Consider the following 214,962-nt stretch of genomic DNA (forward strand, 5'->3'; position numbering starts at 1 on the left):
CCATTATATATTTGAAAAATATTTCCTCTAGAATGTGTTCTATGTGCTTTATGCATTTAGTTATTTAATAAAATGAGAAGAAAAAAATCAAGTGTACATATACAGTGGTTTTGCTTTCATTCCTTCCAAATTTTTACCTCCACCATTAACTCTAATATCACAGAGTCTGCTGGGTTAGATAACCCAAGTGGCAGGCCTGCTTCTACCACAACAAATACCTGAACACACTATATACTTCAATCCCCTGTTCCCAGAGAACTGTTCTTAGCCTGGGGAAGAACTGTACTGTGCAGAGTAAAACCAGCCCTAGACCCTTTTCCTGCTCTGGGCCTCCCTCAAAACTGGCAGTCTTTCATGTCACCCAGTACAGAGCAGAGAGCAGTATTTTCAGGTGTGAAACATGTTCCCTTCAGAACCCAAAGAGGGCTGTTAGGCATTGTGCTTCCATCTTCATAGTAAGACATGCAAATGGTACTAATTTGTCTTCTACTAGAGGGGACGCCCTAGCATGTCCCTGATCACTGACCACTCTTCCCTGAAAATTTTACTGATGCAGGGCCCTGTTGCCTTTCTCTTTACTGTGTACTGCTTTATTGAATGACACACATGCTCAATAGGTGTCATACCACAGCATCTTAAAATTTAAGTGAGTCTCATTTAGTCTCATTTATTTACTATTTATCTTAGGCACATAAAGAAGTTTATAGACTAACGTTTCATATACTAACCTATCATATTTAATGCTTTCAAAGCCTCATACACGATTGTGAGAGAGACAAAGATGATAAGATGAGGGCATTGATAACCTACAGGGACATACAAGTACATAAGACAACTACAGTGAAGTGGGCAATGGGGCAGGACTGTGGCAAGGAAAGAAGGCGCCAAGGCTGAAATTACTGAGACGCAAAATTCCAAAATGGAACATTAATGTGTCAATGTAAGCATTCTGTCCTAGCACCTAGATTCTGTTAGCACTCTCCTTGGATGTGAGAACAGGAGACCAAACCACCCAGGAGAGAACCACACAGACTTAGGTTCCAACCCATATCTGCCACTTTATTACGTATCGGATCTGGGCCAAGTTACTGAACCTCTCTGAGCATTTACAAAATGAACAATAATACTTTCCTCACCCAGTTGTGAGAATTGTATTTAATTGTGTATAAAACAGACTACAGTGAGCCGTCCATATATTATTTTTGTTTCTTTAAATCCCATGCCAGAGATAAAAAGAAAAGTAAAAAGTAAGAAGGAGAAATGGTGTTTGTTAGGGAATGACACTGGTACAGACAACAGTACCCAGGTAGGTTATTTGTGCCTTAAATAACCATCTCCTCCTGTGGCAGCTCAAAAACAGGAAAGGAACATTGTCCCACTGAAAGAGAAATTTTTATTTAATCACCATCCACCTTTCCCTCCTCCGACCTCAACCCTGAAGAGTCATTTAATCCATCTTAGATATGTCTCATTCATTCATTCATTCATTTACTCATTCAACTTCATAAAGCACCTTAGATACCACTATTCAAAATGTGATTCACAGACCAGTGTACAAGTTAAGGAGCATGCACCAGAATGTAAATAAACTACATCTCAAAGCACACTGGTTAGTTCAGGGAACATTTTTTTCATAACAAGACTTTCTTAGTGAATGAAATATTTACATTCTGGAACAAGCACATTGTCTCATTCTGGACCAGGAAAACAGAGTTCATAGGCTAGCTATTTTGAATAGCACTGTCTCAGAGTATCCAGTCACTTACTAAATAGATCATCTTTGAAGTAGCCTTAGCTCATTGGTTTGTGGTCAGTTGACAGCAGAGGCATCCCTGGCAGGTTTGTGTCAGATAATAAACTTCCCAAATGCTTGTGGTAGAGCTTGTGCAGCTGAAAGATAACATCACATCTGACTCAGCAGATCTGAGCCTAATCCTTTTTAAAATACAGGGGGTTTGATTTCCAGTCAAGATGGCAAACTATGTTAATGCTGTCCTTGCCTCCTTTTATGGCCACATCAAAATGACAACTAAACTTCAACAATTGTCATTGAGAATGGCCTGAAGTCTAGCTGAACCAAAGCGCTACAACTAAGGCCATGCAGAAAAAGTCACCTTGAGACTGGTAGGATGGGCAGAGCTGTGAAAAGGGGTTGTCCCACACCCACATGTAACCATCAAAAATAGAGAGGGAGCAGGTGGCCAGTTAGCTCAGTTGGTTAGAGCATGGTGCTAATAATACCAAGGTTGCCGGTTCGATCCCCAGATAGGCCACTGTGACCTGCACCCTCCTTAAAAAAAAAAATCGAGAGGGCTATCTCAGCCGTGGAGGTCCCCTCTGGAGGAGTGAGGGGTCCCAGCCCACACCACGCTCCCTAGCAAGGGTTTCAGTGATGGGGAGAGAAGTCTCCATAACTTTTGGCTATGAAATCCAGCGGAGATTTGTGGCTTGGTGAGACAGAGGGCAGCTGGAGTCGCAGGCACTCTTCTTAAAGGGACAATGCATGACTTACTTTCTGACAGACTTACTCACTCTGACATCCAGCGCTGGGGCAACAGCTCAAAAGGTGCCAGGGACATACGAGGAGGAACTGAGCTGTCTAGCTGCAGGGCAAGGGCTTGAGGGTCACCTTACTCCAAGACAAAAGAGCTGGCAGAAGTCATTATTTCTTTGTTGAGTCTCCCCACTCCTGGCATGCAGAGAGACAGCTGCCATATCTGAGTCTCCATCAACCTGACTAACAGCATTCATTTGCCCCACCCTGGTGATTCTGAGACCCTGCTCCACCCAACTTTCAGGCTCACCTAAGCCACTTCCAGTGGCTTTTCCGGGAAAGGACCTGCCTTGGCTCATGCTGCAGACTTTCCTAAAATCTCTCAAAGGTCCACAAAACTCAAACAAGCAGCATCTGGCTTTGGTGTGTCCCATACCTCTGGCTGAGCAGCCCTATGCCTGGCACTAGTGACAGCAGGCCTAGGTTCACAGCTTGGCCTCTCGAGGCACCTCCAAGCATAGTGTGGGCAATGGCCATCTGCAGATTGCTTTGTGGCTTATGCCAGGTGGCCCCGGGCAGGGCACAGGCTTTGGCTAAACTTGGCCTGCAGTAGTTCCCCTCCCAGGAAACACCAGAGCTGGCACATGCAGTGGTAAGCTTCTGACAGAGCCAGAAATCACCTAACCACCTCCAAGGTCAACACACCCAAAGGGCAGACTGGGCAGGCATCAGAACCCTGCTAAAGCAAATCCTGCTCTGTAGAGTCAGCCCCGCACCACAATTCATTCACTGTAGTCACAGCCAGTCCTCACAACTGATGAGCCTGAGGCTTAATACCTCCCATTAACATGTAAACAGCAACCAAGGCTCAACTACAATAGGAGGGGTCACACAACCCACACAAGGGACACACCTGGAGCACCTGGTTCAGGTGACCAGGGAGACTGTGCCACTGGGCCCCACAGGACTTCTGCTACATAAGGCCACTCTTCTAACACCAGGACACATAGAAGCCCTACCTAACACATAGAAACAAACACAGGGAGGCAGCCAAAATGGGGAGACAAAGAAACATGTACCAAATGAAAGAATAGAACAAAGCTCCAGAAAAAGGACTAAACCAAATGGAGGCAAGCAGTCTACCAGAAGCAGAGTTCAAAACACTGGTTATAAGGATGCTCAGTGATCTCAGGGAGACCTCAACAAAAAGATAGGGAACATAAAAATGGAGATCGAAAACATAAAAACCAACCAGTCAAATAAAGAATACAATAACTGAAATGAAGAATACATTAGAGGGAATCCACAGTAATTCAATGAAGCAGAGGATCAATTTAGAAGATAAGGTAGCAGAAAACACCCAATCAGAACAGCAAAAAGAAAAAAAAATCCACAAAAATGAGGACAGTTTAAGGGGCCTCTGAGAGAACATCAAACATACCAACATTCGCAACATAGGGGTAGCAGAAGGAGAAGAGAGAGAGCAAGGAATTGAAAACCTATTTGAAGAAATAATGACTGAAAACTTCCCTAACCTGGAAAAGGAAATGAATATTCAAGCTCAGGAAGTGCAGAGAGTCCCAAAAAAGATGAACCCAAATAGGCCGACACCAAGACACATCATAATTAAAATGCCAAAAGTTAAAGACTAAGAGGAATCTTAAAAGCAGCAAGAGAAAAGCAACTAGTTACCTACAAGGGAGCCCCCATAAGACTGTCAGCTGATTTCTCAACACAAACTTGGCAGGCCAGAGGGGATTGGCACAAAATAGTCAAAGTGATGAAAAGCAAGGATCTATATCCAAAACTACTCTACACAGCAAAGCTATCATTTACAATTGAAGAACAGATAAAGAGCTTCCCAGACAAGAAAAAGCTAAAGGAGTTCATCACCACCAAACTAGTATTACAAAGAATCTTAGAGGGACTTCAAAACAAAAAGAAAAAAAATTAAAAATATGAATAATAAGATGGCAATAACTACAAATCTATCAACAATTACTTTAAATGTAAATGGATTAAATGCTCCAATCAAAAGATAGGGTGGTTGAATGGATAAATAAACAAGATCCTTACATATGCTGCCTACAAAAGTGAAAGACACACCTAGACTGAAAGTAAAGAGATGGAACAAGATATTCCATGAAAATGGAAACAAACAAACACAAAAATTTGGGTAGCAATATTTATACCAGACAAAATAGATTTTAAAACAAAGGCTGTAACAAGAGAAAAAGAAGGACCTAGTAACCCCTTTACTGGGTTTTTATCCAAAGAACCCCAAAACTTCAAGGGGATGTGCACATCCACATATTTACTGCAGCATTATTTATAATAGCCAAGATGTGAAGGCAACCTTGGTGCCCCTGACTGGATAAATAAGAGGTGGTACATATATATAATGGATACTAGTCAGCCATAAAAAAAGAATGAAATCTTGCCATCTACAACAACATGGGTGGACCTAGAGGGAATGACGGTAAGTGAAATAAGTCAGACAGAGAAAGACAAATGTCACATGATTTCACTTATAAGTGGAATCTAAAGAGCAAAATAAACAAAGAAATGAAACAAACAAACTCATCGTACAGAGAACATTTTGATAGTTGCCAGATGGAAGGAGATGTTGGGGGTGAGTGAAAAAGTGGAAGGGATTAAGAAGTACAAACTGGTTGTCACACAGTAGTCATGGGGATGTAGGGTACAGCATAAGGAATATAGTCAATGATATGGTAATAACTATGTATGGTGCCAGATGGGTACTACACTAGGCGGGGGATCACTTCTTAAATTATATAAATGTGCAACCACTATGTTGTACACCTGAAATTAATATAAAATAATACTGAATGTCAACTGTAATTGAAAAATTAAAAACAGGGGAAAGGTAAACGGGTATAAAAAATAAATTAAACTTGTAATTTAAAAAAAGGGAGAGAAAGTAAGTCTTAAAAGTTCTTTTCACAGGAAAAATATTTGTTTTCCTTTCTCTTCTCGTGGTCTCTATATGAGATGTTCGATGCGCACTAAACTTATTGTAATCATTTCACAATATATGCAGGTAAAACCATCATGCTGTATGCCCTAAACGTATACAGTGATCTATATCAATTGTATCTCAATAAAACTGGGTGGGGGGAGAAAAAATAAATAAAACACAGGTGTTTTATTAAACAGAGATAGTGAAGTGTAGGCTGTGCAGGATGCTGGCCACAAGTATGGTGATGAGCACCCCGTGGAGATGGGCATTCTGCTGCAGCCTCTCCCACAATATACAGTTTAACTGAAAATGAAGGGTACTGGTGCTTATAAAAGAGTAGATTTTATAATGGTACAAAATGTTGCCAGGCTACACAGCCTAAGGAAATTACCTCTGAAATCCTGAGGATTTTAAAAAATGTTTTGGTTGCCACTCTCATTATGACACGTGTAGATGCGTCTTAAGAGCAGGGGGGTTTCTTATGGAGATATACCTTTCATCTCTTTGTGGCCATCGACATTATCTGGCCACATTTTGTTGAAAAAAAAAAAATGGTTTGAATCAGCAATAAAATGTGGGTACCTGAAAAATCAAACAAGGCCCCATAAGGGACTGGAAAATTTTAGAGTGAAATGAAAATGTATTCCATAAATCTAAAAACAGTTTCAGCAAGTTTTTTTTAAATGAACCTTATGGCAAAGGGACTCTGCATGTCCCCAAGGAGGGCTATTGGAAAATTGTTTGTAAGAGCAGAAAATGCAAAGCAACCCAAATTCCATCAAGTGATGAATGGATAAAGCTATGCTGCACCCATATAATACTATAATAAGCAACAATTCAAAAGAAAGAGATATGTATTGGCATGCAGAGTAGAGACATATTTCAAGTGAAAGGAAATCATATGTATTGGCATGCAGAGTATAGACATATTTCAAGTGAAAGGAAATCATTTAGAAGGCAACTGAAAATATGTCATTTATATAAAAAAAATTTTTAATCTACCTAGAAATCAATTTGTGTGTGTGAGAGAGAGAGGGAGAGAAGGTGGGGGGCGGAGAGAGAGAGAGAGGAAAGAGAAAGGGAGGAAGGAAAAAAAGGCAGGCAGGGAGTGATGGAAGAAAATAAAGAAAATTATAACAGAATTCCATGAATTTAAATCAAAACTATTTCATCTCTGAAAAACTATGGGTTGTTATCATTACTCTCAGCATCTCCTTGGGACATTGGCTAAAGTTGGGTCCAAGTCTTAAACTGAGAGATCCTGTGACACCTGGATATTTCAAAGAATTCTCTTAAACTCTGCCTGTTTCACTACTCAGATTTACAGAAACCACTGTCTGGGTTGGTGTGGTTACAGATTATAGTTAGCTTGCCTGCGACTGGTCACCTAGCAGAACCCTTGGAAAAAAAAGGAAAACAAACAAAAAAATGCCTTCATCTCCTGGTGAGAACCTTCCAATGCAGTTTTCCAACTGACTCAATACCTCAGAATACTAAAAAACATGACCTCAAAGTACCGATATCTGAGAAGTGTTGCCTACTCTCACAGAACTTTTCACAATTACATAAATCCTACTTCTGCCTTTTCTTTGTTTAATGTCAGATATCCAGGTTCTAGAGGAAATGTTTTCCAAGGCAGAAAATTATTAATTTTCAGTAATAATGATAGTTAACATTTACAAGTTGCCAGTCTCTATTCAAAGTGCTTAAATGTTACTAACTCGTTTCACCTCACAACAACCCTATGAGGTAGGTACTATTACTACGCTCATTTTACGGATGAGGAAATTAAACAGAAAAGTTAGGTAACTTGCCCAAGGTCTCACAGCTGGTATAATGGTAAATATTCTCATCCTTATCCAAGGGGACACATCGTCAACCTTATCTACATGCCAGACCCAGAGATTCTGTTTCATCAAATGTCGAATTGCTCTTGAACATTCACAATATCTGAAGGCTAGACCTCACTCACTCCATTCAGAAGCTCCAGTTGGGGTAGTTACAGGCTGAAGGATAAAAGATGAACTCATCCTGTGTCTAAAGCTGGGGAAAGCCCACACTTGCTCATTACCACAATCTGCATCTGTCTGATGCTACCGCCAGCCATAAACAGGGCAGCTGGGCACTCAGGTTGACATCACTTTACCACCAGGATCCATGGGTTTCACCTGCTCAGGAGTCTGTCTAGTCACCTGGTTTCTCTCAGCTCTCAGGAAGAATGCATGGAATGATTTAAAAAAAAAAAAAAAAAAGATTGGTCCTAACCTCTGTTAATGCTTTACCCAACCACTGGAACTGACATAATTTTCTACTCTGTGTCTACATCTGTAGTAGTTTATAATCAAATACAAGAGTGTAAAAGTTAATAGCTCTTCTTTCCACTTAGCAAGCAACATTTGGCTTAAAATAGAATCTTCATTCCCTACGTGCTTTGCTACCATAAGACTGTGTTGGTAATACTTCAGAATCAGGTTTAGCAAAGCACAGGTAGCACATACAATGTGAATAGCTTCAGGTGCAGCTGGATCCAGGGGTTCAAATAACGTTGTCAGAATCTGATATCTCTCCATTCTGCTTTATCAGGCAGGTTCTCCCTTCATGTAGGTATGTCCCTTCACAACTTCAAGTCCAAAGGCAAAAATGGGTGCCTCTTTTTCAGTCACTCATACAAAAGTCCTAGGACTAGTTTTGACTGCGCCTGGTTGACTTGGCTTGAGTCAAATGTCCAATGCTAAACATATCACTGTGTCCACAGGAATGCTATGCTATGATTGGCATGTAGATGTTACAGATAATCCTGGAGACAGGAGAGTAGAGAAATGTTGGCTCCTCAGAAGAAACTCAGGGGTTTGGTAATCCGAAGAATTGGTATGGATGCTGGGCTTGGCAAGCAAAAACAGTGGCAATGGAGCTTCATGGATGGTGTAGATTCCTGACCACTGCACTGCACACCTGAAGCTAAAGCTGAATAATATGGAATGCCAATTATAATTTAATATATAGTCACAGGATATGGAGTACAGCATAGGGAATAGAGTCAATGGAATTGGAATAGCTATATACAATGTCAATGTCAGAGAGGTAGTAGATTGGGGGAGGGGGTTATCACTTTGTGAGGGGTGTAAATGTCTAACTAGTACATTGTTTTATACACCTGAAACTAATAAAAAATAAATTAGATTAAATTTAAAAAAAAGAAGAGCTCTGAGAGGTGTAGTGGTGGGGGGACATAGCTCCAGAGTGAAGATACTTGTGTGAGTAAATCTCTTCATGTGCATTTGTCCGCCAGGATAAAGGGGGACAATGTAAGAGCATTTTGGTCCTTGTTATGATTGTGGTAGATAAAACTGCCTTTAAATGCACAATTTGGTTAAATGGAAAACATTCAGAATCATCTCATCATTTTATTTGGCCCAGACACTAGATTTTATCTCTTATTTTGTGATAGAATGGTTCTCCATTCACATTTGTTCAAATTCATTCATATGCTCACGCATTCACGCAGTCAAAAAGAATCTACTAAGTATCTCTCATGGGGAAAGCACCGAGGGCCATCCTTAAATAAGTGGCACCCTTTGAAGGTGAGACTTCTGAGCACTGTCCCACCCATTCTCTCCCTATGGATTGCTGTTTTTCCCACTCACTCTGTGAAGTAGGTCCATTGTGCTTTTGACATGTCTGAGAAAATAAAACAAAAATTTATAGAGCGTGATTTTTTGGAACTTTTCAGAATGCAAAGTTCCAAACAAAAGTGAGAGTATAACAAACTGGAATGCGCCCATCACCTGCTTCAGCAATTATTAAACATGGACAAACTTGTTCCCGCTATACCCCTATCCTCTGATTATTTTGAAGCAAATCCCAAACAGCATATAATCTGTAACTATTTCAGCATGTATTTCTAAAAAGTAAGGACTCTAATTTTTTTTGGACAAACGATTTATCAATATCACACCTACAATAATCCCTTAATACCATAAATATCCAATTTGTGTTCACATTTTCCCAATTGTCTTTTTTCTGTCCTTTTTTTTTTTTTTTTACAATTTGTTTATTTAAAACAGAATCCAAATAAAGTTGAACATTGTAATTGGTTGATATATTTCTTAAATCTCTGTTAATCGGTGGCTTCCCCTTCTACCTCTTTTTGTGTATTTTGCCTTAAAAAACAATTGTTTTAACAAACCAAGTCCTTTGTCCTACACCACATGGGTGAATTTTAAGGATACTTTTACAGAGTTTTTACAGCAGTAAGGTGACTGCCAGCGCATCAGAATACACGTAGCACAGTGATTAAGAGCAAGAATTGTACAGCCAAACTGCCTGGGTTCATGCACGGCTCTGGCACTTATTAGCCACATGACTTAACCTCTCTGTGCCTCAGTTTTCACATTTTCAAAAGGGGGGTGACAATAGTGCCTATCTCATTGGATTACACGAGGATTAAATGGCCTAATGGATATACAATAATTAGAACAGTCATGCTTTGAAGACAGTAAATGATATGTTATACAGCTGAGGAAATTTGAGAGCAGTGAGGCTCACCAAGGTCTCAACGCTAATTGGTAGCAGGACAAGGACTAGAATCCTGTTTTGTCCCACTGGTTAATACTGTTTCAAACCGCTGATAAATGAAGGCGCTCGTGTAGGGGGCATCACTCTCACCTGGACCAGAATGTTATTGCCATTTTGTTGTTAAATTACTGGGATGACTTTAGAAACCTTCTCAGGCCTCAATGTCCTGCGGTGCAAAATGAGGGAGTCAGAGCTGTGTCTAAGATGCCTGAATTCCCTCTTAAGAGAAATCCCAGCAGAAGATGCCCTAGCAAGCCTTGCAGGAGAGTCATCCAGACCATTACAGAGCGGCACCTCCAAATCTGCACCAACCACAGAAACTTCAGTTTCCCCAAAGGAGCATTCTGGCCCGTCCTTCCGGCAGAGAACCCCGAGATAAGCCTCACAGCGCCAGCCGCTACTTCCTCAGACTGACTCAGGTGCCAGGCCTGGTCCTCACCACTCCCCATGCTTCCTGACACACGTAATCCTGACTCACCGAGGCCCTAATGGCAGCTTCCCATATTACTCACCGTGGTCAGCCTTGTGAGGGGAATGCCTCTCCCAGCCAGGCGGTTCCTGCAGCAGGAGACTGGCCCCACTGGACATAACTGTTACTTGCCTTTGCTTCTCCAAGATCTGGCAGCCAAATGGGGCCTTCATTCCACAGAGAGAGGTGAGGTGCAGCCGATCCACTCCTCAGTCAGACATCCCGGTGGGGCCTTGAGGATGTGAAAGGAGGTTCTGCAGACTGGCCTCAAAGCTGCAGGTGGACAGCTAGAACAGTCCAGCCTTTCTGACCACTGCTGGTCATGGCTTTGGTTTTTGTTTGTTTGTTTTTTCCTTCTCAGGCTGCTTGCTTCCATTTCAAGTAATACAGAAAGATGATTTATATTATTTCAATTTGAGCATCTAAAACAAATTACTTACCAAAAACCATTTTCATTGTATCCAAACCCAGTATCTTCAGAGTTTGAGCTCCCTGAAATTCAAACACATTTTTAAACCACTAGGAAGGAGAGTAAGGGAGACTGAGGCGGGGAGCAAAGCAGAGAGGTCACCACTAGATTCTCCCCAAAATACAGGTGGTCAGGCTCCAGTTTAAAAAGGCTGTCCTGAGACAGGGATGGGCTGCTCTCCTCACGGGCGTCTTTCTGAAGTGTATGCGTTAGAAGCAGGTCAGTGCTCACAAACCAGCCAGAAATTCCTAAAGTCATCCCACACATCTCTGGTCAAGGAGCACTGGGCTATGCCTGCATTATCCACAAATACCCAGGTTCTTATTCAAAAGCTTTTGATTTATTAAGTCTCTTCAGACATGCTTGTCTCCCAAAACCCAAGAGCATCATGTATATACATGAAAATGAGAGAGAGAGAACAGGGGTATGTGTTTACCAGGGTTCTCCAGAGAAACAGAATCAATAGGATGTGTATATATAAAGAGGGAGATTTATTTTAAGGAATTTGCTCACGTGATTATGGGGGCTGGCAAATCCAAAATCTCCAGGGTCCAAGAAGCCTGCCAATCTGGACACCAAGGGAAGAGCCAGTGTTGCAGTTCCAGTCTGAAGGCCATCGGCTGCAGCATTCTTTCTTTCTTGCTCTTGCTCAGACGGGACCAATTTTTTGTTCTAGGCATGCCTTCAACTGATTAGATGAGGCCCATCCACATTATGAAGAGCAATCTGCTTTACTCAAAATGCACCATTTTAAAGGTTAATCTCAGCCAAAAAACATCCTCACAGAAACATCCAGAATAACATCTGACCCAATATCTGGGCACCATGTCCCAGTCAAGTTGACACATAAAATTAACCATCACAGAGTACAGAAGAGAGGAGGAGGAGAAAGAAAAGAGATGAAATTACCCTGAGCTCAGATCCAAAAAGCAGGGTGTGGCAGAGAGCTAGCAACCCTGGGTAGGAGTGCCTTCCTGCCCTCATGTCCTCTCCTCACAGGGACTGACCAGATAATGAGGCACCTGAACTCCCATGCACAGGCAGAGACCCTCTCTTCCCCCCTCCACAGACATTCCTCTACCACGATGTATTCCAGACTATGTACTGACTGCCCTATGTGCCGAGCACTGAGGCCACAGCTGTAATTAAGACTCAGTTCTTCTGTACATTCAAAAACAGTTAAAATGGTAATTTTTATGTTGTCTATTTTATCACAATTAAAACTTTCAAAAGTTTTTTTTTTAACTTTTTTTTTTTTTTAAACCATCAAGGGCCTCAAAGTCCAGAGAGAAAGGACAGATATGAAACATAATTTCAATGTAGGGGCTCACCCACATTGACAGGGTGAGCCAGAGAACCCAGAGCCCATGTGGGTCAAGAGAAGCTGCGCCTCACTCACTGGCTCAGCTCGTCCTCTGTCTCCCCTCTGAGCAAAGCTGCTGGGGACACAGAAATCTCCTGGCACACCGCCAATCAGGTTGCAAGCCAGATCCTTCTGATTGCCCACATATGACAATCTCACTTCTCTAGTCCCACAACTTCATGGAACCGATCCTCAGACAAATAACTTGTCTTAAGCTGCAAAGTTTGTTACTATTTATTCACTAAAATGCAAATGGATTTCTACTCTTCCAATTTTTATTGATGGAAAAAGCCATATTACGTTATTTTTAAATTCAACCATAATCTCACCACCTGATCATGTCCAACCTCAGCAGTCATATCCTCAGACCAAAAACTTTGGCATCATCCATGACTCCCCTATGCCTCTCAAATCCTACTTCCAATTAACCAGGAAAGCCTGTCAATTCTACCTTCAGGGTATGTCCCGAATCTCCCCATTTCCCACACCTCCACTGCTACCACCCCAATCTGTGCCACCATCATTTCCCCCTATACTACTGCTATAGTCTATTTTCACTGGACTGCCTGCTTCTACTCTTACCCCACCCCACGCCCAACAATCCATTCTTCACACAGTGGCCAGAGTAGCCTTTTCAAAATGTAAGTAAGGTCATGCCATGCCTCTGCAAAATCTTCCAATGGCTTCCCATTTCACTTACAGTTATGACCCATTACTCCTTGACCATATGCTGCTACTGTCCCCTCTGACTCACTCTGCCCAGTTACTACCACCTGTTTGCTGTTACATGCCAAGCCTACTCCTGTCTCAGGACATTTGCACTGGCTGTACCTTCTGCTTAAAACACCCTTCCCCCATGTATCCACACAGATAATTTATCCACACCTCCCTCAAACCTTTGTTGAAATATCATCTTCTTCTTAAAACTTCAACACCCCCCAACACTTCTTACCCTGATTATCTTTAATTTTTCTGTAGCACATATTATAGGATATTCTAACATATTACATAATATACTCCTTTGTTATATTTATTATTTACCCTCTGTCTCCATCCCACTAGAACGGTAACCCCACTAGAACAGATATTTTTGTCTGTTTCACTCATGGAAGTGCCCCAAGCCCCCTGGAATAGTGTTTGGCACACAGTTAAATGAACAGTTGTGAATGAATGATGGGAACAATGTACACACTCACAAAGCAATACGCCTCAGTCCCAAATTCCCTGCTCCTCTGGGCTCCAAGCCTGGGAGAAGGAAAGCCTTCTTAGACTAGTGTTCCTTCTGTGATGACGCATGTCACAACAGTATATTGCAAACTTTTTATCAGGGCAACCTAGACACAGACGCTGGACCAAAGAAAACCAATGAATAATTCATGGTGGACATTGGTTGGAACAAGTTCATATACCAAGAGATGGCTGAACCCCGTGACCCTTCAGTCAGCAATAACTACTTCTTGACACCCTCAGCACAAAAAGTATTATAAATATTGCTATTTTTGTGTGATCCCTGCTTCCTTTCCAAACGGCTGACAAATCATCTGTTTAAGCATCTTTTCTAGAATTTTGCTTAGGATTACCATCAAGCCTGGGGAATTTACCATTTTCTAGTTTACAGTGTTTGCATTCTTCCTCATTTTGCTTCTCAGTTTGCATAGTCTCCCTCATTGGATTGTTAACTGTTTCAAGCTAGGGACTGTGTTCTGTCTTGTTCATTCTGTAATGCCCAGGAAAACGTTCTGCTCAAAGTGACTGAATGATTTGGCAAGTATCACCTCCTAAGGGAATAAAAAATTGGAATCACTATAATTTAAAAACAACCACAACCACTCCTTTTTATGGGCCAGGCACTATGGTTGGAGCTTTATGGCAATTACCTCTTTTATTCATCAGAACAACCTTCTGAGGGAAATACTACAGGCCCCATTTTACAGATGAAGTACCTGAGGCTTCAGCAATCTCAGGGGCTCAGACCCAATCACCCAGGTGATAAGAAAAGAGCCAGGATGGGAGCCAGTGGTTTGTAGCAGCAAGGCCCATGCTCTTAATCACTTGTGACCATCCTCTCCCATTCCTCCAGCAGCAGACAGAGCTCTTCGCTCAGGAAAAAACTGGGCACAGATGTATTATGTCCATCTTATTGGCAATTTGGTGCATAAGAAGGAGCCCTGGAAAGAAACTCCCTAAGTGAATCTCCCAAACTTTTCATGTTTGGACAGTGACCATGACGGCTCTGAGAGAAGGTAATTTCCTGACACTGCTGACCTTGGCACTGGACAAAAACAGAGAAGAAACCATAAACCCTCATCCGTGGCCCAGGAACAGCCTCTTCAAACCGCCTGGGTCAGGATAATGCCCTCCTCTTCCAGTTGGGCTTTAAGTAAGTAAGCTGCACAGAGGGAAGCAGTGTTGAGTATTTCCTGGAAAGATTCCTTCCCATACACACAAGTAAAGACGACGCACTAACAGGGGAGAAGATTTGAGGGAATTAAAAGGATAGGGAGGGCGTGGTTGTCCACAGTCTGACTCCAAGGACAAATGAATGATGTTTGGCTGTCATTACAAGAGGCTTCTGGTTGATAAATACTGTCTGGTATTTCCTTGCTGATTTTTTTACCCTCACACCGCAGGCGCTGACCACTGTGGTCCACTATGCAAATACCTGAATCAGGCTGCTGGTGACTCACCAGCTCCCTTTTAAAGCAAGGCTGCGCTCAACGCAGTTACTACCGGGGCAGAAGCCATGGCTCACGGACTCTGTTTCTCCTATTGGCTATTGGTCTGCTGGTTGGTGATAACGGTGGCAGAAGGTAAGGCTTTTGTTTTTATTCTACCGTGGGCCCACTAATTAATAAGTTATGTGAAAAGATAAAATTTGGCTCAATGATTATACATATCCATAAACTGGAAATATTTATGTCAGATTCCATCAGCCTGTGTGGCTAAAGAGAAAGAAGCTGAATTTTATCATCTGAAAACCTTGGTCTTAGTCTCAAGACCAGCTCTGTGACTTGAGACACACTTAACCTCTCTGGTATCAGTCTCCTCATATGTGACGTGACCATATTCATAATATTCATTATTATGAGGGTTGTGAGTACCAAATGAGCTGTCATACAAGAAAACTCTTCAAGCTTAAAACACTATACTATACGAATACTAGTTATTACTGTTCTAAAGCTAACAATTTTCACCCTGAATTACATCAATGTCCACCTCTTTATATCCCCAGCAGCACAGTAATTTGCACATGGTGGGTGTTTACCCTCTGTTTAATTACTTTAATTAGTTACATCTATTCAGCTGTGTCTTGGTGCTGCTAGAGTGAGCATAGATTTCTTTCTTTAGTATTATGTTAGATTCCATTCCTCTACTATTCCTATTCTTTTTCCTCTCCCCCACTACAAAATTTCCAGGTAGCCTGAGCCTTAGAATTGGTTTACAAACCCCTGGGTAAATGAAAGGAAAGTATAGGGAAAGGAGGAGAAAAGGAAAAGAGAGAGGCTGGCAATCCTGGGGGACCTGTTTGTGAGTTTTTTTCACAGTTCTCCTTAGCTCTAGAACTAGATACGGTTCAGGGAGTATAGACCCAGAAGGCAGACTGAGTCCTTTGCCCCTTTCACATGCCCCTGGGGGCTTTGCAAGAGCTCAGCCAGACACAAGTCAGCCCCCAACAAGTTCCCTGCTCCTATCCCCCAAAGCTCACAACAAAGCAGGGGCAGATACTTCAGAGCTGGTGGAGAGACCACCAGAGCTCCTGTCCAATCTCTGCATGATCTCTGGTGATCAGATGGCAAGGAGATAGAGAGTACAAATAACCCCTGCCCTAATTCCCAAGACAGAGGCCCAAGCATCACCTGCTGAAAGCGACATCGAAAAGAGGCATCATAAAACAGAACTAGCCACCTGGCATCTTCTTTCCAGAAAGCAAACCATTCTTCAGGAAACTTTGTAAATGTGCAGCTAAACAAGGTATAATGACATTAGAGGTTTAGTCACACCTAAAAGAACACCAATTAAAATGTGATATTTGATTTGTGAACTTGGCTCACTCTTGTCCACTGTGCCTCAGACTGGCATTGAAGTCCTTCAGATGTAGCTTCTCTCTGCCCAAGCAGCCCTGTTTCCAGCTCATCGCTCATTTACTCATACCCTGGCTCTGCCAGACAGGGTCATGTGTGGGTGGGTGTCCAAATGCACCCCATTCTCTCTCCTCTTCCAGGAAGAATGTGGCTGCTCTCCTCCTGTTTTCACCTCTGTTTATTGCAATTCTGCTTCACATAACGATGTTTAAATGTCACAAAGACCTTCTTAAGTCACATAACTTTAAAATTGCAATCTCTCTCTCTCTCTCTCTCTCTCTGACATCTTAGAATATGCAGAACAATGGGTATATCACCCACGGCATTTACTACATCCTGCTGTGGATGGCATCCATGTGTTTGCAGTGCGTCCATCTTCTCGAGCTCAGGCCATACCTTCACCGTCTCTGCATTTGCCACAGCACCTAACACAGTGACCTGCACACTGTCAAAAATGACTAGACTTATAGCCTAGAACTGAAAGAGGCCAATGGGACACTTTTGGCACTCCAAATTCTTCACCTGCTAAATTAGGGATTTGACCAAGATAGCTAATCGTTCTGTGAGTCTGCAAAATGAACTGAGTTACAGTTAATTGAGTAAATAAAATCAAATTGAGTTATGAGTAAATTAATCACAGAACTTGTATTTCTTTCTGGTTCAACTCTGAAAGCATACAAGAATTTTTCTAATACTCCATGCACCACGTAAAGGAAGAACTGCATACTTAGACATCAAGTATGAAACTTCTCTTAAAATCAGTATGCCTCACTACAAACCAGCTACTGTCTGCCCAAATAACCACAGACTACAGGTAATTAAAAAAAAAGTCTTCTCATCCTTACTCTTTTTTTAAAGTACTAGTTGTTGGTATGCCATGAGTTTTATGTCTAGACTATAATAAACCCATTTAAAATTGACATCCAACTCTAAGCAATATTTTGGCCTAATTTTTTATTGTACTCTAATTTTAAATGTAAATTATTATTGTGAATTTTCTAGGACTGGAATTAAATACTCACTGAGCTTCACAAAAATCTACAGAGAGGTGGGGTGGACGGTTAACTCAGTTGGTTAGAGCATGGTGCTCATAATACCAAGGTTGCTGGTTCGATCCCCACATGGGCTACTGTGAGCTGAGCCCTCCTTAAAATGAATAAATAAATAAATAAATAAAAATGTAATGGTTATAATTATTTTTAAAAAAGAAATGTAATGGTTATAATTATTTTTTAAAAAATATACAGAGAGGAAAACTCAACATCGGCCTGGTCATTCAATTCAATTTATCAACTAGATACTGGGCACGACTCTAAACCAAGAACTAGGTGCTCTAAACCATATTCTAGGTGCTACAGACATAGCAGTGACCAACAGAGCCAATGGTCCCTGTCTTCATGGAGGTCCTGTGCTAGTAACATCCATACCCTTTAGTCCTATCAAAAGCGCACAGATTTTATGTATAAAATGTAACCAGATGGGCTCAAGAAAATGGAGATCATGCAAACCGAAACTCCCCATAACATTCAAGATTAATAATAACAGTAGCTAACGCCTACTAAATGCATACTGTGTGTCAGGAATGTTCTGAGTACTTTACGAAAGTTATTTTAGCTCATAGAACAAGCCAATGAGATAAGTAGTATTATTTTCTCCATTTTACTAATAAGGAAAAGGAGACTCCAGGAAGTTAAGGAACCTGTCGATGATCACACAATTATTAAAAGGCAGAGCTCAGGGATCCTGGCTCTAGAGCCTATATTATTAAACACAGTGCTATTCTGCCTCTCAAAATGTTTCGATCTGCATTTAAATATTTGACCTACTTTGGTCTGATTAAGGCTGCAGAAGAGCTCTCATCTTCAACATTCAGTGGCACGTTACTAGGTTACATAATGAGAAACATTTGCTTCTTAACAATCACAATATCCCCGAGAGGTAACTTTTGCAATTATAGAAACTGAGATTTCTCCCAATCAATTCAATTTTACTGTAGGCACTGTACTGGAGATAAGGGAATCGTGGTCTATAGGATGGTCAGATGGATATTTCAGTGGAGGAGGAATATAACCCCTGAATAGTAATCACATGACTGATGAGTATTATGAAACTGGACTCAGACAGTGCAATGGAAGCCTCCTGCATAGTGCCTTAACACAGCCTCAGGGTTAAGGCCACCCTGAGGAAACGAGACATGAAATCTGCACAGAAGTAAGCCAGGCAAAGACGGCAGGAAATGGTGGTCTAGGCACCTGGAACCAACTTTCTAAAAGCCCGTGACTATTGATGACTTTTGCCAAAGTAGCTTTCGTGGAGTGAAGGAGGCAGAGTCGATTCCAATGGCTTAACTAGATGGGGCAAAACTAGGGTCAGTAGTGTGCAGATTTTTCTTTGCAGTGAGAGAAGAAGGAACTAAAGAAGTTCACAGCAGATCACTGAAGTTTTCTCTCTGAAATATGAAGCTAAGGAATCTACTTAGAAAAGTAGAGAGAATTTGGAAGAGAATTCTTCATATGAATGAAGAAGAATGAGAATTTTGAAGGGGCTTTCAGGAGAGTATGAAAGGTTAAGAAGACAGTAGGAATCGAGCAGAGCAAACATAAACAAAAGAACTGCTGAGCAGTGCTGACTCAGCCAAAGTTGGAAGCCATGAATGGTACCAAGCCACTTATTCAGATGAGCTGCCTTAACTTTCTAAGGTACCTGTGACAATTTCCCAGATCAATCCCTATGACTTCCACATTTTAAAACACTGTGTTAGCCAACCAGTGACCTGAAATAGTCACCATGCGTCTAGTCTGCTGGAAGAATGTGGTCCTGCCCACCTTCTTAGATTGGTCACTGGAACAAGCTTGTATCTTGATCTTAAGCCCTTAGAAATTCCCAGAAGAAGAGAATACTGACTACTACTGGACATCCCAGAGTCCGAGAAAAGCTGCCTAGCAGGCTCTGACACCCCACCATCAGCTGGAGGATTTGAAGAGTAGCATCAGGTTTTAAGAAATGAGACAAGCACAAGCGTCGGTTTGTTTGTAACAGCTGGAGTGCAGCTTATGGAGTACCAGAGTTCAAGGCCTAGCTAAGTCTGCTCTGACAGCAAAATGTCAAATGGGTATTAAGGGTAAGTCTAGCTTCTTCCCTTGCAACTGGATCCTCTGCAGAAAGTTTTCACGTTACAAATGTTCAGAACTGAATCTAATTGTGTAGGAGGAAAGAATGAGTAATGTGGGATTTAATCAGCTCTGTAGTTGGAAATGTCTTTAGTTTCAATCATAGAATTTCAACACTCAGGAGTCTGGGTGGGGATGAGAGAAAGGGTCAGTATTTCATTCAAGGAACAGACACCCATTCAAGCTGGTTTTAAAAAAGAGTAGAGTTGGAGGTGGAGTGATTACTGTAAGGGTATATCCAAGAACCTTACGTACAGCCAGCCCTCAGAAGAACCAGCCCTGGAAAATCAAGAACTAAGGGTATGCTCATCATCACTGTTACCAAGTGGTCTCTTGTGTTTTTCTCTTTAAGAAGGCTTCCTCATTTTATAGTTTCTATGGAAAGACTGACTTCACTGCTTACCCAACATTCAACTGGCCAAAATCTAACACTCCAGTCCCTGCCCTACACCTTCCATTAACACCTTCCACTACCTGCGTCTCTCTGTTGAAACTCTCAAGTGAGAATCTGATTGATCACTGGCCAGCCAATGAATGAGTTGAGTGTCTAACAGCAGTCCAATCAACCACAGCTAAAGGTGTGTAGGACTGACTTTACCAGGCGTTGTAGGTGAAACAGAATCTCTTTAAGGGGCTATGAATACAGGCAGGCAATACATATATCCAATACAACCAAGAAACCTGAAGTCAGTTATTCTAAAGATGAGGGGAATCTAGCTCTTTTTAGGTGCCTCAGTACTCTCAACTTCCTGTGGGGAGGTCATTTTCCCATCATTCACGTTCAGAGCCCTTACCAGGTAAGGTCTCTAAGGGAATGAAGGAATAATATTCTACAGGACAGCTTACATTTTCATAGCCAATTAGATTAGATGATGCAGCTAGAAGGAAGACCTTGACACTTAAGCTTGGTCCAAATTTCTTCTCAGAAACTAATTTCATCCTGGTCCTCAGTGCTCGCTCCATGCTGCATGTAGAGGACCCCTCCCTTCCTCTTTAGGGAATGATTTCACCACTGGGGCAAGTGAGGCAGACTTTTTGGATTAATGGCCTTTGGGGGGAGCAGTTATTTTTATTTTCTTAAGATTAAGTTCTTTTTTTCCCACTAATTTTCTTTATTTATAATTTATATACAATAAAATGCACAAAACTTAAAAGTACAAATTGATCACATTTTACACATACATATATATGTGTGTGTGTACAAACATGTGTACACATATAAATATAAATGTGTATGTGTATGTCTTGTGTGTGTATATATCTATATACATATCTATATCTCCATATCTGTGTAACAACCATCCAGATCAAAATCTAGACTCCTCTGGTTAATTTTTCTACTAAATGACACCTACCCTAACCCTAAGTTAACTATTTTTTTAACTTTTTTTAAACCACAGATTAAAAAAATATTTAATAAAAATGAAATCTTTTGTTCAACGCAACATTGTGGGATGTATCCATGTTGTTGTATTAGTAATTCTTCCTTTTCATTGCTGAGTAGTATTCCATCATATGAATACATATGCACAGTTTATCCATTCTCCTATTCATGGACATTTGCATTGTTTCCAAGTTTAGGCTAAAATAAATAAGGCTGCTATGAACATTCTTGAACTAGTCTTTTGTGGATATTTGCACTCATTTCTCTTGCATAAATTCCCTAGAGTGTTTTGCGGGATCATAAGGTATGTTCATGTTTCATTCCACTGACCTCAGCAGTTCTTCCACACATGTATTTCTCTCTTCTAATCTTTCTCCCCTGCTATCACCTAAAGCATCTCCCTTCTGCTTTTATTAAGCCTGCTTCCTGACTGGTATTTTTCTCCCCAAACACAGGACAAGAAGAGGTAGTCACCCCTACTGAAGGCTCACAAAATAATGTAGACCCTACAGACTGCCAGATCTTTACTCTTACTCCTCCACCCACCACAAGGAAGCCAGTGACAAGGATCAAGCCCATCACAAGGACCCCCAAGAGACCTTTCCATTTTTTTCCACCGCGACGGCCCAGAGTCCACATTGGATTTCCAAACAGACCTTTCCTCCCTCCAAAGTGCAACCACCGTTTTCAGTTCCGTCCATTTTTTTGGCCACCCGGTCACTTTACTCATCATTATTTCCCCAGAAGAAGACTCCGGAGAGGAAGCTCATCTGAGGAAAGCAGAAGGAAGAGAGAAGCCCCAAACATGCTGAAGGAAAAGAAGCCAATGCCTCAGAAAAGACTATGAGATTTTTGTTTTCTTTTTTTCCAAATTAAAACTATTGGATTTGAAGATTGAATACCATAAACACCACTGACTATAAATCGTTCTCCTTGTCAGCAGTGGAGATACTGGTTTATAGTTTATTCATGTTTGCACAATAGGAGCAGTACTACATAATTCTTATCCCCAACTTTTTATGATCACAGGATATTTGTGCAAATAAAATCCAAAGGTGGGTGATTCCAATCATTCTTATCCATACTGAGATGCCAGAAGGATCAGCTCTCTCTTCTAAATGAGGGTGAAAACACTGAAATAAACTGAGATTGTTATAAACCAAATGAAGACATAAATGACACCATTTTATATTCACTGGAAAACTTACAGAGCAAGGTGCATTCACAAAGTGAACTTTAAAAGAAACTATAGAAAACTGAAAGCTTTATAGAAAACTGAAAGTTTTATTTTAATCTCTGTTTGGCAGTGGTGTGGTGTTGATAGTGGTTATTCATTTACTATTATTTATTAATTGAGGTATAATTCACATAACATGTTGCAAAATGACCACCACAATAAGTCCAGTTAACCCCTCACCATACATAGTTGCAAAATTTTTTTCTTATGATGACAATTTTCAAGATCTACTCAGTTTTCTAACAACAAAAAGAAATTATAAAGATTAAAACAAAACAAAGTTATGGGGAGTCTAACTATAGATAATTCTTTAAAGCTATCATAAACTGAATTACCTAACCCAAAAAACTTTTTAACTGTAATAAATAAATGTACTTTAAGGTTCACTTTTTAAGCAACCAGTGCGAATTAGCTTGCTAAGTACCTCGCTGTTTCTCCCATTATCAGCATATAGATACTAGCTTAAATTATATACTTCCCCTAAAACTTTCATCATGGGTCCAGGCTCAAAAGTCTGATTAAGTTTACATGGATGTTCTCGTAACTCTAGAACTCCACAGACATAAATTCACTCAGCTATAGGAACCTTGTATTCCGAGGGTGCGACCTAAGTAACACATCCCACGGATTGCATCCCTTGGTTATTTCTTTAGTCATTCTGCAAAAGGCTGCTTCCTGTTTGTGCCGCTCATCTTGCCTGTAACACACCTAGGAACTTTGGTTTTGTATCATGTGGTCAGTGTCTTACACCTGTTCCTCCCAAGAATTATGTGCAAAAGTTCCTGCTGCTGGGGCTGCTGCTTCTACAAAGAAAAAAAAGGAGATAAAGACATGACGATGCTGGGAATGTTGCCTGGGAAATGAAGAGAGATTGCTAGAATCCTTACTCTATTAGAAGATTCAAAAGAAAAAGAAAAAAACTATCTCCTTTACTCACTTTATAGCAAATTTTCATTATAAGAATAGATACTTGCTTCAAAATGGCAGGTGTAAATAAAACCTGTATTTGAAATCCTCATGAAGAGACTCCATATTTTGTAAGAAACTTTCTCTTTTTTGCTTTCTTTTTGGTTAGTAGGGCATAAGCAGAAAAGGGCCAACCTTGGGCTAACTTGGAAGACAGCGAAAGGTTTGCATGTGACTCTCCCCTGCCTTTCAGGATTCCCTCCTTTATTATGGTACACTCACCGCTCACGCTCACGCTCATGCTCACCTGGGTACTCGGTGTGCTCACAGGGCCTCCGTGTGCCCCAAACCAACCTAGCTTTGACTGGGCTTTCTCTTCCCAAACATTAGATCTTTTCCAATCCCAAAATTAACTGCTCTGAATCTAGTCCCTCAAGACCTTGCTACATGATACCAAACCTCAGAAAAACTAAGACAAACTAAAGATGGATTAACAGCTTCAGTGAGTTAGTCATTGCATCTACCATGGAAAGCCAGCTACTCCGTAGTGTTTCATAGTGAGGATCTCTTTCAAAGTAACTCCAGGTAAAACTGCATCATTACTCACCCTTGAACATGCATAGAGTTAGTTGCCTGTGTGAAAAGCAGCCCACACAAGTAAAAGCATATGCCTCTGTGACTTTTTAAAACAATTGCATCCTGTGCGTTACTAAAATTTTCTTTTAAAATACAGTCACGTCTAGTAGGTTTATTGACTCAGGGATAGTCTTCAGTCACTAAGACTTCAAAGTGAGTTCATTTATCAAATGTGTTCCTCTTAGCACAGAGGTGGGAAGAGCTGCTTTTGAAGCAATGGGAGTCCATCAGGAAGGGTGTGATAACTCTTACATTCATCTTTTGCTTTGTGGCATAAATAGCCTATGCAAGTCTAAAGTTGTGATTATGCTAAAAAGGCATAACCTGAATCTAATCATCAGACAAACCCAAATTGAAGGACATTTACAAAACAACTGCCCTGTAACCTTCAAAAATGTAGATGTCATGGTAGACGAAGTTTAAAGAAGATTAAAAAAATATGACAACTAATTGTAACATGCGATCCCGGAGCTGGGAAGGAAAGGGAGTGATTGCCATGAAGAATAGTATTGGGACAACTGATGAATTTTTAATGTGGGCCCAGGTATTAGGTAATAGTATTATGTCAGTGTTGAATTTTCTCAATTTAATAATTAGGTAAGAGAACATCCTTATATAAAAATCTGAAGTATTTGAGGATAAATGTGTATAATTTCTACAACTAAATCTCAAATTATTTGTGAGAGAAAGAGGGAGAATGTTATGGACTGAATGTGTCCCCCCCAAAAGTCAGGTATTGAAGCCCTTCTCCCCAATGTGATAGTGTTTGGATGTGGGGGTCTTTGGGAGGTGATCAGGTTGAGATGAGGACATAATGATGGGATGCTCGTTATAGGATTTGTGCCCTTATAAGAAGAAGGCGGGGGTGGGGGGGCAGATTTCTCTTTCTCTCCCTCTCCATACACACACTGAGCAAAGACCAGGTGAGCTCACAGTGAGAATATGTCTGTGGCAGCCTGCAAGCCAGGAAAGCTCTCATCAGGACTCATTCATGCTGGCTCCCTGATCTGGGACTTTTGGCCTCTAGAACGGTGAGAAAACAAAAGTCTATTGTGTAAGCCACCACTCTGTGGTATTTTGTTATGGCAGCCTGAGCTGACTGAGAGAGAGAGAGAGAGAGAGAGAGAGAGAGAGAGAGAGAGAACGGGTAGGAGGGAGAGTAATAAAATGTTTTCACAATTGATGAATTTGGATGAAGAGTATATGGGAGTTCTCTGCACAATTCTTGCAACTCTTCTGTAGTTTGAAATTATTTCAAAATGAAAGTAAAAAGACATTATTGAAAATAACACAGAGGAGATACTGACAGGAAGGGCTACCCAGGGTTTAGTTGTGGGGGAGGAAGTGGCCAGTTTAGGTCCTCGGGAGAGATGGAAGAGATGACAGAGTAAGATTAGCCTGGGTGAAGGTACAGAGAAGAAAGGCTGAAAAGGAGACTAGATCTTGGGAAAACTATACGGGGGAAAGCTGTCTTGAAAGTGCCTGCAGTAACTCAGGGCGCGGACAGTAACACCCCAGGCCAGGCTGTGCTGCTACCTGCTGGAGAAGGAGACCTTGACCTCTGAGAGGGCACTGCTCCCATGTGTGGGCTTTGAAAGTATTTCAGTTTGAGATTTTGGTATGCATGTAAGATGAGATTAGATGTACTCTTCTGGACTTGTAACATATTTTTGTTATCTGAGATATTTTGTGATTGAAAATTCAGAGCAAAGTGCAAATGCAATGATTTCAAAAGGAATTTTGTATGTTCAATCATGCCTTATAAACACAGCTTTTGTCTTTCCGTGTTTGTAGTCATTATTAATAACAGCAAAAGTTTCTGCTTACTATTATGTTTTCATAGTCATTGTAACAAGGAGACCCAAACAATCTCTTGTAGTCACTGTAAACTTACTGTAATGTTTGGTAGCAAACAGAACCCAGGTATTCTGGCTAAGGTTAGAGTTAATAACCCACCGTAGCTTTAGTTTGAATCTTCTTTGTGCTTTTTAAATGACCGAGTACTAGAGAAGAAACTATCAGCCAAAATCAGTTTGGGGAGTGAGAGCAAAGCCCAGGGCAGGGGGTGGTGGGAGGGTGGAGCTTTACAAGATACGTCTGTTTGTAAAGATTCAGAGAAAGATCTGAAAACCTTTATGCTGATACTTGTTTCTGAGTTGCATCTATTGAATTGGTAAAATATTACCATGGCGTTTTATCATGTCCCCCTTCCCCTTAAATTTTACTTTAAAAAATTGTAATCCTCAATATTTTTGCTCTTGGGACTTTTCTGTCTTTGGGCTCTTCTTTTTTTAATGTTTAAAAACAAGTTGGCATGATAATTCAATTCTTAACTAGTGACGTGGGCAAGATACATATACTATCATTCGAATTTACAGGGTATGAGACATGCATATGTGGGGAATTATGCTGGAGAAAGCTGTTGTGAAATTAAAACGGTAAGGGTAGGTGATTAAAAGTACTTGCATATTGCTCTGTATAGAAAGAACTAGTCCCGTTGTGTTACGTACATAATTACAAAGCATTTTTCTTCTCCTTTACAGCACAAATAAAGGTTTGAGTTCTAAACTGAAAAGAAAAAGCAACCCCTACAAAAAAATTAACCTTAAATTTGTCCACGCCTTAAAGATAAGTTAAAAATGAAATCCGATTTCTACTTCCCATACTACCAACAACTTTATAATTATTCACACACTGGTTATGAGAGTTACAGGGCATCTCGACTGGTTAACCCAGGATTCACACATTCACTGATATTTGGGGAAAGGTAGTTTTCAGTTGGGGGGAGGAGGGAAAGTTATGTTGGAGTTTGGGTCTCGAAGGGAGAAAGAGAAGGTATGAGACAGCATGGACTCTCACCGCGACCACTTGGATTGGATTTGCGTCCAGGCAGTCAGTAGTGAGCACCAAAAGGTGGTAAAAACATCTTTAAAAGAAACGAGGAGGGGTGGCCGGTTAGGTCAGTTGGTTAGAGCATGGTGTGTATAACACCAGGGTTGCCGGTTCAATCCCCGCATGGGCCACTGTGAGCTGTTCCCTCCTTAAAAGGAAAGAAAGAAACAAGGAGACGCTGAACATGGCGGAGATGCTTTGATGCCAACACAACAAAGGGTGACATATATCTGAGAAGGGGCCATTCTCCCCACCTCTGCACAGAACTCACTCCTCTGTCACCATGAAAAACAGCAGCAGCTTTTGGAAAATTGGGAAACAGCGGCATCCTTGCACTCAGTGCTGGATTCATCATGAGGGTTCTGTCCACCTCAGCTGTGATGGAGAGGCTTCCAGAGCTTTGCTGGCAGCTGTGTCCACAGGGGCAGCCACGCCAAGAGAGACAGGGTACACAGGCTCCATGAGGCCTGCTACTGAATGAATGGTTTGTGGCACATTTAAACACTGGGTAAACTCTAGGGTTTGCTAAGTTTCTGATTCAAATGGAAAAATTAAGAAAGAGCAGACTTATTTTATAAATGTTACCTTATGGCATTTGAAAAATTATTTGAGGAGGTATGCTAGTTTGCTAGTTAGTTAGGACTGCTATAACAAAATAGCACAGACTGGGGGTGGGGGGATTATACAATAGAAATTTATTTTCTCACAATTCTGAAGGCTGAAAGTCCAAGATCAAGGTGTCAGCATATGAATTCTAAGGGGATAAATTTATCCCATAACAACAAATATCCCATTTTGATAGCAGGAACTACATACTCCCAGAAGAGCTGCATAATCTAGAGAAAGCTGGCTCTAATTCTAAAGAACACAGGGGTTACAATTTTCAGGTATTTTTAGACCTCAGAAAAATAAAGAGACCACTACTTTCCTTTTACAAGCACAGAGCACATCTGACTTGTTTTTATAATAAACTGTAAATAGATAACACGTTCCTATAAGAATCTCCAGGCTTGTTCTAAACAGCAGAGAGACAAACAAACCAAGGATGGGATGTACGAAAGAGTAGACACAACTGAAATAATTTGGGATAATCTGTTCTATATACCTCGGCAACTTCTATGGTCATCACCAAGTAAAACCACCGAATCTTTCTTTTCCTCAAATCAACATGTTAAAGAGTTACATTAATGCTTAAATTTCAGACACAAAACAGATCACTTATTTCCCCTAACCAACAGGAACAATGTGCCCCGAATTTTCTAATTCAGAATCCCAGTGGACTGACTTTTTGACTAAACACATGTATGAGCGGCCTGATCCGAAGGTTGGAAACGTGTCTGGGGCTGCACTATGGAAACTCCCTATGCTGCATTCCACTACAATCAAGACGGATCGCCAGTGCCGTGTGGACTAATTTTCAAATTTCCATTCATCATCAGCATCATCTTACATTCTTCTGCTTATATAGAAATCACACTTGAAAATCGTATTTCCGGTTAATTCCAAAGATGTCCGGAGCGCTTTTGGATTGGCACTCTTGGAAGGGGCCTGATCGGCTTTCCTGCGGCCCTGCTTTTGCCCTTCAGCCTACATTTCATCGTTGTGATGCAAATTTATTTCATAATTCTTCAACTTCTCTTTTGTTCAGAATCCTCAGCAAAGTGCGCAGCTGTCCCCACGCTCCCAGCAGCCTAGCCGTCCTCCAGCCACTTGTTTGCCTTGCTGACCTGAGTCACCAGCCACCTGCTGACATAGGGGGGTTCTGACACAATCAGAGATGGAGGCCATATGAATTTAGTCTCTGCTGTTCCCACTATGCTTCATAAACCCCTACGAGACCAGACTAATCAATGTTCACTAGGGTGCCCCACTCCACTGGTGGTACCAGCCGACCCACCATCTATAGTATTACAGGTCTCCCTTGCCACCTCTGCGATTCAAATAGACTAAGCACTCGTTAACATTGGGTCCTTAAAAAAGGAAAAAGAAGGCCATTTATTGCAAAAACAAAAAGAACAGATAATACCCCTCAGGCAAAATTCATCACAGGTTTTTTTGTTTTGTTTTGTTTTTTAGCATGTTTCCCCTTGGGAAGGATATGGGTTACAGTGAGTGGGGCTTTACCGCCACCTGCTGGATCATGGCTTGGTAGCACCGGGCTGTCCTGGGCAGAGCCAAAGGCGTAGGGTGTCACCCTAGTGAAATCGATATTAGGCCAACTGCATCCATCCCAAAGTTCAGATGCTTCATTAACTCTCCTTAAATAATTCCTGTCCATCCAAGCAGAACTGACTTACATCCTTCTTTTCAAGGAAGGACAAGTGCTTATCTCGCATTAAATTATTTCCTTCCAAGACCCAACAGGAGAAAGGGGACCAGACCACTTTACTTAAGAAGAAAAGCGTAATTAAAGCCATGTTCTTCTGGCTAGGTCACATTTCCCAGTAAAAAATAATTTATCTATAATATAGTTGAGCCAAGCTATGTTATCAGAATTTTTTATTTGTCTTTGTTTTCAGGAGGGAGGAAACACATCTACAGAGGAAAATCTCTCTAATAAATAGTCAAACTAAAATCTGCTGTTTAAAAGACCTTTAATATCTTTAGCCACAGAAGAACTCAAATGACCAATAAGTATGTAAAAAGAAAAAAGGTATGAAAATGTGTAACCTCAGTAGTAATCAAAATGTAAAGCAGGATAATTTTCACCCATCAAATTGGTGAAAATGGAAATTATTAATATCTAACAGGGAACTGGTATGGGAAAATAGACTTTCTCATTCACTGTTGGTGGGAATGTAAATTGGTACAGCGTTTTTGGAGGACAACTTGGCAGAACCAGTGAAAATCTAAAATGAAGCATCTTTTGCAGCTTCAAACTGTCCGTCTCTGGTGAGCAGTGTGATGGCTTCTCCAGCATCCATTCTATTTACCTCCCTGATTTTGCAGGGGCCAGGTGGTTCAGGACAACCTACCCTAATCTAGGGACAGGAAAACATGCTGAATTGAGATATTTTGGTTTCATTTCCCTGATTCTTATTTTAATTCATGTTAACCAATAATACGTTTTCCAAAATTTTGTTAGAACCTTCCTCACTTCTACAGGAGATAACCTTGCTTGACAAAGTAGAACAATAAGCCTGTTTAATGGAAGGAAATAAAATTTCACTGAAAGCAAAGGAAAAAGGCAATTTATGGATTTTTTTCCCCCTTCTTCGGCCTCCTGGTAGCCCGTGGCTGCACTCAGCAGCCTGCGGCACCGTATGCCAACCTCCAGCTTCTCACCTCAGCATAGCTCCAGGGAGAGCTATTGTTCACAATCTTAGCTGTAGAGGGCACAGCTCACTGGCCCATGTGGGAATCAAACTGGCAACCTCGCTGTTAGGAGCACGGTGCTCCAACCACCTGAGCCACTGGGCCAGCCCAGATATTTTTGTCGTTGTTTTTTTAAGAAAATTTCTCAGTGTATAGTACCTTCAATGTCAGACATCCGCAAACATCTATAAACATAAAGCTCTAAACCAAAAGTTACATACAAGTGATGACAAGTGATATCACGATTTGTGGTAAGGTACTTCTCAGAAGGGCATGTTAAGAAACAGATAAACTGTATGTTCATTACATTTTCAAGTTATTTCATGTCTGAAGCTATCAAGAAAAAAAATAAGATCCTTTAAAAAGCAATGTGACAACATAACTTTTCATTTACATAGAGGAGTGTTAAGGGCCCATTTCTAACGTAAAGACACTTAACACAAAACAATAGAGAAAAATCCATTTAGTCCAATTCACTAGGACTAGCCTTAAAGCTTTAGGAGCAGTGACTCTGGTGTTTCTAATTCCCTGCCAGAGGTTTAGTCATATGGAGGAGGGCTCAGAAAATAAGTCAATCACATGTTCAATCTAGTCTGAGTCATAGTTTAGTACAGATCCAGCCTTATATTGTAGCACAACTAAGATAAAGAAGGCAATAATGAGAGGCACACAAGAAAACACATCTTCTATGTTTCCATTACAACAGGAAGTCAGCTATTCTAACCAGGCAAGGGATTCTCAGTCAGGAGTACTAGGTTTTAAGCCTAAGTCTGTCACAACTTTTACCAGGTAGTCTTTATAAGATATGTTACTTTATGACCAGGCTGCTTGTATCACTGTCTGCACAGTAAAATTAACTTGCCATCCCTATATCCAGTTTCCAAAAAAGAATTAACAGATTATTTCATATATATTTCTTAAATACCATACAGTGTTGTATACATTGTTTATAGTCTGTTAAATAAATGCAAATAAAAACCATCTGTGGAGCTCAATAACATAATATTTATTGATTTTGAAACATACATACACACAGTAAGCCCATTTCCCCCCACCAGTACATACACATATTTCCTATTAGTATGTGACTTAATCATATCTTTGTAAGGAGAGAAAAAGTAACTTTACACGGGGGAAGAAAAGATTATTTTGGTTCAGTATGTATAGCCTCAATTAGTAAAACCTTCTTTTTTTCGTAGCTCTGCCAAGGTTCTAACCAGGTATGATCCTCAAGTCTCAACTGGGACTTATAGCAAATAGTTTTTAGTTCCTTAAGTCTAAAGTTCACAAAAATGTTTTAATAGATAAACGATACCAAAAGCAAATATAGAAATGAAAAGGTAACTGATTCTAGACCCTCAGACATTGAGGTGATATTTTCATACTGATCTTTAAATAAAAGTAACATTGAAATAAGTTGGAGAGTCACCTGGCTTTTAAGTATTGTCTGTTTTCTGTGATGTAGTCTCTGTTAGCAACATTTTTCAAAGTGAAAATAAAATAATAACATTTTAATGTGAGGCCTATTAACGCCTATACACTAATTTTGTTCAACGTGTTAGCCATACCAATAGAGTCAAACATCTGGTCAGAGGTTAGAGCTTCAAAATCAAGATCAAATATTAATTGAACCATCTATATACTTCTACATTGCAGCCCCTTATTTTACCTCGTCCTGAATGTCCTACTCTTTTGAGGCCCAAGTGTTTATGGTCAGAATTTTAATAGTAAGGTCCACAGAGTAAGTAATAGAGAAGAGTGCTAGTTAAATTCTTGGGCTAAGTTCTAGTCGATGCCTTTTAGGAAAAAACAACACGCTGTTAATTGGTTAAGGCAGAAAAATAACCCATACAAATTTGGGTCCCCTTAACAACCACCCTCTAAAATGATAAATGCAGAGCATGACTGGAAACCCTGAAATCACAAAAAAAAAATGGAGCCAAATTGGTTTAACTCTCCCACCTAAAAGTTGTGGACAGTGCATTAGAAAAGATGTGTGCACTGTAGGTAAATAGTTTTTCACTTTGGTTAAAAGCTTTTGGGTTAAAAGGCCTAAGTGTTTGAGAAAACAAGGAGACAGAAACATCTCTAGGTTCTGTCTGATATCTCTGGGATATTAGATAGATATTCTGTCTAATAACACCTTCAAATTATCAGTGGCTAGAAGTCCTACCCAAAGCCTCCTCAGCTTGTGGAATTCAATAGCAACTGGCCCAGAGAAGAGTAACCAATCCTAGTCAGTCGGTAAGCCTGCTTCCCATCTCTTAACTTTGTATGTATGTCTCTTTCATCAATAGGAAGCGCAGTATTCAACTCTAAGGTATACCTACAAAATCCTCCTTTACCACTCTTGTTCCCGTCACGTTCCTGCACAGGAACTGAGCACCAGGATCTGAAAATGCAGAAGGTTGACCATCCAGTGCCAGCCATACTAAGTCATTAGAAATAAACGTTTCTTTATGAAATTTGCATTAGTATGGTTCTTAGAAGATCAGCAGAGAGGCAGATTCCCGTGGTACACTGATCAAACATCAACAATAATCACAAAAACTAAAGAAATACATCTATCCGTACAGAGCAGTCACATATCTCCTTAAAGCCTAGAAACAAGCAAGATTTTTAAATGTGTATTTATAGTTCGGTTAGGGAAAAGGAAACATTTACAGATCCTAGTTTTTTCATATTCTTCAACTGATCCTAGTTTTTAGCACCCACATCCACCAAACCCAATCCTAAATAAATGTACACATTTATACAGATAACACAGCAAAGTTCAATGTATTAGTAATATGACCGTTTATAATGTTTTTCTTTCTCGCTTTTTTTTTCACCCACTTTTAATCTTGGGTGACTTTAAATACACAATCTACTAATAGTAAATATACACTCATGGAACAAGAACCATATCACTATTCTTTCACTGGATATATCTTGAAATAGTATCAATGGACTTGAAAGGTGATAGGATAACAGTTGGGAGGGGCGTTTGTTCAATCTTCCTTTGAAACACTTGGAAGTCTTTGTCTTTCCTTCTGCAAGATGTTTCTTAGAAAATGCAAGCAGTTCAGAAGTAAATGATCAAAACCACAAATATGTCCTCCTAGAATATCAGCACTTTCGTTGCAGGAGGATGCCATCACAAGTGTTGGAGCAGCATCTAAAAGCACAGGGGGACATATACCACCAAACCTTTTACATAAAATCTTCCTAGAGCTTGATTTCTATCTCACTGGCTTTCTCACAGTGTATATACAAAATATACAAAATATTTCCCAGGAGAGGTCAGACAGCTTTAAGTATGAGAAATCAGACCTACCCAATTCAGAACCAAAATGACACTCAGTGCTGGTGTTCCATTCGAGGTAAATTAGCCTCCAAGTCACCTGACAAGGGAGATCCAGGTACCTGTAAGTTAATAATCAAGGCTTATAAGTTCTCAGTAATTGTAAAAGCCCCACTCTCCCAAACCCCTACTTCTGTTGTTTAAATGTCAAAGTTTAAAATTAATTATTCATAGCTCAAGTTGCTGGCACAGAAGATGATGAAGTAAGGGGATGTTATTCTTTGACCACTTTGTTGGTTCATATGTTAAAAGATACTTCTGATGTTCCAGTGCAGTCTAAAACCAGTACAATCCCTCTCTCCTACTTATTACCAAACAAACAAACAAACAAAACAAAAAATCCCTTTTGGAAAAATGCAAAGAAAGAACTGAGGAGTAAGGAGAGGAGTCAAAACTTGGAGATGTTATACTTCACATGGAGGAAGTTTTCCAGTTAGTTTGTTTTTCTCACTCCTGTGGCTTTGCCCAAAGGGCCATCCTAGTCTCAGAGTAGTGAGGAAGTGTAAGAGGCTAAAAGTCTGAAAGAAACTAAAAGTCTGAAAGAAACCCCATCCTTACACCCAGAGAAACCAGGAAAAGGGGTCTCTCCAGTCCAAAAAGTATGGGGGGAATTCTGGAGGGAAGACAACCAGAGAAGGGGATCCGCCAATTCTGTGTATAAACCCGCAGAAGTCTCAGTCCAACCCCTGAGGGATGCATGCTCCAAACCAGCACAGCAAAGGCTTACACAACTGAGCTGAGATTTGAATCACCTGCACACGTCTCCAAGTAACTCCTGAACTACACAAGTGCAGAACAGATGCAAACTAGGATAGCAAGGACTTAGAGAACTGAGATTTGTACCACCTCTCACAGAAGCTAAGGCAGAATTTACAGTGTGAACCGAACTTGGGTGATTTCCTGCTGAAACAAAAATTTCAACATTCTCCAGAGTATGATAACAGGACCCAGAGGCTACACAATATAACATCCAAAATTACTGGACATAAAAATATCCAGAAAGGTGTGATTAATTCTCAAGGGAAAAGGTAATCAACAGATATAAATCCTGAGATGGCCCAGATGGTGGAACTTTACATACATAGTTATTTATGTGTATATGTTTGTGTATATGCACACACACACACACACACACACACACACACACACTTTAAATCAGTCATTATAACTATTTTACATGAGGTAAAAAAAAAACATACTTGAAATGAAGGGACAGGTATTCTTAGTAGAGAACTAGAAGCTCTAAAAAAGAACCAAGTGTATATTTTAAAAAATACAGTATCTGCAACTTAGAAACCTCACTAGATGGGCTTAATAGCAAAATGAAAATGGCAGAGTCAAAAAAACTCGAAGATAGATCACTAGAAATTACCCCATCTTAAGAATAGAGAGAAAAAAGATTGAAGAGTATGAACAGAGTTTCAAGAACCTTTGAGATAATGCCAAAAGGTCTAACATACATGTCATTGGAATCTCAGAAGGAAAAAAGAAAGAGATTGTGGCAGAAAAAAATTTTTTGAAGAAATAATGACCAAAAACTTCCCCAATTTGGTAAAAGAGTTCAGTTTACAGATTCAAGAAGCTCAGGAAACCCCAGACAGGATACAATTAAACAAAACTATGCCTATACATGTCATATTCAAACTAATAAACACAAAAGATAAAGATTAAATCTTGAAAACAGCTAGACAAAAATGAAACATTATATACAGGGGAATAAATATTCAAATGCCTGAGAATTTCCCCCAGAAATCATAGACACAGGACAGAGGAATAAAATCTTTATAGTCCTGGAAAAAATACTTTTAAATAACTACCTACCAACTCAAATTTTATATCTAGTGAAAATTCTCATATATTTCAGGAATGAAGGCAAAATCAAGTCATTCTCAAATGAAGGAAAACTAAGAGTTTGTCACCATCGGACCTGCTCTACAAGAAATGCTAAAGGAAGTTTTTCAGGCTGAAGAAAAATAATACCAGAAAATAAAACTGTAATCTTTAAGAAAGAAGGAAGAACAGAAACAGTAAGTAACTAGACAAATATAGACGACTAACTTTTTTCATAAATTCTTTATAATATTTATGACTGTTTAAGGCAAAAAATATGACATAGTGTAGTGGAGTTTTCAATGTATGTAAATAAAATACATATGATAACTTTAATATAAATTCAGGTTGGGGGGAAGGGAAATATGTTTGTAAGGTTTATAAATGACATAACATTTTATAAGTGGCATAACATTTATATTAAGTAGACTTTGAAAGATTAGTTATATATATTATAACCCCTAGAACACTCACTAAAGAAAATAATACAGATATCCCCCAAAGCCAACACTAATAATATTCAAGTACAAAATAAGACTGGAAATGGAAAACTAAGGAACAAACAAGAAACAAATAATAAAAGACAGAGCTAGATCCAAACATATCAATAATTACATTAAATGTTAATGGCCTAAATATTCAGTGGTAATCAGAATTCTAAAGATATCCCCCTCACCCCCTAAGATTTCTACTCCTCGTTAGTCAGTCAAACTAATTTAGCAACTGCTGTGAAGGGACTTTGCACATGGAATTAATGTTAATAATTAGCTGACCCTAACATTGAGAGATTATTCTGGTAGACCCAATGTAACCACATGCACCATGAAAAGCAGAAGAATGAGTCAGAGAGATGAGGCAGAAGGGGAGGTAAAAGAAAGTCAAAGAGTAAAAAGGATTCAGCCATTGTTGCTGGCTTTGAAGTTGGTGGAACTAAGCCATGAGCCAAGGAACATGCGTGGCCTTCAGAAGCTAAAACAATTCCCCCGTGTCAGGAAACAGGGATCTCAGTCCCAAAACCACATGAAACGAAATTCTACCAGCAACCTGAATAAGCCTAGGGGTTCTCTCCTAGAGCCTCCAGAAAGAAATGCAGCCCTGATGACATTTTTTTTTAATTAAGTTTATTGGGGTGACAATTTTTAGTAAAGTTACATAGATTTCAGGTGTACAATTCTGTAATACATCATCTATAAATGACATCTTGATTTCAGCCTGTGAGACTCTTAAGGAGAGAAGCAGCTGTGCCTGGGTTTCTGACCCATGAAACTGTGAAATAATAAATGGATATTGTTTTAAGCTGGTAGTAATTTGCTAGCGACAACAGAAAACTAACACACATTCCAATTCCAAGAATTGGAATTGACAGAATGAAGACAAAGGAAAGATTCTATTCAAATACTGTTGGCAAAAGGAACACTTTTGTAAAAAACAGATAGGTGGAAAGTAAATGAAAAGTAAAAGGATATACCATGAAAGCAAACAAGTATAAGTAGGCTGGAGTGGCTATTTTAATCTCAGATAAAACAGACTTCAAGGCACGGAGCACTATGAAAGAGATTTCATAATGATAAAAGGGACATAAAGTCAGGAAGACAAAACAATTATGTAGGTACCTAATGATAGAGATTTAAAATACAAGAAGCAAAAATAAACAGAAGAGAAAAATAGACAATTCCATAATCACAGTAAAAGATTTTGAGGGCATTCTTTCAGTAATTGATGGAACTAAACCACAAAAATATTAAGGACTTAGAAGATATGAACAACACTGTCAACCACCTTAATCTAATTTCACATATATAAAACACTACATCCAACAACTAAAGAATATACATTATTTTCAAGGGAACAAGTTTTATTTGCCAATATACACCATTGGCTGGGCCGTAAAACATATCTCAGCAATCTAAAGGAATCAAAATCATACATGGTATATTCTTTGCCCCTGTGGAATGAAATTAGAAATCAATAATAAGAAAATACCTAGGGAAACCCCAGATAAGCTAATTATTAAACAACTCGCTTCTAAATAATTATGGGTTAAAGGAGAAATTATGAGGGAAATGAAAAAAATGTTTGGACTGAATGATAGTGAAACTACAACATATCAAAATTTGTGATAGTTTGCTAAAACAGTGTTTACAGGAAAAAACATGTAACTATGAGTATAAGTATATTACATGTGTAAATGTGTAAGGGGTGAAGGAGTAGAGACAGAGTTCATGGATTATGCAACACTTTATTTACAAAAACCTATCTTACAGATTGTTCCAGAAGGTACGTAATAGACTTTTATAAATGTGAAATTTTTTGTGTTATGTACAGAAATGAAATGTAGTTCAACGTAATGATGAATACCATAAAGTAAGAGTGTGAGGCAAGTCACAGCTCCTGTCAGAGACCTTTAGCTTTCAGTCTCCTGTTGTTTCTCTTTCCATTCAGATTTGCCACACGTAAGCTCATGTTATTTTGGTGTTAATTTGTGTTTTTCACTACATCTACTTTCTCCTTTTATTGTGTTTTAAATACAACTGGAAATTGAACAAGTAAATTGAGAGTAAAGATGCAGGAGCAGTTTATATGTATAAAAAGATTCAGAACAACATATAAAATTATTGAAGAAGTGTGAAGGCAGCCAGAGACTTTCTTCCATTGCATGAAACTAGATTTGGTTATATCAACCCCGAAAAGTGTTTTTGAACAAGTATACTCTCAAAGAGCAAGTGAAAAATTCTGCACCTTTAAAATCCACATTAAATTTAAGTTTAGAAGTATGCAAATAGTTTATTGAGACTCTGTAGTTCCTAAGTATAAAATTTGTGACAGTGATTAATTTTCATACAACAGGAATTTGTTTAGTTTTGATACAGAAATTGTTGGCAAGAGATAAAGCAAAGCAACAGCAGTCAATACACCTTTTTCTCAGTATCACTGGGTAACTGTCTTTGTAATCTGTTATCCTCAACAATGTTATTCCCCTTGTTTGTAGAGCTCTACAAAATTAAGTAACAGTAGAGGGAAAAAGCATCCGCACCGATAAAGAGGCATGCATACAGTTGAAATGCTTCGATAATGAGGATGGAAAACTAAATTGCAAAACAAAAATTTCCAAGCATCAAACAAAGGTGAGAAATCGGTTTGAAGAAGTAAAGGGAAAGAACAATGATAACATACCCAAAGTTTGTAACAAGTGGTTCAGGAGATTAAAAGTTTGCCAGTTTTCTTGATGTGAAAATGAGTAATTTGACTGTTGTTGATATAAAAGTAGCAGAAACATAAGTATTCTTAACAGTTAAGAGAAATTATAGAAAGGTGACTAGGAAATAGAAAATCTTTTAACATGGGTGGAGTGGATTGTCTTGGGGAAAAGTGTCAAACAGACATTTTAGAAAAACAAAAACAATTTTAGATTTCACTGTTTGAAAGATAGGTTATGACTTAGAGGGTAATGTAATGAAATATTATAAGCTACCATAAAACCTCTAGTTGTCTAAAAGCCATAGCTTGGCTATGCACACACACACACACATACACACACACACACTTTTAATCATAAAAAATTGATTACTATAAGCTGAGAAATGTTTATATAAACATATATGTAATAAAAGTCCCAAGTGTAACAAACCATAAAACAAAATGTAACAAACAAAATTTTATACATCCCACCAATAAACCTGCCAATCCTTAAGAGCTAATCCCTAAGATACTTTAATAGGAAGTATGAGAGAGACCTGAGTTCCACCCAACCCCACATAGTATTTCTGTACCTGACGTAATGCAGCACCAGAGGCATGCAAGTCAATAGCGGCCAGAGAAGGAATTCGAGATTCTGAAAGATTATTGTTCTCTTTCCTTATTATCCTGGAATTTCGAGCTGCATAAAAATAACCATAAACACATTGAAAAAATTAGACATTTCTGTTAGTTTTTCACATTCTATATATGTCCCTCTGTATATACTTATTGTACACAAGTTTGTATATACTTGCATACTTAAGTATGTAAAGTTACTATGAAGTTTTAATATTGTGTTCATTTAACATACATTTTAAATAATGTAAACAAAACAGCTGAAAAAGTAAAAGCATTATAAACATACCTATGCCTTCCAAAGCTCTTAGTTCAGAGAGATGATTATAGCTTAGTTCGGGTAAATGGACATCTGTCTTTGAGTATTCTCTTCTTTTCTTATTTGCCTGAAGTAGGCTCTTTTCACTAGTGACCTAATATCATCAGAATGGGTAACATAAATGAATTAGCTTCCAGGTAAGCTGGGCTTGTCCCTTTTGTAACTATTATGTTCATATCCTAAAATTTATAAAATTGAAGGGCTAGAATACTCCAAAATTTGAAGAACATCAATAACACACAAAACAATTACATCTAATTATTTCAAACATCTTCCTCAAATTGATCTTCCACCTAAAAGTTGAAGACAGTTTAGGCTTAGCTCCGCTTCTGCCAATTTTCATTAAGACTCCAGTAATCTTTATCTCCTTTCTTGATTGCCTCTTCCAAAGAAGGATAAACAGAAACAAGATCTAAAATTACCAGCCCCTGTTGGTTATGCAATGCCTGGAAGAAAGCTGATATCAAGTTCAGCAGAATGGTATCGAGTCAGCTACTTTTAAAAGCTTTGTTGAGCAAAACAATCTCTCAAAGCAGACCAGGAGTGTAAAACACAAAATGTCCACAAAGAAATTACAAGAGAGAGTATATCAAAAAAGGAAAGCACTATGGGTACATAAATTGTAGGCTAAGAAAAATTAAAAGAAAAACAAATACAATGTCCAAATCTTGACAGACATGAAAAGAAGACTACTGTTTTCAGCTTTGAGGATAATGGAAGAGGTAGAGCAGGAAAATCTGTGAGAAAAATACTCTTTTTGGGAATACATCCATACCTCCTTTTCCCTGGAATTCATTCACCACGTTTGTTAAGCAGCTAGAAAGTGTTCTAAGTGTGAGGTAGAGCAGTGAGGAAAACAAAGCATAAATCCCTGTCTTGGAAGCTTACATTTTAGTGGGAAATAGACAATATATAAATAAGAGAATATAGAGGGTGTCAGGGATATGTAATAGAAAAAAAATTAAGCAAGGAAAGGGGATAGAGAGCAATGGGAGACAAAATAAGTTATAACACTACGGAAGACCTGATAATAAGGTTTCATAATAAGGAGGAGAAAAAGCAAATTTGGGGGATTATCTGGGGAAAGAATGTTCTAAAGCAGAGGAAATAGCAAGTGCAAAAGTCCATATATGGGAGCATGTCTGGCCATGTTCCAGGAATAACAAGGAAATCAGTGTGGCTGGAATAGATTGATCAAGAATGAGAGTGGCTGGGGACGGGCTAGGAGGATGGGGGAGGGTCATTCAGGGACTTAAAGACCCTGTAAGTACTTCAAGTCTTTACTAAGCGATGAGAAGCCAATGGAGGGTTTGGAGGGGAAGAGTGACGATGATTTAACTTTAAGAAGAAGCATTTCGGTAGCGATGTTGAGCATAGTTATGCTCCTCTGAACCTTCAGAAGACATAAGAACCTTCTACATGTTTCTACTATCACAATCTGACACTATGTTTTAACTTACTGATCCTCTACTCAGCCATGAGCTCCTTCAAATCAAAGATTGATTCATTCATCTCCAGTGTCTTACACGTAATAAATAATCAATAAATATTTGTTAAATGAAAAACAGAGTACTTCCACCAAAACTCTGGTATGGGTGAGATAAGACAATTCAGCTACTCTTAAAACAACTGATCACCAAGCACTAGGTTAAGAAAATTTACTGTTACCCAAAGAATTAAAACAAATGTCATTTTAATAACATCTTATATTTAAACTTCCAGACATCTAGTACTTTATAAAATTTATTTAAAATTCAAGACTTTCACATTTATGATTATGACAGGCTGGGATATGTGCATAATTAAGTTTCCCTTTTATGATATGTTTTCAAATAAAATTCTCAGTTCTTCACTATCATATTTAATATTACTAAAAGTCTAGGAAGGACTAATGCTTGCTTTTCTACCACTGAGAATAGTTCACTTACTGATGTGGTCAGATTAATATTACAAATGCCTGATGGAGAATGTTTATTTGGTTTAACAAACGGAATACAATACTTCTTGGTTTTCTCATCCATTCTGTAACAACAACAAAAATTTAAGTTATTCAGCAGTAAATATTTCTCAAGCACAAATTCAAATGATACAGCAACAAGTGACATATAGTTTAATTAGAATTTAATGCCTATTCCTAAATATACCATGCACATAGACCTGGTAAAACATTCAGACCTTTACCACTATACTCATGATTCCCCGCCAGTACCCAACTCTAACCAAATAAATTCCCTTCCTTTCAGCAAAACTCCCCAAAGGAGCTTCTTTGTACCACTAAATGCCCACAGCCATAGCATACAACAACAGACCTTCAAAAGTAATAATCTGCTTTATTATGACAATCTCCTTTCATGTTATTAGACTAAATAGCTGTTGACTCTCTTCACCTTAAACAACACAACCTTATTTTCTTAGGATTCGGGTTAATTTTTTGAACAAATGCTAATTATTTTCATCACATAGGCCAAAAAGCCTTATGAAACAGCAACTGGACAAGAATGAATAGCATCCAGAATCCTGAGAGTAACACAATGGGGCTGACTTGACAATCACTTATAATTTCAAATATATCCTTAAACAACCTTTTGTTCTTATTTTTCTAATTCGTACCTGTAACTCTGAACACCTGGGATAGTTCCCATTCCAGAATTAATACTGGGAGCTGCTGCAGAAAGATTGTGTGTAAGTGGGGGAATTGCCATGCCTGGATTCCTTGCGTGCTCCATGCTGCCATTGCTGCAATCTCTGAAGCTTGTTGAAGGCACTGCTTTGATATGGCTTGTCCCGTTGTCACGGAGACAGCTGGCATTTGAAGCTCGACTGATTTTTTCAACTTTTTCTCCATCAATTTTTGACCCTTTTATTTTAAATACTTTAGAATCCTTAATTTTTGGATCAGCACTGGTATCCTGACCATTAATAAAAATTTTAATAACATTAATGATCTAAGGAGAATGAATTAACTTTTCCTATAAAGTACTTGTCAACTAAAGCAGAATTCCATAGATATCACCATTCTGTGCCCCTGTTTTCTTTATTCTACCTATGGAATTAAAATTAAACCCGAGATTCCTCATCAGATATTTATTTTAAAAGGAAATGCAATTCACACTAGCTCTGATAGATAGATATAGATAGATAGACATATATAGATGATATAGATATATAAATGTATATACATTTTAAGAAAGGAAAAAAACTGTATTAAAATTGTAATACAATGAATGATGGCTAGCATTCACTTGATTAACACCATCTTTTTGTTTGTTTGTTTTTTTGAATTTTTATAAGTTTATTTGATCCAAACTGACAACATATGCCGGGGAGCAAGACTTCAAATGCTCCCTAATGCCATCCTTTGAGTGAACATAATATCATACTTTGCTACCGTAATTCAATTCAACTTTGAAAGTAATACACAGATAACATCTCTTAAAATGTGTACATTTGTTCGGCATCCCTGGTGTGTGTGTGTCTGTGTGCGTGTGTGTGTACATCAGATTCATATGATATATACACATATCAAATTTATATATATCTCAGTGAGAAAAACATGGAAAAGGAATCAAGCATGTGCACTATTGTTCTTTTACATTGAGAGTCAGGGAACACAAAATTAAGAAGTCTCTTCTTTTGGTTCACTTGAGAAAATGGGAGTGGATTGGTGGTGGATTTGAATTACCTTACCAAGAACAGATTCTGGATAACTTACCAAGAAAAGTAAAACTTCAAATAAATTAAATACTCAAATCTCAATTTTAAAATGTCCTACTAATATAAAATTCCAGAAATGGTATTTTTCTCTCCTATCATTTAAGGGGTAAAAATGGTGTGCATGTGTGTTTGTGTCCACGTAGTCATACGTAGGTATGCACAGATGTATCTAAATGTTCTTGGATGAGTGATTTCCTGACAAGCCCTATTGCACAGTCTGGTGCACAGTCTGGTACACAGTAGGCACTCAATACATGATATGTTAAGATTTTTTTAAACAGGTAATATCTATAGAGAAGACACATTTTTACAACCAACCTAAAAGTTGACTCATTCAATACTCAAACAAATTTTTTTAACCTTCACTTTTTCTCCAAAAACTTATGGGTATGTTAAATTTAAATTTTAATACATTTATTAAAATATGGACATTTACCTGTACCACCGGTGTTTTTCTCTCCTCACCTAAGGAGTCATCTTTTTCCTTTTCTTTCTTTCTGTTTCGGGATTTTTTAGATAAAGAAATATTTCTGGCATCTTTCTGTACTTTTAACTGTAGTTCCTGCGAAAACCTACATAAAAATACATTTGTCAATAAAACAAAATTGTATAGACATACAAATCTAGAAAAAAATTGGTTTTCATGACACTTATTTTTTTTAATTAGCATTAAATTAGACTGTGTTATTTAAAATGAGAAAAAGTATGGCCTACATTAGCAGTTCTCAAAAGGTAGTTTTAGACTCCTGGGAATCACTGACACTCCTAGGAATCACAGGAGGTTCACAAGATCAAAGGTGTTCTTAATAAGATGACTTTCTAATATTTGCACTGATGGTCTAAAAGCAACGGTGGGTAAAACTGCTGGTACCTTACCAAGAATTGGAACAGTGGCACCAAACTGTACTAGCAGTTATTGTATTCTTCATAGCCACACATTATTAGTTTAAAAAAAAAGGCAGTTTTATTTAAGGATGTCCTTGATAGAGCAGTAAAAAGTATTAATTTTATTAAATCAAAACCCTTGAACACATGTCATTTTTCATATTCTGTATGACAAGATGGGGATATGCAAAAAGCACCTCTGTTGCAAAGAGAAGGGCAATGATTGTCATGAGAAAAGCACTGTGAAATTGTTTGAGGTATAAACTAAACTAGCCACTTTTTTCATGGAACAACATTTTTTACTTGAAAGAAAGACTTACAGAAAAACTACGGTTATTCAGACTAGGGGTATTTGGCAGATATTTTCTTTTTAAAAAAATGAACCAAGGAGCTTGTCACTTCAAGGAAAAGAACTGATAATATTTGTGTCAATAATAAAATTCAAATTTTTATGCAAAATTAAAATTCTGTTAAACTTGTATCCATTACTGTGAGCTTAGCAGATTCCCAATATTTAAAGACTTTTCTGATGAGAGAGATTGTGACTTTTTGATATTATATAATGAAAAGTGTCAACATTTTAAAGATTTGCATAATTTAGCAAAACAATATTTTCTAAATGATTAATGTATGATGTTACAAAAGTATACATGGGTAAAAGATCTATTCAAAGTGCAAGATAGACAAATGGATTTTAATGTAACGGTAAAAAAAATTCATTGATATGGTTTCAGATTCCACAATGCAAACAACCTTTAAGAAATCACCACTGCCAAGTTTCAGTATTGCATCAAAGTTTTTGGTATAGAATCAAAGAAGAATATCCAGATTTATCTAAAAGGGCTGTTAAAATACTCTTCCATTTTCCAAAAATATATTTGTGTGAAGCCAGAGTTTCTTCATATATGTCAACCAAAACAACACACCACAACTAACTGAATGCAGAAGCAAATATGAGAACCCAGGTATCTTTTACTAGATATTAAGCTAGATATTAAATAGATTTGCAAAAATATAAAGCAATGTCATTGCCACTCATCTCATTATTTTTTTGTTTTGTCAGCTGCACTGATGCCAGCAGCTCAAACAACAACAAGAACATGCCAGCAGCTCTGGTACCCACTGGTTTGGCACATCCAGGTTTCCTGCACATCAGCAGTATTACATTGGGTGTAATACTATTACAGGACTATTACAGCTGTGAGTTTGGCAATAACAGGAGATAGCACCTTTGCAAATGCATCAGCATCCAAGAAGATGTCATCACACAACTGGTAGAAACATAGAACTCGGTGACCTGAGTGGCTGTCACCACAGGAAGACAGAAGGAAAAACATGAAGTGACTGGTTCATGAAAACCAAGAGCCCTAATTTAATGAATGTAGGGGACCACTCCTATGAATTCCATATTGCTAAGGGTAAATGGAGGTAGGGTGGTAAATATCTGAGATCTTATCAAAGTAGCTGGGTAGAGGAATAAGAGAAATATTGTTTGCTACTGTTATGGAGGCCTTATTTTGACTCCAGGTTGATGTGACTTGGAAAACGTCAGTCAGTACTATACCTCTCAGCAAATCCATCCATCTGAAAGAAATCATGGTGCAGGAGCTCAGCACAGAAGGGCCTTTTGTCTGGATCGATATGTAAGCATTTCTGAAAAACCAAAGAAATACATCCAGCTCATATCAAAAAAGAAGCTGCCTACATTTAAATTTCTAAATATAAAAAGTACCTCTTTATAGGCTATGAATTTAAAACATCTATAATAAATGATAAAGAATAAGGCACAAATCTAGACAATGGCCACCAATGGTTGCTAAATATCACAAAAAGAAAGACGACCAGACAGTCAGTGTCTCTAGACAGAAATATACAAACGCTTATGAAGTAGTATTTCCAAAAAATCACCCTGATTCTGATCAAGCTCTAGCTCTACTATGAATTTGTAAGAAATACAGGACACAGAGGAATATATTAAACTAAACTATGTGGTAAATTTTAAGGGACAAAAAACCTAGTTTCTTCAGCAAATAAATGGCAAGGTCTAAACAAAAAAGAAAGAGATGAAGAAGAGCTTGTAAATTAAGAATCTTAAAAAACAGGGCAGCCGGTTAGCTCAGTTGGTTAGAGCGCACACTCTTAACAAAAGGTTACCAGTTCAATTCCCACATGGACCAGTGAGCTGCGCCCTCCACAACTAGATTGAAGACAACGACTTGACTTGGAGCTGATGGGTCCTGGAAAAAACACTCTGTTACCCAATAAAATTAAAACAAAAAAATAGAAAAATGGTGGAATTTAAAATTTAAAAAAAGAATCTTAAAAAACATATCAACCAATTGCTTGATATGTAGACTTCATGTGAATCCTAATTCAAACTATAAAAAGAAATTATGAGAAAAATCAATGAAATTTTGAGCTTTGGTTAGATGTTTTATGATATTAAGGAATTATTGTGAATTTTTTGAAATTTGAAGCCCAAGCAGAATGGAAGGGAAAGGCCCTACTCTGTGCTTATTATTGTGCTAGATATTTTACGTAGGTGATTTCATTGTAATGCAAGTCTTCTTCTGATTAATTGGAACCACTCAATGCCAATAAGAATAAAAGGGACTCAATAAGTAGTTTTAAATGAACAAGAAAAGTTCTACAAATCATTAAGGTATTTATAAGTAAAAAAATAGAATATCTGTGATTTGCTTCAAAATACTCAAAAAAAAAAGTTGAGGAGGGTGTAGATAAGGTTAAAGAAAATTGTCAAAAGGTTGTTAACTTGTTGAAGCTAGATGACAAGTTTGAAACGGTTCATTATACTGCTATTCTTCCTACTTTCTTTTCTATATTTAAAAATTTTTATAAGAAAATATTTTAGAAGTTATATGATTCTACTATAAGGGACACAAGTTGGACAACAGTTTTATTTTTATTCCCTTTAAATCTCTTTACAGACAGATCATAAGGCTGGTCTCAATGAAAACTGTATGTATCTGTTAGATTACGTAGAAAAGTAGAAATATTATTCTAAGAACTTATTATAATTAGTTTTAAGCTTATTAAACTTTTTTATTGAGTTATTTAAAGAACTAAAAAAGCAAAAATATATTTGGTAAAGGTTATATGATCCTGGTGTCTTAGAGGAACATATTTTATCAGTACCTTTGGACAATTCTGTCTAATAAGAAATTTTTGAGCTAATAATTCCAAAATGTCCATTTTTAGAGACAATTTGATCCATTGAGAATCTCCCTAATATCTTCTTTAAACAAATACAAGGCAAAGCGATCATCATTTGTAAACAAAAGTCCTTTTAACAGTACACCACACGTCATGATCCTATGCCCTATATTTCATTTTTCTACTTCTCTGTCCTTCTTTTTATTTTCTTAACCTACTTTTCTTCTCTTTTCCACTTATACAAGGCTTGTATTTTAAATGTTAAACATCAAAAAACATGTTATTATGAGGATGTTTTCACACTTAAAACATGTTAGATGACACAAAATGGTCTCTTAAGTGAAATGTTCAGATCTTTATCTCTACAGTCACTCCCCCACACCACACACAAAATCATTTAAACTCTTTGTTAACGTAGAAAAATTAAACCCATCAGAGGAAATTGTTGACCTAAAAGATCAACTAGACAAGAAAAAAAAAAGAAAAATCCAAGTCTCTGTAATACAAATTCCCTGTCAGAAAGTGAAAGAAAATGTATAATTACTTTTGCTAAATCGATCACAACTTCAGAGAGCTTGGGATAGCGTCTTTCAAGAGGTTCTGTTTCCTTGATTTCAGGCAACCTTACTCCAGCAAATGCAGGATTTTTATAAAACAGCTCCTGATGTCTTGGAATTAGATTACCTGGAAGTGAGAACAGCACACATCTCTGTCATTATACATCACACTAGAAATGGCAAAGAGACAGGTGATGTGGGGTACAGAGTGGAACACAGTTTACGGAACTGGGGCTCTCTCAGCATGCAAAATCAACCAAAGACGGTGCTCTTAATGCGGTAGCACCTGGCAGTCTTTAGAGTGGTTTTGACGTAAGTCTACTCAAGGAAATTAACATTCTTATCTGAACATACTCATTTAGAAAAGTTCACAGGCCAATATACATTGAACTGAAGACAGGAGGAAGCACAGAAAAAGGAGAAATAAAGACATTTTATAACTTTTTAAATAGAAGCACCAGCACTTCCTTTCTAACAACAAAGGATAAAAGTGCTGGACCAAAACAACGAAAATATTAATAGTCATATGGTCAGAATCTAATGTACATAAATCGGTTCCACCGTTTGAGAATTTAATTTTTGGTCAACTGATTTTGTGCCCATGTCTAAGGGCTGATTTGAGCACTTTTACCTTTTTGCTCAACTTTAACACCTAATCAAGTATAAAATATATATGAAACTGCTGTAAGAAACCGTTATATATTGTTTATTGAATTTCAAATCTGGAAACTTAAAATCCAATAGTTAAATAGCTCCCAAGTATTTTACCATTATTTCCATTTTCCAAGCTCCATCTCCCAACACGCAGGTGATGTTTCAAAGAATACTTTGATAGTCCAGCTTTGAAATTCTTCCATCCAAAGCACTAACAAGTTATATCTGCAGCAAGGTTAAACTATTTTGGAAGTCTTTGTGTCTCTCAATTTGAAGGTGAAGATGAAGTTATAGTTGTATTATACTAAATGCTTATTGACCCAAAGGTAGTAAGTGATCATTTGCATCCTCTCTACATGTGATTTACTAAATGCCAAAGTGTAGAGAAAAATGTATAACCTTTGCTCTTTTCTTTAGGGGGAAGTGGGGAGATAGGTTGGATGAGACCATATGTTACACAGAACAAAGCCAGACTAAGAATAAATATCTGAAGTTTTCCTATTTGCTCCCTATCTTCTAAAATCAATACCAAAAAAAAAAAAAAATCAGGAAAAAAACCCCTTGAAAAAGCATTGGAGTCATCCTTGACTCCTCTAGTCTTCACCCCACCTCTATTCCTTCAGGAGATTCTGTTGGCTCTAACTTTAAAATATATTTTAAAGTCTAACCACTTCCCACGACCTCTACTGCTGCTACTCTTGTCCAAGCCAACATCCCCTCTCACCCAGAGACTAATGCCACAGCTTCCTCACAGGCCTCCTTGCTTCTCCTCTTGCCCCCTGGCATCTGTTCTCTCTCTGTAGAATTGTCCTTCTAAAATACGCCACATCATGTCATTCCTCTCCTTCAAACCTTGCGATGCTTCCCATTTCTCTCAAAGTTAAAACCAAATGATCTCAAGAACTTACATGATCCGAAGTCCCCTTACTTCTGGGACCTCAACTCCCACCCCTCTCGCCCCCCCTCCCCCGCTTCCCCGTACACTCACACTGTTCTAGTTACGTCGGCCTCCTTGTGGTCCCTTCAACATGCCAGGCATGCTCCCACCTTAGGACTTGCGCACTGGCTGTTTCCACTGCCTTAGAATGCTTTCCCCCCAGATATTCATGTGGCTAATACCATCACCTCATGTCTCCGCGCAAGTCACCTCCTTAGTAAAGCCTAGTCTGACAATCTTCTTTAAAAAAAAAAAGAAAAAGAAAAAAAATCCTCTAAAATTTAAAATGCAGGTGTATAATCTTACCTAAACACATCATAATATGATATAGCTGATCAATGTCAGAATCTCCAGGAAATAGAGGTTCCCCCATGAGCATTTCAGTTACCAGACAGCCAATGGCCCACACATCAACCGCCCTGAAAGAAAAGCAATGTGGTGTAAAATATGGCATCCTAATATGTTCACCATCACTGAATCTGTTCTGCATATTACTATTTAGTATTCTAGGTATTGTGAATAGTAGTACCATGCCTTAAATTATCCACAGAAATACATTTCCCTATAAATTTAAAGTACTAACTCTCAATTTTACGTAAGTCAGATTTCTAGAAACTTCAATCATGTGACATAAGAGGGAAAAGGCTTCTATAAAGTCAAAACAGTTATTATGTTACTCTGAAAATATAAACCTCTTGGGTTTCTATTCAGAGCCTATTCATTCTTTGTTTATACATAATTCTAATAAGGTTGATTTCTATCCCACCATACACTGAAAACTACCAGAAGGAGGTGGTCATTGAGGACACATACAGTCACAAAAGGAGAACTGAAAGCTAACAGGGGAAAATATGGAAAACCTGTCTGAAAAATCAGTCACAAGAAGTTAAAGAATATGCTGGCATGATCAGCATAGGAACACCAACCTTGAAATTGCTTAAGGTCACAGCTGAATTATAAAATGGTACAAAAGTTACAGTATGGGAGTAAAATGAGAACTCAGAGTAATCAAGAAAATACTAAAGGATGTGGACTCTGAAAACAGAGAAATTGTAGAAAATATTTTAGAAAGATTTCTATAAAAGCAGTACAAGTTACAGTTCTTTCTTTGAAGTATTCATTTAGGAAGACAATTTATGTTTTAGAAAGATTTCACTCACTTATTTCCACCCCCCACCCTTGCCCACTCCACCTCGCCTTTTTCCAACAGTGTCAGACTCATCCAATCAATGTTATCTCTCTTAACAAATAAAAAATAGCATATCTATTTCCAACCCACTCTATAAAAACAGACCACTTGCTCACCTTTATTTCCCTACTTTTAAAATAAGTATGCTCACCCCAACTCGTTTCACGAGAATGTTTAATGGGGAAGCACCAAAAATTACAAATCACTTTATTAAGTTCCTTAAACTCACAACTTCCCTTCACTATCAAAGTGATCTTTTATTAAATTAGAAACATATTAAATCCACTCCCTCCCCCTTGTGATGTCTTACTTGCCATACTTGACATCACCAACCAATAGTTCTGGAGCTCTATACCATCGGGTTGCCACATAATCAGTATAAACCTCCCCAGGAGCTGCCAATGTCCGTGCAAATCCAAAATCACATAACTTCACAACGCCAGACTGGGAGACTAATATATTCTCCGGCTTGATATCTCTGTGTATGATCTAAGACAAAAGCAAACAAACAAACAAACAAAAACAACTAGAGTATGACATACATGAAGTTAAGCAAATTAATAATTTTTTGAGCAACTGTCACATACAGGACACTGTTTTTGTCCCTATAATGGATACAAATAAAAGCATATAAAACTGTTCATAGCTTTAAAGAAAGTGAAACCTAGTTGGGCAAGAAATAACACTTATGCTTAAAATTTTACTTAAACAACCAAAGATACTTGATGAAATATATATCATTAATTACCAAATCAATTGTTCTTTTAAAGACTGCTCTCAAGACTAAGAGAGTAAAGCTATCATTGAAGATTGGGAAAAATTTTATGAAAGGGGTGGGCTTTAAGATGGTCTTTAATACTAAGTATGACGTGGATAAATACAGAAATGAAAGGGCAATACAAGTGAAAGTAACAAGGGAAGCAAAAGGGTGAAGATGGGAATAGATCAGGAGACTCTGGGGAAATGTCAATTCTAGAATAGAGGTTATGTGCTAGAGAGGAAGGATGCCTCAGTTACCAGCCTGATAAGTCTGAGCTTGTGTCAAGGCCATGGGAACCCATGGAAGTGGCATGACCAATACAGTGTTTAAAGAAGATGTTGGCCATAAAAAAGCTAAATCAGAGAGGGGGACTATGGGCAGGAAGATGAGCTGTGGGACAACTATGAGGTAATAATGGCCTACACCAGGCTGGGTGCTCAGAGGAATGGAAAGGAAGAGACATAGTTTACAAATATTTTAAATAAGAATCAACAGAACTTAGGAAGTAATCTCAGATATTTTATTTAAAGCCGGGAATCTGAAAGAATGTTGGTTGCATTAGCAAAAATTGAAAACTCTAGAAAAACTTAGTTTTGATGGAATAATTAGTAGTTTAGTTTTTGCCATAGGGGCTTTTAGGTAGAATGGGGACCACCCAAATGGAAGCGTTATTTGGACAATTAGAAATATAAAGAGGGTAAATGAGGTCAGTGGTTAAGATTTCTAAAGGAGAAACTATGGAAGCTGGAAGATAATACTAAAGATTCTACAGCTAGGCAAAACAAATTATTAGACCTAACTCTCTAATACAAGTAAATGGCATTTTGAAAATAAAATTTAAACGTATATATTTTAAACTCTTTCAGAGGACCAGCATCCCAAGCAGAAATCTGCCATTGCTGAACATTTTGCAAAGGCTACCAACTTCTATTATGTCTTAGACATCCCTGGCAAGGTGACAGGGCCAGCCCCACACCTATCATTAGCATCTACTACTTTTATAATCACACAAATCATGTCATTTAAAATATTTTGTAAAACTGGCAGAATCAATGTGTTCAGTTATTTATTTTATACTTTGTGTCATTTTTTTAAATTAAAGTTTATTGGGGTGACAATTGTTAGTAAAGTTACATAGATTTCAGGAATACAATTCTGTAATACATGATCTATATATCACATTGTGTGTTCACCACCCAGAGTCAGTTCTCCTTCCATCACCATATATTTGATCCCTTTTACCCTCCTCTACCACCCCCTTTCCCCCCAACTTTGTGTCATTTAACCTAGAGGTGCTTATATGATACTACAAGGATATAAAATTATTGTAATAGACAATAGGGTGAAAGCAGGGATTTTCATACTTCACAACAGGTAAGAAAATCTGAACTAACATATATACATAGATCCCTGGATGTATGCATTTGTCATGACTGATCACTTAACATTTGTGCATTTCACTGAGTAAACGTTACCTCCAAAAAAAGCAAACACATATTAAACTCTGCTTGATATGCATAGCTGAAGTATTTAGAGTTGGAGTGTACTGATGTCTTCAATTTATTTCACATGCATAAATAAGACATTAATAGATAACTAGATGAATAGATATGTCATAAAGCAAATAGAGCAAAATGTTAACAAGTATAGAATCTAGGTGGTAGGTATATGTGTGTTCACTGTACACTCTTTCAACTTTTCAGTATGGTCTAAGCTTTTCATAATAAAATGTTGGGAGACAGAAAATGTGCATCATGACACACGAAAATTGGTACTATCCAAGTAGCATAGTTCACTTCTTATGACTTTACTGGTCCAAACTTTAAATAAATATCTCATTAAATTAAATGATTGGTATCTGGAGAGTCAATCATTGGTAAAATAATTATTTAAACTACTTACATTGTGACTGTGACAAAATCCAATTCCATTAATAATCTGAAACAAATACTTTTGAACTAGTTGGTAGTCTAGTCCATTTGGAAAAAGTTCCAAGTCATCAAGAATTGTATGGTCAACAAACTCAAAGACGAGGTACCATCGTTTTTTTTTCTTACACACTTCCAACAGATTCACCAGATTTTCATGCCTTAATTGCTGTTATAAAAAAATGCAAAATAGTTTTTATAAGATCAAATGATTAACAATTAGTCACAATCAAAAATAGATTTTAGCATAAGAAAAACAAATAAAATGCATAAACAGTATAAATTGTAAAAGTATATTCTAGTTTTTAAATTATACTTAAAAGACCACACTGCTCTCTTCTCCTCTCAGAGAACACAATGGTTTTATTGTGTTAAACCTATGAGAAAAAGAAATGTAGTTCCATCTTCGATGAAACTAAGTAGAATCTATGACCCCCTACCCACAACAAATGAGGTGAAACTGCCAATTGTAGTCAAGGTCAAACAGGAGTGTAGATACGAAAAGATCAGCTGTGGCCACAAAGTTGGCAGAGCAAAGTTTTCCAAAGTTGGTGACAAACCCTGCAAAGGAAAAACAAAAACAAAAACAAACAACACAAACCTTCTTTGGTACAATGGGAACAAGATTCCACAAAGCAAAACTAATTTATGTTTATTGCAATCAGGATAGTTGTGACCTGGGTGGAGGAGGAAGGCAGCAGTAACAGGAAAAGGCAGGAGGGTAGACTTCTGGGGTTCTTTGTGTTGTGTTCTATTTCTTGACTTAGATGGTGGTTACATGGAGTTATTCAGTTTTTAAAACTCTATAGAGATGTATTCTTATGATATGTACACTTTTCTATATGTATATTATATGTCAGTAAAAAATTGAAAGAAAAAGAACATTCAGACATAAAAGAACAAACTTACAAAACAGCAGCAATTGTACTGACATCTGACTTCTTAAGAGCCATAATGGCAGCCAGAGGATGAAACAATGTTACTTTCATTTTGTTGAAAAAAAGTAATTGCCAAACCTAAAATTACATACACAGCAAAAATATCTTTAAGGAATATAAGCAAAATAAAAACATTTTCATGCAAACTAAAGTTGAAATGTTTTATCTACAGTAGATACTCACAAAAGGAAATCCTAAACAATGTACTTTGAGAAGGGAAGAGATCACAGGTAAGTAATCTGAGGTACAGAAAAGAAGGAAGAACAAAGAAAGGTAAATACAAACCTAACTGAACACTGATCAATAATTATGTCTTGTGGTGTTTAAAAATGTGGTGCCAAAAAAATGTATACACATTTTAAGAAAGGAAAACTGTATTAAAATTGTAATACTCAATATATACCGATAACAAAAGATGAATACAAGTCATGTTTGACTTCTGCAATTACAAGAGGTGCTCAAAGTGGTTATCAACAGTGTCAGGACACTTCTGATTATGGCGAACTACTGCTTGAACAATGTTGACCAAAGTGTCCACTTGTACACATTTTTTTGGCACCCCCGGTATAAAGGCTAATATATGATAATGTTAGTGAATAAGACAAAAGGGAATAATCAGAGATAAATATTGTAAGGTTTGTGTTGTCTGGAAGAATGATAAAATGTTGAATACTCTTAGACTTTAACAAATGTCCAGGGTAACCACAAAAATATAGAAACACAGTGCATAATTTTCAAATTATTAGAGGAAAATAAAGGAATGATAAGTGTAATTAATCCAAAGAAAGAAAGAAAGAAAGAGGAATACAGAACCAGTAAGACATGTAAACATATTGAGATGAAAGATTTGTACCCAAATATATTAGAAACTATATTACATGTAAATGGACTAAATGTTCCAATTAAAAGAAAGATTTTCAAACAGGATAAAAAACAAAATGTAACTAACTGTATGTTCACAAGAGACACATATAAACAAGGATTGAGGAAAAACTGAAAGTAAAAAGATGGAAAAAGATAAAGTATGCAAACACTAACCAAAATTAAACTAGTCTAATTAGTTTCAGACAAAACAGATTTTAAGACAACACATTACTATAATAAAGTTTTTTCATGATGATAAAAGATTTAACATGAACATACAATTCTAAATAAAATATACTAATATTTTCTTTCTGTTTATAAAGTTAAACCTTAACTGAATTACAGTGAAAACAGACAAATCAATAGTCACAGAGGAAGATTTTAACATATTTCTTCTCAGTGCTGGATAGACCAAGCATACCAAAAAAAAAAAAAAAAAAAAAAAAAAAAAAAAAAAAAAAATCAGTGAGAATTGAGAAGATTTAATCACTACAATTAACAAAGCTGATTTAATGGAACACTTTTCAAGTACATCAGGAATTTTTGTTTGTTTGTTTAACATATTCTGAGCCAAAAAGTATCAAGAAATTTTAAAGGAATAAAATCTTACATATCATATACTCAGATCACAGGGCAATTGTGTCAAAAGTAAATAACCAGGGAAGGAAAACCTAGAAAATTTCCACATGTTTGGAAATTTAAGGGAAATTATAAAATATTTTGAATTGCTAATCAAAATTTCTGAGACACATACATACCAAACTATTGTTAGAAGGAAACATATAGCCTTAAATGCATAGGTGAAGAGGAAAGGGCTGGAAATTAGAGGAATATGCATCTATTCTCAACAGTTGAAAAAAGAACTGCAAAATAATCCCACCCGAAATAAGTAGAAGGAATGAAATACTAAAGAACAAAAAAGCCAGATCAACAAAGACAAATGTTGGGTTTTTTTCTAAAGATAAATAAAATTGATAAACTTGTGGTGAGACAGATGAGAGAAAGAGAGCAGAGAGAGAGAGAGAGAGAGAGAGAGAACATAGCAGACTTGATATTGCTATCCTTAGATAGGTATGCTTACAAAGTGAGCCCTTGGCTAATACCTGGAAACTTGGATTTCAGAAGGGTTCCCTTCATTTCCAGAATTGAAAAAATGGCTCACTGTGTAAGCAATATGGTTTATGCTGAATACCTGCATTCCTTCTGGGGGTCTGGGATTTTGGCATGAGCCAGGCAGAGGCTGCCTATGTATCCAGCCCCCAATAAAAACAGAGGCACTGAGTCTCTAATGAATTTCCTTGGTAGACAATATTTCCATGTGTTGTCACAACTCATTGCTGGAGGAAATAAGTATATCCTGTGTGATTCTTGGAAACTTGTGACAGGTTTCTTTTAAAATTCACCCCTTAGCTGATTTTGCTTTATATCCTTTCACTGTAATAAATCATAGCCAAGAGTACAACTATCGCTGGGTGCTGTGAGTCCTCCTAGTGAATCACTGAACGTGGGGGTGATCTTTGGGACCCTCAATACAGATGATAGCTAGCTAGCTCTAGCTAGGTAGGTAGGTAGGCAGATATATATAGAGAGAAGCAATAAACACTTAAAATCATGTTTATATTCATGAGATAAATGAATATGCATATGTAGTTATTTGTTTATTGTCAAAAAAGAAGAAATTTATACTTTAAACCTTGTTATGGAAATAAAACAAATATATAAACATTATTTTTTCCCCAAAAATGTAATCTTGATTGAGAAACAACTGATTTTTTAAGCAAAATATACATATTTACTCACCTTTAGTAACTTGATTTCTCGCATAGCAATTTTTTTAACCATTTTATCATCATCACTTTCTAAGAACTTCTTGATAGCTACAATTCTTCCACTATCTTTATTCCTACATTTCATCACCATTCCATAGCTCCCTTCTCCAACCAATCCCAGGTTCTCATATTTTTCCATTTTAATTCAAAACCAATAAGAATTTTTCTTGCTGTAGAAACCAAAACAGAGTTAATAATGTTGAGTATATTAATTTCCTCCACCCTCCCAGCAAATTAATTCTTCGCCACTTGTTTTCCATACTACAGCAGTCACTGCATCAATGGCTGTCCTATGCTGATTCACAATTTCTTTTTGTTTCCAATTCTAAGCTGTGTTTACAGAATAATTATATACATTTCATAATAGACAACACAAATGTAATTGAAGCTATTAACTTTAAATTATTAAATGCCATGTTAATGATATTCAATATATTTTTAATAGGAATAAAGCAATACTTGAACTATCATACAAAATAATTGCAGCTCACTTTAGAAAAAAGGTGAAAAAAGCAAGTGAATTTGGTTTTAGTGAAGATCAAATTTTTTTTTCCAATCAGGTTTAAAAGATCAAAGTTGAAAATCTTTGTGTACTTTCTACTCAATTGGGAAAAATATTTGTTCACAAAATGATCACTTACCAAGTTAACACTAAAAACCTCTGATAAACAATTTTTCTTTACTTTTTTGACTATAGTAATTAAATTCCTATATTGAACTTACATAATAACAGCAATGACATCATAGTATAAGTGCAGATTTTTAAAAATTAACCATTAGTAGTACCAAATACGTATATCAAAAATCCTTTTAATGATTACTCACTATAAGAATGATTATTTGAATTTTGTGTTTAGAATACTTTTACATCCCATTTTCTGGATAAACGCAATCTTAATAAAATCTTTCTCACTTTACTAATGGTTGACGAAGGTCCAGCAATCATTCCAATACATATTTTGGAACAGAAAAATACTTTTCAGTCCAGGTAGATTTTAATTCATAAGTTTTGATTGCCATGAAATATAAAAGCTAATAAACTACAGTTTCAAAATTAAATATATTTTTAAAATCTGACTTGGAAGTTAAATTCTAGAAGTGAAAAATAAAACATATTGCTCTTAATTCCAAAACGGTTCTAAAAGTTTTAGAAGAAAATATCTTTAGGTAACTATATGAATATAAATGATGATTCATACTTAAATTTTTTTAACTTGACAATATAAGAACACTCGTTGATAAAACTTGGAAAGAAAATAGTATTCTCATCTGTTACATTGTGTACTTATGGCAATATAAAACTACTTTACCCAGATTGTGAATTGTGATGTTTTACTTGCTTCCCTATTAGTACTCTGATGACAAAGACAAAACAACTATCCTCTTTGGTCTAGCAAACTATGGTAATCCAATGTATAAATTTTCAGCAGTTTACGTACAATAATAATTTAGGGTTTTATTATAGATATACATGGAAAAGCAGAAGATTGGTCTGATATAGGGATGGGAGGGTGTGAATTTTATATATCCAGCTCCAATTATTTCATTATTTTACTACCAGCTTTGATAGTAGGTTCTACTATGTTTATACAGCAGTGTACCCAAAACTAATTTTCCATACATTTGACATTTTAACTTCAACTTAATGTCTTTTAACTATTTTTAAATAAAATGTCTGTGCTTGGAAAAAGTTCTCAGTGTAATTCTATGAGATGTGATCAAAAGATACGGTGAATGTTTAAATAAAAAAAAATTATTACAGTAAAAGACACATTGCTATTAATCCCCCTTAAAATATACTCCCCCTCACTTTGAACACACTTACCCCATCGCTCTTGCCACTTTCTCAAGCAGTTCTGGAAGTCCTCTTTCATGTCTTTTCTTCATCCTCCATCATGACAATGCTCTGTGTCACCCATCACTTCTGGTACAGCAATTTCTGTCAAATAAAACATTACGGTGTGTCCTCACCCACCTTATTAACCAGATCTGGCTCCGTGCAACTTCTGGCTTTTCCCAAGTCAAAATGATCATGAAAGGAAAACATTTTGAATCAATTCAGGACATAAAGGTAGCCATGACAGCACAGCTAAAGACACTCATGAAAGAGGACTTCCAGAACTGCTTCATAAAGTGGCAAGAACGATGGGATAAGTGTGTTCAAAGTGAGGGGGAGTATTTTGAGGGGGATTAATGGCAATGTCTTTTACTGTAATAATTTTTTTTAATGTAAACATTCACCGTATTTTCTTTTAAATCACACCTCGTATCTCTCCTTTCCTTAATTATTTTTCCTTCCACTAACACAGCATATTTTATCAAAGACTAGACTTTAGGTTTATCATGTCAAAGACAAAAATAGCTGAACTCTATAATAACCTGAATCATTTAAAAATATTTTACGGTTGGTATCCTCAATATTTGAAAATGCAAAATGAACAAAACTAATATTACCTTAAGCACGTCTAAGATGTTCTGAAGCGTATCACAAGCTTACATTATACAAGTTGACTACTCGCAATTTATTCTTTCAACCAGCTGCACATTCGGTCACAGCACATTAAACACACCTGTTTTTTCAAGTGGCCCTGCCTACAGATACCTTAAAAGTATCACGTCTTCAAATGCCTCGTTTCCTGAAACAGTTACTCATAAACTGTAACTTTTCATGCTTTCTACCCTTGAAAGTAAGGGTAATACAAACAAAACCTGGACATTTGGCAATGTAGTATTTCTGGACATGTACCATGTAAGCATATGTTTCTAACAGCAACAATTTAGATAATATAAATGCTAATTTTTTTCTGTTAAAGACATTGAAATCTAGTATAGACAAAAGAGCAAAATAATAGAAGCATTTAAAAGTATTATACTTACTATTTATTTAAAATCTTTTCACGTAGAAAGACCCAAAGGTTTTTAACTTGGAAACAAATTTAAGGTGAAATTCATCTCGCTCGGAGATCTAAAAGATGCTGACTAGCAAACTAGCAATTTCAGTGTTGTTTGTTGTTACGATTCCTTCTGCGGACACAGTCACGGGTCCCAGGTGAAGCAGGCTGGGAGGCAGATTGGCCATGGCCCGCCGAAAGCTCGTTCAGGAGAACCGCGGGCCTCATGCTGTCGTTGTCAAGGCAACGACCTCACTCGGTCCCCAACCATAGGCACAAAATCTCCAGTGATACGGCCCAGGTCAGAATGCGTCCACGGCAGGCACCAATACCTATTAGGCCAAGGCCTGTAGAGAAATTGGCTGGGGTGGGAGGTCACCGTCTCCCAGATCTTTTGGTTGCCCAGTGCCTGGACTCTGTGAACCTGCTGCGCTCCAGCTAGCTCTGGGCGAAGGCGTTGGCCGCCGAGCTGCAAGGGGGCGGGCCCTCACCCTGCGCCAAGCATCCAGTATTCTGATTGGCTGAGCCCTGTCGTCAGGAGCTGTGATTGGCTTAGCGCCAGCCACCCTTCCCCTTCACCTGGGACCCGGCCCAGGTTCTGTTCACTGACGCCAGCATCGGGACACACCTACATTCTCAAGTAAGGAGACACCTTTCAGTCTTAGCCAGAGACCTCTCTTCGCAATTGAGGGCAAGAGGCGATTCTAGTGCTCACAGAGAGGATAAAAGTGTTGGTGGTTTGGTAGGATTGGGAGAAAATGGAAGAAGGGACCGTGCAAAAAGCACGATGAAACGTTCCTCACAGCTTCCCCGCTGGACCCGGGTGCGAGCCTCGGGCGCCCTCACCCTGGAAGGTTCGATCTGGGCAGTGGGACCATTTTGGGCCAGGTAGGGGATGAGGGTCAGTCTAGGAGGTGACAATCAATAGGTGAAGCAAGGTGGAAGTAGGTGACGACAGAACTAACTTTAGGAGGAACAGTGAGGACAGCCTGGGCACTGAAAGTGAGGGAAACACTTTGAATGGAGGTAACTGAGCGGGAACAGAGAACATGAATGAAGTAAAGGGAATGGGGGGCTACGACAGTAGGGGAACTAGAAGAGACCTGCAATACTGGAGTATGGCAGCCAAATAGGATGCAGTGGGGGGTGCGATCTTTAAGGCACAGACCAACTTGATCCAGGACCAGGCAAGACTGGTAGGTCAGAATAATGCACATGCAAAAATCACACAAGAAACGGGTTTTCTTAATTTTCAAGGAATTTGGAGTTTAAGCCATAACCCTACAGTGAAGAGGCCTTCAGCACTCAGTTATTTTCCCATTAAATCATGAAAACAACTTTTTATAATCATATTTGGTCTTTATATTTACCTCAATCCAGTTAAAATCCTGGTAAGCATTTATTCCCATAGTCAATATTAAGGTATTAATTCCTTTCTTGTATACTAAGATATAAACAGTCTGTTTTATAAATAATCTTTTGTGAGTTTGGTTAACATGAATTAAGCTTCCTTGCTTGATCACCTTGGTCAAACTGCTTAAAATCTAGTTCCTAAACGTGTAATAATGAGGACCAGACCTGGAACTTGGGTATGGAAAGAATATAATTCTTTAGTCAATCCAAGATGTTTTATTGTAGCAATTAACTCTATCCATACCGTGTATTCCCGAAAATAAGACCTAGCCAGCCAATCAGCTGTAATGCATCTTTGGAACAAAAATTAATATAAGACCCATTATTATATTATATTATATTATTATAGAGACCCAGTCTTATAGTAAAATAAGACCAGGTCTTATATTAATTTTTGCTCCAAAAGACGCATTAGAGCTAATTGTCTGGCTAGGTCTTATTTTTGGGGAAATACGGTAGCTGTGACCAAGTTGGAGGGAGCCATGCCCAATTTTGTTACCTCTATAGGCTATAACAGAATTTGATGAACTGTTATATGAGGGACAGATCCCCGCTTATAAAGTGGCAAAGCCAGCTTTGTTGGGCCTGAAGCTTGACAAGAATGCAAAAATATTTTGCTTTTGTAAATTTACAAACATATTCAACAACAAAAACTTTTTAAAGGCCCCTCTAAGCAAGAGGTCCTGAAGCTTAAATAACCTGTTTATATCCCATAGGGAACCAAAAGGACAAAGACTAAAAATACTGGATTTAGTCAATTAAGTAACACTTGAGAAAACAATTTCAAAAATAATTGAGTTTGAAAGTCAACTGTAAAGGAGACAAACTATTCAAGAATTACACGTCTTGGGTAAAGCCATCTACATGTTTGCTGAAGAGGAGGTAGCATTATGTAGGCACAGCATTGGGTTGTTTTTCTTTTTAAACTAGGAAATCTTTGTAGGGAAAAAGAGACTTTAAAGAGGTAAGAAAAGGAATAATACAAAAAAAACAAGGACAGGTAGTGAAAAGAAGGTAATAAAGTATAGAAAGGGCTTTGCCTTCAGGCTTGGAAAAGAGGGAAAAACTGAGAAAACTGTTGGACAGACACATTAGCTGACCTAGAATCTTCTCAGTAAAATAACTTCATTTTAGGGGAAGAGAGAAATTAATTCCTAAGGATTTGACAGCAGAAATTCCTCAAAATAGGTAGCTATGAAAGAAGTCATTTTGATTTTAAGAAATTCAGAATAGTAAAATGTGCCCACTTGACCCTGGACACCATGAATTTACAGTGAAACCAACGGCCTCTTTGATAGGACTTGGCATCCCCAGGGACAATAGAGAAAATGGATGGTTACCTCTTAGAGAACTGGTAGTGCAAGGAGATTACACAAAGGAGTTAAGAAATAAGGATGATGAAGAAAACACCATTGAAATGGCTTGCCATGAGATCCAGCTAAATAGGAAGACAAATTATGACAGAAGTTAGCTAATAAACTGAAAATACAGAGGCACCGAGGGAGTGGAGGTCATATAGGCATGAAGAATACATTTAATGGAAGTGAAATAGGAGGAAAAGTTACTGTCAAAGAAATCAATTTGTGAATTTAAGATCTTGGAAATGGCACAAGATGAACAGTTCTAAAGGGTGGAATGTTTGGCTGCTCCTTTGGGTAGCTGAGGTTTAGTGAAAAATGTCATTGTAATTGAGACCAAAGAAACTTGAGGTCACAGCATGAAGTTCTGAGCTTTTCATGAAAAATCGTAACATGAACTACCCAAGTGGGATAATTGGGGAAAAGATTGAGAGGGACATTTTAATCACTAGAGAGAGTGAACATATTCTAAAAATCTAAAGAAAACAGTATGGGGATACATGAGATAGGCAATGAGAGAGGAGAGCTTGAGAGAGATGAAAGTTAAGAGAGACTAGGGATCACATAAGCCAGCGATTCCACTCCTAAGTATATACGCCCCCCAAAAAAGGCAAACAAAACAAAAAAGAAACTTATGTTCACACAAAAACTTGTACATGAATGTTCAGAGCAGCATTGATATTCGTAATAGCCAAAAAGTGAAACTCAAATGTCCATCAACTGATGCATGGATAAACTGGTATATCCATACAATGGATTATTTAGCCACAAAAGGAATGAAGTACTGATCTATTTTACAACATGGAAGAATCTTGAAAACATGCTAAGTGAAAGAAGCCAGACATAAAAAGGCACATATTATGATTCCATTTACATAGTTTAGTGTCCAGCACAGGCAAGTCCATAGAAACAGAAAGATTAGTGGTTACCAGGGACTTAAAGGGGAGATGGGAATGAATGACTACTACTGAGTATGCGGTTTCTTTTTAGGGTGATGACAATGTCCTGGAATTAGATACTGGTGATGATCACACAACCTTGTAAATATTCTAAAAACCACTGAATAGTACACTTTAAATGGGTGAATTTTATGTGGACTGTATCTCAAAAATATAAGCTACAGGATAAGAAATATATAGCCCCCTCCCAGAAATCTGTCTTTTTCAATACATTTATGTATCTTAGCTCAGAGTAGCCCAATTCTTCCTCACATTAGCAATCATCTGTTAAGACTCTTGGCAACAATCATTCTCTACATATCTCGACAGCCCCAAACGTGCCTGAGTCAGTTTTATGCCAAAAACAACAACAAAAATACACCTCTCACTTAGGTCCCATGAGATACTGATTGGTCATGGATTTTCGCATCACTACAATTGAGTCACCAAGTGAATGGAAAGGGTGTAAAATTTTTAGACTACGAAAATATTGTTTTCAGTATGTTATATAGAGCATACAGCTATGAATACATCCCACCATTTTATTAAGAAAATGGACTGATTCATTTTGAAGTTCTGATTCTTGTATGAAAGGACACTTCTGTTCTCAACCTAGTAGTTGATTCAATGACATCATTACTACATGTTAAAGTGATTACAACAATTGGTATTTGGATGCCTGAAGTACAATATACCACTTATTTTTCTAAGTTCAACATGCACTGTATTTTGATCTGTTAATCACCAAATACACCTATATCAGTGTGAACCTGGGAATCCATTCCTCAAATGTTAAAAATCGTATACAGTTTACACTGGTAATGTGCCTTATAAAAGCTCTTAATGTTCCATATCTCCCTCTAGCCTCTAACAGACTCGTGTTCACCTTCATAGCAAAACTACAGAAAAAAAGTGTGTTCATTTCTAACCTCCAGATCTCTCTTGGGTTTCATCCTTACCACTTCACAGAAATAGTTCTTCCCAAAAGTCACTATGACCTACATCCTGCCAAAGCTTCTGTGGCAGATTACCAGTTACTCACAGTAAGCCGGTTCCTTTTTTCTTGTATGTATGGCTTGTTTATTCTGTGTGATCTCCACTGTAGTTAGGGGTGGTCATGTGACTGAACCCAAGCCAATGGAATATGAGATGTGCAGCATTCCCAGTCCTAGCTAATAAAAACCTCTATTCAAGATCCTCCATGTTCCCTTTCCCTTCAGCAACCTATCGATGATGACGGCGTGATCTTGGACTGAACTTGGTAGTACCTTCATTCACCTGTGTCCCTAAATAAGTGGGGGAGGGCCAGCCCACTAGCTTCTTCATTACCATTCTTATACGAAGCTGGGGGAAAGTATTGTGTTTGAGCCATTAGACATGTGGGGTCTATTTATTACAGTAGTGAGACCACCCTAATTCACTACAGTATTTGACCTCTTTTGACACAACTGTTTCCTTCTAAGATAAAGACTTGAAACTTAAGCTTTCTATGACGCCGATTTTGCCGTTTTGTCTCCCGTCTTCTTTGCATGCTTCTCCTGTACCAGAACCCTAAATTTTGAGAGTATCTGAGGGGTCAGTCCTCAGCCTCTTCTCTTCTGGACACACTCTTCCTAGATCTCATCCAATCCAATAGCTACAAAGACCTATACTGACTACTCATAGCACTGAGCTTTCAAAATTCCAAAATCATACCACCTGACATTATTTTCGGATACCCAATTGGTATATGAAACTTAATTAAAAGAGAGCTGTTTTTTCCTGCTACAATCCACTCCTGTTCTCTCAACAGAGTACTGCCTTCCACCCATCTCCAGTCACTGTTACTTCTCCACCTTAACTAGTTCTATCCCCCTATTAGCTATGTGATCTAGGAAAAGTAGCTAATCCCACTGTAAAATACAGTTAAGAAGTACTCCTCCTCAAAAGATGAGTGTTAGGATTAAATGAATTGTGTTGTGCCCAGAACTATCAGGACCGAAATCACCTATTTACATGTTTGTGGCCTCCCTCCTTCAAAAAACAGCAGTTTCCTGAGAGCAAGCTGTACCTGCCATACTGCCAGCCATCCTAGGAAGGTTTCTGGCTCATATTAGTTGCTAATAAATATTCACTGGCACCTATACAAGTCTTTGTCACTTCACACGTATTAATTACTTAAGCACCTGCTTTAAAACATCACTCTAAGTCATTTCCGGTAAGTCACCATCCATGGAAATGTCTCTCACATCTGTTTTCTATTGCAAAAGTCATTATTCTCATCACCAAATGCCAGGCAGAGTTAGTTTTACCTCTCCAAGTTTTAGTTCACCTCTAAAAGGAAACAAATTTAAAAATTTAATAGGATTATCAGATTGAAAGATGTATGTAAAATCGACAGGCCCTCAAAAATTACTATTTTCTCCACTCAGACTCACAGTATTTGACAGCTACTTGATTTGTTTCAAATCTCTGCCTTCTTACTTACTGCTGTGCTTCCTGAATGTAGTTCCTGACTAAGGAATCCTTAATTTTAGGCCCCTAATGCTGGTAGCTGTGATTTTGTAATTTTCTAAAATAAAGCCAGGATAAAAAAGCATTGCATTCAAAGTTTAATTTTCTGGTATTTAAAACCCCTTTTCTGAAATTAAATAACTCATCCTTCAAAGCAGATTGACACTTTTGGCTAATCCAGTATTTCAAATCATTTCATACTAGTGTGACTATAATATCCTTTCTGAGCCTCAGTCTCCTTGGTTGTAAAACAGGTTAACTACACTTAGCTTGCCTAATTAAATCAAATGTAAAGCTACCAGCAGTGATTCATAGTATATCCTCAATTATAGAAAACTCATTTTAGAGAGAAAAACAAGTGTAAAGATAACTTTTTTATTGGTTACACTATTTTAAAGTGTCTGCTTTTCATTGATTTGTATCTTTATGCTAACTACCTTTTCAAGACACCTCCTAAATTCAGCTGCCAAAAAATAAGCTAAATCTATTTCCTTTCTTCAGATGTAATAGTCTTGAACTATTACTACAGCCTCCTACGATTTTCCTCTTTCCATTCTTATCCTACCATCTACTGTGTTTCCCCGAAAATAAGACCTAGCCAGACCATCAGCTCTAATGTGTCTTTTGGGGTAAAAATTAATATAAGACCTGGTATTATGTATTATATTATTATAAGACCACACCTTAATTTTTGCTCCAAAAGACGCATTAGAGCTGATGGTCCAGCTATTTTGGGGAAACACGGTATCATCTACACAGCATTACTATGTCACTCCCACGCTTAATTCTTTTAATGGCTTCCTATTGCAATTGGAAAAAAAAATCGTATTAACTCTTTACCTTGGCAGATTACATGATCTAGTCCCTGTATCTCTCCTACCCCACCTCTTACCATTCTGCCACCCCTTGACCTAACTGCACCTATCCCACCCTCTTCTCATTGCCCTCCAAGCTTTTCTCATTACATGCTTTATGTTCGCTGGTCCCTGACTGGAGTGCAATGTTCCATGTCAACTCTAAAGATAATTGTATGTTATAATCTAAAGTTGCCACCCAGTTGCTTTGTATTAATATTCTGCATAGCATTTACAATTCTTTCCATTATGAAGTTAAGTTCAGGGAGACCAATGGACTTGTCTTATTCATACATATATCCTCAGCATCAAGAATGATGCCTGGCACTCAGAGGAGCTCAATAAACAGTTAAATGGTCTTATTAAAACAATGTTTAATAGTATAATGGAAAGACACACACACACATACACACACACACACGTTATTTATAGGGACCATTTGATGGGTTGGATTGTGGGAGTTCAGTCTTTTGAATTGTTTTCTATAATGTGCACAGCATGGATTTTTGTGGTAAAATATACTTTTTACCATTTACAATTTACCATTTCATATACTGTCACAGGCCAAAACTGCACACTCTCCTATAGAGCTTGATCTTTTCAGACACGGTTCACATCAAAAGCCAAGAGGGTTTTCCTACCATTCCTGCCTCCCCACCATGAAAGCCGGTTTTTCTCGTGTGCCAATACCATTTTACTTCTCCAATTATGCTAGTGAGAAAGCTCGAACTCTTCTTTGATACCACCTTTTCCCTCAACAAGACCTGGCCATTTTACCCAAGTCTCCCAAATTCTTTCGATTTTCACCACCACTTTAGTATCAAAGCTCCTGACAGAAATACGGCATCTTTTTACCTAATTTCTGAACCTAATTTCAACTCATTGCTAAACTTTAATCTTACTCAGTAGACAGCCATTTCAAAATATAATTACCACGCTGCCTTGCCTAAACTTTCAAATTCCCATTGCTCTGGGAATAAAGACCAACCTGCTTGCGGACGACAAGGCCCCTTGCTACCTTCTTAAATATGCACCCACCACTCTTTCCAGTTTGTCCTTTTAGATCTGAAAGCAGGGAACCTTGTTTATCATTTACCAACAGTACCTAGAACAGTGCATGGCACTTAGCTCAACAGTTAATGAACTGAACAAACCAATGGAAGTCAATCACAGCAGCATGAACAAGTCTTCTTGCAGCCTGAAAAATGGATAGGAGGGAGACAAAAAGAAAAACACTGAGCGGAACAGATGAGACTTCCAACATTTCTAAGTTAAACAGTTCCGAAAAACACAAATGTTCATGAGAGAGCCACGTATGTAAAAGTCACTTAGAGAAAACACGGTTTTGGACTTCTAAATTTTTAATTATCTAAGACTTCAAAACAGGGTGTGGCAAAAGGGATTTTTATAAAAACGTGTTTTGAACACAGGACAGGTAGACAGCAGAAATGCAACTGAATCAAAAAAACAGTAACAGCTGACACTTGCTGAAGGCCTACGACATTGTTTTAGGTGCCTTATACATTAACTCACTGACTCCTCTCACCTGCATTTTTACAAATGAGGAAACAGAGGAATGTAAATTGGGTTGCCATTCAAGCCCTCCTCTTAACCACTGTAGGTACTATATGGAATCTACTAAATGGACAGTGTATTGAAACTAGGTAATGCCTAGCCTAAATGAAACTACCCCGAGAAAGTTTGTGGGGAAAGAAGAGATTGCGCACAGAAGTGATGGGGGTGAGGCGGGGGCAGGAAGGGGACGCTGTTATGGAATGACAAAACAGGAACAGTTACAGGAGTATTATTGTCACAAAACTGAAAGCATTCCAAGTAGGCCGCCGGCTTTGCCAAAACTACTGAGATCAAAGACAAAGAGATCAGTTAATTTGGCAGTTAGTAGAAGGGTAGTGATTGTTTTATGAATGTTTAATTGTAAACCTGTATTTATATTTTGCCCAGTATTTGGTAATACCTAACATAGATTTCCTATTAATTCTGAAACATGTTTAACATAAGGTGTATATATACTACATAAGTAGATTTAAGTCTGTCAAAAATACCAAGAAACTTCATTACTTAGGAATTGACTTAATGATGCAAATGATCTTAATTACTCTCTGTATGAGCTACTGAAATCATTCACAAAAGGAAATTTCTTTCATGATGTAATAAATTGTTCACTTACCCAGTAATTTTAAATAATTTAGAACTCTGCCGTCAAATTGATCAAAACAGTCTACTACTAAATTAGAGAAAGTCTTACGAACACAGAATGAAAATAAAAGAAAAATCAAGGGTCTTTATTCATCTGCAGTTAAAATATAAATTACGATGAGCAAGATGTCCTAATTTAAAGGAAAAACATGATCTATCCACTAAATTTTCATTCACTTTCTGCAAAGTCTGTATTATATAGCACAATTGAAATGAAGCATCTTATGTGGCTAAAATAGTCAAATTATTTTGTTTCATATAAATTTCCCGGATGAAACGATCATTTGATCCTTCGAATTTGGTTGTTTTCAATATAGCATGGCATATACATTTTATCCCTTCCAAAAAAGTTTTTCACAGCACCCAAGTTAGAGAAGTCATATCATTATAATGAAAACTAAGTTTAATATACATTTATAAAAATCTTAAGTCTTTCTTCCTTAAGAATATTTTAAATAATGGTGATTCTAGGTTCTCTCTAGTATCAATTTGTGAAGTCTGATTTAAGGAATCTTCATAAACACTGTTATGAACGTATCAAGAAAAATTCAATTATACCATCCCTTTTAACGAAGAAAAAGTCCCTAGTTCTGAAATTACATATGCTTTAGGACCTCATTTTTTCTTTGAAGTATATATTCATAAATATGATTAAACAATTATTTCTCCTTTAATATTCTTTTAGAGCCTGTCAAAAATTTGTTTCACTTTCTGAATTGGGTCATGTCCGTAACTTCAGATAACCTCAAACTTCCCATCCCTTTTCTTCTAAGATGTGAGGTAGCAATCCTTTGGAAAACCCAAGATTTTATTTTTAATAAATGTTGAGTAGTCTGCTTTAGATCATTCTCACCTTCCTTACTACTTATTATTTTGTTCTAACATTCTTTTAACTTGCAGACAGCTATCCAACTGAACTGGGATAGATCTCTTAATAATGTTCCAAGAATACTTAAATGTTTTACTTTTTTATACATCAAATTTCACAAATAATAAACAGTTGGCTTTAGAACAATTCCTTATTTTTACTTAGGTTGTGTGAAATGTATTGGGAGAAAATATTTTGGAACACAAACCTACAGATTAAATTAGGGACAGGTAAATGCTGCAGACATCAGTAGTTTATTGTTTGTTTAGTCCAAACACATTCAAAATGGAAACTGAAAGAATCCTTTCCACCTGAAACAATTAAACTAGATTCTACTAGCATATAATGCTTAACACATTACAGCAATAAAGATGGTAATCCATTTTCTTCTATACCTACTAAAGCCAAGATGGTAAAGCCAATTTGGTTGCAATAGTGTCATAAGGATAGAATATTACCATCAAAACAGAAAAACAAACAAACAAAAAAAAACCCAGCAAATAACGGTAATGGTAGATGAGTATTTTTACTCTGGTTCACTGAAAAGGGGACAAAATGTTAAAAGTCCACAGTACTGCAGGTGAACAATCACCATGTAAACTTCTCCATGTGATGTTTTAATGTTTTATTCATGGTACGTAAAGACTGAAGCTGAATGGCTCTTTCTTCTAATTGTCTATTACACTTAACATTTGCCATTACTTTTGGTGCCAGAACACTTTTCATGAATGGCAGGGCAATATCCTGGATTGCAAATTTTATATACGTAAAATGAGAAGGAGAAAAAAAATAAAAGAGTAAAGGAAAAATACATTTTAAAAAACGACAAACCACTTATTTAAAAGTAGTTTGAATAAAGGCTTCAAAACTCAATTTTCTGGTAAGAACTTCAAGTACTATACATTAGAAAGTATAAAGTGTTTTAAACAGGAAAAAGAAAAATCCTTATGCCCCCCAAAATGGAAACTGAGATATCTGTGTCCCCAAAATATATGCAATAGTGCAAGACTTTTTCCTCAAACATGGAAGACCCCATTCAAGGGAAAACAGGAGACATTTAATTTTACTTATATTGCCCAGTACATGAAAAACAAAATATGTGCATCATTTGCTAATTTACTAAATAGCAAGAAGTTTCGTAATTCAAAACTAGTTTGCTATTATGTCAAGTGCATTTTTTGTTTGTTTTTTACCAAGATAGAATGGAGAAGTCTTCCACGCTAACAAGCAGCTTTAAGTGGTCACACTTATTTTCCCCACTCCTAGCCTGAAACATCAGAAACTGGTATCAGGTATTTACCAAATGCTTCAAGCATAAAATTGAAAATCCTTTGCCATACTTGTGGTTTACTGGAACTTGCTATAAAGACAGACAATAATCCAGCAGCTATAAACTTTGCTCACAGAATTGTTTAGAGATTCATGTAAAAATAAAAGATGTCATCCCAGACTTAAATTCAGAGCCACTTGGGTGCTGACATCAGTTCAAGAATTGTGCAAAATGAATGACAGTTCCCTGCCCCCCAAATAGAAAATGCAAACACTTAAGAGCTGCTGTTCTTTTCTCTGAAAATTGCAGTATCCTCACTTCAGGTTTACTTGCCATTTATGGAATCTGACTGCTTTTAAAATGTCACTAAAAATGTACATCAAGTTGACAGACTTTTCCAAGCACCTCAAGTGATACGTGTCACCGTTCACATTTATGCTAAAAGTCAAGAGACTTACTCAAATAACCGACTTCCTCCTTCCCTTTCCCTCCTCCACACAGAGAACACATCGTTGTTAACTGAAGAACAAGGTAAATAATATGCTAGTCAATTTTACTGATTTTAAAGATACTGCAATTTTTATACACTTCAATGATTTTTCAACATTTTGCAGCTGTTTGGCTTTGCAGCACAGCAATTCATACACTATACTGTACAAAATTACCAGCAAGACTGGAATGATGTATTAATAGAAGGCACCATCATGCTTATTACATTACCAGAGAACAAACATACAGTAAAGACAATTTTCACTGTACACAGCTTAAAGAAAGGAAAATTGGGAGGAGGAGTGTGTTGAGCAGCCAGCCATCCCTGTACTCAAGAGGGGCAGGGAGAAAAACCTTAGATATGGAGCTACTAAATCTGGTCTAATATTCAAGACCATGACATTTGAAGTTCTGATTTGTGTTATTTAGTTCATAACTAAATGATCTCCTTCTGGAATATACTTGTAGTCTTGTTAAGGTTTATGTGTACACACGCTGGTCACAGCAAGCAGATAAAATGCCCTCATCATTTCACAAACTATTCTCTACTGGAAAAAAGATGAAATACTTTCCCCCCGTCGCCTCCTGTTGCAGATGTCAACGTTAATGAGTTCAGAGTACCCATTAGTGCATTGTGATGAGCGCGTAACAAGTTTCTGTTGGTTTGCATTTTTAGGGGGAGCCACGAAAAAAGGCAAGATTCTCCAATTGCACAAATTGCACTATTTGTGTTTCCAAGATTAACAGGCAAAAACAGTAACACAAACAAAATGTGCAGCAGAGGATTTTTTTTGACTCAAAGGACCTGAATTCATTTGGGCATGTCCTTTTAAAAAGTTCATTTTGTTGTAGATAGTTTAAGATATGGTCATTCCTCAGTCCTTAATTCTCCAAGTCTAGATTTATAAATTAATAATGTGAATCTTGTTGTGAAATTGGGGAAATAATGTCCACCTCAATTTAACTCATAACCAAAAGATGCTTTTCACATCAAAGAAATGATCAAAAAGGCTGTGTCACATTCCAAAGCCAAAAAAAATTAACAAGAATGCAAACACGATGAATAATGTACCACTGCCAAGACTTTGCCAACAAGGGGGCTTCAGCGACGCTGTCCTGTGAAGCGGCCTTCCATCTGCCCGGTTCCTCTTCCAGAGCCGAGTTTCTGTGCCATGCCACCTCGTGGAGGAGGTCCTCTTCCATCCCGGTCACGCATCATTCCACCACCCACGATACCACGTGGACCACCAGGACCTCTATCATTGCGCCTAATATCCCTGCGATCATCACCTCCGCCTCTGGTTTCTCGCTCTCTTGCAGCTCTTGTTTTTTTCTCTTCCACATTTAAACGTACTTCCCCTCGAAACATAATTGGCTTTAAAGGGGGAGAAAAAGATTTACATGGGCAGGTTAGACAGCAATAGCAAAGTATTACCTTGCATATGTAAGTAAGAAAATTCTAAGGAACAAATTTAAAATGACCTACATCTCAGACTTTAAAACTACTAACAAATCTTTATTCTTTGCATTAATACCATTTCATAGTGAACTATTTTTAGCTTTACCATTAAAAAGGATTCTATATGCTTTTAAAATATACCAAATTAATATTATATACAACAGGAATAATAAAGGCTTGAATTATCTTGAATTATGCCCTGTAGGTCACTTACTTTTGCAATTAAGATTCTCTGAACTGGTTCAGAGTCATCAAAAACCACAAAACCAAAATTTGGAAGCTTTCCCCCAACACCCTTGGTATTGATGCGAAGTTCCACAACGTTTCCAAAACCTGTGAAAATATACATTATACCAGAGGTTAAATATTTTAACAGAATCCTTTGTGGCCTTAATTGTTCAGGATGAATAACCTTAATCTTCTCGATCCATTTCAAAAGTTGCAAACGGCTACATCCAATGACAATTAAGGTACATTCACTCAATATAGGTCTTTTACCTAAGATACCAACAACTAGTTGGACTGCTTGTTTTGTTTGACTTCAGCATCTTTATTAGACTTTTCAAAAGGAAAGTTACCTGTACAGTTTTAGAAAGACAATGACATTTCTATGTCTGACTTGTATTTGCCAAATGAATCCCCTTTTCAAATTTAAGTCTGATTTATCCAGCTCTTTCTTCTAACCTCTATAGAATCAGGACAGCCAACACTAAGTACAGTCACTGGGAAACATGTGATCTAGCCTTCTACTCCCTTCTGATAACTGATTAGTACCTGGAAATATACAAAGTATATACAGATGAATGGTTTAAGAAAATTCTAATTACATTACAAAAAAGGTCTATTATCCTCCTGCTAATTTTACAACAAAGCAAACTAAGCTACTTACTCATGAAGAACTCTTTCAGTTCATTTTCATCAATATCATGAGGCAAGTTACCAACAAAAAGTTGATGACTGTCTGGATAACGAATTATTCTACGGTTGTCAGATTCATTCTGTTCGACATCTCCTCTACCTAAGAAACGGAAAAGTACAGATATTGAAGTTTACAATGTCATATAAAAACTAGTTCAAAGCAATGAATGAAAAAAAAATCACTTACTATTAATATTCCTGTTTCAGTTTAACAAGATAGTGAGCTCCGTGAACAGAGGTGGAAGTGCCTATCATTAGTAGGTTAGTTAGAAAACACGACACTAAAGTGTAAAGTGAGGGTATAGACTCGATTGCTCAAGTCCCTTCTTCTAGATCTATGTATCCGATTATGTGAAAGTCAAATGTTAGTAGTATAAGTATTCCTCCTTAACCAAACTCTTGCCATCACCCAGGAGCCAAATAAATTTCAAATAGTGAGATATATTTGTTTAGTATTTTGAAATTCACAAATTTCTTAATCTTTGATTGTATGAAATTACGGTCAAATTAGTAAATTTAACAGTAATAATACCTCATGTACACGGCCTTTTATGTTGTGTTCATACACACACACATACAAATCTTATTTGATCCTCCCACTAACACAAGGAACACAGTCAGTCATATAAGAAAGGCACTGCACAAGAAAAATTTGTGTAATAACTGAATGGCATAAGAGAAGCTCATAATTTAAGGGTCTCACATAAGATCATAAACTCACTCAGTGGCAAAACTAGGAGAAACCTAGCTCCCATGACTTCTGGTTTAGAAACATACCATTTATTTCACTTTTGTGGGAAAAATGACATATTCTAAATTTGACGTATACTATCTCCCACCTCCTCCCAAAATCAATCTAAACATACTTATAGAATTCAAACAGAGGTGCTACATAGGTTAGCTAACAATGGAAACAAGTCAAAAATCATGGCAACTTACTTAAAACCTAAGACAATCAAAATAAGAAGAATCAGGGTGTGCTTATTTTTTATCTGTGAAGAGATAAGAGTGCTAAGTAAGAGAGTAGGTTATTGGCAGCTCGGTTCTGAATTCTTAGAACCAGTGACAATAACCAAACAATATTTGTCTCAAAATTATTTTACACCTTCCAAATTCATGTCTCTCTGGCATCTCAACTAATCCTCCCCTAAAAGTTAGTTGTTTTGTCCCACACTGTCTTTTTAGCAGGTTACTTAAACCTTTAAGCATGTTGAAAATAAAAGAATTTGCGTATGAAACACATTATAGATTTTTTTAGGTTCAGTCTTTTGTAACTTTTCAGGTACTAAATGCTAAATTCTAAAGGCTACAAAAAGGGGGACTGACTTACCTGGTCTTGGTCCTCTAGGAGGGAAACCAGGTCGTTCTCTAGGTCGTTGTTCACGAACTCGAGGTGGCTGAGACTGAACTTCAGGTTTAGCTTCAACTCTCGGCTACAATACAAGGGGGAAAAAACACATTATAAAATACAAGGGAAAAAAACAAATTATAAAGAAACACATTCTAGGAGAAAAACCAACTAAAGAAACTATCAACAAGTCACTAACAGGCATAATGGTAATTTTAAGTTTAGAATATTTTTAACATAGTGTCCTACGTACATGAAAAATAATTTTTTATAGATATTCTGTACCAATCTAGGACTGTAGGGTAGGTATTGATTTCCCACTAAAGGCCATATATATATATATATATAACTCACAATAAGCTGTTTTTTACAACCACATCTAAAAAATAAAGTTACACCCACATTGAGACAGCATAAAACGTATTGCTACAAAAATTACAAAAATGCAAGATGAGCCACTCCATGTAAACACACATACAAAAGAAAAAGCCATCTTTATCTTAGGAAGACAAGAATATAAGACACATACTTTCTAATTTTCTTGTTTGCTGCCCTTCAAATTTAAGTGCTCAGCAATACCCTCTAAGCCCTGCCCCATAAATAAATATTGAAAAACAGTATTTTGATAGTTTAAAATAATACAAGCTTACTCTAGCACCTAAAAATACTACTTTCAAGTCAAGATAGGAATGTGTATATAGCATCTCAAATAGTCAAAGAAGTCCTTTAACTTTCTATTGTTTGTATACATTTATTTAAGGACTGACCCCAACAATTTTCCTTAACTGCTTCTTCGGGGTGACGGGGAGTAATAGGACATTTAAGATGTCTTCCAAAAGTTTCTGCTAACTATGAATTAAACACGTATAATTAAAGTAATTATTTTTAAAACAATAACATCCACATCTATTACCTTTTTCATATTTTTGTATATTTAGCTATTTAAAAATTTTAATGCATTTTTTGCTAATTACTCGTTTGAAAAATAAATACCTTTTCCTTAATACAATGGTAATTTCAGCATTCCCAACATCTTCAGGCTGTCTACGCCCACACATTTATGGTCCAAGGAAGAGATAAAAATATATGCACCTTCAAAGGATGCTGAAAACCTCAGCAGGATATGAAGAACATCTCCTCAAGCCTGAAAGCTAGTAATTTTAGTGTTGTCTTATGGCTGATCATCTCTGAGGACTTCAGTCCAGACAGTGACTCAAACTTTCATCATTTATATAACTGAGATATTATAATTGGCAAGGACAAATTTTGATACAGTTATGCTTCCTTCAAAAATGGTAATTATAAAAGATATTCCCCCCTGTAACCACTATAATTCCTATCCTACCAGTTTTTAACAGATTTGCCTGCCTTTTCCCAAATTCTATTTTCTTCCATGTAGATTTCCCATTTCTTTCAACATGATGAAGTTGCTTCCCATGTTCTAGAATTTTGCTAGTTAAAATTTTTTTTTTTTAATTTTAACTTTCTCCAGTTTTTTCAGTTATTTATATGTATTTATTTCTATCGAGACCATATCTTAATTTATTTCTACACCATCCAAAGAACCAAAACAGTGCTGTTAGATATAGATGTTTAGTAACTACTGATTCATTTAAAATTAAGTTACATTTATAGTTCTCGAACTCAGAACAGGTAGAAGAATGTTCTACGCCTGACAAGGAACCTAAGTTACAGACCTGAGACAGTTCCTGTAAGATATTTTGACCCCTAATGTGATGCCTAGAAAAGGCATCAACTTAGAAACTTCAACTAAGGGAGCCTAAAAATGCAACATGAGCATGAATGTGATACACAATTAAAGAACAGAGGTACTCTAACAAGGTTTTGATGCAGCTAGCATGTTTAGGAAATTTAAAAAATAGCAAATGTACCTTTTAATGTAAAAGTCTCAGAAAAACCTCACTCATTCAATCCAAATGTTATCAAAGAACTTGAGGTACCCTGACTGATTCAAATTCTTTTCAAAACAGATTACCCAAATAAAAATAACTACAAGTAGCAAAACAGAAAAGTTCTTCATTATCCTTTAAGGATTTCAAAGTGAAAACATAAATTTAAATATTTTCAACAATCTTATAAATAATTCATACACTGACTTAGCAACCTTTTAGTATGTATCTGATGATGCCAATGCAAGAAAAATATGAAACCAAAAACCTAACAAAATCCTTTCAATGGCTGATTAATATATGTCAATTAAGCCAGCTATGTACTTTTAAATTCTTCAGGTTCAATTTCATGATTAAAACAATTTACTCCAATGACATAAACGGGTAATATACCACATACTATTTTAGGGCCTTAAAATTACTTCCAGGTAACCAGAAAGTGCACTCACATTACAAATCCCACGAATGAAAATCAAACAGAATATGAAATAAAAATGGAACCATCAAATCACGTCAATAACAGATAAAGGCACAACTAATAAAAAAGTCCTTAAATTTAACATAAGCTATTTAGATGAACTAATCAATTTCCAGACAAAATCTTTCTTACCAAGCTATTAACTTACCTACTTCTAAATTAATGCCTACCAATACCTTAGAATTAAATTCTTTTATTAATAATCTATGCTAAAAATGTTAAAGGAAATGAATATTATACCAAAGTAAAATAAAATTGAAGGGTGTATTATTAAGTCAAGTGAAAAACTCATGAATCCATTCTAAATACAGCTTACAGAGATCAGAAATTTCAAGTTTAAATTATAAACATTTAAATTTTTTGTTTTAAGAGGAGTGTGGGTTGGGAAATGCAAACTAGTCTCCTACAATTCAAAAACTTCAACAATTAAAAGAAAAAAAATTTTCCCTCTGGGCAAGAGGCTAAGATCTAATGTAGTATGTAATTTTGACATGCCTTAAAATACAGTACTCTTCTGCTCTGATGTCAATAGAGATACTTTCCATACATTCCCTTCTAAAGGTACAAAGAAACCTATAGGTTTGCATGAGTCTGGTGTGCATGGTGTCCAACTGCATGAATTCAAAGCCTAGCCCTAATACTTATACACCTGTCTGAACTTAGGGGAGGTACTCTAGGTCTCAATTTACTTAACTGTGAAAAAGGAATAATAATAACCACCCTCACAGAGTGGTTATGAGGATTAGACGAGAATGAACATAAAGTGCTTTGACAATGCCTAGTATATAAGAAGCATAAGCTAGTTTAACTTTTAAATAGCAGTTAAGTTTAAATGTAGAAAATTCTCTGAAATGAAGTAACAATCCAAAAGACTCCAAATGAAAATCTGAAAATCAAGCATTTCAAAGCAAATCCAGAAGTCACCTATCAGATGGGTTGAAAAGCACAATCAATACTTGGCAAATTAATTTTCTTTATTAAGATAGGATAGAATCCTGGTTTGTGATGAGGTAATTACTCAACATTTCCTGAATAACTAACTAAAAAAAAACCAAAAAACCAACAGGTATCACGAGGCCACGTATACCTATTATGTACCTGATTATGTGTACCGACACCAGAAAGACTGTCTTATAATTACTAGCCACTTTTGAAACCTCAAAGTTTCACTGTTTACAGCAGTCAGGTATGTAACAAACAACTGTATGTGCACTAACCTTTTTAAATGTAAATTTTCCAGTAGAATGAAGTTTACCTCAAAAGGTAGGGAAAAGAACTGCACACCCTTTATAAACTTTATTTAAACTTAGTTAATTCAGAACTTTACCTAATATAGTAGCCAGTGTCTTATGTTCAATGTTTTGAAAGCTCTGAAATGGGTAAGATGACAAACAGACAAAAAGCAGAATACTGGAATGATCAGTTAAGGTGAACACTACAGTCGTAAGTTGGTACAGGCTTCAATTAAACGGTGTGAACCACTTATAGTCAGAGAGCTTAGGCAGTGTATTTTGAAAAGTATTCTATTTTTTAAATACAGTGACTCTTTATAAGGCCACACTACTTGGTGCCTTTCCAAATTTCTTCCTTAATATTTTTGCTAAATAAAATTTAAAACTTAAAAAGGAACTTTTTTTGGTTATTGAAGAAGCCTTTACAAACATATATGTATATATTTGTTGGTAAAACCAACTTAATCTGTATTTCACACACCCAAGCCCCAAATACCACCCATGTAGATGATGAATGGAGATTTGGCATTTAAAGTGGGTGCACTGACATTTAATACAATGTTTTGTATATTTAATCCACAATTTGTGATTGACTCATTTAAAAAAGTATAAAAAAGATAAGCAATTGGCAATGTAACAAGGATACAATCCAATGTGTTCACAGATTGGTTACCTGTGAGACTGGTGCTTTAACATGGGGTGGAATTCCAGAGGAAGAAACAGTACCACTAGGAGGCAGGTTTTTACTGGTCACTGAAGCCCAGGAGAAAGCCTGCAGGAAATGCAACAAACCTAGACTACTAATCATGGAAAACCACCAACATTCCTATAGGGAAACTTCCAAATATATATTTTCTTTTCATTTCTAATCTATTTGCTCTATATTGGAGGACTCCTAAAAGAGAGGCACACACACACATGCCAGTCTATGTGCCAGTTTTCAAAATCTCATTATGCAAGATTATTTGACGGTTTTGTCTGAAATACTAAACAAATCCACAATCAAGTTCCTATATGCTCTCAGTAGATGAGCAAGTGGCAAACAAAACCACTAACAACTACACATGCTAGAAAAATAAGAGCCTATTAGAACCAATTTCTTTCCCCTTTTAGAGAAAAATAGGGTGTGTGATGGTGTTGAGGGGAAGGGGAAGAATAGGAAAGAAGAAAGGACTAGCTGGAAACTTTAACAAACATTCACAAATTAAACAAGGAATCTCTTCCTCTCACTACCCAAATACACTTGAACCTGTTGCCTTTATAGAAAGATAAAAGAAGTTTTAGATAGGCTTAAATGATACACTATGGGTGTCACTCATATTTCCAAGATAGTTTAATTGGTCTAGTAAGGAAAGTGTTCCCATTTAAACCAGAAATAACAGGTACCTCTTCTTTTAATAATAGGCCAACTTGTTTGTTGGGAAATCGCATGACTCCTTGCATCCATGCGTAGAGGACTTAATACAGAATGGAACAGTAACTCTCAGCTTTATACGTGGACCTGAATAATTTCATGTAAGGTACTAAACACTGCATACAAAGAGTCTTAAATTTCACTCTGAAGGGTATTTCGGGGGGTGGGGAGGTGGGATTTCCTTGGGATTACAAAAAACCCACAGCTTCTTTTATATACATAAAAAAAAGCAGTTCAACTGTATTAAACAATTTAACATAACAGAACAAAGGTCATGCTTCATTAATGGCATCAAATACGAAAGTGTGCTGTTATAGATTAAAGTGTTCATCTGATCTAACCTTTGGTGGTTCTTGTGGCAGAGAAACAGGTTCGGCAGGAGGAGGAGAAGTAGATTTCTCCTCTAATTCTTCTAAGTTCTTCTCCTCCACTGACAGTTTCAGCTCTTCAGTCTTTGTTTCAGATTCTGGTTCAGGTTCAGGTTCATGAGAGGATTCTTCCAAAGGCTCCTCTATGCCATTACTACAATAAAATATTTCATTCACTTTTCAGTGTGAGTGAAATGATCAATTCAAACAAGATAAAATTCAGTTATTTCTCCAATCTAATGGACATAACTAGTAATAAGCTGTTTTGAAGCAAAAGTCCAACAAGAACTAGAAGGCAGAAGGGAATAACACTCAAGCACAGGCTTTTCTCTGTTTTAAAACTGGATTATTAAAAATGTTTGCTTTAGTACTAACTATAAATAAATCCCATGTTTATAAAAATAAAATAAAATGCTCCCTCTTTGTGTTGTCCCAAATGCTCTGCATTATCAGTAAGTGATCAGTTTTGGGCCAAAACTGTGTTCGATTTTTTAATTAAATAAAACAATTATTTCCAAACTTCTTGCATAGTAAGTACTGAAACACTGGCCTGATAGATCACTTTATCAAAAATTTACTTCCAACAATAATTCTAGGAATAAAAACCACTTTACAACTACCTGCGTTACAGTTTAGACCAAATTTAGCCTTGCAAACACTATTCTTACGTCACAGGGTGAGCTTCATAATAACCACTGTTAGCATTTTCTTGTACAGGTTCTGGAGATGGTTGCCTTTCTTCTTGTTCCTCTTCTACTTCATCCTCTGATTCTGACAATACATAATACACCACATCGTTTTTGAGAGGCTTTACACACAATTTGATATACATATTTTTAATGTCTATGGTAGTGATATGATAGTATAAAAATGGCATATTCTTACAAAGGCAATTCATTTGCAATACTCCCATTTCTCTTAAAAAAACAGAAGAATAAGCAAGATGAAGTTTGGTATTTACCCTATTAAAAAAAAAAACTATTAGTAAGAAAAGGGTAGGAAATAAATTATATTAAAGCCATAACTCTGTTTCCTTTGTCACATCTATTCGATAGAGCAATAATGATAAAATTATACAGTGTAAAAACCAAAACAAACTTTGAGCCAGCATAATTTCACTTTTATAAAAGTAAATATTGGTAAGTATAGTATCCAACAAAATTCCGTAATAGGCACGCCAAACTCTTGGTTATCCACAGAGAATGAGATTGAGGGGAATTTTGTCACTTTCTATGTCTGATTTTTATATAAGGTCATATAATGAACACCCATATCATTTATAATGAAAATTTAAAAAAAAAGAAAAGAGGGATTTTGACTCATTACCATATAGGGACATTTCTGTTAAGTTTCATGTCCGTAAGGAGTACTGACAGAACCCTTCCATCTGAAAGTAACCTCACCTTCATCAAGTTCTGGTTCAGAATCACCAAATACTTCATCTTCGTAACGAAACATATCATTGTGAACATAAAATTTATTTGGAACAGACCCCTATAGAAAAAACAACATCCAAATATGCCATAAATACCCATAAATGTGGCATAACATAAAAAAACAAATTACATGGCATATGCAATTTCTATTTTAATACTATAGAAATAACGTGGACTCAATATAATTTTCCAAAGTTGAACAGGCTATGATGTTAATATACTATAGAAGATCATTCAAATATTGGAACTCAAAAATGGTTACTCAATGTAGGAGAACCAGAACCAATTAACAAATGGAACTTTTCCATTTTGTTTCATACGTACCCTACTAAACATGACATATTTTTTGTATTATTACTGTAATCTTCATCATCCATTTACACATTTGTATCAGTATCTGACTTTACCTTCCAAATAATCAAAGCATGCATACACACACACACACACACACACACACACACACACACACCCTCAAATTATATCAATAGGTCCAGTACAAATTTCTCAAAAAAGCTACATGTATATCTAAACTGGTCAGAAGAAACTTGTTAGACACATGAAGCAACTAAAAACAGCCAAATAAAATCACATAAAGTAAATTAAGTGAAATGAACACTCACTTCAGGAGCCAGAACAAAGGTCTGCATGAACTTCCGCTCTGGCTGCCCGCTGTTAGACAGCAAACCCATGACCTGGACAACGACCCCATCACTAAGGGTGGCGTGAGCATCCACATGACGAATTTTTGTATGACATTCACTGAAGTTCAGAGATAATACTTTGTGGTGTATATCCTTTATTAAGAGAAGGAGGGGAGGAAATACAAACTCTTGTGATACTGCATTACCCATACAATACTACAACAGAATTTCACTGACTTCCTCACAACATGTCGAATATTTACTTAATTTTTCTGCCTCATTCAAATCCATTCCACAATGGTACGTGTTACTGCCTGAATGATGTTCCTAAACCACCACATTCACCATGTCACCTCTCTATACAAGAAATCACAATGGCTGTCTCATATTATTGCAGTAATATGGGCTTTATACTGCTTTCTCCCACTATTCTGTATTAAGTATTTAGTCATTCAAAATGTACTAACTACTCCTTGACCTCACACCTAATTTTACTTTACTGTTTGTGTGTTTGCTGATGCCATTTCTTCTACTTTCAATTTTCTCGTGTGGTAAGGTCAAATGCAGTAATTCAGAATCTAGCTGAAGTCCCACATCCTCTACAAAGTCTCTATAAAGAGCACATACTTCTATGTATTCCTGTAACATAAGGTTTAGTCCACATTTTGTATAAACTTAATACACTGTCTCAACTGTTTCATGTATAAACTACATCAAGGATATAAAACATCCCACCTTCTCCTTTGTATCCACCCCAATATAATACCGTGTTTTAACACAAAATGTTTGTAAGAACTCAAAGCATAATCGACAATTATTGTCAACATAAATTCTAGTTACAACTAATAATCACATTCAAAAAGAAATTAATGGGCACAAGAAAGCTATTTTTGAAATCTCTACCTTAACACACACACAAAAATCTAAAATGTATATGAAACTGAGACTTACATTTTGGCCATAAACAGCCTCCTGGGGCTTCCCACTAGCATCTACCCCACCATGTACATAGGAAGAATTCCTGCCATAAAACCTGTAAAACCATTGATAATGATTAACATTTACTTGTTAAGAGAAGTCTAAGAGGCAGTATAGTTCTGCTGTCAAACAGACTTAATTTCTAGGTCCGGCTCCTTCACTCATAAGTTGTGTAATCTTGAGCATACTTATGGTCTTTAAGTTCACTTTCCTGGGTTATAAAATGGAACAGTAACTACTATCTCACAGGGTTTTCGTAAAGATTAAATGAGTAATGACACATAAAATTCTTAGTATGCCTGGCACAATGATATAGTCAATTAGCTATGTTCATCTAATTCTCATCACATCTGTTTTTGGTAAGTGGAAGAATGAGATATTCAAAATACATTCTAAATACTGATGGTATGGTAATTGACCCATTTTCCCCCCATTAGACACAAAAACTCAATTATCTAGATTTGTTTGGGAATTAGATGCTGCTTAACATTCTACTCAGTTTCAAACAATTACTAACTCTTGCAAAGGCTTAGATTAAAAGTTTAGTTTGATTTAAAATTGAAATAATTCAGAGACTACTAAAAAAATCTACATTATTTCAACATCCAATTTCTTGTTAATATTTTTATACCACTCGTACATACATAATGTTTCTATGGCATTACCGAAAGCAATTAGAATTAGTATCTAGTATCTTTCTAAACTAAGGTTATCAAACATGCGAAGTTAACTTTTTAATAGAGAATTCAACTCCTATTGTAATCAAACATGTTAAGATTTCCACGTCAAGTAATCTCCTCAACGTATTAATTCATATATTGATTCATTTAACCCTAAGAACCTCATGAAATAAGCACAATTTAAATGAGCAAACTAGAGGCTCATGAGAGGTTAAATTAACTCCCCTAAGATCACACAACCTATCAAATGGGGCAGCAAAGACATAAACCTGGACAGTCTGATTCCGGAGTCCATGCTTTTAACTGCTACTCATATTTTCAAGTTTAAACGATTTCCTCTCCCATACTACTGGCAAGTATGCAAACTGCTATTATTTTTCTGGAGAATAGTTTGCCTTACATAAGCATGCATAAGAAAAGCCTTTGATTTAACAATTCTATTTTTAGGAACTTTTTCTAAGAAAATAACTAGAAAGGTGCATATAATAAATGCACGTGTAAGAATATTTATTAGTGTTAACAACTGAAAAATTACAAACTAAATTTTCATTAACAGAGAAATTGGTTCATAAGTTAAATAAATGTAAAACAAGTTTACGCTGCTGTTTGAAGGTGGAGAGTCTAATTGTTTTAAATTTTACTTTTTTGTGACTACAAAAGGTTGTTAAAAATGCTAACACTTACATTGTAAAGACTAAATTTCAAATAATGAAAGGCCCTATTAATTCCACACACACACACCCCCACCATACGCACTGTCAACAAGAATGTCTTCATTTTTATATTTAGAGAAATGTACAGGTATTCATTTTGGGGTATGGAGGAGGTAGTTATATGAAAATATCTCCTGGAATAAACATGGAATATTACACACTTAATAATGTAAGGCATATTGCAAAATCTAACTCTAGAAAACCCAGGATCCTCATAGAGGACCTATAGCTACTATATATGATAGTTATATTTAACTCACTTGGCTAGTGTCTTCTACAACAAACACTTGCAAAGTTTAATACCTACAAAAGTCTCACTTATCTTCCACTTGCTAAAATATATCAGAAGAACAAAAACTATAAATATATTCAAAATATAAATTAATTTCATTTTAATCTCTGGAAAAAATAAGCTTACAAATCCAACTTTCACCAAAATAATAAACAAGGCTACTGTTGCTATTTTACCAAGCAATACTGTTTTGCAGATCAAGCAGAAGAAATTTTCACAAGTATAATCACTTAATGGATTCATTTCCTAACTTTGCTATAGAGAACTTTTAAAAGATGATGTCAAGCCTAAGGTTTTTAAAAAACGAAATACAAAGTACCAGAGTATATAATTTTGTGCACATGCATGCACACGTGTAAATGTGAAATAAGTTGTGAAGCGTTTTTCTTACTGTGGATTTTATCAAAAAACTTAAAAAATACTGATTTGAGCCATCAGATGGTTAAAATATTGGATATGGTTTGCAAGATACTGTCGGTTCATGAGACAGGAAAGACAAGATGTAAAGTGATATTCAAGAAAATAAATCTAAATAAAAATACTAAAATAATCCATTTACAATTTACCTGTGTAAATATTCCGGAGCTTTATTCAGCAAAGTATAATATTGCCTCACAAACTCCCGCCCTACAAGCAGCGGACTGGGCTTCTCCATAACCATTTCTTTGCTGCACAATGTCAAATGCTAAGGAAGCAAACACAAGAACAGTAATTATTAAAAAGTCATCTTTGTAAATTTTCTGAGCCATACATATGGGAATAAAGAAAATTAACAACATGTATTAAAAAGTAGTTAACAACAGCAAAAAAATAAATTCCCAACAACTATTGGTAATGTCCAACATTTGCATCTCCTGTCTCTATTTCTTGATCTCCCTTATCCCTCAAAAGGGGGAAGCAGCACAGTTCTTATTCCCAAGAGCGTCTAGTGCCGCCTCAGACTGGATGAACACCATAACCAAGTCTTTCCATTCAGAGTACCTCTTTCTTTGGGGACCATTATCTCGTACGCTTTTGAATTCCAGTGGTTTATTTTTGAAAACTAGGCAGAGGGCACAAGGCACGGCTGGGAGATTACACTTATGGGAAAGTACTGACTTGTGTCTTCTTTATATTCTACTTCTAGGAATTTATTTCAGTTTTCAAAATGATAATGATTACCACTAAAAATCAGCAATAAATCTCACTACTCAAAGATAACAGTTTTTTACATTTGGTGTTAAGTCCAATCTTTCTACTGATTAAACATCTAATGACAAGCCATGCACTGCTTACAGTAAATGAAATACACTGGGGAACAAACCGGACTCTAGCCCTCAAAGAGTTTATAACCTGTCATGGAATACAAACAAGCAAACAGGAACAGAATGGATTATGTGCTATGTTAAAGTACCTTTAAGCTGAAATCTCAAAGTTAAAAGTCAAGAAACACAAATACAAAATAAAACTGGAAACACAACCTCGCATCATTTAAAGTAAATGATTTATATGCTTACAGCCACCAGAACAAATTATAGACACCAAAATTAAAACATTAGGAATTAGAGAAGGGAAAGGAAAAAAAGAAATTTTGAATATTACTTGTATATATACAAAATATACAAAAGCATCCTTTCTTATTGTGCTTAAAGTACAAAAAAAATCATATCTAAGTGTATATCAATTGGACAAATCAGGATGGGGTTTAAATTCCTGTTTAACAAATTTCAATACTGGTTTCTTTAAACAAAAAATTATACAGCCTAAGATAGCTCACTGTAATCATTATATTTGTGACGGGTGTTTTTTAACAAACATCAGATACCAACCATAATAGAACCTACAGATAAGATTAGCTCTATACAATTCTAGTGACTCCCAATTTAACTTTTACATAAGGCTCTCTTAGCTTCCCTGGTTTTCCTTTTATAATTGTCCCAAAACTCTCAGTCTACAAAACCCCCTCAAATCTGAATTTTTACATGTCTCACTTGCTTTCAAAAACAGTTAATTCATTGCTTCCAATGGCATGGTATGGGGAAGGGGTAGTAGCAAGAAGCTCCCTAAACAGCCCAAGAAGCAGGCCAAGGAGGTAAGAGGAAAATAAGCTGGAGAAACTAAAAGTGAAGGCCGTGGGGAAGGATGCCCTGACCACCGGTATAATTAAGAAATCTGGCAAAAAGTAAGCTGTTCCTTTGTGCCTCAGGTGATGGTGACCCTTATTTTCATTCCTGTTTAAACATCTGGATTCTCTGCCATAGCATCTGTTGTCACCTATAGCTAGAATAGTGTTGTCTTGAAGCTTTTGGTACATTTCAGAATAAACTTTGTTTAAAAAAAAATTCATTCAGTGGTTTCTCACTCAGTCATTTGTACTTTAACCATGAGATCAGAGTAAACTCAGGCCACAATCCTGCCAATCTGCTCTTCACAGTCTTTGTTCAGCCTTGAATTCAGTACCACATACAATTAAAGGAACTCATTTTTTTTTTAAAGTTAATTCACAAAACAGAATCAGATACTGTCATTTCAGGTGCCATTAGCTTTCCCCAAACCTAGAAACTTCCAATACGGACTAATTTAACACCCTAATACATAAAAGGACTCTCATTTGCTGCATTTAAAGTAACAAAACTAAGCAACATACTAGTATTTTTTATTTGGAATGATAATGGTGAAAAAACAGACGACTTATCTAGTAAACTTTTATAAAATAAAATGTGGAAACTACACACACTTTAATACTGTTAACAACCGATGTTAAAAAAAATACTGAGATATAGATACTAATTTACCCTCTGAATAAAAAAATTATGTACAAAAATCAAAACAGTTTTGTTCAAATGGTTAAAGGCAGGAATACTATTAGGGATTGTTTCTGGGTTTGGGGATTCTCATTTATTCCTCTTTCTCCTCTGTCATTTCCAGATTTTTTTTACAGTAACATTGTCATTTACCCCAAATCTCCCATCACATTTATAAAGTACATATTCACCTACCATTTTTGTCACTTCCATATAATCAAATTTAAAAAAGGTACCAAATACACCTATCAATATCAAAGAAAGGGTCAAAAATAAACTAAAAAGTTACTGTAACAAACTTCAAGAGGGGCTTCAAATTACCCACCACCTGGACAGCCACTAAAGCATCATGATCATATCATCCATTTAGATCAGAGCTAGGCAAGGGGATAGGCAGTTGAGGTAGCTTTTACTTGACTATTATTCAATACATTATTTATTCAAAGGAGGTAAGTTGAAAAGTGAACTTAAAATGGTGAAGGAGAAAAGCAATGCTCACCTGGTAAAAGTCTAACCAACTACCTATGCAGAGTCCACTTTTTAAAGATGGAGGAAGCTCCCACAGGGATGATAAAATGAAAATGTTACTCAGAGAATGGTGTTTAAAATAATTATATTGATTTAAATATAACTTACAGATCAGTTACTTTACTGTAACTCTGATTTAAAGGGAATCAAAATTTAGAGGGCTAAAATATAATTAGTTGGTGGAAATCAACTACATCAAGCAGAAAGTAAAGGTATTTGGAGGGGGAGCGCAACCTCACTGACTAATCTGTTTTTTAATGACAGACTATCTTACGTGTTCTATACAAATGAGTGCCATCTTTCTCCTTCCCCCCCCCCCAGAGTAGGGAAATTAACAGTTCAATTAATGAGGAATGTATCAAAGAAGCATTAAGGATAAATTACAGATGAACTAAGAAACTAGGTAGGTTAGCACTTGGAAAATGGAGTAATATAAGTTTGCGTTTATCATTCATGCACTGCCAGTGTATGTAAGAAGGTCAAGAGGAAGGACAAAAGGGCCAAATTACACATTCAGAATGTGATTACAAGAAGAAATGTGCCATTTTTATTATTCACAGCAAAGCAACCAACTCAGAGGTAAGCAATTTCTGGGATTTGGGTCCTTCCATTTCTTCTTTAAAAATTTATCAGACCAAAGCAAACCTCTAAACATGGGATTAAGAAAAAGGTTTTATCTAAGGCTATGAAAAAATGTCATGACCTTTTAGATCTCAATTTCCTAATTCACAAATTGAAAAGTAATCTCTAGTCAAGCCTACAAGACAATGAAGTTCAATAAAGATAGCCAAGATAGTCCAAAAACAATCTTCGGAAAGTTGTTAGCTTTTAGAACCTCCAAAGAGCAATTATCCTCAATACGTTTTTAGAGAAAGTGAAATTTCATGTATTAACTCCATTTGAAAATGTGGAGATTGCTGTCATACTGGGATGCATAATGTAAAATTTACTCGTCATCAATCAAAAACTATCAATCCTATTTATTCATCCAGATACCAACATGATTATATCCAGCTTCCCTATTTACAAAGCTTCAGCTACTTCAGATCATTCTACTCTCCAACTCTCTCCATCCCACTTAAAATCCTTGTGTATTTTCATCAATATCCTTTCATTCATTCATTCCTGTTTCTTAAAAATGTTTCCTCTCCATTTGCCTAGACTAACTCTTGAAACACATCTACCCCCGCTCTCCATGGAAACTGCTCTGTCAATTGTCACCATCTTTTCTGAATCTCTTAGTATCCACTGAGAAGTGGAGAAGTGGTGCACATATAAACAAATAAAATAGAAAAGAAAGTCACATTGGGCTTCATATCCAACCATATACTCAGTGTTCTTCAGTTACAAAATAATTATTTTTTTAAAACAACTGTTTCAACCAAAGTTATCACCCTCTATTCCTTCCATGACTAAAACTTCAGCTTTTAGTTAAATATTTAGGTTTTTTTTTTTATTTCAGATGAAAGTTCAGTGAATCACTAGTATAATGGGGCTGCCCCCAAAGCAAAAATCCCCAGGCTACATTAGTACAAATGTCGAAAACGAGCTGACAGTTCTGTTCTACCCTGCACAAGTTAAATACTAGTTAAACAGTGAACAGGTATTATAGGAAGGTAGATTTAGGCTCAAATAAATATAGTGCAATAACCTGAATAGAGCTATGTCATGAATACCCAATCACTACAGGCATTTATTCCAGAGACTAACTGAACAATTTAACAGAAATATCGTAAAATAATCAAATATCCATCAAAATTAGATTAAGTTGCTCCAATGCTATGATTCCAAAAACCTATTAAACAAGAACTAAGACCTTTGACTCCTACTCGAATACTCATTCCTTACCTTCTTATCTAATGATTGAAACGCTATGCATTCATTTCGGTCCAGCTAAAATAATGTCCCCTGAAAATCTGTCCTGTTTTGCTCAACAGAATATAACTGTCTTTCATTTGAATTCTCAAAGTACTCTGGGTCTTTATCATGGCACTTTATTAATCATGTTTTGCCCTAAATTACTGCGAATCTGGTCTAAGTCTTCTTCCTCTTCTGTACTCCCCTCTCAAATATTATAATCTGACCGTACCCTTGAATGTATAATAATTTTCTGGAAAGTCACAATTCTTCTCAAAAATCCAACAAGCTCTCCTCAGTCCTCTGGTTCTGCATTACCACTGTTGACCAGCTCCTCCTAACGCTTCTAGATTTTGATGATGAGGAAATGACATACCACTAAACACTTATACTAATGGCAACAGAATCTAAAAACACCATTTATAAAGATGGGGAAAGTTGGTAGGAATGAAAAAAACATTACACTCACTTCAGAAAACAGTATGGCAGTTTCTTATAAAATTAAGCACACAAACCTCGTAGTACCCAGCAATCTTTTTCATATATATTTACCCAAGAAAAATGAAGCACATGTCCAAAGACCTATTATGCTGTTTACGGCAGCTTTATTAATAAACACTCAAAAACTGAAAACAAAAAACAATTAGCCAGATGAATGAATAAACAAATTGTGGTTTAAGTCCATACAACTGACTACTGCTTAGCAATAAAAGAACTTATTGATATATCCAGTATCATGAATGTTTCAAAAACATTATTCAAAGTGAAAATTAATCCTATATAGTTCTATTGATATGCACTCTGTACAATGCAAAACTATATAGGGCTAAATCAAGGGCTGGAAGTAGAAGGGAAATGATTATACAGGAGCATGAAGAAACTTCAGGGGTAATGGAATTATCTTGTATCTTCATTGTGGTGGTGGTTTCATGATTGTTCATGTCTGTCCAAAGTCATATAATAACTGTACATAGAGTGGTTTTTGTTTGTTTGTTTTTAAAGATTTTATTGGGGAAGGGGAACAGGACTTTATTGGGGAACAGTGTGTACTCCCAGGACTTTTTTCCAAGTCAAGTTGTTGTCCTTTCAATCTTAGTTGTGGAGGGTGCCGTTCAGCTTCAGCTTCAAGTTGTTGTCCTTTCAGTCTTAGTTGTGGAGGGCGCAGCTCAGCTCCAGGTCCAGTTGCCGTTGCTAGTTGCAGGGGGCACAGCCCACCATCCCTTGTGGGAGTCGAACCGGCAACCTTGTGGTTGAGAAGACACACTCCAACCAACTGAGCCATCCGGGAGCTCAGCGGCAGCTCAGCTCAAGGTGCCATGTTCAATCTTAGTTGCAGGGAGCAGAGCCCATCATCCCTTGAGGGAGTCGAGGAATCGAACTGGCAACCTTGTGGTTGAGAGCCCGTGCTCCAACCAACTGAGACATCCGGGAGGCAGCTCAGCTCAAGGTGCCGTGTTCAATCTTAGTTGCAGGAGTGGAGCCCACCATCCCTTGCGGGACTCCAGGAGATCAACAGGCAGCCTTGTGGTTGAGAGCCCACTGGCCCATGTGGGACTCAAACCGGCAGCCTTCGGAGTTAGGAGCATGGCGCTCTAACCGCCTGAGCCACCGGGCCGGCCCCCACAGAGTGGTTTTGCTGTTTGTAAATATTCCTCAATTATTAGAATTTAGCAATACAATTATGCTTCATTATGTCAATCATTTCACAAACATTTATGAAGACTCTACCACAGGGGTGTCCAAACTTTTTTCAACATTTTTTACCAAGGGCCATATGCGGTAAAATACACACACAGCCGGGCCACTCACTCGAGGTGAAGTACATATTGCCTCATGTGGTTTATTTAAGTAAACTAAATATATTTTTGGAATTTGCTGCGTGCCAATGAACAATGGATTGCGGACCGCAGTTGGCCCATGGGCCGCAGTTTTGACACCCCTGCTCTACTGCATACAAAACATTAGTAAGTGCAACATGGTATCCTGAAATCAACACTGTTCAATAGTTCAAAAGGCAATTTACTCAGTCACCATCTTTTACCTACTAGATTAACAAAAATGAAAATGATCAATAATATCCAATATTGTTAAGAGTGTGGGAAAACAGGCTCTTTTGCAAACAGCGTTGGTGGAAATATAAACTGTTAACCTTTTGGAGACGTAATTTCAGTTTTAATCAAAGTAATAAAAATGAACAATAAACACACTTCTAAGACATATTACAAAGAAAGACATGCACAATTGCACAAAGATGTATATTCAAGGTCATTCACTGCCACGAAAGAAAAAAAAATTCAGTCTAAATGCTCTTAAAGAGGGAAATGGTGTACTAAATTATGGCACAGATATAAAGCACAAATTATGCACTCATTAAAAATAGGGAAAAATAGGAAAGTTATAAATGTAGACAAGAAATACTGTCCACAATAGCTAAATATAACATCCAAATTGTAGAATGATTTCCAAGTGCCATCTTTGGTTAAAAAAAAAAAAAAAAGCATGCTACAAAAAGAAATCTACAAGGCATGTATTATGGGTCTTGGAAAAAAAAGGAAAGCTACATTCCAATTCTTAATGCCACTGAGTATTAAAAAGAGCACATTAACTTTGTAATTTTAAAAATCATATTTAAAAAATTTTCATTTACTTTCTGATTACCATCTAACAGATAGGAAACATAGCTCTAGAATATAGAGCTGGTTAGAAAACATAGCTCTAGAATATAGGTCGAAAGTGTGAAAACTCACTCACCACTACTAGTAAAGCAAAAAAGTACTGACAGTATATGCCTACGTTAGTGACCACTAATGGTTAAAGTCTGCGTGTGCTTAAATATTGCCAACTAATTGAAGATAAAATTGAGGAGGCTGAGATGGGAGAAAGAGACTAGTAAAGGACCATGCACAGAGAAAGAGTAATAAAGAAAAACTGACTGCCCAGATTGTAAGGTGCAATCTCCAACTTGAATGTTTCCAAGAGGTAATTTAAAAAGCATCTGATATGCTTACCTGATACAGTACTACTTTTTCAGATAACCTGATATTAAATTAATGGTCTCAGAAACAAAAATATAATAAACTGAACCCCAACCATGAAACATCAGTTCATGTGCAGTCATTAAAATATGGTCAAAAACTACAAAACCATAGGGGAAAAAACCTGAAAAACGCAGTATAAAATTTGCAACTAAGGTATACTTTCAATAACGTGAACACACTATATGCACTTAGACAAAAAAATTAAATTAATTTTTTAGATCTACTACAGCAAAATAATTACCAGAGCAGATTTCAATAGAAAAAAACAAAACAATTCTGTATCCCATCAACGCTCTTTAATCGCAAGGATCTCTGAAATGACGTTTCTATTTGTATTAAAACAACTTCTTTCCATAAAGTGATAAAATAGCTGGATCTACATAAAATTATAAATACTACAACTGTTAACTTAAAACACCTGGCTGCAAACACCACCATTATACATAAGCATCAAAATGTACAACCAACCAACCAACTATTCACCCTTCAAGGAGCCTGGAGTGTCCTGACCACCATCTATTTCGAGTGGGGCATCTTTGCTCAAGTAGTTCTGAGGGGAAAAAAATTTTCAGTCGTTGCAAATTTCTGACATGAAAATTCATGTCACACTTTGCTGGCTATTTCAATTCTTGGAGAAAACTGCCAAAACGATAAATGCTAAAAAGTCGAGATACTGTGTCTTCTTACCTAAAAAAAACAAAAGATCTTCAAGAAACCAAAAGAAAATGACATTTAGAAAAATAGAAAAAAAAATCTAAAGGAACAATTTTTCAGCACTGTCAAGTTTTATATACTACCCATTGCTTCTTACAAAAAGAAAAAGATCTCTTCAGGATGCAGTTCTCTCACCAAAAAGAACAGTTACCCAAGGCTATGCTTATGCTAGGACACAGCTTATCTCTACTATTGGAAACTTACTCCATTTTCCCTTCTATAGCCCTGCACCCTGGGCTCATACTAGGCAGGCCCAGGCCCTTTCCCCCCACCCATGGACTAGTATTCTCCTTTCTCAAAAGCTAACCACATATTAAAACTAGAACCTTCTGAAATTCTACATGGTCTTAAGTTCAGAAACTATTCAAAGTGACTGAGCATTAAGGAACTGATGTCCAACAAAAATAAAAGCATGTATTTATGTTTTAAAAGTTTCACAAGTAACCTACACGTTCCTTTGTCACCTTGAAATAGATAGGATATTAGCTTCATTTACAGAAAAGGAAACTGATGTTTAGAGGGCCTAAGGTAAGGAGTTCAAGATCCCTCAGTTATGAGAGGATTGAAATCAGATCCCCTGTCTCTGGTGTTTTCATTACACCTGGTTAAAAACAACGGCAAGAATATCCAGAGACACAAGAATATAAAACATTTTTAAAGTCCAATTGTTCACTTATTTGATATTGTTGGGAGGAGTTAAAAAGCAGGGGATAGTAACATAATAGAAAATCCAAGTCATCCCAACATACCTACCATGATACATCAAAATAGAGTAAAATATATTGAAATTAAACAATAATAATAAGCTGAGGCACAACAGTCAAGAAACTGATACTATTGCTTCTGAAGCCAGTCCAGAGTTCTGGGAAAAGAACCAATTTGTTCTATCAGCTCTTAAATAAAGGTCTACCAATGGAGAGTAACTAAGTCATGTTTGTTGATTAAATTCTGCCGAATTTAAAGTTCACAAACAACCGTTAAATTTGTACCTATCAAAACCAGTCTTAAAAAGTGGTCATTCTCCATCTCCATTACCCAGTCCCCCAGCATAAAATAAGTGGGGGAAAAAGTCTTATTTAAAGCAACCTAGGAAAGAATTTTCAAACCTGGTAATAGGTAATCAACAGCAACAATTCTGCAGGATAAGGAAGCTGTTAAGAATCCTAAGACATTATTAGTATTTATAGATTTTTACTAATTGCTATGGAAACTTTCATATTTGATCTCTCATTAGTGAAATATGGATAACAAATATTTCCTGCTATGAACAGTACTAATACTATTCAAACTCAAGATCTGTCTGCAGACAATTCAAGTGCTCAGCTGCTGACCACTCAATTCCACTATCAAATTATGAAAGACTTATTTCCTTCTCCTTCCTTCTACTTTTGATCCCCACCCACCCCACAAGCATTCTGGTTCTCTCCACTCTTTATACCTGTTCACTACTGACTAATATTTCAACCCCAATTATTTGTAACCGGACCAGCTCTTGGATAGTAAGCAATCCATCTGAGGTCTTTACCCTACCTACAATTCCTGATAACCTTTGAAAATTAAAAAGCCTTTGGAGATTAAATCGTAACACAAGGATTGCACATGACTTAGTTCTAAAAATAATAAAATGAAAAGGTAACATCACCAAAGAAACACATAATTCACTTCTAAGAAGTTCAAACTAATCACACCGCCTATTTTTTAAGACGAGGAATTTAGGGCATCAAAAAGACAACTGGATACTAACAAGACCAAATGTTTACTTAGAAATTCTGTTCACACGCCTAAGGCTATATTAACTGCCAAATATGGAGCTGGACAAGGAATTCCCATCTTCTTACCCTGCAGCACATGGGGCTCCCTATAGGCAGCTAAAGGTTCACAGAACCAGGTACATGCAATGCCAACATTTGGAAGACTAACACGAAGTGTGGAACCTTTAACCTAAAAACCAGTTTTTTAACCCAAGTTAGTATCACAACATTCACATGGGAGGGGGGTTTGAGGAACAACTTTGCTATTATTGCAGCTTCGGTGCACGTGTTTTTTTGTTTGTTTGTTTTTCTTTTTTAAAGAGCAAAGGCACCTACCCTCCCAAAAAATTCTGTTAACTAGGTATATGTTGCGGGGGGCCGGGGGGGGAGGGGGAATACTGATCTATACGGAAAATTGTAGATGGAAATCTACATGCGCCCCAAAGTGGCACAGGGCCATCTTAAGAAACCTGCTTTCAGAGACGCAGGTAAAATTCGATCAAATTCGACTCACAAAATCAACACTCTAGGGAAGCTTATGTTCCTCGCCTTGACTATCCTCCCCTCACCCTCCCCCCCAAAAAATTTATTCCCCAAAGCACTCAAACATTTTGTTCTGTTCTTGGGTCAATAAGGGACCGTTTGCACAAAAAGGGCACGAAAAAGGTGTACGTTAAAGACAGCCCCAGTTTCCGAACACGTTGGGGATAAACCCGAGGGGGAGGGGGGGTCAAAGGCCGAGTAACAGTAGGTACTGGGCAAGCAAAGCAGTGACTGCTTCAAACCCGGATTCTATTTCGGTGCACAGAAATGGTGCCCGGAGGCCTCTACTTTCGCATCTGCGTTGCTTCAGCCTCCGCCGACACAGCCTCTTTCCCCCTCCCCCACGGGCGGGGCGGCGACGGCCTCCCCGCTCCCGTAGAACCGGGAATAAGAGCCACAAACGAGTCAGCGACAAGGACGGTGGGCTCCCCACCCGAAACATCCTCTCCAGAAAGACCACTCGCCCACCGCCCCTATTAAACCTCCATCCGCGCAGCGCGCCTTTGGGAACTGCTGCGTTTCTCTTCCCAGCTCGCCACCTCATCCCCAACAAACCTCGGCTCCACCTGTGCCCTCAGAGCCCTCCATTGGCACGACGCGCGCCGGTCATCTCCCTGGCCAGGCGGCCTCCCATCCCTCACCTGAAAGGCTCGGCTTCTCTCACGCACTCACTGCAGCACAGGCAGCCGGCAACAACAATGTCTCTCTGCCGCGACACCTCGGACACGGGGGCTCACGCTCTGACGGTTGCCTCGAGCCGCCGCACGCGAAGCGAATGTCCCCTTCCGCCAACCACACCGACCTCCCTCCCCGACCCCTTTACACACCTCCAACAACAGCGGCAGCAGGTATGTCGCGCGGAGGTCAGCAGGAGAGGCGCTGAGGACCGGCTGCAGCGGATTCTTCACGCTAGCCGCCCCCTCCCTCCGACAAACCTCAAACCTCGGAAGTCGAAGAGCCGCGAGCTCGTTTCCTCTTACAACCACCTCTTCCCGAGCACCAGGCGATGCGGCGAGCGACTAGGAACACGGACGTCCCGCCCCCTTTGCCACCGCCCCCTCTTATTGTTTTACCCCTGCCGAAAGGGCTGGGGAACCCCCCAGCACGGCTTCAGCCAATCACGCATCTCCTTCGCGAGTTGGACCCAACCTTCTCGAGTCCCACTGCGGAGCACGCGCAGATGCCGCCGCGCTCACGTACTCTCGCGCCCGGAAAGCCGGGGAACCGGAACCGGCCTAAAGCCGGGACGAAAGTCCGCTGATTTGACGTCACAAGGAGGCTGCCTTTCTCCTGCCTGAAGGCTCCAGCCTACCCGCCCTTCCAGATCGCGCCAGAACAGGAGCTGGTTCGCTTGCACTGCTGTCTCTTTGGACCTGTCTTTTGGAGACACATATTTCTTGTCCCTTTTGATTGTTTATGTCATGAGGCAGGGAATTTAGTATTTTTTCTTTCCGAACTAAGTGTTTGCAGCAGGTTGCTTACTGCTCTAGACGAACATAAAATGCAGCCAAGGGTTTCAGCTGTTTGCACCCTAAACTCACTTACATTGTTTATTAACCCATGCTATGAAATGGAGCTTTAAGCTCCACCGAGGAGGTCAAATTCATCCTAACAGCTCAAAGCAATATATATTACGGGCCTACTTGGTGCAAGGCCCTGAGATACATAAAAAATAGGAGGTGGCCTCCACTGAGGGGGAAATAATCTATTTCTTTGTGTGCCTGTTCTGTATTTAGGTGTTGCTAAGTACATACTAAGCATTTTGCATACCAAGGCAGCTGAAAGGCTGAAATCACAGGAGATATCAGGATTACATCCCTGTCCTAGATCTAGACACAGACTTGGCCCTGGGTATAGCTGGGAAAACACTAGACACCGACTCTCGTGACCTTGATTCATGGAAAAAGCCAAATCTCCTTACAGTCAAGGAAGCCACTTTGCACCTTAGTTCTGGCAAATGTTTCACAGAGAACATCAAGACAGCAGAATTTTGGAAGGAAGGGGGGAGGGAATGATGAAAGAAATGAAAGGGCAATTAGGAAAAGAAAGAACATATTTATTAAACGCTCATGTACCAAACATAATGCGGGCATATACATTTCATCAGTTTTCTTCACAATCCTATAAGAGCAATTTTAGTATTTTTTACATGTGAAAACTTAGGTCTACAGAGTCAATGCCAACATTTGAACCTCCAAAACCTATGCTGTTTTTACCTTAGGTTGCTTGATCATTTTGTGAGATGCAAAATATATGGGCAGACCATCACCTTTATGAAATGAACTTTGACATGTTTTTCCTTCAAGCATCATAGGTAATACGTGAATTGCTCTTTAAATCTAATACTTATGTACCAGGCACTCTTCTAATTACTTTATGTAATTATTTTAGACTCACAATAACTCTATAAGGTAGTTACTATTTTTATGCCAGTTTACAGATGAGGAAACTGAGGCTTAGAAATGTCAAGTAACTTGTCCAAGGTCACACAACTACTACCGTGTTTCCCCGAAAATAAGACCTAGCGGGACAATCAGCTCTAATATGTCTTTTGGAGCAAAAATTAATATAAAACCCAGTCTTATTTTACTATATATAAGACCTGATCTTATATAATATAATTAATATAATATAATACAATACAATAAAATATATGATATAATATAACATATAATACCGGGTATAATATAATACATAATATTGGGTCTTATATAATATAATATAATACCAGGTCTTATATTAACTTTTGCTCCAAAAGACACATTAGAGCTGATTGTCCGGCTAGGTCTTATTTTCGGGGAAACACGGTATTTGGTGGAGCTGGGATTCAAACACAAGCAGTCTGCTTTCACACTCCATGCCCTTACCGACAAGCTATATAGAATACTCTCATTGTGTTAATTGCCACAACTTATTTATCTCCTCTACTTTGAACTTCCCGTCATTTCCAGTTTGATCTTCTTATGCACAAGGCTGTTCTTCTACTTCACCATGTATCCTGGTGCACAGGTACAAAAGTTTCTCTGGAACAATGGTTCTCAGAAATTAACGTCCATCAGAACCACCTAGAGAACTTGTTAAAACGCAGATTGTTGGGTCCCACTCCCAGGGTTTTTAATTCAGCAAGTTTATGCTGAGGCCTGAGAATGTGCATTTCTAACAAGTTCCCAGGTGATGCTGCTGCTGCTTTAGCAGCAGTTAAACCACACTTTAAAAACCACTGATCTACATCAAGCGTTGGCAAACTTCACTGTAAAGGGAAAGACAGTTAATATTTTAGGTTTGGGGGTCACCTATGTTCTCTCTGTTACATGTCACCCCGTTTATTTTAATCCTTTAAAAATGTAAGAAATATTCTTAGCTCTAGGGCTGTAAAAAAAGGCCTCAGGCAACCCTTGCTCTTGGGTATATATCAATAAACGGACTTACTGGGGGGAAAAAATTTCAACTACAATTTTAGTAAAAAACAAACAAACAAAAAACCCAACCCTAAACATTTTCCTAAGTGGTGATTTTTACTTCCTAATCGTCTCTCAAGTCTGTGCCCTCTGAATGCCTCTCCGTACCTATAGCCTCTTCGCAGGTTCAGGCCCCTTTCATCTTTGACGAATGATAGCAGTAGCTTCCTAACTAATCTCCCTGCCCTGAAAAAGATAACCTCCATAAAATAGCCCCTCCCCTAATACGGCAGGGAGACAAATATGAATTGTATTCAATCAGTGGCTCAAGCCAAAAATTAAGTCAGCCTTGACTTTCTCACACCACAAGCCAATTATCAATAAATTTCTGTTCCCTCTACCTTCCAACATTTATTCTGGATTAACTACTTCTCTTACTATAACTATTATCGATTCCAGGCCACCACCGCCTACTATAACAGCCTTCTACTTGGTCTTGATGCTCCCACTTTTATTCTGCTTTATTTTCATAAAAACGAGATCCTTTACACCTATAAATGAGATGACATTCTCAAAACCTTCCAAAGGCAACACATAAAATCCCAAGTCCATATTATGGCCTAACAAGGCCTGCCTGATCTAGTCCTTACCTATCACTTTCACCTATTTTCTTACCACTTTTTCACTTATACACCCCAGCTCTTCCTCTGGCACTCCAATCACATTCCCAACCCAAGGTGGGAGAAGTCTAGGATAGGATGTTTTGCTGGTTTTGTCTGGCTGACAAGAGCCATAAGTAATATTCACTGAGAAGAGGAACACAGAACTTTGGTGAATGTTCTTCCAAATGTTTTCTTTTCTATACATAGGCTTATGTAAAATAATATACTAGTTGCTTCATTCAATACTTTCTGATCTAATGTCACATTAGAAAGGTCTTTTTTGACCGCTGAATCAAAAGGAGCCCTGGTCACTCTCCATCTCTTACCCTGCTCTACTTTTGTTCACAGCACTATCACTACCTGACATATATTATTTGGTGGGTTTTTGAAAATGATTGTCTTCACCAATAAACAGTAAGTTCCATAAGGGCTCAGATTTTATCTGTTTTGTTCAATATTGTATCTCTGCCACAAAGGAGACATTAAAAAATAATTAGTGAATAAATGTGTGTGTGTGTGTGTGTGTGTGCGCGTGTGTAGAAAGAAAGAATGAATGAAAGAGAGGGGAGAGAGTGGGGGGGAGAGAGAGAGAGATGGGGATTATAATTAAACACTATTTTGCAGGATACTACTTTTTTCCTCTTAACAGTATACCTTGGATGCAATATAATAAATTATAAAGAAAGTTATGAGGATGTAACTAAAATGAATACAGGTTATGTATTTGCACATTTCTGCCACAAATTTGAGTCAAAGAACTAGTAAAACTTGTTAAAAAATCAATATGAAAACCAAATCAATAAACACGCAAAGGATGTCCAATTTATAGAAAAAATGACGTAGCATTAGTTAAATATATATGACGTGCTATTAAACTGAAACAATGGCAAACCATGAACTGGCAAATATTTTTAAATGAAAACATCCAATATGCAAAAAACCTCCTTTGTAGAATTCTGTTACAAATAAATATTAATTCAAATTAATCCTTTTAAAAAAGCAATTTGGTAAGATATATCAGAAGGTTTAAAATGTTTGTACTTTTTGAGCCAATAATTCCACTTCTGGGTATTTATGCTCTTAGGATATGTACCAAGAAGTTCATTGTGATGTTATTTATTTATTATCATTTAAAAACTGGAAGCCTCTTAAATATCCAGTAATAGTGAATGGTTAAATAAACTATGATACATGTTCTTGACACATCTACATCTAAAGGTGTAAATTTAAATTTATTTAAGAATACATTTTTATGTCACATATTTATGTGGCATGTTTATGTTTCAATCAAGTCAAACATGTTTATGCTACAATCTTACGTGAAAAATACAGTACTCAACTTTCATTAAGTAGGAACATGTTTGATGGTTTTGGTGGGCTTAAAGTTTTACTGTACCTCCTACTTTTGCATTGTGAGATAATACTTTCACAATAAAAAAATGTATTAAACAATTAAGGTATTGCCTTAGTGCCTGAGGAAAGAAAAGGTTTTAATTTTTCATTCTCAGCTGACTCTCTTCTTTCTCATAACATATAAATGAACATTTGTATCATATGACTAGAAGTACCAAATCAAGACATCAAAGGTAAAACAAAGGAAATGAAATAAATAAAGGAAAAACCAGACAAATCAAACAAAAATCTACCAATTGATGTTGATGAAGAAAAAGATACTGCCAGACATATCATGCAATGACTCTGATAAACGTTTTTTATCAGAAAAAAAGAAAATTCAACGGGTGAATTTATTAAAAGAGTAAAATTACTAGAATTATGTTAACTGATTCCTGGTTTTTATTATAGATCTCAGCATAAAATACTTGTCTTAACATTTAATTTACAAGGCTTTTCCTCTACACCCTCTCATTTGACCATTTTCAGCCTTAGTAGATCTTAAAAGATCAAACAACTCCATTACCACCATTTTGCTGATGAAGTAGGTGTGGAAGGGATGATTTTACATGAATGTTTAGGGGCCACATACCACATATAAGTAACGTTTATGTTAAGACCCAAAAATATGAAGAGTAGGCACTGGAAAGGAGTTAAATCCAAATCCTTAATGATATTTGTTTTTCTTGTAAAGTGTCCTTATTAATCACAATTTTAACCTTTCAAGACTTACATAACATTTACCTTTTGTGATATGCATAACAAATGTCTTGGACCTGCTAAAATTCAGTTAGTAAGAATTTATGCTGCCAGCATTATAGTCTGGGCTCTGGAGGTAGGCTGCCTGATTTGCATCCAGCTTCATCTCATCACTTATTAGGTACATTACTTAGGCATATTACCTTAGGCAGGATGCTTAACTTTTCTGTGCTTCAATGTTTCTCATCTGTAAAATGGGGACAATAATATCTACCTTGTTTGGATACTACGATGATTAGATGAGTTAATACATTAAAACATAATCATGCCTGGCACATAGTATATGCTCAATAAACATCAGCACTTAATGTTTGGTGCTTGAAAAAGGTATATGTAGCAACTGTGTTCAACTGATTCCCTTTTCACTGCTCACTGCTTTGAAGTAACAACTTACATTTGTATAGCCTTTTCTAGTTTTCGAAACACTTGCAAACACATTATCACATTTCAGTTTCACAAACAACACACAAAGTAGGCAAGCTTCATAAGGCTGAAAGTGGCCAATTTAAAAGAGACCCCAGGGCTGCCGGTTAGCTCAGTTACTTAGAGCACCGTGCTCTTAACAACAAGGTTGCCGGTTCGATCCCCACATGGGCCACTGGGAGCTGCACCCTCCACAACAAGATTAAAACAACTACTTGACTTGGAGCTGATGGGTCCTGGAAAGACACACTTAAAATAAACAAAAGTTTAAAAAAAATTTTTTTTTTTTTTAAAGAGATCCCAGAGTCCTCCCTGGCTCTGGCTCTTGCCATTATACCATATCTCATTGCTAAATGATGAACCTCTGCAGCCTTGGAGCAAGACTACCTGACTGAAAATGTGTTACTCTGAGAATTTCAGGACTCTCTGGGTGTAGCTGGCTACTTTACAAAGCTTTCTGATGCAAAGAGAAACATGCTCCCATGAGTAGGATGAACCCATTCCTTTTAGAGTAGGAGGAGAGAAAGACTATTAGGCCCTGAAGAAAGAATCAAACGGTAATTTCTCCAGAAATCTTTCCATCCATTACCTTTGTGAGACTGGGACAGGTTAGGGTCTAAAGAGATGTTCCTCTTCTCCATTTGATCGTTGTGTGTGAAATATGTCACACATTCAGAGAGGTACATAAAACATTTGTATGGCCTGCCCATTTGTTGTCAAGTGTAAAATATAACGACATGAGTGACTGCTATGGGTGACATGTTTCAGCTATATAACTTCTTTTGATCATATCTATTAAAGTGTTCAAGTAGAGGAGGTTCCAAATGCTACCAGAGCTTGCGGGAATAAAGGTTGCAAAATCTAAGGATAATGAAGTTACTTCTTCAGAATTTAGAGAAAGACTCTAAATTTAGACAAATTTAGACTCAGAATTTAGACAAAAGACTCATCAAAAATCAACACCCAAAGAATCAGGTTATGGGATTACAAAGGTAACTCACCCTGAATAATGCTTTATAAATTCTAATGGATTCTATCCAAAGCTCACAAAGCTATGATGACAGCTAAAATCGCCTCAGGGCCAAGTGATCTAAGAGATACCGTGATCCTGGAAAGTATAACAACTAAAGATAATGTAAATAAAAGAGGATTCATCTGCCCAGAGTTGTCTGGAGTCCAGAAAATGATGACTTTGGAAAGAGGCAAAATTTCAGCAGTGTTTATCTCGCACTGTCCAGGGTAGACTATATTTGGCAGACACGAATATTCTAGCCGGGCGACAGGGTATGTTGAATTCTTCAAGCCTTACTTACAGTCTGGAAATGAGATGTCACGAAGTTATCCAATTCTCTCCTCTTCGATTTAATGCTCAGCAGCACTCTGACCCAGAGGAGGGGCCCTGGTCAGCTGACATTCAGCGTATCGGAAAGGCATATCTCCCTTTGTGAAATGGCATCTGGTGGGTCACTGACCAGTCTCTGAGGAATTAAGTTAGTGTCAACCAGTGACCCTGAGCCAGATTTCCTCATGGGGTGGGGAGGAGGAGGGAAGTTGTACAGCAAGAAGCCAGAACTGAGGTGCAAATTCTCCACTTAAATATAGGAGCACGAAATACCTGGGATCAAGTCCCATTTTCTTTACTGCTAGATTTGTGACGCTGATCAGGTTAATGCACTTCTTTGACCTTTAGTTTCATCACGGGTAAACAGCCAACTTTAGGGTTCTTGGGAGAATGATTTATAATGTTTAGCACAGTTTCCGGCACAGGGGTGTACAAGTCTGATCGCTGTTATAAAACCGAGACAGGCCTTCAACATCAGGAGACCCCAACACAGCACTAAAGAAAACCATAAATAGACAGTAGTCCAGGTCTACCTTCCATCCTTCCACTCTCCATTCTCCTTTTGAGTCAAATACTTGGTTTGACCGTGCAGAGAAACCATGGCAGAAGTCTTTGTCTTCAACAGTCAAATTCAGTCAAATTTGCTTTGAAAGCAAATTTTTTTCACTAGCCTCTTTTGGCAACCAGGCTATAAAACTACTCAGGGTTGTAAAAGACCAACTGTATGCAAAATATAAGGCATTCATCAGCGGGCAGACAACTTAGAAGACAGTAGAGCAGTTGTGAAACTTCTGACTGGAAAAAGCTCATCACAAAAAATTACACAGCTGGTATAGCGGAAGTGTTTTGGCTTTCTTCTATCTTGGCCAGTTGAGAGCAGAACACAGCCAATCCCTTGAGCTAAATGTCAGCATCAGCCCTATGTCTACCCACGTTTCCAGGTGTACTCACTTCCTTGCAGGTTCTAGGCTAGCCAAACTCTGGACTCTGGCTCCACAGCAGCAGCATATTTCACTGAGCTTTACCTCAGCAGGAAGCATGTAAGAAGTTTATGACTAAGGCAAGAACCTTCCTCAGAATCAAGATCTGTTCTACACTTCTGGTTAGATCATAAGCCCGTTTTTTTTTTTTTTTGTTTGTTTGTTTGTTTTTAATATCTTTTCCTCCTCCATCCAGATTGCCTCTCTGACCTATGCCTCGGTGACTTACACTCTCAGGGTAAAACCCTAGCTATGGAAATACATTTCCTGGCTCCTAAAGCTGGCTCAAAACTGACAGGAGCTCACAGTTACATTCTCATATCTAGCTGGGCGGATCCCTAACTCCAGAGCCATGACCCAAATTACCCAAGTTCTTGGTGGTGACCTGAAAAGGGAAAGACAAGTGAAAGGTGCTGACCAAAGGCCTTTTGTGCACAAGAAAGCAATCCCAGATGAAGTGTGATTGAAGGGGCAATAATCTTGGAAGCAATTTTTCTGTGCAAGCAACCAAGAGCTGTATAAAAAGCAAGGAACTTTCAGCCCCTTAAGAAAAAGAGTAATAAGAGGGTTTGGGAGGAGAGGGGTTATAAGCAGAGTTGGGAAAAGACATAAAAGAGCATTAATAAGAATTGTTAGAGAGTTTCCAAATTTATTTAAGTACATGTATTTCTTTAAATATTGCTCTAAACCAGTTGAGAGCAGAACACAGCCAATCCCTTGAGCAAAATGTCAGTATCAGCCCTTATTTCCAAGTTTTTAACCTGTGGTCTATGCACATTTTGGGGAGTGGAGATAGAGAATGTTTGTGAAACCATGAACATTTTGTATATATGTGTGTATAGATGTCTTTTTTTGCTGAAATTCCGAATTTCATTGCCTTCTAAAATACATCTATGTCCTAAAAGGTTAAGAATCAGTGATCTAAACCACATTCTTCCTCAATGTATATCATGGCAATAATGAGTTATTTACTAAAATGAAGGCTTTTAGTATAAAGAATGCTATTTTCATTCAGAAGCCATATTTAACTAAAGTTCTATGGTAATCAAAACCCTCAGTTTACCATATGTATGGATGCCCAACTATTTCCTGGTTTTGATATTGTACTGTTATCATGTAGGATGTCAAACTGGGGGACATGGAGTGAAGGTTGCTCAGGACCTCCCTGTACATTTCTTTGCAGCTTCCTATTCAGCTATACTTGTTTATTTCAACATAAACAATTTAAAATCATAGGTTTTAGACTCTGGCGGGGTTTGGTTCTTAAATCCAGCTCTGCATTTAAAACATGTATGATGCTGGGCAAGTTATTAAGTTCTCTGAGACTGTTTCCTCATCTGCAAATGGGCACAACTGCAGTTCCTACCTAATAGAACTATTGCATATACAGACAGTTCTCAGCACAGGGCCTAACTCATAAAGCATCATATAAACTATCATGACTACTGTTAGGCCGTATGGTCATAGCCCAGACATCACCCTTCACTGGGTGACACGTACAAGGCTTTTGGACGTGGTTCTGAAAGGGGAAATAAATGGTCTCCCCTTCCAGGTCATCTTGGAAACCCTAATCTATAAAATGACAGCAAACATAAACAAGGACCTTCTCTTTGGAAACAAAAAATGTAGTGCAACAGAGAATAATAAGGGGTTAATAAAGGGAGGAAGAAAAGCAAGAGGAGAGAGAGAGAGAGAGAGAGAGAGAGAGAGAGAGAGAGAGAGAGCGAGAGAGAGAGAGCGCAAAAGCAGAGAATGAGACCATTTTTTCACATGGGTATGCCAGTCCACACTTGCTCAGTATCCAACAGTGTGCTTAAGGATCCTTAAAGTTAGATAGACTCTTCATCTAAATTGTTTGTTTAATAGTAGACAAAATAATGATAGTGTGCTTTTCATAAAATTTCATGTTTTCCATTAAGGATTATTATTAACTACACCTAAAATTTGGGTTAATATTATGATTTTTAAACAAAAGGACTATCATAGAATTAATAATTTGTATTAATAATTTGCTTTCAAGGAGTGTATGTGTGAATGGGAGAGGCACATGCAAAGAATAATTTTAATATGACTGTAACACGATAAGGTTTAAAACAGATTTGCATGAGGTACAGAGAGAAGGGGCAATTACATCAAACTAGAGGTTCAGAATTCCTGGAGGAGATGACACCAGAGCTGAATAGTCTTGCAGATGAAGTAAAAATGAGCCAGTGAAGAAAGTGCAGTGGTTGACAACAGCTATCCCAGGCGGAAGGCACAGCAAGAGCTAAGGTGCAGCAGCAGTGACAAGCGCTGGCAAGTACAAACAGTTTGGTATTACTACAAGTTCAAAGTCAGTAATGATAACTCAGAAAGGGAAGGGTGGGGATTAAGTGGCATTTAAAGAAAAATTTTCTTCAAGCTTTCACACTGCACATAAATCCCAGAAATTAAATATTTGTATAAGCACTTTCATCACAGAATACCTCTTTCTGTGGTGAACAAAAGACGGCAAGACATACATCTTGGAAAAGCTAGGCTTAATTTCCATGAACAAACTGCATTTCCTCTCTATTTTTCTCTGCAAACTGAGAAAATACAATTTTTAAGCATGTAAAAGCAGTGCTTTTTTCCTTGGAACTGACAGGTGTCTGATGACTTTTCTTGTAAGTGTACAGAGGAAGTGATCTTAAGGGACGTGTACAGAGGAAGATGGAGCTACTCTTAGTCTTAGAAACCTGTAGAAGTGATTGGTTTCTGCCTATTTGCTTACAGATACATTTTCCAAATCATTTTTGGAAATTTCTGGTCTAGGACTAAACATCACTGCTAATTTTATGGGCGCAGGGAAGTAGTACCTAGTGAAGGAGTCACATTTATTGGTTATCATGTTTTGCAGTATGTATTTTAAATGTCACAGAGCTTCTGTTTTCCATGCCTATCATCTGGTTGGCTTCAAATCAAGACACTGACCTCATACCCAAGTTTCTCTGTGAGGCTTATTTTGGGGAAAGAGAGCACAGTACAAGACCTGCACCCCTCCTCCCCTTTCAGAGGCTCCCCAAGGCACCTGAATATTCAAATACATTAAGAAAGGCCTGATTCACAAAGACCTTCCTTGTGCTTTATTCTGAAAAGTAAACCTTTGTTGGTTCATGAAAAGAAATTCCACAGAGCACAAATTTCTCTGCAAAGTACTTTGCCATGTTTAGCAAGCATTCCACTAGCTCGATTGGGTGTGCAGGGAGAGAAGAAATTGCTAAGGAAACTAGGAGTAAATTATATGGCACTTTCTAACACTGATAGGTATAAAAACATTACATTCCTAGCTATATGTTTGGTCTTATACTTAAACATTCCTAGGTGGAGAAAGGGGTTAGTCTATACTACTAGGTATTAGATGTGAAAGAGAAAGACATTTTTAAATGGGGGGGGGGGAATCAGAAGCTGTTCCCAAAGAAATGCCAAAATAAAAAGATCCCAGGACTAAAGACTCAGATAAGAAATTCAATCTCACATGTTTTATTAAATGTTTGTAAACATTCAAGTTTATTCAGTTTAAGTTCAATGACTTGCCCAACAGTTTCTGCAAGACCAAGATGCAGTCATTTGCCTTCAACACTACTAGCATTCTGAATTTAAATTCCCCCCAAAATCTTTCAGTAACAGATTTTCATACAAACCAATGGAGGTGGCTTATTCAATAAATCACCTAAAGAATATCTTAGAGTCTCAATGAACCTTTCCAAATAATTTATTCCAAAGGAAACTGAGTGAATTTAACATCAAAAGATTGTCATGGCTATAGGCAATAATATGGGTGAATCTCACAAACATAATGTTGAGTAAAAAAAGCCAGAAACCAAAAAAGGACATATTCTGTAATTCCATTGGTACAAAGTTCAAATGGAGGCAAAACTAATCTATGCTTAAAGAATTCAGAAGAGTGGTTACCCTCGAAGGAGGGGGACAAAAGAGAAGCTTCTGGGATGCCCATAAGCTTTGGTTTCTTGACCGGGGTGCTGGTTCCCTGGTGAGTTCAGTTTGCAAAATTTTATTGAGTTACATACTTATGGTTTATGCTTTTTCTTGTACATATTTATGCTTCAATAAAAATAACAAAGATCATCATTGGTCCTGCATCAATGAAAGCATCTGGGTTAAAAACCAACATCTGAGTCCAGAACAGGGAAATCTATGGAGAAGTAAAGTCAACCGGTGATTGCTAATGGCTGGCACTTGATAGCTAAAGGGTAGTTTCTTTTTGAGGTGATGAAAATGTTCTAAAATTGTCTGTGGTATTGGTAGCACACCTCTGAGAATATAATAAAAACCTGTGAATTCTATAGTTTAAAAAAAATGAAAAGAAAAATCCAACATTTGGAGAACTTTCATTTTATACTCTTCATTGCTCAGTCCCACTGACTGGTCCTTATTTATTCTCTAGACTCCCAGACTGGGTATCTGCTTTTTACAGATGTACATTTACAGATGTACATTTCCACTTGAAGAAAGAGCTAATTAAAATAACACTACTGGAGTTCACTGGCCTCCCTGACCTCTGTTTATCACTCACTGCTTCCTTCTCTCTGAGAGTAATGCTAAGCAGGAGTCAATATTGTGGGAAGGATACAGTGGTTCTCAACCTTGGCTGCACACTGATATCACCTAGGAAACTTTGAAAACTACTGATGCCTGAGTCCCATCCTTAGAGAGTCTATTTAAATGGAGATGATCCAAGATGGCAGAGTAGATAAATGCTGTGCTTGCCTCCTCCCAAGAACACATTAAAATTACAACTAAATTATAGAATAATCAACCTGGAGAACCATCTGAAATTTAGCCGAACAGAAGTTTTATAACTAAGGATATAAAGAAGAAGCCACGTCAAGATTGGCAGGAGGGGCGGAAATGCAGAACAGGCCGGTTCCAAACCTCCATTTGATGGTAGATAATCATGGGGGTATCTCACTGCCGAGTTCCCTCTGGAGAAGTGAGGGTCCCCAGCCCCACAAGCAGCACACACAAAGGGCGGTCCCAACAGGTCACTGAGGTGAATCCCACTCAGTGGGAAAAGCCCCTCCCCCCCACAGCAACCCATAAGCTGTGAATGTGGCCAAACCCCAAAGCCAGTCAGCCTGAGGGTCAACCCCACCCACTGATATGCCAATAGCAATTAAGGCTCAACTATTATAGGAGGGCATACACAACCCACACAGGGGACATTCCTGGAGTACCCAGCACAGGTAACCAGGGAGAGTGTGCCACTGAAACCCACAGGACACCTAACACATAAGGCCACCCAGCCAAAACTGGGAGACATAGCAAATCTACCAAACACATAGAAACAAACACAGAGAGGCACCTAAAACGAGAAAACAAAGAAATGTGTCCCAAATGAAAAAACAGGAGAAAACTCCAGAAAAAGAACTAAATGAATTGGAGAGAAGCAACCTATCAGATACATAATTCAAAATAATGGTTATGAGGATGCTCAAGTAACTTAGTTAGAATTTAAACATAGAGATAGCAAGCATAAAAAATCGAAGTGAAAAACACAATAACTGAAATGAATACACACTAGAAGGAATCAGCAGTAGACTAGATGAAGTAGAGAATCAAATCAGGAATTTGGAAGACAAGGTAGCATAAAACACACAATTGGAACAGCAAAAAAGATACCCCAAAAATGAGGATACTTTAAGAGACCTCTGTGACAACATAAAGAGTAACAACATTCACATGATAGGGGTATCAGAAGGAGAAGAGAGAAAGCAGGGGACTGAGAACCTGTTTGAAAAAATAATGACTGAAAACTTTCCTAACCTGGCAAAGGAAATAGACATACAAGTCCAGGAAGTGCAGAGAGTCCCAAACAAGATGAATCCAAGCAGGATCAAATAAAGACACATCATAATTAAAATGCCAAAGGTAAAAGACAAAGAGAGAATCCTAAAAACAGCAAGAGAAAGGCAACTAGTTACTTATAAGGAAGCTTCCATAAGATTGTCAGTTGGTTTCTCAACAGAAACTTTGCAGGTCAGAAGGGATTGGCACAAAATATTCAACATAATGAAAAGTAAGGACCTACAACCAAGACTACTCTACCCAGCAAGATTATCATCTAAAATTGAAAGACAGATAAAGAGCTTCCCAGACAAGGAAAAGCTAAAGGAGTTCATCAACACAAAACCAGTATTACAAGGAATGTTAGAGGGATTTCTTTAAGAAGGAAAAAAAAAAAAGGTCACAGAAATGAATAATCAAATGGCAATAACTACATATCTATCAAAAAATATTTTAAATGTAAATGGGGTAAATGCTACAATTAAAAGACACAGGGTGGCTGAATGGAAAAGAAAACAAGACCCTTACTTATGCTGCATACAAGACATTCACTTCAGATCAAAAGACATATACAGACTGAAAGTAAAGGAATGGAAATAGGTATTTCGTGAAAATGGAAACAAATAAACAAACAGCTGGGGTAGCAATATTTACACCATACAAAAGATATCTTAAAACAAAGGCTATAACAAGAGACAAAGAAAAACCCAGTAATCCCACATCTGGGTATTTATCCGAAGAAACCCAAAGGCTACTTCGAGGAGACATGTGCATCCATATGTTCATTGCAGCATTATTTACAATGGCCAAGATGTGGAGGTAACTTGGGTATCCCTCAATGGATGAATGGATAAAGGAGATGTGATACATATATACAGTGGAATATTGCTCAGCCGTGGAAGGGAATAGGTTCTTGCCATCTGCTGCGGCATGGATTGACCGGGAGGGTATTGTGCTGAGTAGAGTATGTCAGACAGAGAGAGACAGATGCAATGTGTTTTGACTTATATGTGGAATCTAAAGAACAAAACAAACAAACAAAACAGAAATAAACTCATACATACAGACTACAGTTTGATGGTTGCCAGATGGGAGGGGGCTTAGGGAGGGTGGGTAAAAAAGGGGAAGGGACTAAGAAGTACAAATCGATTGCTACAAAGTAGTCATGGGGATGTAGGGTATAGCATAAGGAATATAAACAATAATATTGTAATAACTATGTATGGTGTCAGATGGGTACTAGATTTATTGGGGTAATAGATTGGAGGGGGCTTGGAGGGCAGGATGAAAAAGGTGAAGGGATTAAGAAGTACAAATTGGTAATTACAAAATAGTCATGGAGATGTAAAGTAAAGCATACAGAATATAGTTAATAATATGGTAATAAGTATGTATAGTGCCAGGAGGGTACTAGACTAGTCACTTCTTAAATTATATACATGTCTAGCCACTATGCTGTATACCTTAAATTAATACAAAATAACATTGAATGTCAACTTTAATTGAAAATTAGAAATGGTGGGGGGGGGCATAAGGATGAAGTGGAATAAGAGGTTCAAATTTCAGGTAAAAAACAAATAAGTCAGGGGGAATGTGATGTACAGCATAGGGAATATAGTCAATAATACTGTGATAGAATTTTAGTGTGGGAGATGGTGGCTGTACTTATCATGGTGATCACTTCTTTAGGTATATAAATGTTAAATAACTATGGTGTACACCTGAAACTAATATAATATTGCATGTTAGCCATATTTTTAATAAAAACCTTTTTTAAAAGATTTAAAAATGACATGGGGGGGTCACCTAGGCATCTGAATTTTTTTAAAGCTCCCCAGAGAACAAATGCACACTGATATAGTGCCTAAACATGCACACACACACACACATGCATTTGAAAATCTAAATTCTCACTCTGCCATTTATTAGCTGTATGACATGAAGAAGATATTTGACCTCTTTGAACTTCCAGTAGGAATTTGAGACAGAGCTAGAACACAGTAGGTTTTTTTTTTAAATGTTAACTTACCCTTCCCTTTTCTTTCCCTTCAAAAACTAGAGAATTATATGTGTGTGTGTGTGTGTGTGTATACATATATATATATATATATATATATATATATATATATATATGTATTTTTTAAAGCTATTGTCTTGTAACTATTATCAGGTTCCATTTTGATCTTTGGTGTCCTGTGCCTAGTACTTGATCCCACTCCAACCCAAGTTACTGAACCTCTTGTCCTCTGGATCCCTGTTCCCTGGACTAGTAGGTTGGGAATCTGATCCCTGCTTTGGCTGACCTCCCAGGAGTTGGTATCTAGACCACCTGTCAACTCATTTCTGATTTTGGCCTCCCTACTTGCTCTCTTTATTGCTGATGAAAAGCCAAGCATGCCACACAGCAAACTTTGAGTTCAATCTTAAAAATCAGGTGGGGGTTAGGATTTGGATCGATGGACAGAATGGGGTTGGGCAGTCCAGATAATGGAACATGCAGAACAAAAGGAAGAGCCATGAAAGTACAAGGTGTTGGGGAGCATGGAGGGCCTTGGAAGGATTTCTGGAGAGCAGAGGTTGCAAACTGGGAGCCTGCAGGCCAGATCCAGCTCATAGCTGTTCTGCTTAGCCCTCACGGTGTTTAAAAGGTTTTTGAATTGGTTGCTAACATTTAAAATGAGGAGGAGGTTCCACATCTAAACCAGATATCCAGCTTCTCTTTAAAAAGTTGATTTGACAACATTGGGCCCACATTCCACGTGGAAACCATGGGACTCAGTAGTTTCTGTTCCCTTTGGATGGGCGCCCTCTCTCTAGTTTTATGCAGCCTCCACCACCACCTGCTTCACCTCTTCATTTACTGGCTTGCCTCTCTAGTAGGGCTTCAGTAATTATTTAGTCAATGAACGAATTACAAGGGGAGGGAGAAAGGAAGAGAGTCCCTTATTAATAATACTGTATACCTTAAATTTACACACTGCTGTATGTCAATTATATTTCAACAAAAGCAGAAAAAAATAAATGAAAAAAATACTAACGTGAGTAACTGTGAAAGGCCTCAAATAGCACTAATAAATGTGGACAGTGGCCTGGAGTGAAAGGTACCTGAACCCGTTTTCCCAGGCAGCACCATGATCAAGGTGAGTGAACGAAGATGTTTCAGGTACAACGTTAGCTCGCATGTAAGTCAAACGAGTCCTTGCCTGGCTTTGTGGGACTCTAGCAAAGTCAGGCCCTCCAGTCTCTCACATGATACACAGGTAGGAATAAATCATAGAAAGAAAAGTATGCTAACAAAATTAATCATTAAAAACTATCTACTTTATAGGTAAGTATATCTTTATACCTCACAAAGTTCCGGGAAGAATTTAAGATGGCACTAGACGGCAGGATGACCTTGAGTGTGAGGCCCCAGACCCAGAAATACCAGTTGAGGATGGTTTCCAGTAATTGTGAGTATGAAATAATAGAGGTATGAAGAAAGTTGGGGCAGCAGGACACAGAAGAAGGCAGGACTTTGAGAAGAGGTAATGAATGGCCAAGACCTAATGAATATCCAGAAGAATGGTCCTATGGCTCCAGTCCCAGTACCCAGAAGATTCTGCCAGAGAATGTGAGACATAGCACTAGTGGGGCTGGGAAGGAAAACAAACAAACAAACATCATTTGTTTGTGTGGGAAGGGACATGGTGAAATTAAGCAACATTTCAGGGCCTCAGCAAAACAGGCTTCAGACCTAGAGGGGCAGTGGAATCTTGGGAAGAAAAGACAAGCAGCATACAGATCCCCAGGAGAGAAGACTGTGTGACTGCAGCCCTTTTCAGGTGCCACACAGGTTCATGTCAAGCCTGCATGATTTATAGCAATCAGACTCAATTCTGAGATTCACCAAACTGTGTTCCTTTTCAGTTGCTGTCATGATCATCTCCCGCACTGGGTGTGTCCGAGCCTGGAGGGGATGGGTACTGGTGTCCAGGGCTTACAGTTCAAGGCAGAAGCTGGGCTAAGAATTCTGAGGTGAGCAACGTCAACCTGGACATGCCCAGAAATTAGCCAGAAACATGGGTCAGGAGCTCAGGAAAGGACTTAGGCTTGCAATTGAGATTTGAGAGCAAGAAAGTTGAAGCTGAGGAGTGCTAAGAGAGAAAGAAGCACAGGTAACTATCAAAGCCTACAGAGGAGCCACATTTAAGGCATGAGAGGATTAAAAAGCAGCTACCAGGGGGCAGCTGGATGGCTCAGTTGGTTGGAGTACGGGCTCTGAGCAACAGGGTTGCCGGTTCGATTCCCACATGGGCCAGTGAGCTGCGCCCTCCACAACTAGATTGAAGACAACGAGCTGCCACTAAGCTGCCGGAGGGGCAGCCAGATGGCTCAGTTGGTTAGAGCGTAAGCTCTCAACAACAAGGTTGCCTGTTCAATTCCTACATGGGATGGTGGGATGTGCTCCCTGAAACTAAGATTGAAAACGGTGACTGGACTTGGAGCTGAGCTACACCTTCCAACTAGATTGAAAGAACAATGACTTGGAGCTGATGGGCCCTGGAAAAACACAGTTACTCAAATTAAAAAAAAAAAAAAAAAAAATATATATATATATATATATATAAAATATATATATGGCAGATTTAGCATCACAGAAGCAAAGAAGAGAGCAAGAAGTTTAAAGAAGGGGGCCATAAACAGTTACTTACTGAAGAAAGGACACAGGACAGAACCTGAATAATGTCCAGGATCTGGCTGGTAACCTTCAAAAGAAGAGTTTCACAGAAAGCAGTGGATACCAGATTGCAAGGGGTTAAGAGTAGGAAGTTAGAGGGTGCTAAACAAATCCATTGGTATTTATGGTGGTAAGGTTTGTGTGGTCTTTGTTTCAGCTTTGGAGTTGTTAGGCTAAGACAAGCACACACTGAACTCCTGCGCTGCCTTCCCTGTTCAGGTCTGGAAATCTAAGACATTCCTATTTTTACCTAGTCCTAATTAACAACTATATAATACTTGTTACAGTTCTTTTTCAAAACGGAAGCCCATGGCTCTCTAATTCTGTCTGTGGTTGCCAACAGTCCACGCAGCGTGGACTGTGGGGCTCATCCCTTTGAGAACGTGGAGGGCTCACCAAGCAGCAGACTGACTGTGCAGCAGGGATCTGGTCTTTCCCCTCATTTTGCATATTTGTTCTTACTTCCCAGTGCCCTTGGCAAACAAACAAACAAACAAACCAAAAAAAACACTGAAATGTGTAAATGATGCAGCCATGGCAGACAATCGCCAGCTTTCTAGCAGTTGTTCCCTGTCATTAGTGTCGTCGTCGCAGACAGAGGACTAAATGAGGCGTGCAGACACCAGTAGGCAGTCTGCTAATTCTATAATGGTAATCTTTTTATACACTTCCCTGTTCAGAGGAACCCAAGGGTAACATGAAGTTGAATCCACAGCATTTTCCACATGGCGCATGCTGACTTGTGGAAGTGGTCAAAAAATGGCCATTCCTAATAAAAACAAGTTAAAGAAAAAGGAAACATAACTTCTTTTAAAAGGTGACAAAAAAAAAAAAAAGGTGCAAAAACTTATATTCAGACTTTATTTCCAGACCCTTTAAAAAAGACAAGTGAATTGGGCTTTTTTGTACATGGCACCAAACCCAGAAACACTGCAGAAAATAATTTCATGATTTAAATTTTCTTAAATTAATGTATTTTGCTGGCATATTTATGGATGAAATGATGTGATGTCTGGAATTTGCTTCAAAATAATAAATAATTTAGCGAAGTGGGTAAGGGTATAGATAAAATAACACTAGCCTTAAGTCTATAATGATTTAACATACTCAATCTCTACTTTTATTTGTTTGACATTTTCCACAAAGTTTTAAAAAGTAATGTACATTTGTAAGTTAGATAATATCTTATAAACCAAATTGAAAGGTAAGCAATAAACTGGGGGAAATATGCAAAATGCTGCGTTGTTAGGGTTTATATCCTTAAGAGAGAAAGAGACCTTACAAATGAATTATAAAGACTAACAGCTAATAGAAAAAATGTCAGGAATGGGTAATTCACAAAAGAAGAAATACAAAAAGCTAATAATCATATGAAAACATATTCAACTTCATTAGTTATGGGAGACAGAAAAATCCTCCACTTCCCCCGCAAGGATGTCCATGCCTTAATCTGCCCACCTGTGAATATTGTTACTTTACATGGCAAAGAGGACTTTGCAGATGTGATTCAGGATTTGGGGATGGGGAGAGTATCCCAGATGATCCAGGTGGGCCCAAAGTAATCACAAGGGCCCTCATGAGACACAGGCAAGAGGGTTAATGTTAGAGAGTAAGTGATGTGACAAAGGAAGCAGTCAGTGAAGGAGATTCAAGGAGGCTATGCTGCTGGCTTTGAAGGTGGAAGAAGGCACCAGGAGCCAAGAAATGCAGGTGGCCTGTAGAAACTGGCATAGGCAAGGAAACGGATTCTCCCCTAGAGCCCCAGAAGGAAGCAGCCCTGCTGACACCTTGACTTTAGCTCAGTCACTGGGCTAAAGGAAAATACACAGCAAAGCCATCTGATCTCGCATTAAAATCTTGTTTGCTGACTTCCAGTGGGCCCTCGGTGACTCTCCATCACCACTGCAATTATGCAATATTTGCTATCAATTTACTCTCCTAGACAAATATGTCACAGCTTCTGTGCTCTCAAGTTTCTCAACAACTTCTCCCCACTTTCCCTCCCAGTGCGTTCCCTTTGGTCATGCTGTTTGCCCGGAAGGACTTAATTCCACAGCAGAATTAAGAGCTATCAAGATACTTTCAAACTCTCTCACCTCTACCTGTGCCAGCAGCTGCACCGACCCACTCCTCTGCCCCACCTGTTGCTTCCCATATATTGTGCTCCTACCTAACTAAGCCCAATCCTCCTCCCTCACCTACTCAAGAGCACCACTCCTGCAGTCCTCCATCATCACCAGTTCTTCTCTCTCCACTGGATCATTCCCATCAGCACACAAATGTGCTTTAAAACGATAACAAACGTTCTCTACCCTACTTCCTTCTAGCTACCATCCCATTCCTTTGCTTCTCTTTCGAGTAAAACTCCTCAAATGTGTTGTCTATATTTGCTGTCTCTAATTCCTCATCTATCTCTTCTGAACCCACTCCAGTTGGCTGTTAATCTGTAGCACAGAGCTGCGCAGTGGAAATCTTTTCCATTTACAGAAGAGGAAACGGAGTCTCAGAGAAGTTGGGCAACTTGTTCAAAACCACACAGCAATAAAAAGCTAAGACTCCAAAAGCTGTGCCCTTCCTACTCATTGCTGCAGCCTGGCTCTCCAACTTTCCTTTCTTATTTTCTCCTATAAACTGGACCACCCAGCCAGCCTCCTATAACTTCTTTACATGTCTTATACAGTGTTTGTAAGATTTGATTCCAATTAGTTTATGAACCACAACATAACATTGATTTTTGAAACTAATAATTAATTTCAGATTTTATCTCTCTGTTTCATGGCTTACACTGAGATAATGTTTTCTCTTGTAGTTATTGCTTTTAGGAAAGATTCCACGAATATTTCCCTAAGCTATTAGGCTACATGCCTATAATTTATACCATATCATTTATTCATAAATTTATTTATTTTCTTTTTAAGTAACCTAGTCAACACAAAAATATAGAAAATGGGAAGCAAAAATATATCAACCATAACTACTCCATCAAATACAAATACTGTTAGCACTTTTATTTGCTTCCAGGTTTTCGTATGTATTTTTTATCTAGTTATAATCATAGCAAATATGGAAAAGTAATCTTGTTATCTATTCAAATATGCAACGAAATCAACATAAAGAAAAACACAAGTATTTACAGTCATATGATATGAATGTTTAATTCACCTTAGAAAAAAATAGGAAATAATGTCCACCAATAACACAATTACATAATTTGTTTCCTTTTCTGAAAAGTTGAAATAATACTTTAGTACTCCATTGGATTGTTGTAAAAATTCAATTAGAAAATGTATGGGAAGCATATAGCATATTAAATGACAACTGCTCAGAGAGCATATTATTTTTACAACATTATTTTTACAACAGCTTATTTCCTCAACCCTGAATTGAGAATTCTCTCAATTCAGCCCTTTCCAGCTCAGGTCAAAGTTCTCTAACCTGGAACCACTATTCTGGTAAAGTCTCATTACTCTTTCAATTTCTAGGTTCCAAAGAGATGAGGTTATTCTGTGAACCCAAGGAAATTTATTCTGTGCCCTACTTTCCCCAGAGATAAGTTCTGCTGCATTATTTTGTAGCTATTGAATTTGTCTGTCTGATGGATCTAAATCTTTTCTCCAGCTTCAGCCATAATTTACCAACTCTACCGTTTCAGGAGTTAGGGCTGCACAGCCTAAATCCCTGGTGTTTTCCTTTCTCTTTTGATGGCTACTTCATCCGACTTTTCTGGCTGCTGAAAACATAATATTGGAGTTTATTAACACCACTCTTAAAATGGGGAAAGAATAAATAAAATTGTATTAATAAAAACCATTTGGTTTGAATAAAATCTTTTTCTTATCCCCTTTACTTTGCTAAAAGGAATCCTGTTGAGTAAGCAGTATTTTATACTTGGAACAAGAGTCTCATCTGGATCCAGTAAATAATATCCTAGTCATTGTGTTTGTTTATATTTGTTTTATAGTCTAGTCACTTGTTTGAAGATTTTGGGCTCAAATACAAGTACTGATATAATTTTGGAGGACAATTTCTTCCAATTATCTTCTACCCACTGGAATACTCCAGAGTATAAAGATAGACCATGAAGGGGTCCAGCATATCCCACTGTGGCATAAAAATTATTTTGAGCAGAAGGCACTTGAGTTCCTGAAATCTTTGACTTACCCAAAAGCAGAGCCTTCCAAAAAAACTTGAAAGAATCCAACTGTCATAAATCAACCAGGGAAGACTGATTCTTATCACCAGAGGTGTTGAGAAGTCTCCATCCACCTAAACAGACACTGCCACAAAAACTATCATCTATACTCCTAAGGGCCCATTTATCTTTCCAAACACTCATTTGTTTTCCCATAAATGCTTCTTCTCCCCATCCCGTCCCCTTCTTAAGAAGTCTTTTGTTTTCCTTAAAGTGCCCTTCTTACCATCCCCTTTCTCCACTAAGATAGTATATAAGCCCCAATAACTGCTCCCTTTGAGTACAGTATATACATTAATAAAAATGCATGATTAAAATTTGTCTTTTCTCTTGCTATCTATCTTTTGTCAGTTTAATTCAAAGGCCCCTAACAACTGAACAAAAATGAGCAGAGGAAAAGTTATTCCTCCTTGACAATGTTATGATCTGCTATTTCTAATACTTCTTTGCAAATGTTGAATTTTAAAGCTTCGTATGTGCCATGCTATGAGAGTAAGCATGTATGGTTATATGAGCAGTAATACTCGTCTATGTATGTATCAAGTGACCAGGAAGAGACTTCCAAATGCTTCCATGAGGTAAACCTGAACTATAACCAGACTGAATATGTAAATCTACCTACAGAAGAGATAGTGAGAAACCCAGTTGAACAACTTTGAAAGGATTAAAAAAAAAGGAGCCCAGGGCACAATTTTTGTGTGATTCTTGCATTATTCAGGGCTGGGGCCAGTTGGCCACTACACTGGAACAATACGGTCTCCATAGCAGGGAGGAGCAGTCTCAGAAACTGCCTCAACTGAAGGACAGTCCTTAACTTACTCACATTCTTTTGTTCCAACACTGAGTAGGCACTCAATTAGTAAATGCATACTGAATGAAGAAGGGAAGGAAGACGGCTCCCACAGGCAACCTTCTGATTATAATCTGGCTTCCCTGTGACTTCCTATGAGGAGAGAAAGTGCTGACAAGGAGTCTCTTCCTCCTACAGTTAACATTTCTTCTTACACAGTAACAAATGAGCAAAGGAAGGTGGTGCAAGGTTCAGTTACCAGAAGCTGATTTCCCAGGGTTTCAAACAATTTATGAATCAGTCATGAGGTTATGAGGGCCAGGCTCTGACAGCACGCAGTGACCCGGCATGGTAGACGTGGTGTGAGAGCAGACAGCAGCCCACAAGACTCCACCTCTCTGTCCTCCCATCCGCAACACTTACCAATAATAAGTTCCACTGGTCCCCCACCTCCTGCCCCATTCTTTCTTTCAACAACTATTTACTCAAGTGTCTACAAGGGCTAAACTGTGTAGGCCAGTGAAACGGACAAAAACAGGGTTGCTGGCCTCCTGAAGATTGATTGAGGTCTGTCTATCTGGGTATACAGATTAACAGGCAAGATTCACACAGTGGGATAAAATCTAGGAGAGAGGCATATGGGAGCACCAGGCTCTGGTGGGTAGGGGAGGTATCTTCTAAATTAAAAACTGAAGAATGAGTAGCAGCCCATTTTGTGGTGGGAGGTAGTCCAGGTGGAGGGTAAGCAGAGGCAAAGTCCTGGAAGTAAGAACATTTAGGAACCGAAAGCTGTTTAGTGAAGCTGGTGTTTAAAAGAGGCAGTGGGAGAAGAGTAGAGGACCTGGGGGTAGAGGACAAGGCAAAATTTAAAGCCTAAAAGGCCGTTGTAAATCAATATTTTGAATTTTATCCTGAGGGCAATAGAGAGGTGCTAAGGTGCTTTAGCAATGACACAAACCAGTTGAGGTTTTTTCTTAAAAATATCACACAGACTATACAGCAAACTATAAGACTATAGCAAACACACAGACTATAAGAACAAAGGAAGAGGCAAGAGAAAGACAGAAAGCAAGGGGCACCTTCAATACCTTGGGCAGCGGGCATAATGACTTAACTTTTTCATTCATAATATCCTCCCTCTTTTGCTATTCATTTGATTCATAAGCTGTTTTCAAGGTCATTTCATTTTCTTATTATGAGTTTAATTAAAAGATAATGTTAATCTAAATATAATTTCATTTGATGGCAACGTTTGTTGTCGGTCTCAGAGTAAATGCTTCTCTTAATAAATTTTGGATCTTAGGCAAACATGCACAGCCCTGTGTAATTTTTCTGTGAGTTTTTATTACTATCACTTCTTTACCTCTAGCCCTGCCCAGGTGTCGTGCGGGGCGGCCTGCAGGGTCTCAGCTCCCACTCCCCACATAGGAACGCAGGATATGGTGAGGCCAAAAGGGAACACCCACGAAGCCATAGGTAGGGGAGTCATACTACTATATGCTCGCTGGCGGCTGGGTTGGAGACACAGGAAGCAGGAGCCACACTGTCCGCCGTCCTAACTGCAATCCACTCTTGCTAGCTCAGCCACCATGTTCTTGCTAGCCCCCCCATTTTTCTCTGCTAGCGTAGCCACAGCAGTTATATTAGTGGCCAATGGCTCACTGGTTACAGCTGATGGCCAACTAGCCACAGCTGATGGCCATCCAATCACAGTTGATGGACATTTACTACCTGAGCCAGCACCTTTCCATGTGAGGCCGGGAGCCTGGAAACTGCACTCCTGGCTCTGTCCCCACACCAGGTATCACCTAAACTCAGTGCCAAACTTGGAGATGAAATGCCCAGAGGGGATAATCCCCAGGGAAGGGGGGTCACATTTAACTGACTGCTTCATGTCCCACCAGGAGTTCCTCAGAGATGTAAATTGCCCACTGGAGGAAACAGTATACCCACAAAAGCCTGGGCTGCACCTTCAGGCTTCCTAGGAGATAAAGGCCCAACCAAAGAAAGCTACAGGTGGAAGCCTAAGATTAGTTGTTTTTATTCTCAAAAGTGAAAGCACAGAGGCAGAGACCACCTGGGGATTCCATTTTACCATTTCAACAGAAGTCAGGGATTATAAACCAGAGCCAAATTAAGTCACCTGTGTACTTTCTTATGCATTTTCCGGGATGGTCTCTTGGAGGTTTCCCTGCAGTGACTAGCTGTAAAGCTCAGTTAAAAACAAAAGGCCTCTGCTGGTCGGGCCAGCCAAGTTGGAATAGCCAGAAGGTATATGCCACTCAGCAGTAGGGCCTGGGGAGAGGGATCCCCTAAGAAAGAGTAGGGGGTGCGGAAAGTAGGCTGGGAAGAAAGGAGAGGGGTGGAGGAGGCCCCGAGGTTAAGGAGTGGAAAGCGCCTAGAACTCAGGAATGGTTCTTTTATAGCCACTTAGAGGACCTTCCAAAGGAGCATCTGCAGGGTCCTTAAAAAGAGGGGGCAGCGGGTGAACAAGCTCTGTGGAAGAGAGCTAGGAAGAAGGAATGGGTAAAAAGCTTCTCAGTATCTACAGACCATTAGCTATGAGAACATTTTACTATCCTTAAAGCTCATGGATAATAGTAGCAATTGCTATCAGTGAGCACAGGGATAGTGCTTAGAATAATGATCACTTGCTCCCAGACAAGAAAAAGCTAACGGAGTTCATCACTACCAAACCGCTATTACATGAAATGTTAAAGGGACTTCTTTAAGAAGAAGAAGAAAAATAAAAAATACGAATAATAAAATGGTGATAACTACGCATCTGTCAACAATTACTTGAAACATAAATGGATTAAATGCTCCAATCAAAAGAAAGGGTGGCAGAATGGATAAGAAAAAAACTTACAGATGATGCCTACAAGAGACTCACTTCAGGTTGAAAAACACAGACTGAAAGTAAAGGGATGGAAAAAATATTTCATGGAAATGGAAACAACAACAAAAAAACTAGGGTAGCAATATTTATACCAGACAAAATAGACTTTAAAACAAAACTATAAGAAGAGACACTCAGTAATTCAATGTCTAGGTATTTATCCAAAGAAACTCAAAACTAATTCCAAAAGACATATGCATCTATATCTTCATTGTAGCCTTATTTATAATAATAGTCAAGATATGGAAGCAACCTAAGTATACATCAATAATGGATAAAGAATGGTACATAGTATATACAGTGGAATATTACTCAACCATACAAAATAATGAAATCTTGCCATTTGCAACATGAATGGACCTAGAGGGTATTATGCTAAGTGAAATAAGTCAGACAGAGCAAGAGAAATACCATATGATCTCACTTATATGTGAAATCTAAATAACAAAATAAACAAATAAAGAAAGCAGAAACAAACTCATAGGTACAGAGAACATTTTGATGGTTGCCAAATGGGAGGAGGGTTAGGATGGATGAAGGGGTAAGGGATTAAGAAATACAAATTGGTAGTTACAATATAGACACGGAATGTAAAGTATAGCACACGGAATGTAGTCAATAACATTGTAATAGCTATGCCTTGTGCCAGATGGGTACTGGATTTATCAGGGTGATCACTTCATAAGTTTTATAAATGTCTAATCACTATGCTGTACACCTGAAACTACTATATTTTTGTAATTGAAAAACAAAAGATAATTTTTAAAAAAAAGAAAGAAAAAGATTAGAATTGCACCAATTTAGGCATCACAAACAAAATTCAGAAGACCCTGAATTTTCTACATAGTAAAAAAAAAAGAATAATGAGTACTTGCTAGATGCCAGGCACTGTTTAAGGTTCTTCATACACACACACACACACACACACACACACACACACACACAGAGGGTGTCAAAAAAATGTATACGCATTTTAAGAAAGGAAAACTGTATTTAAATTGTAATACTCAACATATACCAATAATAAAAGATGAATAGAAGTCACGTTTGACTTCTGCAATTACAAGAGGTGCTCAAAGTGGTTACCATCAACGTCCAGACACTTCTAATTACGACGAACTATTGCTGGAGCAACGTTGACCAAAGTGTCCACTTCTATACATTTTTTTGGCATATATATATGGGTGCCATATATATAATATACACGAGATCTGACAATTAAGTTCGCGAACTTGTTGTAACAATGTTGCTAGCCTTTTTTGATATCAGAGGGATTATTCATTATGAATTTGTACCAGCTTTACTATTTAACCAAGTTTACTATTTGGAAGTGCTGAAAAGGTTATATGAAAAAGTTAGACGACCTGAACCTTTCGCCAACAATTTCCTGTCTCTGCATCATGACGATGGACCAGCTCACAGGGAGATTTGTCTGTGAGGGAGTTTTTAGCCAGTAAACAAATAACTGGATTGGAACACCCTCCCTACTCACCTGATCTGGCCCCCCAATGACTTCTTTCTTTAGTCGAAGACACAGGAAATATTGAAAGGAAGCCATTCAGGACATCAAGGATAATACAATGACAGTTCTGATGGCCATTCCAGAAAGAGAGTTCCACAATTGCTTTAAAGGGTGGACTAGGCACTGATGTCAGTGCATAGCTTCCTAAGGGGAGTACTTTGAAGGTGACCATAGTGATATTTAGCAATGAGGTAGGTAACACTTTTTCTAAAATGAATTCAAGAACTTAATTGTCCAACCTCTTGTACACATACATAATATATACATAAACACACACAGCTCTCATTTAATCCTCACAGCAGTCCTATCAGGTCAGTACTATTATTATTTCCATCTTATAGAGGAGGAAGCAGTCTCAGAGAGGTTATACATGTAATAAGATATAATTCACATGTGAGTACTTTGGAAACTCAACTAAGATACTGCTTACTATTGAACTTCAGCTATTCTAAAAAACCTGGATATTGAGGCAGTACTGTATAGTTTTGTCTAGTGTTGTAGACGCTGAAGCCAGACTGGGTTTGAATCCCAAGCTCTGCCTCTTGCTAGCTGTGTGACTGGCCAAATGATCAAAGAATGGATGTACTGAACTTTGCCTACCCGACAGGGTGGTTATGAGGTGAAATGAGGTACATTAGCTAATACATACAAAGTCCTTAGAACAATGCCTGGAACACAGTAAGTGCTCAAAAAGGCTGACCACCACTAAAGGTCCACATTAGATCACAAGCAGCAAATTAGATGGGAACTGAAAGCTAACAACCTTTAACAGCAAAAGAGAAATGTAAACACATAAATAACCAAGTAATCCCGTGGAAATGTGTTTGATGGGAGAAGAGCACAATAAAAGACAGGTATGTGCATGACACATCGACCCTCAAATCCTACACATTCACAACGATTGCATTTAAGATAATTACCAAATTGGTGAATGAGGATGCCATTCACATTTGTTCCATAAAGGATCACTATTGGTTAGCATAATTATAATCCCATGGTTTAACTAACCATTTTAGGAAAATGTTGATTGGGTCGTAATCTTGTCAAATATAAATTTTATAAAATTAAAATAAACTTGTCTTCTTCAAACATTATGGCATTTAGTCAGAGCAGAATTGGATTTAATAAATGTAGAATCTATTATTCAATATTAAATATTGAATCTTGAGAATAAAAACGTAAACATAATCCTAAATGAATGAATTAGATAATTGGTTTTCCTAAACTGTTACTATTAATAGCTGCTTTTTGGCCAATGTATACAGAAATTAGAAATTGATTTCATAGCAAATCCATATGTATATGTAACAAATGTACCCTCTATTACCAAGTATGTGCATGGACAGGATGAGTCAGGACCGTGCTAGTGCTGAAATGGCTACTCCTTGCGGAGGGGCGTTAGATGTTGTCTGAAGGGAAGTAGCCTGAATTTCAAGCCAGGAAACTAAGCAATGTGAAGAGTGGTTCCAAGGAAGGCTGTCAGGACCTCTCTCTCCTTTGTCCTGTCTCTTGGCCTGGTCGTGAGGAATCTTGGTGACCACCCTTCTCCCCCAATAGACTTGGCTCTGAGAAGGGACCTTACATTTTGTTCTGCTCCAGCCCCTGGCACCAAGCCTGGAACATGATTCCTGGATGTTGGGAGTAAAGAGTGTCCAATCTGCACCAATAGTCCAAGAGCTAGGAAGACAGGACCCCCAGTGAGTTGCAAGCTGAGACTCAATAAACTCTTTATAAGCCAGATTGTCTAGATTCATGTCACTCTCACGCTCAGTGTTTATTTCCCTGTGGTATCTCCTATTACATAGCAGATGGAAACCTGCTTAGTTAGGCTCAGCTATAGCTTTGATTGACGCCACTGACCGGCCCACAGCCTTGGAGGGCTAAGAGTGCCTCCTAGAGGCCAACAAGCTGGAGGCAGCAGTCATTTGTGAGAACCTTAAGGAGAAGGTACATCTTGGGGAACAGAATATTATGGTCCAGATGATCCTCTCCACTGGAATCTTCTTTAAGTTTAAAGTGTGAAAGCCTGTGGCTCATTTTTATTTCAAGAGTGTCATTTTATAACAAACTCATCTATTCCAAGGGTTGCTCACCTGTTACTCAGGATTCCTTTCAACTCCATCGACTCACCTCCGAGTCTAAGTTGGTGCTATAGCCTGAACATTTGTGTCCCCCCATATACATATGTTGAAGTCCTAACAGCCAATGTGATAGCACTTCAAGTAGAGACTTTGGGAGGTGATTAGGTGAGGAGGGCTCCAAAAGGGATTAGTTCCCTTCTAAAGGAGGCCCAAGAAACCTCTCTTGTCCCTTCTGCCACATGAGGACACAACAAGAAGATGCCAGTGCATGAACCAGGAAACGGGTTCTCAATAGATAGGGAATCTGTGCCTTTATCTTAGGCCTCCACCCTCCAGAACTGTGAGAAATAAATTTCTGTTGTTTATAAGCCACCCAGTCTATGGTATTCTCTTATAGTGGCTCAAATGGACGAAGATACTTGGGTAATAAAACATTTCTGATGACCACTGGCTTCAATTTTATGAGAAGATTTAAGCTAAAGTTGGCTAGTTCAGTTTAATGGGGGGGAAAAAGTTTATTAAACATCCCACTACGTACCAGGTACTGTGCCAGGTGCAAAGCACTAAGCTATTATTGAACATTAATGATAGCTTATAAAAATGCAAAACGTAGTGTGTTTGGACCAATTCTTGATGGACGGTGGAGGACTCCACATGAAAAACCAAGAGGGCAGCCTCTCCTGTCTCCATATGTTCTGGTAAGATCATAGCTTTGTCAGACTGGAAACAGCTGGGAAACACTGGTACTGGTTGGGCCTCTGTAATCCATTGGTTGGTGTTCCTCTTCTCACAAATGATCTACTTCTACAAAGTGGGAGACTCACTGGGGGAAGTGAGTACCAAGGTAAAGCTATGGCAACTGTCCAGAGCAGCTAATGACATGAGCAGAGATTGGTGTGCAAAGGCAGGAGGGGTTCCCGCTCTACAGTCTGAGACATCGCAGATCAAATTCCAGTCACTGAGCTTTGTGACCTTAAGCAACTTAACAAAACTGCTCTCCTTCCATAGTTTCCTCTTGCATGAAGGGGATGCAAATAGGAAGGTTGAGAGAGTTAGTGGAGACGATATATGTAAAGTGCTTGGCACAAGAAATTATTGGTAGTAATTGTGGTTGTTATTAGGAAATAATACCAACAACCACTACACAAACAGGTAAAACAGAATATTCCAAAGGGTCGTCTGTCACGACAGGATTCACCAAATCACCTGTCCTCCTACCCACCCCACCCCTTACACTCTGTATGCTAAGATAAAGGAGAACACAGGCAATACTATTGAGGCAACATTTATCAAGTATAGCTCCTAACTGAACCAGGATGGACACCTGACCCAAGCTGAGCCAGATTTCCAGTCGTCCTGCGTCAGTTACAGGGAGCTGAGCTGTGAGGTTGTATCGAGTTTGGGCTAGGGTCTGGGCAATGACAAGCCAAAGGCACTTGCAAGCTTGGCAACAGAGAGGCCAGAGTCAGCAGAGAAAGCAGGTCTCAGAGAGAAGCCAGAGAAAGGAATAGACTCACTGAAAAAAGCAAAGACAAGAGCCTATGAAGCTTGACACAGAGCGATACACGTGTGCACACACATGCACACACACACACACAATCTACATGTTGACTCTAAGTTCTCATGAGGCTGGGCTGTACTTCCTGAAGATTTCCTTCAAGATTCCCCGATATCCTTACAACAGACCCTTCTTTCCCAGAGTGATTTTGTAAGACTTTCTGTTCCTTCAAACAGGAGGGGCCCTAGACTCTCAAACTTCTTCACAACCTTAAGTGATGTTATTACAAAATAAAAGGAATAGAGGCACCACTGCTGTTAAGGTGAAGGGTGAACCAGAAGGAGAAGATAGGATGTAGATATGCAAGTATAAGTGACAGTAAAACCTCAGCATCTACATATCTTCAATTTTGTTCTTTTCAGAGACCCAGAGATCTCTGGCAGATAGTAAACTGTTATTCAAAAATGTAAGCAAGAAGCAAGCTACGGACTGAGCAGAAGGCCTGCATTTGTACCTCAATGGGGCGGTATTAATTCTTACTATTTATGTATGTATGTATTTATGCATTTATGTATTTATTTATATCGTATACCTTTTGTGAGAGAGATGATACCCTCTAGGAATATTTGACAATGTGAGGGATTTGAGAAGTCCACAGATGTATCTTTCAAGAATGTCCCAGTTCTAAGGCACCCTTTCAAAAAACTTTGGCTATGAAGGGAAGAGAGAAGGGTGGCACCTACACCTGGGAAGACTTCGGGATCTTTCCTCAAGACAAACTCATAATTTAAGGGTGAAATTTGTTCCCAGAATTCTACTACTGTTCTTTTTTCATTTTTCTTGCCCTTCTTAAGTCACCTCTTGCCATGGGACTCTCCTATTGCCTACTCTGAAACCCACTCAGAACTACCCTTTCTGGATAGTACCTAATGTTCCTCGCTTCAATTAAAATATTTATTCTTGCAAAGCATGGCTCTCATTTAGCTCTTGAAGTATATGAGAGAATTCACACTAATGTATAAATGACTGTTAATCCTAATATTGATGCACTTTTTCCATTGATATTTGTATTTTAAAAGATGGTTTTTTTATGCAAAAGGCTAAGTCCTTCATAGCATACTTTTATGCACTGCAACCATGTGGTTTGGCAGATAATTTTTGATCCGAGGGTCTTTCTAGGACTTCCTAAATCACACTGTCTTCCCCCACTAGACTATAAGTTTCACAACAGCAGTTTGTCTGTTCTTAAACATTGCTGAATATCTAGTGCCTAAGACATTGCATGACATAGTAGCTACTCAATTAATGTTTGTTGAATGACTACATGATGGCAGGATTCAAATCCAAGTCTGTCTGGCTTTAAAGTGTAATGTTCTTTCTACTATATCTAACTTTCTTACAAATAATCTCTTCATCTACCTTATAGTAAAAGGGAAAAGAAAACGAATAAAGGAAAGGAAGAATGGGAGGGGGGAGAAAAATAGACGGTAACAAACAGGATGAAATGAAATTCAGACTCAGGCATCAGATGCAATATGGGGCCCCTGGGCCTGTCCTCCCACACATACTAATAGTTTTGTCAGGGCTCCAGATGCTTCTCTTCCGAAACTGTTTCTAATTATCTTTTCTAAGTTTGTATTATTTGTGATTTTTTTTTTAAAGCATGCTTGTTAAAAAACAAGTTATTCAGTGGAATTTATGGAACAGTGGAAAGAAGAAAACATCACCCAGATCCTTCCACCAAAATATAACCATTTTGAATTCAATCTTAGAAGAAATTCAAACATTTCTTCTAGGTTTCTTCCTAGGTATATATTCTAACCGTATTTATGATCATTTGGTATATATAATTTTGTATCCTGATTTATCTCTTTTCTACCATCATTTTTAATTTCTGTCATGTACTGATAATATTATTCCATGATGTTCAGAGTAAAACTCTCAGTTAAATGAAGTGAGATTTTGCTGCCAATTGGTATTAAAATTTCATGTTCTTTCATGCTGATTCTGTGACAAGGGAATTTTTAAATTCCAGTTCTTACTGTTGGCAGGAGATGAAAGATTTTTACAATTCTCTCTCTTAGTTCAATATTTTTAAAACTGCAAAGACTCAAAAAACATGCAGTTGTGTTTATTTATAAGGCTGAGCAAACAACATCATTCTCTAAGTATTTTCCCCTCCCAGGTCCTTCCAGATTATGATCCCTGAGGAGAATCAATAGCCATTGCCCCAAAAGAGAACAACTGCCTTGGACTATATGGCAGTGAACATGCCCAAATATAAAGAAATTTGAGTCAAGTTCTTATTATATATATGAGTGTGTGTGTGTGTGTGTGTGTGTGTGTGTACACACAGAGGATGCCAAAAAAATGTATATACACATTTTAAGAAAGGAAAAAACTATTAGAATTGTAATACTCAATACATACTGATAACAAAAGATGAATACAAGTCATGTTTGACTTCTGCAATTAACAAGAGGTGCTCAAAGTGGTTACCATCAGCGTCCAGACACTTCTGATTACAGTGAACTACTGCTTGAACAACGTTGACCAAAGTGTCCATTGTATACATTTTTTTAGCACCAGTGATATATACATATAATATGCTATCTTCATTTAGTATTTAGGATCATTTCACAAACTGATGTGTAGATTATTACAGTACAGAGGTAGTTTTAGTTGTAAAGCTGAAAAGGTGCCAAGAGATTTAAGAGAATATACAGAATTTCTTAAACCAGCAAAAGGAAACTATGGTGTAGTGACTACACTAGAGTTTGCAGATCTTTTCTGCCATTTACTAGCTATGTGACCACAAGTGACCAATAAAAACAAAACAAATAAGCAAAACCCTGTTCCCACAGGTTGGGGAGGGATATTCTAAAGTATCAACCATGTTACAGGCTCCTTCATATTTTACAAACATTATTTAATTTAATCCTTATATCGATGCTACTGGATTGGCAAGTTGCTTACCCAGTTTTATTCTCCCCTCTTTACTTTATTGGGGGTAGTAATATGCCCATAACAAAACAAAACAAAAAAAACATAATAATGGATGTGCCAAGCACTCTTGCAGCTAAAGCTGGACAGAGTTCTTTAACAAAAAAGGTGGGAGTAGAAAGACAGAGCTTCCTGGAAAGCTTTTTATATGAAGCGCAGACTGGCAACCACCAATGATTCAGGCAAGAATATCAACAGATGCTAAAACTGGAGGGTGGAAGCTTGATGAGAAATAGGATATTTATCAGTATTAAGTAAAGCATGTCCCCCAAATGATACTTATTAATTACAAAGGGAAAAATAGTTAACTGTATAGTGGAAAAGTTTGGCAGATAACACCTTAAATGAATGATCAAAATGAATGTGACTAATAATGGGACAAATAGATGTTATGTACCTCCTGAGATGATGCACTGTGAGAAGGACAGCACTTCTATGATATTCCTGCCAAAGATGTCAAAGATGTACAATTTGAACCTAATACTGAAGCAAAGTCAGACAAAACCCAATTAAGCGGTACTCTATAAAGTATCCTATATTCTCTAATATCAAAATCATGAAAGACAAAGAAAGACAGTGGAACTGTTTCAGATTAAAGGTGACTAAGGAGACATACATCTAAATGCAATGTGTTTGGATTGAATACTGGACCAGAAAAAATTTTTTTTTCCCAAAAAGGAAATTAGTGGTACTGGCAAAATTTGAATAAAGGCTGTAGATTAGATAATTAGAATGTTTTCAGTGTTAATGTCCTGGGTTTGATCACTGTACTATGTTATTTAAGAAAACTTTTGTGGTTAGGAATTAGACACTGAGAGGTAAATGGAGATCATGCCTATAAATTCTTCTCCACGTGGTTCAGGGGAACATGTATATATTTAAAGAAAAAAATGATAAAGTACTTGGGATAAAAATGTTAACATTTGAGCGATTTAGGTGAAGAGTATATGGGAATTTTTTGTTCAATTTTTGCATCCTTTGTGCAATTTTGAAATTAGTTCAAAATAAAAAAGTTAAAAGGGTAAAAGAGTGGGGGATGGGCCTCAGTTGATAAATAACTTTTGCCCTTCATCTTTGCCCTTCTTCCTTTCCAGAATTAGTATTCAATGCTGGAGATGAAGCAGCCAGCTTGTAACCACAAAGATGAAAGCCTCAAGCCAAGGATGGCTGAGCAGAAAGATTCCGGCTTAGAGCCCAGACCCTCTAGCAGTCCTGCACTGCCTACCTCCTAATTTGTTTAAGACACTCTGGTTTTCTGTTGCAAGGTGTGGTAATCACAGCTGATACAGCAAAGTTAAGTAATCTACCCAAGGCTACACAGTCCAAAAGTGGCACGACTAGAATGAAAACCCAGGTCTAAGTTTGCAAACAAAACATGCCTTTCTGGTCTATACCACGCTGAAGCCCAGCCTTCTCTCTCTATGAAATAGAAATAAGAATTTCTAGTGCTCCAGAATGAGATTACACATGGGAGAGCACCTACAAACAGGACCTGGCACAGAGGACAGAGACTCAAATGTTTGCTGAATCAGTGATTCAAGAAACCAAACACATCTGTTCTCAATATTCTGCTATACTGAGCTATTTTTAAGTACTAAAAACAAAACAAACCAACTGTATTTATGTGTGTGTAATACTCTATCTAGCTGCAGATATTAGTCAGCAGTTTCATTCAGTTTCTTGGATCTCTCTTGCCACTCTCTCCCCTTCCTCTTCTTTGCCTCATCTCTCCTTCATAGAAGTCCTTCTAAAACCTTGTTTTTATGCATCAGCCCTTGCAACTCCATCTCTCCCCACCCTTGCCTCCAAAAATGAGGGAGGGGCTGAGCATGGATCCCCTTCCAAAGGCTCTAGGAACAAAGTGGCTCATTCTGCTGGGGAAGGCAGGTGTTAGCCAATAGGAAAGACCATCCTTCCCAGATTGGCAGGGAAAAATAAAAAAAGGGAGCCGGAACCTCTGGCCAGAGCTGTGCAGCTATCTGGAGGCCAAGGTTTCTAAAAGCTCCAGGCAGAAGAGCAAAAGGTGCAGGAAGGCACCAAATCTGGGCCAGACCAAACCCATCAGACATGAAACTCTTCTGAAGCTGAAGAACACAGCAGTTTGGAATCACTAATTTCTATTGAAATGAAATGTGTTTCATATGTAGTATCACTGATTTGTTTTGAATGGCATGAATTTTGAGCTTTTATAAAACAAAGATCTTGATATTACATTATGAAATCAGTACCAAAATACCAGTATAGTCATTTTGCTCTGACCCGGAAACAAGATGCAGACCTAGATGTCAGCACCCTCACAGGAGGGAGACTGGCTGTGGCAATGACCTACTGCAGTGTTGGATTATAAGCTGTTTAAGGAGTCTCCATTCACATGCCTAGGAGAGAGAGCAGTTTTGGGACTTGGGTCTGGGTCACTTTGGGTCTCATGGATGGTGGCCCTGCCCTAAAAAGGCCATGTGTGTATGTGGGGATTGGGTTTGAGGAAAGGGTAGTGGGAGAGCAAGCCAGAGCTCTTCTAGCTCTTATACTACCCACAACTAGTGAGGTATTTGTGAGATCCTGTGCAAAGCAGCATAGGGAACAGCCAGGCCAAAGGCAAGATTTCTTGGCCTCTCTGTGCTCATGATCTTCTCATCTTCCATTCTTTTACCCACGGACTCCTGAGCTGCTGGCAAAGAATCATGTCCACACTCAACTCCCTCTTCTTTCCTCCTCAAGCCACCCATCTATGCCAATTCTGGACCCTCCACCTAGTATCTACAAGTTACTGAGTCCGCCCCTATTATCTGTGTAGAGTGTAAACAATCACGGGCCATTGGAACCTTATAGTCAACTTCATTCAAGAGCTGGAATTGGGGAGTGAGGGGTCCTTGGAGGTCTGGGCTGACTTTGAAAAGTTCAGGTCCAGATCTGCTAACCATCCTGCTGGCCTGGAGGCTCAATCAATATTGACTGACTGTACTGTGATCTGAAGAGACAGCCCAGAGTCCCCGACGACCCCCACACATACTCGCTTGGGCCACAGAATCAAGCAAAGGAGATAGATCAGCGGCAACTTGCTTCCGGGTCATGAATTGCTGGGGAAAGTGGCAATGGCTCCATAATAAATCATTTTAAGCTTCCACAAAATCTTGGCATCAGCCAGTAATGTGAACTTCAAAGGCTCTGGTCTCGCTGTGGAATGGGACAGTAAAAACTTCAATCCCATCCTAGTTATTCCAGACCTACCTGTTCAGCTAGCTGAGAGGGAAGAGGAAAAGAGTGGGTATAGAGAGCTGACAGTCAAATTCTCCACAGGGGACAAGGGGGCCTGGATTTGATAAATTTGTCCCTCAATAAATAGTTTTATAAAAAGTCCTTTGGAACTGAAAATGGGATTTCCCAATTTAGGTGTTTCATAAGTAAGCAATTTTGTTTATTGTATTTTCTTACAATGGAAACACAACTTGACTGCATTTTTTTTAAAAAAACAAAAAAGGTGTAGATGTAGCTTTGCTTGCAAATATAAATACAAAGCAATGTAAAATTACTTTTATTAAATAATGCAACATGATCTTTTGAGCCTTTAGCAGAGCATCAGAACTGATGCTAGCTAGCAATATGCTCGTAGCACTGCTGGAAAAATATTTTTCAAAAAAAATTGGCAAGCAGTCAAGTCCATTAGGGGATGTAGCAAGCATCTATTGCTTTCTCTATCCAGATGAACTTTCTGCTTTGGGATGAAGGGAGGACTCGCACTGCTTGCTTTAGAGGTGGGTGTGTGAACGCAGGCCCATCAGAGCATCTCATACACTGCACTGCAGAAATTGGCCCCACACACAGGCACCTTAACCAATCAGACGCTGTAAGTCATAAAGGACACTTTTGCTGGGACTCTGAGGATTGAAAAGTTAGCAGTACTTCCTTGATGAATTTGGGCCCGGTAAAGAGTATAAGACTGCAGGTACTGACAGCCACCTTGCCCTTGTAAAAAGCCAGAGAAAAAAACGAATTAAAAGAGCAGAGTCTAGAAACAGTGAAAGCCCAGATCCTGGGGAGATTGTCTTGATGCCTCCAGATTAAGCCATATCTAAAGTGATAGACTTTTCAGGAACGTGAGCCGATAAAGTTTGAGTTGAGTACTTTTAGTGTAATATTTTTAAATGTTCAGTTGTTAAGAAATTGATGAAACACAAAGATGATCTGGGTCGCCACTCTAACCTCTAGTGTACTTACTATTAATATGTTTCATGTACTAAAGGACTAAGCACATTAAAGCTATTATCTAATAAAGTCCTACCAACAACCACTGAGGAGGGTATGATTATTGTTCCTTTCATGACAGGTAGAGCAGGAACTGGAAGCCTGGACTTTAGAGCATGTGAGACTGACTGACTTGACTATTCCAAGTCCTGGCCTATGTCATGTTTCCTATCTCCTAAGAGAGGCGGCTGTTGAACATTTTAGCCTCTGAATCTTTTTAAATGATACAGTAAGTATAAACAACTGAAATCAATCAAATGGAGCTGGATGGGGGGCCAGAATCCTCTTTCTTGCACCTTCTTCTCCCAAGGAATTCCTAGGGTTTTAAAAAAATATTTTGAAAAGCACTTCATGGAACACAATGAGAAAGGATGAGAAACACCTACCTCTTCTTGTAAGGAATAATTTCTAAGATATGTTAAATGGGAAAAAGTAATTAAGCCATAGAACTGTGTGTACAATGTGCTACATTTATTTGTGTTAAAAAAAGAGAGATTACATTTATATATATATGTATATCTAGAAGGATAAACAAGAACTGTTTACGTGAATTGCCTGGGTGGCCAAAGAATAACAGGGAGACTTTTTGCTATACACTCTTTTGTACTTTTTATTTTAACCATGTGAACTAACTGTCTTAAAAAGAAGGAGGAGGAGGAGGAGGAGGAGGAGGAGGAGGAGGAGGAGGAGGAGGAGGAGGAGGAGGAGAAAAGAACCACTGCATTGGTGTAATGAATCTCAAGCCAAGGGGAACTGCCCAATGGGAGGTTGAGATGGCTCTCTCAATGGGCTGCAATCTGACTCGTGTAAGTCCTTTCTTCCACAGTCATTTATCTTTACATATGACTAAATGTTAATTAGTAAGTTGGTCAGTAAAGATCAACAAAATATTCATAAACTAGAATTAGTTAATAAAATGTGAATCTGAGGACGCTGATTCAGACTGGATGGAGGAAGTCTGACTGCCATGCAATGCTTAGCAATATTGCAGAATTTCTGCTCCCATGTGCTCAAGGTAAAAATGGGAATTTCCTCATTTGGGGAATTCATTCACCCATTAAAGAACTACCAAGTGCTTACTATGTGTCAGATACTGTGCTAAGCACTGAGGATAAAGCAATTTACAAAAGGACTAAAATCTCTGCCCTATGGATTTACATTCTGGGGGTGGTGGGGAAATAGACAACAAACAGGATAAAGAGGTAAAATATACACTATATTCCATTAATCTTACAATGAACATTTTTTTCACATTTTAAGACACCTGAAATTGGGAGGCATCTGTCGGTAAACGGCTTCTTACAACCTGGCAGACGTTTTGGTTTTTTTCTTTCTGAGGTACACTTGATGGTGTCTTAGATCTGATGAAACATGGGAAAATAATACGTATGGAAGAATAATATATCAGACTGATACATGCTATAGAGAAAAATAAACAGAGCAGAGGGAGAAGTTGTGACTTAACAGTCAGGAAAGACCTAAGTAACATTTGAGCAGACTTAAGTAAGGTGAGAGAGTGAGCCATTACTCGACGTGGGTGGAACAGTAAGCATTCAAGATACAGGAAAGTATAAGTGTAAAGGCTATGAGGCAAGAGCAAGCTTCCGAAATGCAAAGAAGCCAGTGTTGCTGGAGTGGAGGGAATACAGTAGGAGATGAGGCCAGGTAGACAACAGGGAGCGGGAGGCGGGGCAGATTATGTAGGAACTTGTAGACCACCTTTCCACTTAGTGCAAGGTCATTGTCTTGACTCTAGAGAGGTTGGATAGCATAGTACAGAAGAGCACAGGTTTTGGAGCATGATTGCCCATTTCTGTCCCAGCTCTGCCACTTCTGAGCTATGCTATTGGGCAAGTTACTCTTTGTGCCTGTTTCACCATCTGTAAAATGGAGCTAATAACACTATCCACCTCACAAGGTTGCTGTGAGGACTAAGTAAATTATTTTATTTTAACCATGGGAACTACCTTTGAATAGAATAAGGCTAGCAAATAAGGAGCACAAATATGTGTTTGATATTGTTATTACTGATTGTTTACGAATTTCAATTGCCACTTCATCATCATCAATTTATTTTGCTGTGTGTTGTTTGGTTAATGGATAGTAATGTATAATTGTATCAACGATATTTTTGGACACCTATTTTCCAATAACTAGTCTTTAAAAACCTGTATGTGATGTATTTTAAACATAAATTATCACCTCCATTTGTCCTCCTAAGCAGGTACAGACAATACTCCACAAACCCACCCCACTCCCAACCAAAAACCATCCTGTGCAATGATCTTTCATTGTTATTGTTGAGTTTGCCACTAGAAAGTAAGAAAGCATAGGGAAAGTAGGCCACTAAAGAAAGCCACTGAACTAGAGGATTGTAAGGAAACAATTTTAAAAACAGATTTCAAACCAATGAATTTTGTTAGTTGTTCTGTTGTCAGGTTTGGTTTAGGAAAAGAAAAACCATTTTTATTTACCCCAGTTAAAATTTTGGATTATGTGTATTTTAATGATTCATGGCATTTATTCTACTGTGTTACCCCGAAAATAAGATGGGGTCTCACATTAATTTTTGCTCCAAAGAGGCAGTAGGGCTTATGTTCAGGGGATGTCATCCTGAAAAATCATGCGGGGGCTCATTTTCCGGTTAGGTCTTATTTTCGGGGAAACACGGTAAGTGTTTAGATTTATGAAAGTCAGAAGTACAATGGCCTAAGTCAGACAGTCACAGTTTTTTCATGTTTTCTCTATCTTTACTTAAGAAATGGTTCTTGACCATCTATCATGTTAAAGGAATTACGCTAGATGATTAGAGTACAAATAGGAACAGGACATGGTCCCTGACTTTTCTCTATAAAATCAGCAGAAGTGCATTCACATGGAGGCCCTTTTTTCTTAAATAAGGAGTCTATTTCATGGCTGTTCCATAGTGATGATGCCTCTGCTCCCCTTTTAGACCCCAACTGAGAGACAAATCAGCCACTGTACCCTCTCTTGAGCCTAGAATAGGCTGCTCCACCCTTTCCCAGACACCAGAAGGGCAAGACAGGCAAGGTCAGGGGGAAGTATGGGGATTCAACCTTCAGCTCCTCTGCACCCAAATATCCATCCCTCCTGCCCATTGTCCTTCCTGCCCAGTGGATGCTATTCGGGAAGAAAACAGGTCAAATGAAGGGAAAACTCACAGTGACTTACTATACTCACCAAAATTTAAAACCAAGCCGGGCATTTAAAACAGGCCAGTGCATTAAAACAATTTTGCTAAAACGTCAAGATACTGTTTTTTCTATTACCAAATAATATATGTAAACATCCATGAGCCCCACTGCATTTCAGAGCTTTATCCCTAATGATGGGGTGGAGTGAAGCACATAGAGGTGAGGAGAGGCTCAGGGAGGGGTGAGGCTTAGGGACTGGGTCAAGTTCTTTGCACACATTACTTGGTGATAAAAAAGCTGAGCATTTATTGGTTACTTTTTTTAGGCTGCAACAAAATGCCCCCATGGAAAATGTCTGATGCAAAATGTCAAGTGTCTCGTTTTAAAGCAGAGGACAATGCTTAGTGCACAGTATTTTTGGCAGTATGATCCCCACTATTATCCAAGACACCCAGGCTTAAAACATTGGCACTAGCAAAGGAACTTTCACCATAGCCTTTGTGATAGTATGTATTATCCACAATTTCACCTTAGAGATGGAAAAAGGACCCTCCTCCACAGCATAATGTTCATATATCCTTTAATGTTTTCTTCATTTATGCATCAATACCACCTCTCATGAGAGTGCTAAACAACAGACGTACAAAAATGGGTAACATAATTCTGCCCTCAACAGTTTGACTTAACAAGCATTTACTGAGAGTTTACCACATATATTAACTGAAAAGCACTAGTGTGTGTGTGTGCGTGTGTGTGTGTGTATTTCAGGGAAAGTTTTCAGAAGATGCCAGTGTTAAGTCTTAAGGAACTAGCAGGTGTTTCCTTGATGAAGAAGGAGAGGTAGGGCATATATCCAGAGTATGTGAAGGAGGAGCTGGACAGATAGGCAGAAGTCAGAACATGATGGGCCTGTATACCAAACTATGGAGTTTGGACTTTATCACTGGAGGATTTTAAGAAGAGGACTGTCATGCAGATGATTTGCTGATGCAAGGCTCATCCAAGGGTGGACTGGAGACAGGAATGGAGGGAAATCAGAGCTTGAATACTGACAAACTAGTTAGGAAACTATTACTATAAGCTTGGTGAAAAATGATGAGAACATAAATTATCTCAGAGGCACAGAGGAGGGAAAGCTGAGGACCTATTTGAGAAATACTATATTCTATAAATAGACATGATAGGACTTGACTAGTAGACATACGGGGATGAAATCCAGAGTTTAAAAGTCTTTCCTGCTTTCTACTTCTAGTTTAGGCAATTATTTGGCTAGCGGTACTGTGCATAGGAAGCATACTGAATTTTTTTTTTTTTATAGGGAGGCTGGGGAATCTGAGACCCGTGGGACATTTAAGTGGGGAGGTGTATGAATCAGTTGGGTAACTGGGCCGTACACTTTTTAGACTCAAGAAATTTACAAGACTACTCCACATGCACGTGTACCTGACAACTCATTCTGAAACGAACAAGGCATACAGATATGAAAAAAGGACATTTTTCATGCTAAGAAAACCCGCTGAAAATGCAGAGATTGAAAGTTAGTAACAAAACATTATGCTACTAGCTGTCAAACTGACACTGCAGAGCAATGTATTTTCCCTAGTAAGCTAAATGCAGGGTTCGCTTGGTTTTCTCCTCACACCACTTAAAAATAGCGGTGTACCTGGTGTTTAGATCTAGGAATTCCTTTTCGCAGGTTTGAAGAGCAAGATCTGAGAAATGCGCCCTCCCGTGGAAGTAGAATGAGGGGGCTCTAGCACCCTCTTTACTACCAAACAAAGCCCTGTAAAGAAATGCAATTTACGGGGATCAGAAGGCCACAGCGCTCGGACTGCTAAACCAAAAAACCAAACCAACCCTGCCAAGGGTCAGGACCCCTTACCTGTCACGTCGGCCTAAGGACAATTTCAGTTTCGACTCAACAAAATTCGACTCTCCGGTACGATAGCTTGCAGTGCGTCCCGCTCCGCAACAACTGAACACGCTGCAAGCCAAAACACGTACACTGTCGGGATGCTCTCCAGCCCGCAGGGCCGGGCTTCGACCACGTGGGTGGCTGGGGCCAGCCCCAGCGACCTGCGAAGGGCGGGAGTAGGAGGCGTGTCCCTGCGGAGGGAGGCGGTCCCTGCGGAGGGAGGCGGTGCCTGCGGAGGGAGGCGGTGCCTGAGTAGTGGGCGGGGCTTGGGAGGACCCGTGCTCTCGGCCTTGTTTCGCCTACTTTACCCCTTTGCCTTCGCCCTTCGAGCCGCCACGTAATGCCACGTCCCCCGCACATGCGCATTTCGACTGCTGGTGGCCGCTGTTTCCGGGCTCAGGGGGCTGGAGCGGCCGCCGAGTAGGAGGCGGCGGTGGCGGTGCCCGGGGATCGTAGAGTGCTTGCTGGTCTGGGGCCAGGCCCTGCGGAGGACAGGGGAAGTTTTCTTTTCTGAAGTGGCTGGTAGAGCCGGTGGCTGAGCGGCAAGATGAATTTCCTTCGCGGGGTGATGGGGGGTCAGAGTGCCGGACCCCAGCACACAGAAGCCGAGACGGTGAGAGGAGCAGCGGATCTGGGACTTGGGAAGGGTCCGGGCAGGAACGGGGACGGAGGACTCGGGGTCCCGGAGGTCACCTCCCGCGCCCCACGGTGGGCCGGGGATCCACATGCCGCCTCCCCTTTTGCCTCCCTTCTCCTGAAACCCCCGAGTTATTCCCTTACGCCCCCAGCGCAGCCCCCCACCGCGGCGGCTCGGCCCTGCGGACAGCAGCCGCGGGAGGATGGTCGGTGGGTGGTACCGCCGGGAAGGGATCGATCCAGGGCAGAGGTGGCACGACCTATCTTACACGCCCCTCGAGGCCGCGGGCCTCTCCCTCCTTGCTTTTCGCCGGTGTCTCCACTGGCCGAGAGGAGCCTGAAGTCCTTGCTCCCTCTCTCGAGGTCTGGAATGGGGAATTGGGGAAGACTGGGTTTAAAACCCAGCTGTTAAAGAGAGCATGTGGCTAAGAATAAAAAGATAGTTTGGGGCAGAAAGCCACCTGCTCCTGTCCCATCAGCTGGAGGAAGGTCGTTCTACCAGGTGTTACTAGATCAGACCCCGTGTTTCGGACTCAAAATATATGCCATTTGGGAAATACCTGGACGTTGTAGGGATGTTTCGCGCTTAAACCGCTTTAGGGACACATTCCCCGCTCTCCCTTCCACTCACGCCGTTCAGAAGTCTGAACCCCTGATTTGGTAACACGATTTACAGCGTCACTTTAAAAAACTTGTTGGCCACAGAAAACAGTCTGGTAGTTGGTTCAATTTGAGGATAAACTGACTTTGAAATGTGGTTAGTGTCTATTAGAACTGAGTATGATTTTTTTTAAATAAACTTATTTGAAAATAATTTTAGATCTACAGAAAAGTGACAGATATGACATTTTAAACGTGAACTTTGGAAATAACTTTTATTGTCAAGCGCGTACCTTGTGCTAGGTGCTGTGCTGAGCTCTTTGTAGTCCACATTCTCCTTTAATCCCTAATCACCCTGCAAGATAGGTGATAGTGTCCTCACTTTACAAATGAGGCTGAAAGAGGTAAAGTAACTTGACCGAAGTCACACTACTAGTGTTATAATAGAGCCAGATTTCCACCAAGGTTTGCCTTACTTCAAAGCCTAAGCCTTATTGCTGATGCCCATGTTTTAATATATATCTGGGAATTTTGGAGAGTTAAATAATATTAAAAGTAATCTCACAGATCTGGGTTAGAACTGTTTAAAGCAGAAGTTGAAAGCTGGTGAATCTGTTTTCCTTCATTTGAAAATGAGATTACACCCAAACACACCTAATATTTGGCTTCTCTTGTTGGTTCCCACAGGGATACAAGGCAACTGAGCTGCCCTATTAGAGGACCATGCTCTCTCTAGATTACTATAGTCATAGCCCACCTCTTCAGCTTTTGTTTTGTTTTGTTTTGTTGTCTGATAGCTTTTTGTGTGGAGCACCAAGTTTTAAAGTGTGGTTTACTAGAACTTGTTTTGGAGTTAGATCTTGATTTGAATCCACCCCTGATTGGATTGGACTGATCAAAGATGGCTAATCTAATACCCAAACAATAAATTAAAGAAACTGTCTGCTGTTATGGGTGTAATGAGGATTAGGTGAAATAAAAAATAGAAAGAACCTAGCACTTAGTATTTGCTCAATAAGGTTTTTTATTGCATGTATTTAGGGAAAGAATAATCTTTTTTTTTTTTATAATTGGCCTTGTCACAATGACTTCTGCAGAAAAGTGGCATACAATTAATTGAGTATAGGGTTTTAAAGCTAGGAGGCCCTTTGCAGCTCATCCAGGTTGAACCCCCTTGTTTTACAAGTTAAGAAACTGAGGCACAGAGCACTTAAAACAACGTGTACAGTATTGTGGAGCTGAGACTAGAACACTTTGATCTTGCCATAGTGAATAGAACAACTTAGTTTTTATATCATGATTTCAAAATGAAGCTTGAATATCACTTGTGTATGTTGTATATATAAACAGAAAGGAAAGTGAGTATTCTTGTTCTTGCCTAACTTTGAGTATATACACTCAACACTGGAAAAATAGTTTGTCTTTGGAAGAGAATTAATAGTTTATTCTGAGGTACAGAATGAATAAAATTTGTTTCACCATCTCATTCCATCAGGAGGTATAATGGGTATAAGGGGTCATGGCTCACTAATTTAGAACTTTATAGAGCATCAGAGTGTGTGGTACAATATTAGTTTTAATTGGTAATTTGATCTGGCCTGCATATTCAAGTTGCCGTAGTTTGGAGCCTCTAACTTATGCATTGTCATTTAGTATTTCTAGGATTTTTGCTTTTATTTCTGCAAAATTAAATTATTTTCATAGCGATTTTTCCATTTTTCATGTTTTTCTCATTTTTTTCCAGTGGAAAGCCTCTTTTCTTTGTCTAACGTCTACCTGTTCTTCAAATTCAGCATCAATGCATTCAGTAATCTTATACTTCTTTCTCTCACCAAATTGTAGGTAATCTCTTACCCTCTGAGCAATCTTCACATTCAAGAAGATTGTGTATTTCTTAGGCTTTCTACCTTTTATATATGTCTCATCTCTTCTAGACTCTTAAGTCTTTAGGGCAGGTTTCATACGTATTTTTTTGTCTTGTTATTTTTTTGTTTTTCTCTTTTTTTATTTATTTATTTATTTATTTTTTCTTTCTTTATTTTTGTTTTGTCTTTGTTCATATGTATTTTAATCTTTATTTTTCCATGGTAAGATACTCAGTAAATATTTATTAAATGAATTCATTATAGTGATAAATGAAAGAAATCACAGATCGGTAATCATAACAGCTTATAAATTACTAGATGCTAAAACAATACTTTTTTTTTCTTTTTTTTTTTTTTTAAACGAGGGCGCAGCTCACAGTGGCCCATGCTGGGATTGAACCAGCAACCTTGGTGTTATTAGCACCACATTCTAACCAACTGAGCTAACTGGCCACCCCAACAATACTTTTTAAAGATTAAGAATCACAGTTTTGGAATGGTTGAAGTCTATTATGTCAAACGTTTTACTTAAGGAATTTTTCAGATTTACTGTATACCTTCTAAATATGAGAGTTATATTATTGATTGTATAGTACTTAGCTTTTCATACTCTCAGTTAAAAGTAACTTTAGACTGATATTAAGATGTTCTTCAGAGACAAAGTACTAAATATCTGCATTTGTGTCATGCTAGTCAATAATTCTATAAAGTTCTGAATATTTTATTCTAAAATTTCGTCCACATTAAACTTTTCATATTTTAGAGTCAAATAAGTTTTAATTTGATTTCTCTTTTAGATAGAGAAAGGCACTGACTTCTGATGATTGTAGTCTCTTAATCCTTCACATACTTTTCTGGGTGCAAATAAACACTAATTATAGTAAAAAACCCTACTCATTCTTCTGAATACTTATACAGGCTTAATTTTCCATCTACCTTCCAGCTAATACCTTTTTCCTTTTTTAAAGCTAGTTTATTGAAAATCCCAAGAGAAGTGTTGACTACATTTGATGATAAGTGTAGGTTTTCCTTTCATAAGTTGTATCCCAAGGCATGAAAGTTGACGAAAGTCCACACAAAGTGTGCAGAAGTAGCATACTGTAAGGTATCTCTTTTTAGATCAAACTTTGATCAGCTGGCTTAAAAACAAAACGGCTAAGAATATAGACACAGCTGTACTTTCTTTTAATAAAAAATGAGTGTGCACTTAAATTTAGACATAGTTTTGGTTTGGTCAAGCACATTTGATAACACGTTACTATAAATGTGTAGTCTGAAACTCCTGTTTGGGTTTATGTTTCATATTGTACATTAATAATCAGGTCAGTGTCCCAACTGGTATGTGTTTTCTCTCTTGGCTCTTGCAATAACAATGTCAGAAAAAAACATAATAATAATTTGTATTTGATTACTTCTATATCCAACCCAACATGTCTTTTGTATTCTTATTAAGTAACGTCTGTTGAAAATTACATGGCTTTTTTGAAAGTGTATTAGATTACTTAGGGTGGTTGTAAAAAAAACTAGTATCATTTACATTTTACATAGCCTGGCGTTATCAAAGTATGTTCCAGAGAATTCTTTCAAGTGGAGGTACTTGAAAGAATTTTGTTACTGAAGAAGGGTGCTGTGTGATGATCAAAAACAAAACAAAAAGCCTGATATTTATAGATTTATTAAGCAAGCACTGTGTTACATTTTCAAATATTTTCAAGATGGAGATATAAAGTAAGTTGTGTTTGCCAAATTTATTTGACCAGACCCTTTTTTCCCCTCCAGGAAACCTTGTGGATCTCTTGTTCTGAGGAACATACTTTGGGGGGAAAAATAGTCCTAGATAGGTCCTTCACTTTCTTTAGCATGATGGAGTTCATCAAGTATTTCTCTTTGAATACCTAAAAGTGAAAAATGAGTCTTGGTGCTTTATGGTTTGAGAAGTAATTGTAATCACTCTTGAATCTGGTTATCTTTTAGTAGAGAATAGAAGAATTTCTTATATAAACTTGTTGATAGCAAATACCATTTCTCTTTTTAACTATTTATCTCCTATTATTTATACTGTTTTGTCTCTTTGTTGTCTGTCGGACAAAAGGGATGCTTATTTTTTATACCTCAGGCAGAAATGGGCGTAAGCATTTTTTTAAATAAAAAATTACCTTTAATTTGAAAACTTTTGTGGTGTTAGACTTTGAGATGTTAGCATTTGTGATAGGTTATTTGGTAGACAAGTTTCATTATGATACCTTGCATAAAAGGATGTCCTTTTGGAAAGCATCATTCTTTTTTTTTTTTTTTTTACTTTTTTTACTCTTAAGTGGTTTATCATTTTCACATTCCTCACCTCACTTTTTTATTTCCTAGTCACTCCTTTTCCCATTGCTTCTTTTTTGGTCTCCTTTGTGTCTCACTGAATACAAAAATAAATGGCACCATTGGGTAGCAAAACAAACATTAAAGTCGGGTTATTAGGTTGTAATTTTGATCATGAATTACAATTTACCAATTGTTGGTGAAATTATTTGTCCTTTACATATTTTTCTTGGTAAGTGGAATTGTGAATCTCACATGGCAATTATTGCAAACGAAGAGTTTTGATACATAATCACCTGCATGAGCTGCCTGATGTTATACCTATCTTTTATTAATAATGCACCTTTTCATTTTTTTAATTAACAAAATAGCAGAAAATACTAGTAAAGTTTAAGTCTTCTTTGACAACCATCTCCAACTTCAGTTCTCTTTCCAGAAATAACCACTATTCCTAGTTTGGTATAAATTCTTCTAGACCTTAATGCATAATCATGCATTTGTACAATATAGAAGTATATATTTGTATGAGCATATTTATCTCTTTTTCATAAATGATACACTTTTTATAGTTTTCTATAGCTTAACCTTTTTCATTGATTGATATCTTAAAGATCTTTGCATGTTAAAACATAGAGCTGCTTTATTAGAAATTATTTAAAATACCAGATTGTCAGTTACTTTTGTTGATTACACTATACGGTCTTCTAATAGACGATAAAAGCATCTTTATAAAAGGATCCACGTCTAATTCATCTTAGCGTTTCTCTCAGACAATTTCGTATCTCTCAGAATACCTCGTTAGCATAATATGAATTAGTTGAAGAACTGCTCTCTTGAGTTTTTCCTTATTATGTCTGGTCCCTCTTAATAAAACTAACTCGGGACTAAATTTTACTCAAATATGTTTTTTTCTCTTTCAAACTGTTTTCTGTTAATGTGCAGCATTCTATTGCTTAATGCAAGAGTCACAAACTCAAATCCTAACAGTGTCAGTCAGGTAACATTGTTCAATGAAGCAGGTTGGATTAGAGAAGAGAGCAGAAGTCGAATGAAACTGGAGCCTGCATATCCAGACTCAAGAGTGTAGCTAGTGCTCAACTCCAGCCAGTTGTTGCCACCAGAAATATAGGCCCAAAGATCCAATTTAACCTTGTGGTTAAGCCCTCACACTGCTTGACTTTGAATCCCATCCCACCAGTTACTAGTTTTATGAACTTGGACAAGTCACTTACCACTGTGCCTGTTTCCTCATCTCTAAAACGTGGATAGTAATAGTGCTGATCATGTAGCATTTTTGTAAAGTTTAAAAGAATTCAAAATATAAAGAACTTTAGAACAGAGCTGGCACATGCTATGTGCTACCTATATATGCCATATTAACGATTTTGAGATGCACATTAGCATTTAAACATCTTGAAATCAGGATTCATCTTGTAATTATAATTGATATTTCTTTTTTCATGGTGATACATTAAAAAATGGTGGATCTTACAATTGATGGCTTCTTAAATTGTGTGAAATAGTGTTGGCTATCATTAGCTATCAAGCTGAATTTTTTTCAAGAAAGGTAGAAATCTGGATTTTTATGTGAAATCTTTAGATTTTGAAATGCTGGCTTAAAAATTATTTTAAACACTGTGTGACAATGTTCCCCTACTTACCAAAAGAATCTTGCAGTCCCTGTGGTTTGCAACTGGTACTGTGACCAGCATTTCTCTGCCTAGGAGGCAACATACCTAGAATAGTAGAAAAAGTGTGGGCTTTGGAGTAAGGTATCTATAGCTTGGTTAGAATCTGAACTGTGCCACCAAACTGGCACTGTGTTTTGGGGTTCATCGCTTATTTCTGAGCCTAGTTTCCTCTTCTGTAAAATGAGCTTATTAGGTTAGGTATAGGATCAGCAGCTCTAACAGAGGCCAGAACAGAAGTCTAACCAAGATAAAAGTTTGTCTTTCTCCACTGAAAGTCCAGTTAGAAGGCAATCCCTACAGTAGGGTAATTTTGCTTCTCAGGGTGGTCCAGGGACCCAGGTTCTGCTTTTTATTATACCTTGTTCTCCCATCCCCTAGGATGCTGCCCTTATTTGAATTGTTAAAGGTGTCTCATTATTCAGGTTCAGGTTCCAAGCTGAGGGAACGAGAAAGAGGAATGAAGAACATAGAGCTTCTTTTTTTTTTTTTTTTAAGGAAGGCGCAGCTCACAATGGCTTATGAGGGGTTCGAACCAGCAACCTTGGTGTTATTAGCACCATGCTCTAACAGACTGAGCTAACCAGTCACCCTCATATAGCTTCTTTTTAAGGACATGACCTGGAAGGTACTAACAACTCAGAATGTAGTCACTGTTTAGATGCAAGAAAGGCTTGGAAAGTAGTCGTCTAGGGGGATAGTCATGTGCCCAGCCAAAACCCAGGGTTCTAATAACTAAAAGAGAAAATGGACCGTGAGGCACAATTGTACTGCATGGATTTGGTTTTTCAAGTAAGGAATAAATGGAATAATGGTCTTTGAGATCTATAATTTCTGAATATAAGTTGAGCATACTTATGCTACAAAATTTTTACTTGGTAAATATCAACTGAAAAATATTAGACCAGTGTTTGGCCTAAAACGTAGCTAAGTCTTTGTAAGGTTTGGAATGTATGTGATATGTTTTCCTTTCATTGGGTTTCAGTTGTCTGTAAAGAGTAGCAACATAGCATTTTATTATGGAGAGATCATTTATTCAGAAACTTCAACCATCTGGAATATTACCAGGAGGTAATAAGTCTTTCACTTAGCAAAGCAGAATTGCAAAGTCCATGTACTCATTCTCAGTTTCAAGCTTCTGCAATTTTTGGTTGTAGACATATCTAGCTTAATTATCAAATTTCTCAGTAGCAAATTAAAATCTGCTAAATTTGAATGGTTTCTCAGAAACATAAATGATGGAAATGACAGCCAAAAGCCTGATAAGATAGAAGAATGGTACAAAAAGAAATCGTAAGAATGTTGGTAATAAGAGTTTGTTAATATTTATTATTTATAGGTACCAGGTACTATGCAAAGATTTTTATATTCATTGCTTGATTTAACGCCTAAGACATCCCTATATATGATTTTGGAGAGGACTTAGGTTTAAATGCTAAGAAAGCTTATAATTATGTTCTTTATTTAAGAAGACAGAGAAGCTTGTAATTGGTTTTAGATTACTATCAGAAATTACTGAAATGACTTTGGTGTCTGGCAGAAAGTATCTGAAATAGTTCAGTAATGGTAATGGATAAATAAGTTGTTGTTATATTCACTTTTGACTATCATTGGTTTATAGTATGGTTGACTTATTTGACTTTGTCTTAAGTCACTGGATAGAAAGTTCCGATTAAAATCCCCAATTGGGAAGAATATGTACTTGCCATTAAAAACCAAGTTTAATAGATAAAAAGCATGTTTATAGTCTTAAAAATAGTCTTGATATGTACCCAAACTCGGGAATGAATGGATTTTATTTCTGTAAGTATAGATAGAGATAGTACACTTTAAAATAGTGATTAAGGTATATTTTTGTAATTACCTGAAAAATCTAGTGATATGCTTATTAATCAGAGTCTGTTGAAGTTTTATAGATACTTTGAAATCACTTAGAAAATAAATCTATTTTTAGCTAACAGTTTAATCTTATATTTTCTTATTTTTTTCCACATTATTTTGGATCAATCATCATTCCCAGAAATAACAAGCATTAAAATTACTATAAAAGCAAAAGCTCATATTTAGAAAGTTTCCTTGGTTTATTGTTTTAATAGAACAAGTATATATGTGTGTAACATAAAAAATACTGTTTAGGTTCTTAGATGTATACACATTTAAAAAATAAAATGAGACTAATTTTTTTATTCTGAATATGAAATGCTATTTTCGACATTAAAATATGTGTAAATTAAAGTCAGAAATCATTTTCTTGCCTGGAATTCCTTCTCCATATTGTCTGATGATACTCATCTGTTCATTTTTGACTCAGGAGTGGCATCCTTACTATTGCATTCTTAAACAATATCTGTTTTAGTCTGCTATAACAAAAATTCCATGGACGGGGTATCTTAAACAGCAATTTATTTCTCACAGTTCTGGAGACTGGAAAGTCCAGGGTCAGGGCACAGGCAGATTCAGTGTTTGCTAAGGGCTTGCTTCCCATTTCATACACAGCCATTCTGCGCTGTGTCCTCACCTGGGAAAAGGGTAAGGGAACTGCCTAGGGCCTCTTTTATAAGGGCACTAATCCCATTCACGAGGGCTCCATCCTCAGACCTCATCACCTCCCAAAGGCCCCACCCCCTAGTACCATCATGTTGAGGGTTACGATTTCAACATGTGTTTTGGGGGGACATAAACATTTAGTCTATAGCAGTTTTGCTCTCAGATAGAATTGACTACTTTTGTGTGTGTGTGCCCCTGCTTTACTCAGCACATACTTATATGCTTTTAACTTATTATTATACTTTATTTACAGGACTGTTTGCCTGTGCTAGCTCTTTGTGGCCAAACACTGTATCTTTATTTTGGTTAGCACAAAAAGAAACAGGTATTCAATGTGTGTTTATTGACTGAGCAGGGAGCCAATTGAGGGTATTTTTATAATGGTAGTTTATTTTTATCAATTAAGAACTGATTTCATATTATATTTTGATCAGTAGAGTGAAAATAACATCTTTAGACAATGAGTTCAGTAACTCATAAAAATATCCTAGAAATTCCAATAAAACATAAACCATTTCACTTTATTTCATTATTTCTCTTTTCTGCTTATAAAGGTAATGTCCATTTATTACCACAATTCACACACCAGAAATAATGTAGAAAATGAACATTTCCAGCAACCCCCTGAAAGACAGTATAGTATGGTGCATAGTCTTCATTTTCTCTATATACGTTTACATGGTTTGTTATTGATGCAGTTTTAAACCCAAATGAGCTCATGTTAAGCATACTATGTATAGTTTTCTTTTTTTCACATAATCTATCTTGGACACCTTTCCATGTTAGTATATATGGATATGCTTTATTCATTTGATCCACTGCATTAGTGTATGTGTACCGTATGTTAGTTCCCTATTCTCCAACTGATAGGTAACCTTTGAATTTTCCTTTTCCTCTCCTCTCCTCTCCTCTCCTCTCCTCTCCTCTCCTCTCCTCTCCTCTCCTCTCCTCTCCTCTCTTCCCCTCCCCTCCCCTCCCCTACCCTCCCTTCCCCTCCCTCCCCTCCCCTTTCCTTTCCTTTCCTGTTTCTTTTCCCCAATAAACAGAAGAAATGTGTTGCTCCCAGTTCTGGAGGCTGGAAGCCTGAGATCAGGGTGCCAGCACAGTCGGGTGAGGGTCCTCTTCCGTGTAGCAGACTTCTTATATCTTTGCATGGCGGAAGCTAGATTTGCTTTTTAGCCATTAAAAATATGCTACAAAGAACATTGTAGCATATAACATTGTGTAGTTGTGGAAGTATTTTTAAAGGATAAATTCCTAGGAGTAGGAATGTCTAGTTGAAAGGGTATGAACATTTTAAGTTGTAACAGTTTTTGAAAATTGCCACTTTTTTAGGTTACTTTCCTTCTAGAGTATAAGCAAGTTCATTAATTTATTTTATTTCTGTTTTTATTTTTTTATTAGTTTCGGGTGTACAAAACAATGTAATAGTTAGACATTTGCACCCCTCACAAAGTGATAATCCCCTTACCCCCACTACCCCTCTGACATCATATGTAGCTGTTACAATTCCATTGACTCTATTCCGTACGCTGTCCTCCACATCCTGTGACTATATATATAATTATAGTTGACATGCCATATTATTCAGCTTCAGCTGCACAGCCCAGCAGTCAGACATCTACACAGTCCATGAAGTGGTCTCCCTAATGCAAGTTCATTACTTTATATCTTTGTCTATCCTGATGGTTCCAGTTTAAAAATCATTGTTTTTGAAGTACATACAAAAGAAAAGTACACATGTCATATGTAAAACTCAACCTGAACACATGCATGTAACCAGCACCCAGATGAAGGCACAGAGCCTGAGCAGCCCTCCGAAGGCCCCTTTGTGCCACATTCAGTCCCTGCCCGCCTCCATGAGCGACCGCTATCCTGACTTCTAACAGCAGGCGTTACTTTTGCCTGGTTTTCTTCATTTTATAAAAATGGAATCATATAATGTGGTATTTTCATTTTAGTTTTTGTGAGTCTGGTAGATAAAAATAACCTCATTGCTCTTTTAACTTGTATTTATCTTCATAATGACTGAAATCACTATTTTTGTGTATATCTAAAAGCTTTCTTTAAAAAACTAACAAGGCTGAGATGTTAGCATGTTAGAACACAAAATAAAAGACTGAAAATAAAACAAAGCAAGTCTCCAACAATAGGATTATGATCATCTCTGTCCAGTAGTCATTCCCATAACTTAAGTTTCTCCACCAGCATGAAATAGCTTTCACATTTCCTCATTCAACAAATACTAACTGAAGAACTTTACAGACATGGAAGTTCACATTTTTACACGAGTCTCTCTATACCCCAACCAAAGATGGGCCTGAGGCTGGAATTCAAGTCCTGAATGGTACTGGGACTAAGAATTCCAACAGAGATTGGGAATCCCAGATCTAGAGCCAGTGCTTGAGGTCTGGGTTAGAAAACAAGCAGAGAATGCCTACAAAAAATTTCCCAGTCATGAGATCAGCTAGAACAAAAAGGTGCCCAAGACCCAGGTAGAGGAAATTACCATCATGCTTATTAGGAAAACTATTTTTTTGCCTAAGAAATTTTTTAAGCTCGGTAATGAGGTTCATGTTTTTAAGAGATAATTATGTAGTTTTCCTAATGGTTAAAAAATATCTATCTATCTATCTATATATATAGATAGATAGATAGATTTTATATATTTTTTTATATATATAGATAGATATTTTATATCTATATAGATCTATATAGATAGATATATCTATATCTATATATCTATCTATATAGATATATACACACACATACATATACATATACACACATACACACATATATACATATATGTGTGTATGTGTGTACATATATGTACACACACGTGTGTGTGTGTGTGTATATATATATATAGAGAGAGAGAGAGAAGTATCAACCAGTTATTTAATAAAGAAAAGGTTGTATTTTCATTTTGGAAAGTCAGTATAATTATTATTAAAGTAAATAGTTTAAGGTAGGAATAATTTCTAAATGTGAGCAGTTAGAATGAATAAAATAAAAAAGTAAAGCTGGGCTTGGTTATCATACTGTATCTCTAGTATGAAGAAATGCAAATCAGCATAATAAAGACTTAGAAATCCTGCAGTGCAGAAACCTATTTAATTTTGTATAACCTGGTTTTGTGATCACAAGAAATCTATTAATATCTTCTGGGACACTAGAAGTCTGCAGAACATAATTTGGAAAACACTATGTGTATTTAAGCACTATTAATTCAAATACATAGGATGCAAAAGTTTGAGTGATATGCCAAAAATCTTATTTATGGAGTCTTAGTAAGGATTATCATTAAAGAATGAATAGTAACTTAATAAAATAGTAACTGACTGTCAGCATTAAAAAGGACATGAGAATAGAGGTTTTAAAAACTTCTTTATCAGATGTTTCCAAATATTTTCATTTAGTCTGTGACTTATCTTTTCATTCTCTTAACAGTAGCTTTTGAAGTGTAGAAATGATGAAGTCCAATTTATTATGTTTTTCTTTTATGGATTGTGCTCTTAATGTTTACCTGAGAAATATTTACCTAATTGAAGGTCACAAGGATTTTCTCCTATGCTTTCTTCTAGGAATTTTGCTTTAAATTTTCAAATTCTTTTTTAATGTAAGTTTACATACACATACACTTTGGTACTTTTGCCTTAGTAGGCACACAATTTACATATATAGTTTTACAACTTGCTTTTTTTCAGTAAAATCATAGTATTTTCATGTCAGTACAGTTAATTCTTTTGAGTAGCTGCATAGTATTCCACTAAAGATTATACCACAATTTTATTTAGTTTTTGTTCTCTTGCTGGACAGTTGTTTCCAATTTTTTCCTACTGTAATTAATGCTCAAGGTGTATTTTAAAATTCAGTTCAAAATTTATTTCCTGCAAATCTGTTAAAAGCTTTTATAAAACAAACATTTCATCTTTGTAGATTGTGAGGCACACTCAAAACTTTAAATTTTTGATATACATTTCTGACTTTTTTTGTTCAAATATAGGGTGAAGTTATGATTTAAACAATTATTATTTAAATTCTTTAAAAATAACTTCCCATTTTCTACCATAATCTTAGTGGATTATGCTCCCCTCTTTGTTCAAACAATCGTGTTTGAAATAATAGGCATGTTTAGAAAGCTCTGGTTCTACTAATGTTTTATCCTAATTCCTCAATTTATGTGACTTATTTTATTTGAGTTCTCTTCCACCACTTCTATCTCTCAAGTCTTTGTGAAAAATTTTTGATCTCTGTAATAAGATTATAATAGTACCTAAATAGTTAATTAGATTTGTGAAAGACCTTTTCCATGACATCCCATTTGTTGATTTTTTTTTTCCCCAAAATTACACAGAATGAATTTGGGGGAAATTTTAATGTTTCTTTTTGTTCTTTTTATTCTGTTAATGCTATTTCATTTTTCCATGACAGATTCAAAAGCTTTGTGACAGAGTAGCTTCATCTACTTTACTGGATGATCGAAGAAATGCCGTGCGTGCTCTCAAATCATTATCTAAGGTCTGTAACACTTTATCAGTTATTAAGTTTATTAAGTTGGATATTAGTTACTTTAACATTTTTCTTTTGTACAGAAATATCGCTTGGAAGTGGGTATTCAAGCTATGGAACATCTTATTCATGTTTTACAAACAGATCGGTAAGTCTGTTTAATGATTTTTCTCCCTAATTTTTTTTTCAAATTTTAGTTAATTTGTTTTAGAGTCACTATTCAAGAAATGATTGACATAGTAAGGTTGAGTTTTTACTTTAGTTATCATTTCAACAAATGTTTAGTGGATGCTATGCTAAGTATAAAGGCAGACATAATCTCAACCCTCAGGGATTGAGAACTTTCCACTACTATACAAATCAAATGAAGTAACTGCGAATTAAAGACTTACGATCTTGGATTTGAACTGGCAAATGAATGTTTTGATATTCACTTAGTTATAATATAATGTACTAGTCTATAATATAATACATATTATATCAGTTATCCAGACTTGCTTGTTTTAGAGAAATAAACTGTAGTAATAGAGTGAAGTGTTCATTCTGAGCATGTCTTAAGAGAAAGATCACTCAGTCTATTTTTAGCTCCTTGAATTTCTCTTTAAGAGATTTTATCTGCATCTTTGGTTTTAATTAACAATCGTGTATCAATACCTTTCAAATCATACTTCTAATTAAATATATCTTACAAGCGTTAGCTGCTCAGTGGTCATTCCTCCTATATCAAGATCTCTCACAAGTACCTCAAATTCTAAGTGTTCAAAAGTTAATTTATCTGTGGTTGTCGTGCTCCTAACTGCCTCCTCCCCCACCCTACCCCCGAATCCCCTTCAACTAACTGCCTTTTGACCCAAGTTCATCCCAGTTGATAGTACCTTTCCAGTCAAGCAAGAAACTGGAGGGTTTGTGCTGAACTCATCTGTCTTCTTAACCCATTATGCCCATCCAGACTGAAAAAAAAAAAAAACAGCTGAAATCCATGAATTTCTCTCAATTTCCTTTGTCAGTCTTAGTTCTGGCTCTCAGAATCAATCACTTAAACCATTTTCTTAGCCTTTTGCTGCATAACCAATTACCTTAAAACTTAGTGACTCAAAATAATAAATATTTATTATCTCACAGTTTCTGTGGATCAGGAATTCAGAAGTGGCTTAGGAGGTGATTCTGGCTTAGGGCCTCTCATAAGGTTGCAGTCGGTGTGTCAGCCAGGAATACAGTTTACATCTGAAGGCGCGACCGGGACTGGAAGATCTGCTTCCAAGATGGCTCACTCGCATTGCTGTTGGCAGGAGGCCTCAGTACCTCACCATGTTGTTCTTTCTATAGGGCTACTTGAACATCCTCATGATGCGGCAACTCGCTTCTCCCGGAGCAAGCAGTCCTAGAGAGAGAACAAAAAGAAAGCCACAGTGCCTTGTAGGGCTCAGTCTCAGAAGTCACATACCATCAGTCCTGCCACATTCTATTTGTTAGAAGCAAGTTAGTAAACACAGCCTGCACTTAAGAGGAGGAGAATTAGTTTCCATCTTTTGAAGGGAGCTGTTATCAAAGAGCTTTTAGAAATAGTTTAAAACCACCACCACGTTCAAACTGTGTTCTTTGCCTCTGATCTCTTTGTCCTTCCATTCAGTCTATACATTACAAGAATTATCTGTCTGAAATGTGAATCTTCTCTCACTTACCTGTGTAATGCATTTCACCAGCTCAGTGCAGTGTGAAGTCCAAGTTGATCAAACAAAACAAAACATACAAGTGTTTTAGAGATTCGGGTACTGCCTGTCTGTCTAACCTGACAGCCTCTTTTTCCGTTATATTTCAGCAATGCCCAGCTGCTTTTTCACATCAGTTAGAATCTTTCCTTTTCTCCTCAGACCATGTAACACACATGGGCTGTCTTTTGAAAGCCAGCTAATTCTAGTGCACTTGAGTAAATGCATTGGATGTGTCAGAACTGATTGTTATTAACGCTATAGTGGGCAACTATGGTAGGCAGAAGAATGCCCCTCAATGATGTTCACATCATAATCACCACAACCTAGGAACATTACCTTGGATGGCAAAAAAGACTTTGAGATGGGGAGATTATGCTGGATTATCCAGGTGGGCCCAGTTTAATCCCAAGGCTCCTTAAAAGTGGAACAGGAAGCAAAAGAGGAGGTCAGAATGAGGTGATATGAGAAGATCTCCCTGTTGTTACTGGTCTTCTAGAGCTGGAAAAGGCAAGGTTCTCTGTCTTCTGTTTTTAGAGTATTCTGTGAGTGGTTTGGGGTTTTTTTTTTAACTTTATTCAATGCAAAGATCTGTGTTCTGCAGCTGATTCCTTCCACTTCTCATCTTCATTACTGTTGAATGCTTCTCCTGGCCTGGCCAGCTAACATATCAGAATCCTTCCACTGGATCCCCTTCATCACTGGCGGCATCACAGAAAGCTGTGTTCCCTTTCTTTGTGTAGCTTGAAGCTCTCCATCTGTCACTGGGTCTGCTTCCCTTACAGCCACCTTGAGGAGGGCTGCCATTCTCCTAAGTCCCACACTCAGGGCCTGAAAGTTGTCTCTCTCTCCCTGGTGGAACTAAACCATGACACCTCAGTAGTTGTTCTTTTTTAATTGAGATATAATTTGTATACCATAAAGTTCATCTTTTTGAAGTTTACACATCAGTGGATTCAGTATCTTCACAAAGTCTTGCAACCATCATCTCTGTCTAATTCCAGAACATTTTCATCACTCAAAAAGAAATCCAGTATCCATTAGCTATCATGCTCTATTCCTTTTTCCCCTCAATGTTTCGCAACCACTAATCTACTTTCTGTCACTATAGATTTGATTATCTTGGACATTTTATATAAATGGAATCATATAATATGTGGCTTTTGTCTGGCTTCTTTCACTTAGCATAATATATCAAGGTTCATTCATGTTTAACATGTATATTAGTATTTCATCCTCTTTTATGGCTGAATAATATTCCGTAGTATGGATATACCACACTTTGTTTATCCATTCATTAGTTGATGGTTATTTGGGCTATTTCCATTTATTGGCTATTATAAATAATGCTGCTATGAACATTCGTGTACTATTTTTGTGTGAACATGTGTTTTATACATAGGAATGCATTGTTGGATCATGTGGTAACTCTGTGTTAAACTTTTTTGAGGAACTGCCAAACTCATTTTACATTCCCACCAACAGTGTATGAAGATGCAATTTCTCCTCGCTGACACTTGTTATTGTCCTTTTTTTAATAGCTATCCTAGTGGGTATAACTTGGTATCTCACTGTGGTTTTGATTTGAACTTCCCTAATTTCATGTGCTTATTGACCATTTATATACTTTTTTTTTTTTTGAGAAATGTCTGCTCAAATCCTTCACCCATTTTTAAATGGGTTACTTGTCTTTTTATTTTTGAATTGTATATATACTCTGGATACAAGTCCCTTGTCAGATTTTTGATTTGCACATATTTTCTCCCATTCTTCGGGTTATCTTTTCACTTTCTTGATAGTCTTTTTAATTTTGACAAAGTCTAGTTTATCTGTTTGATCTTTTCTTGCTTATACTTTTGGTGTCATATCTAAGAAATCATTGCTTAATTCTAGGTTTTGAAAGTTTATGTCTCTGTTTTCTTCTAAGCGTTTTAATAGCTTTAGCTTCTTGTGTTTAGATATTGTATCCATGTTGAGTTAATTTTTGTGTATGGTTTGAAGTAGGGGTCCAACTTCATTCTATTGCACGTAGATATCTAGTCCTAGCACCATTTGTTGAAGGACTATTCCTTCCACATTGAATGGTTTTTGCATCCTTGCCAAGAATCAGTGAAATAAAAGTTAGGCTTTATTTTTAGACTCTCTATTCTGTTTATCTATATGTCTATCCTTATGCCAGTGTCACATAGTCTTGGTTATTATAATTTTGTAAGTTTTGAAATTGGGAAATGTAAGTACTTCAACCTTTTTTTTTTTTCTTTTTCAAGATTGTTTTGGCTACTCTGGATCCTTTGCATTCCCATACAAATTTTATGACCAGCTTGTCAATTTCTGCAAAAATGACAGCTAGGATGTTTATAGGGATATGTGAATCTGTTTATCAACTCTGAGTATATTAGCATCTTAGCAATATTGTATCTTCCTATCCATGAACACAGAATGTCTTTTCACTTATTTGAATTTTGGGGTTTTTATATTGAGCATGTATCCTTCAACTTTGCTGTACTGTTCAAATAGTTTTTTAGTGAATTCTGTAGGATTTTCTATATACAAGAATGTCACCTGTGAATAGTATAGTTTTATTTCTTTCTAATCTATATGCCTTTTGTTTCCTTTTCTTGCCTAATTGCTCCAGCTAGAACCTCTAGTTCGATGTTAGGTAGAGGTGGCTAGAGGGAACATTGCTATCTTGTTCCTGATCTTAGGAGTAGAGCATTTAGTCTTTCACCGTTACATTTTCCTAGATTCCTTTTATCATTTAGAGGACATTCCCTTCTATTCCTAGTTTCTCAGTAGTGGTTTTGTTTTGTTTTTAATTAAAGTTTATTGGGATGACTGGTTAGTAAAGTTACATACGTTTCAAGTGTACAATTCTGTAATATATCATCTGTATATCACATTGTGTGTTCACCACCCAGAGTCAGTTCTCCCTCCATGACCATATATTTGATCCTCTCAATAGTGTTTTTAAAAGATGCCCCTCAAAATTTCTCAAAAACAAAATGATAAATATAATTTTAAAACCCACTTCATTTGACATTTACATCCTCTCATTGTGATCCACTTTGTCTATCATCTTTGCTTTCATCTATCACTCCTAATCACTTCTTCATATTCCCTTGGTCTTTGTGACCTGTATCTCATTCTTGCTCTTCATTCTAAATGCCATCATCATCCATCAGGCTTTCAAAATTTGTCTGTTTATGAATAACTACAAAACATACTTCCTGATATTATAAATAGTACATATCTGGTATTATAAATAGTACATATTTACTGCAAGATATATTTTTTTATTTTTTTAGAAAATAAAGTATGGAGCAGGGAAACAAAACTCTAGTAGTCCAACTATATGTAACAGTATTATGCTTATATAAACATATATATAAAATATTTTATATATAAATATGTTTATATATATGTATGTGTATGTGTGTGTATCACAGAACATATATAAACATACACACACCCATAAAATTTCCTGGGTTTTCTTGCTGTTTTTTTTTTTTTTTTTTTTTTTTTTTTACTAATTTTGCTGGTTTTTTCTTTTTTTTTTTCCTTTCTTTTTTCTTATTGGGGAAGGGGAACAGTGTGTACTTCCAGGCCTGTTTTCCAAGTCAAGTTGTTGTCCTTTCAATCTTAGTTGTGGAGGGCGCAGCTCAGCTCCAGGTCCAGTTGCCGTTGCTAGTTGCAGGGGGCACAGCCCACCATCCTTGCGGGAGTCGAACCGGCAACCTTGTTGTGGTTGAGAGGATACACTCCAACCAACTGAGCCATCCGGGAGCTCAGCGGCAGCTCAGCTCAAGGTGCCATGTTCAATCTTAGTTGCAGGGAGCAGAGCCCACCATCCCTTAGAGGGAGTCGAGGAATCGAACTGGCAACCTTGTGGTTGAGAGCCCGTGCTCCAACCAACTGAGACATCCGGGAGGCAGCTCAGCTCAAGGTGCCGTGTTCAATCTTAGTTGCAGGGGGCGGAGCCCACCATCCCTTGCGGGACTTGAGGAATTGAACTCGCAACCTTGTGGTTGAGAGCCCACTGGCCCATGTGGGAATCGAACCGGCAGCCTTCGGAGTTAGGAGCATGGAGCTCTAACCGCCTGAGCCACCGGGCCGACCCATAATTTTGCTGGTTTTAAGGTTACATTTATTTTACAAATTTATTCATAGGATTAAAATATATATAAACACACGTGAATGTATACTTATTTTTTGCTAGATGGGATCACTCTGTACATTAATTTTTATGTTCAGTATTTTCCTACAGGCATTAAATCAAGGGTGTTTTCATTACCATGTCATTAAACATTCTTTGAAATACATTTTTTATTGCTGCTGTATGGATGGATTTACCATATTTTTTATTGGAAATTTAGGTTGCCTCTGATTTTTCACTATTACAAACAAATCTTTATATATTCTTCATAGTTGCACTCTGATATTTTCTTAGGATAAAATTTTTAGAAATGGAATATTATATACAGTCTTGCTAAGTAACTCTAAAAATGGTCATAATTCACACTCTAATTAGCAGTGTGTAAATGTAATAATTTCTTTTTTCAGTTCGGATTCTGAAATAATAGGTTATGCTTTGGACACACTGTATAATATAATATCTAATGATGAAGAAGAAGAAGTAGGTAAGTTTCTTTTATTGTAGTTTTTGTACATAAAATTTACTGGATTGTACCAATTTCACTGGTTTTAAATATATTTTACAAATTTATTTATATGTACTTTTTTCTTTTTTCTAATCAATAAAGGAAAGACATAAGCCTAGTTCTAGAAAAGTATCTTTAGGATGATTGCTTTGTATATAATTTGGAGATGGAATTAGATTCTTCTTTTTTGAAAAAAACATTTACAGCTCTGTTTGGATTTGGTTTCAGTTAAGCAGCATGAGTATTAGTAATCTCTGGATTAAATAATCATTTTTGGCTATTGACTGAAAAATTAAACTTTTATTTATATGTTGTCTGGTAAGCAATATGAAGTTAGAGGGTTTTTTCCTAATAACTACTTAACCTTTTAACATAGGACACATGTTAATTTATAAAAAAGCAACAATTTATTAAATTTAGAAACTATTTTTACATTAAGTCTGTTTGGTGTAAAATGATATGAATCAGTTTGAAATCCATACATTTCTTTTGTATATCCTTTATCTTTTTTTGTTCCAAATTACATGTGTACTTAAAATAAGGTAGTCTGTCATTTTCTTAATTTATTTTATTGTTAGTAGTATGTGAAATACTTGACTGGAAGTCTGTATACATTTTGTTCTATATGCATTCAGTACCATTTCACAGTCCTGTTGATGAGTTCATTTCTTATATCAGATTGGCTATTGCAGTAGGACATAGTGGGTTTTTCATTATTCTAGACGAGGGGTGTCCAAACTGCGGCCCACGGGCCAACTGCAGCCCACAATCCATTGTTAATTGGCCCGCAGCAAATACCAAAAATATATTTAGTTTACTTAAATAAACCAGGAGAGGCAATACGTACTTCACCTCGAGTGAGTGGCCCGGCTGTTTGTGTATTTTACCGCTTATGGCCCTTGGTAAAAAACATTGAAAAAAGTTTGGACACCCCTGTTCTAGAGTATCAGAAGGGTGGACATATTAAGTCTAATTTATACTGAAATTATAGGATCTTTCAAAATTCTGAGTAGACATGTCATAAAGAAAGGTAGATGATACTGAGTTTGCAATGTTTTTTTCAAATAAAAGTAGAACAGAAACATATGTAGATATTAACTTCACAGAATATCAGTAATGGGGACACTCAAAACTGGGTTGTGTTGAGTAGTCACAATTTCTTACATTTAAATATCCTTTTTTAAAAATTTTTATTTCTGTGACATCTAGCTTATAACTTAACTTTATTCATTTCTCAGAGCTGAAAAATCTTTAGTAAATATAATTTGGTGCCCATGGGCAAAGAAGCTGTCAGTCACATGACAATACTTAAATACACACAAGAACACATTGTAAAGAAAAAGATACTTATTTTGTCTAGTTATTTCTCAGATGAGAAAATTGGGTGCAACACACTTGTTATAATACATTAAAAGACTTTTTTTTGCCATTTCAGATTAAAAATTTATCTGTTTTCCTAGTTTATTGCAGATGATTTTTCTTTTTTAAAAAATTGGTACAGAAGCAATAATTTTTAGTTAGGTGGTTTTCCTTTGTTATAAATTTATAATATAATCATGTTCAGAGTCCAATTTTTTGTTTCTCTTTGTGTATTTGACTCTTTATTTATTTAAGTTTATTTTATTTTATTTTATTGGGGACTATTGGGGAACAGTGTGTTTCTCCAGGGCCCATCAGCTCCAAGTCGTTGTCCTTTGATCTAGTTGTGGAAGGCACAGCTCAGCCCCAAGTCCAGTCGCTGTTTTCAATCTTAGTTGCACAGCCCATCATCTCATGCGGGAATTGAACTGGCAACCTTGTAGTTCAGAACTGGCGCTCTAACCAACTGAGCCATCCGGCTACCCCTGGGTTCTTTATTTTTAATTCAGCATCCAAAAATAATCCTTTGGATAAAACAGGATAGATGATTCTTAGGAGAAACAGTACTAGAATCACTTTTTCAGGGGAAGATTAAGATAGGAACTTAAACTTTCACCAAAAGATCATTCTTAGCTGACATAATGTACTTCATTGTAGAGTTCTTTGCCTTGGGGATACTTTATAGCCCTTTAACTTATTGGAAAATCTGCCTTATAATCCTGAATATATAGCATATAGTATATCGCTTTTGGGATATCTCAGGTATTTGAGTAAAATGAATATGAGTCCCTTCTTCCAAGAGATTGTATTGCTTATTTGACGTTTTAAGCTCTTATTTATTTTATTGTGAATTCTGACACATAAAAAAACTGTTTTCTTTATCACCCACTTTTTATTTATGTATTTATTTATCTACCTGTCTATCTACCTTTTCAGATGATGTTGAAGGTAAAAGATTGCATTTACATATGCATGATGCTTTTAGGCATAATTTCTGATAATATAAAAAGGACACTGTCAAGTTAGGTTTTTTCTGGCTATTAAAAAATCTTGAGATTTATTTCACAATATAAGAATTCCTTATTTTAAGAGGAATATCTGATAATTTTATATTGCTATTTTTTCTGTCTATGACTAAATCTATTTATTGTCCAGAACACAGAAAATATTCTAGTGCATCTTTTACCAGAATTGAAGCTACTTCTCTGGTAGTTTTGAATTAGTTTTAGTTTTTGTGTACTTCCTGGAGAAATTTGAGGCAGTTTATTTAAAAATAAAAATAATATTTGAATATTTATGCATACATACTTGTATGTATACATATGAATTTTACCTATATGCGATAAGAACTGGAAAGTATTCCAGTTCGTAGAATAGTTATGTGTTGATATTGTCCCTTTAAAATAATGCATGCAGTAATATCTGGTTACTGACATTTTTTATATTCTTAGAACTCACCAATATTGCCTTTTTTTCTGGTGGTCTGTTTCAAGTTCCATTAACATTGCTATTTCTTTAACTCATAATTAAAGTACTCAAGTTTTACTTTATTTTGTTTTACCATTTTTTCCGAGATCCTTAACTTTTTAAAATAAAGAAGGGAATATCCTTATCTAAAGGTTTACAATGGTACATAACAAAGTTGCCTATACCTAACAAAAAACTAACAGACATTAACTTATTAAGTTGTGTATAGCATTATCTTTTGTGACATTTGAACCCCTTGTTTGAAAGCAGAACATAACAGAATATTATGCCTTGACTTTGACAATAAGCTGTTTCCTTGTTGGGTCGTACAGATCAGTAGTTGTTTTCTATTATTGTTTCATCATACTTGTGTGGAGCATTAAACTTTGCAGTGCTTTTGTGCCCATTATCTTATTTGATCCTCATAGCACCCTGTGAGGTAGGTGATATTTTTCTGTTTTCTAAAAGTGGAAGCCTAGAGACCACATAACTTACATAATATCATCCAGTAAGTAGGATAACAGTATTTTTTTAACACATTCTTTTTTGTTGTGGTGGTTATTCCATAGATTTCTGATTTAATAAATTGTGGACATTTTACTAACTAGATTCTTTATTAAATCTTATAATTTATATAACTAGTTTATAGAGGATGCAGACAAATGTTAAAAAAAATATATAGCTGTATTTTTTTAACTAATTGACCACAGCTTAAAAGATTACTTGGTATTCCCTCACTCTGAGTTAGGTCAACTTTTTTTTTTTAAAACTTTTATTTATTTTAAATGTGTTTTTCCAGGATCCATCAGCTCCAAGTCAAGTACTTGTTTTAATCTAGTTGTGGAGGGTGCAGCTCACAGTGGCCCATGTGGCGATAGAACTGGCAACCTTGTTGTTAAGAGCACCACACTCTAACCAACTGAGCTAACTGGCAGCCCCAGAGTTAGGTCTATTTTTATTGCAATATCTCTTTCTACAAATTAGTTTTGTCCTCCATAATACGGGTTATGATCTTTGATATGAAGTGAAGTTCCAAACAGAAGTTTTTTGAATATTGATTATACCTCTGTCAAAAATACAACTGTAAATCCACTTGAAGAATAAATGTATACATATTTAATTAAAAGCCAATCATATAAATAGGCCTGAAATGTTGCCAGAGGTATATAAGGACTTTTTCAAAAGCAGTCTTTAATTTTATATACCTGTTTTAGGTGTATTTTCACTATGGTAGCAAAGCGCCAGTTCTTATTTTTTCATTTATCTTACAATAAAGGGTCATTTACTTTCACAGATTATATTAAGTATAGCATGTACTATATAAAATATAGAATGTAAAAATTATACTTAGCTCTAGGAGTTTTAAAATAAGTATATTGATGAAAGAGGATGGTTTACTTGGCTCATACCTTTGCTTACTGGTAAAATAGGTATAATTTTTCATTGGGTCTAGTTTTGGTTTACAACTTTAGATATAATTAATGTAACCATTTCTAGTAGTTTTATTAATAGCTTAAGATATAATTTTTCGTTGGGTCTAGTTTTGGTTTACAACTTTTAGATATAATTAATGTAACCATTTCTAGTAGTTTTATTAATAGCTTAATTTACTGCTACACGAAAATAGCTTTGTACATTACTTTAATTGCTTAGCTAATTTTTGCGGGACTCTACGTTAAATTCAAAAGTGCCGTCTTATGACTAGAACTTAAAGGAAATCGAGTTTATCTCACTAACATCTTTTTAAAATTGGCAGTATTAAACCAGAAGGAACCATAGATCCTTGGAACAGAATCACATTTCACTAGTTCATTTCAAAACATAGATCTTAACTATATACTCTTTTTTCTTTTTTAAATTCTTTTTTTTAAATTAAAGTTTATTGAGGTGACAATTATTAGTAAAGTTACATAGATTTCAGGTGTACAATTCTGTAATACATCATCTCTATGTCACATTGTGTGCTCACCACCCAGAGTTAGTTCTCCTTCCATCACCATATGTTTGATCCCCTTTATCGGCATCTACCACTCCCCTCCCCCCTTACCCTCTAGTAATCACTGAACTATTGTCTGTGTCTCTGAGTTTTTGTTTCTCATTTGTTTGTCTTGTTCTTTTGTTGTTTTTGGTTTATGTACCACATATCAGTGAAATCATATAGTTCTCTACTTTTTCTGTCTGACTTTTTTCACTCAGCATTATAATCTCAAGATCCATCCATGTTGTCACAAGTGGTACTATTTCATCTTTTCTTATGGCAGAATAGTATTTCATTGTGTATATATATACCACAACTTCTTTATCCAATCATCGGGATATCAAAGGACACTTTGGTTGTTTCCATGTCTTGGCCACCGTAAATAAGGCTGCAATGAACATTGGAGCACATATATCTTTATGGATAAATGTTTTCAGATTTTTCTGGGTACTCAGGAGAGGGATTGCTGGGTCATGTGGTAATTCTATTCTTAATTTTTTAAGGAACCTCCACACTGCCTTCCATAGTGGCTGCACCAATCTGCATTCCCACCAAGAGTGTATGAGAGTTCCTTTTTCTCCACATAGGTACTAAACTTATGGACCTTGGGTTCAAAGAGCATTTTATGAATTTGACCCCAAAGTCAAGGAAAGTAAAAGCTAAAATAAATGAATGGGACTATATCAAACTAAAAAGCTTTTGCACAGCAAAAGAAACCATCAACAAATAAAGAGGGAACCAATCGAAAGGGAGAAGATTTTTGCAAACAACACTGCTGATAAGGGGCTGATATCCAAAATATATAGGGAACTCATACAACTAAACAACAACAAAAGAACAAACAATCCAATTAAAAAATGGGCAGAGGACCTGAATAGACATTTCTCCAAAGAAGACATACAAATGGCCAGTAGACGTGAAAAAATGTTCAACATCATTAATCATCAGAGAAATGCGAATAAAAACCACAATGAGATACCACCTCACACCAGTTAGAATGGCTATCATCAACAAGACAAATAATAACCAGTGTTAACTAGATACTCTTAAGCTTCAGTATTTCATACAGTATTGCTACAGAATAAATGAAATGTATTAACTCCTTGCTAAGTCATTAGTTTGTGCTCAATGCAAACATTGAATTAAACTTTTGTTTGCGTTAAACCTGCATTCCTGAACGTGTAAGACAAGTCCCAGAGTACTCTATTAAAAGAGGTCCATAGTTAAATAAATAAAATATACTATATTCCCCTCCGAAGCATCATAAAATTTACATTACTATAGTAAGTGCTGAGAATCCTGCAGTAACGAATCCTTTCAGTCTTTGTTTAATCCAAATACCTTTGTGCACAGGAGCTTACTTTTCTCAGATACCTATTAACATGCCACACTATTCTGCATTTTGGGAAATACTAACCAAGACTTAAACCCCCAACTTAGTTATTTGTATTTATCCACATGAATAGTTCAGCATTTTGAAATATTTCATAGGAAGAATCCATCAAGTCTGTATATGCTTTTTTCCCCCCTTTTTAGATTACCTTACAAGTTTTAATATTCTCTCAAATGTCGTTGATTTTTATTTTGAGCTTTTCTCTAGAGGTCACAATCTTTCAGCCCAAGAGCATTGCCCGTCTTAAAAGCAAACTTATTTGACTCAATAATTTAAATAAGTTGCGAATATTACAAATTGGGAGTTTTCACATGAGTTTTTGGATTTTAGACTTCTTTTTTTTAAAAATCTGAAGGCTGATGACACCTGGGCCTGCATTCCCACATGGCACTAATCAGCTGGAGCTGCGTACTTGCTGCTTCCCTTAGGGCACATACTTTCCATGCTGCTTGTTGTCTTACACCCAGTCTGCTTCACTCGTACATTACTGTGTTGCCCCTTAAGTTGAATTAATATTCTTTACTATATTCACAACCTCAAATAAAAACCATTATATGATAAAGTATATTTCAGAAGCATTATTTTATTAATTATATACCCAAGTGTTATCTCATGCAACAAATATGAATATATACAAATGGAAAATAGCCCTACAAAGCATCTACAATTAGGCCATCACATTGCTGTGATCTTAATTTCTAGAGGAAGACAATTCTAAGGGGGAGACAGTAAGTTACATATGTAGATTTTTCATGTATTTGGAACTATTCACTTAATGTATGTTCCCCATAGGCCACTTTTTGTACAGTTTTATCTGCTTTTTTATCTATAGAATTTTGTTAGAATTTGGCTAGATATTTGTTCCTGATACCATCTCCTGCATAGCCGTGGTTTCTTAGGGTTCTGGGGTATCTTAAAACAAGATAGGCTCGTTGGCCTACCAAATCTTACATATTTTGTTGGATACATGTCATTTACCATACTGTGGGAATTAGGGCTCCTGTTCATAGCTGATTCCAAAGAGGGAGATTCACAAAAGATTTTATCAGCGCCCAAATTCCCATATCTTTTCCAATTTCTTTGTAATCTCCCTTTCCATCATCATGGAAACTTTTCAGTAAAATTGGGGAGGGTGTGTAGTTCTTGCTACTTACTGGCCTGACTTTTTTTTCAGCTCCACTGATAAACTCACTTTTGACTTTGAAAATCACAATTTACTGTGAAAACTTTCACTTTCAGGGGTGTGTAAATAATTAGGGCACAGAATTTCATCAGCTCCCAGAGGAACAACTGGAAATCCTTTAAGTAGATCCATGATAGAGAATGTCCCTTGAGTCCACTCTAGTTATGTTTGAGTAGAAGGCTTCCTTCTGATTAATATTAGGCCTGGGGAGCATCAAACCTCTGCCACCTTAATGTTGCACCCTTGATGTGTCAATGATGATGCAATAACATCATGATTGCTTTCAACTGTAGTTTCTTTTCATCCCTTTACCCCCTCCTTTGTTTTTCCTGAAGTGAAAATGCTTCCCTAAACAATTCTTCTGAAGCCACCATTAATATAAGAAATCAAATGTAAAGGGTAAAAATAAGTAGTTCAGTAATGTTAAAAAAATATGCAGCACATTTATTTTTATTTAGCATCCAAACAATCATAAACTCAAATAACTACTTATCTTGGTAGATTATATGCAACTTTTATGAGAAAGAGATAAATATAAGGTAAAATATCAATATCAGACATGTTTATAGGCATGTTTCTGAGAATATCATAGAATATACTTTGTTACATCTTTCGCATCATGGTGATAATACTTGTTAATGGTAACCTTAAGTGAATCTGAAATTTTTTCTGAATCATCAAAAGAGGATTGCTATGTTCTGTTTAATTTTAAAACTTGATCACACACACACACACACACACACATATCTTAAATATTAGGGCTCTGTTTCTCACCTGAGGGAAATTTGGCCCCTTCTACCACATTTGGCAACATCTGGAGACATTTTTGGATGTTTGGTTGTCACAGCTGAGGGGAAGTAAGGGGATTCAGTTGGCCTCTTGTGGATGAAGGCCAGGGATGCTGCTACACATCCTACAAGGCATATGGAGCCTCACATAATAATACCAATGTCAGTGCCAGGGTTGAGAAATCCTGTCTTAGGAATGATGATGATAATGTTGATGATATTAGTATTTATTGAACATATATTATTTACCAAGCACTGTGCTGGATGTTTTACTTATTTTGAATCCTCAAAGAAAACTATATGAAAGACATTGTCCCCATTTTACAAATAAGGAAACTGAAGCTTGATATAGGTAGGCTATCTGCCCAAAGTAATGTGGCTACTAAGTGGTTGAATACAGGTTACAGTTTTAATTGGTCTGACTCAAAAATTTTTGTTAGCTTCTCTCATTATATATACTGTATTGCCTCTCAGGAAAGTTTTGACTACTTACTCCACACCCTAGCCATTCTGTACAGAAACAGAAATTGCCTCTACTGTGTTAGTCATGCTACTTCATTTCTTGATCATATTAAGTTCAGAGACGACACTTGACCCATCAGTTTGACAGTTAAGCACCCCTTTCTCCTTGAAACAGTTCCTTCACGTATTTCTCAGTCTCCACAATCCCCTGACTTTCTTCTGGTCTCACTGGGCTACTGTTTGTCTCCTTTGCTATTTTCTTTATCTCCCCAAATATTAACTTTGGACTGTTCCAGGGCACAGATTTCTTTCCTTCTCCATTCTTTCTCTTGGTGATCTCATCTAGGCTTATGACTTCAAATACTTATATGCTTGCCACTCTCAAATATACAATCCAGACCTTTATATTGAAGTTCATAATTGTATATTCAAATAATTTACATGATATCTCCACTTAGATTTTGTCCCCCCCACACAGCTTTATTGAAGTATAATTGAAATATGATAACTGCACATATATAAATGTACAGTTTTGTGAGTTTTGACCTATGTATAAACCACTGAAACCATTATCACTACCACCAAAATAATGAATATATTTATAAGTTGCCTTGTGCTTATGTATTTGTAATCCATCCCTCCTTCTAATCCCCATTCAATCACAGATCTGCTTTTGTCACTGTAGACTATTTTGCATTTTTCTAGAATTTTATATAAATGAGATTATACAGTATACACTGCCTGTGGTTTTTTGGTCTGGCTTTTTTCAGCATAATTATTTTGATTTTCATTCATGTATACAGTAGTTCATTCCTTTTTATTGTTGAGTAGTATTCTTTTGTATGAATATACAACAATTTGTTAACCCATTCCCTTATTGATGGACATTTGGGTTGTTTTAGCTGTTATAAGTAAAACTTCTGACTGAAGGAGACTAAGATGTTGAGCACACTAATACAGCATACAGATACCGTATTATAAATTTGTACACCTGAAATGTTATTAACCAGTGTTACCCCCAACAAATTTAATAATAGTAACAATGAGCAAAAATTTTAAATGACATTGTAAGTTATTTTAAGCATAATTGTGCTATCACCGTTCCAAGAAAAATATCATTTCTGCTTAGCTCCCTCAACAAAGCATAATATTGAAGTACTTTATCTTTGAATATTACAGAAGAAAATTCCACAAGACAGAGTGAAGATTTGGGAAGCCAGTTTACAGAAATTTTCATTAAGCAGCAAGAAAATGTCACCCTTCTTTTATCTTTATTGGAGGTAAAGAACTTTGCTATTTTTGTCATTCTTTATAAGCTGCTTATGTTACCCTTTTGGGTGAAGCATCACATACGTACCTTTTTAAGGTAGTGAAATTTGTTGTATCATTACAAGAGATTCACATGCGTGTTTTAAGAACTATATAATGCTATCTGCTTATTTCCATTTTTACAAAATACTGTTTAGTCAGTAACAGTTTAATCAGTTTGATCAATTTATGTTAACTTTATTTTCTTTGTATTGCTTTTTATTTCTTCAAGTTTGCTAAATTTTTGCTTGTAGTTTTTGGTACCACTATTAAGTTAAAAAAAAAAAATGTTTTTCTGGAAAATATAAATTACAGATGTTAAATATTTTAAATTCTTATATTGCAGGAGTTTGATTTCCATGTCCGCTGGCCTGGTGTGAAGCTTCTTACTTCTCTTTTAAAACAGCTAGGGCCTCAGGTGCAGCAAATTATTTTAGTCAGTCCCATGGGTAAGTGACTCATCTTCCTTATATCATTTTGATTTAAGAGTGAGGATCATTCCTCAAGAGGGCGACTGAAATGATGTGTTAATGAATTCTTTAGAATTTGAATCACTATTTGTATTTTTGATCTGCCCATATTTTTCACTTGGTTCTATGTTCTAGGTGTTTCAAGGTTGATGGACTTATTAGCAGATTCCAGGGAAGTTATACGTAATGATGTAAGTTAAATTTGAAAACAAAAAACTAAAAATAAGCATTTTTTCTCTTTGCGAATGAAATATTTGTTGACCCTTATCAGAGTCATAAGAAGTTACATTTGGAAAGTTGAGATGATGCCAATCTTTTAGACCTTTTTAAGTTATATGCAAAGCCACATTTTCCTTCCTTTGTTTCCTTCCTACCCAATATTTTGACGTAGACAAATAATTTTGCTATTCAAATTTATGCCTTCCACAATTTTAGGGTTTCTCCCATCCTCTTCTGAAACTCTACCTCCAGAAAAAGTAGAGGAAACATTCCCAGGCATTGAACTATGTAAACTTAACAAAGCGTCACATTTGGAATCCTCACCCCTCATTTGATTGAATATGTATTTCAAAGGATTTTCCTTGTAATCTCTGTTTAACTATAGAGCATAATTTGCTCTGGAGTTATTTTCTATTCTGGTTTATTTTAATATTTCCATATAAGTTGAATATTTTGTGTTGATGCATTATTGTTATGTTGCTTCAATATTTTTCTCTGTTATCTACAACTTGATCAAAACTGTAATACTTTAGACAGCAATTGGAAAAATCTTTTTAAAATTAAATTCTAGAGCTAGGAGATCACATCAAGTGAATTCGGTCTCAATATTTACACTAAGAAGTCCAAGAGTCATGGAAACCAAGTGACTTGTTTTTTGTTAGCGGTGTCTTATTCATTTTGCATTTGTGGTACCTGTCCCCGTGCTTTCTCATCCTAAATGCTAGAAATTATCATTTGGATTGCTCTTATCTTCACAACTGGTTAGTGGCAAAGCAGAGAAAAACACTGAAATGCTCTTGACTGCTAGTCCATATAGACAGTTTTTTTAGCTTTGTATTTAAAATTTTGTGGTATGTATGTCAGTGCAGTAGTGTAAGGGATAAAATGACATCGTACTGTAACTCATGAGAAGAGCATTTTTATTTAATATATTTTTAAGAATTGTCTTATTTAAATGAGTACCCATATACTAGGAATTTTGAGTATCTTTCCTTGACTAAACTATTACTACATATCTTAAATCTAAACTTGTTTTTCTACTCTTCTTTTGGCCTTCAATTTAAATAAGATGATACCATATAAAGTATTTAATAAAGAAATTCTTCCTGGATTGCTGCTAGTATCATTAGCATTTATTTTCATTTTCATATATAATATTTATTGTTTTGTGTAACTGCATTATCTTGGTTCTTAAATATACCATTTCCTTTACTCACTGTTTTTTTCTGCTTCTAGCCTTGTTTCTCAATTTTTATTCGAGACAGATAAAATGATTCTGTCATTTTTTCATTAAATTTACAATTATGATTAAGTTATATTTTTGTTGTAGCATCTAGATTCTTGGTTTTTACATGTTTTATAACCATCTTTTTTTTAAATTAAAGTTTATTGGGGTGATGATCGTTAGTAAAGTTACATAGGTTTCAGGTGTACAATTCTGTAATACATCATCTATAGTAATACATCATACTATAATGTGTTGCATTCTGTAATACAACACATTGTGTGTTCACCATCCAGAGTCAGTTCTTCCATCACCATATATTTGATCCCTTTTACCCTCATCTACCACCCCCCTACTCTCTTAACCTCTGGTAACCACTAAACTATTACCCGTGTCTATGAGTTTTTGTTTCTTTCTTTATCTGTCTTGTTCCTTTGTTGTTTTCAGTTTTATATTCCACATATCAATGAAATCATGGTTCTCGACTTTCTTCAATTTCAGTAAACCTGTTTATTTGAATATTTTTGTCAATAACTTACTGTCATAACATTATGTAATGTTATATAAGTAACACAGTTATATACCGTATAATATACCATAGTTGACACCAGCAATCAGAGGCAACTAACTGGAACTTCTGGCAGTTATTAGACACTCTGTGACTACCTGGAACAATGTATTTTTTTTCCTTTTTTGTGTCTTTTGCTTTCTTTAGTCTTCTTTAAAAATTCTTCTCTTTCTTTTTAATCAACTTTCTAATCGCACTCAACGATAGTTGTCAGCATTGACTACCCTCCCGGGAGCACATTGGTAAAGATTTTTAGCTCCAGTTTGTTTTATATGTGAAACATTGATTTTGATCTGAATTTAGAGAATTAGTTGGTCATTTATCACAGGTGCACTGACATTATCATATTGATTTATGTTATTTAGAAAGGTTGAGAAAACTAGGAAATAACTACCAGCTCAATTCTAAGTGATAGACTTTAATTCCATTCTTTAATTCTGTTATTTTTTATTATGAAAAGCGTAAACACACAACAAAAGTAAAAAGAACACAGACAAACCCGTCTCCTAAACCAGTTTCAAGATTTTGTTATACTTTCATCATCTATGTCTCCCCTCATCACTCTCCTTTAGTTTTTATTTATTTATTTTTATTAGTTTCAGGTGTATGAAACAATGTATTAGTTAGACATTTATACCCCTCAAAAAGAGATAACCCCCCCCCCCAATATACTACGCCTCTAACATCGTATATGGCTGTTATTTTTGACTGGAATATGTAAAAGCAATCACTCAATATGATTTCACCATTGCATACTTCAGTATACATGTCTAAAATGGACATGCATTTTCTTATATAACTACAATGCCATTATCACATATAACAAGTTAACAGTGATGTTTTAGCCCTCAGTTTAAATAAGGTCACCATTCCATATTCAGGTTTCCCAATTGTCCTAACAATGTCTTTTACAGTTGGTTTCTTCAAATCAAGATCCAGACAAGATTCTCTCATTACATTTGGTTGTTATGTCTTAACTTATTTAAAGGGTTTGATTAGGTTCCAGTTCATTTTTTCACTAGGATGTTTCCCAGGTGATCAGTGCACTTAATTCTGTAACACATCTGGAAACATAATTTCTGGCTGTCTCATTTTTAATTATCAGTGGGTTTGATTCATGTGGTGACAGCCAGATCCCTCTATTGTAAAGCTGTCTGTCAACTTTGCATCAAATTCATCCATCACATCTGTTCATCCATTAACGATTATTGTCTGAATTGGTTATTTTATTAAGAGTTGCAAAATGATTTCTATAATTTTTTTCAATATTTCACATTTATTAAGCTATAATCTTACACAAAGAACTTTACTTCATTAGCTAGTCTACTGTATTCTGAAATACAGTTTATACATGAAAGACAGGATAAATCAATCCTTTTAGTTACCAGTTTTTAAATTAAGGAACTGGAACCCACTTACTTTCAATGACCACTGAATATACTTTTATTCTTAGTAGCATTTTAGTGGATGTGTTTGATTAGAACAGTATATTTCTTAATGGTCAGGAAAAAGAAGTTAATATGTATTGAGGACTTAAAATATAAGTAGCATACACATGAGGTTCTATAGAAGTCATTTTATCTCCTTTTGTCCTCATAAAAACCTTGTCACAAAGGTGTTATCCTTGTTTTACACATGGGTATATACTGATATTCAGAATTTATGTAATTTGCTTAAAATTGCACAATTATTAAGTAGGACAACCCTTTTTAAAACCCACTTCATCTAACTCAGAACCTCCGTATTCTTTCTGCTGTATTCCTTCCTCCCTTTGTTTACAGTTAAACTCAAGTTGCCAGCATTAAGTAGGAGAATCTGACATCTAAAAATAACTACTTTTGCTTTCTCTCTCATCTTAATGCTAAGACTTGACAGGAAAACGAGTAGAACAAGCTCAATAAAGCCATGGGCATTTTTGTCTCATATGAGTACTTATCTGCTTAGTACTGACAGCCAATAGCTAATTTGCCTTTTAACTACCTGTTTGCTGTTCCTCTTCCTCTTAAGATCTACTGTTTTCATAAAATATTGGCATCTCTTTGACCATCATGGTATTGTTGGGCTCTTAGGGACTCATAAAATACTTGTTGTTTGATAGTGAAATAAACAGAAATGGGTAACAGTTTTTCCTGAATAATAATAAAGAGGTTGCAGAATATGTAAACCAAATGCAGCCCAACAGGAGCTGAGAAAAGCTAACAATCAATCAGAGGCAAAGGCTACTGTGAAGTGTTTCATGTTGAACCTGCCATTCATGAGATATGAATTCTCTTTTTTTTCTTGCTATCAACTAAGAATTAAGTTTTGGGAATTTGGGGACCAGATAATTAAAAGAATATCCAAACTTCTTCTGCCATAATGTGATGATTTATATTCTTGAATTCATAATTTCATATCCTTACTATTACAAAGCATGTACAGAGGCATTCCTGAGACAGATGTACTCATGCTCAACTCTTACAGCACAACCACAATGAAAGCTATGGAATAATAATAATAGATGAGTATGCAAGAACTGTTGTATATTTATATTGAAAAGAGAACTAAATTAGGAATTGATAGACATGGATTCCATTCTAGGCTCCTTCTCTTCGAGATTAACTTTAGGGAGGCAAATTACTCATATTCTCTGTCCTTGTTTTCCTCATGTATAAATTGAAGGGGTTGGACTTGTGAAATTCCTACCACTTCTAAAATTCTGTGTTTTTTAAAAGTAATTTTAATATGTCTTGTAAAAGTTGTACTCCACTAAACATTATCTTTCTTCTCTATAAGGGTGTTTTACTACTACAGGCACTAACAAGAAGCAATGGAGCAATCCAGAAAATCGTTGCTTTCGAAAATGCTTTTGAGAGACTACTGGACATTATTACAGAGGAGGGGAACAGTGATGGAGGTAGAGTATAAAGAGATTGATTTGAAGAGATTCCTTTTGCACTCACTAAATTGTTGACTTCTATAGAATACGCTTGCAGGGAGAAATGAGGACTCATACTTTATATTCTTTCTTTCACTATGGTGTGTTGAGTATGGATTTCTTTTTATTTATCCTATTTGATATTTGTTAGGCTTCTGGAATCTAGATTGGTGTCTTTCATCATTTCTGGAGAATCTTGGCTCTTTTTCTGAGCTGTATCTCAGCTACATCTCAAATACCGCGCTGCAACATTTTCTCTTTCTGAACTCAGATTTAGTTCTGTCATCCAATTTAACTTTCATCTATCCTGGTTTTTCTTCTGTGTTGTCCATCTTTTTGTCTTTCCAGGCTTTATTCTGGATTATTTCTTCTGACCTGTTTTCTACTTCACCTATGTTTAATCTGCCATTAAATGTGTTCATTGAGGGTTTTTCCCCAGTTTTATTGAGATATAGTTGACATATAGCACTTTATAAGTTTAAGGTGTACAGTGTAATGATTTGAATCACATATATTGTGAAATGATTACCACAATAAATTTACTTAACATCCATCCATCAACTATTTAATGTTTCTTTCCTGAAAGTTCTGTTCGGCTCTTTGATAAACTTTCTGTGTAAATTTTTTATAATTTCCTTTTCTCTGCAGGTATTTTCAACTTATCTTTAATTTCTTTTTATATAAGAAACAATTATTTCATAGTTTTTGTCTGATAATCCCAATATTTTAAGTCTGTGGGTCTGGTACTTTTGCTGTCATCATTCTGATGCATGGTAAATATTTTCTGTGTATGGTTCTTTTTATCTTTGTGTTGTGTTGTAGTTAACAGATTATTTATGGGAATTTGAAGCCTAGGATGAAGATAATTTCTTTCAGAAAAAAACATGTTTGTTTCCACCAAGCCCTGGGGGTACAGTTTTTCTGGGATCACAATCCAGATTTAAGGCTTGAGATTTCCTAGACTACTCAGGCAGTGCAAACCCAGGCTGCAAGATCTTTGAGAACTACTTAACTTTTGGTTATTCTCATCCTGAGGATAAGCCCTTTGAAATCCCAGTGTATTAGGTGGAGAGTTTTCTATTAGATTCCTTCCCCACCTTGTATACGCCCTTTGCTTTAATTTATTTTTCCTCTGCCCCATGAGACTGTTAAAATGAAAGTTTTAGATTTTTCAAGACTGAGAAATGTACTCCCAGCCGAAAGTACTTTTATCCTTGTTTTACCTCTCTGGATATCCAGTTTCTCTTCAGTTTTAGCCTATTAAACTGTCAACTCTCCATTGCTCCTAGGGCTATTTTTTTTTTTCAATTCAGCATTTTTAGCTGTTTTTAATGAGAGATTGATCCAAAAACCTAGCACGAGGGTCAGAGGAGAAAATGGGTTTATTTGTATTCACTGAACTGGGATTAGCCAGTAGAGTAGTGTAGTCTATTTTTGGCTGTATGAATCTGGAGGGGAAGGCCTGCCTGAAGGTAAAGATTGGAGAGTCTTTAGAAAAAAGATGATAGAAGAAACAAAATTAGATAAACAAGAAAGATTAGATGAGTCACTTAGAGTGTGTGAAGGGTGAGAAGGGAAGTGCTAGGACGGAACCTAAGATATACCAATAGTTAAGGGATGGTACAGGAGCAGGTATTGGTGAGAGAAACAGGCTGAGACAAGAGGAAACCCGCATTTTAATGGGTTCAGGGGGAATGGAAAGCACTATTAGAAGTTACTGAGATCAAACAAGATAAGGGCAGAAATTTATCTGGGATTTAGAATATGGACCTCATCAGTGACCTTAGGGAGAGCAGTTGTATATAGTGTTTACTTCAGAATCCAGATTGCAGCATCAGTGGAGTGAGTTATAAGTGGAAAAATAGAATACTAGATAAAACTCTTATCAGGAATTTGGAAAAGGCAGGGGGGAGACGCGAACAGCAATTGGAGATTGACGAGCGTGTTTTTTTTTTTTTCCTAATTTTTTATGACATATGAAATATTTCAAACGTACAGAAAACAATAGAAGATAGCATAACAAACACTTGTACACCTACCATCCAATTCTATTAAATGCTTACATTCTGCCATACATATTTTAGATTTTTTTAAAGAAAAAAAAAACGCAGCAGATGGTTAAGTCCTTATAAACATTCTAATATGTTCCTCTACGTTCCTTCTCTGAGATCACAATATTCTGATTTTGTTGTTTTTCTCTCCCGTGTGTTTTTATACTTGTAATACCTGTTTGTGTGATTCTGTATACACATGTTATAGATTCATAAACAACATACAGTATTTTTTGCATATTTTCAAACTAGATAAAAAAGTATCCTGCTGAATATAATTTTACAACTTGCTGTTTTTATTCAACATTAGTTTTTTGAGATTTATTTATGTTGATACATTTTGCTATAGTTTATTCATTTTAAGTGCTATAATTCTGTAGTATGAATGTACTATGATCTATTTTTTTATTGAGTTGGCAATTATGTTGTATCTATTTTTACTAATACAAATTTTTTGTGAAAAGTCTTTATGTGTCTACTTGTATATGAAGTTTTTCTATGTTATATACCTACAAATAGAATTGTACTTTTTTCATCTTTACCAGATATTGCCAAAGGGCTTTCTTAAGTAATTTCATCCATCAAGTGTTTCCAAGTTTCTGTTTCTTCACATCCTTGTCAACTCTTGATTACCAATTTGATGGGTGTAAGATGATATCTCATTGTGATTTTATTTCATTCCTTAAACTAATGAGATTAAGCATAATTTTATGGGTATATTTACCATTTGTTTTTCTTTGCCTTTTACCTCTCTGAATTACTTGCGCATTTTCATGTAAGACCATTTTTTCTTTTCCAGTTAGTTACTGGGAGTTCTTTACGTATTCTGGATACTAATCCTTTGTTGATTATGCATGTTTCAAGTATCTTCTGGTCCATTTATAGTGTCTATTAAAGTTTTAAATTTTTATATAGTTACTTTTTTTATAGTTTATGTTTTTGTGTCTTGTTTAAGACATCTATCTCTACTTCAAGGTCATAGAGTTTCTATTTCTTCTACTAAAGATTTTAAAATTTTGTCTTTTACATTTAATTAATATGGATTTTTGCATTTGAACAATGGTATGAGGTTTGTAATCAAAATCTCCTATTAGAATATAGGAAAAATCTTCTATCTTGGCCCTTTTCAGAATTGTCTTAACAAGCCTTTTCCTTTTTGCTCTTTCATCTGAATGAAACTTGTTTTTGCTAGTCAAGTTCTGTGAAAATCCCCATTGGAATTTTGATGGGAAATGTATTGAGTTTACATAAGGAGAACTGTTATCTTTTCTATTGACTTTTTCCATCCATGAACCCAGGTATATCTCTTAATTTACTCATGTCTTTTATGTCTTTCAGTCATGTTTTATAATTTTGAGCAAAAGAATCTTACACTTTTTTTATTAGATTCATTCCAAGGCATCTTATAGTTTTTGTTACAATTTGAATAGGATCTTTTCCTATTGCATTCTCAAATTGGTTACTGCTTGATTTTTGTATATGAATCTTGTATCCAATCATCTTATTAAACTCTTAGTTCTTCTTGGACTTTCTGTATAAATAATCACATATTCCATAAATAAGAGTAATCTTTTTCCTTCCTTTTTAATTCCTAATACCACATTTCCTTTTTTGTCTTACTGCACTAATTAGAATCTTACAGTGTTGAATGTTGCTGACTTTAATGAGAATGCTGATGTTTTACCATTAAATTTCATTTTTGCTAAGAGTTTTTGTCATGAATGAATCTTGAATTTTAGTAAATGTTTGTTTAAACATCTATGGAGAGTATCAGATTTTTCTTCTCCTTTAATCTATGAGGACTTTTTCTTTAAAGTGGGAGAGACTCCAATAAACAATAAGCAAGTAGAGAAGGGGGACATACAGGAGAGAGAGAGGATCAATCTTTGGTACATAATACCTGAAAAAGGAGGAGGGAATGGAATTCAGAGTAGAGGTAGGAAATGGCTTTTAAGATAGGAGAATAAGTACATCTGCCATCATAACAGGGAAAGGCACAGGTGGAGATCCAGGTCCTCTGTCAGATTTGGTGATAAGGAGTTGAATTGCAGGCAGGGTCATATGCTAAGAGAGAAAGAAGAACACAGTTGATAATTAAGGAGAAGGTTAAAAAGTAGTCTTTTGGAGAATAGGAGAGGTAGTTCACTATTGTAATTAAGGAGATTTTCAGACAGGATAAAGGCCCCATTAAGGGTGTTCACCGTGATTTTACAGCAGTGCAGACTGTTTAATTATGTGATTCTCGCCTCCTCCCCACCACCCCAAAATCTCAGCTGCCTAGGTGCAGATGTAGTAAAAAAGCCAGACAGGCAGTTTTTCACAGGATTGTGCCTTTTCCAGGAAGTTGCAATGAAAAGACAGTGAGGTAAGAGAGTCCAACATACTATATATAGAGTGGAAGAAATGAAGATCTATATATAATAATCTAAGCTAGACTAGGAAGGAAGTAAAGACAGAGGGTGTTTCTGCAAAGGGAGAAAGAAGACTTGTTGATGGATTGAAAGTCTCACGGGAGCTACAGAACAGCTATTGAGAACACTTGATCTGGAAAGATAGCAGGTTTTAGTAATAGAGTGAGAATTATCTCTGAAGATGACGCCAAGGAACTGAGAGGTCCAGGTATTTACTGGTTGAGTGGCTGTTGCAGTTGAAATCAAGAGTGAAAGGAGAACGTGGAGAGAGAAAGAAAACTTCGAGTGAGATGCCAGTGATGTTTTCAGTGAATGAAGAATAGTGACCACGAGTTTGTTACGTAACTGCAGTGAGGAGTGGTAAAAGATGATACAGCTAGATGGCCTGATCTCAAGGGAACCGGAGATTTTTATGAGAGGATAGAGGAACTATGATTTCTAGAAAATGCATTGTGCTGGGAGGATCATAGATTCCATATGCATCTTAAGGTGCATGGGATTGAAAGCATGAATTGCCTTCACTTGAGAACAATGCAGGTTGTTGAAAGAAAAGGAGCATTTCATGAAGTGACTGAGGGTGTAGTAGGTTTTATTGACCAATATTTGGAAGTTTGAGGTAGTATCATGAAAGAGTTTGAAAGGAGATTAAGTAGGGGAAAGGAAACCCAAAGCATGCTGAGAAGATGGAAAAGCACAGGTGAACAGAGAGATGCATATTTTCAGAGGTGGCCGAGGAAAAATGGATTTTAACGTAAGGGGGAATTATCTAGGCTTCAGGATTGCTAAGACAAGTTCTAATAGTTCCTGGTAACTGGTAGTGGCCCTTGGGTCTAGAATTCACTTTGCACACTGGAAGGATGGCCTGCCCGTTATAGTGAGGGCTTTGACATTCTGTTTCCTCCAGAGCCTTCAGATGGTCCTAATGGCAGCTCTTATTTAATGGAGATTTATGGTTCTACGTAAGAGACAGACAGATACAGTGGTTCCTCCTCATGAGGAGGTTCCTCCTCGTGAGTATCAGTCACATGGTTCAGCAACTTGAGGTAAGGAGGCCTCCACCCTGGAGAGATCAGGACTGTTTAAATTGAAGATTCTTAAACAGTGTCTAAAATGTGCACCTTAGACATTTTATTTTAAGTTAAATATAATACATTTTTAATATACATTTTTTTACCAGTCTTTTGAGTTAGAGCCAGAACTTTTTCTTTCAATATGGGTCTGCCGATAAGAGTTTTTCATTATCTTTCTTGCGTATGTCACACCTAAAATAACATCATGTAGGATTTGCATTTTGGTTTCTTTAAAATGGAGTACAGGATCTTTATGGGTTTTTACAATTACTTATATTATTTTTTTTCAATTACTTTTCTTATTTTAGACTTGTATTACCCATACTTAACAACAGTATCCGTAATGACTTGCTTTCATTTTTTGCCAAAGACAAACTTAGTTTTGTAGTAGTTCATCGATATCCAATGCAAATAGCATGATAGATTTGTGAACAAAAGTAATTTATTAGATACAATACCAAAAGCATAATCCATGAAAGAGAACAATGATAAGTGGGACTTCATTAAAATTGAAAAATTCTCTGCAAACACACTGTTAGGAGAATGAAGAGATAAGCCGCAGACAAGAAGAAAACATTTTCGAAACACATATTTGAAAAAGGACTTGTATCTAAAATATACAGTGAACTCTTAAAATTCAACAGTAAACAAACAACCCAGTGAAAAAATGGACAACAGTGAGTAGACACATTACCAAACAAGATAGATAGATGACAAGTAGCATATAAAAAGAATCTCAAAATCATATGTCAGGAAAATGCAAACTAAAACAATGCACTATCACTATATACCTGTTAAGATGGCAAAAATCCAGACCACTGACAACACCAAAAGCAGGCAAGAACGTGAAACGACAGAAACTCCCATTCATTGCTGGTGGGAATTCAAAATGATATGCCACTTTGGAATGCAGTTGGGCAGTTCTTTATGAAGCTAAACATACTCCTGCCATACAATCCAAGTCATGCTCCTTGATATTTACCCAGATGAGTGGGAAAATTTTATCCACAAAATCCTGCACGTGAATGTTTATAGCAGCTGTATTCATAATTGCCAAAACTTGGAAGCAACGAAGATGTCCTTCAGTAGATGAATGAATAAACAAACTTTGGTACTTCCATACAGTGGAATATTATGCCACAATAAAAAGTTACCAAGCCATGAAAAGACATGGAGGGACCTTAAATGCATATTGCTAAGTGAAACTAGCCAGTCTGAAAGACTACATACTCTATAATTCCAACCATATGATATCTGGAAAAGATGAGTCTATATAGAGAAAGTAAAAAGATCAGTGGTTGCTAGGGATTTGGGGAGGGGAAGAAAGAAATGAATAGGTAGAACACAGGATTTTAGAACAGTGAAACTATCCCATAATACTGTAACGGTAGACACATGACATTATACATATGTCAAAATCCATGGAACTGTATGTACAACACAAAGAGTGAACCCTAATATGAACTATGAACTTGAATAATGTATCATTGTTCATTTATCAGTCATAACAAATGTGCCACACTAATTCTAAATGGTAATAATAGGGGAAGATAGAAATTTGTGAATGCCCTACTAGGATATAGAGACCTACTCTGTATCCTCAGCACAGATGGAGATATCAAGTGTATACATAGGGCAGACAGATAACTACATAATAATAAAAGGACCAGGGTACCATGAAAGCATGTAGCTCATGATGTTAACCTAGTCATTGGGTCTTGGTAATCATTCCTGAAGAAATGATGTTTAATCTGGGATTTGAAGAATTAATATGAGTTACTGAGGTGAGTGGATCAAGAGATCATTGGAGGACCCGAGAACAATGAGCATGCAGAATGTGGCTGTGGCCGTCAGGAGTCAGAAAGAGCTCTCTGCCTTGCCCTACAGAAGAGATGCTGAGCATGGAGATTTATCTTTTGTTAAATGTTTAGGAATTGAATTTTCCTTCGGATCTTATCAGCCTTAACACTTCCATTTCACATTCTTTCCTCAGGTATAGTGGTGGAAGATTGTCTGATTTTGCTGCAAAACTTGTTAAAAAACAACAATTCCAATCAAAATTTTTTTAAAGAAGGCTCATATATTCAACGTATGAAACCTTGGTTTGAAGTTGGAGATGAAAATTCTGGCTGGTCTGCACAGAAAGTAACTAATCTTCACCTAATGCTGCAGGTATACTGAACTTAGACATAAATGTGGTAAGAATTTTGACAGTGATCCTTTCAAAGAAAAGCAGAGTGCTTGTGTTTGATAAATCCAGGATGTTCAGATGTTCAGTTGGTTTCAGATGGGCTTTAAAAAAAAAGGCCTTTTAATATGGAGATTTGCAGTTACACTCAGATTCCCCCTACCCCCCAACACACGCACACACGCGCACACACACACACACACACACACACACACACAAACACACCACTCAACTTTAATAATTATTAATATCTGGTAATTTTGTTTCATCTTTTATTCCCCTCTCTTTCCCTGCTGGATTTTTAAATAGCAAATCCAAACATACAATTAATTTTTTTAATCTGCTTTCCTCAATTAAGGCTCTGATACAAATTTTAATATTCAGAATATTAAGTTCAACAAATAAATTCATTCAGTAAACGTTTACTGAGAGCCAGGCACTGAATGCTAGGAAATGAACGATAAGGGAAGGGAAGGGAAGGGAAGGGAAGGGGAAGGAGAAGAGGAAGGGAAAGGAAAGGGAAACTGAGTTTAATTCACTAATACATTCTCCATCTCAAAGACTGAGTAGGTGATGCATTCATGACTTCACAGTCCACAGATTATCTGCTTTTCAGCCTATTAGAGTGCTCTGTCTGTATAGTTATATATTCAGGGTTGCTTGTATTTCAGGTTCTCTATTATGTACCAAATGAAAATGTATCATAAATGATGATAAACAATCCTATTTGGATAGATACATCCTAACGAATTTTTCATCATTATAGTTATAATCATGATGGAATTCTAAGCCACTAAAAATTGAAATTAATCTGTTTAAGGATATTTCGTTCAAATTTTGCAGATTAAATTTTGGGGAAGAATCCTTTTGAAAGATTTTTGGTCATAAAACATTTAAATGTTTTTCTGTAATGATAGTTTAATGACCGGTTCTGCCTATTATCTCTACAGAAATCCCTTCTATGCCATTTTTTGTGCAGATACTGCCAATGACTCGCAGAAATTTCATTACCTTTTGAGAGAATCTTTTTCATTGTTGGGTAGTTCTAATTATTAAAAACGTAATCCATATAATGAGTCAAAATCTGCTTTCTTTTCCTTGTAATAATTAGTCCGTCTTTCTTCAGCCATCCTTTATACCTCTCTGTCATCTAGAAATTTGATAATTTTTTTATTCATCAATAAAGATGTCCAACTGCTATTAGATGATATTAAGAAATTATTGTTGATTTTGTTAGGTAAAATGACTTGATGACTGGTTTTTAAAATCTGTATCAATCAGAGATACATATAGAAATGTTTATAGGAGAAATGATGTATAGTTTGGTATTTGCTTTAAAAAGTTTTTTGAAGTAGGGATAGGAGGAGAATACATTTAAAAAACAACAACAACAAATCCACAGAAACCTAACTAGAAGGGTCCAAGTACAGGAACCAGTGTGTAATCCTAAAGCCTTTCTCTAGTGACCTCAATTTATTCATCAACCCTCTTAATAAAGTATTATAAATATCCCATTTGATTTTGATATACAAGATTTTATAGACACATACATATAACTCTAGTTTTAAAATGCAAGATATAAAATTATTTTGAAGATGTAACTGTGATGAACACTTGTTTAGGATGACATTTTTCATGTTTCTGAAATTTCACGTTCAAGTTCAGACTACTCATGGGATCATAATTAGGAATTTAATTAGCATTAACAACCACCGAGGCCAACCCTTTGCCTAATGCACGAATCTTCTACCGCGTCTCCAGTTGTTTGTTTTAGCCTGTTTTTAAATTTTTACAGTTTAGGGGGAATTTATCACACCTCGGTCCATTCTGATTTCAGACCTGCTCTATGATTAGGTAGTTCATCCTTACTTCAATAAGAAATCTACCACCCTGTTACTTATTCGTGTATTCATTTATTGAATATGAACTATGTCACAAATACTGTACTTGTTGGGGGATACAAAAATGACCAAGGTAATTTCTGCTCTCTGGGAGTTCACAATCACTGAAGGAGACAAACTTAAGCAAAAAAAGGGTAAGTAATATGTCCTAGAGCAGAACTATTGAGATGAGAGCATAAAGGAAAGAGCACCCAGTACTGGCTGGGCAGTTGAGGGAGTCCTTCACATCAATTTTCTTGTTCTTATAGATCAAATTTGCCTCAAGACTTTGAAATCTTTAAAAGATTTTGTTTTCTATTTCTTTCTCAGCTTGTTCGTGTCCTAGTATCTCCCACCAATCCCCCTGGTGCTACCAGTAGCTGCCAGAAAGCTATGTTCCAATGTGGCTTATTACAGCAACTTTGCACTATCCTAATGGCTACTGGAGTTCCTGCTGACATCCTGACTGAGGTAAACCAAAGGAAGGCACAGACTGCTCTGTGGATGTTGAAATCCTAGGGATTATTCAGAAGATTAAGATATCAGCTGAAGGAAAAACAGTACTAGTTAACCGGTTTTAGATGTTAAATTCCTTATTGATTCTACTAAAATGTAATTAGCATAGTGATGACAGTATCAGTTCTAAAAGGTGGACTCATTTTTCAAGTTTAATAATATATAAATAATGTTAAAGTTTAGAAGATTTGTCATTAATTGTATTGTGTTCAACGGGAGTCACAGGAGAATTCATATTTTTAATTTTGAGAACAATATGACTTAGTCTCTGTCAAGTAAGACTTGAGTCTTTAAAGTGGTCTTATTCTCAGCATGATAAAATCTTTCTCCCTGGAGGATGGCGTTTTCTGTTTCCTGCCTATTTAAAAGAAGAAGTTAGTTTGAAGAAAAAAAAGTTTGTTTATTTAAATCATCTTTGTATTTTTCTTAACACATGCACATTGAAAGCACAAGCAACAATAAGTTTTATAACAAAACAGCTATCTTCGGCATCAGTCCTCCCTCTGAAGTCCCACTCACTACCCGCCCTGTGTAACCCTCCCACTTTACTTTCTCCTGTTACCCCAGTAATGTATATTGAAATCAATAATCAGGGTTTATAGTTTTATGACTATACTAATACTGCTCCCTGCTAAGCCAAACAGAGCCCTGTATCTTTCATTTTAATATCCCTTTCCCTTTCCTGCAGTATAATAAGTGTTCCTTTTTCATTTTGTAGACTTTCTGTGTATCTGTGCATGTTGATACTATGATATGCTTAACACGTTGTTCCCCATCCCAGGCCTTTTTCTGGAAGCCTTCAATCGTCCTACTCCAGTATGGGCTGGTCATTCTCTACTTCCTCTTCACCATCCTCCTAGGATTTTCTTTTGCCTCTCTCTTGACTTGGATTCCTTAGTTATGGATTCCTTGTATTTCTGGTTTTCTGAAATTTACCGATGAGGTACTATACTGCAGACATTTTTTCCCTCCAATTATTTTTGGCCTTCACTGGGCCCTTTCAAGCCAGAGACATACCTTCAGTTCTGAGGATGTTTTTTGTATTCCTTGATAATTTCTTCTCTTCTGTTTCTGCAACTCTACTGATGGACTTTCTGGACCTAGTTTATCTTTTTATTCTATTTTCTTGGAGGTTTTTCAACTTCAACCTTAAATTGAATTTTTAACTTGTTGCATTTTAAATTTGTTCTCTGGTTTTATTTTAAAGCATCTTTTTTTGTTCTTTTGTAGAGATAGATTCTCTTAGAGGATACTATTAATTTTAGTTTTTTGAGATTTTAAATGCATGTGGTCAGGTGTTAACTTTTAATTGGAGGCCTACAGTTAATGTTTAAATGTTTTATCTCAAGAAATTGTTACAAGGTTATAATGTTGTCACTGATATTTTTGTTGTCTGAATTTTGATATTAAAAAGCAAACAGGAAAAGGATATAACATTTTCTTCTTTTGAAAACAGATTTTGTTCCTTAACTTACTTCCTCTAATTTTCCCCCTTTAACAGACCATTAATACTGTATCAGAAGTTATTCGAGGCTGCCAAGTAAACCAAGACTATTTTGCTTCTGTAAATGCACCTTCAAACCCACCAAGGTAGGAAAAGGAAAATATTGAGATTCCGCTGAGGAAGTGAAAACTTTCTTTGGGTTTTTAGTATGTCTCACATGCACATCTTGTTTTTTTAAGAAGTTCAGTTGTGTGCTTTGAAACAAGAAATAATCTGACAAGATAAATACGTTGGTATTTTAAAAGAGTTTGTAGTCTTTGGAACATAGGTATTAGGGTTCAGATATCACCTCTTTATCTTACTAACTGTATGCCTTAAGCAAATAAATCAGTTCACTTCTCTTGGCTGCAGTTATCTTTTCTATGAAATGGAGATGGGATTACTTAACTTGCTGGTGTTCTGGTTATGGTTTTTCAATCAACAAAAATAACTAGTTACTGACTTGTGCACTCGGGTTGCAATGTTTCTCTTTGTTCTTTTTTTTTTTTAAATGCAACAGACCGGCAATTGTAGTACTTCTCATGTCCATGGTTAATGAAAGGCAGCCATTTGTATTGCGCTGTGCTGTTCTCTATTGTTTCCAGTGTTTCTTATATAAAAACCAAAAAGGACAAGGAGAAATTGTATCAACACTTCTACCTTCCACCATTGATGGTAAATATTTTAGTTCTAATTTCTATTTTAAAAAGTAAATAATTGTCTTTCAAGCTTTTAATAGTAAAATATATCATAAATAATAAAAGACCCTGGATGTAGTAGAATATTTAAAATATGGCATTTCCTTGAATTTGCTTTAGAAATGTAGTTATTAATTAAGGTAATAATTTTCTGGAACATTACCATCATCAATTTGATGCCTAAAGTGTTTTCATGTTTCTTTGTTCTGCTACTTTTCTTCCAAGGTCCTTTTTTGTCATCTTTCATTTTGTTTTGAAAAAACAAACTTTTAAAAATGTTAATATATATATACTACTATTAATAATTGACTAATTTAAAATAGTGTTTTATACTACTTTTGTGTGTGTGGAAAACAACGTAATTAATTTTTATATTACTATCATCTGCCTGCCATCTTTATAGCAACAGGTAGTTCAGTCTCAGCTGGTCAGTTATTATGTGGAGGTTTGTTTTCTACTGATTCACTTTCAAACTGGTGTGCTGCTGTGGCCCTCGCCCATGCCTTGCAAGAAAACGCCACCCAGAAAGAACAGTTGCTCCGGGTTCAACTTGCCACCAGTATCGGCAACCCTCCAGTTTCTTTACTGCAGCAGTGCACCAACATCCTTTCACAGGTGAAGTAGCCCGTGAAACTTCTCTGAGGGGGGAAAAGTTTGGGCTATAAGTCCAAAAAAAGGGGGGGAAAGTCAGTGATAAGAGGATTTAAGGGTGTCTTTAGTAGATGCAGAAGAAAAATGAAAGAAGCGAGGACTTACCTGTGTATTAGCTCATTGTAACCAGAAACAGTTTTGTGAGGAGACAGCAATAAATATTCTTACAAGAATGATTTTGCCAGATAGTTAATAAGGTCTGCATCATGATGGACACATATGTCCTTGACAGAAAGGTGTTTTTTGTTTTTGTTTTTGTTTTCTTTTTAAATCATCCAGTGTTCTTGCATGTCATTTTCTCTCTGCTCAGTAGCTTCATTCAGGTCAGTTTATGAGAGGGAATGGAAGAATAAAGTGGTTCATACCTGTGTACCTCCCTCTTTCTCTTTCTAGAGCAATTCATCTTCCTTTCAGAAAACAAAGATAGAATACCAGTCCATTGCATATATGGTTAAACAGTACTGCCCTGATATTACTGAGTTCTCAAATCCTCAAAATCCCAAGGCATATAATTTACCTAGTAAGATGGAGAAAAACATAACTGAAAATGTTTGCATTCCTTTAGACTCCTAATGAGAACAACAAAGCTTCGTTGAAGTATGGGTGCTACGGCATTTAGGAATATCACCTATTATTAGATGATTTGCTCCCACGTGCCAACTTGCTGTTAAGCAATTCAAGTTCATGCTTTAGCAGAACTATAAAGGCGTAGACATTCAGTCACTCAGGGAGAGTAAAACCGCGTATAAGTCTAAAATTGCTCTATCCACTGGAATTATCTTACCCCTTTCCTTTGATAATGGGCCGTGTTCTCAATTTTTAATTTTACATCATTCATTGAAGTGTTTTACTGTGAGCTTTAAAAGAAACATGAGCAGTGTCCATAGGAAGGTATAAATGAAGGCTTAAAAAATTAACTAGTGAAAAGGGAGTTTAAAACTCCCATTGTTGTTTAAAATTGATTTAGTTCAATTGAAAGTTTATTTTATCTTTGAATTATCATTTATCTTAGTGATTTTTAAAAACTACCTCCAGAATATTCTTATTTATTTAATACTTGACACTCTGTTGCTGTCTGTTAAACAGTTTTTCTTAAGCCAAATAGTAATTAACTCTGCGACCATCATCACTACAGATTTTGCTCTAATATTGTCATTACAATTAATGCATAATGAAAAATCCTCAAGATAGTGGTGTCTCCCTCCTCTAAAGCATCACAGTACTATAAAATTATCCTTTCTCTAAAATACATACGCATTGGTATATAATAAAAGATTAGAACTGTCCCAAATTATTGGCTTGGATTTGTAGAGAGACAGTATTGGAGGGATTTTTCTAAATTTAAATTTTTCTAAAGCAGTAATATTTATGAATAATTTTTAATGTATAATTTGCAGGGTGATAAGATCGACAGACGGGTATGTATCACTTGTGTAAGCTTAGGCATTTTCCTCTTATAGCAAGGCTTTTCTTTGTCTTGGGTGTGCTGATTGGTTTTTTTAACTGCTTGTTTGAAGTTATATTCTACTCACACTTTTATATGCCAGCAAGTTTATCTCTGTCATAAGTGGCTGTACAGTTTTTCTCCATGGGATATTGTAGTGGTGTTTCTAAGAACTGTGGGAATGACAGTCTGAAGCTGTACTTGTGCTTTCTTGGGGATGCTTGCACTTTCAGGAATTCCTTGGTTTTGGCTTTTTGGTGTTTTCTTGTTTTTTCACCCAAGCTTGCTTCTTTAATTTCCCCTTAAAACTATTTCAAAGGTAGCAAAATCTAGGGTTAAGAATTTTACCTTTAGGTAATCAGTTATATGAAAGAATGTGATGGTTTTTATATTAATTAGGTTATTTAAAATATACAATAGTAAGTATAATTTTATAACTTGAAAGATTTTAAATTAAATATTACAGGTTATTCTGGATATAACCCATATACTACAACTACCATTGGGGATTATTTTTTGATGTGTGTGTGGGGAGAGTGTGATTTGTATTTGTTTTTGATTTGTTTTGTGGAGTGTTTGGCATAAAAAAGGAGTGTATCTTAATGTCCATATTTGGGTAAATGTTCAGTTGTGGTGTGAGTAGTGATAATTGAGGTGCTGTTAAGAATCGTGTCCTTGTGTATGAGCATGATTTAGCTAGCACATGTTAGTAACTCACACAGGCATACTTGGCAGTGTTAGCCTGCAGAGTTTTTAATATGTTAAAGTATTTTATAAATATACATGTGAATCATTTAAAAGGGACTTTTGGGGAGGTATAATTTACACATAGTAAAATGCACAAAACTTAAGTGTTCAATCTGATGATTTTTGGTGGTTGAATATATCTCTGTAACAACCATCCAAAACAAGATGTAAGATATATTCATAATTCCAGAAAGTTCCATCATGCCCCTTTCCTATTAATTCTGTATCCCTGGAGGCCATCACTAGAAAGTGAATCTGATCACAATACTCTAGAACTTCATTTTAATACTTTAAACACTAGAAGTTTAAAGTGTTAACTTTTCTTATTTTTTATAAACAGTGGAAAAATAACTAAACTTGAAATCCATAAAGTAGGAATAAGGGATTTTTATTTAGAAAATGTAATACAGGAAACATAACAGTTTATGTTAAAGATAAGATGATTCAGCTTCAATTATTTTGTTTGTGGTTCTCTTCCATCCTATAAAATATGTGATTTCTAGTAACTAAACTCTCAGGAAGCTCTGAAATTATAATTTCAGTGTCCATTTGTTTTTCTAAATCTTCTCAACATTTCATGCACCCTGAAGCGGTTGGGAAGAGACACGTCCTTTTTCTTGACTTAAGACTATAAACATACAAATATGTGAACATAAACAAAATGAATAGTTTTAGTCAGAAAGTGGGGTGTGACTTTTGTTTGGCTGTTCTACGTATTTATCTTGTAAAGAATCCATCAAGTCAGAGAGCAATGACATAGAATGTTTTGATAGCCTTTTAATATCCAATTTCTGATCATTTCAATTTTTAGAGGGAAAGAGCAGCTTCGACGGTATTTTTGCTGGACTGATCTTATTTTTAACATTTTATGGTACATGGGAAAAATACTGTAGCATTTTTGTGCTCACTATAGTTATTTTTCTTTTCATTTTTGAAATTTTAGAAAAATAGAAATTGGAAAGAGAATAATGTTACTCATTCTACTACCCAAAGATAAATGCTGGTAAAATTTCTGTCTTTTATGTTTTTCCTGTACTGTATATCTACATAGCAATGATCATACATTATTGCATTTTATATTCTGCAATTTTTCTCATAAGTATTTTCCACGTTATTAAATGTTAAATCAACATTTCTTTATATGATTGTAAAATATTTCACCAATAGGTAAACCACAGGTTAGTTAACCATCTCCTTATTTTTATACATGTCCCATTTTTCTCTATTATAAATTTCTCTATTATCTCCCATTTTTCTCTATTATAAATAATGGTTTGTTGAACAGAATAATATATGTGCACAAAAGAGCATTATTACATAGTCCTCACTTTGCATGTTTCCATTATGCATGGATTTCTGTTAATGCAGCTTGAAAGGACCACCTGTATTTCACTGAAGTAATAAAGAAGTTATCCCAGCAATTATTTTTGTCTTTTCCCAGTTCAAACTTTATTCTACCATCTATTTTGGGGGGCATTAGTTCTGCTTTTAATACGCTCGTAGGTAGAGAGTCTTAGCATTTCAGAGCTATAAAGGATGATAATAGTTTCTAACATTTACAGAGCACTTACTGTGTACCATGCACTGTTCTAAATTCTTTACTTGTATTAACCCATTTAATCCACTGTACAGCTCTATGAGATAAATATTAACTATTACTCCTGTTTAAGGATGTGGAAGAAAAGTTAAGTAAGGTTTCATGGCTCTTGAGTTTTTGAAGCAAGATATAAATCCTGTATCCTCCTAACATCTATGTTTAAGATAATTTAATCCAACTACCTCTGTTTACTAAATGAGGAAATTGGGGACCACATAGCATGTTGAACTTGTACAAGGTAGGACAGTAGATTTGGTTCTTCTAATTCCCAACCAAATGTACTTTTTACTGATACCATACTGCCACTCTTAGAATTAAAGCTTTTAATTCTTTAAAAATATGTGTACATCCTTTTGAAATAACTAACACATGATTTAGAAATCAAAATGATATAAAAAGATATACATTAAAAAGTATTGGCCGCAGCCCTGTCCTAGTTCCCCGCCTCCTATGATTCATTTCTTCTATAGTCTTCAAGTGTTTTTTATACGTCTCCACTGTTCTGCACCTTGGGTTTTTTTCCACTTTTTTTTCACTTCTACTCACTAACTGAAATAAGATTGCCGTGTACTACTACATCATCTCTTTCCCCACGGCATCACCGACAGCGTGTTGTCAGACTTACATTTTTGTCCATATGATGAAAGGTGAAAAATGTTATCTCTTTGAGTTTTAATGTGCATTTCTCTTACTAAAAGGTTAAATTGCTTTCCATATGTTTATACACCATTTGAAGTTTTTCTGTGAACTCTCCTGTATTTCATGTCATCTGCCCATTTTTCTATTGGGTTGTTAATCATTTCTTGTTTTTATAGGAACTTGTTTTATATTAAGGACTTTAACCCTTGTCTGTCTGATAAGTTACAAATATGTTTTTCCTGATATGTCATTTGTCTTTTGACCTTGGTGTTTTGTTTTGCTTTTTTGTTTTTTTTTTTTAATCAGACTTTTATTGCTTCTGCATTTTAAGTCATACTTAGAAAGGGCTTTCCCTTTTCAATGTTTTAAGGAATTTGCCTATATTTTCATCTCATACTTTCTGGTTTCATGTTTTTGCATTTAAATCTTTGTTCCATTTTTCTCAATGAACTGTGTGAGATATGCATGCTCTGATCTTTTTTAGATACCTATCTAGTTATGCCAACGTAAGTCCATCTGCAAGCCACTGATGGTTATGTGTTGATTATATTTATGAGTTAGTATCACTTCATTGCTCTTTTTCATGTTTTCCTTTCCTTGGTTATTTTTGCGTGTTTATTTTTCTGTGTGAACTTGAGAACCGGGTTGTTTAGTTTCAGGAAAAAAATCTGTTGGTAGTTTTTCATTTGGATCACATTAATTTTATAGATAAATGTAGAATTAATATCTTCATGGTCTTGAGTTAGATTTCTAAGAACATGGTGCCTTTCTACTGGTTTATGTCTACTTTTGTGCTCTTTAGGAGTGTTTTTAAAATTTCCTCATTTAGACTTTATACAGTTTTGATTAGACTCATTCTTGTGTACTTGGTCTTCTTTTGTTGCTATAGTAAATGGGGTGTTTCATTCTACCTTCTAACTGGTTCTAACTAGTTATGTTCGACTTTTATCCTTCAGTTAGTCCCCAAACGGCATACTTCTAGAAGATTCAAATTTGAATCTAATTCCATATTTGTTTGCTCAGACATCAGCCAGTGATTTGATAAGATGCCCATGTATATACAATGTAGGTATATTTGGTACCTGCAAATGGTATTCCAAGTAATAACAGTTTTTTTTATATATAACCATGGAAAATCAATGAAACATTTGCATTTATGACTTGAGCAATTAGTTGTAAGTTCTCTACAACACATAATCAATTGAAAATAACTTTATATTCTTTAACTTTTCAGTTTATTTGGGTAAATGAAGATATTGTAGGCACAGTAATGACACAGAGGCAGGGAAAAAGTAAAAATAATGCATCATGTAAACTAAATTTATGCTAATTATTGCTTACTTGGCAAATCATTTGAAGAGCTCCAATTTGAATGGATTTAATTAAATATTAGATATACTTGAAAATAGACTATAGAAAGGCCAAGATAGTTACATCAACATTCATGAAATTAGAACAGTCTGGGTGATAGAAATATTTTAAAACACAGTAATGGTTACATTAAATCCACTTCTATGTAGATCTTTGAATAGTTACGTTTTGATAATATCTGAAATTACTACCAAAGTGATACATTACCATGCTAATTTGCATTATTTTGTTTCAAACAAGTTTTGTTTTTCTTAATCAAAAATATAGGTTATATAATATAATATGGGCAGTGGCAATATTATCAGCTAAGACCATATCCCACATAGGAAATATAAATGTGTTGTATTAAACTTTAGGAAACTGTAATTTCAATGTTGTTTAACTATAATTGGCAGTAGTATAGTTAGTGATTTGGGGCGCTTAGTTAAGTTAAATAAATCCTTTGTTCCTTCATTGTGTTTGTGATTTCTCCTTATCTACCATTTGTCAGTGAGTTTGTAACATGGTTTGTTTATTTTTGTATTAGAGAATATATTCTGTAATGGAATTTGACTAAATAATTCAGGAGATAATTTCTTTGTATTTGTCTCGATGTTTTTTTGAAGAAGACAGACTCTGTCCTTTTATCAGGAACTTGTTTTTTTTTAATTTTGATTGAAACATCATAAATTTGCCTGGCAAATTTTTTATTTTGTAAAGTGATTTAGGATTGATACATTTTTTAAAGCATCCACATCATACATTTCCTTCTTAGCTGACTAGGTTTTTCCATTAATAATATTTTAGATAACTTGACATATACTTATGAACATGAAACAATTCTAATTTCTGCTCTCTGTTCATTTTATGAAGTGCAGCCCATAGAGGACACAAAAATGCATTCTCTTGTTCAGTTTTTTAAATCTGGATCTCTGACACGTCTTATATGAGAGGTTAAATATCGTTTTATGCAAATGGGGAGGAATCTTAGGGCAACTTTAAGTTTGAAAAAAAATAAAATGAGATTTCTGCCAACTTATCTGTTGCAGGGAAGCAAAATACAGACAAGAATTGGATTACTGATGTTGCTTTGTACCTGGCTAAGCAACTGTCCCATTGCAGTAACACATTTTCTTCACAATTCAGCCAATGTTCCTTTTGTATCCTTTATATTGTAGTAAGATACATGTAAGTATTTATTATTTATTATTTCTTTATTTCTTCCTCTCAATTAGAGATAGCTCTATGCAGCAAATATTTGAATTCTCTTTATTTGCGTTTGAACTTTTTAAACTACTATGGTGGTACCACAGCACAGTCCAACCTATCCTAGCTGGTACTTAACATGGCTGGCTGAAATTTAAAATTAAAAAATAATAATAAAATAAAAATAAATTGTTAAGGTGGTAATGGTGCTTGCTGTGTGTGTGTGTGCGTACTATTTTTTGTGTTATGCTGGCTTGGACTATATATGGAATTTCTTCCAGAAACTTTTACATAAAATATATGTCAGATTCCAGTTATAAAATAAAGTACTCTAGATATAGTGAACCATTAGTCTCCTTAACAAAAATTTCAGCTTACAGGACAAATTGCAGAAAACCTTGGAGAAGAAGAGCAGTTGGTCCAAGGCTTATGTGCCCTTCTGTTGGGCATTTCGATTTATTTCAATGATAATTCACTTGAGAACTACATGAAGTAAGTAAAGGGAAAATGTTAGGGTAAAAATGACTTGCTAATGGCATCAAGAGATCATGATAAATTTTTTTCTGCCAAAGTATAATGCAGACCAAGCTTTCATGTTTTGTTATGACTTTTTCTTAAACATCTCAATATACTTGTCTCTGTAGAGAGAAACTAAAACAATTAATAGAGAAGAGGATTGGCAAAGAGAATTTCGTAGAGAAACTAGGATTTATTAGCAAACATGAGTTGTATTCCAGAGCATCTCAGAAGCCCCAGCCCAACTTTCCCAGTCCAGAATACATGATATTTGATCATGAGTTTACGAAGCTGGTAAAAGAACTTGAAGGTAAGACAAGAACATTTATATTGGTATTCATTAGAAAGTACCTATGAGTATATTGCATATGAATATTCTGGATACCTGCAGATTATATGCTAAGCCTAAAAGTCAGGTTTTTTCCTAGCTCTTGGTATGTAGCCCATTGAAGGGCTTTTGGCATTCGATAAGACTGAAAAAATTATTTCTTATCTCTCATGAAAGTTAGGCCATGTGTTTTTCTTGCTTAAGTCTTAATAAAATAGTATTTTAAGTGTTTAAAATACATTTTAAATAAGCTTTCTTTTATAGGTGTAATAACTAAGGCTATTTATAAGTCCAGTGAAGAAGATAAAAAAGAAGAAGAGGTGAAAAAAACACTAGAGCAGCATGACAGTATTGTGACTCACTACAAAAATGTGATTCGAGAGCAAGTATGTACTGATAAATTGTATACACTCTCTTGATACGTTTCTACTGTAGGGAAGACTTTTTCGTGGCATTTCAAATGCAAGAGGATACAGAAAGTAAAACACTATTTTCCTAAATGATGAGCATCTGAGTATTCAACCAACTGAGAGCTTAATATGTTTTAAGCATTATGCAGAATATTGTGGATAAAGACATGAATCAGACATGTTCCTGTATCACAGTATCAATGGAGAGACAAACCTATAAATGGATTATTGTGATACACGTACGGCTATTACAACATGTTAAGTCTAGCGATAATCAAAGCTTTATGGCAGCACTGAGAGGCACCTAATTTAGGAAAGGAGGAGCAGGGCCTTGGAGAAAACAGAGAAGCCGAGTCCTAGAAGGATGACTAGGAGTAAGCTAGGCAAAAGGAGAGAGGAGAGAGGCAGGCGGTGTTACTGGCATGTACTCAGAACACTTGGTGGCTGTATAAAGGACACATTTGCGAGGAGAGCCTAGAAAGAGCCCAAGAAGGAGGTGGTTGTGGTGGGTGGGCTAGGGGAGGAACCTGGGCGCTGATGGTGACGATAATGAGGATGGCTGCCAGCTTTTGTTTACTGTGTTCTGGGTGCTCACTAAGCACATTGTAAACACTGTCTCATTTAATTTTCACAACATTCCTACAACAGTTAATATCTTCAGTCTAAACTATATGAGGACTCTGAGACTTAGAAAATTTAAACTTATCCAGGGTCACTCACTGACTGGTGGAACAGAATTCACATACTTCTGTGTGTCACTGGGACTCCATAGCTCATGCTGTGTGGTGTAGAGGCACAGACCTGAGAAATGTGGAAACCAAAGAAGTTGAAAGTGGCAGGACTAGCAATGATTGGATGCAGGTGTGAGGGAACAGAAAGGGTCAAATATGATGCTTAGATCTCTGTCTTGCATCAATATCAGCTGAATAAATGATATTGAGTTAGACAGAACGAGAGGGAGCTGATTTATTAGAGTGAGTAATGGTGAGTTTAGTTGAAACTACATTTTCAAAACCATCAATTGACATTTTCTTTGCAGGATACCAGGAAATCTCCACACTTGCATTGTTTTAAGCACCTTAAATCTACCATTACATTCCTTCAAAATGTGTCCTGGTTTTTTTCTCTCATTTAAGTTCTTACCATGGTATATATGTTGATTGGAATCTTAGAAAGTGCTGCACTATTATCTGGAAAATGAGATTATTGATGTTAAAACTTCCAGTGTCATAAAAACGGTGCCTTGGTGGCAGCCCATGTGGGGCAGGTTGCACCCCGTTCCTGGCACAACCCCCAACCCCCGCTGCTTGTGCACAGTGTGAGGCAGGTGTGGCAAGTAAGAGTTTGGGTCAGGCCCTCTAAATGAGATCTGCTTATGTGTTCTTTTCTTCCCCACAATCCATTTACTGAGATTGAAATTCTAAGCAAGAATAAAAATATAATGTATTTAGCATTCAGTCTGAGCTTACGAGTTTATAAGCAAATCAGTAAATTAGGCTCATCATTGAATGATCAAATTGGAATTATTAAACTACCCATGGATATTAGGATTTTCCATCTATATCTTAGCACAAATACAGTCATTTCCAGATGGTAAGTGTATTATCTTTACAGCAATGGAAAATAAATACTTGGAGTGAGATGTTGCTGCCTACACATAGGGCTGATGAGTATGGATGATTTGGAAGAAGAAAAGAGAAATTTGACACAATTACTAAAATGACTCTTCTTTAGAAATTTTAATTTTAGTTGTAAAGATTTTGTAGGGTATTTGATGGACACTCGTCTTACTACGGAGACCACTACACGGACGGTGTAGATGCCTGACCACTGCACTGTAAACCTGAAGCTGAAGCTGAATAATAATGAATGTCAACGATAGTTTAATATACATATAGTCACAGGATGTGGAGTACAGCATAAGGAATAGAGTCAGAGGAACTGCAACAGCTGTATATGATGTCAGAGGGGTAGCAGATTGGGGGGCGGGGAGTTGTCACTTTGTGAAGGTATAAATGTCTAACTATTACATTGTTTTGTACACCTAAAACTAATAATAAAAAAAGAAAAGAATGTTAATTTAAAATTTTCTCACCATTTAAAATGCTATTTGACAATTAGGCAACAAGCACCAAGAGCTATAAGATGTTTATATAAACTTTGAGAATCCTCCTAAGGAAATTCTCCATAATTCAAGAAAACAATTATATGGACCAAGATAATTATTGTAATGATATATCTTGGTCCATATAATTTAATAAAATGGAAAACAACCTAGTGTTGCTTTGGAATATATATATTGCATCTACTGAGTGGATATTGAGCATTAAAAATTATGATTGTGAAAACTATGTGACAATATGGGGAAATTATGATTGAACATTAAGTAAAATGTCCAAAATGAAATATGGACGATTATGACAAGTTTATAAAACTTGAATTAGAAAAAATTAGAAGAATATATACAGAAATAGATCAAATTCAAACTAGGTATATTAGTGTGGTGAGAGTTGGAAGCTCTTTTTTCAGTCTTCTAAATGTTTTGGTACATGATTCTCTTTTATTGTTAAAAGTAATATAGATGTATGTGTATACATACATATACTAAATTTCTTAAATAGTTTAGCACAAATTTCTTAAATGGTTTGGTGGACCATAAAAAGGAGTTTTTCAAATTGATCCTCTCCACCCCCAATAACTGCATGAGATAGCAGGATATGCCATAGGACTTATGAATGGGGTTTTACTTAAACTCCTACAGTTCTCCTGCATGTTAATTGGCCTTGGTGTATATACTAATGTATTACTGCTTAATTATTGAATGATTTTTGCAAGTGTTGAGTACTTTAAGATCCTGGCTCAAAATAATCTCTAATTTTTAATTTGTTCATCTTCTTAATGCTAATTTGTATGAATTTAAAACACTTGAATTATGTTTTGATTCACAGGATCTGCAACTTGATGACTTAAAGCAGCAGATTTCTACGTTAAAATGTCAAAACGAACAGCTCCAGACAGCAGTCACACAGCAAGCATCTCAGATTCAGCAACACAAGGATCAGTATAATCTCCTTAAAGTACAGCTAGGTAAGTGTAGCTAACCATCATTGTTAAGTGTTCCCAAGAGCTGGATGAAGTCAAACAGATTATTCTTACAGACTAGTCTTTCTCTAACCTTAAATTAATCACTGTGACAAATGTGTAAATCAGAGTTTGAAGTCCAACCTCCTTGCTACCTGTTTGATTATCTGATTCATTGATTCTCACAGCCTTGGCTGCACAGTAGAATCTCCTGAATTTTTTTTTTTTTTTTTTTTTTTTAAATAGCACCAATACTGAGACCCTACTGAGTTTCTGATTTAATTTGTCAGGGTTGGGTCCAGGCATCAGCAATTACAAGCTCCTTTCCAGATGATCCTAATGGGTAGCCAGTTGAGAATGACTGGTCTAACCTTTCTATTTCTTCATCTGCAAAATTGAGCTGATAATAACATCTGTGTCATCTGAGAATTAAATGAAATTTTATATATATACATATATATATATATCTAGTTCAGGACCTGGCAGATGGTAAGAGCTCACATTCTTCTAAATAGTATCATTCTATAGTGCTTATGATTGGAATGCTAGCTACTTAGAAGCATAGTTTATTTATATCAAGGTGACTAAAATTTTCAGGAAAAAAAATCTTTTGCTCCTTTTATGATAATAATTTGTCAGTTATTTTACTCCACATAGAAAGGTATTCCTTTGTGAAGACTTTTTTAAGGGATTTTATTTTCTCCTATATGAATTGACAGAACTGGAATTGAAACTACTGGAATTGTTCACCTTAGATCACCAAACCATGCAGTGTAGTCTTACTAACATTATGCTGCTTTTCCTCCCAGAGACCCTGAAAGTATCATCAATTCACTATTTTTATCACTACACTAATTTGCAAAGATGAAATATGCTTACAAAAGTGCTGTCAAAATAATTAAATGAAGGATATTATGTATTTACATTTGAATCTTCCAATTCAAAAAATGAAAAACTTAAGTTTTATGCTGGCTTCTCAAATGTTACGTCTGTCTAATAGGAAAAGACAATCAGCATCAAGGCTCCTACAGTGATGGGGCTCAAATGAATGGCATTCAACCAGAAGAAATTGGTAGGTTGCGAGAAGAGATAGAAGAATTAAAAAGTAATCGGGAACTTTTACAAAGCCAACTGGCTGAAAAGGACTTTTTGATTGAAAATTTGGTAAGTGAATGTTAAAAAATTATAAGCAAGAAATCAAGAGTAATTCTCATTGTCCTGCTTGTTTATTTTTCTGGATCCCTTAAGCCAAAGCGTCATATTAACATTTTAGAATATGAGCTGTGTCAGACTGTCAAAAGCCTCAGTGCTTCCTAGCTAATTGAATTTAAGCAACTTAGTTATTAACCTCTTTGAACTTGTTTCCTGATCTATAAAACGGTAGTTGTAATATCTATTTCATTGTTGTGAGACTTAAATGAGATACTCTGTATAAAGCTCTTTTAATACATGTCAGCCACTCAATGAATACCTGCTTTTTATGCTCTTTCTCCTATGATGTCAGATCACTGCTTAAATTTAATAAATTATTTGGTACGAGTACAATTTTATTAGCTATGGATAACTTGTAGATAGTATGTGCTATCTTGAAATTTACCAAAATTTAAATGGTGGTATGAAATTTTTTAGTAAACATCTACAAGACGTAGCTTATATGTGTTCTGTGTTGTTTTGTTTTTTCTTTTTTTTTTTCCCTGTCTCTTTAGACTGAATTTATTTCATAGTTTATTTCTATACTATTTGTAGAAATCATCCCAAACATCCCCTGGCACAAATGAAGCAACAGCTTCAGCTAGAGATTCTGAACAAATTGCAGAATTAAAACAGGTAATTTTCCAGCTTGACTCAAGTTCTGTTTTGTCTTGTTTTAATTATAATGGAATCACCACCCTGCAGTTCCATTAATCTCGAACTACTTTGTCAGGTGTAAGCAAATTTGATAGTGATGACAGCCATTTGAAAATCCAAAAGCTGTTTTAATCATACAGTAGTGGTATTTTGCTTTTTATTGTGTTTATTTTTTAATGGTGTTCTTTTAACAGATCTCAGCATCTCACCCAGATTATTTGTATATCATCAGTGAACTAACAATTAGGAAAAATATAAATATATGTATAAGTGGCAAATATGAAGATATAAAATCTTACGTTTAGTTTTCATATACTTACTGACCATGATAATTGCTTGGTTAAATGTACTGGATGTTTAAACTTTTCTATCCAGAAAAATGTTGGTTTTTAGAATTGGAAAGAAAAAAAGCAGGAGGTAAACTTGAGTATATCTCAATTAGACGACTAGCTAAAAAGCAAAATAAACTTTTCCTACGTGGTTAATTTATAATATTTATAAATTCCTATTATACTAGATAATACAGATTTCTTTATCCAGTGAGAATTGAATGTGTTTTTTTAAATCACAATTGACATACAATATTATTAGTTTCAGGTGTACAACATTGTGATTAGACATTTATATACCTTAGGAAGTGATGCCTCTGATAAGTCTAGTACCCACCTGACAGCATCCAACGTTATTACAATATTATTGACTATATTATATTCCCTTTACTGTACTTTAAATCCCTATGACTGTTTTATAAGTGGCAAATTGTACTTCTTAACCCCTTTACCTTTTTCGCTCAGACCCCCCCACCCCCAACCCTTTCCCATCTGGCAACGATCAATTTGTTCTCTGTATCTGTTTGTTTCTGTTTTGTTTGTTTGTTTTGTTTTTTAGATTCCACGTATAAGTGAAATCATGCAGTATTTCACTTAATATTCTCTAGGTCCATCCATGTTGTTGCAGATAGTGGGTTAATTCTTTTGTATTACTGAGTAATATTCCCGTGTGAGTGTGTGTGTGTGTGTGTGTGTGTGCGCGCGTGTGTACATCACATTTTCTCATCATCTTTATCCACTCATCTATCAGTGAACATTTTTCTGTATCTTGGCTATTGTAGATAATACTGCAATGAACAAAGGGGTGTATATATCTTTTCAAATTGGTGTTTTGGATTTCTTCAGATAAATACGCAGAAGTGGAATTCCTGGGTCATAAGGTAGTTCTATTTTTAATTTTTTGAGGAACCTCCAAACTGTTTTCCATAGTGGCTGCACCAATTTGCAATCCCACCAACAGTGCGTAAGGGAACAGTGCATTCCCTTTTCTCCCCATCCTGTCCAACACTTGTTTGTTGATTTATTGATGAGAGCCATTCTGACAGGTGTGAGGCGATATCTCATTGTGGTTTTTGTTTGCATTTCTCTGATAATTAGTGACATTGAGCATCTTTTCATATGTCTGTTGGCTGTCTGTATGTCCTCTTTGGAGAAATGTCTATTCAGGTCCTCTGCCCATTTTTTAATTGGAGTGTTTGTTTTTTTCACATTAAGTTGTATGAGTTTATATATTTTGGATGTTATCCCCTCATGAGATGTATCATTGGCAAGTATCTTCTCCCATTTAGTAGGTCGTCTTTCTGTTTTATTGATGGTTCCCAGTACTGTGCAAAAATTTTAGTTTGATGTAGTCCCATTTTTTATTTTTTTTGTTTCCCTTGCCTAAGGAGACATATCCAAAAAAATATTACTAACAGCAATGTCAAAGAGTTTACTGCCTATGGTTTCTTCTAGGAGTTTCATGGTTTGGGGTCTTACACTTAAGTCTTTAATCCATTTTAAGTTTATTCTTATATACGGTATAAGGAAATGATCCAGTTTCATTCTTTTGCATGTATCAGTCCAGTTTTCCCAACACCATTTATTAAAGAGACTGTCTGTACCCTACTGTATATTGTTGCTTCCTTTGTCATAATTGACCATATAAGAATGGGTTTATTTTTGGGATCTCTTTTCTGTTTCATTGATCCATGTGTCTGTGTTTATGTTTATGCCAGTACCATGCTGTTTTGATTACTGTAGCCTTGTAGTATAGTTTGATACCAGGTAGCTTAATACCTCCAACTTTCTAAAGATTGCTTTGGCTACTCAGGGTCTTTTACAGTTCCATGTAAATTTTAGGATTATTTGTTCTGTTTCAAAAATTCAATGTATTTGTTCAAGAAAAGAGCCAGAAAAGGAGACAGAAACCACTTATATGTAGAATTAAATAATTGTAGTAATTGAAAGAAAAATCCCAGAAAAGTATCAGATTGTTCATTAGTATATTATCCCGAAGCAGGTTAGTTTTTTCCCTTTTTAAATTTTTTTCTTTCCTCGTTTCTTTATTTCTTTCTTTTTTTTTTTTTTTTATAAAAGGAATGTATGTTTCTTTAAATGAGAGTAATACTAAAAGAAGTGAACAACCTAACTAACCTAGGACTGACCTCCTTTTCCCCCCACTAGCCAACAGGTCCCAGCTCACTGAGATGAGTTAGGAATGACTATACACAGGGATACTTGTTTTGATAATTTGTATGAACCCCGAGGAGATTCTATAATCAAACATTGTTGTTTTTCTTTAATCATTTGTCACTGAGGATTTACTAGTCTCTAATATCTGTCCACAATGTTTTGTTTTTGTGAAGAAGATTACTGTGTGTTTTGGTTTTACGTCTCCCTACACTAGAACTATATTAAAATTAAAAAGAATTAAGTTGTTAATATATAACTTTAGTTTGTAAATTCTAAGTAAAACTTTTTACTCTTTGTGTTTCCCAATGAAACTTTCATTAGATATTTTTATAGAAGAGAATTGCCTTTCATTTTTTACTTTCTACAATTTATGTTATTGATTTTAGATTGTTAAAAATAATATTTAAATATAGTTTTGTTTTTATAATATATAGTCAAATACTGTATAAAAAGAAAACCAAAATGGTCCATAATCTCAATATCTACATAACTCATTTCAATAACAGCAAAAACAAAACAGAGGGATGGCCAGTTAGCTCAGTTGGTTAGAGCGTGGTGCTGGTAGCACCAAGGTTGCTGGTTCAATCCCCACATGGGCCACTGTGAGCTGTGCCCTCCTTTAAAAAAAAAAAAGGCAATCAAAGAAAAGCCACATGTGTATGTACATGATAGGAAGTTTTAAGAGAACAAAAGAGCTTTTTACATGACAGCATCCCATCCCTAACCCAGTGTGTCCACACTTTGCCAAATGTTGGAGAGATCCTAGTTGAGAACCTCTATTATAATTGCTTTTCTTTTCCTGTACTTTTTTGGGGGGAAGAGGGCAAGAAGGTTGGAAATTTCAGCATTAATAATATATAAACTTTCTATTAATTTCCCTGTTTTTACTACTGTACCGCTGCTTTCATCTGTTTGGTGGCCCCTAATCTGAAAATGTCCTATTTTGCCCTTTCCAAATAATAAATCTCTGTCTTCGGCCAGACTAAGAGGAACAGTCGCATGATATGTGAGATTGGGACAGGATCCCTGGTGTTTCTAATCAGACTTTTGACCAGCTCTGCTGTTTTCCACCCCATTTTTACCTACACTTCCAGAGATATCTGGCAGTACCATTCCCAAGCCTTTTGGTAGCTGGTGATGCATTGCAAGTCAGATAGCAGCTTGGCTTTCTCAAAGGTCAGCTTAAGTTTCTCAAACTGTCAACTTTCTCAACTGTGCTGAGTTACCACCATCATACGTTTTTTGAAGTTCCCCAATTTTATTGTTCTTTTCTCTTTTCTTACTCTCTTTGTCCTGTGGGTTTCTCCCTTCCTTCCTCTTTCCCTTCCTCCCTTTATGATGTCTTACATGGGATCTCAAAAGGACGCAGAGGTGAACATGTTTAATGAAGGTGTGTAATTCTTCATCTTGAACCTGAAGTTCAAGAATAGTTCTTTAGGATTAATTTTAAAACTTGAAAGTTGTGATTTTAGAGAGAAGGGCCAAGAAAAGAAATACTTTTCTTATTTCTTCTGTAAATAAACATTTTCTTGATTAAATTAATGCCTTTTAATGTTACAGCTCAACTATTTTTGTCTCTTAGGAAATGGCAACATTAAAGTCTCAGTTAATCTCACAATCTGTGGAGATCACCAAACTACAGACAGAAAAGCAGGAGCTGTTACAGAAAACAGAAGCATTTGTAAGTTAATTATTTTTTTTTCTTTTGAAAAGTAGTAAACCACGGTTGAGATATTGTTTCTCAGCCACTATGGAAAAGAAGCAAGTTTTTCAGCTAGCACCTTCCCTTTAGGTTACTCACTAGCCAGAATTCTAGTCTGTAGGTTCATTTTGGTGATATTTGTATTCCATCCCATCTCTGTACCCTTCAGTCCAAGTTGGCAGGTTTGCTGCTGGTATAAAATTGTCAAAAACCTTGTTGGCGACCCATACAATTCACAGAGGCCCAAACCTCCTGGGTCCTCCCTGGATAACCACATCTCTGTTCCAGCTTCTGCTCACATGGTTGACTGGGTTCATGAGTCACGTAACAACCTCTTTACAGATGGTTGTCTAGCCACACCCTAGATATTTCACTAGCACACATCTTGTCATTTATTGCAATAGGGATAGGCTGAGAATTTTCTAAACTTCAAGTTCTGATTCCCTATTGCTTAACAATTCCTTCTTCAATTTATCTCCTCTCATAGTTTTACTATAAGCAGCAAGGAGAAACCAGGCCACACCTTTAACACTTTGCTTAGGAATATCCTCAGCTAAATATCCAAGTTCATCACCTACAAGTTCACTTTCCACAAAGCACTAGAACACAATTCGGACCAGTTCTTTGCCACTTTCTAACAAGAATCACCTCTCTTCCACTTTGCAATAACGTGTTCCTCATTTCCATCTGAGACCTCACCTGTCTCATTTTTTTCTACCAACATTCTGTTCAAGACAAATACACGTTTTCACTAAGACCATGGAAGTTTTCTCTGCAGCCCTCCTCATGCTGAGCTCTGGGATTGCCTTTATCATCCACATTTCTAGCAACAGTCTGCAAGGCAACTTAGGCTTTCTCTAACACGCACCTCACAACTCTTCTAGCTTCTACTAATTCCAAAGCCCTTTCCACATTCTTAAGTATTTGTTATATAAGCACCTTACCTCCCAGTATTTTGTGGAAAAAAAGGTGGGGCAAACCTGAAAAACTGATTTAAGAATACTTCCTGTAATACCTAAGGAAATACTTGCATTTCACCAATTAATGGCATTCAGCTCAATTTCCCCACCTGTCTCTCTGAGATGTGATAGCATCAACTTAACTCAGGAGGAAAAGGCTTTGAAAAATATTCTGTGCTTATGAAATGCTACGTTAAACCTACCTTAGAGCTATCTCATTGATTGCCCTCCTGGTCTGACCTTGATCCAGCTTACGCCGGCATTCTTCAGCCTCTGATGAGATTTGATGCCACACCACTCCTGACTCAGCCTCCTACTTTACTGCAGGGGCAGCTCATCTTTCTAGGGAGTGCACTTTATCACATGTAAATATATAAGGGAATTATATTTTCTGTTACTGGAAGTAAAATTTCAAAATAGCAAGAAAATTAAATCACCTTTGGGATTTCATATTGATCATAACTTTAAAGAAACTCTTTTCCCCCCAATTTCTACCTTCAGGCAAAATCAGTTCCTGTACCAGGAGAGAGTGAAACTGCAAAAACTACTGATGTAGAAGGAAGACTGGCGGCATTATTACAAGAGACTATAGAATTAAAGGTTGATCTTGGTGAAACGTTTATTTATTGCATATTAAATGAATTCCAGGAAATTTGATTTTATTTCATTTAATTTCTCAAATCCTTAGATTTGTGAAGAAAGCTAATGGGGTATAACATTATTTCACAAAATGTCCATCTCTAGGTTGATGACTCAGGATGGCACAAATGAAAATGTTTAATGCCTTTTCAAATAATGGTATTAAATTTGTAAAATAAGAATGTATATGAATGTACTTTGTAAGTAAAAGTCATTGAAAGTAGTTTCTCGTCACTCTCTAATCACAATAAGAAACAAGGAGTACAGATTTGGCTAACACACAAGCCACATGTAGGCATTCCACAGGGCTAAGGAACACAGGCACATTAAGTCTTGCCAGCCTGTTGTGTGACAGAGAAGTCAGAATGAATAACATGAAGAAAGGAATAGGGGAGTAGTAATTAAAAATAAAAGGCATGAAGGGAAAAATGGAAAATGGAAGATAATTTGTGAGGGTTTCTTATGGATTGTGGTCAAATTACTTTTAAGCCATGGGTTTTATTTGAAGCTATTTTTTTCTTTCCCATTTAATTGTATGTATAAAGTTGGGATAAAATTAGAACTTGAGTTCTAATTCTGATGCTAACCAGACTTCTGCTATAAAATGTTTTCTGTGTTTATTTTTTCCTCTGATTATCTGAAATGATATATTATCTCTTAGGATTTTTTGAGGGGTAACTAATTAAAACTTTCTTTGGATGTTAAACTCTGTTTTTCACAATAACCATGTCTGATGTGTAGCCTAACATACATTCTCATGTTTCTAGAAGAGGGTGTGTATTTTGAACCTCCTATCCCCCCATGCCTTACCCCCAAACTCTTCAGCTTGGACAAGTACAGTGATTTATCATAGAAAGAACCTATTTGTTAAAAACCCTAGGAGAGTGATTACTACCCTGTTTCCCCGAAAATAAGACCTAGCTGGACAAGCAGCTCTAATGCGTCTTTTGGAGCAAAAATTAATATAGGAGCCGGTCTGATATTTATATTATATTTTATATTATATTATATTATATTATATTATATTATATTATATTATATTATACCGGGTCTTATAGTAAAATAAGACTGGGTCTTATATTAATTTTTTTCTCCAAAAGACACATTAGAGCTGATTGTCCGGCTAGGTCTTATTTTCAGGGAAACATGGTAATTTTAGATTAATGATTTTTCACCTTTTTTTTCCAGAATGAAATTAAAGCTCTGTCTGAAGAGAGAACTGCTATTAAAGAGCAGCTGGACTCATCCAACAGTACCATCGCCACTTTGCAAAATGAGAGAAACAAGCTCGAGGGGGACATTACAGATTCTAAGAAAGAGCAGGATGATCTCTTGGTCCTGTTGGCTGATCAGGATCAGAAAATGCTTTCCTTAAAGAATAAACTCAAGGAACTTGGTCATCCAGTAAGATTGAAATCTTTCCAAACATCATATATACGTTATGTTCCATTCTAATGTATTTTTAAAAACTGTAGTGTAGCACGGAAATGCCGTGCCTGTGTGTCTGCATCTGTAATACGTAGACGTGTAGGTACATGGACGTGGTATTATTTATGCCACCTTCACGGTGTTCACTAAATCGATTTAAGATACAGATTAGGCGCAGTTTCCAGCATTTTTGTTAGCTGTTCTCTTTGGGGCTTTGAGCCTAGAGAATGAATTGATTTGATTTCCTCTGTCATAACAAGACTCAGCATCTAAATGTGCCATTCTGTTTTGCCATGTTTGGTTCAGGTTTGTGTGTAGAGAGGTATAGCCATCTGTCAGCAAGTTGTATCTCATCTCATATTAAAAATACCATATGATCTCACTTATTTGCGGAATCTAAGGAAAAGAATAAGTGAATGAACTAATCAGAAACAGTTTTGGAGACAAAGGAAAAACTGAGGGTTGCTAGATGGGCGGGAGGGGTGGGGGGTGGGGGGGAGGGTGAGGGGATTGGAGGGCAGTCGGTGACCACAGGATGGCTACGGGGTTTGAAAATTAATCTGGGGAACGTAATTTAGTGGTTACCAGAGGGTAAGGGGGTTGGGGGGTGGGGGATGAGGGTAAGGGGGATCAAATATATGGTGATGGAAGGAGAACTGACTCTGGGTGGTGAACACACAATGTAATTTATAGATGATGTGATACAGAATTGCACACATGAAATCTATGTAATTTTACTAACAATTGTCACCCCAATAAATTTTTAAAAAAATAATAAAAAAATAAAATAAAAAATGACAGGGAGCCTTGAGCATTGAGTCAAGGAAAGGAGAGGGCTTGTAATCGACTATGATTACTAAAATAATTTATCAATAGTATATATCACTGTGTAGTGAATGTGAAGTGAGCAGACCTTGATCATGTTAAATGTGTATGTTTCCTTTAGGTCGAAGAAGAGGATGAACTTGAATCCGGAGACCAAGATGATGAGGATGATGAAGATGAAGATGATGGCAAGGACCAGGATCATATCTAGCTTTAAAATCTCCAGAAAAGATGGAGATTGTATTGTAACTTTGAACATGGAGTTTTAAGACAGTGCTTTGGTTTACCTCCACAGAAAATAAAATTTAGAAACCAAGTGAAAAATATTCACTAATAAGAGTATTGTATTTTTTAAATGATGCCACCCATGTTGAAAACCCCGGAAACTCTAACTTTATGCAGAACACATATCTTTTTTGAAATTCATCTGAACTGTCCCAAAATATAATTTACAAAGTGTCAGACACCAAAAATATACCATTTTAAGGCATGTGGTGGCAGTGCTATTTGCCTTAGCTCATTGGTTTGTTTACATAAGTTCTGTATTTGTCTATTATTTTCACTTTTCAAAGTTTGTGACTTTAAGTACTAACACATTTGATTTAACGTGTATCGGAATCATTGTTTCTGAATTCAGTATCAGAGTTCTTAGCTAGTGATTTCCTTTTAAAGATGTGAAGTTTCTTAAAGGCAAGACGGCATGCCGGGCGTGGGGGATGATATAACGTCCTAAGATGAGTGGATAGGACAGTTTAGAATGGGTGCCTTGACACCGGTATGGCTGCATCCTGTGCCTCCATGAAGAAACAGAGGATACTGACACGGTGATAGAGAGAGCCTTTCTGAGAAACTTTTGCAACAGTGTATTAGCATGTGGTTGGTTTTGGTTTCATTTTAAACTGAACATTAAAACAAATTACAAGTTAACAGCTCATGCAACGCAGAATTAGTGTTGTTTATCATGAAACATATTATGTTCCTAGTTTGAAAAAGACCCAAACTATGATTTATATAATTTATTGGCATTTTTGCTGAATAGGTTTAAGTCAGATAATAGATTTTTAAAAAGCAAATGAAGCAATGTGTCAAAAATTAATGTTTTCATAATAAAAATAGATATGTTCACTTAATCCCTGGTCATGGTTCCTTTTTTTTTTTCAGATTTTGAGACAGATATTTTATTCCTAAAAAAAGATGACGTAAGTGGAAGTGGTGAGAAGAGTTCTCTTACTGAAAGTACATTACTATAACTGAATGTTAAAAGCAGTCTTCTTCAGAACTAATAATTAGGATTTCATAAATTGGAGGCGGCTAATTGAAGCAGAAGCAGAAGAGGTTGGAGAAGGGTTTAGGTGTTTTTAAATTGAGCGTTGGAATTTTTAGAATGATTTCCATTTAAACAAGTAGGTTTACTTAAATGCAAGACAGCAAAACTTGGAGGAAAATATATGTAAATCGAGTGCCTCCTGGCTTCAGTCCACTAAGGGGCACAAACTTGTGAAAGAAGTGTCTTGGCATGTCTACAAAAGGAAGATGGCAACGTGTTCCCGAGCACCTGTGAACGCAGCACCCTGCCCCTGGCCCACCACCCCTAACCACTGCCATCCTGACACATCCCTCGCCGTCAGAGAACCATGTGACTCATACTGGACCAGCTCAGACTATGTGAAGTTTTGCTAAAGTTGACACCACATAATGAACAACTGGTTAGTGACTTCAGGCTAATGTTATAAGGTTAAAGAAAAATGGGTCAGGAATAAGAATCTGACTTCCATATGGTAATAGAATACCAAACATCTTCTGAAAGAAACATCTGTAAAATCAGGTAGTTTGCCAAAGCTCAGTCAGTCAGGCTGACCTGGAGTAGAGATGACACGAGGAGGCCTTGTAGCTGCATCGTCCAGCCCGGAGCCCAAAGCCCAAAGCCCTGTCTTCCTAACTTTAGCCTGGATTGCTGCTGCAGCCTTCTAAACATCTCTCTGCCTCCAGGCTGGTTGTTGATTCGCCACCCCAACCTCCCACCGTATTCACCACAGGAAGCTCTCTAAAGTGCAAATAGAAAAGATTGCAGGGGCCTCCTCTTTGAGTCCTTGGCCAGGAGGGTAAGACCCTTGGTGCTCTGCTGCTCTCGCTGTATCTCCCTTCACGTGGATTTTAGAACCATCCCAAGATACTTACTGTTACAGTGTACAATCTGCTTTTTCATCTCGCACATGGTTTTGCACGTGCTCTTTTCTTCACCCATTTGTCAGCCCCCTCATTAAAAACTTTCAGTGTATTAAGAGCCACTGTGTTTCCCCGAAAATTAGATGTAGCTGGACAATCAGCTCTAATGCATCTTGTGGAGCAAAACTTAATTATATAAGACCCAATCTTACATTAAATAAGACCTGGTCTAATTTATAGTAAAATAAAACCAGGTCTTATATTAATTTTTGCTCCAAAAGACGCATTAGAGCTGATAGTCCGGCGAGGTCTTATTTTTGGGGAAACGGTATAAATGGAGAAGTCATCATAAAGCACAAAACATTTGTCCTTACAATTTGAAATTTTATTCAAGTAGTTTATAACTCGAGCACCTCTGAAAAGAAAAGAATCTTCATCTGAAACTAAAAGGTGAAGTAAGAGTTCACATTTTAAAGATTTAAGTTACTAGTCTGAAATTGCGCTGATTAAAAAAACCCTGAAGTTTAAAAGTTTTGTTGCAGCCAGGGAAGGGCCTCATAATGCTCATTAGAACCAAAACTCTACTGTAACCGCCAAATTCTTTAGTTCACTCAGTGAGTATGGACTGAGTGTAGAATGTGCTGGGTGCTGCTGTAGGCGGTAGGAATCCAGCAGTGAATCGGACAAGAATCAGCTAAGACCCTTCCCATGGGACTTGCTATGTCGATTCTGGAAAGGAGTTTGCATTTTATTCTGAGCTTGATGGGGACCCAGAAGGATGATTCCATCAGATTTCTGTTTCATCCTCCCCACTCTGTCGAGAATACCTACGGGGACGAGGCTGACAAAGCCAGGTAAGAGGCTGTTGCCATCGTCCAAGCAAAAGCAGATGTGGTTCAGACTACAAGGTAGGGGTAGAAGTAAATAAAATGGTAGGATTTGGGATATGTTTTACAGGGAGAACTGAGAGAACTTGATGAATTGCATGTGTCTGGAGAGTAGAAGCAAGAGAAGTCAAGAGTGACTCCTGGGGAAAGGTGCTTCTGTTTTGCTGAGTTCATGAAGGAAGGATCAGGTTTGGGTGGTGATATGGAGTTGTTTTCTGGTGTTTTGTTCTTTTATTATTATTAAAGTTTATTGGGGTGACAATGGTTAGTAAAGTTACATAGGTTTCAGGTGTATAATTCTGTAATACATTATATACCACATTGTGTTCACAGCCAGAGTCAGTTTGGAGTTGTGTTTTTAAGGCTTGCTAAGTCTCAGACCCAAGTAGATATATTTATACATGCAGGCAGATGTATATAGAATTTGGAGCTCACTAGGGCTGTAAAAATTACTATATAGATGGTATTTAAGTCCATGCAGCAGAATAAGTTCTTA

At 36.8% G+C, this 214,962-nt stretch overlaps 4 protein-coding genes across 10 annotated transcripts; 2 read left to right on the top strand and 2 right to left on the bottom strand.

Moving 5' to 3' along the window:
* The first annotated feature begins 14,624 nt into the window (after nucleotides 1-14,624).
* Nucleotides 14,625-22,199, top strand: ODAPH (odontogenesis associated phosphoprotein). Its single transcript, XM_033106553.1, has 3 exons — nucleotides 14,625-14,730; nucleotides 14,981-15,160; nucleotides 21,442-22,199. Exons 2-3 carry the CDS (start codon nucleotides 15,094-15,096, stop codon nucleotides 21,831-21,833), a joined length of 459 nt encoding a protein of 152 aa, XP_032962444.1. The 5' UTR covers nucleotides 14,625-14,730; nucleotides 14,981-15,093; the 3' UTR covers nucleotides 21,834-22,199.
* Nucleotides 22,200-30,982: 8,783 nt separating this feature from the next.
* CDKL2 (cyclin dependent kinase like 2) lies at nucleotides 30,983-60,051 on the bottom strand. Of its 2 annotated transcripts, none has more exons than XM_033106806.1 (14): nucleotides 58,532-58,586; nucleotides 56,678-56,876; nucleotides 53,050-53,244; nucleotides 50,698-50,876; nucleotides 49,505-49,617; nucleotides 47,595-47,734; nucleotides 45,441-45,529; nucleotides 43,428-43,563; nucleotides 41,888-42,186; nucleotides 41,206-41,299; nucleotides 39,248-39,371; nucleotides 38,916-39,022; nucleotides 33,289-33,377; nucleotides 30,983-33,129 (listed from the first exon to the last, which is right to left on the bottom strand). In XM_033106806.1, the coding sequence occupies exons 2-13, from the start codon at nucleotides 56,843-56,845 to the stop codon at nucleotides 33,312-33,314; spliced, it is 1,710 nt and encodes a 569-aa protein (XP_032962697.1). In that variant the 5' UTR covers nucleotides 56,846-56,876; nucleotides 58,532-58,586; the 3' UTR covers nucleotides 30,983-33,129; nucleotides 33,289-33,311. The 2 variants fall into 2 exon arrangements, with proteins under 2 accessions (XP_032962697.1, XP_032962696.1); XM_033106805.1 differs by lacking the exon at nucleotides 58,532-58,586 and adding an exon at nucleotides 59,584-60,051 and having other exon boundaries at nucleotides 30,984-33,129.
* A 9,922-nt stretch (nucleotides 60,052-69,973) lies between these two features.
* G3BP2 (G3BP stress granule assembly factor 2) lies at nucleotides 69,974-141,502 on the bottom strand. 3 transcript variants are annotated; one of them, XM_033106005.1, is made up of 12 exons: nucleotides 141,345-141,502; nucleotides 85,931-86,049; nucleotides 83,653-83,734; nucleotides 82,681-82,854; nucleotides 82,028-82,118; nucleotides 81,293-81,395; nucleotides 80,598-80,778; nucleotides 79,516-79,614; nucleotides 75,205-75,307; nucleotides 73,846-73,974; nucleotides 73,171-73,289; nucleotides 69,974-72,872 (listed from the first exon to the last, which is right to left on the bottom strand). In XM_033106005.1, the coding sequence occupies exons 2-12, from the start codon at nucleotides 86,023-86,025 to the stop codon at nucleotides 72,600-72,602; spliced, it is 1,449 nt and encodes a 482-aa protein (XP_032961896.1). In that variant the 5' UTR covers nucleotides 86,026-86,049; nucleotides 141,345-141,502; the 3' UTR covers nucleotides 69,974-72,599. The 3 variants fall into 3 exon arrangements, with proteins under 3 accessions (XP_032961896.1, XP_032961895.1, XP_032961897.1); XM_033106004.1 differs by lacking the exon at nucleotides 141,345-141,502 and adding an exon at nucleotides 97,406-97,684; XM_033106006.1 differs by lacking the exons at nucleotides 79,516-79,614; nucleotides 141,345-141,502 and adding an exon at nucleotides 97,406-97,684.
* Nucleotides 141,503-141,705: 203 nt separating this feature from the next.
* Nucleotides 141,706-211,737, top strand: USO1 (USO1 vesicle transport factor). Of its 4 annotated transcripts, XM_033106050.1 has the most exons (26): nucleotides 141,727-141,990; nucleotides 155,461-155,547; nucleotides 155,622-155,686; nucleotides 161,808-161,884; nucleotides 164,201-164,212; nucleotides 171,715-171,815; nucleotides 172,190-172,292; nucleotides 172,449-172,504; nucleotides 177,101-177,221; nucleotides 184,768-184,946; nucleotides 187,173-187,313; nucleotides 188,860-188,948; nucleotides 189,362-189,516; nucleotides 189,943-190,154; nucleotides 191,588-191,608; nucleotides 197,017-197,127; nucleotides 197,547-197,665; nucleotides 197,818-197,999; nucleotides 198,282-198,403; nucleotides 201,376-201,514; nucleotides 202,509-202,672; nucleotides 203,255-203,335; nucleotides 207,443-207,541; nucleotides 209,023-209,121; nucleotides 210,349-210,564; nucleotides 211,535-211,737. In XM_033106050.1, exons 1-26 carry the CDS (start codon nucleotides 141,925-141,927, stop codon nucleotides 211,622-211,624), a joined length of 2,907 nt encoding a protein of 968 aa, XP_032961941.1. In that variant the 5' UTR covers nucleotides 141,727-141,924; the 3' UTR covers nucleotides 211,625-211,737. The 4 variants fall into 4 exon arrangements, with proteins under 4 accessions (XP_032961944.1, XP_032961941.1, XP_032961942.1 ...); XM_033106051.1 differs by lacking the exon at nucleotides 164,201-164,212; XM_033106052.1 differs by lacking the exon at nucleotides 191,588-191,608 and having other exon boundaries at nucleotides 141,728-141,990.
* The last annotated feature ends 3,225 nt before the right edge of the window (nucleotides 211,738-214,962 follow it).

Source organism: Rhinolophus ferrumequinum, chromosome 5 (assembly GCF_004115265.2).
Source record: "Rhinolophus ferrumequinum isolate MPI-CBG mRhiFer1 chromosome 5, mRhiFer1_v1.p, whole genome shotgun sequence".
In the NCBI taxonomy this organism is placed as follows: domain Eukaryota; kingdom Metazoa; phylum Chordata; class Mammalia; order Chiroptera; family Rhinolophidae; genus Rhinolophus; species Rhinolophus ferrumequinum.

Excerpts from the sequence above, each read along its gene's own strand:
- ODAPH (XM_033106553.1), top strand. The coding sequence starts at position 15,094 with ATGGCTCACGGACTCTGTTTCTCCTATTGGCTATTGGTCTGCTGGTTG. Across the intron at positions 15,161-21,441 it reads GGTGATAACGGTGGCAGAAG|GACAAGAAGAGGTAGTCACC; the intron begins GTAAGGCTTTTG and ends CCCCAAACACAG.
- CDKL2 (XM_033106806.1), bottom strand. The coding sequence starts at position 56,845 with ATGGAAAAATATGAGAACCTGGGATTGGTTGGAGAAGGGAGCTATGGA. Across the intron at positions 49,618-50,697 it reads GGTGATGTCAAGTATGGCAA|GGCGGTTGATGTGTGGGCCA; the intron begins GTAAGACATCAC and ends CTTTTCTTTCAG. Across the intron at positions 39,372-41,205 it reads ATATTAATCTGACCACATCA|GTCACTAGTGAAAAGAGCCT; the intron begins GTAAGTGAACTA and ends TGATGATATTAG.
- G3BP2 (XM_033106005.1), bottom strand. The coding sequence starts at position 86,025 with ATGGTTATGGAGAAGCCCAGTCCGCTGCTTGTAGGGCGGGAGTTTGTG. Across the intron at positions 73,975-75,204 it reads TCCTAGAGGACCAAGACCAG|GTAGAGGAGATGTCGAACAG; the intron begins GTAAGTCAGTCC and ends TCCGTTTCTTAG. Across the intron at positions 72,873-73,170 it reads AGAGAATCTTAATTGCAAAA|CCAATTATGTTTCGAGGGGA; the intron begins GTAAGTGACCTA and ends CCCCCTTTAAAG.
- USO1 (XM_033106050.1), top strand. The coding sequence starts at position 141,925 with ATGAATTTCCTTCGCGGGGTGATGGGGGGTCAGAGTGCCGGACCCCAG. Across the intron at positions 172,293-172,448 it reads TATTTTAGTCAGTCCCATGG|GTGTTTCAAGGTTGATGGAC; the intron begins GTAAGTGACTCA and ends TCTATGTTCTAG. Across the intron at positions 209,122-210,348 it reads AAGAGACTATAGAATTAAAG|AATGAAATTAAAGCTCTGTC; the intron begins GTTGATCTTGGT and ends TTTTTTTTCCAG.